At 38.5% G+C, this 288358-nt stretch overlaps 4 protein-coding genes, 2 long non-coding RNA genes and 1 pseudogene across 11 annotated transcripts in view; 5 read left to right on the top strand and 2 right to left on the bottom strand.

Moving 5' to 3' along the window:
• The window catches only part of DEGS1 (delta 4-desaturase, sphingolipid 1), a 10347-nt gene extending 6093 nt beyond the window's left edge, over positions 1-4254 (top strand). For all 4 annotated transcript variants that reach the window (XM_072647732.1, XM_072647730.1, XM_072647731.1 and 1 more), the window contains one exon: positions 3676-4254. In XM_072647732.1, coding sequence (XP_072503833.1) covers positions 3676-3822 — 147 coding nt within the window. In that variant the 3' untranslated portion in view covers positions 3823-4254. The remainder of the gene's footprint in view (positions 1-3675) is intronic.
• Positions 4255-37454: 33200 nt separating this feature from the next.
• Positions 37455-44135, top strand: LOC140529230 (uncharacterized). The gene is made up of 2 exons (XR_011975465.1): positions 37455-37623; positions 43243-44135. It is a non-coding gene; the product is annotated as an uncharacterized lncRNA (long non-coding RNA).
• An 18455-nt stretch (positions 44136-62590) lies between these two features.
• Positions 62591-63214, top strand: LOC140524114 (methyltransferase-like 26 pseudogene; annotated as a pseudogene).
• Positions 63215-76960: 13746 nt separating this feature from the next.
• On the bottom strand, positions 76961-165519 carry NVL (nuclear VCP like). Its single transcript, XM_072647728.1, has 23 exons — positions 165222-165519; positions 160728-160801; positions 152301-152353; positions 152117-152216; positions 150367-150424; positions 145222-145485; positions 137823-137949; positions 137473-137549; positions 136841-136975; positions 135906-136007; positions 128843-128960; positions 123115-123259; positions 115506-115770; positions 112769-112987; positions 111976-112080; positions 107049-107111; positions 106161-106280; positions 99830-99929; positions 92030-92136; positions 89546-89622; positions 86561-86649; positions 84138-84208; positions 76961-77272 (listed from the first exon to the last, which is right to left on the bottom strand). The coding sequence occupies exons 1-23, from the start codon at positions 165369-165371 to the stop codon at positions 77231-77233; spliced, it is 2661 nt and encodes an 886-aa protein (XP_072503829.1). The 5' UTR covers positions 165372-165519; the 3' UTR covers positions 76961-77230.
• A 116-nt stretch (positions 165520-165635) lies between these two features.
• LOC140529229 (uncharacterized) lies at positions 165636-173632 on the top strand. Its single transcript, XR_011975464.1, has 3 exons — positions 165636-165676; positions 171274-171336; positions 173373-173632. It is a non-coding gene; the product is annotated as an uncharacterized lncRNA (long non-coding RNA).
• Positions 173633-187473: 13841 nt separating this feature from the next.
• Positions 187474-206431, top strand: CNIH4 (cornichon family member 4). Of its 2 annotated transcripts, XM_072647727.1 has the most exons (5): positions 187474-187687; positions 189732-189800; positions 196714-196826; positions 203127-203267; positions 206216-206431. In XM_072647727.1, exons 1-5 carry the CDS (start codon positions 187619-187621, stop codon positions 206241-206243), a joined length of 420 nt encoding a protein of 139 aa, XP_072503828.1. In that variant the 5' UTR covers positions 187474-187618; the 3' UTR covers positions 206244-206431. The 2 variants fall into 2 exon arrangements, with proteins under 2 accessions (XP_072503828.1, XP_072503827.1); XM_072647726.1 differs by lacking the exon at positions 189732-189800 and having other exon boundaries at positions 187552-187810.
• Positions 206432-215259: 8828 nt separating this feature from the next.
• On the bottom strand, positions 215260-259022 carry WDR26 (WD repeat domain 26). Of its 2 annotated transcripts, none has more exons than XM_072647724.1 (14): positions 257860-259022; positions 255935-256034; positions 255726-255830; positions 249547-249683; positions 244878-244975; positions 243593-243749; positions 239343-239481; positions 232772-232912; positions 231742-231861; positions 230251-230396; positions 229908-229986; positions 229522-229651; positions 218929-219114; positions 215260-215994 (listed from the first exon to the last, which is right to left on the bottom strand). In XM_072647724.1, the coding sequence occupies exons 1-14, from the start codon at positions 258300-258302 to the stop codon at positions 215969-215971; spliced, it is 2007 nt and encodes a 668-aa protein (XP_072503825.1). In that variant the 5' UTR covers positions 258303-259022; the 3' UTR covers positions 215260-215968. The 2 variants fall into 2 exon arrangements, with proteins under 2 accessions (XP_072503825.1, XP_072503826.1); XM_072647725.1 differs by having other exon boundaries at positions 255774-255830; positions 257860-259021.
• Between the last annotated feature and the right edge of the window lie 29336 nt (positions 259023-288358).

The raw sequence follows: 288358 nt of genomic DNA, 5'->3' as shown, positions 1-288358 counted from the left end.
TGATCATGGAGCCCAGCTCCCTTCTTTTACAGATAAAGAGACTGAGGCTCATAAGTAAAGTGACTTGCCCATGGTTTTTGTTTTGCCCTTTGACTTGAAGAGGACCAATGATAACTTGATTCTTTGTGTGAATTGTATTTGAGTGAAGCAGAGTTGCACAAATTGACTTGCTTAAAATCACACAGCTAGTAAATAGGCTGCAATCTGAACCCTCATGCCTTTGGCTCCCAATTTGACTAGCTCTTTTTCCCACTGCACCACAGTGCCTCTCCTCTCCTGGTATCTTGTGGCCAGAGGTGATTGAGAAATTCCTAGGCTCCACTAATCTTAACCACCTCTAATTAGAGATAAGGCAGTTGGAGGAACTCTGAGAGCTGTTTTTATTATGGATTTAAATATAACCCGAGCCAAAAGCTTTGAGATCTGAGCCCTCCAGGCAAAATTCCAGAAACTGCCCCCTAACCGAAAGGAAATACCTGTAGATTAGAAATATTTAGAGCATCTAAAGAATCTATTCTGTATGCCAAACTTTCTTGGGGAAGACTGTAAAAGTCTGGATTAGCAAATTTTAATTCACTTTACCAAACTCTTTACTCCCTATTCGACCTCTTTTTACAAAGAACAGGGTCCTGTCCTACGTAATTGGGCTCCCTGGAAGCAACTTAAATATTTGTCTCCATTTGATAGGATCTAGCACATTTCTCTTTTCTCTCCAGAGTGATTGATTTTCCTCCCAATAGATTTCCTTGCTTTGAAGACATAGATGAGTAGTTACGACAATTTTTTTGTTTCGTTTTTAAAGCCAAGGGACTTTACCATTGGTAAAATCTTAAAACAGCCTAACAGTTGTGGTGTAATCTAAAACCATTATGCAGCTAATCTTTCGTTATGGCCATGTGCAAGTCTGAATAGCAAATGTGTGCTGCCATTCTGTCAGCTTTGTACTTTTGTTTCCTCTTCCTTAATGGGTGAAATGAATTCTTTTTTTTTCTTTATGGTTCACCTGGAAAAACTCAACACATTTTGAATTGAAAGTTTCTGAGAGATATCACTTTTTTTGTAATCTATAGACCTTGTATATTGTGAAAACTTGATCTAGTTTAGGTAGGATTTTGATCAGTGTTAATTGTCCCCAAATGCAGTGATACAAGAATTCCTCATTTTCTCCTTTGCCCTGCCTTCTCTCTCCTAATTAAAGTGTCTGACTTCCCAGGAATTTTCTGATCTTCCCCAAAGTAAGCGAAGTCATCTGTGGCTCTATGGATAGAGTGATGGCCTAGAGCCAGGAGAACCTGATTTCAGATATGATCCTGGGCAAGTAAAGTAACTTCTGTTTGCCTCATCTGAAAAATGAGGGCCATAGTAGTATCTGCCTCCAAGGGTTGTTGTGAGGATCAAATGAGAAAATATTTGTAAGGCATTTAGCACAATGCCTCGCACATAGTATTATGTAAATTTAGCTATTATTGTTATTGGCTCTCCTGGACTAGTTGTACCTAGCATTTATCTCATTTGAATTAGAAAAGAAGAAACAGTTTTATAGAGTTGAGTTAAAAGACTTGTTCATGGTCATGTGACTACTAAGACCAGGATCTTAGTCTTAGCCCATTTTTTAAAAAGTATTGTGAAAAGAGCACTGAGCTTGAAGATAGGAAATGGGGCTCAGTAATAATTTTAATTTACTGTTTTGGCTTATTATAATTTAAAATTTTCTAGATGTTTTGAGAATTGTTTTATAAAATGTTAGGTCACTCACATTTGAAACTCAATTTAGGGGCTAAAATTAAGCATTAGAAAGAGTAACATTTCACTACCTTTTGCAAGCCTACATCACATAATCAAAATTTTGCTATTCTATTCCTGCATTCCTAGGGAATTTCAGACTATAAATCCTATATTCTATCTTTATGTTTTTTATTCTCAGTTCTTTTCATGAACAATTGGAAATCACCTTAATCATATTTGTTTATACTTAATTTCAGAATTATGTGATTTGAAGATTTTGAATTTATTCAGGATTAATGTAGGGACTATTTTCTTTCTGTCCCCAGGTACCTTGCACATAGAATGTGCTTAATACATTTCTAATAAGTCTTTCATCAACAAACATTTATTGTGAGTTTACTAGGTTCTGTGCTAATTGCTGGGGATACAAAGAAAACAAAGCAAAAACATGGTCCCTACCCTCAAGAAACTTACATTCTAAAGGAAGAGACAATGTGCTGTTAACTGTTCATACAAGATATCTGTGTTGTAAATGGATGTAATCTCTGGGGGAAGGCACTTTGGGCAAAGGGAACTCTAAGTGTGACCTTTTGATCAGGTTAAATCACTGCATTTCTCAATGCCTGGCTAACTTACTCTTAAGAGTGATGGTTCTCAAAGTGTAGTCACTGTAGTCAAAGTAGTAGATCACTGGATCCTTGAGTCCCTTCCAGAGGGGTCCATGAGTTCAACACAATTTTCATAACAATATGACATTTCCATTTATTTTAATTAGTTTTTACATATTATTAAATTTTAATAAATATTCTAAACTCTGATAAACATAAACCACATTAACAAAAGCTCTTTAAAGGTCCTCAGTGATTTCAAAAGGATAAAGGATCCTGAGACCTTGAACACTATTGCTCTAAGACTCTAAGCTGCTTCCTTGCTTCCCAAAGGAAAGGTCATTTCTGTTCCACCTTTGTAGAAAAAATTTAATAGGATTTTTGGATATTTGGGAAAATAAAATTGAAGCAGGAGCCTTATGAAGGGTGTTTGAAAGACCTTAGTAGTGCCTAAAGTTGTGCCTTGGGGGGTATGTATTAATTTTCCAACCACCTACCAGGAAGTATTGTAAATAAAAATAAACATTTACATTATGATATTTCTTTTCCATATAATTTATTGTCCCTATCTTATTGAGTTTCCTTGGTGCACCTTTTATTTGCTTTGTTGTTTATTTGTGGATCTGCGTCTAATTCTTGAAAATTGAAATTATAGTAAATAGTCCAGTAGTCAAACTTCCTTCATCCTATTCAGTCTCATGAGTTTTCAAATTAACCACAAGAGATATTTATTAAGGCCTAGGATGTGAAAGGCGCTATGCTAAGGATACAAAAGTAAAATGAAAAATAGCCCATTGTTCCCTTAATGTTGAACCAGGTATGGCAGGGGTCTGGGTTAGATCTATATCTGCAAAAACTTGTAATGAAATTACTGAAAATGATTGTTCATCTTCTAAGAAAAGGCATTCAAAACTTCAGAAACTCCAGGCTTGACCATTGCTCAGTTTCTTCTTTTTTTCTTCTGGGTGCTTACTAGTAACTTAATTTGAAGTCATAGTACTAATTCTAGACTTGGTAACTAACTAACTAGTTTTTGGTGCCACTCACCACTCCCCAGCATTCCTCCCATTTTACTAGAGAGGCTGTCAGAGTCTTTCTGGACAGATTTACTATTGTAATGCAAACTACTTTGAATTTAGCTTTGTGTTCTGAAGTTAACCTTAGCTTTGAGACAGTCTAGCCTGTCCTATAATGCATCTGAGCCTTTGATCCCTAAAATAAGGGAAAACATTTAAAAATTTTGATCAAGACCTATTAATCATACAAAGTGTTGGTACTATATATAATGCCTTTTTAAAAATATATATATATATGTGTTGTTTTGTTTTGTTTTTTACTGCAGGTGAAAAAAATAGCAGCAGAATATTATGACAACTTGCCCCAGTACAACTCCTGGATAAGAGTGCTCTATGATTTTGTGATGGATGATTCTATCAGTCCCTATTCTAGAGTGAAGAGACATCTAAAGGGAGAAGTGAAACAGGATTAATACTCCAAACAAAGGAAAATTCTTCATAGTAGCTTTGAAAATGGCTTAAACATGTACATATTATTTCCCATTATATTTATATTTTGAATTATTAAACTTAAGACTAAGGAGATTTAGAAGTTGTCCATGTATAGTTTCCAAGTAGGCATTTTCAAGACTCTAATATGATTTTAGCTAATTATCATGCTTCTCCTGTCTAATTTTCATCTGTGATCTGTTTAAAACCATGATTCAACTTGATTTTATGCTATTACATGTAGTTTTTTAAACTGTTTAGCAGTGTTAACATTTTAGGGGAAGCATTTTGTAAAAATACTTTTAAGAAGCTCCATTTCTATTAACTCACTGCCGATTTTGTTCAATCTGTTTGCAGGGTATGGTCGTTACAAAGTTGAGCTTAAACACATATATAATAAACTGGATTATTAATCACTCCTATTTCTTCATTTCTTGCTTTTACATTGCTCAGTAAAGGGGTGGGATAAGGGACTAAAATCACAGCTTACTGAGTCACAAATAATAGTAATTGGAATTTTAGGAATACTAAAAGAGAGGTCCTTTGTGGAAGAAAAAAGCAGATCAAAAGTAGTTCCAATGTATGTTTTGGTAAATCAGTGTCTTTGAAAGACTTAGGGCTCTGCTAATTGCTGGGGATGGAAGCTCAATTCCATGTGGACACTCTCGGGCGGGTAAAGGTGGGAACTTCTAAATCTTAGAGTTCTCACGAGACCCCCTAGGAAACGACTGGGAATCGAGGTGAACCGAGCTATCTCGTGTATTTCCACCTCTTCCCGTGATGGGAGAAAGCTCTCCCCGCCCTCGAGATTGTCCTGGATCTGGGCACACCTAACAGGCACGGTATTCAGATGCAAACTATGCGGCTGGAGAACTTAAGTAGGATCAGGAAAGCCTGAAAGCTCTCTTGGGCAGAGGGGCCACGTGTGAGGACAACAAGGCTCCGCTTTTCCTCTCTCCTCTCTCCCCTCCCCCTCTTTCCCCACTTATACTTCTACTTCCAATCTCTTATTGTAAGATCTTTGCCTCCTTGGGAGATTCTTCGCTCCCTCCTAAGGAAGAATTCCCCTGCACTTGTAACTAGACCCTGAAATAAAGCTCAACCCTTGTTCGACTCTGGAACGTCCTTTCTCTCATACGAGCATCCGGTTTGGCCAACCGAAGACCTCCGATAGAGGTAAGGGAAGACTCGGGTAGCCCTCAGGCCTCTAGGCCTGGCAGCTAATCTTTATTTTTATGTTTGTGTTAAGGTGACATTCATCCATCAGTAAATATTAAGCACCTACTATGTGCCAGCCAATGCTAAGCTTCAGGGATACAGAAGAAGCAAATAATAGTCCCTGCCCTTAATGGGCTTACGTACAATCGAATGGGGGAGACCATGGGTTTGGCTGCTGAAATATCCATTTAAATATGATGATTTCATTTTCCTAGAATTATATTTGGATCCACAAGTAACAAAGCAAATAAAAGGGAATCCAATAAGGTAAGGACAATAAATTTTACGGAAAAGAAATATCCCAATGTGAATGTATTTTTGGGAATTGTGGCAAAATACTGGTTTGTGATGACATTAATGCATATCAGCTAGGCACCACTAAGCTCCTTCAAACATACAAAGCAAGCTACGTACAGGACAAATAAAGGTAAGGACCTAGAATTAAGAGGAGTTGGGAAAGCTTATACAAAAATGTGATTTTAGCTGGGACTTAAAGGAAGTCAGATAAGTTAGTAGGTGGAGTTGAGGGAGAGCGTTCCCAGCATGGGACCACCAGAGAATATGCCCATCCTCAAGAGGTGGAAATGTCTTTTTCCTGAATCAGCAAGGAGGCCAGTATTACTACATCAAAGATTACTTGGGAGTAAGGTATAAGAAGCCAAAAAACAGGAAGGGGCTAGTTATGAAGAGTTTTGAAATCCAGAGAACTTTGAATTTAATTCTGAGATTATATGGAGTTATTTGAATCTGTTGAGTAAGGGGGTGGGCAATATACATCATCCGACAGACCTGTGCCGCCTAACAAGGTCACCAAGTGAAAATATAGGGCAAGAAGAAAAGAGGGTCCAGGAACAAAACCTAAGGGACACCCCTGGTCAGAGGCTGTGATTTAGATGAGGTTCCACCAAAAGAGGCCAAGAAGTAGTATAGGAGAACCAGGAGAATGTTGTCCAGAAAACAATGAGAAAGTACCAAAAATGAGGGTGATTAAGCGTCAAACTACAGAGAGATCAAGGAGAATGGGAACTGCCATTGGATTTAACATCTAAGAGATCATTGGTGACTTTGGAGAGAGAAGTCTGGGTGAAATGATATAGTGAAAAGCCTTATCTTAAGTGGTTAAGAAGAGTGAGAGGAGAGAAAGTGGAGGAATCAGCCTTATTTATCCAGTAGTTTGGCTACAAAAGGTGGAAGAGACAGGACAATAGTTAACAAATGGATCAACTTTTTTCAGGATAGAGCGATAGGAGCAATTGGGAATGAGCTAGTAGAACATTAGAAAGCTGCAGTGAAAATGAGAAGGGTCTGTTGGGCCATCAATATGTTTTATGAGCATGGATAGAAAACATGCATATTTCATGGATCTGTCAATGTGTATTATTGGGTAAGATATACATGAGTAATCCAGACTGCGATGGTGAGGGCTCGCACCAGAGTGGTGACTGTCAAAAGAAAGAAGGGACCATTCTGAAGAACAATCTGGAATTATGCCCAAAGAGCTATTAAACTGCCTGAACCTAGTAATGGTATATATCCTTTGACCCAGCAATACTATTACTAGGTCCATTTCCCAAGATAAGTAAGAAAAAAGGGAAAGAACTTATACATTCTAGAAGAATTTATAGCTGCTCTCGATGTGGTGGCAAAGAACTGAAAATCACAAAGCCCATCAAACGGGGAATGGCCAAACAAGTCATGGTATATGATCATAGTAGAATACTACTGTGCTTTAAGAAATGATGAGCTTGTTGATTTTAGAAAAATATAGACTCATGAAATAATGAGCAGAACCAAGAAAATGTATACAGTAACAGCAATACTGTTTTAAGAACAACTTTGAGTGACTAATTTTGATATAAATACCCAAATTAACTACAAAGAACATGTGAAGGAAGATGCTATCTGCATCCAGAAGAAGAACTGATACGTATGAGTATGTGTAGAGTGATTTTACATGTACATATATATATGTGTGTATGTATGTATACATATTTGTATCTAAATGGTAGCCATAGGGGGAGAGGGGAAAAAAAGAAATTTACATAATAAATGTATTATTTATTCAAAAGGAATAGCATGTTGTACATAATAGAATTGCAGTTTCATGTGCAATCATCTTTTTATCCTGTTATGGAAATGCTTGTTTTATTTCATAAATTAAAAATAAAATAAAATTTTTAAAAAGAGAGAAGGGAGCATAGTCAATTCAACTCATTCAACATTTATTAAGCAGCTACTACGTACCCTGCACTGTGCTAAGCATGGTGATACAAATAGGAAAAAGACAATTCCTGCCTTCAAGGAGCTTATGATCTAGTGGAGGGAGACAATACACAAGAAGAAGCTGGAAAGGGGGCAGGACACCAGAGGGTAGGAGTGGAGGGTGTCTTGTTTTGTGGAGTAGAAAGAGCTGCAGATGAAAAGTGAGAGAGGTGTTACCGAGGTGGAAATGATAGGAGGGAATAGGGAAGGGAATAAAGCATTTATGTAGTATCTACTATATACCAGGCACTGTGCTAAGCACTTTACAAATATTATCTCATTTGATCCTTTTGTTGAATGATTTGATAGAACTTGACAACTGATTGGATGTAGTGGGGGGGAAGGTGAGAGAGGACAAGAAGTTAGGGAATTAGGGAAGAGAAGAGGGTTTGGGCAAAAAGGGAATGCAATGACTTTCAAACATACACTTGAAGATGATAAAAAGAAAGTTGGAGATGTAAGCTGAGGAGAGATGTTAGGGCTGGACAAGTAAATCTGAGAGACATATGCAGAGATGATCATTGAATCCATGGGAGCTGATGAGATGACCAAGTGAAATAGAACCCCCAAGATGAGTGGGTATGACCTGGATGGATAGATGAAAGATTTCCTTGGCCGGATCTTCATCTCACACCTATCAGATTGACTAACATGACAGAAAGCAGAAATGACAAATGGTGGAGGAGATACAGAAAAATTGGGACACTAATGCACTGTTGGTGGAGTTGTGGACTAGTCCAACCATTCTGAAGAACAATTTGGAACTATGCCCAAAGTGGGAGGGCTATAAAAGATGTTGTGATAGAACCAATGTCTACCAGGGTTTCCCCACAATATGAGTTAGGCATGATCCTCTCCCTACTGGGATTGAGAATAGCTTTCCCTATAAGGAGACAAATCTGACCTTCCCACTCAATTTGAACTATTCTCTCTACAATTACCATTCATCTCTTAATTACTAAATCCAATGGTTTTTTCCTTTCCCTCAGGCCTCCTCCTTGATTTCTCTGCAGTATTTGACACCCTGGATAGTCTCTTGCTCCTGAGTTTTCAAGCTACTGTTCTCTCTTAGTTATCAATCCCTGACTGAACACTCAGTCACTTTTGCTGGATCGTTGTCCCTATCCCACCCGCTAATTTTTGGTGTATTACAAAGCTATCCTTGGTGATGTTTTTTCTCTTTCTATATGTTCCCTTGGTGATCTCATTAGCTTTCATAAGAGAGCTATCATCTTATTGATGACTTCAAAATCTCTATTTCCAGCTGAACTTCAGTTCCATATCACCAATCATCTACTGAACGTTTCCACAGAAATGTTGCATTAGCATTTCAAACTCAACATGTCCACCAAAATAGAACTCGGTATCTTCACCCCAACACCCACTTTTCATTCAAACATCTCTTTTTCTGTCAAAGACATCACCCTCCTTCCATTCATAAAGGTTTTCAGCCACCTAGTTATTCACTATTCTCCCTTTTCCCCCATATCTAATCAGTTACTAAGTAATGTTAATTCTGCCTAATAATAATAAGAGCTAGCATTTATATAGCACTTTAAGGTTTGCTAAATGATCTAATTTTATCTTTACAACCCTGGGCTATAAGTGCTATTACCAATCTCTGTTTTACAGATAAGGAACCTGAGGCAAACATTTAAGTGACTTGTCCAGACACACAGCTAGTAGGTATCTGAGGCTGGATTTAAACTCAGGTCTTCCTTGCTTTAGGTCCAGTGCCCTATCTACAGCACCACCTAGTTTGCTGTAGCCACAACACCTCCCATCCATCTCTTTTTCTCCACTCATACAACTAGCATCCTAGTTTAGGTCTGTACTGCTATAATAGCTTTAGTATCTGGACTGTTATAATAGCTCCCTAATTAAACTTCTTTCTTCTAGTACTTCCTCTTTCAAACTATCCTCAACAGAGTCGTCAAAATCACTTTCCCAAAGCGAAAGTCTAAACATGTCATCATTCTGCTCAACAGCTCAACTCCCTGTAGCCTCTATGATAAACAAACGTCTCAGCTAGACATTTAAAGTCCTTTGCCATTTAGCTGTGCTTGTCCTTCTCACACTTACTATACCTCTCTCCCCTTTATGTACTCTTATGTTCCAGCCAAATTGACCTCTTTCCTGTTCCCTTGGCATAAGATGACTCCTATTCCTTGAATTTTCTATCTCTTCACCTCTGCCTCTTAAATTCCTAATTCCCTTAGATTCAGCACATGTACAGTTTCCTGTTAGTTTTTCTGATCCCCTTTATTGTTAGTTCTTGCATCTTCCTCAGATGAGCAAGCATGCTTCTGTTTAAATGTTGTATTCCCCCAAAAGACTGTAAGTTTCTTGAAAAGACATTGTTTTTAATTTTGCCCTTGTATTCCCACTACCTTGTTGTTTGGTCATTTTTCAGTCATGTCCAACTCTTCGTGTTCCCATTTGGGGTTTTCTTGGCAAAGATACTGGACTGATTTGCCAGTTCCTTCTCCAAATCATTTTACAGATAAGGAAACTGAGGTAAACAGGGTTAAGTGACTTACCCAGGGTCACACAGCTAATAAGTGTCTGGGGTCAGATTTGAATTCAGGAAAATGAATCAGTCTTCCTCACTCCAGATCCAGAGTACTATCTACTGTACCACCTAACTGCCTTAGCTATCCCCAGTACCTAGCATGATATTATTCATAGTAGGCATCTAAAAATAAATGCTTGGTGGATTAAGTTAGCCTGCTTTTACCCTATTGTTTAGGAATTCTCATTTGGGGGCTGCAGAGATAGTCACTGACTGATAATCACAAGTGATAATTACTGATTTGTAGATGGGCTACTCTCCAGATTAATAATATTGCTTTGAGGGAACCAAATTAGGAGGCTCAGGCTTTGGTGAGTAATTCAGTCAGGTTGCAAAAGATGAAGTTTCATTGGCCAGTTGATGTCCTCATGGCTACTTAAGCCTAGCTCAATTATTCCAAGGAATCAGAAAGAATAGTAAGAGACATAGACAATCAAAGCAGAGTAGACCAACCAGTAGGACAAATTTAGGTGTACTTCCCTAAATAGAAAAGGACAGGAGACTAAGACTTCTCTGTTGATGCAGACATAAGAGGTTTCTCCAATGGCCAGCAAAAATCCTGGCCTAAGGGAAAAGAAGCAAATAAATGGGCCATCCTAATGACCGGAAGGAAAATTCCAACAGATTGAGATTAAGCATTTGGCAAAGTACCTTCAGAGACTCAGATCCCATATTTAAATAAGATGATCATAGGATCATAAATCTTTAACTGGAAAGGACTTCAGAGCATTGCACTTGAAATCAGGAAGATGAGTTTGAATCCTGCCTGACTGTTGGCAAGTTCACGTAACCTTTTTCAGTCTCAGTTTTCTCATCTGTAAATAGGTATAAAAAATAGCTTCCACTACAAATCATAGGTTTATTGTGAGTTTCAGTGAGATACTATATGTGAAACACTTACACTTCATAAAACTTAAAGTGCCATATAAATATTAGCTAGCCACACATTTGCCCATATCCTTTATTTTACAAATAAAGAACCTCAAGTCCTGGGGGAAAAAGGGGATTTGGGTGATTTTTTTTTTTTAACACTTTCAAGTAGATAATAGACATCAGAGATGGAATACGAACCCTGAGCAATCAACTAGAATTTGCCTTTGTACTTCAAAAATGACCTCATAGGTAATGAAATCCCTTACCTCTCTTTGGAATCTGGAGAAAGCATAGTATAGGCCATGGTTTGATGATCACCCTTTGTTAAATCAGATGATAGATAAGCCCACTCCTGCTGCCATGTTGGGAGTAGCAGTGGTGAGCAGAAATGATACCCTTCTATTATTTTGAGGGAAATAGTGGGTGCAGTGGCAAAATATAAGCTAGGACTGCATGTTATGCAAGGGAGGGTCCTTTCAAAAGACGAGTATCAGGGAATAAGAATCTGTAACGCAGAGTAACTATTTCTGGTGTCTCCTGACTAGAGAGGTAGACATACAATTTGTCTTTGACCCCATGGATTTTTTAATTCATTTATACCTATTCCTCTCCTTATCTGCCTAGGGTAATTCCATTCATGTCTACCACCCCGAGTACAGAAAAAGACTGAGTGACTGGGTGGGCACCAATTGATCCATCTCATGGCCATCATTTCCCACTGAATAATGTAAGAATACCTTCTCTATAGGGCAGAAGAAAAACAAGCCTTTGATCGAATACCTCTAATGAGGAGGAGCCCACTACTTCCTGAGGAAGCCCATTCACCTTGTAGATAGCTCTAATTTTTAGGAAGTGTTTTTTTTACATGAAAATTAAATTTGCATCATGACAACTTCCACCCTTTCAGCCTTTGCTTCTAGTTCTGCCTTTGGGACCAAGCAAAATATGCCCATTCTTTCATGTGATAGCACTTAAAATACTTGAAGACTGTTATCATGATCTTCCCCACTCCCACCTCACCCCCATCCCAAATCTCCTTTTCTCCTAACTGGATATCCCTGGCTTTTTTAACAAACCCAAAGTCATATGGAATAATCTTGAGGTCTCTCACTATTCTGAGTTTCCTTTAGTTTATCAATGTTCTTTGTGAAATCCAGAAGTGAATATGATATCCTACTGTGATCCAAACAGGGCAGAAAATACAAGAACTATAACCTTCCTCGGCCTGGATGCTGTCAAAGGTTACATTACATTGTCCCAAGATTGAAAGTTACCAAAACCCAGATCTTTCGCAAATCTGCTATTCAGCCACATTTCTCTTGTCTTTGTCAAGCTGATTTTTTTAACTCAAGTTAAAGGTTTTTTTTTTTTTTATCATTTTAACTATGAAATTTCTTTTTATTAGATTTGTCCATCCTGTCAAAATCATTTTTCCTTCCTTCTTGGTCATATCATATGCTAGCTATCCTCATTTTGTTTCATTTGCAAATGTGATAAACCTGGCATCTTCACTTAAGTCATTGATTTAAAAAAAAAAAAGGTTAAACAGCACATGGACAAGGATAGATCCTTGGGACATTCCACTAGAAACCTCCTTCCAAGCTGACATGGAACCATTAAAGACTATATTTGGGTTCGGACATTAAACCAGTTCTGAAGTCTCCTAGCCATACAAGTCTCTATCTTGTCCACAAGGATAGCAGAAGGGATTTTGTCAATGTTTTGCTAAAATCTAGGTAAACTTTGTCTATACTACTCCCTTCATTTAACAATCTTGTAGCTCTGTCCAAAGAGAAAATTACCTGGAATGATTTATTCTTGATGAAACCACGCTAATTCTTTGTAATAACTCAATCCTTTTTTTTTTTTAAATGTTAGAGATGAATCATCCATATTCTCTAGCTTACTCATGAAGAAGCCTGAAATAAAAGCTTTAAACTTAAGAGTAAAATCTAAGGCCTTAATATAATGGTTAAATAATTAGACCATACATAGTAGATTAAGACTCATGCCTAGAATTAGGGGACCAAAAAACTAAAAGTAGAGGATTGTATAGCAGCTAGGTGGTACAGTGGATAGAACACCAGAACTGGACTCAGGAGGACCTGAGTTCAAATCTAGCCTCAGACACTAGCTGTGTGACCCTGGGCAAGTCACTTAACCCTGTTTGTACCTCAGTTTCCTCATCTGTAAAATGAGCTGGAGAAGGGAATGGCACACAACTCCAATATCTTTGCCAAGAAAACCCCAAATGGCGTCACCAAGGGTTGGACATGACTGTAAATGACTAACAGCAGCATAGCAACTAGGTGGCATAGTGGATACAGTATTGGACCTAGAGTCAGGAAGACTGGAGTTCAAATTCTGCCTTTGATACTTCCTAGCTATGTGACCTTTGGCTGATCACTTAACCTCTGCCCTAATTTACTCAACTGTAAAACGAGTATAATAATAGTCCCTATTTCCCAGGGTTGTTGTGAGGATTCAGTGAGATAATATAGATAAAGCACCTAAAATAGTGCCTGGCACATAGTAGGAACTTAATAAATATTTATTAAAATTTTAAAACATGCCACCTGTTTTCATCAATCTTATATTTTAATAGGTGAAGGTAAAACATAAAGAGGAGTTAAAATGGGGAAGGGTGTAGCAAGGGCTAGGAGCATCTGTGTAGAGGTGGGACAGCCTAAAGAGTGAGCCAGAAATGTTAAGAGAGCAACATGGCTGGGCCTTCCTCATGATATGTGGTTTCAGGTAGGAACTTGCACTTATAATTGGGTCAGTCTCAGGTTAGAGTCATCCCTGGGGGACTATGAAGTCACTATGCTAATTTCACTTTGAATCGTTCATAAAAGTTTCTCCCATGTTTTTTCCATACTCATCATAGTCATTGCTTCTTACAACATGGAAATATTTCACTGCATTCACATAACTTGTTTAGCCACTTCTTAGTTTTTTGCTACTACAAAAAATGCTGCAATAAATATCTTGATGTATTTGTAGCCTTTCCTTTTATCACTGATTTCCTTGGAGTATTTGCCCAGGAATAGAATCTCTTGGTTGAAGAATATGGACATATTAGTCATGATTCCATAGTTCCAAATTGCTGTCCAGAATGGTGGGACTAATTTGCAGCTCCACCAACAGTGCATGACTGTGTCCACCTCTCTATAACTGCTTTAATTTTGCCATATAAATTTTAACAGAAGGAAATTTATTCAACAATAACATGGAAAGTGTAGTTAGCAAAGATACTGCACTGATTTTGTTAGGTACAGCTCTCCAACTCTTGCATTTATCATGATAGTTCTAATGCTCAGGAGAGTATGTTGATTTAGAGGGTAGTGGAAAATTTGTTAGATCCAAAGAATACCAAAGATTCATTAGCTGGGTTTTTATACCTTTGATAACCAGGAAACCAGGTCAAAGTTTCAAGCTTTAGTCCTCTGGTCCAATTAAGTCTCAAATGGAGTTTTGTTGCCTTTTTAAGAGAAAAACTAGCTTACGTGGCAGGGATCTTCCAATCTGCTTAGGCCACACATGGGCTACCACATGGGCCTTAATGTCACTAATTCCAACCAAATTATTAGTAGATGTTGCTCCTGTAACACTTGAAGGAATATTTCATATCCCTTGAATAAAGTAAGTTCACTCTGTCCTTTTGGTGACCTCTCAAGGAATATAACATATGTGAGTTGGCCATGTATTAATGTTCCGGGAACTAGCCACTCCCAGAACACATAGATAATACTTGGAAGATTTGGCTAATCCTCCCAGTATATGATTAATTAACTTATATCTTGTGGCCCCCATATGATATCTCCTTGATGGACAAAACCTGTATTCCCATGGCCATGTGCCCGACCAGCTTGGAACAGTGTGCGGAGCTGTTGGCAAAAAGCCTTCTTTGTCTAGGTCTCTATAAACTCTCCTTGCTTAGTGTAAGTCCTCGGAATCTCACCCATGGAGAGGATGCTCTGCCTGCGACTACTTGCTCCCAATTCAGACCCTGAAAGCTGTATCCCGGGATTCCCCAGCTGAGAAAATTCAGGTGTTGGTGCTTCCCTGAATTGGTGATGTTTTTCTATTTCCTCATATCTGTATTAATATTGCTATAATTATATTAGTACTAGGTTATATTAATTATTTCTGCTATAGCTCTAAACTGTTCATGCATTTGCCTTTTCTGTAAATCAATAAAATATCCAGCTTCTTCTTCTCAAATGTGTCTTATTGTAGGTGCAAATCTGAACCATAAATTTCCTTAATCACACAACACTATATGTGGCTGAGGTCAAATGAAAGAATAGGCCATGGGATTTCAGAAGACTGAGGAAATGAGAAGCCATGTGTTAGACTGTAATATCAACATATACATTAAAATTCCTTGGTATAAAAGGCCAGAAATTCAAGTACAGAGAAATAATGTGTGCCATTTCTGAAGTCACTGAGAAAGGAAAGGGAATGACCTAGATGTCATAGGATAATTTCAGCCATGTCTTGGATTGGGTATCACATTTGAACAGAATAAACTTTAAAGGAAGAACCATTACAGAGTGATAGTGGCAGGGGGGAGTCTGGAAGTAACTAAAAGTGGTAAGCAAGAATTATTTCAATTCTCCCTTCAAGACCAGCGTGTTTAGAGATGTGAGAACAATGCAGTCAATCTTGGAGAGGATGACCAGAGATGCAGGATCATTTTAGAGGGGAAATAGTACCAGCTGGGCAGATCTGGAAAGGCTTGGCTCTTGAAAGAAGCCAAGGATTCTAAGAAGTAGAGATAAAAAGGGGCTGCATCCCGGTCATGGGGGACAGCCAATAAAAAAGAACAGAAAGTGGGAGGTGGACTGGCACATGTGAGAAAGAAGTCCTTTATAGCTGAACTAGAATGTGTGGAAGGAGAAGGAGAAGAGAAGAAGGAAGAAGAAAGAGAAGAAGGAGATGAAGAAGAAGGAGAAAGAGAAGAAAAAGAAGAAGAAAATGGGAGGTGAACTATCATGTGTGAGAAAGAAGACTTTTATAGTTGAACTAGAATGTATGGAAGGGGAAGAAGGAGGAGGAGGAGCAGAGGAGAAGAAGATTGTGAACAGCTTTAAACAGAAGATTTTATATTTAAAATGAGATAATATTTGTAGACAACTTTGTGAAGCACTTTATAAATGCTACTTGTTGTGATATTTGGTGGTGAAGATAAGAGAAACCCTTGGAATTTATTAGGTGCGTGTAGTGGGGTTGGGAGGAGAAGTGTGTCATGCTCAGACCTATGCTTTAGGAAGATCCCTTTGACAGCTGAGTGGAGGATGAACTGGAGTGGGGAGAACTTAGGATGGGAGATCAACCAGTGAGCTACTGTGACAGTCCAGGCTTGAGGAAATGAATGACTGTTCCATGGTGGTGTCAGTACCAGAGAAGAGAAAGGGATCTGTCTACTGGAATGAGGTGGAAGTAGAGCTGAAAAGACTTAGGAACCAATTGAAAACGTGGGTGAGTGAGAGTGAGTGTGATGATGATAAAATTGCAAACTTGGATGACTAGAAGGATAGTGGTGTTCTCTAATAGTACAGAATTTCATATGAGAAAGTTGGATTTGAGGGGAAAGTTCTGTTTTGGACATGTCGAGTTTACAATGACAGTGGGACATCATTTGGAACCTCCATTAGGCAGTTGGTGATGTGGAAATGGAGCCTGGAGAAAGATTAGGGCTAGATCTATAAACCTAGAAGTCATCTGCAAAGGGTTAATCACTGAAGCAGTCTCTGATTTTAAGAAACTCATAGCCTAACAGTGAGAAATAACATAACCACATGTAGATGTATAGAAATATTATGTTTTTCTGTTGTGTCCAACTTTGTGATCCCATTTGGGAATTTTCTTGGCAGAAATACTAAAGTGGTTTGCCATTTCTTTTCCAGTTCATTTTACAGACTAGGAAACTGAGGCAAACAGGGTTAAGTGACTTGCCCCATACAACAGCAAGCAAAGTAGGACCTTTTGCTGTTTGAGTTTTAGCCAATCAAGTGCCTTTGATTGAATCAATCAAGAGTTTTTGATTAGAAACTATATAGATATATAGATATAGATATATGAAAGCAATCAGAAGCAGAGCTGAGAGAGAAGAGACCATGGGCTGGCTAGGGGAACTTGTTTGTGGGGAGGCCTAACAGAAAGAACGTTTGTGATGTTGAAGCCCTGTCTCTTGGTCTGTGTTGATTTCTCAGACAGAAGCCCCCTGCCTGTTGGTTTTTATGAGTGGACTGAGATGATGGCCCTGCTAATGTGTATAAATATTGTTATAGTCCTGTTAAGTTTTGTTTTCCTAGAAACAGGAAAGAGTTTGGAACAGTCCCTGAGAGCTAAGACAGGGAAAAGAAGCAGAGAGCTGTCTGTGTGGGAACCCAGGCAAGAGCTGGGAGTGGTCAGCCCACAGAGGAAGAACCATGGGACTTGGAAGTCATCCTCAAGGTATGATGAAAGAGGACTTTGGGGACACTTAGTATTGATTAAGAAGATTGTTCTTACTGTGACCTAGGAGTGGATAATGTGTTATTTTGAAAGAGGACTTTACTTGGATAGTTGGTATTGATTAAGGATGTTGCTATTGTTACAATATATATACAGTGATATGTTTTGCTTAAGGATGTTGCTATTAACATTATGCTCTGCTTTATCAACGTTTAGCTTGTGACTGAACAGAGAGTTCATTATGCTATGCGATGAGACCCTTGAAATCATTCCCAGTGGTCATCCTCCAATGTGCTGCTGGGAGTGATTGGCTTTACACCCAGGGTCACACATCTAGTAAGTGTCTGAGGTCAGATTTGAACTGTCTTCCTGACGCCAGGCCTGGCCCTCTATCCACTGTGACACCAGAATATTTCTAAGGATGTATGATTTCATCTCCTTTCACCCTTTGGTTGTTGTCCAGTCATTTTTCTATCATGTCCAACAGCTTATGACCCCATGTGAGGTTTTCTTGGCAAAGATACTGGAATCATTTGCCATTTCCTTTTCCAGTTCATTTTACAGATGAGGAAACCAAGGCAAACAGGGTGAAGTGACTTTGCCAAGATCACACAGCTAGTGAGTGTCTGAGACCAGATTTGAATTGAGGAAGACAAATCTTCCTGACTCCAGGTCCAACATTCTATCCAGTGCACCACCTAGCAGCCCATAAATATAGAAATAAAGTAAATACAAGGAAATTTGGAGAGGGAGGCATAGCTGGGGAGATCAGGAAAAGAACTCATGTAAGAAGCTATATTTGAGGTGAGTTTTGAAGGAAACTAGGCATTTCAAGAGACAAAGGTAAGGAAACCATTCTAGGCATGGGAGAGATGACCTGTGCAAAGTCATTGAGTTTGGACATGGAATGGTGTATGTAATAATAATAATGACTAAACATTTATATAGCACTTGAAGGTTTGCAAAGTACTTTACAAATATTATCTTATTTTATCCTCACAGCATCCCTGGGAGATAGGCATTATTATTATCCCCATTTTACAGATGAGGAAATTGTGACCAACAGAAGTTAAGTAGCTTGAGACTTGGGGCATGGGAGAAGGGAGTGTCTCAAGACCAGTAAGTTTATGAGGCAGGATTTAAACTCAGGTCTAGACTCCAAGTCAAACACTATTCATTCAGTTATATCTGTAAGGCATTACCCTTTCATATTGTTAAGGTTTAGGGGTGCTGGGACCCCGAAATAGTGACACATGAGTACTGTCCAAATGAATCCAACTCAAGCCTTCTTTCAGCCAAAGAAAAACAAAGTTTATTAAAGATATTCCATACAGAGTAGACTGTTAAGGAATATCTGAGCACCTTCATGGAGGCCCTGATGGATCTTATATACAGAAGGACTGGGAGGGATCTAGGGGTGGCTAAGTAGTCTGGGGAAAGATCTACGGAGGATCTTGATGGGAGTGGCCAGTATACTGGGGTGACTAGAGGGTGGAGGAAGGGAACCAAGATAGGATCAAGGGTGGGAAGTAGCCAGATAAGGCAGAGATAACAGACAATGAAGGGCTAGGCTAGGTTAAGGGTATCTGAGAATTGGGCAGTGATAAAGGCTTATAGCCTTAGGTGAATGCCAGATCAAGTGGAAAGATTCAAGGAAGAGTTCAAGGGGGTTCCCAGAGCCCGTACCCCATCAATATGAGGACATTTTGGTTGTTGAGAGGGATAGAAAATGGCATTTTGTAATAAATACTGAAGAAATCAGCTTGAGAAGAAACAGAATATTGAGGAGAGACAGGGATTCTTTGGAGGTGTCCTCAGGTAAGTGACAGAAGACTTTTCTGAATGGAGAGGTAATGAAAGCTACCAGGCATTGTGGACCATCAGTTCATTTCATGGCACTTTTTTTTTTCCAGAGTTTTGAAGGTTATAACTGATAAATTATAAATCTCTTTGGGAACTATGGGATCGTTATATAAGGACTGATGACCAAAAGATGACATTTCCAATTCCAGGTCCTAATATGAGACATCAGAATATAACAGATGAGTAAAAAACTAGAGGGGTAAGAGGAGACCATTTGAATTAGTAGGAGACAAAGTTGAGGCTAGGAGGAGCTGGCAGAAGAATCAATGAGAGGAGTAAAAAGAAGAACCAACAAGCAGGCTGGGTAGTTATTTTGCTAGGATTTGTGCTGTTTATAAAAGGGCTATTTTTTTGAAACACCTTTCCATCCAGCCTCTTGGCCTGGCCTGTTTCTACTTTTAAAAGAAAGGAGAGAAACCCATTCCATCTCCTGCTCTGCTGGTGTCTTGGTCTTGTCTGGCCTCCCTGTAAGGGAAGGAAGGAAATATCATTTATTTGTCTCGCTTCACCAAAGACTACCCCAAGTGTGGGTACTGCTACCCACTCTTAGGTACATACAGCCTAACACCCATCAAGGACTCTCTTCAGAGGTTGAACCTCTAGGCATGTTGATAACCTAGCAACTGAATTCATTCCTCAATAATAAATTCCCATCTAATTAGGCCCTTCCCATTTTAGGGATCAGAACTCTCCCTGTTATTACCCAATCCTATTCTCCCACTGTCCCCTCCCTTCTATTATTCAGCCCAACCCCATCCCCAAAGTCTAAAGCTACCCACCCCTTCCACTGGAATTTTGGAATGCCTGCTCCTTGGGCAACAAGGGCTTAATTTAAGGCTTTTGCCTTAAGTCTTTTACTTTTTCAATACCGACATCTTCTAGCTCTTATTAAGATTCAGCTCTCCCTCCTAATTACAGAGCCTCCCTGACCACTTTTTCTAGAACTGGTTTTACTTCAACTTAGTCTCATCAGTCATTGCTTGAGGTGGGGGAATTGAAGTCCTCCTTGCCTCACCCCCATTGCCTCTTCCAAGCTCTTAAGCCTACACTACTCAATAATCCTTTATTATTGATTATGATTATATTGATATTATTATTGATCCTCCTTGGAGATTCACTCAGTCTCTACTCACTTTCCAATCAAAATGGTGTTAACTGTTATCTACTGGATTCCTGAGATACTCCCCTTCTTTCCTCAAAGACTAGAATGCCTGGTGGGGCATATGAGTGTTCTAGGAGGACTAGCACCTCTGGTGTGAGGGCTGCTTATCAACTGTCTATGTCCATCTGGCAATCAACTCTCATCTGTGACTCCAAAAAACTGTAGCATGCCCAGTAGCCATACCCTGGTAAACCTTCTAGGCAGACAGGCTAAACCACGTGGAGGGTAATTGACAGGTCATAAATCTGTTGATGGTATGGGGGGGGGGTGTCTACACCAAGCATGTGAAGACTTCCCTTAGTGGAATGAGTGGAAGAACAATTTGTTCCACTGGCCATGAAGCAGGTGTTGTAGATTGCTTAGAGCTTGGTGAGACATCAAAGATTCCAAGGTCATTCACCAAATCCTGAGCTATTGCCAGTCATCCTGACCTTTGTCTTGCCACTGGATGTCAATGACAGGAAGAGTTAGACTTTGTTCAGCTCTGTCTCACTTAAATCCAGTTTACTCACAGAGTCAAGACGTCACTCATGATGTCATTGGTCCTCTTCAAAAATGAAGGACAAACTAAATCACTATGAATTAGACAAATGCAAATTAGAACAACTCTGAGCTATGATCTTACACCTATCAAATTGGCTAGTGTGACAGAAAACAAAAATGTAAATATTGGAGAAGATGTGGGAAAATTGGGACACTAATGCATTGTTGGTAGCATTGTGAACTGATCCAACCATCCTAGGGAGCAATTTAGAACTATGCCCAAAGGACAATCAAACTGTGCATACCCTTTGATCTGATTGGGGTGATTGGACCTGGACCCCTAAATGAAAAAGACCATGTCTTAGGAAGCAATGCAGTCTTTCAGTAGCCCAGATCACTGGTGTCTGGCCCAAGATATTTGGCCCAGCTCAGCCCACCTAGATATTTGACAGTCCTTTCACAGTCTCTCCAGGACCGCCCCCCCCCCCCCCCCCAGCCTATTTACCACTCAATCTCATCTAGATCCTTTCATAGTTGGACCTGGACCACCCAAGGCTATTTACCACTCCTTAAACCTATCTTTTTACTGTCTCTTGTTTCATATATAAGTATCAATCTCACCCCCATCAAGGCTCAGATTCACTAGGAAAATCTGGGTGCTCCTATTGGAGTTACAGTAAACCATGTTACTTGATTGGAAGATGGCTTGAGTGTGTGAATTCATTCCAGGTGGACACTACCCCAAAACCTGACATTTCAGGGTTCCCAGCACCCCAAACCGCATCAGATCCAACAATACCACTACTAGATCTGTATCCCAGAGAGATCATAAAAGGGGGAAAAGGACCCACATGTACAAAAATATTTGTAGCAGCTCTTTTTGTGGTGGCAAAGAATTGGAAATTGAGGGGATGTCCATCAATTGGGGAATGGCTGCACAAGTTGTGGTATATGAATGTAATGGAATACTGTGGTTCTATAATAAAGGATGAGCAGGCAGATTTCAGAAAAACCTGGAATGACTTATATGAACTGATGCTAAGTGAAGTGAGCAGAACCAGGAGAATATTGTACTTAGTAATAGTAACATTGTGTGATGATCAACTGTGTTAGATTTAGTTCTTCTTAGCAATGCAGGGATCCAGGGCAAAAGACTCATGGTGGAAAATGCTATCTACTTCCAGAGAAAGAACTGATGGGTCTGAATGCAGATTGAAGCATACTATATTCACTGGGGGGTGGGGTGGGGTGGGGTATGTGTGTTTGTGTGTGTATTTTCCTTTTGTTCTGTTTCTTCTTTCACAACATGACTAATGTGGAAATATGTCTTACATGATTGCACATGTATAGCCTATATCAGATTGCTTGCCATCTTGGGGAGGAGAGATGGGAGGAAGTAAAGGAGAAAAGTTTGGAATTCAAAATCTTTCCAAAAAAAGAATGTTCAGTGACCAGGTCTCCCACTGCATCCTGGGTCATCTCCAGTCATCCTGATGAATATCTGGTCACTGGATTCAGATGGCTCTGGAGGAGAAGTGAGGCTGGTGACCTGCACAGCCCTCCCTCACTCAAAACAAAGTCAAGTGCAAGTCATGTCATCATTTCTCTGATGGCATGGTCTTCTTTGGCAACAAAGGATGAACACTATTTGAAGCACTGGTGGTTGACATGGAGTTAAGATATTTGTAAGCATTTGGAGAGGTGGATTTGGACCTCAGAAGAGAAGTTAGGCCTAAAGGAGTGATCTGCATGGAGATGGTGGTTGAAGCTGTGGAAGTGAAAGGGTGGTTGAAGCTGTGGAAGTGAAAGAGATTGCTAAAAGAAAGAGTATAAAAAGAGAAGAAAAGCATATCAAAGGCAGATGTTTGAAGGGCTCCCTAGCTTAAGGTTTCAGGAAGAGGGTAAGGAGCTAGAGCAAGAGTTTCCAAGTGTTTTGTTAGAAAAGCAGGAAACAAATTAAGTGTAGGATATGTACTCTTCCTAAAGACCTATCCTAAAGGGGGAGATTTGGGAGTCTTGAGCAGATGAAACGGTCAGCACTGTCAAGCGCTACAGAAGGCAAGGAGAGTGAAGGTGGTGAGAAGGCCATTGGGTTTGGAGGTTAGGAGGTTAGTGATGACCTTGGAGAGAACAAGTCAAACAAAGTAACATGGACAAAAGCAGATTTGTAAGGGGTTAAGGAAAGAGTGAGCAGGGAGGAAGCAGATGCAGTGGGTATAGACAAACTTCCCTTTTAGCAAAAAAAGGGAGGGAGATGGTAAGGAATTTTTAGGAATGGGGATATTTCATAGCCTCTCTTGGGATGGGGCCTGGATCCCTAAAAGGAAAAGACCATGTCTTTGGAAAGAACCCAGTCCCTGAATTGTCCCACGCATTTCAGCAGCCCAAATTACTTGGGCCACTGCCCAAGGCAACTGGCCCACCCAGTCCACCTACGTCACTTGACATTAGCCTATTTGGCCTTCCTTTAATTGTTGCACCTGGCCACCTCAGCCTCCTACTCCTTAATCCCATGCTGATCCTTTCACTGTGCTTTTTGTATAAGTATCAGTCTCACCCCACCTTAAGCTGCAGTTTCCCTAAGAATCTCACTCATCTTGGCATTATAATAAACCTTGTGATTTGACTGGAAGAAGGTTTGAGTGCGTGAATTCCTTCCAGGAGGACCCAGCCTCTACCCTGACATTTCAGGGTTCCCAGAAATCCAAGCCATGTCACTTATTTTTTTAAGAGTTTTATGTCAATATAAAAACAGTAAACATTTCGATTCAATAACCACAGATTAAGTTACAACCAACTTCAGGTCTTTCTTTAAAGTCCTAATCAAATGTCTCATTCTACATGATGTGGGGCTGACCCTGGGTCATTAAAGTCTATGTCAGATGGAAGTGATCAACTGTGTATGTCTCTTATCAGAAAGGAAGCCGAGGTTATCTGAATGACTCATTTCCAGAAAGGTCACAGCAACTTATGAAGTCAATCTACTAAGGCATGCAATGCAGCATAGCGGGCAAGGGGTAGAGGTTATTCATAGGTGTGCCCACATGAATGGAATCATGAATCTATGAAGTAAAGTTCTGAATATACATACATATAAAGCTCTGTGCTGAGTCCTAGGGGTACAAAGATGAAATCAGACACTGATATGGATCCTTCAAGAAGCTTTCCATCTAACAGGGAAATATTTGTACACAAATAATTATGATGCAAAATACAAAAAAAAAAAGCCAAGGAGAGGCATTTATATGTATTTAACAGAATATTATTGCACATTGAGAAATAATGAATATGAGGAATTCAGAGAAATTTTAGAAGTTGCATGAATTGATGCAAAGCAGAGAACCAAAAATATACACATACACAGTGATGACCATAGTTTAAGGGAAACAGTCCTAAAAGATATAAAAGCTCAGGCTAATGCAGTGATCAGTCTTTAGTCTAAGTCACTGACAAAGAGATATGCCTCCCTCCTTTCTGCAGAAAAGCAGTAGTCTGTGGGTGTGAAATGTGGCATGTATTGTCAGACATGGACAATATGTTTTGCTTAACTATACTTTTTTATTATAAGGGTATATTCTGTCAAGAGAAACTGATAATTGGGAAATGACAGTGTAAAAACAAAGTAAAAAGCTCTAGTAAACCTTTGAAAAAAAAAAAGAAAATACTCCTATGGGAAACAGAGACAAAATGGCAGAGTAGCAGGAATCAGTACAGTGAACTTCTCCCCACAAAACTCCAAACATGTAGAAAATGCACCAGACTAAACCCTAATTGAGAAATTGAAGAAAAAAAAAATCACCATCATTTTTTTAGCTCAGGTTAATATAGGTAAAAAGACAGAGAACACAGCAGACACTAGGGTTAAGGTCTGGCCCAGAGGACATGGCTGCAGACCAGGGAAAGTAGTACTAGATTTGGCACAGAGTGGCTCAAACTTGTGCCTAGGGTAGGAACAGGTACTGAGTGGCATTTCTGGCACTCACTACCAGTTCTGAGTCATACATTCAGGACAGATGGAAGAGCCAAGGGTTAGTGTTGCTGGTTCTAGGTCATATACCAAGAATGGAGCATGTTCTGAAGTAAGCAACAGGTGTATGCCTCTCAGGTCCTCAGAGCAATGTATTGTCTCAGTTCTCTCCTCCTATACAGTCTAAAGCCTACAGATCAATAAATAGGGCAGGAATCCTCCCACAAAGTTCATCCTTCACTTCTGTCCCTCTGAACTAGCAGAGCTTTGCAGCTGATTGATAGTGGCCGAGTCTAGTAGCATTTTACTTAAACTCCCAATGGGATGAACCCAAAGGTCTGTTGTTCAGACCCAAACTATATGAAGAGCTTACAGAGCTCTGATCATGGGAGGAGGGGCATAGATCAGATGCTGTCCATGGATCAGATCACTTTGGAAGCATTGAGAGCTTGGGGGTCCCCAGTCTGAATTATCCCTTAAAGCCTGGCTTAACACAGCACTCAATATCCCAAGAAAGCCCAAACATTACCTTTAGAGGTATGCAGAGCCTGACCCTAATATAAAGTCCAAAGAAGTCAGGAAGCAGGCTAGAAGAATAAGAAAGCAAAAAAAAAAAATCCTAAAATAAAAATGTTATAGTGATAAGGATGTTCAAGATACAAAGATAAGAGAATGCCTCTAAAACTTATACAGGCAGAACCTCAAAGAAAAACACAGCTTGGACTCAATTCAACTAGAAATCCTGGAAGGGATGAAGTCAGAGGGTTTCTTTAAATATTAAAATGTTTTGGGTTTTTTTTTTACAAGAAATGAAACAAGTGTTAAAAAGATTAAAATGTTTTTGTAAATGAGAGAGCTAAAGGAAAAAATTGGAAAATTAATGAGAGTTATGGAAGAAAGGATTGGAAAGGGAATTAACAGCATGGCACAAAAGTTACAAAACCTTGCCCAAGCAAAAAGCTCCCTGAAAATTAGAATAGATCAAATAGAAGTTAAAGACCCTCTATTATGCCTCATATTTTACCAAAAAAAACAAATAAACCAACCAACCTGAGGCCATTCACTGAGATCTCCTTTTTCTCTCCTCATCTGTTATCATTGATAGTAGCTTTCTGCCACTATATCTGCCCTCACCCCTGCCTCACATGACCATTCGCTTGACAGACACCTTCTACTTCTACAAGTGACGCCATTAAATTCCATCTTCTCCAGCAGATTGCCCTCTCCATCATCTCCACTTTCTTAATTACCTTTCATCTTTTCTTGTCTCCTGGCTGCTACCCTGCTGCCTACAAACATGCAAATGTCTCCCTCATCCCTAAATAACCCTAACTTGATCTATCTATCTCTCCTGTAATTCTATTTCTCACCTTTTCTTTGCAGTTAAACTCCTTGGGAAGACCATTTACAATAAATGCTTCCACTTTCCCTCCTCTCACTCTCTACTTTCTACTATATGGCTTCAAATCTCATCATTCAACTGAATCTTTTCTCCCCAAAGTTACAAATTATCTCTTAGTTGCCAAATCCAATGGCCCATTCTCAGTCTTTATCTTCCTTATCTCTCTGCAGTCTTTGACACTGAAAATCACTCTCGTCTCCTTGTTAGTTTCTTCTTTCTAGGTTTTTAGGACACCGCTTTCTCCTGAGTTTCATCCAACGTATCTCTCCAATCCCTCAGTCTCCTTCACTGGATCTTCATCCAGATAATGATGCCTAGTAACCATGAGTGTCCCATAGGTCTCTTTCCTGGGACCTCTTCTCTCTCTCTCTCTCTCTCTCCTATTTCACTTGATCTCATCAGCTCCTGTGGATTTAATTATTATCTCTAGGCTGATTATTCTCAAATCTACTTATTCAGACTTAACCTCCCTGCTCTCTATACTTACCTTTCAGACACCTAATCAGATAAATTGAAAGAATCTATCAGTTATCTACTAAAAAGAAAGCCTGAAATGAAAATTCTCTTAGAAACACTATAGCCTAAGTCCAAAGATTCCAGATCAAACAAAGCATACTGCAAGTACCCAGAACGAATTCAAGTAACATGGAACCACATTCAGGACCACACGTGATTTAGCCATCACAGCTATAAAGGAGAAGAGAGCTTAAAATATGATATTCCAAAAGGCAAATGATATAGGCTTTCAGCCAAAAATAACTTACCCTGCAAAACTGAGTAATCCTCCAGGGCTGGGGAGGTAGGGAAGTGGAGAATGGACCTTTAATGAAATAGAAAGCTCCCAAGCATTCCCGATGAAGCAACCAGGGCTGCACAGAAAATCTGAAGTGCAAATCTGAGTCAGGAGAAACATAAAAAGCTAAACACAAATAAAAAAAAAACCCATGAGACTAAACAAGGATAAACTGCTTAGATTCTAATATAGAGAGATAATACAACTGTTCCCTTAGAACTCTATCATATTTGTTAATGTCACTTGTCCTTTGTTTTCTAAGAGGGCCAGTGACATCATTGGGTGATGTTTAAATTCATGAGTGATTTGGATTTAAATAAGTCAAAGCTGCACAAAATCATCAGACTCCTTTCTCCAGAGTCATTGAAGTGCAATGGCAAGACAACAGTCAAGGCTGGTGATGGCCTGGGATGCAATGGATGACCTTGGCATCTTTCATATCTGACCAAACTCTAAGTGTCCACAGAACTTCCTTCAGCTGCCTTCACAACTACTGGAACCAATTGTTCTCATCTACCTATTCCTAAGAGGGAAGTCTTCACATCCCCTAACTCACCAACAGCTTTGAAGTCTGTCAGTTATCTTCAAACTGCTTTAGGTGTTAGAGATTTTAATTAGATAGAAGCCCTGAGAGTGTTTCTGTTATGTCTTGATCTTAAAGGAAGAATAAAAGGGAGAAAAAGAAAACCCTAGGGAAGGAGAGGGAGGGGAAAGTTAAAGAAAATGAACTTATTTAATTGGGGAGCACAAGTAGATGTCTACAGAAACAAGGAGGAAAGGATGAGGGAACGAGTAACACTTGAACCTCACTCTCATATGAACTAGTCCAAGGAGGAAAGAATATATATAGTTGGGTACAGAAATACATTATACTCAACAGGGAAATTAAGAGGGGAAGGAAGAATTAATAGGGCAGGTTAAAAGAGGGATTAGTCTGAAGAAAAAAAACTCTAAATCAGGACATACAAAACTATTCATAGCTCTTTATGAGGTGACCAAAATGGGAATCTGAGGGAACACCTAGCCACGGGGGAATGCCTGAACAAGTGTGTTAGTAAGCATCCCAACATACCCAGAGCGGCCTGCTATCACAGGTTTATAAATCTGCATTTATAAAAGGAAAGGCAACTTTTTTTTTAATTTAACTTTTAACATTTATTTTCACAACATTTTGGGTTACAAATTTTCTCCCCTTTTATCCCCTCCCCCCCAGACCCAAGCATTCTAATTGCCTCTGTGACCAATCTGCTCTCTCTTCTATCATCCCTCTCTGCCCTTGTCTCCATCTTCTCTTTTGTCCTGTAGGGCCAGATAGCTTTCTTTACCCCTTAACCTGTATTTCTTATTTCCTAGTGGTAAGAACATTACAGTTGATCCTAACACTTTGAGTTCCAACTTCTTTAGCTCCCTCCCTCTCCACCCCTTCCCTTTGGAAAGCAAGCAATTCAATATAGGTCAAATCTGTGTAGTTTTGCAAATGATTTCCATAATGGTTGTGTTGTATAGGACTAACTATATTTCCCTCCATCCTATCCTGTCCCCCATTACTTCTATTCTCTTATGATCCTTTCCCTCCCCATGAGTGTCGACCTCGGATTGCATCCTCCCCCCCACCCTGCTTGTGCCCTTGTCCCCCACTCTCCTGTTATTGTGAGATAGGTTTTCCTATCAAAATGAGTGCGCATTTTATTCGGAAAGGCAACTTTTGAGGGGTCAGTCACTTTAATTAGTTCAACCAAATGCTTCCAAACATGCCTTTTTATCTTTTACATTTCCAAAGCTACCAAAGCCTCCTATCTTTTCAACAAACAGAGAAAATACAGAGAAATAAAAACCAACAGACAGGGCTGTTAAAGCAATATCGCTATGTACTTTACATACATTCCTGGATCAAGAACAGTCAGGGGTCTAAACCAATCACAAGATCCTTCTCATATGCAAACCTCCGAAGTAAAACGCTAACCTCCCCGTTTATATAATGAAGACTCAGCTCCAATTGGCTTAGAATCAGTAGGCATGAAACCTACATGATTCAGCAAAGCTGTGAACCGTCGGGGCTCAGAGACTGAACGCTCATATGCTCACAATTTAGCCTGAGCCTGGGAAACAACTCCAGTAAGAAAACAAACAAGCAAACAAATCCTACTTTGCTTGCTGTTACAACAAGTTATAAATGTGATGCAACTACTGTTGTACTGTAAAAATGAAGGGAACACTTTTAGAGAAACCTGGGAAGTCTTATATGAGCTGATGCAAAATATGGTAAAGACAGACAATTTTGAAAGTCTTAAGAACTCTGAAAAGTACAATGACCAACCTGGATTCCAGAGGACTAATGATGAAATATGCTACCTACCTCCTGATGGCAGAGGTAAAGGACTCAAGTGTACAGAATGAAACTTTTTTTTTAAATGTCCAGTGCAGAGTGATTTGCTCAACTATAAATGTTTTAACAAGGGTTTTATTTTTCTTTCTTTTTCAATGGGTTGCGGAAAAGGTAAGAAGGCTGATTTTGGTAATTGAAAAAAATATATAAAATTTCATTTAAAATATTCCTTTTATATGAATTTGAGTACAAAAATCAGCAGCTTACCTCCCTGAATGTAGGAGCTAATGAATAGAGAAATTCTTTCAAAATAAAACTGTTTTTCATGATGTTAAGTGGAGTTTATACATAATAGTATCAGTAGGGTTTAACAAAGGTGCTTCTAGGAAAGGGGAATTTAATCTCTATTAAGAACATTGCCAATTCACTGACATCTAGAAAATTTGCAGTCAAATTCAATAAGCATGTATTGCATGACTGTTAAGTGCCTGGTCTTGTGCTGTCCCAAGAGAAATGAAATGGTCTCTGCCTTCCAGTTTATATTCTATTGGGGGAAAACATCATGTATAGGAACGCTACCTTCTTTATTTCCCAATTCCTAAGTGCTATTCCCTTATAAAGTTACTTCACATGTTTTGTATGTAGTTTGTATATTGAGGCAGTGTGGGATACTGAGTAAAGACCACATCTCAGAGTCAGGAAGACGTGGGTTTAAATTTCAGCTCTAACATACACTACCTGTGTGACCCTGGGCAAGTCACTTAATCCTATTTACCTTAGTTTCCCCATCTGTAAAATGAGCTGGAGAAGGAAATGGCAAACCACTCCACTATCTTTGCCAAGAAAACCCCAGATGGGGTCGTGAAGAGTAGTAAATGACTGAACAATGTTGGAAACAGCCATGGGGGACACTACTTTTAGTGGGCAAGAGAAAAGTGATGATCCAACAAAGGAGACACAGCGTCTTCCTGCTTTGTAGATAACTAGGTCCCACGCTGTCTAAGTGGAATATTAAATGGCAATGTTTATATTTCAGGGTTGAGTTCTTGCTCCACAATGTTTCATTCTTCTCCTGGGAGCCCTCCTGAAAATGGAATATATGAACGTTGTTTTCATGTCTCCTTTTGTTTTTGTAGTTCACAACGTGGCATCCCAGTGCTTCCGAAAGGAACTGATGAGGTTTTAGGTGATTGGGGAACCCCAAAATATCAACAGTCCGGGTCGTGCTCGAATGAATTCCACTCAAGCCTTCTTAAAGCCAAAGAAAACAAAGTTTATTAAAGATTTGCCTAACTGGGTTGCCTCTTAAGGAGCCTAAGCATTTGTGACGCTTGTATTCACAAGCGGGCCAGATAGAATCCCAGCTAGACAGAGTCTGAGCTGGATTGAATCTGAGTGCCTTCATGGAGGCAAGATGGAACTTAAATACAGAAAAGAGTATAGGAGGGATCTGGGGGGTGTCTGGTAGTCCAGGGTGATGGGAGGAGGGGTTTAGGAAGGGTCTTGAGGAGAAGTCCAAGGAGGGTCAAAGGCTGGAAACACCTGGAGGCTATCAGGAGATAGCAGACAATGGAGGGTTTTGGGTGGGAAGAAGGTGGGTCAATCTGGAGGTAACAGACAATGGTCACAGATTTGAGTATGAAAAGCCAGGTTGGTAGAGAGATACAAGGAGAGCTCAATTTGAGTATGAAAGGTCAGGTTAAGTGAGGAGATTCCAGGGGAGCTCAAGGAAGTTCCCAGAGTCTGAACCCCATCATTCCCCCCTCAAACAGATTGAACCCAAACTCTTTTGGGGTAAAGGGCAAAGGTCTCAGTTTCTGAAACTTCTTCCTGCTGGCAAGGGGCGTAGAGCTGTCCCTGCCTCGATGGGTCCTGTTCAAGGGGTCAGACTTCAGAATCTGGGTGGTGCCAGGTCCAGTGGGCTGGAGACCTAGGATTCAGACAGAGGTTGGTATATAGCCTGGGCTGTCATCTGGAAGATGATGGCTTGCACCCTGGAAAAGACAAACCTGGCAAAGAGGTTAAGCACACACACACCAAACAGGTACAAAAGGAGTATAAAGAAAAGACAATTTCCCTGGCATAAAAGATAATTTCTCTGGAGAGAATTAAAGATGACTGTGGCAAGGCCAAAACATAAAAGGGCATGTTTGATAGGGGAGTTTTTTTCTGTCAGATATCCCCTTTCTTTCCAGATTGCTCCATGGGCATGTAGAGCAAGGAAAGCATATTTTGAGTAAATAAAAACATCAACTGGCCTGGGGTCAGGTCCTAAGGAATGGGTTAAGACTCCCAAAGCCTGTCCTCTCCTTTCATCAACATATAGAGTGAAAGGTTTTCCCAGATTGGGTAGGTCTAGTGATGGGGTGGTGGTCAGATTAGTTTTCAGAGTCTCAAAAACTTCAGCCTGGTCTGAGTCAATGCCCTGAGTAGGGTAATAAAGGGGTTTAGTAATAAAACCAAAATTAGGAATCCAGAGTCTACAAAATCCAGTCATTTCTAAAAAGACTTGAACTTGTTTCTTAGTGGCTGGATCAGGGATAAACAGGATTGTCCTTTTTCTCTCAGAGGTTAAGGAGAGAGAGGTGGGTGTGAGTTCATGGCCCAGCTACCTTATGGACTGGCATCCTATCTGGACTTTGTTCCAAGAGACCCTATAGCCTTGAATGCCAAAAAAATGAAGGGCTTCTGTGGCAGCAGCCAAAGAAGCCTCCTGGGTGGGTCTACAAATAACAATATCATTCACATACTGAACTAAGCTACTGCCTGTGTTTCAGGTGCCTTAAATCCCTTCCCAAAGCCTGGCTAAATAAATGAGGGTTATCTCGAAAGCTTTGGGGCAAGACTGTCCAAGTTAGCTGATATGGACTTGATTCCCCAGGAAAAGTACATTCAAAAGTAAAAATAAATTGTGAGTATTCTCTATTAGGCCTTTTTGTGGGAAGGGTTGCAGTGTTGCAAGGAGATGAACAAGGGACAAAGATTCTATACTTAAAAGAATTTTTCAATTAAAAGTGGTAGTCCTTCCCAGGTCTTAAGCTTAATCAGATAACTGGCTGAGATGGGGGAGCACTTTAGGGTCTGAGAGACTAACAATGGCTGGGGTGGCAGAAGTAGCTCTCTCTGGAATTCCAGGGTCCCAAATATTTGGCCTGTCTCCCACACTCTCAAGCAAACTGGGGAAGATGTAGTGAACAGAGGCAAAAGGGAGATGGGAGGTTTAACTAGAGAAAATTGACTTCCCAATTTCACCATCAGGTCCCTTCCCAACAAGGATGCAGGGTCAGAGGAGGGCATAAGGAAGGAGTGTTTAAACAACAGATTCTCAAGCAGGCTGGGGAGGGGATATGTCTGGAGACATTCCTTAGTTTCCCCTTCAATGCCTATGACCCCAGGGGTCAAGGGACGTGTAGGGCCAGAGTGACTGGTTAAAGTAGAGAATTTAGCCATGTTAAAGTGGGTAACCTTACCTTCAGCCTTCTTTTTTGCCCAGTGCTTGGTGAGAGAGGTGGAGAAAGTGGGAGCACTGCCAGCACCCAGGCTTTCCCAACGTTCCAAGTCTTGAGAAGAATGGAGTACAGGGTACTGGGGGACGGCTCCACCACTTTTCCAACCTGAGGGACAATCTTTCCTCCAATGTCCCTTCTGGTCACATGGTTACAGTTCCATAGGCGTTGGTTCCTGGGGCTCCCTCTGGGGGGTGCCCTGGAGGGGCACTCCTTGCACCAGTGACCCTCCTTGTGGCAACGAAAGCAGGTTTCCCCGCTGCCCAAGTAGCCAGCCTTCCTCCAAGGGGGTACCCTGGAGGGGTGCTCCCTGGGTCTTTTCCTGGACAAGGCAGCAGCCAAGAATTGAGCATGCTCCCTGACCCTGGCCCTTCTCCTTCGTTCCCTTTCCTCTGCTGCAACTAGACCTCTGTTGTTAAAGACTCCAAAGGCCACCTCCAGTAACTGGGCCTCAGGTGTCTGGGGTCTTATTGCCAATTTCTACAGTTTCCTCCGAATATCTGGGGCAGACTGATTAATAAAATACATGCTAAGGATTACTAATCCTTAATGCCTCTTCTATGGAGTCAGGATCCAAATTTGTATGCTTTTTAATAGCTTCTACTAGCTGCTTTTGTAAAAGGGCAGGGTTTTCCTTTTCTCCCTGAGTAATTTCCCTAATTTTTTGAAAATTTACTTGTTTTTGAAATGCAGTTTTTAGGCCTTCTATCAGGCAAATTACCATAAAGTCTCTCTTTCCCCTGTCCTCACTCTTTTGATAGTCCCATCTGGGGTCACTCGTGGGAACAGCAGCTGTTCCTGGAGGGTATTTTATGGGATTATTGCTAGCCATATGATCCCCAAACTTTTGGGCATGTTCCCAAATTCTCCCCTTCTTCTCAACTGTACAATAGTCAGAGAGAAGAATATGCAGATCCTTCCAAGAAAGTTCAAATTGTAGGGATATGTCCCTAAAACCCTCAGTAAATGTAGTGGGGTCTTCCGAGTGTCTCCCCAGTTTCTCTTTAATCTGGGTGAGATCCAAAAGAGAGAGCAGAACACACATCCTCGTTGTCCCACTGGGTGGGGTAGGCACTTCTCTCAAGGGAAACAGCCCTGACAGCCCAGTGGGGACAGGGGCTTGTGGAGAAAGATAGGAAGTCCCACTTCTTGTGAGGGAGGGGCTGGAGAATGCCTGCTGAACTGGATTAGGCTGCAGGGCCAGGGAATCTGGCTGGCAAGGGGAAAGATCTGCTGGCATCTGAGGAAGAGTAGGGATCAAAGGGGGAGATGCCCCAGAGAATGGCATGGAAGCGTGCCCTAAAATATTGCCCCAGCGAGAGGGGCTGCAGAGGGAGGCACCTCAGCAAGCCCCGTGGCAGGGAACTGAACGGGGGTTGCGAACAGAGATAGGGGAGGAAATGTGGCTGAGACCCTAGGAGCCATAAACAGGGGGTCATCCAAAACATCCATTCACCCCCATTTCCCTTTTGTGGGACGGCTCTAGCTACAAGCATCTTACAATCTGTTCTGAGAATGGGGTCCTGAGAGAGTTTGACAAAGGCCCTTATGTAAGGTATTTCTATCCATTTTCCCTTTTGGAGGCAATATAATTGTAATTGTAAAAGGATATTACATTGTAAGGTCCAAAATATGGGCCACATTTCGTTGTCCTCCAGGTGATACTGAGGCCAAAGTGTGTTGCAAAAGAATACCAACTTTTTGGGGAGGAGCCAAGATGGCGGAGTAGAAAGATACACATATGCTAGCTCCGAACCCACAGCCCATAAAATATCTGTAAAGAACTCCCAACAAATTCTGGAGCAGTGGAAGCCACAGAACAACAGAGTGGAGATTTCTGTTCCAGAGAGCCCTGAAAAGCAGACACCAAAGGTCCCTCGCACACTGGACCCAGAGGGGAGCCCAGCCCTGCCTTGGCCACCCGACACCGAGAGGAGCAGATCCGAGCAGGATTCAGGGACAGAATCTCCAGCTGCCACGAAGGTCCCTCCACCCACAGGTACTGGGGGTGAGTGAGACAGTCTTTTTGGCTCACCTGGAGGGGAGTGGGGTGTCTCCGTGGCTCAACCCCTTTGGGAGGCAGCAGCAGACAGGAGTTCCCAGGGCAGGCAGGAGCTCAGATCCATTGTTGAAGGTCTCCACATAAACCCCCTGAGGGAACTGAGCCCCAAGTGGTGGCCCTGCCCCAACCTGAGCAGTTGAACTTAATCTCACACTGAATAGCAGCCCCACCCAAGCCGAAAGCCCTGAGGCTGGGAAGCAGCATTTGAATCTCAGACTCCAAGCACTACCTGGGAGGATCTGGAGGTGAGGTGGGTGTGGAGAGGACACTCAGAAGTCAAGTCACTGGCTGGGAAAATGCCCAGGAAAGGGAAAAAAAATAAGATCATAAAAGGTTACTTTCTTGGTAAACAGATATCTCCTCCCTCCCTTTCTGATGAGGAAGAACAAGGCTTACCATCAGGGAAAGACACAGAAGTCAAGGCTTCTGTATCCCAAACATCCAGAATAAATATTCAATGGGCTCAGGCCATGGAAGAGCTCAAAAAGGATTTTGAAAATCAAGTTAGAGAGGTGGAGGAAAAACTGGGAAGAGAAATGAGATGCAAGAAAAGCATGAAAAGCAGGTCAACAGCTTGCTAAAAGAGACCCAAAAAAATGCTGAAGAAAATAACACCTTGAAAAATAGGCTAACTCAATTGGCAAAAGAGGTTCAGAAAGCCAATGAGGAGAAGAATGCTTTCAGAAGCAGAATTAGCCAAATGGAAAGGGAGGTTCAAAAGCTCACTGAAGAAAATAGTTCTTTCAAAATTAGAATGGAACAGATAGAGGCTAATGGCTTTATGAGAAACCAAGAAATCACAAAACAAAACCAAAAGAATGAAAAAATGGAAGATAATGTGAAATATCTCCTTGGAAAAACAACTGACCTGGAAAATAGATCCAGGAGAGACAATTTAAAAATTATGGGACTCCCTGAAAGCCATGATCAAAAAAAGAGCCTAGACATCATCTTTCATGAAATTATCAAAGAAAACTGCCCTGAGATTCTAGAACCAGGGGGCAAAATAAATATTGAAAGAATCCACAGATCACCTCCTGCAAGAGATCCAAAAAGAGAAACTCTTAGGAACACTGTAGTCAAATTCCAAAGTTACCAGGTCAAGGAGAAAATATTCAAACAGCTAGAAAAAAAACAATTCAAGCATTGTGGAAATACAATCAGGATAACACAAGATCTAGCAGCTTCTACATTAAGGGATTGAAGGGCATGGAATATGATATTCCAGAAGTCAAAGGAACTAGGACTAAAACCAAGAATCACCTACCCAGCAAAACTGAGTATAATACTTCAGGGGAAAAAATGGTCTTTCAATGAAATAGAGGACTTTCAAGCATTCCTGATGAAAAGACCAGAGCTGAAAAGAAAATCTGACTTTCAAACACAAGAATGAAGAGAACCATGAAAAGGTGAACAGCAAAGAGAAGTCATAAGGGACTTACTGAAGGTGAACTGTTTACATTCCTACATGGAAAGCCAATATTTGTAACTCTTGAAACTTTTCAGTATCTGGGTAGTTAGGATTACACACACACACACACACACACACACACACACACACACACACACACACGCACACGCACGCACACGCACGCACACACACAGAGACAGAGTGAATTGAATAGGATGGGATCATACTTAAAAAAATGAAATTAAGGGGTGAGAGAGAAATACATTGGGAGGAGAAAGGGAGAAATGGAATGGGGCAAATTATCTCTCATAAAAGAGGCAAGCAAAAGACTTTTTAGTGGAGCAATAAAGAGGGGAGGTGAGAGAAAAACATGAAGTTTGCTCTCATCACATTTGACTAAAGGAAGGAATAAAATGCACATTCATTTTGGTATCAAAACCTGTCTTACAATACAGGAAAGTGGGGGATAAGGGGATAAGCAGGGTGGGGGGGATGATGGAAGGGAGGGCAATGGGAGGAGGGAGCAATTTGAAGTCAACACTTGGGGAGGGACAGGATCAAAAGAGAGAATAGAAGCAATGGGGGGCAGGATAGGATGGAGGGAAATATAGTTAGTCTTACACAACATGACTATTATGGAAGTCATTTGCAAAACTACACAGATATGGCCTATATTGAATTGCTTGCCTTCCCAAAGGGAATGGGTGGGGAGGGAGGGATGAAGAGAAGTTGGAACTCAAAGTCTGAGGAACTGTTGAGTACTGTTCTTGCTACTAGGAAATAAGAAATACAGGCAATGGGATATAGAAAGTTATCTGGCCCTACAGGACAAAAGAGAAGATAGGGACAAGGGAAGGGAGGAATGATAGAAGAGAGGGCAGATTGGTGATAGGGGCAATTAGAATGCTCGGCGTTTGGGTGTCGGGGACTGAGGCCCCCCACCTGTACCTCCTCTAACCTGCTTGCTTTCGTCCCGCCTGAGAAGAAAAACCGCACCCCACGATCCCGTGGAGAGATAAGAGAAGGGACTGCCTGAGGCTATGCAAACATACCAATGCGGGACCTGGTGAAGCAGTAGATGTTATGTAAACACAGATAGCCAAAGTACGATGTCCTAAGATAGAGCTGGCCCACCACGGAATTTGCTTGGAATCTCTTTGTCTTTTCTCTATATAAGTTTGCAACCCTGATAATAAAATCAGACCTTGCTTACCACCCTTTTGGTCTCACTCCTCTTTTCACCCATCCCCTTCAGGTAGGCGTTCTCCTCGATTCCCCCACTCATACTGGCCCTGCAGGTCAGGGCAAGTGGCGCCCAGACGTGGGGCTCGAGGTCCGGACTTCTGCCAGGCGGACCAACATTGAGAGACGATTCGTCGCGACCCCTTCCTTCTCATCGCTCATGAAGAGCCCCTGCGTTTTGGTAAGTTGAGTTTCGTCCGCCTCATTCTAATCATGGGTTCCAACCTTTCCAAGGAACAGGTCTTTATCCATGACCTTAAGCATGCCCTTAAGGATAGAGGAGTTAAGGTTAAGAAAAAGGACTTAGTGAACTTCTTTCTTTTTGTTGATGAGGTCTGTCCCTGGTTTATTGTTAATGGGCCGGACATCCATCCGGGCAAGTGGCAAAAGGTTGGGAGAGAGCTTAATAAGAAATTGCAAACTGAGGGCCCGGAGGCCGTCCCCCCTTCTGTCTTTTCCTATTGGGGAATCATTAGAGACATAGTGGAATCCGCCTCCAGAGATCCGGGTGAGCGACAGCTCCTTTCGGTGGCAGAATTTTGCTTGCGCCCTTTGTCACGGGCCGCCTCTGTTAAGTCACTAGAGCGCCCCTTACCACGGGCGGCTCCTGTAAAATCACTACCTTCAATAGCCAAAAGTCCCCCAAGGCCCCCGTCCGTGGTCATTGATATTCCGCCAGAGCCACCAAAGCCCATTTATCCTCCCCTCCCTACAGGGCCCCGCCCTACAACCGAGTCCCTAACTTTCCCTATTATTACTAAACACAAGACCCCTCCCTTAAAGAATCCTGACCCTGATACGTTAGATCCTGGGGATGAAGCGGAACTTGAGGATGAGGCCGCCCGATATAATGATCCCGATTGGCCTGCTCTTCAACATTTGCTTCCTCCTTACTTATCCCAAACCTGCGCCCCTGTACTTTTGCCCCCTGTTCCCACTCCCTCGGTCCTTACCAATGCTAGACACCAACTTTCCACCCAGGTTAAGGAGCTCCGAGAAGTCTTAGACCTACAAAAGCAATATGTACAGCTCTCCTCGGAGTTGAGTTCCCTGCAGCACTCCCTCCAGAGCTCAGTCATTCTTTCTCCCAGTAAGCCTCAGTCGACCAAGGACCCGTCCAACAGGACTGGCGCTAAGACTAAAAACTCAAAAGAAGCGCAGCCCATGATGTTCCCCGTTATAACTCGGTCCCGCCGACTTGGGCCCCCACAAACCCCTGGGGCGGGTGAACTTACAGACTCCTCCGCGAGTGAGGGAGAGGAGGAGGAAGAGGAAAAGAATAAGGAGGAGGAGGAGGAGGAAGAGGAGGGAGAAGAAGGGCAGAGCAGTAGGAAGGCGGAACGGGAATGGCCGGAATACCGAAAATTGCATTTCAAGGGGCTTAAAGATCTCAATGCCGCTGTTAAGGCATATGGCCCCAATGCCCCTTTCACCCTCTCCGCCCTTGAGGCCATGTCCCGTGGAGGGTATCTTTTGCCGGCGGAGTGGCTCCGCGTGGTTCGAGCTGTTCTCTCACGGGGACAATTTTTGACGTGGAAAGCCGACTTCTATGATCGTTGTCAATCCACGGCAAAGAGCAATGGGAAGTCCCCCAACTCCCCCGCTTCAAAATGGACCTATGAAAAGCTGAGTGGTCAAGGCAAATATGCAGGTGAGGCCAAGCAACGCCGCCTTCCCATAGGTCTCTTGGCGCAAACCGCCAACGCGGCATTTGCCGCCTGGCGCGCTTTACCAACCCCTGGTTCTCCTCTTGCCCCGCTTAATAAAATAATACAAGGGACTCAGGAGGACTTTTCTGAATACGTTAGCAGGCTCCTGGAGGCCACCGAGCGGACCCTCGGTCAGGAGGCCTCTAAGGATCAGCTTGTGAGGCGTCTGGCATATGAGAACTCCAATACTGCTTGTCGCTCTGCCTTGCGCGGGAAATGGAGGGATAAAACCCTAGAGGAGATGATCCGCCTCTGCAGAGACATAGATCCTTTTACTACGAAAATATCCCAGGCTGTACATTTAGCTGTCGGGGCGGCTCTCCAGCCGGGGGACTCCCAGAAGGAGTGTTTCCGCTGTGGGCAACCCGGTCACTTTGCCCGGCAGTGCCCCAGCTCGCCAGATACCCCCCCTCCTCCAACCCAAAATAGGGGTTCTCAACCTTCCACCCTCTGCCCCAGATGCAGGAAAGGGAAGCACTGGGCGAACACTTGTCGCTCCGCGACAGATGTCAATGGCCACCCCCTGCAGGGAAACGGCCGGAGGGGCCAGCCCCGGGCCCCCCAGCCGATCCCCGTCCCGCGGGCCTCGGGGACCAGCCCGCCCACACCCAACTCTACAGAGCCACTTCAGGAAGCGCAGGGGTGGACCTGTGTGCCGCCTCCACCACAATATTGACCCCTGAAGGTGGGGTGCATGTAATTTCTACAGGCATCTTTGGCCCCCCGCCCCCCAATTTTTATTTTTTTATTCTTGGTCGTGCTTCCACTACTATTAATGGCCTTCTAATCCACCCCTCCATTGTTGACGGTGATTATATGGGGGAAATCCAGATACTTGCTTCAACCCTACAGGGACCCCTCACTGTCTATCAGGGGCAACGCCTTGCACAGGCTCTCCCGCTCCCCCTACAAACCCCATACCCTGCCCTCACCACCGTTAGAGGCCACTCCAAGCCCGGGTCCTCAGACATCTATTGGGTTCAGGCCATTTCCCAGGACCGCCCCATGCTTACGCTTACCATTCAAGGCAGATCTTTTGAAGGAATATTAGATTCCGGAGCTGACTCAACTGTTATTTCAAAAGATAGCTGGCCGCCTTCTTGGCCCCTTCAACCATCCATGACGCACTTACAGGGCATAGGCCAGTCCCATTATACTCTACAGAGTTCCCAATGGTTGCCCTGGCAAGACAAGGAGGGAAATAAAGGGACTGTCCGGCCTTTTGTGGTCCCCGGCCTACCTGTCAACTTATGGGGAAGGGATATTCTTTCTCAGATGGGGATAATTATGTGCAGTCCAAATACAGTTGTAACCCGTCAGATGGTCTCCCAGGGATTTCTCCCAGGGAAAAGGCTAGGCAAAAGAGGGCAAGGACAACCGTCCCCAATTGTTGCTGAAGGGAGGAAAGGGCGAGCAGGCCTTGGCTTTGAAGGCCCAGATAATCAGAACCATTTTTTCGTGAGGGCCACGGGTCCTCCTGCACTCCAGGCAGATAGGATCTCGTGGAAAAATGACCTACCCGTCTGGGTAGACCAGTGGCCCTTACCCAAGATAAAGCTGGAAGCAGCGTTCGCTTTAGTGCAGGAGCAATTAGCTGCAGGGCACATAGAACCGTCCACATCCCCGTGGAACACGCCCATTTTTGTTATCCAGAAAAGGTCAGGTAACTGGCGGCTCTTACATGATTTGCGGGCCGTCAATAAAACTATGGTTCCTATGGGGGCCCTTCAACCTGGGCTCCCCTCTCCTGTAGCCATACCACAAGGTTTCTCTAAGATTACAATTGACCTTAAGGATTGCTTCTTTTCCATTCCCCTCCACCCCTCCGATTGCCAGCGCTTCGCTTTTAGTGTTCCTATCACCAATTGTGTGGGCCCTTCCCCGCGTTTTCAGTGGAAAGTCTTGCCACAAGGCATGGCTAATAGCCCTACGCTGTGCCAAAAATATGTAGCACAAACAATTGACCCTTTTCGCTTGCAGTATCCCAAGCTTTATATCATCCATTATATGGACGATATCCTCCTTGCAGGTTCAGATGATGAGGAATTGACCCAGGTATCACAGGAGCTCATTAGGGCATTGGAAAATCGGGGCCTTAAAATTTCCCCCGATAAAATACAAACCTACCCCCCGCAGCTCTTCTTGGGGTTTGAACTTTTAACTAATCGCATTCTCTCCCAGAAGGTTCGCTTGCGAGTAAGTCACCTTTGTTCCCTTAATGATTTCCAAAAGCTTCTGGGAGAATTGAATTGGCTTAGGCCTTATCTTAAGCTCACTACGGGGGAATTGAGACCCTTGTTTGATATTCTAAAAGGAGACTCCGACCCAAATTCACCCCGTTCTCTCACGCCGGAGGCCCGTAAGGCCCTTGCCTTAATTGAGCAAGCTATTCATGATCAACATATTGGGTATTACGCTCCTCTAAAACCTCTTTGGCTCTTAATTTTTTCTACCGCTTTTTCCCCCACTGGATTATTGTGGCAGGAGCATCCGTTGTTTTGGATTCATATGCCAGCCACACCTACAAAGATCCTCCCCTCCTACCCGCATTTAACGGCTGGCCTCCTGCGCCTAGGGCGAGAGGCAGCCCTTCGGCTTTTTGGTCGGGAACCAGATCATATTGCCTGCCCCTACACCGCTTCACAGATTCAATGGCTGCTTCAGAATGATGACGATTGGGCAGTTAACTGCATTTCCTACCCAGGGATTATAGACAATCATTATCCCTCAGACAAGCTTGTCCAGTTCTTTCAGAAAACACCTGTTGTCTTCCCAAGGATTACCAAGGCGGAGCCCATCAGAGGCGCCCATTTGGCGTTCACTGATGGATCCGCCACAGGGAAGGCAGCCTTCAGTGTTGATGGAAAGGCCACCTCTTTTGACACACCCTTCATCTCTGCGCAGCTGGTGGAACTTGCAGCGGTCATCAAGGTTTTTGAATCTGTTCCGGGTCCTCTCAATATTTATACTGATAGCTCCTACATTGCACATTCGGTCCCTCTATTGGAAACTGTCCCGTATATTCGTCCCTCCACTAATGCGTCTCCTCTTTTTGCCACTCTTCAGCTTCTAATCCTCTCCCGCAAGCACCCCTTTTTCATTGGACATATTCGTGCCCACTCCGACCTCCCCGGTCCCCTTTCTGAAGGGAATGATCAGGTTGATCAGGCAACTCGTCGCATTTTACTTGCGCTGTCTACCTCTCCTGTTGCTGCTGCCACGCAAGCCCATAAGCTGCATCACCTTAATGCCCATACGCTTCGTCTCAAGTTCCCTATCACCCGGGAACAAGCCAGACAGATCGTGAAACAGTGCCCTGGCTGCCTGACTCTTCTCCCTGAACCTCATACTGGCATCAATCCCCGAGGTCTCATTCCCGGGGAGCTTTGGCAAATGGATGTCACTCATTACCTCCCTTTTGGTCGGCTTAAATATATTCATGTGTCCATTGATACCTTCAGTGGTTTTATCTTTGCCACCTTGCAACCTGGAGAGGCCACCAAGCATGTCATTAATCACCTCATTAGTGCCTTGGCAGTCCTCCCGCAGCCCAAAATTCTTAAGACAGATAATGGCCCCGGCTACACTAGCTCTTCTTTCAGATCCTTTTGTACACAACTACATATTAAGCATGTAACTGGCATACCCTATAATCCTCAGGGGCAAGGAATTGTGGAAAGGGCCCATCAAACATTGAAAAACATGGTCCTGAAATTACAGTCAGGGGGGGAAGTTCTTTATCCCAGAGCTGGCAATGCCAAAACGTTGCTCAATCACGCCCTTTTTGTTTTAAATTTTCTCACCCTTGACGCTGCGGCAAAGAGTGCAGCAGACCGCCTTTGGCATTCCTCTACGGCCCAAACCTACGCTCAGGCAAAATGGAAAGATCCCCTTCTTGGCAAATGGCAGGGCCCTGATCCTGTGTTAATCTGGGGCAAAGGCCATGCTTGTATTTATGATTCAAAGTGCCAAAATGCTAGATGGTTGCCTGAAAGGCTGATCAAGTTGATGGACAAGCCAGATGCTTACAATACCGTCCAGGGGACTACACCTCCCTGAGACACATCTGTTTTTCTTTTCCTGTTTTTCAGGAGATGACGCAAAGAACTTTTCGAAAATCCCCTCTGGAGTGGCTTGAATGGAGTCCTCCCATATCTCCTCCCTCTCCTTGGACCCTTGATTGGTCTCCTCCTACTTCTTTCTTTTGGGCCCTGGGCTTTTAGTAGACTAACCTCTTTCATTAAAACGCAGATTGAGGCTTCTCTTAAAAGCCCTATCAATATCCATTATCATCGCCTGGCACTTCTGGAGAACCCTGCAGACAACGAGGAGGACGGACTTCAGTTCTCCAAGCTTGTGCAGTCAGAGTCCCGTTGCATGCGGTGGTGGAAGGCCTTTAGGGAATAAACACGGAGCGGCAGCTGTGAGAGTGCCCATGACGGGAATATTGAGGCCCCATATATCAGGATCATAGGCGCGGCTGCAGTTGTTCCCTATGACGGGAGTAGAGCAAGGCCGTGGCTGTTCGGCCACGTAGATCCCCTTGCTTAGCCTAAGACAGGGTCATCTGCCGAAAAAGCGCTCTGAATATGGAAACCAGCCTCATAGCCTAAGACAGGCCTCTCACCCGCCCGCATATTTTAATTTCAGTCCGCCCGCATGTTTTAATTTTAGTCAAAAGGGGGACATGTCGGGGACTGAGGCCCCCCACCTGTACCTCCTCTAACCTGCTTGCTTTCGTCCCGCCTGAGAAGAAAAACCGCACCCCACGATCCCGTGGAGAGATAAGAGAAGGGACTGCCTGAGGCTATGCAAACATACCAATGCGGGACCTGGTGAAGCAGTAGATGTTATGTAAACACAGATAGCCAAAGTACGATGTCCTAAGATAGAGCTGGCCCACCACGGAATTTGCTTGGAATCTCTTTGTCTTTTCTCTATATAAGTTTGCAACCCTGATAATAAAATCAGACCTTGCTTACCACCCTTTTGGTCTCACTCCTCTTTTCACCCATCCCCTTCAGGTAGGCGTTCTCCTCGATTCCCCCACTCATACTGGCCCTGCAGGTCAGGGCATTTGGGAACCCAAAATTTTGTGAAAATGAATGTTAAAAGTTAAATAAATTAATTTAAAAAAAATACCAACTTTTTCTTTTTAAGGTCTTTAGAGAAGTTAAATTTTTTCTAATTTTGTAAAAGACAGCCCAAAGGCGAATTCCTTGGAAGTGATGAATTTTGACCCATTTTTTTTTTCCTTTGGGACTGGAAGTCCCTCCCCCCCCCCTCCTTAAAGGAGGACGTGGAAGTAAGCCTTGAGAAGAAAACAAGAGGACAAAAATAATTGAGTTTTCCCTGATTTCTTTGTGCCCAGGAAATCCAGAGAATTGGGCACCCACTTAACTGACATTTCTCTAACCTTCTAACACCCAGAAAATTCAGAGAATTGTGCTTTGGAGGGTATGCCCAGGTCCATGGCCTCAAACACAGCCACTGGACCAACAACTTGAGTCTCTAACTCTCTAGCGCCCAGAAAGTTCAGAGACTTAGGCACACACAAGAAAAGTAACCGAGTTTTCCCCGACTTCCTTGCGCCCAGGAAATCCAGAGAATTCCCAGATCCACTGTCTACCCAATGGACCACCAACCTGAGTCTCTAACTCTCTAGCGCCCAGAAAGTTCAGAGACTTTGCCTGATACTGGGACCTGAAGCCAGGTCCGAAAAACCGCTTCCAAGGTGCTTGGAGAGCAAGTAGGGGATAGAGAGAGGGGGAGGCTTACGTACCTTCCAGTTTGAGCAGAAGGATTTGAGATTAGCAGCTTTTCCGGATCAGGGAACCAAAAATGAAGAGGTTGAGGGGTGATCGGGGACCCCAAAATATCGACAGTCCGGGTCGTGCTCGAATGAATGTATTAAAGATTCGCCTAATTGGGTTGCCTCTTAAGGAGCCTAAGCATTTGTAACGCTTGTATTCACAAGCGGGCCAGATAGAATCCCAGTTAGACAGAGTCTGAGCTGGATTGGATCTGAGCGCCTTCATGGAGGCGAGATGGAACTTAAATACAGAAAAGAGTATAGGAGGGATCTGGGGGGTGTCTGGTAGTCCAGGGTGATGGGAGGAGGGATTTAGGAAGGGTCTTGAGGAGAAGTCCAAGGAGGGTCAAAGGCTGGAAACACCTGGAGGCTGTCAGGAGATAGCAGACTATGGAGGGTTTTAAGTGGGAAGCAGGTGGGTCAATCGAGAGATAACAGACAATGGTCACAGATTTGAGTATGAAAAGCCAGGTTCAGTGGAGAGATACAAGGAGAGCTCAATTTGAGTATGAAAGATCAGGTTAAATGAGGAGATTCCAGGGGAGCTCAAGGAAGTTCCCAGAGTCTGAACCCCATCAGAACCTGCAACAGACGCCTCAACAGACCACCCTAGGATCCCTGGGGGGTATGTTCAGGCCTTTGATTAGTTCAGGGGATAAAAGTTAGAAAAAGTCCTCAGGTGTTAACAATTTATTCCTTACCAAGTCAGACATGGGCTGCTCTGAAGTAAATTCAACAGTTTATTTTTCTGGTCAGGCAGAAACTATCCAGAGAACAAGGATAGAAAATCTGCCTTGGCTACTGGCCAAAGGCCAAACCTGTCTGCTGAGCAGAAACTAGTCACCTCTACCGCCTGCTTCGTCCTCCGAAAAAGTTTTATTGTTTTCCTGTGGATTTATAGAAGAGGTCCAGTACAAACAAAACAGGGACAGCAAGGTGGCACAGTGAATAGAGCTGTAGGCTGGAATCAGAAGGACCTGAGTTCAAATCTGGCCTTGGACACTTATTTATTAGCAGTGTGACCCCTGCTTCAGTTTCCTCATCTATGAAATGAGCTGGAGAAGGAAACGGCAAATCCATCCAACAGCTCTGCCAAGAAAACCCCAAATAGGCTCACAAAGAGTGGGACACGACTGAACTACAAAACAGCCAAAAGAACAGACTTCCCTAGATTCTCTCGCTCCACGTGAGTATTAGATGTTATTTTCTTTTGAACTCCACTTACTGCTCTAAGTGATAACAGATCCTGCTTTTCTACTCTTGGCCTTCAGGATGGACTGGGAGTCCAGGCATTTGCCACTAACTTGCTCTGTGACCTGGGGAAGTTCTTTCACAGCTCTGAGACTCAGTTTCTCATCCATGGAATGGGAGAGTTGAGCTTGATGGTTCCTAAGTTCCCTTCTACCACTACATTACTTTTTAAAATTTAATAATTTATTTTTTCCTTAATTACATATAAAACGTATAATTTCCCTAAAAACATATAAAAATTACATACAAAATTACATATAACATTAAAAATGTAATTTTAAAAATTTTAAGTTTTTTTAAATTTTGAGTTCCAAATTCTCTCCTTGCTTGCTACTACATCCCCCCTCATTAAGAAGGCAAGCAATTTGACATAGGTTATATGTGTTAGCACTACATTTCTATGAAACCTCTTCTGTAAGTGGCTTCCTGGTGAGGAAAACAGATAAAAGAGATAATGCTGCAAGCACCAAACTGTTTGACTTATCTGGAAATTACTTAATCCTGATGACTTTCCTCTCTGACCTTTCAGTAGCTTAGGACACCACTGGCCATCTCCTCTGTTAGCTTTCACAACTTTCTCCTCTTTTCCTCTTATCCATCTGACTACTTGTGCTCAGTCTGCTTTCCTGGATGGTCATCCATCTCCTGCCCTCTAATGTTGACTGCACCACAAAGCTCTACCATCATTGTTGCTATCCTCACAATAACCCTGAGAGGTAGGTGCTATTATTATCCCCATTTTACCGATGAGGAAACTGAAGCAATGGTACAGTGATTTCCTCAGTCACCCAGCTGGTAAGGGGCTGAATTCATGTTTCTCTGACCCCAAGAGCAGTAGTCTACCCATCATGACCCCTAGCTACCTCTGTCCTAGGTTTATTTTCTTCTCTCTCTAGACTCTTTTGAGTGACTTCATCTCCTTTGAGCTTAATTATTATCTCTATGTAGATGACTCATACATCTATATATCCTAGAGACAGATATGTGTGTCTGTGTATATACATATGTCTATATCCATATGTGTGTATACACATATATATACATACACACATATATTCTGAGTTCCAGTCCAACATAACCCAGAAAATCTCAAACCCATAATGTCCTATTTAAGATCCTCCCCCCTCTCCTTTTCCATCTCCTCTTCTCCCTCCTCCTTTTTGGCTTTCTCTCGGTTTCTGACTTATAACACTTCATTTTCCAGTTGTGTGCCTTTACACTGGAATGTACCATCTTCCTCACTTGCTCCTCATAGAACCAACCCCTCACTCCCTTCCAAATTCAGCTCAGTCACTACCTTCTACATGAAAAATTTCATGATTATCCCCCAGATCCAATGCTCTCACTCCCTCCTTTGTATTTATTTGTTGCATTAACTTATACATTCCCACTTTGTCTCTTTTGATTCAAAGCAAGGCAGATAGTCTGGCCTGGAGTCAGGAAGACCTGAATTCAAATGTGACCTTCAATACTTACTGACTGTGTGACCCTGGGCAACTCATTTAACCTCTGTTTCCTTCAGTTTCCTCACCTATAAAATGAGGATAATAATAATATCTCCTACCTTGTGGGGTTGTGAGGATCAAATGAGATAACTGCATGCCTGGCATATAGTAAACATATGCAAATGTTAGCTACTATTATTAAGTCTTTTTAATTAATTAAATCATTTGATTGTTATCATAATTATTTAATAATTATCATTTAAGAAACTCTTGCCTTTCATAATGAGCTTCTAGTTGGAAATCTCCATCTGAATGTCCAACCACTGTGAGAAAGAATAGGACATTAATTACTGAACCAGGAAGGCATTTATTTCCTTCTTGCAAGAGCAGCTAACCTAGGCATAAGCACATTGGTTCAAGGGAAATAGATAATTTTTATATCTTATCCTGATTCACATTTCCCTCCCTTGCTCCCATTGACTGGAAGCTTCAGGGTTCACAGCCTATCGGAAAATGCTATGTGAGTCTCCACCCCTGATTATGTTTCACATTTCAAGCTCCCTTTCCCCCCATTCACATTTTTTTAAAAGGAATTTTGTCAATTGATCTGGGTTTCCTTCACCTTTAACATAAGAAGAGTCCCAATATTCAAGATAGTGTTGTGGAATGAAGTTCTCCTCAGATCTTTGGACAATTCCTGGATTTACCCAAAGAACTAGGGGGAATGTCCCCCTTTAGATATGCTGATGACCAGATGCCCCGTATCCTACTGAGTGAAGTGTTAATCAACATCCCCAAAACTTTCCCTCTAATCCATTTATTTCCCTCCATTCCTTAGCAAATAAAAGCCTTACTGGTATTACATGATTTCTGCGGAAACAAAAGTTCAATTCATCCTTTACACCGTCATCTCAGATTCACTATATCCAACACAGAATTCAATTCCTCTCCCCAAAACTTCCTATTTTCCATTGAAGGTGCCACCATGTTCTCAGCTTTGGAATCATCTCTATCCTCACACTCATATTCAATCAGTTGCCAAATCTTGGGTCCCCAGCACATGAGGTCTCCACCTGTCAGCTCAGGGGTCATACTTGAAGGCTTGGTCAGTCCTGCCACTCTTCTTTTATTTCTTGATCTGTTCACATGTGATATCCTTCCAGGAGAATGTAAGTTACTCAAGGAAGTTACTCATCTTCATTCTGATCTCTAATTGATAACTAAGTAAGTGTTGGTGGAATTGGATCTGTAACTCAGGGTCTCTGTCATGCCTCCACAGTGAATGGAGAAACATAAAACTGATGAATGTGCTCTCTGGCACTTTGAACTCATGATCTTTAGGGCTGACTGTTCTGCGCTTTCATAATTTGCTAAGAAAATGAATAATGTGAACAAGTTTCCCCCAGTAAATCAAGTGGTTCATAGAAAAGGTTATTTTTAAAAAAATATATTTATTTTTATAACATTCACTTTTAAATGTCATTCATTTTATAACATCCATTTCTTTAGGACATTCACTCAACATTCACTTCCCTAAGATTTTGAATTCTAAATTTTCTCCTCCTATCTCCACTCCCCCTCCCCAAGAGAGTGTGCAACCTGATATAGGCTCTACATGTACAATTGTATTAAGCATATTTCCATATTACTCACGTTGTAAAGATTTAGAACCAAAGGGAAAAACCACGAGAAAGACCAAACAAAAAAAGAAAATAGTCTGCTTTGATCTGCATTCAGACTCCATAGTTCTTTCTCTGAATGTGGACAGCATTTTCCATCATGAGTAGAGGAGGCTATTTTTAAGGCTGCTTGCCTACTGTATACAAATGATGCTGCTAATTATAAGTGGATTTTATTCTAGTCATTAAACCAGGACCATTTCTGGCTGTGCTTTGAATAAGCAAAATTTTATATTATTTCTTAAATATTTCCATAATCCAAACTTCTCATGGATTAACTAACCTTCCACTTACTTCACCACCAACCTGAGGTCTTTTTGTCCTTAAGTCAAAACCCAGTGGCTTTATTGAACTCCAGCTGCATCTTATTACTAAGATATGGCAGAATTGGGGCAGCGAGGAGTAAGAAAAACCTTCAGATTCAAGAAGAAATAGGCTGGTCATTGGTTTTCTGACCCATTTCACCCTGGCCCCATCGGTGGCTGGGTTTGGAAACATTCAACTCATTGTTTTTTAAGACCATTGCCAGCAATGTATGGTTTCCTGAAATATCTCCAAACTGCAATGCCCCTGTTGACACACTTTATAAAACCAGAGAGAATTGCACTGTCTTGGACAAGGCTCATGATGGATGGATGTCCAGTGATATTTCTAATAATGGCTAACATTTATATAGCACCTACTCTGAGCCAGGCACTGTGATATTGGCTTCACGATTATTTTCTCATTTGATCCTCACAACAGCCCTGGGAGGTAGATACTATTCTTATCCCCATTATACAGATAAAGAAATTGAAGCAAACAGAGGTTTAAGTGACTTGCCCAGAGTCATGCAGCTAGTAAATGTCTTATGTCAGATTTGAACTCAGGTTTCCCTGACTTGAGGTCCAGTGCTCTAACCGCTGTGCCACCTTGCTGTTTGTATTTATCAAGAGAAATGGAGGATGAAGGGCCTTAAAATTTGGGGTATTTTCATGCCTTTATCTCATGCTCTTCATCATGAACATTATTATAAATAGAGATTTAATTTAAAAAGAAAACTCAGGATTTATACTAGAGCTGGGATTTCATTGATATAGGGAACTCGTGGATGAGGAAACTCCTTCCACCAATGCACTTTCTCTGAAACTTAGAGTCTTAGAGAGTTTCCTGGAGTAATGAGAAATTAAGGGACTTACCTAGGGTCACACAATAGGTGAGACCCAACAGGTGTCTGAGGAGGAACTTGAAGCCAGTTTTCTATCCACTATGTCCCACTACTTCTCTTAATAAATATATACTCCAAAAATTGTCACAGTACTAACCATTTCAAAGGGTTTAACTGTATTGTTCTGAATATAGAGCTCTCTTCCTCTCCCTCTCCCTCTATCCTTCTCTCCTTCCTTCTGTTTCCTCCTTCTTTCTCTCCTCCCTTCCCTCCCCTTTTTTCCCTCCCCATCCTCTCCTTTCTTCTGTCTCTGTCTCTCTCCATGCAATACATTTATAACATATGTGCTCCTAAACCTTAAAACTGAACTTACTTTTAACATTCTTTTTTAAATTTTGAGTTCCATATTCTCTCTCTCCCTCCAGCCCCTCCCCCCACCCAATTAAGAAGGCAAAGCAGTATGGTAGCCATTATATATGTTAATGCACGAAGACTTTGAAACAGCCTGTATATGTAGATATTTGTTCAAGTGTAGGCACATATTTAACAAATAACACTGAATATAGGCTATAATCAGATGTCATAAAAACCAGACTGGAAGGGGGTGGAGGGGATACAGTCAAAATTTAGAGAAATTAGGTAATTTCAACTTTGTATCCAAGGACCTCTTCTGACACAAAAGACCCAGGTACACTGGGGTGGGGCAGGAAAGGGGGTATTTCTCAATCTTTTGATTTATTACCCATCGTCAGAAAATCTGAACAAATGTATGCATGGCACCTCCCAGCTGGAGGTTAAGGGTACATCACTCTCCCAGTCACCCAGGTTCAAAATTCTGGAATATTCTTTCTGTCCCTCAATCCCCTATACAGTCAGCTGTGAACTTCTATTGATTTGATTTCCACAATACAGAATCTCTTGCATCCTGTCTCAAATTCTGCATTCATAAAAGCCACTGGCATAGTTCAAGCCCTTATCACTCCTTGCCTAGATTATAGTAACAGCTTCCTAATTAGTCCCACTGCTTCTGGGCTCTTCCCCTCTCAAATTTGTCCTTTCATACAACTTCCCAAGCTAGCATAGAACTCATTCCCCTGTTCACAAACCTTTAAGAAGTTCCCTAATTTTTTTAATGATAAAAAGCAAATTCTTCAGCCTGACATTTTAGGCCTTTCCCAATCTAGCTCCCACCTCCCGTTTCAGTCTTCTCTCACATTGTTCCTCTTCTTGAAAAGTTCCACATTTCAGCAAAACTAGACTTTCTAGATACTTCCTGCCCAATGTGCCATTCCCTATGGCCCTGTATTTAAACAAGCTTTCTTCTGTGCCTAGAATTCACTCCTTTCACTTCTCTTCCTTTCAGCTTCCTTGTCTTCCTTCAAGGCTCAGGCATTGCTTCCCATGGAAAAACCTTGCCAGATCCTCCTAGCTTTTGGCATTCCAGCCTTTCTCAGTTATTCCTATAACCCTCCCTCTGATCTCTCCCTGGGCCTGTTTGCTCCTCATCTTTGTATTATACTTACCGATCTACATGTTCAGCGTAGAATGCAATCACTTTTCTTTTTGGTATCCCCAACAGTGAAGTGAAGTGTTGTATGCATTGTGGTATGATGATTGTTTAGGACTGAACTTTAGTGATGGTGGAGGGAGGGAGGAGGCCTCTGAGTTTACTCGGGTTAGCAGGTACATAAGGGATACATATTATGGTGCTAATTTCTATCCCATTTCCCACAACTTGATGGAAAAGAGAAGATTTGAGCCATGCCACCATGAACAACAATCTCTATTAAAATAGAGCCTGGCAACCCAGAGACCAGGGTTCTCTCTAAATATGGGGAGCAAGGAGGCTTGATTGGATGTCCCAGTGCCTGCAGACAATGATAATTTGCATAACCCACTCGGATGACAGCCCAGTCCTATTTAGCAGGGAAAACCTGAATTCTGTGCTCAGCTAGATCTTAAAAAGAGATCTTCCTAAAGGATCCCTCATGCCACTCTGCATCTTCTGTTCTCAACTCCTCAAGAACAAGATGGTTGCCCCTCCCACACCTGCTCCTCATTTTCCTGCCTTTTTTTTTTGGTGTGTTATCTATACCCATTAGATTGTAAGGTCCTTGGGGACAGGGACTGGCTTTCTTTTTATTGATTGTATCCCTGGTGCTTAGCACAGTGCTTGGCACATAGTAGGCACTTAATAAATGTTTATTGGATTGATTGGATACCTGATTTGGCCATTGTTTTCTGAAGGACTGTCCCATGTCTATGTATTATACTTACATACGTATTTCATTTGTGAGTTGCACTGGTTTTCAACACACTGCATTATCCCTGCTTTATTGCATAAAGGTTAAGTCACTTACTCGAGCAATCAGACAGAAGCTGATTACATAGAAATTTTCCGATTCCCTTTTCAGGGTAGTATAGTTTTATTGGGGGTGGGCAATAGGGGTTTGGAAGAAGGAGACTTTAAAAATCTTTAGATACCAAGCATTAAATGATTAATTTGTTTTTCTGGATTCTCTTCAATTGCGGGTTCTTGTCCCTGTCCCAGCTGATTTGGATAGTAACAAGAGGGTGGGTTCCACCAAGATGGGGTCTGCGGATGGGTACCACAAAGACGTAAATCATTTTAATGTCATCATAGAATTGTACACAAGCTCTGACAGAGCCCACCAAGCTGGAAAAGCTTGAGATATTGGCCTGGAGAGGAACTTGTCCATCTGCCATTCTACAATAAGCCTAGTTCAATATGGAGAGGCTTGTACCCCAAGGTTGGCCAAACGGTGCTGAATTTTGCAGCTGTGGTTTTTTAGGAATATGGTCTATTACAAGGCTAAAGAGGCTTTGTTTTTGTGGAGTTGGGGAATGAATGAAATCATGTATGCTTAAAGGTTGTTTTCATTTGGAGTTAGTCTGGTCCTGTGATTTCATTAGTGGAAGGACTTCTTGGCAACTGGCCTAGAGCTTAGATTCTTGCTCATGGTCTTGCCCTCCTTAGCTGAACTTCCAACTGAAGAAGAAGTTTTAAGGGCCATTAGGCTCCTTTCATGTGGCAAAGCACCTGGTGCTGATTCTATTCCAGCTAAGATTTACAAGGTAGGGGGATCATTGCTCATATAAAAGCTGACTGAAATTTTCCATGACAAGAGGAGATTATCTCCCAGGAGTTCAAGGATGCCTCCATTGTCCATCTCTATAAAGGTAAAGGGAATAAATTGTCCTGTGACAATCACAGGGGGTCTCTCCCTTAGTCATTTTTGCCAAGATTCCTGCTAGAGTCCTACTTAATAAGCTGATCCTTCACCTGGAAGATGGGCATATAACTGAGAGCCAGTGTGGCTGCAGAAAGAGCTGAGGAACAGTCAATATGGTGTTTGCTGCCTGACAACTCCAGAAGAAATGCCAGGAGCAGAACAGAGATCTGTACACAATGTTTGTAGATCTGACCAAGGCCTCTGACCATTATTAGTCATGAGGCCTTATGGAAAATGATGTCAAAATTTGGTTGCCTGGAGTTCATCAATGTTGTATGTTAATTTCATGATCGCATGTTTGCCTAGGTTCTGGATAGTGGACAATGCTCTCATGCCTTCCCAGTCACCAATGCAGTGAAACAGGGCTGTGTGCTTGCTCCCATGCTTTTTAGCATGATGTTTTCACCCATGTTGTCAAATGCTTTCAATGAGGATGAACATGACTTCAAGGTCAGCTACCATACTGATGGTAAGTTCTTCAATTTGAAAAGGTTTCAAGGCAAGACCAAAGTGGAGGTGCATGACTTTCTCTGTGCAGATAACTGTGCACTCAATGCAGCCTCTGAAGCTGAGAAGCAACAAAGTATGGATCAATTTTCTGCTGACTGTGCTAATTTTGGCCTAATAATTAACACCAAGAAAACACAGGTGCTCCATCAGCCACCACCACACCATCCATACGTGGAACCATTGGTTACAACAAATGGAGAAGTTTTGAATACTGTGGATAAGTTCACTTACCTTAGTAGTGTACTTTCCAGGGATGTACACAGTGACAATGAGGTTGATGCACGCATTGCCGGAGCTAGCTCAGTGTTTGGGAGGCTCCAAAGAAAGGTTTGGGAGAGAAAAGGTATTAGTCTGACTACCAAAACTGAAGGTCTACAAAGTAGTTGTGCTGATCTCATTGTTGTATGAGCAGTCTACCAGTGCCATGCCAGGAAACTGAATATCTTCCATTTGAAGTATCTTAGGAAGATTCTGAAGAACATCTGGCAGGATAAGGTACTGGACACTGAGGTCCTTGCTCGAGCTGCACTGCCAAGCATTCAAACTATGCTTCAGAGAGTGCAACTCTGATGGGCTGGCCATGTTGTTCAAATGTAAAATGTACACTTACCAAAAAGACTATTTTATGGAGAACTTGCATGGGGCAGGTGATCACATGGTGGTCATAAGAAGTGATACAAGGATACTCTCAAGGTCTCTCTCAAGAACTTCGGATTTGATTGTGGGACATGGGAGACACTGGCACAGGACTACTCAGCATGGCTTGTCCACATCAGAAAAGGTGCTGTGTGCTATGAGCAAAGCAGAATTGAAACAGCACAAAGGAAACATAGGATGAGCAAATTTGGAGTAACCACCCCAAATGTTCACACAGATATATGTGCCCAATCTGTGGTGGAGCATTCCAAGCTCATATTGGTCTGATCTGATGCAGTAGGACACACTGAAACTTGACTTTATCATGGTGATGTCATTTTGATCCCTTTCAAGAATGAACCACCACCACCAATACCACTATGGTGTTGTCACTTAACTTAGTCATAGTCAGACCCCATTGTATGTACTTTTTCATTTTCTCTCTTACTGTTCTTTGGACTTCTCCATCATACTGGAGGAAACCTCTCCATACTTCAAAATCATATCAGTCTTGGAACTTATACTTCATCAATACAGACTGCCCATGGACCCCTGTGATTGGAGAGTGGGGGGCTCCTACCAGAACATTCATTTAAAGAGAGTGAGGTGGGGCGTGGAGCCAAGATAGCAGAGTAGAAAGACACACTACACTAGCTCTTCCCCCACAGCCCATAAAATACCTGTAAAGAAAGACTCTCAACAAATTCTAGAGCAGCAGAAGCCACAGGACATTGGAGTGGAGGAGATTTCTAGCCCAGGATGACTTGAAAGGCCAACAGGAAAGGTCTGTCACACCAGATGCAGAGCTGAGCCCAGCCCAGCCTTGGTTGCACAGCAGGGCACTGGGAGGAGGACCTGAGCAGGCCTTGGGGGCAGAATCCCCATCAGCAGTAGCATGGTTTGCAGATCCCTCAACCCACAGGTACCAAAGGTCAGTGAGAGGGTTTTTTCAGCTGGCCTAGAAAGGAGCAAGGTCTTCCCACAGCTCCGGTCTCAGGTGCTGAGGCAGAGGCCACATGGGGCAGCAGCAGCTCTCACAGTAGCCAGCATCCACTGTTGGATAGTAAAACCCCTGGGGGCACTGAGCAGCTGATCTTACCTTAGACCTATGTGGAGGCCCTGCTCCCACCTAATGTCCCTGGAGGAACTGAGCAGCTGATCTTTATCTCACACTGAATGATAGGCTCCCCTCACAAACCTCTGCAGGGGAATTTAGCAGCTTATCTGAATCTCAGCCCCTAGTGCTGGCTTGGTGGAACTGGAGACTAGGTAGTTGTGGAGAGGAAACTCTACTACTCACAGTTTCTGGGCACAAAAATTTCTGGCTGCTCCCAGACCAGTGTAAACATTTGATTGTGCCACCTTGGAGGAACTGAGATCTTATGGATCCCCAGAGTATATCCTACTCTTGACAAAGGACCTCAAAATCAAATAGGTGGTTGGGAAAATGCCCAAAAAAGGGAAAAAAATAAGACTATAGAGGGTTACTTTCTTGGTGAACAGATATCTTCTCCCATCCTTTTGGATGAGGAAGGACAGTGCTGACTATCATGGAAAGATATAAAAGTCAAGGCTTTTGTATCCCAAACATCCAAATTAAATATTCAATGGTCTCAGGCCATGGAAGAGCTCAAAAAGGATTTTGAAAATCAGAAAGGTGGAGGAAAAACTGGGAAGAGAAATGAGAGATGCAAGAAAAGCATGAAAAGTGAGTTAACAAGTTGCTAAAGGAGACCCAAAAAAATGCTGAAGAAAATAACACCTTGAAAAATAGGCTAACTCAATTGGCAGAAGAGGTGCAAAAAGCCAATGAGGAGAAGAATTCTTTAAAAAGCAGAATTAGCCAAATGGAAAAGGAGGTTCAAAAGCTCACTGAAGAAAATAGTTCTTTCAAAATTAGAATGGAACAGATAGAGGCTAATGGCTTTATGAGAAACCAAGAAATCACAAAACAAAACCAAAAAATGAAAAAATGGAAGATAATGTGAAATATCTCCTTGGAAAAACAACTGACCTGGAAAATAGATCCAGGAGAGACAATTTAAAAATTATGGGACTCCCTGAAAGCCATGATCAAAAAAAGAGCCTAGACATCATCTTTCATGAAATTATCAAAGAAAACTGCCCTGAGATTCTAGAACCAGGGGGCAAAATAAATATTGAAAGAATCCACAGATCACCTCCTGCAAGAGATCCAAAAAGAGAAACTCTTAGGAACACTGTAGTCAAATTCCAAAGTTACCAGGTCAAGGAGAAAATATTCAAACAGCTAGAAAAAAACAATTTGAGTATTGTGGAAATGCAACCAGGATAACACAAGATCTAGCAGCTTCTACCTTAAGGGACTGTGAAGGGTATGGAATATGATATTCCAGATGTCAAAGAAACTAGGACTAAAACCAAGAATCACCTACCCAGCAAAACTGAGTATAATACTTCAGGGGAAAAAATGGTCTTTCAATGAAATAGAGGACTTTCAAGCATTCTTGATGAAAAGACCAGAGCTAAAAAGAAAATTTGACTTTCAAACACAAGAATCAAGAGAAGCATGAAAAGGTAAACAGCAAAGAGAAATCCTAAGGGACTTACTAAAGTTGAACTGTTTACATTCCCACATGGAAAGACAATATTTGTAACTCTTGAAACTTTTTTCAGTATCTGAGTAGGTGGTGGAATTATACACACACACACACACACACACACACACACACACACACACACAGAAGGAGAGAGAGAAAGAGACAGAGAGACAGGGAGCATAGGGTGAGTTGAATAGGAAGGGATCATATCTAAAGAAATGAAATTAAAGGGTGAGAGAGGAATATATTGGGAGGAGAAAGGGAGAAATGGAATGGGGCAAATTATCTCTCATAAAAGAGGCAAGAAAAAAGCCTTTTCAATGGAGGGAAAAAGGAGAGAGATGAGAGGGAAAACATGAAGCTTACTTTCATCGTATTTGACTCAAGGAAGGAATAAAATGCACACTCATTTTGGTATGAAAACCTATCTTACAATACAGGAAAGTGGGGGAGAAGGGGATAAGCAAAGGGGGGGGACGATGGAAAGGAGGGCAATGGGAGAAGGGAGCAATTAGAAGTCAACACTCTTGGGCAGGGACAAGGTCAAAAGAGAGAATAGGATAGGATGGAGGGAAATGTAGTTAGTCTTATATAACATGACTATTAGGGAAGTCATTTGCAAAACTACACATATATAACCTATACTGAATTGCCTTTCTTTCCAATGGGGATAAGTGGGGAGGGAGAAAGGAGGAGAAGTTGGAACTCAAAATTTTAGGAACGACTGTTGAGTATTGTTCTTGCATACAACTGGGAAACAAGAAATAGAGGTAATGGGGTATAGAAATTTATCTTGTCCTACAGGACAAAAGAGAAGATGGGGATAGGGGAAGGGAGGGATGTTAGAAGGGAGGGCAGATTGGTGGTAGAGGTAATTAGAATGCTTGGCACTTTGGGGTGGGGGGAGGGGAGAGATGAGGAGAAAATTTGGAACTCAAAATTTTGTGGAAATGAATGTTGAAAACTTAAAATAAATAAATTTAAAGGAGAGTGCCCACATCACCCACCTCATCAGTTTTCTGCCAGGATATTCTCTGCAGCACTCCTGTGGGTTTTATCATATTCCTATGTTGGGTACCTTCCTTCCCTTTCCCCCTTTTCAGCTTCTTTTGTGTGTTGTTTCCCACCATTAGATTATAAACTCTTTGAATAGTATTTGTATCCTGCTGGGGTGTTCAGGGAGGACTACCACCTCTGGCATGAGAGCTGCTGTGCCCTTTTCAGGACTGTTTATCCATCGTTGGTGTCCACCTTTCTCCTAACTCTCACCTGTGGCTTCAAGAAGCTGTAGCACGCACAGGGGCCACATCTTAGTACAACCATCTGGACAGATGGGCTAAACCAGGGTAACTGACAGGCTTCAAACCCACTTGTGAGTTCTGGGGAATGTCTATCCCAATCATGTGAAGACTTAACCCTGGCAGAATAGACAGATGTGAATATTTTGTTTAATGGACCATGAAGGCAGCAGAAGCAGGTACTACGGAGTGCTTAGAGCTTGGTCAGACACTGAAGATGTTCCAAGGTCATTTACTTCATCCAGAGTCATTGCCAGCCATCTTCACTTTTGTCTTACCACTAGGCTCTGATGAAAAATACTAGAAAAACATTCAGTGTACAAAGTAGATATCAAGTGTGGGACTGTGTTTGATTTTCTAACCACAAAAGAAGTGTTTTGTAACACATGACTCGTAAGCTTGCACAAGCAAGTACTTAAACCTGAAACATTTTATGGAACTGAAAATGGTTAAAGAGTAAGGGGGAAGAGAGGAAGTGAAGTCAATGAGTACAGACATCTTTTTCTAGGAGCTTGGCTGAGAAAGGGAAAAGAAATATAGGGTGATAGCTTGAGGGAATAGTTGAGTCAAGTCAATATTAGTTAAGGATGGAGGGAAATTTGGGTATATTTGAAAGCAGTAAGAAAAGAAGCAACAAATAGAAAGAGGCAGAAAATTAAGTAGAACAGTGGATGAGATAAAAATCTACTGGAGAACATTGGGATGGGATGAGATCCAATGCATCTGTAGAAGGATTGGCTTTGACGAGTAGAAGGGCCACATCATTGTCGGAGACACTGAGGAGAGGAGGAGACACTTGGGGAGTAATGCCAAGTACTTTTCAGATTAAAAGAAGAGGGATCTCAGGAGTAATAGTCTCAAATTTCTCAAAAAAGTATGAGGCAAAATCCTTAACTGAAAGGGTAAGAAAGGGGATTTAAGGAAACTGAGGAACTGGGAAGTTAGGGATTTTGAAGAAACATTAATATGGATGTTGGAGGTCACCTTGTATAAAGGCAGAAGTTTGCGAGGAAAGAAAGATGGTATCCTAGGTGATAAACTCCTTGAGAAAGGAGATTGATTTGTTCAGTCTACAACAGCCACCTTAAATTAGATTAGGCAGAAAATTTTGATATTGTGAACTTGTTTCAAAGAAGGAAAGGTTGTTGACTGATCATAGTAAAAGAAGAGTCTAGAAGAGTCAGCACTGGGAAGCAAGGAATATTTCACATTTTCCCTTTAGGACCAGTGTGGGTATGGAAATGTGTGGGTGATAGTATAGCTGTTGGTGGAGATGAAGGGCAAGGTCAAGTTTGGTCAGAGGGGAGGGAGGCAAGTCTCAGTAAATTCTGTTAGATGGAAAGAGTAGGAGAAAAGTCCAAGATTAAAGGAAGCATGTTCACTGTGGAAAGAGAATTCCAGAAGGCATAGAAGAAAGAGCTGTCAGGGTAGGATGGAGATGAGGGAATAATAAATTTCTCCAATATGGCCAATGATTGTGAGATACATATGTGTGTGTGTGTGTGTGTGTGTGTGTGGATAGGGAGATAGAGAAGCAAAGAAGTGGTGGGAAATTGTTAGATATAGGGAAAATAGTGAGAGCCAGATGAAAAATAAAGCTCAGAGTCTCTAAGGGATAATATTCTTACTCCAAGGGAAGGCCTGGCTCCTGCCCTTGCTGATTTTCCTTCAAGATGCCTGGGAGAGGAGTGGGGCTTTATTGTACCCTGAATGTCACAAGAACCATCATTTCATCAGATACCTGGAGATTTTATGTTGCAGTATTTGTGATATAAACAAATGGATCACCATCACATCTTTATGCGCATGTGAATTGCAAATGATGAAGAAAAGTAATTCAGTGAAGACCCTGAGGATGTGTTCCAAAGTAAATCAATATATACCTTAATACTCAAGGACTTCAATGCAAAAGTGGGCATTGGGAAGAGGATGAAAAACTATGTTGGAAAATATGGTTTCATGATTTAAAAAAAAATAAGTTATCATTGTATGTGTACCCTTAGCCTGGGTCATCTCCAGTCATCCTGATGACTATCTGGTCACTGGATTCAGATGGCTCTGCAGGAGAAGTGAGGCTGGTGACCTGCACAGCCCTCTCTCACTCAAATAAAAGTCAAGTGCAAGTCATGTTATCATTTCTCTGATGGCATGGTCTTCTTCGGCAAAGAAGGATGAACACAAACAATCTTTCCAAAGTCTCTAAATGACCTCTTTCCTGCCAGTTCTAAAGGTTTTTTCCCAATCCACATTCATATCAACATTTGACACTATTAACTATCCCTTCTTGGTCTTCTCTTCCCTTGAACTCCGCACCATTGTAGTCTCATGTTTTTCCCCCCAACGTCTAATTTTTCCTCTGTCCATTCTTCCTCTTTCTGTCCCTTAGATGAGGCTGTCTCCCAACGCCTTATGGCAGCTAGGTGGTACGGTGTATAGAGCACCAGTGCAGGAGTCAGGAGGACCTGAGTTCAAATCTCACCTCAGACACTTGACACTCACTAGCTTTGTGACCTTGGGCAAGTCACTTAACCCCAATTGTCTCATCCTGGGTCATCTCCAGTCATCCTGATGAACATCTGGTCACTGGATTCAGATGGCTCTGGAGGGGAAGTGAGGCTGGTGACCTACACAGCCCAACCTCACTCAAAACAAAGTCAAGTGCAAGTCATGTCATCATTTCTCTGATGGCATGGTCTTCTTTGGCATGAAGGACGAACACACACCCTTTGATCCACCAATACTACTAGTAAGTCTGTATCACAAAGGGATCAAAGAAAGAGATAAAGTACCCAGATGTACAAAAATATTTGTAGCAGCGCTTTTGCAGCAAAGAACTGGAAACAAAAGGTAATGGCTGAACAAATTATATTAATATAATGGAAGATCATTTCACTGTAAGAAACAACTAAAATTAACTAATCCAAAGTGAATTGAACAAAATCAGGTGAATGATTCATACAATAATGTAAAAAAACCCCACAACTTTGAAAGACTTAAGAACTCTGATGACTATTCAACAATGATTCTAGAGGACTGACGAGGAAGCAGGCCACTCACCTGCTGCCAGAGAAGTGATGGAAATCAAGATGCAGAATGAGACATCCATTTCCAAAAGGACAAATGCATGAATTTATTTAGCTTGAGTATGCTTATTTGTTGCAAAGATTGTATTTTTCTCTTTTTCATTTGTGGGGGAATAGCTAGGGATAGGGGGGAGGGTAGAACTAGTGATAGTGTTGCCCCCCAAAAAAGAAAAGAAAGAAAATGGGGTCATTGAAGCATTTAAAAAATATACAGGAGAACAGAAGGAACTATGAATAAGCTGGACAGTTTTGAAAGTAATATGCATTTATTATATGCTTTATATAAAGTAAGGTATATGTGATAGAGATTATAGTTTTACTTCTTCTTGATGTTGATTCTACACTGTATATGGAAATGATCATTTTTTTCTGGCATTTAAGAATAAAAAGAGGATTGGGAGTGCCAGACTTGCACCCCGCTGAGAAAGGAAATTTAGGGATCCAGGGAACCATGGTCATTCAGTCCCCTACTCCCTGTCCTGGGTTTCATTGGTTTCCTGATCAGACATTACAGCATAGAAATCAGATCGGGGGAGCATCAAAGGCTAGGATAAGTAGACTCAGGGATAAGAGGTCAGGGAGACAGCAGAGTAAAGGGGGGGACTGGGGAGAGATCAGGGCAAAGGAGGTGGGGAGTCAGGAAGAGATTAAAGGGGAGAATTGGGGCGAGATCAGGGCAAGAGAAGAGGCCTTTAAGGTCAAGAGGTCAGTTATAGGAAGCACTTAGGGGATCAGACTCCAGAGCATGTTTGTGGCTGCAGCAGCAGAGTGTAACAAGGAACCCATTCTCTGGGTCCTGCAGCAGTTCATAGATCCTGTCCAGTCCAATTTCCAAGTACTGGAAATAGCATCAGGTTCAGGTTAGCATGTGGTCCATTTCTTGAAGGCTTTCAAAGCAGTGTGGCAGTGCAAAGAGGTGGACCAGCAGAGCCTCCACAGCATTTTGACTTTCATCAAGAAATGGCAACTTCAGAATGTTGAAGACATCCCTATTCCTGGATGCTTCCAGCAACTGGGAAAAATGGGGGGGGATCCAGGCTAGGTCGTTGGACCTGGTACTCTGTATTAATTTGATTCACATCAGCCCCATGAGCTGCATGGAAGGGTTGTTCAAAGGGGCCAGACAGCTGCTGAAACCTAATGCTTTGCTGATCACCTATGGGCCTTACACCATCAATGGGCCTATCACACCCCAGAGCAATGTACACTTTGCCATCAGCCTCAGACACAGGAATCCAGCCTGGGGGCTCTGGGATATATCCCTTTTGCAGCATTTTGCTCAAATCAATGGCCTCTACCTGGAGAAAATGATTGACATGCCAGCCAACAACAAATGCCTGATTTTCTGAAAACAGTGATTTGCTGACCTCCAACCATCACTCTTCACTCCAGTCCTGGGAGGATTCCAGCTTTAACCACTGATCCTGACACATAGTTCCACACCTTCAGAAAGACCAGGTGTCAGGTCACTACTGACAATTGTAAAACTCATCTTTACATTTGGGTTGAGATTGGAGGTAGGCTTCTACCCTGCCAATGGGGGAACATTTCTGGGCATATCCTAGCTTTTCAGAAGCTTGGCATGTTTAGGGACATCTCTCCAAGGTCCTGTCATGCAGGAAGCAGAATTGGGGCTGAATATCAAGCATTGGCAGCTCACACCCAGATCCCAGTGTCAACTAGCTCTTGGCCAGCTTTACTCTCATGTCTAAGGTCTTCTCCCTCAACCCCCTGCATGGTTTCTAAGACATTCCTGTCTTCCTCCATGCATGGAGAGGCAAGAGTTTGAGCCTAGGGGGACAAGGCTATTCATTGTATCTCCGTGCCACCTTGAATGAAATCTACTTTTTTTGGTGGGTTCTGTCTCTGTCATTGACTTATCTTGTGACACTTTGTGGACCTTAGTTTTTCTGTTCATAACCTGGGTGGGTTGGAATAAAGGATCTCAGCTCTAACATAAAAAAAAAGAATAAAAAATTAAATATTAAAAAAAAATATGGGCTGGGATTAGAAGCCAAAGGCTTCTAATCTACTTAGAATTTCTTCTTAGAAGGTGAGAGTTGGGTCAATCAAGTGAACATCCAAGGTGGATGAGCAGCCCTGAAAAAAGCTTGGCAAACCCTCACCCCAGAGGTGCTAGTCCTCCTTGAACATTCAGTACCTCCCCACTCCCCATTCCCTATAGCCATCATTGAAAGTAGCAACTCCTGTGGAGAGGGACCAGCCATCCCCCACCACTTGCTCCAGGGCAAGGGCAGACAGTTTGCAAACAGCTCTCTTTCTTAAACTCTGGGATCTAGCCATGTAGGTTTAATTGCTGTTCCTCATACACAACACCCCATGTCTCCTCTCTTTGTGGTGACTGTCCTTAATACCTAGAGGGTTCTTCCTCTTCACTTCTAGCTTTTCAAAAGCCTGGTTGCCTTCCAGATATTTCTTCATTAAGTTTTCCTGATCCCCTGGTTGCTTGTACCCTTCCTTCCATAACCACCTTGTAATCATTTTGTATATGTTATGTATACATGTTCTCTACCTCATTAGAATGTAAACTCTTTAAGGTCAGGTACTGTTTGACTTCTGTCTTTGAATCTCCAGCACTTAACATAGAGTCTAGCATACAGTAAGTCCTTAATAAATGCTTATTGACTGATCTCTTGGCATATAGTAGGCACTTAATAAATTCATGTTGATTGCTTCTACTTCTATGAAAAAAAGTGAAGAAAAAAGAGAAGGCTGAAAGTACATTAAATAGAATTAGTGACTGCAAGAAGACTTAAGAAGGAAAGTGGGAAGATAATTGAGAAGACAAAATTACGAAAAGAAAAGTGAAACAGCTGGAGGATAATGCAAGTTGAAAAACTGGATTGATGAGTTGGGCAAGTTGCTGAAACAAAGGATGTCAATATCGGGGAAAATAAGTACGGTAGAGTTTTAGAATTAGGAATTACTAATTTATAGATTTATATATAGAGATATATATAATATAAATTATAATTTATAACTGGCTATACTGTTTTAATTTATAGTGATAGTTGGCTATAAAGCTTTAATTAATAATGAGGCACAAACACCTGCAAATAACAAGGATGGGGAGAGCAAGACTGCAAATCTCAACCAGTATGGAGAACAGAAGTTTTGTTGTAACTTGTAGTGAGTGGATTTCTGCCACCACTGTCATCATTATTTGTGCTTCACATATAGGGTGATTTCTGTCCTAGAGGAGAAGATGGGAATTAAGGAACACCTATCCATCCATCCCCTTGTTGGGGACAGTGGGGAAAAAAGTGATCCCAGGGGGAGGAGAGTCTTGACACACTGCAAAGTTGGATAGGGGAAGAGAATTACACAGGAAAGGAAGGGAAGAAAAAGGACAGCTCTACACTTATAGCTAACTATAACAAACAAAAAACCCAGGCTCCTAGACTTGAAGCTTTTCTTGAAGAGGGAACTGGATGCTCTGAGGACAATTCAGCTGTTTGTCTTCAGTAGAGTTACGTGAACGATCATAGAGTAAAGATAGGAGGAAGCACAATTTTACAGCCCTTTGGGCATAGTAACTGAACAATATATTGAAAACGTGCAGCCCCCACTTCCATGAAGGGGTAGGTTGGGGGTGTCTTCTCATATCTTCAATGAGTTCCACTTGATCTTTATTAATTTTGTTACATTTACTTTGGATTTTTTTTTTGGCATGCCATTGTTTATCCCATTTACGTTGTTGTAGTCACTGTATTTTTTGGGCTCTGCTTACTTCACCTTGTATTAGTTCACGTACATCTTTCCATGTTTCTATCACACATTTCTCACAGCACATTAATATTCCATTTCTGTCATGTACCACAGCTTGCTTAACTATTCCTCAGTTGTTGGGCATCTACTTTGTTTTCAATTTGGGAGTACATGGGGACTTTTTTTTTTCTAATTGATGACTTCCTTGGGGTATACGTTCAGTAATGGAGTCTCAGGTTCAAAGGGTATAGATATTTTAAACACTTTAGGTTGCATAATTTCAAATTGTTTTCCAAAACGGTTGTACCATTACATAGCTCTAACAACAATGTATCAGTGTACTTATATTTGCACAATCCCTCCAACATTTTTGCAGCCCAGAACTAGAATCTGAATCTAGGTCTGTTCACTCCAAAGCCAATGCCCTCTAAGTTACCACAATAATGTGCTTTGGAGGGTTAAAATTTAGATGTCTTATTGGGACCTTGTGTACCTTTTTGTTTAGAGAACGTTGTTTTTGAGAAGCCTATGGAAGGAAGAACCTGAGTTCTTATCATCTGTAATATCCTCTAGTATACAATTTATGAGATTTTATCTTTCCCATTTGCTTTGTAGATTAGTAGTTTTGCTTTGAATTGTCACATCTCTATCTAGGGGCAGGGCAACAAGGACTTTGTCCTAAAGAATTGAAATTCAGAGGTCAGTGTCGGTAAACTCTCAGGGCTATCCAGCATGTCATCTGGTCTCTTATGAGCCTCATGCACTATCCTTGAGAGTCAACTACTGTGCACCCACACTGTGACTTCCACTGCTCATAAGGTCTGGGACCAGACTCTCTGGATTGGCTGCTCCCACTCTTCGTGTGACTTCATCCAACTGGGATAGACTATCCTCTATATTCCATCCCTCCCCCACTCCAAATAACTGAATTTTCCCAAGGTGCTAGAATTTCTGGTTACAGATCTGTGAATGTTCTTTAGCTTTTAAAAAAAAATTAAGTTATGATATTCAACTCTATTTTCATTATTTGCCATTTTTCGGTCTGATATTGCTGGATCAAAGGGTAATATGCATAGTTTGGTTGCCCTTTGGGCATAGTTCCAAATTGCTCTCTAGAATGGTTGGATCAGTTCACAAACCCAACAACAGTGCATCAATGTCCCAATCTTCCTACATCCTCTTCAACATTTATCATTGTCCTTTTTTTTTTGTCCTATTAACCAATCTGGTAGGTGTGAGATGGCACCTCAGAGTTGTTTAAATTGCATTTCTCGATTCAAAAGTGATTTGCAGGGCTTCTTAAACTTCTTTCATTTGTGATCCCTTCAGCATTTTTCATATGCCTATAGATAGCTTTGATTCCTTAATCTGAAAACTGCTTGTTCGTATCCTTTGACCATTTATCAATTGGGGAATGACTTGTATTCTTATAAATCTGACTCAGTTCTCTATATAGGTGACACCTTATCAGAGACACTTGCTGTAAAGATTGTTTCCCAGTTTTCTGCTTTCCTTCTAATCTCAGCTGCATTGGTTTCGTTTGTACAAAAGCCTTTTAATTTAATATAATCAAAATTATCTATTTAACATTTTGTAATGCTCTCTATCTCATTTGGTCACGAATTCTTCTCCCCATAGATCTAACAGATAGACTATTCCTTGCTTTTCTAATTTGCTTATGGTGTCACTCTTTATGTCTAAATCACGCACTGAACTGATACAAAATGAAATGAGAAGAATCAGGAAAACACTGTACACAGTATCAACAACATTGTGTAATGATCAACTATGAATGACTCAGCTTTTCTTAGCAACATAATGATCCAAAACAAGGACAAAAGACTCATGAAGGAAAATACTATCCATATCCAAATCAAGAACTGATGAACTCTGAATGCAGAATGAAGCACTTTTACTTACTCATTCTCATGTTTTCTTTTTATCTGTTTCTCCTTTCACAACCATGACTAATATGTAAATATTTTTCACATGATAGCACATGTATATACTATATCAAACTGCCTACCATTTTCAGAAGCAGGGAGGGGAGAGAGAAAAATTTGGAACTTGAAATCTTGTAAAAAGAATGTTAAAAATGTTCTTGACATGTATTTGGGGAAAAAATAAAATACTACAAAAAAAAGGCAAAAAAAAATTGGAATCACCTGGAATGACTGAGAAGCTATGTTACACTTTGTGATTATATCCTACTTCCTACTGCTGGAATTTCCACTTAAGAACAAATTGACTCACTTATCAAGCTAGACCTGAACACTTACTCTGTTGCTAATTGTATCCCAGAATGGGGAATGGGGAGTAAAGTCCCTGGTAAATGTGGTGACTCGTTCCCAGCTGTATCACATGCTGCTTTCTGCCGGTTTGTCAGCAAAGTTTTATCTCAATTGTCTTTGCCTAGGTGAGGGACCTTTTGGAGCCCAGTGGAGCAACTTTTAATTATAATGTGGAAACTTATTACAGAGCCAGCTAATCAGGTTTCAGTTTATGGGAAAGGGAAAGAGGGAGGAAGGAGAAGATAACACAACAGCAGGGAGTATTATGCCAAAAAGTACACCAGTCAGTTTCCATAACCACAGTTAAAGGAGCAGGAGCCAGGAACTACTGGGGGTGGTGGGGTGTGTGTCTTGTTTTTTCTTATTATTTAATTCAGGCTCTGCTCGAAGACCACAAAACTACATTCATCTTACTCACCCAGTTACTTTAATGCCATTCCCTGCAGTAGTGGTGTCAAACTCAAAGAGACAGGGGTAAAGGTACAGGGTGGGGGGGTGGGGTCTGCCTGGAAAGTATTCAACTACTCAAACATTCTTTCAAACTATCTAGGTTTATCTTAATACCAACAGAGTAACAAAATTCCTAGTAAATCTGTGGATTTGATGAGGATGGCACTGATACTTATATACTAAAAAGGGAAGAAGAGCCAGTGAAAAGATCTTGATGGAGTTAAGGAGTGGTAAGTAGCCTGGGGTAGGCTAGGGGCAGACAATGAAAGGAGTTAAGTGGTCAGGGAGTCACAGTGAAAGGGCTGTTAAAAGAATTACTGAGTATCTAGGTGGGCTGGGCCAGATGGCACAGGTGAAACACCAGGGACTGGGTTGTGTGGGAAAGTTCAAGGACTGGACTGCATTCAAAGACATGATCTTTTCCTTTTAGGGGTCCAGGTCCCATGACCCCATCAAATAGACTGTACATAAGGATCCTCATGGACTGCGTATTGACTTAGAAAATTACATATCATCTATGTTTTCTGTATTTTTATTTATTGTTAAATGTTTCCTGATTACATTTTAATCTGGTTCAGCTTGGGAATGTTTGGGGTCATATGCAACTATGTGTTGACACTTCTGCTCCACATTTCTTATAAACAAAGATACAATGGTGGGGTTGCTACTGTTTGTCCCTCCTATTTGAAGGGGACCAAGACACCAGGGAGGTGATGCCATGACATGCAAATGAATTGGATTTAAGTGAGGGAAGGCTGTGCAAGGTCACCAGCCTCACTTTATTCTCCTGAGCCATCTGAGTCCAGTGGTCAGATATGGATCAGGGTAAGTGGAGATGACCCAGGATGCAAGGGGAGTCCTTGGCCATTCCAAGCTAAGGGGTCTCAGTTTGACTGAGGCGGCACCCATTCAGTGAGTAAATTGAAAATTAAAAATGCAAGCAAAGAATAGTTTCTTCAAAAAAAAATAGATCTGGGAAAGGAAGACCTTCTGGTCAAAATGGAAACAATTATTGTTTACATTCATTCTTTTTTTTTTTTTGACTTTTTTTTTAAATGTTCTACAACCACTACCATAAAACATAGATTTTTTTCCCACTTACCTACCCTTCACCACCCCCCTCCCTCCCCAAGATGGCATACAATTCTATAGAGGATCTACACGTACTTTCCTATTGAATATATTTTCACTATAGTCATGCTGTGTAGACAAACTAAAATAAATGGAAGAAATCATATAATAAATCAAAACATAATACTCACATACATATACACACACACACACACACACACACACACACACATGATCTGCTACATTCTGCAAATGAATTCCACAGTTCTTTATCTGAGTGTGGAAGGCATTTTGCCTTACAAGACCATTGGGAATTTTTTTTTAAGTTCTTGCGTTGTTACAAAGTTCCAAGTCTAAAAACTCTTGCACACTGTGGTCGTTGCTGTGCACAAAGTTCTCCTGGTTCTGCTCCTTTCACTCAGCATCAGGTCATATAAGTCCTTCCAGGCCTCTCTGAAGTCTTCTTGTTCATCATTTCTTATGGCACAATAGTACTCCATTACATTCATATACCATAATTTATTCAGCCATTCCCCAATTGATGGGCATCCCCTTGACTTCCAGTTTTTGGCAACTACAAAGAGTGCTGCTATAAATATTTTTGTACATGTGGTACCCTTTCCCATTTTTACGATCTCTTGGGGACAACAGTCCTAGAAGCGATATTGCTGGGTCAAAGGGTATGCACATTTTTGTAGCCCTTTGGGCACAGTTCCAAACCCCTCTCCAGAATGGTTGAATGCACTCGCAGCTCCACCAACAATGAATTAGTGTTCCAACCCTCCCACATCCTCTCCAACATATAGCATTTTCCTGTTCTGTCATGTTTGCCAATCTAATACGTGTGATGTGGTACCTCAGAATTGTTTTGATTTGCTTCTCTAATCAAAAGTGATTTAGAGCATTTTTTCATATGATTATAGATATCTTTAATTTCTTCCTCTGAAAATTGCCTGTTCATATCCTTTGACCATTTATGAATTAGGGAATGACTTGTTTAACTCAGTTCTCTATATATTCTAGAAATGAGGCTTTTATCCCCGAGATTAGCTGTAAAAATTCTTTCCCAATTTACTACATCCCTCCAAATTTTGGTTGCATTGGGTTTGGTTGTGCAAAAACTTTTCAGTTTAATGTAATCAAAATTATCCATCTTGCATTTCATAATGCTTTGTATCTCTTCTTTAGTCAAAAATTCTTGCCTTCTCCATAAAGCTGATAAATACACTACTCCTTCCTCCTCTAGTTTGTCCATGGTATCAATCTTTACACCTAGATCGTGTACCCATTTGGACTTTATTCTTGTGTATGGTGACTGGCATGGGTCTATGCCTAGTTTCCACCACACTGCTATCCAGTTTTCCCAGAAATTTTTGTCGAACAGTGAGTTCTTATCTCAGAAGCTGGGGTCCTTGGGTTTATCAAACAGGAGGTTGCTATATTTCTTGCCTACTGTGTCGAGTGCCTAGTTTATTCCACTTGTCTACTCTTCTGTTTCTTAGCCAGTACCAAGTGGTTTTGATAATTGCTGCTTTATAATACAATTTGAGATCTGGTAGCGCCAGGCCACTTTCCCTAGCATTTCTTTTCATTAGTCCCTTTGATATTCTGGACCTTTTGTTCTTCCAGATGAATTTTGATATTATTTTATCCAGCTCTAGAAAATAATTATCTGATAGTTTAATTGGTGTGGCACTAAATAAGTAAATTAATTTAGGCTGAAGTGTCATTTTTATTATATTAGCTTGGCCTACCCATGAGCAACTGATGTTTTTCCACTTACTTAGATCTGACTTTATTTGTGCAAAAAGTGCCTTGCAATTGTGTTCATATAGTCCCTGGGTTTGTTTTGGCAGGTAAACTCCCAAGTATTGTACAGAGTCTACCCTAGCTTTAAATGCGATTTCTCTTTCTATCTCTTGCTACTGGACTTTGTTGCTAATATATAGAAATGCAGAAGACTTGTGTGGGTTCATTTTGTAACCTGCAACTTTGCCAAAGTTGTTTATTATTTCAAGTAGTTTTTTACTTGAATCTCTGCGATTCTCTAAGTATATCATCATATCATCTGCAAAGAGTGATAACTTAGTTTCTTTGTCTATTCTTATTCCTTCAATTTCTTTATCTTGTCTAATTGCTACAGCTAACATTTCTAATACCATATTGAATAATAGTGGTAAGATAATGGACATCCTTGTTTCACCCCTGATCTTATTGGAAATGCATCTAGCTTATCTCCATTGTATATAATGCTTGCTGAAGGTTTTAGGTAGATACTGCTTATTATTTTATGTGTTTACATACATTCCAGGCTAATCAGGACCCAAATGTTGACCAAATAGGTCTTGGTCTGGGACCAGAGTGATTTGGGGTTAAGGTTGGTCTTTAAGAGAAAACAAACAAAAAACTATTAATTTAAAATTTAAGGTGGGGAGTGAGTTTTCTATACATATGCTAATGTCTCAGAAGAAAGATGTTACCAGTTACTTAAATCTACAACTGACCTTTGACCAACTACTTCATCTTGCCCTTTGCAACAAGTACATTTCTTGTTTTTTGCCTAGTATGACCTTCCTATATGACCTCAACTCTGGAGTTTACCTTGACTATGACAATGAAGTGGCAATACAGTGGAGAAAAGTGCTGAATTTAGAAAGGACCTAGCTACAAATCTTAGCTGTTTACTACCTAAGCAACTTTGGACAAGTTACTGAAGTCTCTGGGCCTCAGTTTCTCATCTGCAAAATGAAAGGTATAGACTGATGGCCTCTCAGATTTCTTCTAGTTCTAACTTAAGATCATATGATCCTTGTCTGCACTGAAGATTTTGAGTTTTCAGGTCACTGAAAGGACCTCTTGTACCTTGATTTCCCAATCTTATTATGACTCTACTTGACTTTTGTTTTGAGTGAGGGAGGGCTGTACAGGTCACCAGCCAGACTTCTCCTCCAGAGCCATCTGAATCCAGTGACCAGACAGTCATCAGGATGACTGGAGATGACCCAGGAAGAGGCAATTGGGATGAAGTGACTTGCCCAAGGTCACACTGCTAGTGAGTGTCAAGTGTCTGAGGTGAGATTTGAACTCAGGTCCTCCTGACTCCTGCACTGGTGCTCTATCCACTGTACCACCTAGCTACCCCAAAACACTTGACTTTTGTTTTAGGTGAGCGAGAGCTGTGCAGGTCACCAGCCTCACTTCTCCTCCAGAGCCATCTGCTGGCTCTACTTGGTGAAGATTTCATCTGGTGGAATGGGCGGATGAGAACAATTTGTTCCAACGGCCATCAAGGCAGATGAAGCAGGTGATGTGGAGTGCTTAGAGCTTGGTTAGACACCGAAGATGCCAAGGCCATCCACTGAATCCTGAGCCATCGCCAGTTGTCTTGACTCTGTCCTGCCACTGGACTATGATGACTCAGGAGGAGAGAGTGAGTCTGACGACTTCGGGCAACTCTACCTCACTTAAATCCAATGTACTCACAAATCAAAAGACATCACCCGTACCACATTATGCCTCAAAGTTCTGTGATGACAGGCAAGTGATGAAGCAGCAGGTGCAGATACACTGGGAGCTGCAGTCACGCCTCTGCACACAGGCAGCCCAGGCCATAGGGTTGTTTCTCACTGGAAGCAGCAGTGGGACTTAGCAGCCCCCTGGGTGTCTGAGCAGCCTTTTAAGGATTGCACTGGTCACCTCCTGGTGTGAGGAAGGGAGCTAGAAAAGGTGCCTTAAACATTACCTGCTTACCCAAACCTGGCCTGATTACCGCAGCAGGCAGGGAATCCCACTATGCAGTGAAACACAAAAAAATGTATGAAAACATCTGCAAAGATGATTCCACTCATCATCGGCACATGGAACATGTGCACACTAATAGACAACACAAAATCCAGTAGAGCTGAAAGAACTGCTCTTATTGCAACAGAACTCAACAGGTATTGCTTCCAAATAGCAGCCCTGGGTGAAACAATGTTGGTAAATGAAGGCCAGCTTACTGAAGTTGGAGCTGGGTACCCCTTTTTCTGGAGTGGGCACGGTGAAGGGGAGTGCCGTGAAGCTGGCATGGGTTTTGCAATCAAAACTACTCTAATCAGCAAGCTGGTATGCCTGCCAAAAGAACTGAATGACAGGCTCATGACAATGTGATTGCCACTCACAGGAAAACGCCATGCCACCATCATCAGTGCCTATTCTCCCACCATGACAAACCCTGATGAAATCAAAGAAAAATTTTATGAAGACCTAGAGACCCTTATTGTCAATGTGCCAAAAAAGGATAAACTATAATTCTGGGTGACTTTCATGATAGTGTAGGCTCAGACTACCAGACTTGGCAGGGAGTCCTAGGGAGGAATGGAGTTGGAAACAGCAACAGCAATGGTCATTTACTGCTAAACGCTTGTGCATCGCATAACCTCATCACCAACACCATCTTCTGTTTACCTAAACGCAACAAAACTTCATAGATGCATCCTCGCAGCAAACACTGGCATCTAATAGATTATGTGACTGTAAAGAGAAGAGTAGACAAGATGTGAGAGTGAGGAAGGCAATGTGTGGTGCAGAGTGCTGGACTGATCATAGGACTTATCCTTTCCAAGTTAAATATTCGCATTCATCAAGTGTCACCTCCAAGGCAAAATGACTACCAGAAGAATTAATGTCAACAAATTAGAGCTCTTTTCTGAGTGTGAACAGTTTGTTGCTAACTTGGAGGGAAAGTTGAGCCAATAGACAGTTGGCAACAGTGAAGCAGAAAAGGAGTGGGCAGCTTTCAGAGATTTGGTGTACAGCACTGCATTTGCTCATCTGGGTCAGAACACTCACAAACACCAAGAGTGGTTTGATGAAAATGATGGGGAAATTCAGAAGCTGCTAAATGGAAAACATGAACTCCACAGGATTTACCAGCAGGATAGTTCACCCACCTCTAAGAAGGCAGCATTTAATTCCATCAAAAGCAAAGTATAAGCAAAGCTTAGAGAGATGCAGGATTCCGGGCTCAGTAAGAAGGCAGATGAAATGCAGTTTTATGCTGATAGTAACAATCCAAAGCACTTTTATGATTCCCTGAAAGCTATTTATGGACCAAAAACCTATGGTGCATCACAACTACTCAGTGCTAATGAAGCCACATTGATTGGTGATAAGGACATGATCCTAGAGAGATTGGCTGAACACTTCCATAGTATTCTCAACAGACCATCATCAATCAATGCTGAGGCCACTGACTGTTTACCTCAAATTGAAGTCAATCCCTCCTTAGCTGAACTTCCAACTGAAAAAGAGGTTTTGAGGGCCATTAGGCTCCTTTCATGTGGCAAAGCACCTGGTGCTGATTCTATTCCAGCTGAGATTTACAAGGTAGGGGGTACCATTGATCATACAAAAGCTAACTGAAATTTTCTAGGTTATATGGCAAGAGGAGGTTATCCCCCAGGAGGTTCAAGGATGCTTCCATTGTCCATCTCTATAAGAGTAAAGGGAATAGATTGTCCTGTAACAATCACAGGGGGATCTCTCTTTTAGTCATTGCTGGCAAAATTCTTGCTAGAGTCCTCCTTAAGAGGCTGATTCTTCACCTGGAAGATAGGCATATATCTGAGAACCAGTATGGCTTCAGAAAGAGCTGAGGAACAGTCAATATGGTGATTGCTGCCTGAAAACTCCAGGAGAAATCCAGAAACAGAACAGAGGTCTATACACAACGTTTGTGGAACGTTATAGAGAAACAGATGTAGTTGTACTTCTACCCTACAGATTTAATTTGGGCACAGACAGAAAGATGAGAACATTTCCTTAGATCCTATATTTCTCTCTAAGGCATATATTTACTTAGTACAACAGTTGTCTATTAAGAGACAAGACAGACTCTAGCAGTTGCATTAGGTATCAAATGAATCATATATGCCACAACCTAAATACTATTTTCAGAGATGCAAAGATTAAAAATGCAACCTTATTAAAATAAAGTTGTTCTAAGAAATCTAATTTGAAGCTGATGGTCACAGGTTCAAAGAATTTTGCACCTGGAAGGAACTCTAGAGGTAGTCTAGTCCAATCCTTCTCTCTGGCCCCATTTCACTGATGAAGAAACTGCAAGCCTATAGAAAGGGAAGGTTACATAGGTCCAAGCTCAAGACTTCTGATCCCAAATTCAGTGTTCTTTTCTAATATGCCATGCTTAAGCTCAGTCTTGCATCTAACTCTGACCAGTAGGCCCCCACCTTACAAATGCACTGGTCATAGCCTAATTAAATCTACAAAGGACTAGCTGATATTAAAAAGCTTTTACTGTGATCCATATTATATTTCCCATCTTTCACACCTTAAATCTTTCTTAATCATTGATGAAATTTGAAGATGTCATGGCTGGAAGCCAACAGATTCATATGCAGAGGGGCTTCAGATTCAGGAAAACAAAGTTCATTTCTTATCTTCATAGAACTGTTTCCCTTGCCTCTTGGAAGGAGAATAGTTGATTACTTATATAAAACATATACTATATCATACAAGCTTCTCTCCTACGACAAAATCTCTTTGAAAGGAAATAAAGACATACATCCATATATCTTTACATTGACAAATAATCACAAGAAATTATTACATAAAAATATATTTACTAACACTTTTACATTTCTTTCCATTCAAAGATGTTTTACTTACTGTTCTATTTGTCTTGGTCACTTTATCATTCCCTTTTTGTCTTCCCAACAATGTGTCATCTTACAACCATTCAGTGAGAATACAGATTGTATCTTAAATTTCATACAAACTAGACCTGGGGAAAATGTGTGGCCAATATAGTATATGACTCAGTGATAACTATAATGATGCAGTAATACAAACTCAATCCCCAGGACAGATAAATTTTAGGCTTAAACAACATTCACAAAGAACAAAAAAGGGAGAGGGTAGGTAGTGTTGCTACTTACCTCTATTTGAAAACATTTAGAGAAAAATGTCAAAACTTGATGCCTGTTAGAATTCTTCAAGGTAACAACTTTCCCTTTCACCTAATCCATAATCTAGTTTCTTTTTTCTGTCATACACACAGACACACACACACACACTCACTCTCTCTCTCTCTCTCTCTCTCTTTTCCCAGATGCTTTCCAGTTGGGGATGGCACTTTCGTTTAGACAACGTGTTAAACCTGAAGTTATTCCTGTACTAAAGATGACTTTCAGCCTCCATATTTGGAAATCCAAGCCTAAGGATGTTGGGCAACTCCCCCCCACTCCAAATGTGGAATTGCATCAAAATTTACAATTTATAAAGCACTCAGATAAATTTCATTTGATCTATTTCAACCATGTGAAAAAGGCAGGGCAATTAATAATTCCAGCTTACAGGCATCAGCAAATTAAGATGTGGAGAAGTTTTGAGGGACTATCCAAGGTCCAATAAATAGGGCAAGGACCATACCTCATGTCACTGTCTTAAAACAGTACTTTTTCTAAAAGAAAAACTGTTCCCAAACTAACAGGCTCCTCCGTTGGAAGACAATTCATCTATAGTCAGTGAAAGTAAGATGAAATCAATTGAAGAAACATAGCATAAACATGTAATCTATTTCATTCTGGTTCTTTTACTTTCCAAAAAAGTATAATGCTTGACGGTTGTTGCACAAAGTTCTAGAGAAATAAGGAGATCTTCAGCAGTCATTTATATTTACCATTTGGCGTTAAGCAGCTCACACTTGAAACCAAAGCCATGTCTGGGCCATCTTGAAAAGGCAAATAATCAAAGGAAAATGTCAAGGTCTCCTTTGCCATACAAACATATATGATAAAATTGACACATTCTTCCACAGGCCAAAAACACAGAGAGTGATGCTATCAGCTGAGGGATTGCCGAAGTTTTTCATACATCATTTGATCCTAAAGATGCCACGGACAAAGAACAAAATAAGAGAGAACATTAGGAGGTTACTGCTGTAGAACAGGATACTACCTGTTCTATTCTCTAACCTCATATGCGCTCCTTTCCATAGGGATTCCAGGTAACCTTCAGAATTGTTTGTATAAAACACAGGGTGTTAAAAGGTTCTCTTCTGATCTAATTAGTAAAGTTTCGGGGGAAAGTAAAATTACAAACTGTACTAAGGATGGAGGGAAAAAAGCAGAAATGGTGACTGCTGCCATATATTAATAGCCAAATCAAAGTGTTTACAGAATCAATTTGAACATTCTTTTAAGTCATGTAAGGTGTGTCCTAGGCATTGAATCTCTGCTGCTTTCTCTTTCTGTTGTATTCAACCTTTTGATTTTGTTTTCTACTAGCACCCTGATGCTAATTTTCCACCACAGTTTAACCACCCCAGGAAGGCAAATAAATAAGCAACAAACTAGCTTCAGGTAGGGTGAGCAGCAATAGTAGCCTGGAGACTGCCTAGTGTTCAGGGAGTTGGCCTGCATGGTGTAGGGTGCCTAGGCTATAGCCCTAAAGCAACAAAAGAAATTGCTCAGGGCAGGAAGCGCTCAATTATAACTCCTCACAGGGAGGACTGAAACCACTCCTAAATGCTCATTTACACTTCAATACCCACACTGCCCTTTGGGCAGACACGATTCTCAGAAGACAGGACTAGTACGTGTGCTTCATCTGACATGTACAGTACACGAATTCCTTATGATGTAGTAACTACTTGAGATTATGCCAGAGCTAATGGAAAAACTAGTTCACTTTCCTGCTCCTGAATATGAAACGTGGCTAGGTAATTGCATTAGTACTAATTTTCAAGATAAAGAGTATAACTATGAAAGTTAAGCAATCTTGGTCGGGGGAGGGTTAAACTGTCAATTTTATTTTCCTACTAGGCTTGGCAAGCTACAAAAAGCTACTGTTCTGATTTTCACCACAATATGTGGTAAGGTTGTAGGGTATGAAGTGGGCTGTGAATCAGGCTAACTAAATTCTAAGTTAAATTTCTGGAACGAATAACAAATTTATATCAATTCTCATTTGTGTAGAACTTCTGACTCTTCAAATCAAAACTACCCCCACACATCACTTTCCCTACTGGCCAATTCCACAGACCCTCCCCGCCCCATTCCCTGATGTACAAAAAAAAAAAAAAACCCTAACCAATTATCAATCATTTCTTTTCTCTCTCCCCCCCCAGCTGACCTTTCCCATCCCCACCTTAAAAAAAAATAAGAAAAGAAAAAAAATACTCATGCATAGTCAAGAGAGGCAAATTCCCTCACTTGTCATATTAAAAAATGTCTATCTCATTCTGTATCTATCCCTTTCTGTCAGGAGGTGGACAGTCTGCTTCATCTTTGATCTCTGGCATCCTGATTTGTCTGTTTTTCTTCATAATACTGTTGTCACTGTATAAATCATCTCACCTGGCATCAGTTCTCGGATCTTTGTTTTGTCATTTCATAATGTTCTTGTGGCACATTATTCTGTTATGTTCACATACCATAAGTGGTTCAGCCTTTCTCTAGATGGGCACTCTCTTAGTTTCCAGGTTTTTGCTATTATGAAAAGAGCTGGCATAAATATTTCTGTACATATCAGTCTTTCCGCTCTTTCCTTCCATTTCTTCTTCTGATCAACTGTGGGAGCTGCATCCTCTAGGAAATACTCGTTTAGGTCTTCACATTAGCATTCTAGTTAAAACCTTAGCAACAATTTACACCAATCAGTCTTTATTAAGTGCCTACTATATGCCAGGCATTGACTTAAGTGCTGGGGATGAAAAAAGAGACATATAGTAATTCCTACCTTCAAGTTGCTTACAATCTAATGGAGAAGACAACATGCATCCAAATATACATAAAGCAAGCTATAGAGAGAAGGCACTGGAATTAAGAAGGGTTAGGTAAGGCTTCCTGTATCAGGTAGGATTTTAGTTGGGACTTAAAAAAGCCAGGAAAGTCAGTAGTCAGAGCAGAGGAGGGAAGAGAATTCCAGGCATGGAGGACAGTCAGAGAGAATGCACAGACCAGAGAGATGGAATGTCCTGTTCGTGGAATAGCCAGAATGGTGTCACTGGACAGAAGAGTACAGGTCCAGGAGTAAGGTGTAAGAAAACTGGCAAAGTAGGAGAGGGCAAAGTTATGAAGGTCTTTGAATGCCAAATAAAGCATTTTGTATTTGCTGCTAGAGGCAATACAGGTCACTGGTGTTTACTGAGTAGGGGGTGACATGACTGGACTGGGCTTGATAATTTCAGGAAAATACTTAAGTGGCTGAATGCAACATGGACTGGAGTGGGGAGAGACTTGTGACAGGCAGATTCAGTAGTAGTCTACTGCAATAATGACAGTGTGAGGTGATGACGGCCTGCACTAGAATGATGGCAATGTCAGAAGGGGGCATATTGCAGAGATGCTGCCAGGGTGAATTTGCCAGGCCTTGGCAACAGTATGGATATTGGGGGGGAGGGGAAGGAAGAGAGGGAGAGGAGAGATAGTTACTCTCACCAACAAAGAGTAATATATGAATAGAAACTGAATAAATACAAAAGAGTTAACTATAAGGTAATAGAGGAGGAAAGGCACTAGCAGTTGTGAGGAATCAGGGAAGATGCATCCTGAGCGATGTCCTGACAGACGAGGGTTTTATGAGGCAAAGGTGTTGAGGGAACATACTCCAGGCAGGAGACAGACAATGAAAAGGCACAAAGATCGGAGACAGACGCTGTAAAGACAGGTGGGTGCAAGGTCATAAAAGGTTTTTTAAAGGCTAGACAGGGAGGGCTTTATATGTGAATCTAGAGGCACTAGGAGCCATCTGAGTTTACTGAGCAATGGAGTGACCCAGTCAGATTTGAGTTAGAGAAAAAAATATTTTGGTAGCTTTGTGGAGGACTGACTACTATGGGGAGGGATCTGAGACAGGGAGACCAATCAGGAATGCATGGCAATAATCTAGGTGAGAGGAGATGAGGATCAGAGAGAATGGGTTCTGGAAGGGGACTAGAGAGCCCCCTCCCTAGGACAGTGTTACCAATTCCAAAGACCAGGGACCTAGCACTTAAAATACAAGAAATTCAGCAGATATTTAAAATTTGCTTTGTATTTCCACCTAGTTTCAAAAGCTGAGTTCCATTTAACCTCTTTCCTTTGTCCTCATACAGTTAATAAAGGCGCATTCAATCTAACCAACACAAACCCTTCTGAGTATGCCACGTTGGTCAATGTTCCCTCATAAAGCAAGGGTTCTTCTTTTTGCCGCTGTGTAAGACTTGACTACAAAGTGCTGAAACTGATTTTGGATACTTGATGAACTTGCTAAAATAAAGATCTACTCTCACAGGAAAGTGATTTGTTTTTTTGCCACTACTGGGAAAAGTTAATGCCCCTAAAGAAGAGCTATAGATTTCAAAGACAAGACCCAAAGAAGAATTCTAAAAATATTCTCAAAAGAGAAATGCCACTGTTATAAATGTATAGCTAGCTTAGTCATCTAAGCTCTGGCACGTTTAATAAAAAACATTAGTCACTTTATTGTTAAAACTGTATGTCCCCCAAATCCTCTCCCAGTGATACTTACATTCGGTATCTAGATTATTGGGATGGTGGATTTCTCCAACCGTTAAGCAACAGGGTTTTTTTTCTCCCAGTAATAGCTGTGTTATAGAATTGGTAGGCATAGATAGCTCCTTTGGGGAAATATCTAGGGGAAGTGGATCATGTGCCCAAGCTCCTACAACTAATTAATGTGTCAGGGATATTAATGATAAAGTCATATATCAGATATTTAGTGCCAGAGCAGTCTTTTGGACGAATGGATGCCTGCTGTCTGTAGTGAGGATCTGACAGGATGGGGAAGGAAAGCAAGAGTGAATTTATCTGTCCAGCAAAATCCTACATGTTAAACCATCAGGATTTGGTCTGGCTGGGAGCTTAAAAAAGAGGGCATGGTACCATCTCTGAATTCAAACAAATATGTAAAACAGGTATCACACATGTTTTCTAAGATTACTTAAATCATAAGTAGTCAGCGAGTCAAGGTTTCTTTTGATAAAACATCTTGAAACACTGTGAATCACTTTGTTCCCAGGAATGTTAAGTGACCTTTAGATAAAACTGGAAGAGCCTGGACCCCACACAGGAAGGAGCCAAGATGAAGAGGATCTTTGCCTTATGGTCTTTATCTTCTAAATTAAATGAAATAGTAATGTTATAAAGGATTTGATGAGTAAAATGACAACTCTCTGCATGTGAGCTCTGTCTCAAAACATAAATAGTCTATGCTGGTCATAGAGGTAAAAGTCATTACTATTCACAGTTACACAGATGCCATAAGATGCCATAGGGCTACAGGAGGAAACTTTCACCACAGGAGAGAAAGAATTAATTGAGGCTGAAAGTTACCTAGAGAAAGGGGCATTTTACCCAGTTCACAACAGCATTGAGCCAGTACTACTCAAAAGATTTTGTTATAGGACTCTCAAGCTTTTTCTTTAGCTTGGTTTCTAAGGACAAAAAGGAAATGTACAACATTATTCAACTTCTGCAGATAAAAAACAAAACAAAATAAAACTAGGCCTTTCCCCTGAATCAAAGAAAAAGGGAAAATGACCCCTAAGAAGTCAAGTAAAATCCCATATGTATATTAATATTTACAGCAGCTTTTTGTGTGTGTGTGTGGTTACAAAGAACTGGAAACTAAGGGGAGGGGGGACTTCTCAACCAAGGAATGTGATGTTAAAAAGGATGGTTTCAGGGAATTCTGGAAAGCCTGGTATGAGCTGATACATAGTGAGATGCGCAGATCCAGAACAATTTACAAATGACAATACTGTAAAAACATCTCTAAACACAAAAACCAACAATGATTTCATAGTCGTGATGATACAGATGGTACCTACCTCCTGACTGAGATGGTACATTCAATGTGGAGAATAAGGCACATTTTAGGACATGGACAGTGTGGGAATTTGTTTTAACCACGTGTTTATACTACAAGGGGTTTAGGTTTTGTTTTTCTTTTTTTCCTCTAAAGGGGATGGGAATGAAAAAAACATTTGTTAATTGAAAAAAATTGTTTACAAACAGGAATGTGGAGTAAGGGAGCAGTGAGAAGGTCTCCACATTACCTCTCTCTTGTCTGTGGCTTAGCATAGGCTGTCCCTTTGGCTGGAATGCTTTCCATCTCCTCATGTCTGGCTCAAATTTCCAGCTTCCTTCAAAGTTTAGGTGAGGACCTACAACAGGAAGCCTCCCCTCACATTTTCTTTGTGATCTTTTGTTATAAATTTTCCAACTCTTATCCTCATCCCTACCCCAAAAGAATGTAAACTCCTTGAGGTAGGGACTGTTTTGTTTTTGCCTCACAGTGCCTGGAACACAGGTGCTTTAAAAATATATGTTGCATCATTGTGAAATCTCCTAAATGAGAAAGAAGAGATGCTGCAACATCGTTTGGAAGGTGGACCTGGAGTGTGAAAAAACCTTCCTGAGTTCAAATCTGGCCTCAGACTCTTATTAGTTGTGTGATCCTGGGCAAGTCACTTAATCCTGTTTGCCTCAGTTTTCCCCTATGTAAAATAAATTGGAGAAAAGAAAACCCCAAATCGGGTTACAAAGAGTCAGACATGACTGAAAGGGCTGAAGAACAGAGGGTGAGGTAGGAAATTCCAGGAATAGGAAAGGAGGAAATTCCAGCATGAATAAAAGCACAAGCGGAGTTAAGAAATTGTAAGGTGTGTATTGGGGATATCTTAGTTGGCTAGAATTTGAGAAAAGTACAATTAATTTGGCACTAGGTTGTACAGGACCTTGAATGACTACCCACCTAGTAATATACTGTCTTGTGCCACTAAAGCTATGGAGTAAGCCACAAGCAATTCATTCTACACAATTGTTAGGGATTTTGAAATAAGATTTTTCAATTAGTAATAAGAATGAGGGAAAATTTGAAGCTATTACTGGTAAACAGTTAATGATTTAAAAACAAGTTCTCTCGACCAAGCAACATTGTAATTTGTGAATGCTCTCCAAAGAGCCCGGAAACAGTAAGATGCTCAAGTGAAAATGGATTTCCTAACAGCATCCAATTCAGATTCATCTTTGTATATTGGATATCAACCCCTTCCTTTGTAATCTTTGCAAGAACTGGTTTCACTTCTTAACAAGTCTTTCTATTTCACTTATTACAAACAGAAGATGCCAACAATCAAAAGTGAACATTCAAAACCTGAAATCTGATATGAGGAAGGAAAAAAAAAAGGATCATGGTAATTTCTTAACCTCATTCTCATCCAAAGGTAAGGATATTATTTCTACTTCACTGAATGAACACAAAACATAGTAAATCACTAAAGCTTTCTAACCAATGCATAGCTTAACTTCAGTAAAACCTGGTTTTGATAAGCCACCAGGTAAGAAATACGTGGTCCAATTGATACTTGAATGGATACTTATTTGCAAGTTGTTTTGTTAAATTTTTTTTTTAAATTTTGTATACAACTACAGAATGTTAGCAGTGGAACAGATATGAGAAGTAATCTCATGGATAATAAAATAGAAGAATATTTTTCTTCAGTTTGTTCCCAATTCCATGGATAACTAGACAATTTTATTTTACCACATAATGTGTTCCTGCTAAAGTTTCTACCTTAACTTATCCAAAGTCTGAAGTCTCCTGAATTTAGAAGTAGCAGTGTTGCTGGACTTTTCATTTCACATAGCAGTCTGGGATTCTCTAGGAAAAGGGATGGCAGACTGAAGATAGGCCTGAAATGATTCCAGTTCCACTCCTTTTTACATAAAGGGCATTTCTTACCTCTTTTGATGTAGAAGGTTTCACTTTCTTAAAAGCTTCTTCAAAGTGCTCCTGGCTAACTTTGACTTCTCCTATGGAAAAAATATACATACAGTCTGACTGATTATTTGGTCTGCTGACTTAGAAAAAAAGAATATTAGAGCTTAGAGGTCATGTAGTCCAATGCCCTGATTTTATAGATAAGGAACCAAGTCTCTAAAGGTGAAGTCATTTGGTTAGCTAGAACTGGAATCCAGATTTGCTGAACTGCCACATCACTGCTCCTTCCACTGTGCTATGCTGCCTCTCTTACTGAACACGATTTAATTACTTAATTCTCAAGGATACGTTAACACAAAGAGGGTACCAAAAAGCAATATATTTCCAATAATCACTGATAAAAATATCTCTATGCTTTGCATTTCCTAAAGAATTATTTTCTTACAAGATCTCTTATCTAGAATTTTGTTTCAACACCAAATAAAATGGAATAATTACCCTAAAAAGGGAGTCCTCTCATATATTTTTCATGTATTGATACCCTTTTTCTTAAAAAGTAACATTCTATGTAAAATAAGAATTTCTAGCAGTAGAAATTCTACTCTGTCTACCATGACAACAGACATGAAAGTTTTTAGTTCATCTATGGAGAAGGATCAATACTATAGCTGGAAGAGAGGAAAGTGGAATGAAAATTTAGACAGCCAGGGACCCTCTGATTAAGTGGAAGACAGTTAAGTTTCTTCTACATATTCTTTCATTTAGACACTAATTTATTAGTCTCCTCTCAGTTTCACATGAGTTATACTGCTTTAGTTCCTCATAAAACAGTTTTCATTTATCAAAAGTATCTACTATAGGTTAGGTTCCCATTCACTCTCTTGAGAACTTCCAGTGCTTTCTGCATCACCAAAACATTCATGTCTTGTTTCATGTTTTCCTGACAATCTTATGAGGATAGGTACTACTAATCTTGTTTGTCCTAAGTTGCTTAGTACAGTAAACTAGCGCATTTGACACCTGTGACCTCTACATTCCCACTGCTGTGAGTTTGTATAATGGCAAAATCTGCAACAATCAATGGATAAAAGCTTGTAAAAGAAATAATCCCATTTTCTTGCAGATAAACACTATTCAAGAAGACTTTCTTCTGTTGTATTTTCTATCTTATGAAGCTAATTTAAGTATACATTAAAACATTTACTATGGTCTGCTCTACATCAGGTATTTCTTTTTTGGTTTACACCAATGATTTCACCCTTGTAGAACTCCTGGTGTGGAAACTTTCTCCACTGATGTAGATGTACCACTATTTGTAATTTAAGTCTTAGAGAAACCCAAGGAACTGAAAAAATTTACCCAAGGTCACACAGCTAGTATATGTGCAAGGTCAGACTTTAATCCAGATCTTTCTCATTCAAAGGACAACCAACCCTCTATATTCACTATTACAGGCCAGTCTGCCTCTCAGGTAAGGTACAGAGACTCAGAAGAGCTTCTAAAGAACTCTCTTAAGTGATATGGTTTATATTTGAAGCAGCTGATGGTAGCAAAATATAAGCAAGTGTTGTATGCAAACAACAGAGAAGAGAAGAGAAGGGAAAGTTTTAACTCATTTCTAAAAAGAATAAAATGGAAAGTTTCTTTTAAACAAGATCCTCATCCCAGAAGGTTTTATACTTCTTGTTTATGGGGAGGCTTTGTGTGACTTTCTCTTAAAGTTTTAGCCTCCCAAGAGAGATGAAAGAAGAAATTAGGGACATTATATTAGCACAAGTTTCCAAATAAGAAGAGTCATAGCATTGAGTCTATAAACTGAATTATCTATAGTAAATTAAAAAATAAACTACAGAGCCACCTGATAAAAGTAACAAGATGCAGGAAAGGACATTCATTTATGTTGTAAAATTAGTACTGAAATTAAGATGACCTGGAAAACTTAAGTTTTAGTAAGAATGGTATCAAATTGTTTCTTAGACTATTTAAAAAGTTACTTTAAAGTTAGAAGAATATTTTCCACCAATGCAGATCTCAATCTTTATAAATTGTAGTTAGAGGGCATTCAAACTGTTTTTCTAAGAGAAATGAAAATATGATTAGGAATTTCCCTCCACTGGTTGAGTCAATCCTTAAGAAGACGGGCCAGATTTTTAAAAGGTATTATATATTCAGCATGTAAATGCCATGCCCTTTCATGCTAAAAATGAAAAGGAGGCAGTTTTACTCAGCTGGCTAAAGAAAACTTTGCGGTTCTCTTCAGAACTGGTTTATCAGTCACGGAAATGCCTCTTTTCTAAAACAATATCATCAGAAATATGTCCGTTTTAACATCATAATTATAGAGCTAATACAACCAGATTTTCATAGAATAGAAACCCTTCCTCTGAAGAGATTTCCCAACAATAAAAATTAAACTGGAACTGAGGGGCCTGACGCACGCTTACCTTTTTTGTTACCACTCTTATGACTTGCCATTTCCTGCCTCAAGACACAGATGGAAGCTTCTCGTATCAGAAGATAAAGATCGGCACCACTGCAGTAGAGAAACAGATGTTCAGGGGATTGTCTTTATTCATTTTATTGCCTGAACTTATCACATACACTAGAAACTGCAAAATGGAGAGTGATTCTGAGAGAGGCAAAAATCATATTGATCAAAAACCCCTCCAACTAAATACTTGTGGAAGGAATTGACCAAAGAGAACAGAATGAACTGGCTAAGACTGGAAGAAAGGTGATTTGAGCTTTTTTTAGGATACTTTTCCTACTCTTCTTAAAATCAGAAAATGAATAAATCGTCCTATCTCATTACACAATTTACATTCCCTATATCTGCATTTGATATTTAAATGCTATTTATACTCTGAAAAGATAAGAACTAAATAACCAACTTTTACATTCTTAACTTCCACATTTTCATCCATAAAATCCATGACTGGTGTACCTACCAAATGTGGAAAATGACATGTGTACCAAATGTTTCAAGTGGAGAGAATATAAATACTGAGAAACCTCTGATATACTTTGTTCAGGCAAAAGGAACCTCAAATTTTACAAGCTCAAGTGAATACATTAACTATTTAAGCAAGACACAGAAAGCTGACAGGACTTGGCCTATTTTATTAATAAAAAAAAAATGCTCTGGTACAAGATTAACTTGTATACTCAATTAAATGCTCCTGGCCAACAGAAACAGCATATATTATTGCCTGTATTATAGGTTTTAAAAAATTTGTAAAACTTAAGAAGAAATGGTTGTTCTGACAAAGACCTTAGTTACCAAAAGACCCCAGTTCTCCTTTGTTATATTATGATCTCTAGATGAAAAAGAACTTCATTTTAGTCACAAAACTTATTTACTATATATGGTTGAAGACCTGCTTATTAAATAAAGCTAAAAAATCCTCAAAAATCACTTAAGAAATATTAATTTGGGGGAATGCAATTAAGGAATTTTGTGGTTCTAATAACATGCTGGTTTTTTTATTCCTCCCACCAACTTTTCTCTAAATAGCAGTTGTAACTATCTGTCATCAAGACTACTTTAGCTACTTGTTAGAAAAGAAACAGGATTGCACTATGGCATCAATGGAGGGGAAAGCGTAAAAGTGTTGGGAAAGATCAGTGAAGCTTGTCACCAATACTAGAAAGCAGCTACATCCTATCAGTAGAACAATTATTTCTCTATTTCATTTTCATATGCAAAAAGACAGCACACGCTCTTTCTGAACAGATTTTCACACTGCTTATAAAATTTCCAAATCCATGAGGAGTAAAGCTCTTAGCTAAATTAGGGCTAAGAATTCACTACACCAACTCTACTTTTTCACTGGAGATACTTTAAGATATACACTTCTAAGCAGTGTTTCTAAATTATAATGAATAGCTATAAATTTTAGAGCTAGTCTAACTATTCAACGTGTCATTTTTTTGTTCCTGCATCTAGAAATAATGAACATAAATACATTTTAAAATCAAAGAGCAGAACGTCTGAATATTAGCTTACATAGTATTTTCTAATGGCACAACATAACTTCTGATATTTTTACTGCATAGGAGGGAATACAATATTTGAGAAAAAATTTAACAGTATTCTTCTGTTAAGTAAAACTGAAGATAAAACAACTATTACAAAATACATTGGCAACAGTGTTGAAATTCAGAACATTTCAATAAGTATGAGGAGTTTGGAAATGTGAATAAATTCCATAAATCTTACCCTTGATGTGTTGCAGTCCTAATTTATTCACAGTTCATTTCCTTTTTTTTAAATTTTATTTTATTATTATTAAAAAATACTGTTTTACAATCACTGCCATAAAATTAAGATTTTATCCCCCCTACATCTACCCCCCACTACTCCCCTCCCTCCCCACAACAGCATACAATTCTGTATAGGTTCTACATATACTTTCCTATTGAGTACATTTTCACTATAATCATGCTATGTAGTCAAACTAAAATAAATGGAAATCATATAACAAATCAAAACATGATACACAAACACACACACACACACATGATCTGCTACATTCTGCGAATGACTTCCATATTTCTTTCTCTGAGTGTGGAAGGCGTTTTGCCTTAGAAAACCACCATTGGGATTTTTTTTTTAATAAGTTCTTGCATTATTACGAAATTCCAAGTCTACCAGAAAAAACTCTTGCACACTGTGGTCGTTGCTGTGTACAAAGTTCTCCTGCTTCTGTTCCTTTCACTCAGTGTCAGATCATATAAGTCCTTCCAGGCCTCTCTGAAGTCTTCTTGTTCATCATTTCTTATGGCACAATAGTATTCCATTACATTCATCTACCAAAATTTATTCAGTCATTCCCCAATTGATGGGCATCCCCTTGACTTCCAGTTTTTGGCCACTACAAAGAGTGCTGCTATAAATATTTTTGTACATGTGGGACCCTTTCCCATTTTTATGATCTCTTGGGGATACAGTCCTAGTAGCAATGTTGCTGGGTCAAAGGGTATGCACATTTTTGTAGCCCTCTGGACATAGTTCCAAATTATCTCCAGAATGGTTGGATGAGCTCACAGCTCCACCAACAATGAATTAGTGTTCCAACTCTCCCACATCCTCCACAGTTCATTTCTTATACATCATAAATTAAAGACAAAAAAGGCTAACATTAAAAATAGAAAAACCTATTTGGTGAATAATTCATCCAACAGTAGGTCAGTAAGTCAATGTCTGTGAAAAATTTTAGTATTCCTATTCACTGGAACAATTTGGCAGTCATTCATATCTTCTTTTATATATTAGAAAAGATAAACAAGACAGATAGAATTTGTGCACAGTGGAAACAATGAGAAGGAAGTTTACGAAGATGAGATCTCACATTCACAGTAATACACATTTCAATATCTCACCAGGAATATTCCTTTTTTGAAACTGGAGGAAAACAATAAATACTTACGAGAAGTAATCACATCGAGGGTCATGAGCAATAGCCTCTAGGCTGACAGAAACATCCAGGGGAGGTGTGGTTCCATTCTACATTGGAGAGAGAGAAATGAACACTTTTCAGTGGGGTCTGGAAGAAATGCCCTTTTGAGAGTAGGCACTCATTGTGGAATGGTAACTGACAACTGATGGTACCTAAAACATTTTAAATATTTCATCTCAAAAGACACAAGGATCAGAAATGGATGATGAGTTCTGCACAGTCTAAGGGAAAACAGTCCACACTTCAAAGAATTTTGATGTAATTCCAGGAAAAAACCAAATTCTAACAACAAGTGAAAACAGGTACGCATTTCCTTTATATGGCTATGTGTGGTATTACTAGCATGGCATAAGGGTAAAAATGCTGAAGTGGGACTTGGGAAAAGTTGCATTTATGCCCCATTTCTATCATTTATACTGGCTGTATGAGCAGGGGGAAGGCACTGGTTGTTTCCCAATCTATAAAACCTCTACCTTGCATAGATAATTCACAGGATTGTTGTGAAAATCAAAATGTAAAAACACTCTGCAAACATTAAAGTGATAGATATGTTCATGTCAATTCTCATTTGATTTTACAACCCAAAGAGGCATCAACAGGAAACTGAGTAGGAGCCCACCCATCAGGAAATGGATAAACAAAGTACCCATTATGTGCCACACACTGTGCTAAGTGCTGGGGATACAGAGAAAGGAAAAAGATAGTCCCTGCTACTGAATTTAAAATTCTAAGATGTCAGGAGTTCACAATTTGGTAATTTTAAGATTTTTTTTTTGTCCTCCAAAGAATAAGTCAAATAGTTAATGCTGGAAGGGCTACAGGAAAATAGGTAACTAATACAGAGTTAGGGGAGTTGTGAGTTGGTCTTACCATTCTGGTACCAATTTGGAATTATGCTAAAACAAAAATGACTAAATGTTCCTATCCTTAGACACAAAAATCCCACTACTTGATACATACTTCAGTGAGCTCAAAGCCAGAAAGAGAGGTCCCAGAATAATAAAATATTGACAGCAGCACTTTCTGTGGTATCAAAGAATTGGAAATAAATCAAGTAATCCTAGACTTGGAAATGGCTAACATGATACATGACTGTAATAGAATATTAGTTTGCTAAAAGAAATGACAACAAATAATCCCAAGATGATGTAAGTGAACTGACAGAGAGTAAAGTATAACCAAGAAAATAAAGTACACAATGTACTGAATATTGTGTAACTGTAATAAGCAAGCCTGGCTCCAGAGAAAATTAAAGAATACATCTTCATCTTTCATTGTCCAGAAGTGGAAGATTACATAGACTGTCAGATGTGATTAATGTGTTGGCTGATTTTGTCAAACTACTTTTTATTTCCTCTTTCTTTGTAAATCTTCATTACAATGGAAGACTTGTTGAGGAGGGAAAGATGGGAAAGGATAGATTCAGAAATGAATGATGCTTCACTTTTTGGATATTTTTTTAAAATAAAATTTTATTGAGATCATGTTTTTACAGCACCTACATTTCCCAATGTAACTCACCTCTAATCCATTCAGAAAAGGAGCCCTTATAACAAAATATGAGAAAAAAAAAATCTAGCAACCCATCAAAAAATTCTGGTATCATAAAGTTCTTTCAATTTACACTGCTGTAGTCATTCACAGATATTTTTCCTGGCTCTGATTACTTTATTCTGCAACAGTTAATATAAATCTTTTCCTGCTTCTTTGTATCTGCATGCACTGTATTTTATAAAAAAGCATATTCCTTTACATTCATGTATTACTACTTGTTTCATCGTTCTGTAATCAGTGGATTTGTTAATTTGCTTTCAGTTCCTTGCTATTATAAATGTTTTGGTACATAGAAGTCCATTCATTTCATCACTGACTTTGGGATGTGAAAGGCATCAATTGAAAAAAAGAATGTTACTATACTGAAAAATGTCAGAAAACCAAGTTTTTAGCCCTGATATTGAAAGACAGCATTTGACAACCGCGCATAAAATTCAATTCAGTGGTTTAAAACTCCAGACATTTACAAGGAGTCTAATTCTGCTAACCCTTTAGTAAACAAAACTGCCACTAATTTCTGTTAAGCTCAGATACAGTAAGATAATATGCCTAATATTACACTGAGACTTCTCAAGATAAACACTATCTAATAAAGTTCTTTTTGTATGTTTAAACAGGTAATGTTATTAATTAAGCATTGAAATCTAAACAATAAGCTAGGTAATTTGTCCTAATTTTAATTAGATGATTTTGAGCCTGGGAAAAATGGAAATTTAAACTTTGTCAATTCTGAAAAATACTTCAAGCTCCAAGCTAGGCAAAGTTATAAAAAGAAAAAAGCTTGGATGTTGTTTTCAACTATTTTTTTTTTTTTTACTATACACCTTACTGCCTAAATTATGATGCTCTACCTGAAACAGAATCCTTTTACAAATGGAAAACATGATTCCCTTTACTCACCTTTGTGATAGTTTTCAAGATGGCGAAACGATCTGCAGGGGATGGCAAGCCCACAAAAAGGGTTTTATCCAGCCGGCCAGGACGCAGGATGGCCCGGTCAATAGAATCTAGTAAGAAAATGCAAATACTACTAAAAACAGTTTCCATGAAAGGTAGAAGAACCATATTCTTAGCCATAGCCAATTCTCACATAGCAGTTTTATAAAATACTCTTTATTAGGTTAGAAGACTATTTATTTCAGTGGTGTAGCTATGGCTCAGAATATTTTTAGAACTTTTCTTTGGATATCTGTTGTATAACTGCTAAAAGGATGAACTGAAGTGTGTAAGGAACCAAGAGAAGGGCAATCCATCCAACAAGAGGTTTTCTCATTTTTAATAATTTCAACTGAGTTTAATGGTGGTTAATGGTGCCTCATAATTGTTTCAGCCCCAGTTCTATGAGGAAGATATTGTGGAAGGCAACCATATCAGTGCAGTTAATGTCAGCAGCAACCTCCTGGACTAACCCAGCACAGTGATTCTTAAGTTCTTATGGAATACTATTTAGTCTCATTCTTGGATTTTAGGTTTCATAGAAATATCTGACAAACATGAAGTTTTTTATTCACTACAAGTGGCTTTGGCTACTAATTTCTTATGCTTTAAAAATCACAGTATGGAAATAAAATTTGCAAAAAGAGCTGATTTCCTGTCCATGTGGGAATTTGTTAGCCTTGAGGGACAGAAATGGGTGGCAGATTAGAAGTTTACAATTGAGATACTGGTTTCTAAGCAAGAAACACTCCAGTTCAAAATAAGTACATAATTTAGACATATAGAGTAACAAAGGAAAAAAGAATTACCTATTAGACAGATCTATGGATAGGGGAAGAGTTCATGACCAAAATAAGCTAGATAGCTTTACATGAGGTAAAATGGGTAATTCTGATTACACAAAATTAAAGTTTTTAGACAATCCAAACCAGCTCAGCTAAAATTAGAAGAGAAGCAGGAAACTGGGGAAAAATATATCTTTTTAGCAAGTTTCTCTAATTAAGGTCTCATTTTAAAGCTACATGGGAACTGAGTTTAATTTAAAATAAGAGCCATTCTCCATATGACAACTAGTTGAAAGATATAGTCATTTTTTCAAGGAAGCAATCTAAGCTATCAACAGCAATATGAAAAAATGTTCTAAATCACTAATAACTAGAGAAAAGCAAATTAAAACAACTCTTGAGGTACCACTGCACACCCATTAAATTGGTTATATTGATAAAAAAGGAAAACGACAAATGTTGAAATGGTAGTAGGAAAACATATAAATTAATAATGTACTGTCGATGGAACTGTGAACTGGTCCAACTATTATGGAAAGCAATTTGTAAGTATGTCAAAAAGCCATTAAATGTGAGTATTATTTGCCTACTAATTCAGCTGCTAGGTCTACAATCCAAAAAGATCAAAGACAGAGAAAAAGGACCCGTATGTACAAAAATGGGCAGCTAAGTGGTGCAGGGGATAGAATGGTAGGTCAGGAATCAGGAAGACTGGGGCCTCAAGACATTTCCTACATGTGTAACCCTAGGCGCAAGTCACTTAACCCTGTTCGCCTCAATTTCAATGAACTAGAGAATGAACAATGTACTAGAGAAAGAAATTGCAAACTACTCTAGTGTCTTTGCTGAGAAAACCCCAAATGAAGTCATGAAGAATCAGACACAACTGAAATAACTGAATAGTAACAGTTAATTAAAAAAAAGAAACATAAACATATATGGTTTTCTAAGTCAATCTGTAAAGTGGGGGCAAACCATGTCCTGTATTTGTTATGCCGACCTTAGAGTTACAAAAATCAGATGAAATTAAGTATATGAAAAAGCTTTAACAGGAGATAGCGGGAAATGTGTCTTGTGTAAAAAATAAAAGGCATTAACAGAACCTTGTTTAAAAAACTGCTTTAACATTTAAAGCTATTATTTGCCATTTGAAAGGAGAGAAAGGAAGAGACAAATAGAGGAAAGACAGGATGAAGAGTTTAGGAGGTGAGTGTAATGCTTTGCTTCACTGAGTAACACTGAACATCAGCGCATTATTTATCAGATTTATTTATTACTGAATACCCACAGTGTAAAGGGATACAAAATTTGAACAAAGTCTCTGCCCCCAGGGAGCTTATTGTCTAATGGGGGTTAGACAAATACACAAGCAATATTAAAAGCATTTTAAAAACATGAAAGTATGCCAAGTATGCCACAGGATCATAACTTTAATGTTCAAAGGGACCTAAGAGGTCATCTAATCTAATCCTTTAATTTTACATGTGAGGAAATTAAGGCCCAAAACAGTCACTTAGTCAGATGAAGATGACTATTAAATTCTAACACAGGGTCACTGACTTCAAATCAATTCATAACAGGTAGTATCCACTGCAACGTCTCAGAGAAGCACAAGTATAGACTTACATGAGGTTTGAGGGAGGAGAATATCACTGATGGCACAGGAGGAGCAGGGGAAAATCACAGCAGGCTTCCTATAAGGGGTGGCATTTGAACTGAGTTTTAAAGGATGGATAAATATTTTAAAAGCTAGTAGTGATGAGGGTGGGAATTGTGTGAAGGATGGCATTCGAGGTATGGGGACTATCATACACAGAGGTATGGAAACAGTAAAACAAAGCATATACAAGGAATAAGCTAAGTTGGATAAGAGTAAAAAGCATATTATCAAGTAAGCATTTTTAGGACAAGAAAGTAGGATTGTTTAAAAGGGAGAAGTGAGCTTTATATGATTTATTCAAGTGGGAACACAGAAGAGATGGATGGTAAAGATATGGACAACATATGATCCACAAGAGCTGGTAAATGAAATGAAAAGCGAAAGATAATATCAATGTTTCAAACATGGAGGAATGAGTGATTGATGATACCACTGACAGATACATTGGGAGTAAAAAAAAACACAATAGTTGTTTTGTAGCAATGATAAGTTTGATTTGGATTCAAGACTATTTATAGCTTTTTAACGTTTCTTCTGGAGTTATGCTCTAAATAGGACAGTTCACTAGAAAGGATATTAACTATTGATTGGCTATTGGTTAAAATATTGGCTAAGTTTCTCTCCCTCCCCCCATTTATTAAAGCTTTGTTTGGCTTTTGTCTCCCCATGTGCCCGCAGAAAAGGGAATGGCTTGGAATATTCTCCATAACACAGTTCCTACTGACTCACTGTTTTCCACCACAGTCAACCTGTATTCCATTGGTAAAAACATGCCCTAGGTATTTAACAACAGGGTCACACACAAAAAACCACCAGATACATAGACCATAACCACTCTGGTAGAGCAAGGGATCAGCAGGGCATATAAATGTAAAAAACAAGACAGGGCCTCATGTACTGCAACCAAGTTATTAGGGGACATCCACTCAACTGTCTCCTAATATCATCTGATAACAGAAATTTTTTCTGTATACTACAGAATTTTAATGGTGACTTTGTAGCAGTTGGAGTAATCTGAAACAAACTCCTACACATAATCCCACGTGAACTTTCCTACCTTCATGCCTGGTTTTTTTTCTTTTTTTAATATTCTAAACTTGATGAGAACCAGCAAACACAAGCGTTTTCGCATTAAAGAACAAAGTGCATGGCACGTAAAATTGAATTTCCATCACATACAATTTGCCCTTTTTTTTCCTTTAAGGTATATAAGAAACTCAGTGCTTTACAGTTATGTCCCATTTAGTGGAAATATCCTTAATAAGAAGTTATCCTCTTCTAACAGTCTGGAGGCTGTTATTAACAGGTGATCGGAACTGTGATTTCTGATCACCAAAACTTCAGAATTCCCCCATCAGGCAACCTGAAGGTTTAACCACTAGTCTGAAGAGCATAGGGGCCAAACGTAATTCAATTCAATCACAACTATTTGCGTGACTCTTGACAAATCACTTACTTTAATTCTCCTCCCTCTGTAACTTAAGTCATGAATTCACTTTACACGACTACTGACACTAAGTGTGGATTGTACTTCATGAGGTGTGGAGTGTTTTAAGCTGTGCCTTATAAAGGGTTTTATGAAGACAAATTACAGCAGCAAAAACCCCAAGGTTGAGCGCTTCATCTTGATCCGCTTCTAAGGCAAAAAATTATGTTTATTAAAATTATGTGAATGATTGAACACTTCACTGTGGCACTGCTAGCAGACGTAATGTAATTCCTAAAAGAACTACTCATGAGAGGACATATCCAAGGTTGACTTGTTCTTGGCCAATAAAGGTATATTTTATGGAGTGTTATGGATCAGAGCTCCATTACAAAAGGAGTAAAGTTGGATAAAAGGTGAAACTCCACTGCTGTACCTGCTGTGCCTGCCACGTGACTTCTCTGAAGTACACATGTACACAGCTGGCATGAATTATTGTCCGCTGTTAATTCAATGTGCTATGATCCTCCTTCAGAATTCAAGGTATTTGGGGGCTGGGAGGGAAATGCAGGGAGAGGGCAAAAGGGCACCTAGGCCATCTGTCCAAATCATGGAAGAAAGCAAGAGGCAGAAGTATGATTTATATGACAGAACACAAGAAAAAGGTAAGTAGTCTGATTTTTTTTTTTGTCCAGTACTTGGTTTATGATAAGTTTCTAAAACCAGACACATTTCAGTTTCTTTAGAAAAATGAAGATTTTACTATGCATTTTACTTCACTAAAGTAATACGTGGACTAATTTAAATATTTGAAAAGGGCTTTGAGAAAATTAATTATAAAAGCATGTTGTGTCAAATTTATTCGGTGTTTTCTATAAAGGTTTTTCTTCTTTGAAGTCAACAAAAGTTAGAGGATTAAATAAAAGAGAATAGAAAAAAAATAGCTAAACTTAAGTCCAAAACATTCTGGTACAGGGTTCCAGTGACAACCTTCTTGTCTAGATCAGACTAGAGGTAGGCTCTGCTGGCCTCTGAGAGAGTAGGTTGCTCGGACTCATCATCTCAGGTTTAGGTTATGCTGCTTTCACAGCAAGGGCTGGGGGCCTCTCTAAATTTTCAGGGCCTCCATGGTGGTATGATCTAGAAGGAGTTCTGGTCACTGCCCTTCTGGTCTTTGTTTTTGTCCTTACAGGTGCGGCCTCAGCTCCCTTACAACTGCAACCCCCAACTGGGTAATGGGTGACAGTGGGGCCAAAGGGTGCCTGACCTTGCACCCAGAACTAGTAGAGGGATTCCCTGGAATCTCTTTCTGATCAGGTGTCACTGCCTCAAAGGCCCCCAGCGTGTGCCACACCCCAGTGTTCACAAATCTCTCTTTATGCTCAAGCTGTCATGGGCGAGAAAAATGCCTCACTGTGACCTTTTGTTGGTTATCCTACTCTCTATATGTGCTTTATAAAGCTGTTTTGTTCTCAGCAATGCAATGATCTAAGACATTTCCAAAAGACTAGGGACGGAAAATGCTATCCACATTCAGAAAAAGAACTATGGAATCTGAATGCAGATTGAAGCATACTATTTTCTTTTTTTGTTTTCTTTTCTTGCGGTTTTTCCCTTTGGTCCTGATTCTTCTTTACAACATAACTAATGTGGAAATTTGTTTAACACGATTGCATGTCAGATTCTGTGGCATCTTGAGGAGTGGGGAGAAAAAGGAGAAAACTTAAAGCACCAAATCTTATACAAGGGAATGCTGAAAATGCAAAACAAATAAAAATTAAGGCTATTTTGAGAGCCAGGTTGGGAGATCCTTAGAGATCGCTTCTCTAGGCTTCACCCCCTCAACAATCTCTTAATCACAATGATCTTTTCTCAGTACTCATCATTTCTGCCTTCTTGGCTGCATCTGACACTGCTGCCCATTCTCTCCTCCTGAACAACGTCTTCTCTCTTTAGGTCACTACTCTCTCCTGGTTCTCCTCTTCAGTGGTCTTTACTGGCTCACCATCCAAAGCTCGGTCCTAGGTACCCTTCTGTTTCTCTACATTCTTGCTATTGCTAATCACAGCAGCTCCTGGGAATTTAATCGTCATCATTATGCAGATGACTCACAACTTTAAGTGTCCAGCTCAAATCTCTCCTTTGAGCTTCAATCCCAATCAACTGCCTCCTGGGCATTTCAAACTGGAAGTCCCAGAGACATCTCAAAATCCACACATCTAAAAAGCACAACGCATTATCTTTCACCCTCCCCCAAATCAGCCTAACTTCCAAATTTACCTGTTTCTACATAAAGCACCACTACCATTCTTTCAGTGTCCCTTGTTTGCAACCTCAGCATTATCCTTATTCTCCCCTGCCCCATATCGGCTGCCAAATCTTGCAGTTTCTACTGTCACACAACATTTCTTGTGTCTGACCCCTTCCCTTTGCAACAAAAATACAACCGCTGCCTTAGTTCAGGCCCTCCCAACCTTCACTGAGACTCATTAGGCCTCCTAATGCTTCAGGAATCTCCCCACTACAGTCCACCCTCCAAAACAACTACAAAGTGATTTTTGTTATCTGATATAGTCACTCGTCTAAACTCTTAAAATTCTAGGAGCTCCTTACTGTCTTTAGCATAAAATATAAACTCCTCCATTTACCTTTTAAAGATCCAGTGTCACCTAGTTCCAACCTTAATTTCCAGTCTCACCACATGTTACTTCCCCTTCTGTGATCCAATCTGCCTGTCCTTTACACTCCCAGCTCTATGTTTCTGCACCAGCTGCTCCTAGGCATGGAATGCATTTCCCTTCTCACTTCCCTCCCTTCCTTCAAGGCACAGCTTGAGCCCCACATTCTACACAGGGCTTTTCTGATCCCTCCTAAGTGCTGACCCCTTCCTTCCAACTATTCTGTAATCATTTTCCTATACTAATTCTGTGTATACTCATACAAGTACTTAACATGCTCAGGTTACAATTTAAGTTTCCAGAGAGGAGGGATGGTTTCTAGGCTCTATATTGGCATCCTCAGCACCTAGCATAGTACCTGACATACATTATGTGCTTAATAAATGCTTGCTGAGGGGAGAAAAGGCGAAACTGAAATGCATGAAGAGGACAAACTCCAGAGCGCTACAAATTTCACTGATGAAATTTAACAGGGCTTAATGTGCTCAATTTTGAGATTTACAACAAAAAAATCAATATGTAGTTACCACAAATGTTGCATCTTGTCGTAGACACAGAACAATGGTAGACAGAGGCAAGTGGATGGCCCATTTGAAAAGGATTCAGTCCATGTAATTTTTTAAAAGCCATATTTCAGTTCTCTTAAAGCACTACATTCTGCAGTCCCTGCACCTGCCTAGCAGGCAACAGCTATTTCTCACACCACAGAATGTCTCTCTTAGCTGAAGCAGGACAGGTATGAATAAGCATAGACTTAAAAGCAGTCATGGTTCTAGGACACAATCTGCTACAACTGATCAAAGGAGGAAGAGTTTTTCAGACTTATGTGCTTTTATGCTCTTGACGAAAAAATAGAAGACATTCTGCTCTTAGAATCCTTCTTTGGAAACATGGTACTGGATCAAGGTATATAATAATGATAGTGCCAACTTGCAATAAGCCTGAGGAGTGGATAGAAAAAAATCATCATCTTGAATGAGCTATTTCCTTGTCCTGCTATATATTAAAGTTCAAGATCTTATTTTCAAATTCCTGGAAGATGGGAACTGTTGCTTTTTTTCCTGCTTTCATTTAGTAAGCATTCAATAAATCAATGAAGAGATGAAATGAACATCTGCTACCCAAACTTATCTGTGTTTACCATAAATTGCGCAATTCCTACTTATTCTAAATTTTGAAAGTTCTTTTACCTCATTTTAGATCCCAGTTTCTCACCTGGCCTATTGGTGGCTGCCAGAATGTAAACTTGCTGCCGTGATTCTACACCATCCATTTCTGTAAGAAGCTGACTCACCACTCGGTCACTGACAGCTGACTGAAAAAGAAATGGGCTTCCATGAAACACAAGGGGAAACAAAAAGCACACCCAATTATTTTATTAAGCTAATGCAAAGAAATTCATCATAAAACAGAATGTTTGTTAAATTTAAATTAACTGCTTTTGTTCTATTTTTTTTAATTTATCTTTTAACATTCATTTTCACAAAATTTTGGGTTCCAAATTTTCTCCCCCTTTGTCTCCTCCCCCCACCCCAAAACACCGAGCATTCTAATTGCCCCTATCACCAATCTGCCCTCTCTTCCATCATCCCTCTCTGCCCTTGTCTCCATCTTCTCTTTTGTCCTGTAGGGCCAAACAACTTTCTATACCCCTTTACCTGTATTTCCTGTTTCCTAGTAGCAAGAACAGTACTCGACAGTTGTTCCTAAAACTTTGAGTTCCAACCTCTCCTCCTCCCTCCCTCCCCCCACCCCTTCCCTTTGGAAGGCAAGCAATTCAATATAGGCCATATCTGTGTAGTTTTGCAAATGACTTCCACAAGAGTCGTGTTGTATAAGACTAACTATATTTTCCTCCATCCCATCCTGTCCCCCATTACCTCCACTCTCTCTTTTGATCCTGTCCCTCCCCATGAGCATTGACCTCAAATTGCTCCCTCCTCCCCATGCCCTCCCTTCCATCATCCCCCCCACCCTGCTTATCCCCTTATCTCCCACTTTCCTGTACTGTAAGATAGGTTTTCATACCAAAATGAGTGTGCATTTTATTCCTTCCTTTAGTGGAATGTGATGAGAGTAAACTTCATGTTTTTCTCTCACCTCCCCTCTTTTTCCCTCCACTAAAAAGTCCCTTGCTTGCCTCCTTTATGAGAGATAATTTGCCCCATTCCATTTCCCCCTTTCTCCTCCCAATATATTTCTCTCTCACTGCTTGATTTCACTCTTTTAAGATATGATCCCATCCTCTTCAATTCACTCTGTCTCTATGTGTGTGCGCGTGTGCGTGTGTGTAGTCCCACCCAGTACCCAGATACTGAAAAGTTTCAAGAGTTACAAATATTGTCTTTCCATGTAGGAATGTAAACAGTTCAACTTCAGTAAGTCCCTTATGACTTCTCTTTGCTGTTCACCTTTTCATGCTTCTCTTCATTCTTTTGTTTGAAAGTCAAATTTTTTTTTCAGCTCTGGTCTTTTCATCAAGAATGCTTGAAAGTCCTCTATTTCATTGAAAGACCAATTTTCCCCCTGAAGTATTATACTCAGTTTTGCTGGGTAGGTGATTCTTGGTTCTAGTCCTAGTTCCTTTGACTTCTGGAATATCCTATTCCATGCCCTTTGATCCCTTAATGTAGAAGCTGCTAGATCTTGTGTTATCCTGATTGTATTTCCACAGTACTTGAATTGTTTCTTTCTAGCTGCTTGCAATATTTTCTCCTTGACCTGGGAACTCTGGAATTTGGCCACAGTGTTCCTAGGAGTTTCTCTTTTTGGATCTCTTTCAGGCAGTGATTGGTGGATTCCTTGAATACTTATTTTCTCCTCTGGTTCTAAAATCTCAGGGCAGTTTTCCTTGATAATTTCATGAAAGATGATGTCTAGGCTCTTTTTTTGGTCATGGCTTTCAGGTAGTCCCATCATTTTTAAATTGTCTCTCCTGGACCTATTTTCCAGGTCAGTTGTTTTTCCAATGAGATATTTCACATTATCTTCCATTTTTTCATTCTTTTGGTTTTGTTTTGTGATTTCTTGGTTTCTCATAAAGTCATTGGCCTCCATCTGTTCCACTCTAATTTTGAAAGAACTATTTTCTTCAGTGAGCTCTTGAACCTCCTTTTGCATTTGGCTAACTCTGCTTTTGAAAGCATTCTTCTCCTCATTGGTTTTTTGAACCTCTTTTGCCAGTTGAGTTAGCCTATTTTTTTTTTTTTTTGAGTTAGCCTATTTTTAAAGGTGTTATTTTCTTCAGCACCTTTTTGGGTCTCCTTTAGCAGGGTGTGGACCTGCTTTTCATGCTTTTCTTGCATCTGTCTCATTTCTCTTCCCAGTTTTTCCTCCACCTCTCTAACTTGATTTTCAAATTCCTTTTTGAGCTCTTCCATGGCCTGAGCCCATTGGGTGGGCTGGGATACAGAAGCCTTGACTGCTGTGTCTTTCCCTGATGGTAAGCATTGTTCTTCCTCATCAGAAAGGAAGGGAGGAAATACCTATTCACCAAGAAAGTAACCTTCTATAGTATTATAGTTTTTTTCCCTTTTCTGGGTATTTTCCCAGCCAGTGACTTGACTTCTGAGAGTCCTCTTCACACCTACTTGGCCTCCAGATCCGCCCAGCCAGCGCTTGGGGTCTGAGATTCAAATGCTGCTTCCCAGCTTCAGGGCTTTGGCGGGGGTGGGGCTGCTATTCAGTGTGAGATTAAGTTCAGGTGCGGGAGGACCACCTCATGGGCTCAGTTCCCTCAGGGGGTTTATGCAGAGACCTTCAACAATGGATCCGGAGCCCCAGTCTGCTCCCGCCTCTGCTGCGCCTCCCAAGGGGGCCTGAGTTATGGGGGACCCCACTCCCCTCTCGACCAGCCAAAGAGACCCTCTCACTGACCCCTGCCACCTGTGCAGCCACTGGAGATTCCGTCCCTGAAGCCTGCTCGGATCTGTTCCTCTCGGATCTGCTCCCCTCAGTGCCGCTCGGCCAAGGCAGGGCTTGGCTCAGCTCCGGGGTCCAGGGCTCGAAGGACCTTTTACAAGAGGTTTTCAGGGCTCTCTGGAACAGAAATCTCATCGGCTCCGTTGTTCTGTGGCTTCTGCTGCTCCAGAATTTGTTGGGAGTTCTTTTTTACAGATATTTTATGGGCTGTGGGTTTGGAGCTAGCGTATGTGTGTCTTAGATCATTGCATTGCTGAGAACAAAACAGCTTTATAAAGCACATATAGAGAGTAGGATAACCAACAAAAGGTCACAGTGAGGCATTTTTCTCACCCATGACAGCTTGAGCATAAAGAGAGATTTGTGAACACTGGGGTGTGGCACACGCTGGGGGCCTTTGAGGCAGTGACACCTGATCAGAAAGAGATTCCAGGGAATCCCTCTACTAGTTCTGGGTGCAAGGTCAGGCACCCTTTGGCCCCACTGTCACCCATTACCCAGTTGGGGGTTGCAGTTGTAAGGGAGCTGAGGCCGCACCTGTAAGGACAAAAACAAAGACCAGAAGGGCAGTGACCAGAACTCCTTCTAGATCATACCACCATGGAGGCCCTGAAAATTTAGAGAGGCCCCCAGCCCTTGCTGTGAAAGCAGCATAACCTAAACCTGAGATGATGAGTCCGAGCAACCTACTCTCTCAGAGGCCAGCAGAGCCTACCTCTAGTCTGATCTAGACAAGAAGGTTGTCCGCCATCTTGGCTCCTCCTTAGTTGTTAATTCTTAAAAACCTAAGCTTTAGCTTCTTTAGTATGAGGAATAATAACAATGTCCCTTATGACTGATTTAATAGAATGAACACTTCAAAAAATAATTTTAAAAACTCAAACAAATTCTTTGTGCATTAACGAATGAACTTAGCAGAAACTGATCATGTTAAACCACACATACCATGATATGTTCCAAAAGGCTATGTGAATATTTATGGATATTTAATATATAAATCATATCTCAAAAGGTTTTGAGAAGAACAAAAGGAATTTCACAATTACTGTTAAGAGGAAATTATTAAATAAGAGAAAAAATCATAGAAAGACAAAGCAAACAATTTGGATTATAGAAAAATTTTAAAGTTTTTGCACAAAATCAATGCAAATAGACCTTTACAACAAAGATCACTGATAAAAGTGTTATATATAAATATATCCCAATTATTGTTTACCAAGAAAAAAGTGAATAAAGAAGTTACAAAAGAACTGCAAACCTTAATTGGCTACATGAAAACAAATTTGTCTATTATATAGACATTTTTATTTTTAAATTTTATTATAAATTTAACATATAACTTTCAAAGTTGTCTTGCTTCTCTAGGTTTCTTTCTTTTAGTCAAATCATTAACAATTAAGAGAAATGCAAACTGAAACAACTCTTAGATTTTACCTCACACCTTGCAAAGTGACAAACATCACCAAAACAAGAACAATCAAAGATGGGAGGGTAATAGGAAGACATAGGAAGGGTAATATGCTACACCAGTGATAAAAGGATGAACTGATCTAACCATTCTGGATATTAATCTGCAATTATGCAAGATAAGTAACTAAATTGTATTCTTTGCTTTGGTAATCTCACCCCCTGGGTATTTAGCCAAAAAATTCACAGACAAAACAAAAATCAAATTTATTTTAAAAATATTTGTAGCAATATTTTTTCATGGTAACAGAGAACTGGAAAGAAAAAAAGAAGCAGGTATTCATCAACTGGATAATGGCTATAAAAATTTCTTAGGTTTAAGGATTGAAAAAAAACCTCAGAGATCTAGTCAAGCCCAGTCTCTTTTATAAATGAGGAAACTGAAGCCAAATCAGGTCAACGGACTGGGTCAAAGTTATATAGGTAGCTAAATACAAAGTCAGGATTTAAAAAGCCAGGTTTTTTAAACCTGTGGAAAACAATTTGGTTTGGGGGGACTCTGTATTGATTCTCCATGTGTTAGATCATAAGATATACAGATACAATAGACATTCAACCTATCCCAGTAAATATGAAGGATTATTTTTCTAATATACAAAATCTGGAATTACATTCTATATTCTTATTCCTGACTCGTCGTCTTCTCTATTTGTAAGGAAGTTTAGATAATCAATGTGCAGTATACTAGACCATTTGAAGTATTATATTATGCCTTCATTCACCATACAATGAACTTCCTTTTAAAAACATGTAATATGGCTGGCTGCTCTCTACTTGGGGCAGAAGTTCTTAACTTGAAATTCATTAACTAATTTTTAAAAAGAAATTGAGAACTTTATTTCAATACATCTGTATATTAAAATATTAATATATTCAATATCCTTTTCAAATAATATGTATCTTACTTTATCTATTTAAAAATATTCTTCTGAGAAGGGCTTCATGGACTTAAGCAGAATGCCCATGGGTCCATGACACCAAAAAGGTTAAGCTATGATACAATATGACTCTGAGGGATATAATACTCAAGAGTGAAAATGGGGAAATCCATACATATACTAATTCAGACTGCAAACTAAGTTTACACTTTAGTATGAAGTCTTGGAGAGTTCCCTGATGCTCAGATAAGTTAAGTATATGTTCAGGGTCACAGCTGGTAAAGGTGAGAGGCAGGATTTGGACTCAAATTTTCATGCCCTAAAAAAAACAATCTATCTGCTTACACTACACTGCCTCTATATACTTAGTGAATTTGAGGCAATCTGCCACATTAAATGCAATTTTTTTTTGCCTCATCAGGAAAAAAAATCTATTTGAACACCAAATAAATGCATAACTATTTAAAATATTATTTTTCAAGTATTTGCCCAAGTCTTTGACAACAAGGTAGCCTAATTCCAGGTTGTTTTTTTAAGAGAAAAGAGAAATGAAAACATGATTAGAATTTTCCTTCCACTGGTTTTTAAGTAAATCCTTAAGAAAACTTAATGATTTTTTCATTAAAGGTATCATAGATTCATCATGTGAACGTCATGCCCTTTCATGCCCTAAAAGAGAAAGGAATTGATAATGAAGCAGTTTCTATTCAACTGGGTGAAGAATAAATGATCAGAAAACTTTGTGAGTCTCTCTAGAACGGGGGAAAACTAAAGCCAAAATGCAGCCTGACAGTTCAGCTTGAAAAACAAACACAGATGGCCCAAAAGAGAACTCTGAACTACTAATCCCACTTCTATGTGAATCTCTTGCAGTCTTATTTAGAAAACTAGAACTATGGGATATTTATTTGCTTGCATTAAAAAAAAATCCACCTCTGGGCTTCTGCAATCAGGGAGCCTAAAAGTCTTCTTTCTCCAGAGCTCCCAAGGAGATAAGATTGTAAGTTGTAGGTTGTAAGAATTCAAAGCTTAACTTCCTTCCCTTTGTTATCATGTGGAGAAGGTGGTATCAATGTGGTGGAGTAGCCGAAATACAAGTACGGTAAAATGAGGGGAAAAGAATCATGGATCTGTGTAATGCACCCCAGAAAAACTAATAGAACTTCGCAAAATACTTCACAAACTCATTTTCTAAAGTAATAAAAGAGCATTGCAAACTTACCCTTTCAAAAAGAGATACAAAGATACAAATAAAAGAGTTTGTCATTTGTGAGACTTACCTCCACTTTTGCTCTCTGAGGGCACAATCCATCTATTTCATCAAAAAAGATGACACATGGAGCTGAATTTCTAGCACGCTGGAAAACTTGTCGCACAGCTGACTCACTCTGCCCAACATACTAAGTATGTATGTTAAGAAAAAAAGGAGATAGCTCAAGTTAAGTGATTTTTTAAAACAATGCTACCAATATGGCCACCTGAACTGGGAGATAGCTGCCAAAATCCCTTACATCAATTTCAACAAACTCTGAAACTTATAGTAGACCAAATAATGAACAAGAAATCTAAAGAAAAATTAGAGTAAATAGTTTGTCCACCCCAGAAGTGGAACAAAAATAGTTGACTTTCTGAAGCCCACAGGAACAAAAAAGATCTCCCCACTCCCAAGCACCCCACCCCAAGCCAAATATAAATGATTACATGAAGACAGGAACCTCAATGCAATAGTGACAAAGCTGTCAAGTAGCCAGACTATTCAGAATATCAATCTGGGAATATGTTAGCAAAATGAAAAATGTCCATAATCTTGGCACCAGAAATCCTATGACTGGGCAAATAACAAAAGAAAAGTTAAAGATGGAAACAAAGGTCCAGTATGTGGCAAAATATTTATGAAAGCACTTTCAGAGATAACAAACAACTGGAACTGAATGAATGAATGATGGAATGTACACTAAAGTAGTTGTTTGAGAAAAATGAGAAATTTTTTTTTTTTTAAATAAAAAGGCATCTGAACATAATGGATAATTATGTAGCAAGAAATAAAAAAGATGAAGAATTCTGCATCTGAGACATTTAGACACTTTGTACTGTAATCAGAATTCCTTCTCCTAAGGCAGTGATTAAAGAGATCTCAATAAATGGCTAATGCCATTAATATTACTCACCATATTTAACAATTCAGGGCCCTTCACAGAAATGAAATTCAGTCCACATTCATTTGCAACAGCCTGTAAAAATGAAAGCAAAACCAACAAGCTGAATATTACCTACTGTGGGCAAAGGTTTTTGTTGCCCTTAATACTGCTCCCAGCCATTCTCCCCCTTCTCCAGGGATCTCAGTAAATTACATCGAGTGAACAGGAAGAAATGGGCTAGAACCTAATGAAAGGAAGGCAGTATTAAATGTTAACCTAAAGAGCATACAAACTAGATTCAAATAACACAAACTAAGAGCAAAACAACAAATACATTCCTGGTTTCATTTCACAACTTTGGATGTGGCCCTTGGTGAAAATTCTAGTGAAGTCCATTGTATTGATATTTATTCAAGGGGTAATAAATTAAAAGTTTTGCTTTTTAAGGTACTAGTTTTGCATTTCAAATGCCTACATTTCTTTGAAGAAAAAAAAAGCTTGAAAACTACATAAATGATAGTGTATGTTCAAACATAATTTTGACAAAGGTTTGTTCTTTTTTTTTTTTAACAAGAAGTTGAACAAGATAGAATTGAAGGATAACACATGGCTATTGAGAACAGATGATTCAAACAGAATAAGCTAGGAGCCAGAATCCAAACACAGAAATGAACTTTGTTAAACAGATGAAATCAGAACTTGGGCATGACAATTTCCTTTAAATCTATCTCATCCTTACAGAGTAATACTTCTAAACAAAGCAACAAAGTGAAAGTGGCCTTAATGAGCAAGTTATGCAACCTCTCTGGCCTCACTTTCCTTATTTATACAATGAAGGGCTGAACTAGATAATGTCCACAGTCCTTTCCATATCTAAAAATCTATGATTACACATTTCTTGCTGCATTTTGACTTTTTTAACTAACCAGGCTTGGGAGAAGTGAAATTCAAAGATTTCCTTCTAGTCTTAACTCTCATTCCTCACTGGGGTGGAATGGGACTATGCTAGTCTTTAAAGCCACTGTAGCACAAGCTCTTACAAGTCCAACCAGTTTGGAAAGGATTCACTACCTCCTGTGTTGGATGACTGACTGTGTGTTGTTGGAGGGCAAGCCTATAAACTTAGGAGTTTATGGAAAGTTTCATCACTAGAAAGGTTAAAGACAGGCAATGAATTTTCCTGGGCCAGCATTTATCAAAGCAGAGAAGGGTTGTGTTCTGCACAGGAGAAGAGAATACAAACAATAATAAAAATAGAGGTCTTTTAAATTATTAAAATAATACCTCTTTTAGCTAGCAATTAGGAATGTGGCATATCATATACAAGTGGATTTTGTAGGCAACTAAGCTGAATCCTTAACATTCTTGAACTTTCCTCTTATACCTGTTTCTGAAATATTTGTAAAATTAAAAAAATACTCCTGTACCTTCTTAAACTATACACACTGAAGGACAGGGGAGGCATCAAAATAAGAGGTTATTACTGTGTGGAAACTATACCATCTGCCTCCATTGACACAGACTAGCTTGTTTTGTGAGATTAAGTCTTTTCCCATTGCCTGGGGCACAAGTCAAGTAACCTGTCCATCATAATTATCCTTACAGATAGTAACTGTGGCACAACAATATCCTGAAGAGCTACTGAATAATGGGGCTATTTTCCACTCATGTAGAACCCTGAAAACGCTTTAATTATGGCTTCTGTTCCATTTCAGATAACTTCAAAATGCATAAAAACCTGAAGATTAACATCCCAGAGCATACTTGCATAGATTCAATTACAAAGGATTCCTTAAAGAATTAAAGAACAACCTGAAAAGTTGGAGGAATATTCAGCGCTCAAGGGTGCCAAAAAAGGATAATATTAGCAAAATTAACTTATGCTTTTAATGCTAGATCAACCAAATTATCAAAAGGAAATTTTACAGTGCTTGATAAAAATAATAACAATATTCACCTTGAAAAAACAAAAGACCTGGAATGTCAAGGGAAATGATGAAAAGAAGATGGTACTCTCAGACCTCCAACTGTATTTAAAGCAGCAGGCATCAGTTTTGGTCTGATATTGGTTAAAGAGAGAAAGACAGACCAAAAGAACAGATGAAACGAGTTATAGTTCAGTAGAAATTAGGCTTAGACCAACATCTTACACCACATTCCACCACAGTTTCAATGGATACCTGACTTTGATGAAAAGAACATACCATAAAAAAGTAGAAGACAAAATAGATCACAAAATTATGGGTAAGAAAAGTATTCTTAATGAAACAATAGGTAGAAGCAATTACAAAAGATAAACTAGATAACCTTGATTATTTGAAACTGAAAATTTTCTGCACAAACAACATTAATACATCGAGGATAACAAGGGAAAGTAGTTGAATGGGAAAAAAAAATTTTGCATCATATTTTTCTGATAATGGTTTATACAAGAAATATAAATATGTGGGGGGGGGTATATACATACATACATATATATATAAAACTAATAGCTATTTTCTAATAGATAAATAGTTAAAAGATAAAAAGACCTACAAAGTTAATGACAACCAAATGAAAAAAATGCTCCAAATGACTAATAGTAAAAGAAATGTAAATCAAAACAACCCTGATATTTCACCTTACATCTTGCAAACTGGCAAAAACGAAAAAAAAAAGGCAATTATCAATGTCAGAGGGGTTGTAGAAGGACAGGCACACTAATAATACATCACATGTGAAGCTATAAAATGGTACAATCATTTTGGAAAGCAATTTGAAATTATGCAGATAAAGGTCCATATCCTTTGAACCTGAGATTCCATGACTGGGCTTCTTATAGCTCAAGGAAGCCAACAATAAGAAAAAAGTCTCCAAATATTCCTAAATATTTATAGCAGCACTTTTCGTGATAGCTAAGAATTGGAAACCAAGTAGACACCCCTCAATTGGAGAATGGCTAACCAAACTGTGGTATGTAAATGTAATGGAATATTATTGTGCTGTAAGAAATGATGTATGTGATGAATACAGTGAATGAAATGATAGAGAGTGGAGTAAGCAGAGCCAAGAAAACAATATATAAAGTAACTACAACATAAACAAGACACCAAAAAATTAAAAGTAAATGTAACAAAATTGTGCAGATCAAATGGAACTCAAATGAAGATATGAGAAGACACCCCCAACTTAGCCCTTCCATAGGTGTTACAGACTCACATGTTTTTGGACTTTCTCAATATTCTAACTTTTGTTTCCTCTCCCAAACAAATACTATTTGTCATATGGGATGGAGGAGAAGAGGAGGGATACATGATGTAAAAAATAAGAAACATTAATAATTTTTAAAAATTGCTTCTGTTGTCTCTACTACCTTTTCCCTGACTGGTAGCTGTTACTTCTGTTATCAGATACTGGTAGCCCACCTTATCTCACATTCCTTCAAGTGTTTCTTATAGGCTATTCATTCTCTACTAAGAAAAACTGAAGAATTCTGAGACAACATACCAATCAACTGAAAGCTGGAAAGCTTTTTAACAGGGATTCAAAGTGAGAAGTAGCTCCATTCCTTTCCATGGAGCAAAGAACATGGGCTTCATGAAGACTATTTTACTGTCACTTTAGGATTTTTCCATTAGAATGTAAGCTCCATGAGATCTAGGATTGTTTTTCTCCCTTTTGCTTTGTAGTACTTAGCATAGTGTCTGGCACGCTGATGCTTAATCAATGACTTCTGACTTATTTCTAAGCTTCAAAATGAGACTACTGAAATCTGATGGGTGTATAAGGAGGATATCATTTTTTGGTTACTGAAAATACAAAGATGTGGCAACAAAAAGGGTATCAAAAGCTACAGGTAAAAAAGATGTTTTTTAAAATTATAGATTACAAATTATTTATACCAGTTGACTATTGAAAAAGTTATCAGTAACTTTTTTTAAAAAAAGCAATACACAGAATTAAGAAAATATAAAATAAAGCAGGCAACTAGGTGGCATAGGAGATAGAATACCAAGCTTGAAGACAAGAAATGAGCCCAAATCCAGCATTTACTAGCTGTGTGACCCTGGGCAAATCACTTAACCCTGTTTGCCTCAGTTAACTCATCTATACAATCAATTGGAGAAGAAAATGGCAAAACACTCCAGAATTTTTGTTAAGAAAACCTCAAATGTGGAACTCAAAATGTTAGGATCAAATGTAATGTTCTTACCACTGGGAAATAAGAAATACAGGTTAAGGGGTCAAGAAAGCTATCTGGCCCTACAGGACAAAAGAGAAGACGGAGACAAGGGCAGGGAGGAAGGATAGAGGGGAGAGCAGATTGGTCACAGGAGCAATTAGAATGCGTGGGTTTGGGGGGGGAGGGGATAAAAGGGGAGAAAATTTGTAACCCAAAATTTTGTGAAAATAAATGTTAAAAAAAAAAAAAGATGTATCACCTGACCAAAAGTTTTAATTGCTTTATCTGTTATAAACTGTGTTAAAAATAAATAAAATAAATAAATAAATACATAGATGGAAAAAAAAAAAAAAGAAAACCTCAAATGTAGTCATTAAGAGTTGGACACAACTAAAACAACTGAACAAAAACCATGTCATCATGACGTACTTGCTTAAAAGTTCTGAGTGCAATTATGACCACAGAAATATAGGAGCTACAAATCTATTACTACATAGTTTCAGTACCAAACAGCTTTCCTCCACCACTTCTAAGTTCTCCAAATCCTTACTTGTAGTACTAGAAAAAGTCCTGAAAGTATCAAGTACATGCTCTTCAAAGGAATAGCTAAAGTAAGACAATGACTCATAAGTACCCCGGTACCTAGTAAAAGTGCTATGAAGTTATGGTCAATTTCATTCCTTTTACTCAGGTGTTACATCTGAGAAAACCATGTTTCTATTTACCATATTGGTACACTTGAATTTATCATGCTGTGTGGTACAAATATACAAAAATATGCAGCTGGATACCCACCTTTGCCAGGAGTGTCTTGCCACAACCAGGTGGCCCAGCAAGGAGGATACCAGCTGGAGTCATTAATCCAAGAGTTTTAACTTGATCTGGATAACGCAATGGGGCCTACAAACAAAAATCCCAACATAATTTTAATTATTAATCATTTTCCAACATACCCCCCCCAAATGGAACTAATTAATTGCAGTCCTGATGTTCCCATCAAAAGGATAAAAGACATAGCTGTTAAATAGGCTCAAATGTACCATATACCTATAAGGTGCTATTTATAAAAATGTCTGTTGTAGAGATCTCAGCAATCACTTAGGTTTCTGGAAAATGTCAATTTTATACAAATCACAATAGCAGAAGTCTGCCTGATATACTCTCTGCAATTTAAACTGATATCCATTTCTTATTCTTTTTAGCATATTTTAACAATAGATTTTATTTCAATTATTATTAAAGCTAATTAGTAAGAATAGAAACAGAAATTTAATATAAAATTTAAAGTTGAAGTTAATTTAAAATTTATTTTTAAACGTATTCAATTTCAGAAACACTGACTTAAGAATTTGGTCTCAGAATGAAACTTGTGTCTTTGATTAAGTCAAAGACACATATAATCATAAACTAAAAATAAAGAAAATCTAAGAGAAGTCTCAAAAGCACACACTACCCCTGGGGTAGAGGTGTTAATTTGCTAGGACCCCTAAAATAAAAATAAAGAGCCAAGACAACTATGTACACAACAGAATATAGTGGCGTGAATCTTTGCCTCTGCTTCACATGATTTAACATCAGACACACCTACCAATATTGCCATTGTGAGCTCTTCTCGAATATCTTCCAGGGCTCCAATATCTGCCCATGTCACATTAGGGACAGTGGCAAAGCCTTCCCTCTTAGCAGAAGGCTGTACTTTGGACAATGCAACAATGAAATCCTTCATTTCTATGCACAGCATCTGTAGCTGCTCTTCCGGGATGGAGTTGTGGTCCTTTAGCAACTCTAGGAGCCTCAGCAATTCATTCTTGGAGATAGGAGGTATGGGGGAGGCAGGGAGAGAGAGAATCAGATATCATTTAGAGTTTACTGAAAAAATCATATCTATGTTTTTACACTCATTTAACATTCCTCTTGCTCCCTGCCCCCCCATCTATTGCTGCTTCTCTGGAAGCTAGAATAAGCTTTGTTACAAATTAAAGGTTTCCTAAATTGATATCATCATAAATTTGACTTGGTGTCATTAAGGTTACACACATTGCAGTGAAATGGTCCTCCATTAATTTTCATATAATCAATTAATCAAACATTTAGTGTACTAGCTGCTAGGGGATTTCAAGTATAATAAATGAAACAAGAACTACACACCAGCAAATGTACAGCCCTCAGGAAAATAATTCAGTAATAACTGGATTGCTCCAGAAGAGTAAAAGAAATACCATCATCTCCAACTACATGGAAAGTTACTCTGAAGCTGTTGTTATTCTTCTACTTCAGAGAACAAAATACCCTAAAGGAAATAAATATACTTCCCATCACAGTATGCAGCAGTACAGAGCTAGCTACAGAGGTAAGTGAACAGTAAAATGGGCTATCATGACAAGGAATGAAATCTACAATCCTGGAAATATAGCCTAGTAGGAACCAAGAAATGTACAGAAAGGTGAGATGTGTAGCTCATTATTTAGTCTGAAAGAATATGTATCTAAGAAGGGAAATCATGTGGAAAAAGGAAAATTGCAGCAAAATTATATTTGTAAAAGGAAAAAGCATATAAAATACATGTCTTTGCAACTATTTTAAAGAGAAAAAAGTATTCTTATAAAAACCTGTGGAATCACTATCAGTCATCAACAAGTACGGATTATATTAGCTTAGGAGAGCTTTATTATACCCTCCCAGAATCATTTCTAATACTAGATGCATAACAACCATCAGTCTTTAATGGTTTAAATATTAACCATGATCCAGACGGAAGACCAGATCAAATGACTTTAGGTTCCTTTCCCACCTACAATCAAATGATATCTGAGACAACTTTTCCCAGAAAGGCCTGACAGGCTCTAGTGTATACCATTTTTAGTATGGTGTGCCAACAAACTCCAAGGGTAAGAATCTAGTGGAGGAAGTAAAGGAATACATAGGATCTGGATGGGCAAAGGGGAAAGGGAAAGGGAAAGACAGAAGAATGTGAGTGAAGGCAGGAAAGCAGGACATGCTTGCTGGACAGTGAGAGCTGCCTGTCTAAGCACAGGGCAGAGCATAGGGAACAATGGAAATGACAATTCTTATCCTTTCATTTTTCTGTTAAGCTTCTCCCTTAAATTTGGAACTCCTATTTGGTGAGCACTAGTTTTAAAAACACCACGCTTTCACACAGTAGAGAAGCTTTGAGAAATATGCATATTACAAACAGAAGGCCAAGTAAAGAAATACAGAATTATTAAATGGACTGTATATTTGAGAAAAGACTCTGCTTTCTGAAAGAATACACCATGAACTTTTCCTGACAACAATTCTCTCCCAGTATATTTTAAAGGTGATTCCATTCATAAGAATTTCATTAACAATCAACTTTTTCATATTTGAAGAGTTAGAAGGGACCTCAAAACCTATCTAGTCTAATTCATACCTGAAAAGGATTCCTTCTACAATATCCCTAACAAGTGGTCACCTAATCTTTGCTTGGTAAGAACTCTGAAAGTTTATTTCCCTTCAAGCCTCAAGTCAGGTACCACTCCTTCCATGTATTCTTCCCTGATTCCCCTCACTGAAACTATTTTCTCTCTAAAATTTGCCTAGATTTCCAAATTTTCTTCTCCTCAAATCCAATCAGCTCTCTCCTTTAACCCCACTGGACCAATCCTGTATTGGATAAATTTGTGTAAGGATCATATTTCCAATAACTAGTGAACTGCATAATAAACAACTGTTGAATTACTTAAAACAGAGTTTGCGTGTAGTTCCCAATGAGTGGATCAGACACAAAATGATCTGTATTTCGATTTAGAAGACCTGGGGTCAAATCCAAACTCTGCCACCTTATTACTTAACCTTTGGGGGCTTTCCCTGGCTATAAAAATAAAGGCTTCATAATCTCAAAAGGACCCATCTAATCTAAATCTAGATCCTATAACTGTTTTCAAAATTTTCATGAAGTACTATTCCCTTAAAAGGTTTCTGCCTAATAAATATTCTCCTGAAATTATTTTGACTGACTTCCAGGACTGTATGACTTGAAATAGGTACTGTGGCTAAGAGAGGAGGGAAATGTTACCTTAAACCAACCATAAAAATCCACTGAAAAACATGCCCAAATTACTTAAAAGCTCTGCAGCTGTGTAAAGTTTGCTGTAGATCCAATCTACTCAAAATAAATCATAAAGAACTGTTTTTTTAAAAATAATAGATGTTACAATTTTTAAGTAAACAACTGATTGCTTCATACAACTATGCCAATGATTGGGGACCTCATAAACATAAACTGGCTTAACTTAATTAAAATAAAAGGCACAAGGAAGAAAGTGTGTAGTCATTTACAATACCTTTACAGGAATGTCCTGTGATTCTGAATGATCTTCTGTTTCCATCAGCTCCACTGGGCTTCCCTCAGTTGTCACACCTCCGGACTGACCATCTTTCTGCTTCAACATGTTCAGCTTTAATAGGACCCTATCAACTGCACAGCTGACTGCTTCTTGACGCAGTGCCATCAGATCAGCACCAACATAGCCTGGTGTAAGGTGGGCTAAGTGACGAAAATCAAAAGTCTCAGGGAGCTTCATCTTTCTGCACAAAGTCCTAAGAATTCTGTCGTAGGAGAAAAGCATGAGGTAAAAATTCAGGGATCCATTTTAAATATATACAATTTTCTGTTAAATTAAAATTAACCCTCAAGATGCAAAAAGATCAAAAAAATCAAATTCATTACATCCCAATTCAATCCAAATATTTGCTGAGCACTTATGATTCTAAAGTACTATGGTTAAGTTGACAAAAAGAGCTAACTTTTCTGGATATCCCCAACTTCTAGTACACCCCCCCCCCATTTTGCATTTATTTTTTATACAAGAGCCAAAGTGGCATAGAGGATAGGGAGCAAGCTTCAAAGCTATGTAGACCAGGCCCAAGTCCTGCCTCTGGCATATACTAGCTACTGTCAAGATATTAAGGAACATCCCGTTTTCTAGGGCTAAGGCCCAGTAATCAGACTGTGCCCTGAGCTTGGCATAACAACAATCCTTGGATGATCTCAACCACAGAAGAGAAGCTATGAATCAGACTTGTCACACTGTTGCTGTTACTCTCCGTTATCAGGGCTACAGCTCACCAGTAGCCCTATATATAAGGACTGAGATCTCCCTACACTGTCTCAGGTCCCACCCACTAGGGCTGGGGCTCCAGCACTGTGTCCTTGCTTGCAAGCCATTTCCCTCACTTTGAAATTAAACTTCTGTTTGATTCCTGACTCTCCTGCCTCTAGCTTGCTTTGTTCGGCTCTAGCCACCTACTACTGGTTAGAGATTGGTTCCATCCAATTGATACTATATAGCCCTGGTCAAGTCTCTCATCAACTAAGACTATAAGAAAAAAAAAAAAGACTGTTGTAGAAAGGTATTGAGACCTGCACTAGTATATGGAGTTTCTTCATTTGTAAATTCCCTATAAGAGGTGCAGTTTTGAGGCCACATGTGGCCCTCTGGGTCCTCAAGGGCAGCCCTTTGACTGAATCCAAACTTCACAGAACAAATGCTTTAATAAAAGGATTTGTTCTGTAAAACTGGGACTCAAAAGGTCACACTGCTACAACCTATTCTAAGGAAATCACAGATCTAGTCTCTTTATAATTTATTCTATACACACTTATATAGTCACGTGTCTTCCCTGTTAGAAGGTAAGCTCCTTGATGGGGACTGTTTTATTCTTTCTAAGTGTAGAAAGACACTACCCTAGGAAAGTGTTTATCACATCACCTCACACACAGTAGATATGCATAATAAATGATTATCAATTGATTGAGAAAGTAAATGAGTAGTTTGGATAGTGGTAATGGGGACTTGAACTATCAAGACAATTTCTGAAACACTGTCACAATTAAAGCGACTAATTAATTTCTGGCTTGCCTTAATGAAAATTTCATCCTTGGAAAGGTCAATCAAAGAGTTTTTATTAAGCATTTATTAAGTGGTTACTATGCACCAAGTACAAGGGACAGAAATAGAAAAAGTAAGACAATCTCTTCTTATAAGGAGCTCATACTCTAATTAAGAGAAATACTACATAAAAAAGTGGACAGGATAAATGGAAACGTCTGAGTATCCTTAGGTGGTAACAGCAGGGCAGGTAACAATGCCTCAAGTCTTCACAACATAAAGCAAGTCAGATGGCAAGATCAGAAAGACCTTAGGAGGCAGCAAGGCAGATGGTAAAGTCTGGCCCAAGGTCCTCCATCTCCACAGGAAGTGAATTGAGGCTCAGGGCTACTCTGACCCTTACCAATCAAGAACTAGTTGATATAGTAGACATGATGGGAACCTTGGGGGAAGTGACTATTAGATGTCAGAATTCATGATAGAGGAGATGAACAATAGATATTGTCAGACATGTACCAACGTTCTAGGGACAGCACAGCTCAAACTGTAACTAAACTGGTAACTAAGGAATTAACAACTGTTTATTAAGTACACTAAACACGTCAAGCACTGGTGAATATAAAAAACATAGCAATCTCTTCTTCCAATGAGCTTACACTGAAATGAGAAAAAGGAGGAAAATAGCGAGAAGGGAGGGAGGAACTCTAACAGACAAGCAGGAATCAGAAACTGACATCTAAATGCTGCAAACAGACTGACAAATGCGGTAGAAAGAACATTAAATGAGTCATGACACTTAGAAAATTTTAACTGGTACAATTTGTTCTTGAAAGCCAATTTGGTACGTAGAGCACAGCAATAAGGATGCATAAGGTGATTCTTTGTAATCTTCCTTGTTACATAAGTACGAGCAAACAATACTGCTGATAAGCCAAGCGCCTGATATCTAATCTTAGCACTGAATCTGATTTCCTTGTGATGATGTAATTGCCAACATCTCCCCCAACCCCTCCCAAACATTTATGTTTGACCAGCTGGAGAATAACTTTATAACAACAAAAACAACGGCTATCATTTGTATAGTACTTTAAAGGTTTGCAAAGCTTTTACAGATATTATCTCATTTGATCATCACAACAATCCTGGAAAATAGGGTGCTACTGTTATCCCCATTTTACAATTGAGAAAACTGAGGCAGAGGTTATACTCTGGTCATGGTCATATAGCTAATCAGTGTCCAAGACTGGATCAAAAAGTTAGTCTTACTAACTCTAGGGCCAGTGTTCCATTTACTACAACACCAATTTTATTATACCTCATTCTGTTTCTCTCATATATCATAGGGTATTTTAATCTTATAATGAGAATTAATATTAATTGCCATTACTCTGAAGTGCAGTATTTTTGAGGGGTTAGTTAAAAGGTGGTATATGTAAACAAAATTATTTCATTATGTTATTTATATCTACCAATTATATAAACCAAAGGAAATTCAGTACATTTTTCTAGGTGTTGGGAGATGTGTGGGTATCTTTATTTTTAAAATCAGCTGGGATTATGAGTTAGTTTACTACTGACTCTGGATTGCTTTTGTACCTCACTTTTTCAGATGTTAACTGAAAATACAAAAGGTAATTTTCTAGAATAAGATATTTGCAAACATAGGTTGCAAACACAATTGTCCTCATTGCAAAATAAAAAATATCAGGCAAAAAAAAAAAGAAACTGAGTTGGTGAGCATTAAGCAGCTTCCAAAGTTAATGATGAGATCAGCTTCATTGCTAGGAATGCAACCCTATTTGATTTCTCTAGCCTGCACTTCTATTTTAAAAAGTTCTATGAATATAAATATTTAAAATTCAATAAATAATCCGTGGACTAATGACTGGTTTCCAAGTTCCAAGAAGACTACTCTGTCTTTCAGGTTTTCTGAAAACATCTGGCACAGTGATAAGAGGAATTAAATTCATATTAGAACTGCTAAACTACTTCTGGCTTCTTAGGGAAAAGATGGTGGGATAAGGAACAAAAGATGAGGAAAGGGCTTAAACTGATAAGAAGGAAATTATACAGGTGATTTGGAAGGGTTTGGACTACTGAAATTGGTCAGAAATTGAATCTAGGGAAGAAAATTTTGGAAGAAATTAAGAAAAATTTGAAAAGTAATCCCCAGGTCCAAACACAGGATCAAAGGCAAATTAAGTAGGATATTAAATAGACTAAAGAGGATTTGTTGTTATTCAGTTTTGTCTGTCTCTTGGTGGACCCCATTTGTGGTTTTCTTGGCATAGATACTAGAATAATTTGTCATTTCCTTCTCCAATTCATCTTACAGATGAGGAACTGAGGCCAAACCGGGTATGAGGCTTGAAGTTGAGCTCATGAAAAGGAGTCAGGATTCCTGACTCCAGACCCAGCACTCTAGCCATTGAACCACCTAGTGCCCCTCAAGAGTACTGAGGATTAAAGATAGTTAATGAGAAAAACCCAAAAAGGAAGACTACAAAAGAAAAAGATTAATCGACTACAAAGTGGGCGAAATTAGTCAAGAGATAAAAAGTTGGTTTAAGTTTTAAGGGGAGGTGGGTGTGGCTGCGTAATTGTAGCTAAAAATGAAGAAAATAAGTTGAGTAGTATTTAGCAAGTTATTAAGAGGTGGTGGTAATTGCCTTAAATTTTAACTTAAAACTAAAACTTAGGGTTGATAAGTAAACACCAAAAAGGAATAAGGCAGGCTTGCTGAAACCTTTCTACTCAGTTACCAGTTATCTCTTATTGCCAGATGTAAGGGCCTTTTCCCTATCACTTTTGACTTCTCTGCACACTTTGTCACTGTCAATCACTTTCTCCATTCCTTTCTAGTTTTCAAGACAAGGCTTTCTCCTACTTATCTAATCATTCTTTCTCAGGCTCCTTTGCTGGATCTTCCACCCATGTTGTATACATCAATTATGAGTATTCCCCAATGCTCTATATTTGGCCATCTCCAGTCATCTTGATCTATATCTTACCACTGGATCCAGATGGCTTCGGAACAGAAAGTGAGGCTGGTGACTGTGCGCAGCCCTCCCTCACTTACATCCACTTCACTTGCAAGTCACGGCATCCACTTCCTGCTGTCATGATCCTCTTGGAGAACAAAGAACAAACAACAACAACGATCTTGGGCCCTCTTTTCTTCTCCCTCATCAGCTACTACAGTTTCAATGATCACCTTTTTGCAGATGATTGTCTGAACTATTTATCCCGCCCTAACCTGACTCCTTACCCCTAGACTCACATCTAAAACTATCTCCATAACTGAATGTCCTGTAGACAACTTAAACTCAACATGTCCAAAACTGAATTTATCTTTTTCCTCCAAACCTCCCCTTCTAACTTCTCTATTACCATTGAGGACATCACCATCCTCCCAGTCTAGTTACCCAAACTCACAATCTAGTTGTAATTCGACTCCCTTACTCTCTCATTCCCAATAACCAAACTATTGATAAGTCTGTAGATGTTGCCTTTGTAATATTTCTGGTATCTACCCCTCCTCTCTAGACTGTCTGAATTCATCAAAGAAACTTACTAAATCTCCTCAGTTGGGGTATCAACTCACTGTCTTTTCATTTTTGTTGTCATTTCCAATGTAAAGGTTATTCTCCTTTTCAGAGGAAATTAAAAAATAAAAACTGAGCATTTCTGCTTTGTCTCTGTTGTCAGTTACATCCCATCCATGCTAAGCAGAGGTCCAATCCATTTGATTCTCCTTTTTCTCCAAATACTAAAACCCCGTTTTGCTGTCTTTAGCTCCCCATATCAGCCAAGGCTATTCCAAGCTTTAACTCTCCTGATACTACTTTCACAGGACCACGTCACATTCTTAAATTTATCCTCTACTATTCGGTTCAGCGTCGACCTTCTTTATGTCTCTTTTTAAAGTGTAAACTGGTTGGAGTTCCTTGTACATTCTTACTGATTTCTTCAGACAAACCCCATTTTTCTTTTGGAAACAAACTGTTTCTTTTTTGTCTTCATAATATTCTCAAGTATCTCCCATTCCTTTGGATTGACTTCCCTGAAGCATTTTACTCAATAAAATCCTTCCTTTCCTCTACACCCTGTATAGTATGCTTTCCTAATACCTAGGGTACATAACAGACTATGTCTAGATTTCCTCTCCTTTGTCATATCTCTAGGAGGTACTTTAATTAAATTAAAAACTTTTTGCACAAACTACCTCCTTGTTATTGCTGTTGTTGTGTTCATCCTTCGTTTTTGAAGAAGACTGTGATATCAGAGAAATGATGACATGACTTATACTTGACTCTGTTTTGAGTGAGGGAGGGCTGTGCAAGGTCACCAGCCTTACTTTCTCCTCCAGAGCCATCTGAATCCAGTGACAAGATATTCATCAGGATGACTGGAGATGACCCAGGATGCGATGGGAGACTTTGGCTTTTTAGGCTAAGGACTTTTCAGGTACTCATTTAAAGCGAGGTAATGCCCATTTGGTGAACAGGCCTCCTTAAAAAGTAGTCAAGGGGGATGGCCCCTTTAAATAGAAAAGAAAAATAAATGAAATCTAGCCGGGAGGGGGCAGGAGCCTCAGGAACCTCTGGACACCATACACAAAAGCTTTGTTGAATGACCAAATAAATGATGCTCATGATGCCAAGCTTTAAGCTACTCATAAAGCATTTGGATCTTTCTCATATTGTGATTATCCCTAACCTGAATATTATACATTTAATAAGTGTAAGGTATTTTTCCATAAGGGTAGATGCTTCTAGGATAGATTTGTACAAATTTATCTTCAGAAAAAAATGACCAGAAGCATTTGTTCTATTAATGGTACACCAGGAATGTCATCTTCAACATTCTTTTTACAGCAGAGGTACAGTCTGAACCAGGTTAAAATGTAATTGGGAAATACTAAACAAAATAAATAAAAACACAATAAAATATGATAATATTAATTTGTAGTTTGCAGGACGCAGCCTGCAGGGATCTGTTCCTATTTGACTTACATTACTGCTATACATGACTTTTAGATATTTGTCCAAAAAAACCTCAAAAGATAAAAATCCAAACTTCTTACTATTGGTTCCAATATTTTACCAGAACATGTGACTTTGGAGTTGATTACTGGTCCTGGAGTCAGGAGGACCTGAGTTCAATTTCAGTCTCAGACACTTGACATTTAACTAGCTGTGTGACCTTGTGACATTTAACCCCAATTGCCTTGCTTTTCCCACTACAAGAAGAAAAAAGAAAAAGAAAAATTTACCTTAAGATCTATGAATAGAGGAAGAATTTATGACCAAATAAGAGATAGAGAGGGTCACAGGATATAAAATGGATAACATTTTGATTACATTAAATTAAAAACTTTTTGCCCAAATAAAGTCAATGCAGCCAAGATTAGAAGGAAAGTAGGAAACTGGGGTGAAGGGGGAGTTTGACAGCAAGTTTCTCTGATAAAGACTTTATTTCTCAAATATATAGAGAAGGGAGTCAAATTTATAAGAATATGAGTCATTCCCAAATTGATAAAAAGTCCAAGGATATGACAAGTAGCTTTCAGAATTCAAAGCTACCTAAAGTCATATGAAAACAAAATGTTCTAAATCACTATTGACTAAAGAAACGCAAATTAAAACAACTCTGAGGTACCACCTCACACCTAGCCAATAAGACAGGAAAGGAAAATGACAAATAATGGAAAGGAAGTGGAAAAATCAAGACACTAATGAACTACTGGTGGAGCTGTGAATTGATCCAACCAATCTGGAGAATAATCTGGAAGTATCCCCATGATGAAAATGCTATTCACCTCCAGAGAAAGAACTGATGAAGTCTCAATGCAGACTGACACATAATTTTTTCACTTTATTTTTCTTGCTTTTTTTTTTTTTTAAACATGGATGGTTTCGCATGATTTCATATGTGTAAGTGATACAACACTTCTTGCCTTCACAATGGCTGGGGAGAGAATTTGGAACTCGAAATTTTTTTTAAATCAATGCTAAAAATAAGTAAATAAACAACAATTTTCAAAAAACAAAGAATTTACCTTTCTCTGGATGCTTCATCTGGAATACCTAAGCAAATTTCTCTGTCAAACCTTCCTGCACGTCTCAAGGCGGGGTCCAGTGAATCTGGTCTGTTTGTCGCTCCAATTACTAACACCTGCGCTGTAGCGGCCAGATTATTCAAGTCTAAAAGAAAAGAATCAATCAAGGAATTGGTGAAAATATTAACCCTCTGGATTTATCTTAAAGATTTTGTTTCACAGTAAACAACAAATACTGGCCTACAAAGGGTCCACTGCATACATCTGATTCCAGGAAATAATTAACATTGTTGTTTCTTATTCTTTATCTCTACGCAAATCTTCTTCTAACTACATGAGTTCATCCACAATATCTGAGTAGAAATGTACAGTTACAGCTCCATACTGAGATAGCCTAAGACGGAGAAGTTAAATGAGAGAGCCCTGACTCCAATAATCAATTTTCCTTCCAAACTGAGAATTTTCACATTCATGAATCTGATATTTTTACTACTCAATTTGAGTTAAACCATCCCAAAGGACTCCTATGAAAAAATGCCATCTACCTCGAGAGAGAACTGATAAACTCGAGTGCAAACTGAAGCATAATGTTCTCATTTCTTTGCTTTTCTTGCTTTTTAAAAAAATGACTAATATGAAAATATGTTTTGCAGGATTTCACATGTACAATTTATATTATATTGCCTGCCTTCTCAGTGAGTGGGGGAAGGAGGGAATTTGGAACTCAAAAGTTTAAAAGAAAAGAATGCTAAACACACATACATACATATACACGCACACATACACACACACTTTTTAAGAGAAAAAAAAATTTATTTGAGGTACTTGTGCCATCCAATCTTGAAGGGGAAAGATGACTGTTAAATTCCAATTTTAGTGTAAATAAATTGTAAGTAAAAAACTAAGTAAAAAAAAAAATCACCCATTTGGAAGTCTTTAAGGAAATCACAACAAAAAACCCCAACCCTTATGCCACTAGGTATCCTGCTACTTTAATTTATTTGAAATCTTCTCCTTATGTTAAGGTTCCTTAGGATTTATATAAAAATCAATACGATAATTTATACATTGCTTTTGCATTATGCTTACAAAGTTTTCTATCTTATCTCTACCTCACACAGGATGTGAAGTTGGATGTTAAGCATGAAGATAAGATTTATATATTCTTCTTCATTTGTATCCCTTGAGTCTTCAGTGCCATGTTCTATAATGATGTGGCCAATTAATCAGGAAGATCAACAATTTATTCAATCACTAGCATAAAAAAGAAGCTTCTACTAAGACTCTCTAAAGAGAAAAGCTGAGAAAATGCCCACTCTTGGTACAGAATACTACATTTGTTTTTGGACAAAAATGACAGGTTGGTTAATTTTACTGAACTGCCTTTTCCCTGCCTCATCTTTCCTTTTTAAAAATCTGTTACAAGGGTGGACTCCCTGGGTGAAGAGGGGAATAGATTCATACACAAATGAAATGTATAAACAAGGTATCAATAAAAGTAAGGTAAAAAAGAAATAAAAGTACTCCTTTCTTTTAAAATGAAATAAAATTAGGGGTAAGGTAATCTGCCAAAGCTGGGATCTTGTTCTGATTGCTAAACATTTCTAGAATAAATTTCAATTTTATATTTTTCTCAGAATTCATTACAAATTACCTATTGTCTGAATTATAAAGCACTTTAAACAAAATGTAGCTTTACTGCTTTCTAAAACAGAGTAATGAAGCTAGTTAACAAAGTTTGATAGAGGTTCTTAGAAGAACTGCTTTAATGAATAAAAATCAATTTGTAATTAGCATAAGGAAAAGACTATCTTGAGTATGCAAAAACAATTAAAAATAACTTTTCTCAAGTATTTAAATATTCTCCACTAAAAGTACACCAAAGGTACTTGGGTCTTTCCACTTTGCTCATCCTTCTTGACCTTTCTGCAGCATTTGCCACCACTGAATGGTACCTCCTCTCCTGGTCATTCTGACATGCTTCTGGTTCTCCTTTTCTGCCTGTATGGTTGCCTCTCCTCAATTCAATTCAACCATCATTCATTATTAACTTGCTGTGTGAAGATATTAACTAGGCAATTAGGATTGAAAAAAACCCCCAAAATAGTACAGTCCCTTGACCTCAGGAAGCTTATTATTTAGAGAAAGCATCTATAATATTCTTAGAAAAGTAAAAGAAAAATTCATTAACTTTAACAACTCAAATTACGTGAGTATTTCCTAAAATGTTACTGTGCCAAAATACAACTGTCTGATAATACCATAGCTGGTTCCAGAAGATCATAAAGGTAGAGAAAGGAAAGGGCTTATGGACAGAAATGAAACTATGGTTCAGGCCACTGAAGAGTCATGTCAAGTTCCTTCAGGTACCAAGAATATGCGATATTACTATTCCCCCTCAACCTCTCCCTGCAAGTATCCATTCCTATCATCATTTATCATCCTAACATTCCTATCATCATGACTTGCATCCCCCATGTCCAGGAACAGAGCTACATCCTGTCCAGGTTTTATCAAAGATTACAATGCAAGAAGAGCTCACGGTTAATTATTTGGGGAATGGGTAGTGGGGTCTGGGGGAGGGGAGGAAGGAAGGTAAAAGTTACTTAGGAATTCAAAAAAAGTTGACTTATCCAACTGAATCAAAATCCTTATTAAAGCACAAATAAGGTACAGTCTTCTAAAACCCTCTGACAGTCTAATCATATTCATTCTTACTGCTGTCAACCTTTTCTTGTCAAAGATTTTGCTTCTCACACTGCCTCATTCTATCCACCAACCTATTACTTACCGTACTCTCACCTTTTCCCCACAAATTTTTGTCAGTGTACATTTAGAAATCCAACCTATGGGACCCAGAAAACTTTAACATTTATACATGTAGTGAAGAATGATGACATTAAATAACCACAAAATACTACAGAGAAACCTGGCTTGGGTGGGGGAACGATAGGGGAACAGAAGAACGGGAAAGCACAGGAAAATGTACTCTCAGTTTACTGACCATTCACACTGAATGCTAACCAAAGGACTGTCCTAGGGTCTTTTTTTCTCTATCTGCTCTCTTTCGGTGATCTCAACTGGAATCGAGTTCACTTAATCAGCTCTACAGAAGGAACATTCAAATCAATACGTAGATCCCTAATTTTTTTTCCTGAACTGTACATAAAGCCTTGCATTGCAAAACTACTAGAGAAGTATCCACTTGGATATTCTGCTTGCAACTTAAAACTTAAGGACTTCCAAACTAAAATTCTTTTCTCTCCCCGAACCACACCTGTCCTTCCCTGAAATTTTTCTATTGTTGTTAATGGCACCACTATCCTCTAAGAGACCCAAGTTCAGAACCTGGAGCTTGTTTTTAACTCTTCCCTTTTACTCCTCACCCCAAGGAGCTGCCAAATCTGTTCTCTCTAACCCATTTACAGTCACCATCCTAGTTCAGACCAGTACCATCTTTCTCTGGATTATCATAGAGTTTCCTGGTCTCTTGTCTTTGTCCCTCTTCAAACCACCCTTCTTGCAGAGGCCAGATTAATCTTCCTAAGGTACAAGTCTGACACTCAAAACCCTTCCAACGCTCTCTATGAGATTAAACACAAACTCCTAAACCTGGCAACAAAGAAACTCAACAATCTGGCTCAGACCTAACTTTTCTGCCCAACTTCCTATTACTCATTCCACTCAAACATTCTACTTTCCAGCCAAAGTTGACTACTAGCTATTCCATAAACTAATTAGGTTTTCTAGGGATTTAAAGCGGGTAGAGATAGAACCATACAAGCAAATTCTCCAACTGCAGGTTTTAATGATATGAAATAAACCAATCTAGTGCATTCTTAATCATCTGGTTCCCTCTTTATTGCCTCAAACTTTCTAAGTTTCCCCAACCTTAAAAAAACCTTCACTAAATTCCATCATCCCCTCAAGATAGCATTGTGTATCTCTTCTCTCTCAGCCTAATTCCTTGAAAAAGCTGTTTAAATTTGTGTTTACTTACTCTCCTCTTGCTCCTCAATGCTCTGCAACCTGGCTTCCAATCTCATCACTCAACTAAAACTACTCTCTCCAAAGTTATCAATCATCTCATACCTACCAAATTTGATTTTCCCTCCTTGGTACTAAATATTTACCCATGGGGAAAAAAAGGGAACAAATAACACTTATTTTCTAGGCTACATGGAATACCGATGGACAGACAAGTGTTCATTTATTCTGGATGCATGATGACCTGGAAAAATTCTTGAACAGGACGAAGAGATTGGATTGTTTTTAATGACCCACAGCTTTTCCTAAAAGACCAACTTTTTAATATCAATATTATTAAGGTGATACTATACGGCTTTGGGTTATAGATTATCACTACGAAGAATTAAAGCTGAAGATCATTCAAAGGGCAAGTGAGAGATGAAAGGGGATGTATTGCACAGAAGCAATACCACTGGAATGGTACGGATGGATGAGCAGAAAAGAAGACAGATTAGTCATATTGTGAAAACAAGGAATAGTTAACAAGACAGTTCTTATTGGATAAGCCTTGTAGGTGGAACAATGGAATGTGTGGCCCTTTCTCTGGGCCTTGGGAAACAACCAGATTTAAACAGCAGAACTTAGCAAATCCAGAGAATATATGATAATTCAATTTGGCTGGCATGTGCTATTTCAACAAGAGGTTTACAGGAAAGTTCCAACACAAAGCTAGACTCCCTGGGGAGGCTTTCTGGACGAATATGGTCAACAGTAAGATAAAACCCAGCTAAGTATCAAAGTATTCTCAGCAGTCCTTGATACATTAGGCACTTAAGAAATTTTGCTGAAATGAATTAATTTTTCTCATGATCTTATTCACACTATGAATTTACTCAGTAAAAATTCATGTCTGAATTAGCAACAATTCTGAATAGAAGCAAAATGCATGATTTTTTTAAACTAAACTTTAAAAATGTGTAGCGAAAACGCCACTATTTGCAGTATAATTATTTAAGTTGTGGAATTTTATGTTCTGGCTTAAAGTCTTATATATATATAATATATAATATATGTATACATTATATATTATATATTATATATATATAAAGTCTGGCTTTCAAGTCTTATATTCTTTTCAAAGTTGGTCCAGGTTCAGAGACGCTAGAGTTTTTCAATGATATGCCTCGTACTCACATCTAATGAAAAGGTAACTGGACTTTAAGTCTTAAAAACTGTGCTTAAGTCCCTTTCCTATTGATGATTAATGCTGCAACCTTGGGCAAGTCACTTCATTTCTCTAGTATTCAATTCTGTGATGGGTAAAAATGCAGATAACACTAGTTACACAAACAACTTCAAAGAACGATTTAGAATAGCTAAGATAAAGTATGTAATGTATTTTATTACTGTACAGCACTCCAAACATGACCTATGATCTTAATGATCCCTAGTATGGAATCTTAAAAAGCAAACTATCATCAGAAAGATATATCAAGGCTTAAAAGTCAAAAGAATACAGGATACAAGTAACCAAAAAAGAAACAAACAGACCAACTTTTTAAATCACAAAAAGTTACACAAATGCCAATATCACCAAGCACGTTTCTGCTTCAGATTTAAACAAATGCACAAACAACATTCTACAATGGGCATTATCTAGTCCTAAGAGTCTGGTGGAACTGTCAATGTCAGTCCCCTTAATAAAAATTATACCTTTAAAAAAGAATATTTTTCAAACAAGTATTTATTTTAAACTAACCATCCATGCAGACTAGGAGCTGGGCCACAATTCTCCGTTCCATGTCTTTTGAAGCAACTTCTCTTTTGGGGGTGATAGCATCAATTTCATCAATAAAAAGGATGCAAGGTGCATTTGACTAAAAATAAGAATGCCATGGTAAGTGATTCATGAAGATATCAACCATACAAAGGTGAATAATACCAAAACAAGCTGTGGAATATATTGGTCATACGCCCATATGCACTCTAACCACATAAAGCCTTTCATTATGACAAAGAAAAACTGAAGGAAAACTGATTAATACAGCAATGATACCCAATAGTATATGTCCTAGAAAGACATTCCATGGCAGAATCCCTTTCTTTAGCATGTCAGGTGGCATGCTAAAAAACTTGGAAGTTTTAAGATCACATATTAATACCAATATCTTTGACCCAAAGGGAATCTAGATGGTTCTGACAAGGAATACAAGCAGATATAGTTGGGGGAAAAAAACCCTTGGATTTCAAAAAAATAAACCTTTATTAAGCACCTACCATGTTGTAGGCATTGTGCTAAGGATAAAAAGATAACAATGAAGAAAAGGAGAAGACAATATTACATATATAAATACAAAATAAATACAGACATTTGGGAGAAAAAGAAAGGCATTCACAGGTGAGAAGATCAGGAAAATGAGAAAATTATGGAGAACATGGTGCTTAATGAGAGTTTTTAAAGAAACGAGGGATTCTAAGAGGCAGAGGCAAAGAGGGACAGCCAATACAAAGACACAATTGATGGAGTGTCATGTGTGAGGACAGTAACAAGGCCAGTTTGGATGCACTGTAGAGTTCAAATGAATGAATGAAAAAGCATGGCTATAAGTTCTTATTATGTGCCAAGCATTGTGATGGGAAAACACATACAAAAAAAAAGTTACTGTGCTCTAAGAGCTTAGATTCCAATGGGAAAATGTAACAGTAATTTAAAGTTAGTGGTGGGTGGGGAGAAGAGTTAAAGATCTTCCCCACCCATTAATAGGCCTCAATATCTTTTATTAATTTCTACTGAGGTACTGGGTCAAAGGGTTCTGCCCTCTGGCTCTACAAAGTATATAAATACTCTGAGGTGAGGTTTCACTTTGGGGCTTAGTTTTTGGAAGAAGGTTTGTGTGTGAGATGAGACTCTGGGAAACCACTAAGGAGCACCCCCACCTCCCCACTTCTGGCTTTGAAAAACCCAGACGTTGGTGCTTCTCTCTCTGTTAACTACGTATGTATGGCCAGATAGTTGGATCTGCCTGTCAATCTGTCCTGTATGTATTGCTTATGACCAAATAGATGGAAGCCCTGTTGATCTTTATTTCTCTTTTTGTATTTTCTCTGAAGTTCAGGGTACTGACTTTTCCCTCTGAACTAAGTAAATGATATATGTGCCTGAATAAAGTAGATTGCTGACCCTTCAAAAGTTACCTTCCTTTTAGAAAAGCAGATCTAAGAACCTGTACAGCAGGCCATCCTGTGTATGCTGGGATCCTTGCTGTTACACATATAAAACACATATAAGAAGAATGTAGCTACAAGATGGACAAGGCCTGGTAGTCAAGAAGGTGCAGCTCCTGGGTGGATGGCAAAGCATGATATCCTAAATTAAGGTGACACTCATGAAAAAGTAATTTCAGTCAATGACTCCACTCACTGAAGTGGTTCCCCATTGCCTGGACTGATTCTACCAGTTTTTGCCTGAGTAAGGTCAGAGAGCCTAAGGGTTGGTTTGGAACTGAGAAAGCAGTCTGGGTTCCCTTGGTCACTTAGCCACATAGCCATAATAGCCTACATGCCACCTGACATGCTAAAGAAAGGGATTCTGCCATGGAATGTCTTTCTAGGACATATACTATTGAGTATCATTGCTGTGTTAATCAGTTTTCCTTCAATTTTTCTTTGTCATAATGAAAGGCTTTATGTGGTTAGAGTGCATATGGGCATATGACCAATATATTCTAACAGAGATGTATCTAGAGAATATTCCATGAGACTTATTAGTGACCCCAAACGGATCAAATATAATTTCATATTTGACCCATCCAGAGTTATGATTTTTTTGTATATCATTCATTTTGTATATCACTCATTATTTGATTCTTATGCTTAAAATATTCTCCTTTCATACAAGATATAAAATGAACTTCAATCACATTTTTAGACGGAGGCTGTAGAAAATCTCTTGCTAGAAAACTCTTTAAAAATATTGTGAGGCTCCAAGAAAATTTCAATCTGACGTAAGATCAGTAAAGAACAGTAATCTCCCACCAATTCCTCAGCAAATAATGTCAAGTTATTTCATCATGGTAAAAACAAATAATAATAACGAAATAATAATAATGTTCTACTTATTTTCCAGTTATTTCTGCCTAACACAATGTGAAGTGGGTTGGTATTTTTTTCAATCACTCTATCCAGAAGCATATATACACTAAATTCTTTCTATGGTCACAGGCACACTGAGACTCTGTCCTGCTGGAAAGGTTTGCATAGCTGCAGAGGGTACAAGTCCATGGATCAGAGCAGAACTTCTGTACTTCCACCCTCCTGAAGTCTGAGATTCACAACAGCAACATGGCCAAACAATAAGGTTGGAAAGGCAGTTTAGAGGTAGGTTTAGTCTAAAAGAGTTTAAGATGCCAAATAAGGTGAATCAATCTGATCCCAGAGAACCAGTGCAATTTACTTACAGTGACATGGTCAGATCTGCACTTTAGGATTGATGAGTTTTGCAAAAATGAGCAAGATACTGAAGGCAAAGAGATCAATTAGGATGCAAGAATCCAGACCAGAGATGTTAAAAGTATAAAATAGGGTGGCAGCTACATGAGAAAAGGAATGTTTATGTCGAAGTGACAAGACCTGGTAACTGAGTGGTTATGTGGGCTGAAACAGAATGAAAGTCAAGTACAATGCCAAGGTTTTAAACCTGGGTAACTAGAAGAATATATTGGTCTATTTGACAGAAAAGGAGAGGCCTTGATTCTTTGATTTTTGCTCATCACTTACTACCTGTGTGACCCTGAACAAGTGATTTAACCTCTGTGTGCCTGCTTCCTCATTGGCATTATACCTACATACTAGTTATCTCACAAAGTTACTGGAAAGACTGAATGAAATAATGGACATACTAGCTACCTCACAGGAATTTTCTGAACTACAAATAACAATATATTACTTGTTGTTAATATTATTTTCTAAGTTCAAGCTTTTTGATAATACACAGCTAATAGAAAGTCCAAGATCACTGCAATCGCCATACACATTAATTTTCAGACCTAATACTTAACTTGATTATCTATGTACTTCTATGACATGTAATTCAATGTAAGTATCAAGAGAGAAGCTCATTTTGAGGCATATGGTTACAAGAAGATGGCAAACTGTAAGGCATAAACAGTATACCTTTGTTATGTTTTAGAAATGGTTGCTGACATGGTGTACAATGAATTAAAAATAAAGAAATGCATTTTAGAGCTGAAGTTCTTAACTTTGTTATTGGGCTGTGGACCTTTTTCACAGTCTGGTGAAATTTATGGACCCCTTCTCAGGATAATTTTTTTTAATAAACGAAAAAAATTCCAAATTCAGAGGTTGGTAAAAATAAAGATGCTACTCAACATGCATTTATTAAGCACCTACTATTTGCCAGACACTGCCCTAACTGCTGGGGATACAAAGTAAGACAAAAAGTAGTTCTCACTCTCAAGGAGTCATACTCTAATGGGTATGGGATACACAGGATAAATTAGGGATAGTCTTAAGGTTAAGAAGGACTGTGAAAGCCTTCCTACAGAAGGTAGAACTTCAGCTGAAACTTGAAGCCAGGGAAACCAAGAGGCAGAGATAAGGAAGTACAGAGTTTCACAGAGGTAATGATGAAAATGCTTGGGTCAGGAGATGAAGTGTCATGTCTCAAAACTCATTCTTCTTGAGCTCAGCTGAAGATACCTTCTCCTTGACACCCTCTTGTCTCTAGGTTTTTGGAATACTACTCTCTCGGTTATCTTCCTAACTATGACTGCTCCTTCTTTCCTTTTTGCTGGAAACTCATTCAGGTCATGCCCGCTTACCTTGGGTTCCCACAGTGCTCAGTCCTGGTCCCTTTCCTCCTCTCCATCTATACCACTTCACTGGGTGATCTCAACAGTTCCCATGGATTAATTATCACTTAGTAATGACTCTCAAATCTATCTATTCAGCTGTAACCTCATCTCCAACAGCCTTTCATACATCTCAAAGTAGATATACACCATACATCTTAAACTCAACATGTCCAAAACTGAACTCATTACCTTTCCCCCTAACCTTCTCCCCTTCCAAACTTCCAGACTGTTGAAGGCACCATCACCTTCCCAGATACCCAGGCTCACAACCTAGGTGTCACTCCCAACTCTTTAGTATCTTGACTCCCCTTCTCCTCCACATCCAACTTGTTGCCAAGGCCTGTGGATTTCATTTTTTTAACATCTCTTGACTACAACCTCTTCTCATATCTGACATTGGCCCCACTCTAGTGCAGGCCCCTATGACCTCAAACCTGAACTATTGCAAAAGTCCTCTAGCATGTCGGCCAGTCTCCAGTTTATCCCCCCTTCAGTCCATCTCCCATTCAGCTGACAAAAAGATGTCCCTAAAACATAGGTCTGACCATGTTGCCCACCTCAATAAAATCTAGTTGCTTATCACCTCCTGGGAGGAAATACGAAATCCTTTGTTTGGCTTTCACAACCTAGCCCACCCTTACCTTTTGAGTCTTCTTACACCTTACAAACACCCTCTCTTCCCCACTGTACACTCTGTGATTCAGTGACACTGGCCTCTCTGCTGTTCCAAAACCTAAACACTTCACCTCTTGCCTCTGGACACTTGTACTATAGCTATCTCCCATGTCTGGAATGCTGTCCCTCCTCATCTCTGCCTCCTAGCTTCCTTCAAGCACCAAGTAAAATCCCCCCTCCTACAGGAAACCTTTCCCAATCCCTTTTAATTCTAGTGCCTTTTTAAAATTTATCTTATTACATATTTGTTGTCTCCTCCACTTAATTATAAGTGCACTGCCTTTTGTCTTTTTTTGTGTCCCTAGCACTTAGGACAGTGCCTGGCACGTTAGACACTTAATAAATGTTTAATGATTGACTGCCTGGATATGTGGGGAATAGCACCACTGGGTCACAGACACTGGGTCACTGGGTCACAGAATACATGGAGAACAGTGAGGTTCATGAAACTCTTTATAACACTGTTTCAGAGAGTCAGAGTACCTAGAATTGAAACTTCCTGTGCATGCCAATATTTAATCATTCAACATTAGGCCTATGGGTGGGGAGGGCAGATGCAATGGGTTAAGGACAGAAGAAGTTTGGTAGGTAAAGATGTTAGCATAATGTCTGGCACATAGTAGTGCTTAATAAATGCTTATTATAAGCTAAATAAGCTTATTTACATAAGCTAAATTACTTAGCTTATATAAGCTAATATATAATAAGGCTAAAATTACACCAACTCATGAATAGGATATATCAAATTTAAAAGAAAAGTCTGGCTATTCACTGTCTAACTCTCTTTGAAATTACAAATATTTGTGGGAAAAACACACACATAGATGGAAATCTCAATGAGGGTAGGTGACTTAACATGGTCACAGAGCTAGTAAAATCACAGGCAGAATTCAAATTCAGGTCTTTATTCCAAGTCCAACAATCTACCCACTACACTAAACCATATTATCCAAATGGAATCTCCATAAGCCAAGTATATCAAGTTTCTGCTCAGTTACATGAAAAACGGAATGAGAAGAAGAAATAAAAGAAGATATGGGATGGTATTAGAATTGAGGCTGAAAAAGAAAGTGACAAGAAAGAATAACTATGTCATTGGGAAAAGTATCATTCACAGAGAACTGATCTTACAGTCCTGTTGGCCAAACAGGTGTCATTACAATTCTCAGAAGGCAAAAGACTCAAACAAGACTGGTAACCTGGAGATTGTATTTGTTTCTTTAAATATAATTATATCAATTATACCTTAAATTAAAATGTTATAAATTTAAGTCATGTCACAAATAGAGTTCACTACATCATTCTTCCCACTATATACATACACCACACATGCTACACACACACACCGCGCACACACCCACACCCACCGCGCGCGCGCACACACACACACACACACACACACACTCTCTCTCTCTCTCTCTCTCTCTCTCTCTCTCTCTCTCAATGGAGGGCCAAAACAAAGCAAGAATTTTACCTGTATCTTCTTCCAGTTCCTCCCTTGTAACTTCTCCACCCCATTTGAAGGTGATCTAGTAAATCGCCTACCATCTTTGTTTGGTTTCCTATATGTCCTTTTAGCTATTGTTGCTGTAGAATTTCTCATTTCTATTTATAATGTAGTACTTCCAATTAAACTGAACATATTCATTAGACACAACAGACTCTGTTTCAAATGATGAAGAAAAAATGTACTTGTCCCCAGTTTTCATTAAAGAATTAGTCACTGTAATAGCTAATAAAAAGCCAAGTGTGGGAATAAACTTGAACTGAATGCAAATACATTATTATATATGTTTGCAATATTCTTGGGTTGTTTTAATTTTTTAAACCTTTAAGAACTGAAGCTTAGATAAGACAGAAATAATCCAGAATCTTTCTAGTAAAACAACAGAATTTCCTCCTCACAAGGGATATCTTAAATTCTACTAGCCCCAATATGGTTTACATTCAAGTTTACAATTGGTTTTCTTTTGCTGTGAAATCCAATATAAAATGTAGAGTATTCTCTTGGACATTCAAGTGGCCTCTAATGCCCACCCGTAGGTTGTTTCTATCCCCTCATGTCTCTGTCATAAGGCTGTTGGGCACAAGGTACTACTCTGATGTCTTACAAGTCCTCCCCACCTCTCTCTTGCAACAGCAGGCATGGTAATGTCAATCAACGCAGTGAATGAACAAATGCCAGTAATGTCTCAGAAATAGGAGAAGAGACTAAGTTGAACAGAACCTCCCAATGAAATGGCCTCTGTGTAGTTAGCAGCTGCCTTGACTTACCACAGCCTGTTCAAACAGTGCTCTCAGTTGCTGTTCAGACTCCCCTGACAATCCAGACACAATCTCAGTGGCAGCTACTTTAAGAATTGGCAGCTCAAGCTCCTGCATATGAACACAGAAAAGAATAATGAAACTGCTAAGTTTTAAACGAAATTATTTCCTTCTGACCCAGTCAACAGAAATAAACTAATTTTTTTCAAAGCCTAATTTCTAAGGAATGGTTAGCTTTATATACTGACCCAATGAAAAAGAAATATATTTTAATCAAGATTCATTTTTATATCAGTTTTTTTGGACATAGTGCCTGAGGTTTTTTAATTCCACCACTGGCAAAGGAAAGCTTGAAGATTATTTTCTTCCCCCTGAAAATCTGGTCTAGAACCAAAGAAGCTATAATCTTTCCCAACTCTAGAATGGGCCAACATAGTGTGAAATGTCCTCTGCCTAGGGAACAGGAACTATAGGAGATCTGACCCACCCTGAAAACTTTTTCCCCCCACTTTTAACTGATAAAACAGTGGATAGAGTTCAGGAAAGAGAAGCTTCATTACTAGAAAGAAACTATATATGAAGCTAGTTGTACCAATGGCAATAAGCAGGGTAATTACAATCTTCTTAAAGGTTTACCAACTATTGCTCTATTAGAAAAAGAAATGGGGTCCTATTCCAACCCAAAAAGTCATCCAGAGGAAAAAGTAATCAGATGACAATTCTGGTCATTATCCGTTTAGGAGCTAAGTGAATAGAAAGCCTGAAAAGTAAACTGGAATGCCATTTCAATTTCCAGCCTTATAAATTAGCACAAATTCAATGAATCTTAAAATAAAGAAAAAGAGAAAAAAGAATTGTTTCTAAATGACAGCTGTCCTCTTCCTGACACCATCACAAAAAAAAGAAGTTTAAAGAGAGAAACAGTAAGCATCAATATTCCTTACCCCAGCAATTGCTTGTGCAAGTAATGTTTTTCCACAACCTGGAGGTCCATGCAAAAGAAATCCTCTAGGTGGCACTACACCAAGGCAGTGGTATACTTCAGGATGACGCATATGAATAAGCATCTTGCACACTTCCTGTCAAGAAAAAAGTAAATAACACTGGTTTACAAAGCATTCTATCTCATTTGATCAGCACAGCAACCTTGTGAGGTATGCTCTACAGGTATAAAATTTTTCAGATGCAGTAGGTTAAGTGACTTGGCTATGGTCATGCAACAAATAAGGGATCAAAGACGAGATTCTAACTCCAACCTTACTTGACTTTAGGTTCAATATTCTTTCTAATATATCACAGCTTTCACTAAGATGGCCAAAGAAAAAAATACACTTCAATTGAATTAAACGCCCAATTTTTAAACAAGCAACTTTGTCAAAGTACAACTTAAATGACCTTAAATCAAAGGTGCTGTGTTTTATATCACTTATTTCTTTTGACCCTCAATAAAGTCAAAATGCAAAAGGCTGATATTCACGATGGATACACATTTGACACAGGCAAAAACACTGCAGTCTGTTTCCTTCTGTCACTATCAGAACAGCAAGATGAAGTCATATTCTCTAGTGTAACTAACCTTCAATGTCACATCATTGCCCCCTACATCTTCAAATTTCACAGTTGGGATCTGTAGCTCTCGTATCTGAGATTTGGCTGTCAAGCAGAAAAGAAGGAGCATGAAGAATCCAGAACAAATCAACAGGAATCTACTTAATAAGCTCTACTAAGTAAATAACTACAGATAAGGAAATATTTCCTAGTGTATGCTTCCGTATAGTCTTACTCTCACCTGATAAACCTAAAATCATAAGACCCAGCATTTCCCTCTCCCACAGTAGTTTCCTGAAATTTAAAGTTAAATATAATCTCATGATACACTACTACCACTTACTACCCACATAAATGTAAATTACTCATTAGTCTAACCTTTTTTTTGCAAAACATCTTTTATTTCTCCGTCTACTTTCTGAAGATCTTCAGTTTTCCTCTTGGTTCTCTTAAGCCTGTTGCTTCTTTTACTTTCATTCTCCAGAAGAGAATTATCTTTTGGATCCTAGAGAAATACCGAATGAGATAATACCTATAAGAGTAGTCAGTTAACATGCAGCTTTTAAAATATTTAATTAAGCCACATCTGAAGATATAATAGAAAAAGCCTTAACATCTTTAGAGAAGTGTGTACTGTCAAGAATTTCATTTGTTCCTGCCTCTCACATTTTGTATTTCAGACATCAAGAGTTCTTGGATATATTCAAGTAGATAAGAAGAGGACAAAGCCAGCTAAAATTCAAGCATCCAAATTACTTCAGCTCTATTAAACTCAAAAGAGCTTACCTTTCAGATGTTCCTAACATAGGTACACTGCATACTTTGCTGACCTCCTTGTTCCTCACCTAGGCTCCTTATGGTTCTTGGTCCACCAGCTGAATTAAATTTCAGTTAGAATAGATTCCTATGACATTCTACACAGTCTGGACTGACAGACTCTGACCTGTTACCTTCTGGGTCTTGCTATACCTTTCCTCATCCTGGTTACATGCTGCTTTGCTATCTATGCTTCACTTGACAAGCATCAGAAAATTCATGTACTCTTACTGAGAAAGGTTTTAAAACAGATTTTTAAATACATCATAACACTAGAGAACCTCCATAGTGTTCTACTACAACGACTAATCATGCAAGGAGGTGACCCTTGATTCTATCATAGCAGAGGATAAGCTCTGTATATTCCTACCATGCTGGAAACTGACTATTCTCATCAAGAGGCACAGTGTGTTTAAAGAAGACTAATCTTGCAACATAGGGAGAGACATGTCATCAGCACCTAGCCACCAGAATAATCCTTTTTTTGGTCATGAGTACCTATGAAACAAAGAAAATTGCAAAATGACCCTGTCCCTTTGTGGCTCTCTTAAAATTCAAGTGACAGGGAAGCAAGAATGAGGAATTCTACAGTTTTTGGAATTTTGAGGTATTTAGATGCTTGGTACCCTTAAAAGTGAAATCCTTATGTAATGACCACCAAATGGACATCTTGCTGGAGGAGCTGAATCCTATCAATCTGATACTCTTGCTACAAATGAATCCAGAAGAAGGAAGTTGCAGTTAAATGAAAGAATGGCACACAGGTGCTCCTTTGAGAAGTAAAAAAAACAAATAGCAGAGTGAGTTTTATCATGTCCAAAAAGTCACATGCCACATAATTTCATGGGATGGATAGCTTGGTCATCCAGTACTGCAAGATCAACGACATGTATCTGTAAAAATATCACCACAAAAATAATTGCAGCTTCTATATAAACATCAGTTGTTGAGCATAAAGATGAAGAGGAATCTATGAAGAACTCATTAAGTCATTTCAAATTAAATCAGCATATCCTGTGATACAAGATGACTTCAATACAAAGGTAAAAAAAGGTAAAGATAAGAAAAATCCTTGGGAAAAGATGATTCAAGGAAGAGAAGCCATCTTTCAGGAAATTATCAAGGATATTCTAGAACAAGACAGTATAACAGAAACTGAAGGCATTCACCAATCATTTCCTGAAAGAAATCCTAAAATGAAAACCTCTATTATTATGGCCAAATTCCAGAGTTCTCAGATTAAGGAGAAAATATTGCAAGCAGTCAAAAACAATTCAAATACTGTGGAGCCACAGTCAGAATAAGATAAGATTTAGCAGCTTCTATATTAAAGGATAAAAGGGCTTTTATGATACTCTGGATTACAATTAAGAATCACCTACCAAGCAAAACAGTATAATCCTTCAGGGAGAAAAAAAAAATGGATACTCAATGAAATAGAAGACTCTGAAGCACTCCTGATGAAAAGACCCACACTGAACAGAAATTTTGACTTTCAAATATAAAACTTAAGAAAAGCATAAAAAAGTAAACAAGAAAGAGTAATTGTAAGGGTTTCAATACGGTTAAACTGTTTACATTCTTACATGAGAAAATGATACCTGTAATTCCTAAAAGCTTTCTCATTATTAAGGCAGTTAGAAGGAGTATACATAGAGAGAGGGAATGAGTGTGAGTTGATGAATATAATGGATCACTGTCTAAAAAAATGAAATTAAGGGGTGGGAGAGGAATGTACTGGGAAAATGGAAAAGGGAGCAGGAGAATGGGGTAAACTCTATCACATAAAAGAGGTATGAAAGAGCTTTTACAGTGCAGAGGAAGGGAGGGAACTGAGGGGGAGCAAGCAAACCTTAATCTCAATGGAATTGGCTCAAAGAGGAATTAACATACACACTCAGTTGGGTATAGAAATCTATCTTACCCTACAATAAAGTAAGGGGAAGGCAACTGGGGGGAGGGAGGAGGGAAGAGAAAGCAGAGGTAATAGAAAGCAGGGCTGATTGGGGTAGGTAAAAGAAGCAAAACACGTTTGAGGATGGACAGGGTAAAACGAAAGAGAAAGTAGAATGAAAGGAGGGGAATAGGCTGGAGGGAAACATATAGTTTGTAATCACAACTGTGAAAATTTTTTTACAATTTCCCTGATAAAGATCTCTCTTCTCAAATATATGGCGAACTGAGTCACATTTACAATAATAAGAGCCATTCCTCAGTTGATAAATGTTCAAAGAATATGAACAGGTAGTTTTCAGACAAATTAATCAAAGCTATCTATAACTATATGGAAAAAAATGCTCTAAATCGCTCTTGAGTAAATAAATGCAAATTATTAACAATGATGAGCTCACACCTATCAAACTGGTTAATATGATCCAAAAAAAAGAAAATGACAAATGTTGAAGTGACGTGAGAAAACTGAGACACCAACGTACTACCGGTGAAACTGTATAGTGATTTAAGCATTCTGTAGAGCAATTTGGAACTATGCCCAAAGGCATATAAAATATATAAAATCATCTATAACCTTTGACAAAGCAATACCACTACTAGGCTTGTATCCCAAAGAGATAAAAAACAAAAAGACAAAAGACCTACATACAAAAACATTTATAGGAGCTCTTTTAAGAGCAGCAAAGAATTAGAAATGGAGGACAAATTTATCAATTGGGGAATGGCTGAACAAATTGTGGTACATGATTTAGATGGAATACTATCGTGCTATAAGAAATAACAAGGATGCTCCTAGAAAAGCTGGGACTTACATGAACTGATGCAAAATGAAACGAACAGAACCAGAAGAACACTGTACAGAGTAACAGCAACATTATACAATGATTAACTGTGAATGACTTAGCTATTTTTAGCAATACAATGATCCAAGCCAATTCCAAATTATTTATAATTAAAAATGTTATCTCCAAAAAAGAATTAATGGAGTCTGGATGCAGATCGAAGCAAACTTTTTTCTTTCCTTTTTTATTTTTCATGGGTTTTTTTTGGGGGGGAGGCTGTTATCTGTCATAATATGACTACATAGAAATAGGTTTTGCCTGATTGTACATGTATAAGCTATATAAAATTGCCCTTTCCAAAGGGGGAAGAGAATTTGGAACTCAAAAAATTTTTTGAAATGTTAACAACTATTTTTATATGTAAATGGAGAAAAATAAAATATTAAATCATAAAAATGAGAAATATAGTGTACAATCAAAACAACTTAAACCCGAACTATTTAAAAGATAACAAGACCAAATACGGTAAAAAGACAATAAAAATGACAATGACAACAGAATAATCTGATTTAGAAGTTTAACTTAATTGCCACAACAAGGAGGCCAAAAGCATTTCTAGGTTAAGGCTATCTGGGCAAAGTGCCTTAGTTAGCAAACATCTGACTCTCAAAGAAGAATCATAACTGTGAATATAAATGGGATAAAATCACCCGTAAAATGGAAAAGGATAAAGCTCTAATGTTACATCAATTCATTTTATGCAGATTCAACTCCCCGGTGGGGAGGAGGCAAGAGTCAGCACCAGTCCACGCTCTGCAATAGTCATGGAAACCTCTCTGGCTGCAGAGGCCCATAGGGGCAACAGGGAAATCTGCAGATTGGTCCACTTTTGTGAAGTGAAAACTAGGTGTATACTGTTTACAAAAAACACACGAGTTAAAACTAGGAGTGGAGCAGAACCTATTATGCCTCAGCAGAAGTTTAAAAAAAAAAAAAGGGCAGGCAAGGCAATCATGATCTCAGACAGAGCAAAAGCAAAATTAGATCTAAATAAAGAGATAAACAAGAAAACTACATTTCACTAAAAGGTACCATAGATTATCAACGTATATCGATGCTGAAAATATTTAGCATCAAATGAGGGAGTATCTAAATTCTTAAAGGAAAAGTTAAACTAATTCTGGAAAGAAATACAGTAAAACTAGAATAGCGGAAGACCCTAATTTACACTCAAACCTAGATAACCATAAAATAAACAAGAAATAAATTTAAAGAGATGAACAGAATTTTAGAGAAAGGTATGATAGACCTCTGGAAAATACTGAATGGGAATAGAAAGCAGTACACCCATTTCTCAGCTATGCTTGGTGTGTTCACAAAAAACAACCATGAGTAAATGCATAAAAATCTAACAAATGCAGAAAAGCAGAAATGTTAAAAATATCTTTTTTTCTGACCATAATGCAATAAAAATTACATTCAATACAGAGGCTTTGAATCATAAATTAAAAAGTAATTGCAAAGCAAATAACAATCTTAAAGAATGAGTGGTTCACAGGAGAACTTTATACGCAGCAACCACAGTATGCAAGAATTTTTTCTGGTAGACTTAGAACTTCATTGCAATGCAAGGACTTCAAACAATTCCCAATGGTCTCTTAAGGCAAAATGCCTTCCACATCCAAGAGAACTACGGAATTTGATCGCAGAATGTAGCAGATCATTTTCTTTTGTATTACATTTTGTTTTATGATTTCTCCCATTCATTTTAATTCTTCTATGCAACATGACTAAGGTGAAAATTATTTAATAGGAATGTATGTGTAGAACCTATATAAAATTGTATGCTGTCTCAGAGAAGGAGGGGGAGAAAAATCTAAGTTATATGGAAGTGACTGTGTAACACTGAATACAAATAAAATAAAATAAAAACAAAAACAAAAAAGAATGAGTGGTTCAAAGAACAAATCACAGAAACAATCAATAATTTCATTAAAGATAAAGACAACAATGAAACAAAATAACAAAATTTGCGGCCAACAGCCAAAGCAGTCCTTAGGGGAAAATTTATATTTCTAAATGCTTACATCAATAAAAGAAAGAGTACAGCAACAAACTTGGTCATGCAACTAAAAAAATAACAAAGTTTAAAACTCCAATTAAGCACCAAAATAGAAATCCTAAAAATCAAAGGGGAAATTAACAAAATAGAAAATTTTTTTAAAAATCCTATTACTCTAATAAAACCAGGAGCTAGTTTTTTGAACAAACAATAAAATATGCCATTGGTAAATTTGATTGAAAAAAAATAACAAAAATGAAAAAGGTGAATTTACAACTAATGAAATAAAAGCAATTATTCAGAACTATTTTGCCAAATTATATGCCAATAAAGCTGATAATCTAAATGTCATGGATGAAGTTACAAAATATGAACTGCATAGATAAACAGAATCCTTAAATAATTCTATCTTAGAAACAGAAAATGAATAAGTCAGAAATGAATTTCCTTTGGAACACTCCAGGATCAAATGGTTTTGTAAGTGAATTCTACCAAAAGAACAATTAATTCCAATATGATAGAAATTGTTTGGAAAAAATAAGGAAGAAATTCTACCAAAAAATCCTTCTGTCATAAAAATATAGTCTTGATACCTAAACTAGGGAGAGTCAAAGTAGAAAAAGAAAACTATAGGTTATTTTTTCTAATGAATATTGATTCAAAAATTTTAAATATAATCCTAGCAAGGAGAGTATCATATCACAAAGTGAGTATATCAAACAGATCATACAATATAATAAAGCTGAATTAATACCAGGAACTCAAGGGAAAACTACAAGTATAACTGACCATATTAACAACAAAATCATATGACCATTTCAATAGATGCAGAAAAAGCTTTTGACAAAAGACAATACTCATTCACATGAAAAATACTGGAAAGCACAACAGTAAACAGAGCTTTCCTTAAAATGGTAAGTAACAGTGATCTTAAATAAGCACTAATATTCTTTACTCTGTAACTAAGTTGAATGTCAGAAATTCTAAATCACAAAACTATTTGGTTTCAGAAATGTTAATTATGTTGTCTCAGGTTTTTTAAAATTTTCAAACAAATCACAAATTTTGCCAAATACCTCAGTGTAGGAGAAGTTGAATTTAGAAGTGAGAAATTTGGGCTAAAAGCCAATATTAGAGAGTGCTTAAGATGTCCAATTTCTACCTAAGATGGTAACTAATAATATCCTGAAAGTAAGGGCTAAAAGTAGATCAGATGAAAGACTACAAACATGAGAAAAGAAAATCAGAAGGGTTAAAAGTCCTACTCTCTTAAAGTGAGTTAATTTCCAAATCAGAATAAAAAGTACAGATCTGGAACACATAAGTCTGGAGGAATCAAGTTCTGAAGCTTAAATTTCCTAAGTTCATAAAGGGCACAGATGACTTTGACCAAAATTTACTTACAATTTCAACTCAGAACCAATCATTCTGGGGTCATTTAGAACACAGCCATTCAGTTCTGTTGTCTCACATTCTCAAGCAGGAACCAAAGCAATCAGGGCAAGGGAAACTGCTGTGTGTCTCACTAGGATTTCCTTAGACTATTTGTGATAAAGGTTGCCCAACAGACCAAAAATAGGTCAAATGATGTTAAAATATTATTATTCCACATTACAGTAGACAGTAAACAAGAATCTTTGCAGAGATGCTTGATAGGATCCATTGTTAACAAGCAAATCATGACATATAAAAGAAAATTCAAGCTTTCTCCTTGATCATTCCAGTAATGCTAATTACTGATGACAAAGCCAAGGCAAAGAAAAAAGGCATATTCCACCCAATAAAAGTTAGTGATACATTTTTTTAACACCCTTCTATATGACAGCATTATAAAGAATCAGGTAACAGTGATATCTATTCATTCTAGCCATTTTCTCAATACTCCCATTCATGTGGGGATATCTGGAACTAAAACTGCAATTCTACAAAACATGTTTTCACAGCTCCTTTTCTCATCAACCAAGTAAAAGACAATCATACCATTAGAACCTGACCCCCCATCAGTGCCCACTAAATCTCAACAGGTTAAAGGCAGTATAGCAAGGTCCTATTTCCTTCATACAGCAGAAATGTCTACTTGAAAGAGTATAGACCTAAGAATAATGATCCAGAAGACTACAGTAAGCTTCTGGAAAATAAGGTTAAACTATGAAAATGCAAATACCTGTAATTCAGAAATTGGCTTCTTATGATTTCCTTGCTCAACTAAAAGGTCTAAAGAAGCATTCTCTTTTTTTCCACTTGGGGTTTTATCAATAAACCATCCGCCTTCAGAAACCCTGGTAAAAGCAGATGTTGTCGAAGGGAAGACGTTCTTTGCCACAGGGAGACTATTTTTGTCTTGTTCAACTGTAGGACTTGCAGGTAAAATGTCAGGATTTCCTTTCCGGTACAATGACAACAGAGAGTTGTTCATGTGATTGGCAGACTGCAAAAAAAAAGAGTATATAAATGAATCAATAACATTCAGAAAAATGTGACCATTTATATTAACAAGTTTCTTACATCGACATGGCACTTCCATTTATATTCAAAACACTAAAAGTGATTTCACAAACAAGTAGTTTACAATAAAATTCCCTTACTCACCACTTAATATCAGTCATCCAAATAAAACAAAAGTTTTTCAATTCTAGGAATCACACTAAAGCTCTGAATTCATGTCAGATGTAAAGTAAATTGTGTTCTCATAACTGAATCAGTGGGGAACATCATTTTTTAAAGAATATACAAGTTAAACTACTCTAATTGAAGTGAGAAAAAAATTTTTTTTAACAGAAAAGTAACATAAAAACAAAGCTTTGATTTGTTGAATTGTAATGGCCTATTGTGGAAATGACAAAGAGCTATACAGTCTTATACAGAAAAGCAGGAAAAAAGACCTGATATAACAAGAATCTTTGAAAACAGTGGTTTAAGTTCAAGTATAAGGATGGCAGTGAAACAAACTACTTCATCAATGTTCTTGAAAATAACAACATATTAATATTACATATTATTACTAACAACCCAGTCACTCTAAGATATAAAGTCCTTTCCTATGTCCTTTATTACTACATATGTGGAACATTAGGCAAATATCTTGAATCTTTCAGAGTTTCAGTTCTTTCACTGGTAAAATGATGTAACTGGACTAAATAACTTCTAAGGCCCCCTCCAGTTAGTGATCCTATAATTTGGGGACTTCAACAGATATAATGATGTTCCATTAAAGCTCCTACTTTGAAGTGACTCAACCCATTCATGTCCCATTGACTACTCCTCTACTTCACCACTGCTATACACAGTCAGACCCTTGATCTCAGTGTCATACAAAAGTGATACATTTCAACGATCATAAACTCCAAAATTCCTTTATCTGATCATAATCTCTTATCATTGGCTAGGAGAATTCAAAATACATATTGATGATGCTCCCTCAAATACCCTAACACCCAGTTGGCTCAATCTACTCATTTCCCATATCTATTTCTCCAAACCAATTCTGCTATATACTAAGACAGTTACACCCCTAATATTTCCATCACTCCCAAGATCTTGATTTCCATATTCATGAACTCTGAAATTCCCTTTTTTGGATCATAATCTTTTTTCATTCTTTCATTCCTTTCTATGGCCCACTGCTAATTCTCTAACTTCTTTACTCACTATGTAACATCAGCCTTGTCACCCAAAAGATCCCTAGGCCGCTAGAACCTCCAATTTAAAGCACTTAATAAATGTTTGTTGCCTTGACTTATGCTCTCTCAACCTATTCTTCGTCTGTCATCTAAAATCCTTCTCCAATTTATTCCTTTCCTAGGGTATCAACCTGGCAACAAACTTTACTCTCCTCCCTTCCCTAACAGTTCAACTCTACTCTAAACTGAAACTTTTGTCCGCTTTTCTATTGTCATCACACCTTGCTAAATCCCACACTTGGAAATGCTCCTGCCATCATACTTACTTCATTCCTATTAACATGGTGCTAAACAGATCTGGAGAAAATAATTAAACCATGCTGACTGATTCAATAAAATATATATCACAGTCTCAAGTGGATCCTCCATCACTATAAGCAAATCAGCTCTTTTATATCTATTTGACTCCTTCCCTCCACCACCCCACCATCCCCGAGTCCTTTCATTTTACTCTTCCTCACACACTCGAATTGGCCTACTTGGAGTTCCTCGAACATGACATTCTCTCTCCCAATTCTGTGCCATTTCTCTAGAGGTTTCCCATGTCTGAAATGTCCTCCCTTCTCACCTCCACCTCCTTCAAGACTCAGCTAAAATCGAACCTTCTGAAGAATATCTTTGTTTATCTCTCCCCAAACTAGTAGCTTCTCTCTGAAATTACTTCCAGTCTATTTCAGATCCATGTGGTACCTATACTTCTAAAATGAGTTCGTCAAGGGCGCAGAGATCATGTTTTTACCTTTCTTTGTTAACCCCAGTTCTTAACATTATAAGGGCTTAATAAATCTTTTTTGACTAACTAAGCAACAATTCATTAAGTTGACTAAAATATGCAAATTACAATACTAGATCCTGGCCTAATAAAAATCCAGGATTCTGATACACACAGGAAATACTCAAGTGCTGTTGCTAGTAACTATAAACTGATTATCCTTTGAAATTGCAAAGGAAAATGACGATTTCTAGTCCTTTACTGGAACCAACCCAGCTCAAATTTTAAGAAGATAATAAATATTTGCATTATTCTAAAGCTAAAACCAATGGATTTCTCCAGTATCTTTTCTAATATCTAGATATGTGAAAGTGTATATGCCATAACAAAAGCTTTTTATACCTAGTTAATTTTATATTTAATTTGTTAAACAGTTATTATGTGCAAATTTACACTATGTCAGGCATCAAGGATATAAAAACATAAATCAAACAGTCCCTGACATAAATGAGCTTCCATTCTTTCATGAGAAAAGACTCATATACACATATATTGATATAAAATATAATTGAAATAAAAGGTAATGGGGTGTGGGTGAGTGGAAGAAGAGCAGGGAAGATTAGGAAAGGTCTTGTATAGGAGGTAGTATGTCCCTCAAGCTTTGAAGAAAACTAGGGATTCTAATAGGCCAAGATAAAGAGAGTGCATTTCAGGAATGTGAGACAGTCAGTATAAAGACATAGCAATAAAAGGGAAAAAAGTCAGACTGGCTGGACCATAGCGTGTGATGGGTAGTTTTGTGGCTGGCTGTTGTTTTTGTGTTCAAAGAGGAACAAAATGACATCACTAGTCGGGGCCAAGGTACAGTGTCTGACAATGGCATCTGATTATCACACCAATTTAAGCTCAGAAGGCTCTACCACAGATTAGGAACAAATAATCCATGTCAACATTTGGAGTAGAGATGTCTCTAAATTTGTGCATTTCGTATTTCTTTTGAGCTACTGCACTCTGCTTTGCCCACAGAGTACAGTATCTTCTTTGACGTGGGCATGCCATGTTGGAGAGTCCTTTGCCAGTGTCTTCCATGTCTCACAACCAATTGCAAATGTCTTCAGAGAGACTTGAGAGTGTCCTTGCATCACTTCTTCTGACTTCCTCGTGCTCACTTGCCTTGTGTGACTTCTCTGTAAAACAGTCTTTTAGGCAAACACACATTTGGCATTTCAAAAACATGGCTAGCCCATCAGAATTGTACTATCTACAGTAGAATCTAAATGCTTGGCAATTCAGCTTGAGAAGGACTTTAATGTTCAGTACCTTATCTTGCCAAGTGTCTTCAGAATTTTCCTAAGACAATTCAAACAGAAACAATTCAGTTTCCTGGCATGACACTGGTAGATTGTCCAGGTTTCACAGGCATACAACAATGGAGCCAACACAACTCTGTAGACCCTCAATATGGTATGCAGCTTAATACACCTCTTCACTCCCACAATTTCCTTTGGAGCCTCCCAAACACTGAGCTAAACTATGGCAATCCATGCATCAACCTTATCATCTATGTGGACAAACCTAGAAAGTACACTGCCAAGTTAAGTGAACTTATCCACAGCATTCAGATTTTCTTCATTTGCTGTAACTGATGGTTCCACATGTGGATGGTGCAGTGCTGGCTGATGGAGAACCTCTGTTTTCCTGGTGTTAACTTTAAGGCCAAAATTAGCACAAACGGCAAAGAATCAATTCTTGCATCTCAGCCTCAGAGGCTGCATTGAGTACATAATCACCTGTGAACAAAAAGTCACACAACAACTCTCCCTCCACTTTAGTCTTGCTTTTAGCTTTTTCAAGTTTAATAATTTACCATCAGTGCAGTAGCTGATCTTGATGCAATTTTTCTTCTCACTGAAGGTGTCTAACAACAACGCTGGGAGCACCAGGCTTAAAAAACATGGGAGCATGCACAAAACCTTGCTTCACTACACTAGTGACGGGGAAAGTACTAGAACATCATCCATTATTCAGAAACCGTGCAAGAATGCCACCATGGAACTGTATACAATACTGACGAAGTTCTTTGGGCAATCAAATTTTGCCATGATCTTCCAAGTGTAGTTATGTATAAAATATGGTTGGAAAGATAAGTTGGGTTCAGGATGTAAATGGTTTTACATTCCAAGCAGAGGAGTTTGTATTTGATCCTGGAGGTAATGGTGAGCCACTGCAGTTTACCGAACATCAAACCTATTCTTTAAGAATATCACTTTGGCAGATAGATGAGATAACGGACATACTTGAGACCAAGAGTATAATTAGGGAACTCTACTGCAATAGCCTAGACAAGAAGAACCTGAACTAGGGTAGTGGCTGTGTAACTCCTAGAACAAATACTATCGTTTTTCCTTTCAAAGAATCTTACTAAAGTTATCAGTTCCCTATGATTATAAATAGCTTCTCTATCCTATTTTTGGTACTCCTTCCCCATCTTGCCACCATTCTCTACTTTACCACCTGAATTTGGTTACCAACATATATATGAGAAGAGAAAATAATTCCTAAATAACGTGATGTGTTCTAAGAAAGTACCCTGCAAACAATATTACAAGAAGAACCTGAACTAGGGTAGTGGCTGTGTAACTCCTAGAACAAATACTATCGTTTTTCCTTTCAAAGAATCTTACTAAAGTTATCAGTTCCCTATGATTATAAATAGCTTCTCTATCCTATTTTTGGTACTCCTTCCCCATCTTGCCACCATTCTCTACATTACCACCTGAATTTGGTTACCAACATATATATGAGAAGAGAAAATAATTCCTAAATAACGTGATGTGTTCTAAGAAAGTACCCTGCAAACAATATTAAGTGAGTATTTGTCAATAAAAATGCTTGTCAAGTTCAATGTGTAACTCACCTGTTGATCTGGGAAATCTTCCACATCTGAATCATCATCCGTTTTGTTTGCTATATATCTTAAGTAAAGATAGGAAAAGGCAGAATATTTTTAAAACAAATTATTGAGGATCAGGATAACATTCTTGAAAAAAGATTTATACAATTAACAAAATTAACATATGAAACGAAACAGCCAGACCAAGAATCATCAGGCATATCTCTTTTAAGAGTATTGTGCTCCAAATTAGCCAAAAAATGGCAAGAAAGAACAAATGAGAAGACCTTTTTCTTGGATTTTTAGGTGACTCAGGCGAGTCAGGAAGCCCTGAGTTCAAATGCAATCTCACACATGTTATCAGTGTGACCCTGACGTATCACCTAACTTCTCTGTGCCCTGGTTTCCTCATGTAGGCAGTAATAGCATCTACCTTCCACACTGTTATGAGGTTCAAATGAGATAATATTTGCAAGAACACTCAGCGCAGCGCTCGGAACACAGTAGGTGCTACTTAAGTAAATGTTAGCTATCATCATCATCATCATCTTCACTTCCAAGAATCCTGGGTTATTATAGATTGATGAAAAGTGAAATGAGCATCACCAGGAGAACAATTCATACAAGTACAGTAATGCTGTAAAGAAAAAAAAATAACTCTGAAAAGCCTAACTGATCAATACAATGACCAACCACACCGTCGCAAAACAGCCGAAAGACAAATATAAAAGTACATCACTCTAAATAACATCACTCATCAACAGACAAAGAGTTAATGGATACGAGGTGCAGAAACGATGAATTTGGACAAGACAATTATGTAGATTAAGTCTGACTAAGTTAGCAATTATGCTACAAATAAAAGATGACTATGGAAACATTTTTTAAAAATGCACAAAGGGAAACAAGGAAGTTTAGAAGAAAGCACATCTAAGCAAGACAGTTTTTAAGTAACATGGAAGTATTATATACTTTTTTTAAGAGGCAAGCACACTAAGGGACACTGAAACCAGATAATTAGCATAAAAGGAACACCCATGAGGGTTTTTATTTTCAAAAACTGGTTCCACATAGAATTTGTTTCCTGCCTCAGCTTAGAGCAGTAGGTAACTTAAGTCCATCAGGAGCAGTTGTGTAAGCAAGTCAGCTCAGGATGGGCTGGAACACTGAAGTCTTGAATTGGAAATCAGGGAGACTTCTGGCTTTGAGGTCATCGAGCATGCTGATCTGCTTCACTGCCTGGCTCCTGGTGATGAACCTTTCACCTCAAAAGTCATTTTGGGGTTAGAGATAGGGCCAATAACCAGAGAGCAAACCAAAGCTATTGTCCTCCTGGATCTGCCAAAGAAAAGACAAAGGAACCTGCCCAGGTTTCTAAGAGTTAAGAAAAAGCGAGGCTATCTTACCTTCTTTCCAATCTTTGAACTAGGTCTCAACCAAGGGAAGAGTTCTAAGTTTTCCAGGGGAGATAATCTGGGGACTGGGAAATAGTTTAAAATGTAAAAGTAATGCTGTTTTTCTATTCACTGGTCAATTTAGGAGATCCCATGGAAAAGGCAAAAAGTCTGGGCTGCCCTAACTTCAATATTGAGAATTTTATTTTTTCAACGAAACTTCAGGCCTACACATTTTTTAAAAAGGCAAGTACTATGAAAAGGAGACTACATTTTAAAAAATATAATCTACTTTTTCTGGTGTGCTGTGAATATGGAAATGATCTCTAAGTTCAGAATGAAAAATTAATAAATAAAATCACCTATTTTCTAATACTCACTCATTAAACTCTTGACTTTTTCTTGCTCTTTTTGCCAGGTGTTCATCTTCTAATTCAGTTAAGTCTTCAAGTTCTTTCTCTCTCCTGATTATGCTAAAAACTAGAACAAAAAGAAGTTTCTATTAAATAGGATAATGTTTTCTACAACAGTTGTTAGTAGTTCAACACATATCAGGAAACTCACCTTTTTCTACTTTAATTCTGAAAGCATTTCTCTTTGTTCGGCCATAATCTACACTGAAAGACAATATAAATAAGTTTAGCTGAGCAGATACTGCCAATCAGTCAATAAGCATTTTTAAATTCTTACTACGTGCTAAATGCTAGAAATACATATACAAGCAGAAAGACAAGTCAGTTCTCTGCTCTCTAACAACCTGCCAATCTAAAGGAGTAAGACCATACACAGAAACAGAGCTGTAAAACTGGGAAGGGTCGGAGGGGTTGGGGGGGAGAGATTAAGGTGCCCATCAGGAAGGTATGGTACAGAAAGTCCTGGGAAAAGTCAGGACTACAGCCTGAAGAGGAATGAAGATATGAGCCTCCTTAAAATGCAAGTTCTGACATGAACCAGTCAATTAAAGGGAGAAGCTACAGGGGTAGAAGGGCTTGTAATATAAGTGGTCCAGAGGTGGAATGAGCTTCCTGGTCTCCTATGACAAGATAGACAAAATTCTGAGGAAATGAGTCAGTAATGCAACCTGGAGAGGAATGAAACCTCTTCCCAAATATCAAGACCATATCCAAGAGAAAGAGATTTTAAAGTGACAATTCAATCCCCTATTAAAACATTTATTAAACATCTAATATATGCAAGGTATTATACTATGATACACAAACAAGAACGAAATAATCCCTGCCTTTAAGAAGCTTACATCTCACAAGGTACTGAGGAGATTCAAAGTTTACATAAAGAAGGTCATTCTGGACTTGGCTATGCTTGCAATCTATTAGGGGCATAAGCTACACCAATAACTATAATCCTCAGAACATCAAAGTACATCTTAGAGAATAAGAAATTCAAGGCAAAGGTTTTGTTTCACCATGGTTTGTAGTCTGTAAGCCCTAAAACGCATTCACTAGAAACAAACTGAAGGGGAGCTCACTTCCTTTCCACCAAAAAATACGACCCTGCTTCAAAACTAAGCCAAGAAATCTAAATGATTACTATAATAGTTTCTTCAGAAAATCATAGCAACAAAAACCACAGAAGTTACAAATCTTTCAAATGTCTAGTTAGTTCAACCTTAAGTATAAAGTTCAGTGGTTCAATTTACCACTTAAAGATCTTCTCAGTGCTTTGGGTGAAATAATGCCTAAACTAACTAAAATCACATTAGGTTAGCCCTGTTACTTTTTTACTTAATTCATGTAATACAATACAAAAGGTATTAATCTAGCCTTTTCTTGCCTCGGGCAAAGTCAGGGTTTAGAACAAAGTTTACAGTGGGAATAATCTGTTTTGCTAACTTTGGTCAAAGTTGTTTAAGTATAAAGTTACACCACCATAAATAAAAAGATCACTATCTTCTTAACTGGTGTATTGTTTGTTCATGAAACACTACGCACACATAACACAAAATACTATGATAGCTGGATTAAATAACTTCTAAGATCTCTTCCAACTCTATTATGTCAGGATCAGGTAACAAAAGCACTAAGGAAAGCTCTGAAAATTGAGACCAGCCCCTAAAAAGCTTAAAATCTAAGGAGAAAGGTAGTTCAACCTAAAATAAAAACAATACAATTCAATATGTTCAGCTGATTGAGGAAGGTAGAATCTGTTCAACCCTAAATAAGTTCACATATCCTATTCTATGTTCCCTAACACATCAGTACTTCTCTCTTTCCAATTATCTTGTATTTATTTATTCTGTATGTATATTATGTATGTAAAATACATTCAGAATAGAGTAGGGAAGAACAGAATATAGAAGGCCTGGGTTCAAAGATCATCCATCTCATCTTTTCTTCAGAATTTAACATGAACCTTCCATTTCTTGATAATCTTTCTAGGTTTTCTTTTTTTTTTTTTTGTTACTGTTGTTAATTCAGGTCTATTCTTTTGTTTTATTGTTTTGTTTTTACCCTAACCACTCTCCCTGTCCCCAAGATAACAAAAGGGGAACTCAGGAAAAAGCCCTGAACACTTAACTGCACAATCCAATAAAACAAAATGCCTTTGTCCAAAAAAGTATGCCTGTCTCTGCATTTTCAGTTCATCACCTCTCTGGAAGCAGGTGAGTGGCATGTTTCATCATCAGTCCTTTGGACTTGTGGTATGTAGTTGCATTGATCAGAGCCCTAAAATCTTTCCAAGTTCTATCTCTCTTTGTTATTGCTGTGCAAACTATTCTCTTACCTCTGCATAACTTGCTCTACAGTATATTATAGGTCTTCATAGCTTCCTCAGAAAATGTCCATTTCATCTTTTCTTGTACAATAATAACACTCCATTACACGTACACACCACAATTTGCTTAGCCCTTCCCAATTGGAGGACACCCTTAGTTTCCATTTTTTGGCTACCACAAAAAAAAGAGTTGCTATAAATATCTGTGTACATGTCTTTTTCCTCTTTCTTTGATTTTTTTGGGAGGTATAGACCTATTATAGTGGATCAAATGGGTCACAAGGTATACATGCAGTTTATCAAACTTTAGTGGAAAGTTCTAAATTGCTTTTTAGAATGACTTTCCCAAACTTATTTGGCCTACCCCCCTTAAAAAAAATAATCAGTGCCCCCCTGAGATTAGGTTAACACTTATTTTTTACTCAACACCCCACAATTGTACCAGAAGCTACTACCATCCCACCCCCCAACACCCCAGGGAGCAGGATGGTCCACTTTGAGAACCTATGGACTAAACTAATTAACAGTACAACTAAAAGTGCATTGCCACACCTGTTTTGCCCCTCCATCATTTGTCATTTTCTTTTTTTTCCCATTGCACAGTGTGATGAGTAGAACCTCCAAGTTGCTTTAATTTGCATTTTTCTAATTATTAGTGATGTGGAACGTTATTTCTACATGGTTGTTAAGAGTTTGGATTTTTTTTTTTTTGCAAAACTGCCTATTCATATCTTTTGATCTTAAGTCTTATACATTTGAATTAGAAATTTCCTGGCTTGTGATTTTCTCACTGTTGATGTGAGAAAAATTAAATTTGCCTCCCTAAATCAGATGAGCTATTAGTTTAAAAAACAACAACCCAGTTTTATTTATCAATTTAATGGTCTTTTGCTTTCACTTTCATTAATCTCTTTTTTAATCTTCAGAATTTCTACTTTGTAACTTAGTTGGAGATTTTCCTCTGTCCAAATTTCTTAAATGGAATGCCCAGTTCACTGATTTGTTCTTTTCTTTGTTGATGAAAGTACTGCAAGATTAAAAATTTTCCCCTTAGAACTGCTTTAGCTGTAATACTTAAATCTCATATGTTGTCTCATTATTGTCATATACTTTTACGTAATTTTTAAACTGTTTAATTTATTCTTTGATCTGTCAGTTTTTAGAATTATGTTATTCTCCAATTATTTTAAAAATTCGTTAATTTTCTTTCTTTGTGATCAGTAAATGTGCTTAGTACTTCTGCTTCTCAACATCTTTTGGGGAGGTCTTTATGTTCCTATAACATGGTCAATTTCTGTAAAGGTTCCAAATAGCTTAGGAGTATATAATTTCCTTCCTATTCCCATTCAGTAATTATCAGAGATCTACCATCTCTAAATTTTCTGAAACTCAATTCACATTCCTTATTTATTTTCTTGTTTATCTTTTAGTTAGATTTGTGTAAAGATAAAAGAGAGTACATTAAAAAGTCTTTACTTTTATAGCTTTACTATCTGTTTCTCCCTACAATTCAATTTTTTAAAGTACTTAGATGCTCTGATATTGGTGTGCGCGTGTAATAATGATGTTCACATTCATCATTTTGGCAGGTTATGCCTCCTTATTTGAGTACTGCTAAAAGGTAAAACATTTAGCTCCAGTCCTTCATTTTAACTTTGTGAATCTTTGTGTTTCTTGTAAATAACATTATCAGATTCTGCTTTCTACTTCATTCTATCCTCTTCCATTCTGTGAGTACCCGCCATTCACATCCAGTTTTAAATATTAAATGTGTATTTCCCTCTATTCTCTTTTGTTTTGCTAGGAAAATACTTTCTTCTTGTCTTTTTTCTACATTTACAAGAGCTCCTCTGTATTCCTTGATGGTTTATCTTCATTCTGCCTTCGCTAAATCTGACCTTGGTCCTTTTCCCTCCTCTCTTTTCTGTTCTTCCAACTGGTGAACTCATCTACCCTAAGGATCTCAATTATCATCTGAGTGATCCTCAACTGGGTTACTTCTAAATTCGGTATTTCCCAAGTCACAGTCTTCTTGAATTTCCAACTGCATACTGAGCATCAGCCACAGACATCATCACCTGGACATCACAATGCAACTTCTCTCCAACTGAACTATCTTCCCTCATCTAAACTTTCTATTTCTGTTGATGGCAGCACTCTTAGGTTCAAAATCTGAAAAATAACATCTTCTTAAGCAGCAATCTGGTACAACAGAAAGAAAGCAGCATTTGGAAAAATAATTCAAATGCAAAGGGCAAAAGACCTGAGCAGGATCTAAATTTTGTCTCTTACTCCCTTTATGAACTTGGCAAAGTCACTTGCCCATTCTGGGTTTTAGCTTCAACATTTTTACTTATTAAATGAGATGACTAAATGAACTAATCCTGGTGGGTCCCTTTTAGCTCTAAAGCTATGGTCCTGTGACCATTTGAGATGGGAGAAGAAAGAGGTCATGATTTGCTAAGATAGCAATTCCACCTCAGCAACATCTCATATTTAAACTTACAACCACTGTAGTTCAAGTTCTCATTTTCTCCCAACTAGAACATGATAATGACTTTCTAATCTGTTTCTATCTCACCTCTCCTCTCTCCAATCTACTGCTCACAACTATGCAAAAGAAATCCTCCTCATTCTGTGCAAGACTGATCATGTCACTTCCTGCTCAAAAACCTTTAGTGACTTCCTGAGTCTACAATTCTCAAAGGCTGCAATGCTAACTTTTGGCAATCTCTACAATGTGATTCCAACCTACTTTTCCAGTCTATCATGCACTCACTATTAATATAGCCCATTAGACTCTTGACCAATTTCTAATCATAAGTAGTTCACTCTTAACTTCGAGCTAAAATATGCATCCTTATAACTTCCATCAGTTCCACTAGTTCTTTCCTTGGGGATAAATTGAGCAAATTTCTTCCACATGACTACTCTTCAAATAAAGAAACACTAATCATAGCCCTACCAAGTCTTTTTCTTCTCTAAATACCTCTGCTTATTTTAACCAGTCCTCTCACATGCCATAACTGCAAGTCCCCTCATAATCTTTGCCATAACTATTCCACCGAACTGGACAAGATTCAGACTACCAATGTCCTTCCTAAAATGTGACATTTAGAAATGAACTCAACACACTATCCCAGTCTTGATCTGAATCAGAATATATATCAGGGCTATCATTAGTTTCATTTTGGACACTATTTTGTCTATTACAAGGGCTCAAAATTTAATAGGAAAAACCATAATTTTAGATTTATTCTATTCTAGCCTGTCAAGGTCTCTTTGGATCTTAATTCAATATTTAATTAATTCAATAGTTTAGCCATTTCTCCCAGTAACATGTCATTAGCAATTATAATAGAATGTAATCTTATAATTTCAGTTAAGTAATTTATAAAACTGTTAGACAATATATGCCAAAGGTCAAAAGGACCTCTGTGACATTCCACATAGATTAATAACCACTAAAATCAAATCATTTAACCAATTCCAAATCTAACTAACTATTCAATTAGCCAAGGCATTTTCCATGTCAGGCTCTCATGAAAGACTTGGACAGAGCAATGAAATCCAGGTGTATCTGTGAAATTAACCAGATCTATCTGACATCTCTCTTCCCACCTCCCAACTCCTCACCTATCTGAATAATTCACATTTACAGGGCAACAATCTTATCTTTGGGAGCTTTCATTCTTCTCAGGCTAGCAAGTAACGGTATTGTACTTACTCTCTGTCTATAAACTCTTTGAAATCAGCTCTCTGAAAATCATGAGTAGGTTTCACAAACTCAAATGACTGGCAAGTTGGGTTTTTTTAATCTTAATATAGCAGTCATTTCCACTTCATCAACCAATGCCTCCTATCAGATTCTATTAAGGTCTAAGACAATAGTCTCACCTCTGAGTTTTCACCTCACACCCTGCAAATTGGCAAAGATGACAAAAAAATGACAATATTAAATGTTTGAGTGGTTGTGGGATGACAGGTCTACTAACACATTGTTGGTGGAACTGCGAAATAGTACAATCATTTTGGAAAGTCATTTGGAATTATGCAAATAAAGTGATTAAACATCCTTACCCTTTGACCCAGAGATTTCATTACTGGGCTTATACACCAAAGAAGTCATCAATAAGAGGAAAGTCCCCATATACATCAAAATATTTACAGAAGCATTTTTTTTTTGGTGATTGCAAAGAATTTGGAAACCCACAGGTACATGCCCTCCAATTGGAGAATAGCTAAATAAATTGTGGTACATGAATATAAGGGAATATAGCTGTGTTGTAAAAAATGATGTGTAATGAATACAGAGAAGCATGGAAAGATTTCCTTGAACTGATGCAAAGGAAGCAAGCAGAGCCAAGAAAACAAAAAACACAGAAACTACAACAATGTAAATGGAAAGAACTGCACACAAAAAAACAAAAGTAAATACAGCAAAATTATAGAGATCAAGCATGATGTGAATAGAAAGACGCTGTCTCTTAGGGGAGGTGAGAGGTCCACAGGTGTTACATAGTTGGTATGTTTTGGGACTTCTTTTTTTGTTGCTGTTTTGGGGCTTTTTTCAATGTATCAAATGAATATGATTCAATTCTTTTCCTCATTAAAAAATGCTACTTGCAATATGGGATGGCTCTCCTGGGAGGGGGGGAATACTGGGGATAACTATGATGATATAAAAAAATACAAAACATCAATAAAAACATCGAAAAAAATAAGATTTAACATTAGCAAAGTCTTGCTAACGCAATTCAATTGAACATATATTAAAAATGCCAACTACCTGAGGTATTAAACAAGGCACAAAGGTGTGAGTTTGGTGTGCATGCATGCACGCGTATGTGTGTGTTTATAGCTGTCTTCAAGAAGCTTATATGGGTGTTGTGACATGTAGGGGAAGGGACAGAAATTATGAGTAAATATGATACAAGGGGGTTTAGAGCAAAGGAAAAATCCAAAGTGCTACTCTAGACAGGTTTGGAGAGACTTTTATGGGGGAGAGGAGATCAAGGAAGGCCTCACAGAGGGGCTGACACCAAGTTTTGAAGGACAAAAGAATCTTATAGATAAAAGAAGGATGTGTATTATAGGCTAGAATTTTTACTTTAACTAATATGGGTAAGTTGGGAAGAGAAAAGGTTGGAGGTAGTGAATCTGGTAAGGAACCATCTTATCTGTACTTGTTCAAGTATACAATGACTAAGGCACACTCTTAGAATGTGACTGTGGAAAAAGATACAATCGGATCCACGGCTCTTAAAAAAGCAGCAGCATGAACAGGATGATTAAAACCAGAGAAGACTCAAGAATGACTGAAGAATTCTGATGAACAGTGACCAAAAACAACTGTGAAGGACCAACAATGATGAAGCATGAAGGATGAACAGCAGCAACTAGCGTTTATACAGATTTCTAGGTTTACAAAATACTTTATAAATTTTATCTCATTTTATTTTCCTAATAAATCTGGGAGGTAGATGCTATTATTATTCCTTATTTTATAGATGAGGTAACTGAGTACAACAGAGGTTAAATTTGACTTGTCCAGGGTTACATGACACTGAGTCGACAGAGAGGCAATGGCCTTGATAATATTTTCAGACATAGCCTAAGTGTCAATTTGTTTTGTTTGCCTATTTTATTTGTTATAAGTATTATTTCTTTGTTTAATTGAAAGGGGGCGGAGGGGAGATTTGAAAGAGAAAGGGAGATTAGCAATAATGATACCAAAAAAAAGAAAAGAGAGTCACAGATGCATTTTTGAATGCATAAATGAGAATAGAAGACAGCTCAGCAAGACCAACAAATATGGCAGCTTTAAAACTCATTGAATTTATTACATACTTAAAAAGTGCCCAGGAAAAAAAAAGAACAACTGAGATAAGACAGAAAGGCTGATTAGGACGGCGAGCGTTGCTATCAACTATAATTCTGTTGGAAAGATGGAGAGCAGATGGAATGACAGACAAGCCAGCTAGGTGGTATAATGGAGAATGCACTGGGCCTGGAATCAGGAGACCTGAGTTCAAATCTAGCCTCAAACACTTACTAGCTATGTGACCTTGGGAAAGTCACTTAACTTCTATTTGTCTCAGTTTTCTCAGTGGTAAAATGGGGGTTAATTAAAGCACCTCTCTCACGGGGTTGTTGTGAAGATTGAATGAGTATTATTACTCAGCAGTGTCTGGCACATAGTAGGTGCTATATAAATGCTTCCTCCCTCCTTCTCATGCTAAACTGTTTATTACTTACCTGTACAATTCTTGCAAATCAGATGCTAAGGTGCCAATGTCCACATATTTTCCACATTCATTACTGCTCAGGTACTAAAACATAAAATTTGAAAAACGTAAATATGTGATCTTCCTTCTTCAATGATTAAAATCCATAAACTGGTTATAAGGGATCATGATCACAATATGGTACAGTGTAAAGAGTATCTTATCTGGAATTCAAAGACTCAGGATCTACTTCCTACTGGTGTGATCTTGGCTGGGCAAGTTTTTCTTTTCTTCCCTTAGTTTTCCAGGGTAACAGTTTCTTCATTTGCAAAATTCATAGCTTACACTAACTTCTAAGGCCCCTTTTGACAAGATACATAAAAATCAGTTCAATATTCTCTCCCTCTCTCCAGCCCCTCCTGTAACAACCGAGAAGGCGAGCATTATGATACCCGTTATACATGTAGACGTTCAAAACAGAGCTCCGTATTAACTATGTTGCAAAAAAAAAAAAAAAAAGTGAAAAAATGCATCAACCTGCACTGAAGGGTTCCTCAGTTCTCACTCTGAAAAACTTTAATAACCAATTCTCTCCTCCTATTCTCTGGTCTTGGAAAATAAGAAGGACTTTCTCCTTGTCAATACTTTACCCTCTACCTGGACTCTCATCCTGCCTCCTCTAGAAGCTTACTCCTTTGATAATTTTTCTCACTGAATTTTCTCTTTTCCTGTTAATAATTCTTGCTTTCATATCACATACATTTCCTAATATATCCCTTTCCATTCCTTTACCCAGTGATCTCTTTTAGCAAAGATTTTTCCTTAAAAAGTAAAACTAACATATTAGTAGTTTTTGATAATATACACCACATTCCATACCCACAGTTCCATGGTGCAACACCTCTACAATGAGAATGCCAGGTCTAGAATCAGGAAGACATGAGTTCAAATTCAGCCTCAGATATTTATTAGCTATGTATACTGGGACAAGCCATTTAACCTGTTTGTCTCAGTTTCCTCACCTATAAAATGGGTATACTAATAGCACCTACCTCCCAGGGTTATTATGAGGATCAAATGAGATAATAATTGTAAAGTGCTTAGTAGCACAGTGTCTAGAAGGTAAATACCATATATATTTTAGCTATTATTATTATTAACTTTCAAGCTCTCTTTATTCTTCCCTGCTACCCACAAATATATCCATGCTTCCCCCAATCATTAAAAAACTTTCACTTATCCCTGCCATCTCCTCAAGCTACTGTCTTTTCCATGGTTCTCATGATACTTCCCTCTCCTCAGTAGGGGGAAAAAAGAGAAGGTGTTTGAGGAGGGAGAAATCTTTTTCAGTTGAGGGGATCAAAGAGGACATAATTAACAAGAATTTACTAACCAGCTCCCATATGTCAGGCCAGGCACTGTACTAGATAGAAAAGACCTCCTACAGAAGGTAAAATCTTAGTTGGGTCTTATAGGAAGTCAGGAGGTAGAGGAGAGAAGTGGAGGATTTTCCAGGCATTGAAAATAGTAAAAAGAATTCAGAAGACAAGGCAAAAGTAGATGATTGCATTATGTGTGAGAACATCGAATAGGTCACTGTGGTTGGTCACTGTGATTTAAGAGTGAATGGAATACAATATAAGAGAATTGAAAAGGTAGGAAGAGCACTAGTTGTAAAAGGCTTTAAATGCCAAACAGATTTTTGTTAATTCCTAGAGATGTAATAGGGAACCAGTGGTGTTTATTGAGTAGGGAAATAATATGATCAGATATATAGATTGGGAAAATCATTTTGGCAGATGAATGAAGAATAAATTGGAGAGGGGAGAGATGAGGAAGAGGACCAACAAGGTGGCTAGTGAAGTAGCAGTTACTATTGTAATGAGGGTAGGCACTGTATGAGTGATGAGAAGGGGAGGTATGTGAAGACTTTGTGAAGGTAGAAATGACAAGATCTGACAACAGAATGCCTATACTCAATGAATGCATGTGATAACTCACAGGTAATCTAGAGGTAACTAGTCTGGGTGACTGAGAGGATACTAACACAAATAAAAGGTAAGTTTAGAGGTAGAGTGACAACGGGAACAGAAATTCTGATTTAAACACATGGGGTTTGAGATTCAATTCTAAATGTCCAAAAGGCAGTTGGTGATATGGGATTAGAGCTCAGAAGAAGAGGTTAGGGCTGAATATATAAGTTGGAATTATCTGCATAGAAATGATAGTTGAACCTATGCGATCACCAAACAAAACAGCATAAATGGCAAAGAGAAGCTGGCCCAGGACAGAGCCCTGTGAAATATTCATAGATAACAGGTATGACCTAGATGAAGATCTAGCAAAGAAGACTGAAACAGAGAGAAAGGTCAAACAGATAAGAGGGAACCAGGAACCATAAGAAAGCTATGTCATGAAAACCTAAAAAGAAGAAAATATTCAAGAGAGATGATGATACTGTGTCAAAGGCTATAAAAAGGGGTAAAAAAAGGATAAGATCTGGATTTAGTAACTGCTAACTTTGGAGAAAGCAGTTTCATTTGAATGATGAAGTTGTGAGCCAGGCATCAGGGGGTAGAGGCACCTACCTGGTGCATGGCTTTCTAAAGCAGCTGAGAAGAGAAAGAGAGGAATAGGACAATAGTAGGATTATAGGGCTACGAGTTTGGCTCCTGTTTTTTTAAGGATGGAGTAGGCATAGGATCATTTGTAGGCAGCAGGGAAGGAACTGATAGAAAGAAAGAGAGAGGGAGAGAGAAGAGGAGAGAGGGAGGGAGAGATGGAGAAGGAAGAGGATAGAGAAAAGAGAAATTGAAGACTGAGAAAAGAGTGGGGATAATACGCCAGAGAAGTCAGCAGAGATCAAATGTACATACAGAAGGGTTTACCAAGAAAAGAGGCACCTCTTTACCAGACAAAGTTGTAGAAGGACATAGTGGGAGATGTCTGAGTGATACAGTGATATGAGAGCACAAGAACTGTAGAGGGAACTCTTTGAAAAAAAGTCTTAGTTTTTGAGGGGTTTTTTTGTGGTGAGGTATAAAGCAATTAACTAGAATTGACTAGACTGAGAAACTGACAAAGAAGCATCAATTCATATCCTGAAGTTGCCTAGAATAAGGACAAAAGCTTCAATGGAGAAAAAGACTACGTGAGTCTGTGCCTACAGAACTCACTTAGGAACAAAGGACAATGCCTCAGAGACAGTGTCTGAATTAGATGAAATATGGATAATATGAAAATCAAAGGAGAGACCTGAACCAAGGTAGTGGCAGTCTCAGAGAGAGGGTGGCCTATTCAAGAGATGTTGCAAAGGTGAAATCAATGGACCTTGGAAACACATGGGATATAGGATGGGGGAGTGGGAGGTGGAAGGTGGTGAGGACTGAGGATGATGCCTACGTTATGAACCTGGGTGACTGCGGGAAATGATGTTAATAGTATATTAATAGAGAAATTAGAAAGAGGGGAGAGTTTGGGTGGAAGGGGGAGAAAAGAGTTCAGTTTTGGATAAGTTGAGTTTAAGATGTCTATAGAATATCCATCCAGTTTAAGATGACCTACAGGCTCCAGTTGGAGATGGAAGAGTTTACGAAGACTGGATAATTAGATCTAAGAATCCTCAGCACATAGATGATAATTGGACCCAGGGAAGCTCATGAAATCATCAAGATAGGTCATAGATGTGGAGGGAGGGCCCAGTACTGACCTTTGAGAAACATCCACAGTGAGCAGACCTCACCCTGAAGATCTAAGGAAGGACACGAAGAAAGAACAGAAGAGAATCTGGAAGGAGAGATCAGAATCACGAAATGCCTAAAGAAGAGGAGTGTCACCGAGAAGATAAACGGTGTCAAAGTTTGGATAAATGTCAAGAAAGGATCAAGACTGAAAAAGGACAGAGCAGTTTCAGTAGGAAAAATGAGTCAGAAGCCGGACAGCAGAGTTAAAGAGAGTGAGAGGAAAGGACCTGGAGCTCTTCTCCTGCAGGAGGTCAAGGGCAGAAGGGGACCTACAAAATATATCTAATAAAAATAAAATAACGAGTTCAGTGCTGGATGCCCCGCCCCTTACATAGGATGATACGGGGAGCCAGAGGGGTCCATTGTCCGGCCTGGTCAGTGATGGCTCAGGGACACTGACTCCGGTTTCCTAACTCCGAACCGATCGCTCTTTCCATTCACACCAGCAGGGCCCTAAGCACGTAGGGGCACTGCCCAACTTAGGGGCGTACCGGCTCCCATTTCTGGGTCCGGTACCACCCCAGTCAGTGCACCCGCCCCGTAGGGGGGAGGGTCGCCTCCCCACCTCACGACACTAAAGAAGTGAAACAACGGGGATGGCTCTTGGAGGGACCAGCTGAGGAAGCGCGGGCAGCCACCGGGCTTTCCTCAGCAGAGAGGAGCGGGGCGTGTGCTGGGAGACCAGGGGGCCCAAAGTGCAGGAGCCGCAGGGCCGTGGGTGGAACGGAGGGGCGCGGGGCTGCTCGGAAGCAAGGGCGGAGGGGTCCACGGACGGGTCATACCTGCACGATGCGCCTTTTCAGCTTTCGGTCCCCGTAAGACACGGCCCGAGGTTTCATGTCTGAAAAAATCTGCAGCCTGAGACGCCGAGGTCTCCAACAGGAAGTTGGGGACTTCGTCTGTGGAACTGCCCTAGAGAATGCCTGATTCATCTGCCGGCTGTTAGACGTGCTCCGTCCCACCTATCTGTGGCACTCTTCTTCACAACGTGTTTTTATAATTAGAATGATAAAAATGAAATCATCAAGGAAGGGGTGTGAGTCGAACTCCGTATAGTCAGTTTCTAATTTTTTTTCCCGTAAGGCTTTTGCCAGAACACCCTGAACGTAAGACCCCTTGGGGAAGGTCTAAGCCTATTGGCTGCAAAACCGGAAGTTTCATGTTCTGAAAGACACGTGGGGAACGTATGATTTCTTGCTTTGCCTGATTCCATGTGTCCTGACTGCTTGCCTGAGTGGTACGTCGATGTTAGTGTGTATTTTACATTTTTATTATTTATAACCGTACTTCAGTCACGGACATAGGTCAGCTCAGAATTTCGCAAACAAAATGAGATCTAGACTTAAGACATTGTAATCAGGTAATTCAAGCTAAAAAACTTGCTTTTATTCTGTCATTATTTAGATCATTGACAACACAAGGACGCTTTTTCTCCCCTCTCCCATTCATTTATTTGCTGGGGAAAAAAGGAGATTTTTTGGAGAAAATCCAGTTCTTTGTTTAGCTGGAACCTACTGGATAAAGAACTGGTCTGGAAGTGAGGAACGTGAGAGTTCTTGTCTCCTGGTACAATACTGACTTTGAGATCCTGAGGAAGTCACTGAACCACCCTCCACAATTTTTTAGATGCAGACCCGAATTGTTTGAGGGAGTTTCCTTACTTGAGAGTCCCTTTTACCAAAGAAGCCCCAAGTCCAGTCCTTGTCACCTAGGAGAAAATGCTAACTTAATAATGTATTAAGTAGCAGATGCACTCCACATGCCCCCAAAAAAGTTATACCAAGTTCAGGGTACTTAGGAAATTTCCATCCACTAACAGTTCAGGTGCCTCCCCTTGTATTTACTTTTCTTTTAGTCACCTGGAGAACACAATTAGTCCAAAAGAAAAGTTTTTAATGAAATAGGATAGTAAGAAAATAATAGAATATCCCTCCCGTAAATCTATGGCTTAGGCTTTTACCAATATACATTCTATGGGGGCGAGGTGGGGAGGGGCGGAACGGTGCATATGAAGTGTACAAATAAGTGACACACATGGGGAACATGTGAAGGGACAAATTTAATGTAGCAAAGCAACTTACATCTTATAAAAAATATTATCATCTTTTCTCACTAGGACTGTGCTATTTGATTGTAGCATTTACTCCATAGGTCTTTGGTAGTCCTACAAAAGCTACTGGGCATATGGTCTCCACCGGCATATTGCTTTAAATTTTTTTTTTGTTTATTATGAACTTAAATACCAAAACAAAGGAGCATTCCCACATACATGATAGATCACAAAAGAATATTCTATATGTCACTGTCTGTTTCTTCTTTCTTTTCCCTGGCTGTCTTCCATGTCTGGAATGCTATTATGTACTTTCACCTCCCGACTTCCCTACAACTTTCAAGATTTAGCTCAAATCCCAACTTCTCTTAGGCATTTTCTGATCTCTCTCTCCCCAATTCCATTCCACACCCAGTGCTTTCCTCTGAAATTATCACCTATTTATATCATATTTATTGTGTTATACATAGTAGTTGGCATGTTGTCTCCCCATTCAGAGTGTGAACTCCTGGGAAGGGACCCCTGTTTTCCCTTTCTTCATATCCTTAGTGTTTAGAATGGTGCTAGGCAAATAATATGACCTCATTGTTGTATGCCTGGAACCTGGACAGTACCTGTGTCATGCCAGGAAACTGACCTGCTTCCATTTAAATTGTCTTAGGAAGATCCTTAAGATCAACTGTCAGGAAAAGAATCCAGATACTGAGGTCCTTTTTAGAGCTGAACCACCAATCATTCAAACTCTGCTGCAGAGAGTCTAACTCCAGTGGGTCAGCCACATGGCCTGAATGCCAAACATATGTTTTCCTAAAAGACTATTTTATGGAGAACTCAGTAAGCAATTACACAAAGGTCAGAAGAAGTGACACAAGGACACTTTCAAGGTCCCTCTTAAGACCTTTGAAATTGATTATGTGACATGGAAAATACTGGCACAGGACAGCTCAGGATGGCATGCCTTCATCAGAGAAGGTACTGTGCTTTGTGAGTAAAGAAGAATTGAAGTAGTTCAAAAAGAAACTTGAGATGCACAAATTTAAGTATCTACCACAAAGGTTCACATCAACTATCTGTGCCAACCTGTGGTAGAGCCTTCTGAGCTTGTACTGGTCTGATCAGCCACAGTCGGACACACTGTAACTTGACTCTTAATAGTGTGGAGTTCAACATTTTGGTTCTCTTTGAGACCAAATGACCACCAACACAACAACAACAAAAATGAAATGCTTTTTGACCAATTGAATAAAAGAAATTCACATTTACTTCTAAAACTATCCTATTCTTTATTTCCTTCTGAACTTCCTTCTGTGTTTTTAAAAGTGTTTAAATGAACCTTTAAAAAAAATCTCTATTGTCGAATCTCCCTCTCCCTCCACCCCCACTAGAAAAAAACAAGATGGGGAGAGCAGAAGCCTTATAACAAACAAGTATAGTCATTGGTCAGGTTCTAAAAAGTACATTTCTTTCTTATCCTTGAATCTCTCCTCTGTGTTAGGAGGAAAGTAACTTGCTTCATCATAGGACCTCTGGAGACATAGTTGTTCATTACGTTGATCAGAGGTCTTCAGTTTTTCAAAGTTGCTTTCTTTACTGTGTCATTTTTCTTATATAGAGTGTTCCAATTCTACTCTATTCTGAATCAGTTCATACTACCCATGATTTTCTCATATCATCTATAGTCTGCTCATTTATTATAGTTCAGTAATATTCCACCATATTCATAAACTTGACCTGATTACACTCCTGGACTATTATGCTCCCAGTAGTATTCCATTATGTTAATAAATCATAATTGGTTCATCCATTTCCTGAATTGTCTAAGAAGCCATTTAAAGGACACCCCTCTCCCCATTTAAGCCCCAGGAATCTCATTATTCTGCAAGGCTATCAGCCTTGGTTCTCAATGTTTCATCAGTACCCTCAGAATTCTCTGCCTCTCTGATTGGAGGGTAGAGTGAAGAGCTCCTCTCAAAGTCTCCATTTAAGGAAAGTATCCAGTACAGTGATCTTGTCATTTCTCTCTGTACTATATATTCCTGTGGACTTGAGTTACTTTTTAATTAGTCTCCTTGCCTTCATAATAATATTCAGCATTCATATATTGCTTTAAGGTTTGCAAAACACCTTCCATGTATCTTTTTATTTGTTTCTCATAACTCAACAAAGTAGGTGCTATAGAATATCTCATTTTATTTGAAGAAACTGAAGCTGGGGGAAATTAAATGACTTGTCTAAAGTCATACACTTAGTGAGTACCTCAGGATTTGAACTTAGGTCTTTTATGATTTGAAGTACATCTTCCACACAATTGCCTACTATATGCCAGGCACTGTACTATGCAAAGAGGGAATGAGGGGCCTGATCTAAGGTAGTGGTTGTGTGAATAGAGAGAAGGGAATGGATATAAGAGATGCTGTAGCAGTAGAAACAGTAAGATGTGGCAACTGATTGAACAGAGGGGCCAGGATAAGGGAAAGTAAGGAGTTAAAAGATGATACCAAATTTACAAACCTTGGAAACTGAAAGAATGATGATTCCTTCAAAAGAAATAGAAAAGGTGGAATGAGGGGAGGGATTCATGGAAAAGATGATGAATTCTGTTTTGAACGTATTGAGTTATGATGACAAGACATTTACATTGAAATATTCAATAGGCAATTGGTTTTGTGGCACTGGATCTTAAGAGAGATACAGGGACTGGATAGAAATACGTGAGTGTTATCTACATAGAATGATAACTAATTGGGAAATGATGAAGTTACCAAGTGAGAAAGTGTAGAGAAAGAAGAAAAGAGGGCCAGGGACAGTTTTAGGGATGCAACCACAATTAGAGGCTTTGATATGAAAAATGATCCAGCAAAGAAGACTCAAAAGGACTCAAAAGGGGCAGTAATTCATTTACGAGGAGAACCAGGAGAGAATAGTGATACAAGCGACCAGAAAGTAGACGGGGTCTAGGAGTGAAATGTAGAACAACTCTTTAGCAGCCTTGCAAACCCTGTGTTCCAATAAGGCTTAAGTATTAGCCTCCCAACTGACTGGATTAAGTGATATTACTGAATTCTGTTCTAATTAGGATAGCATCTTTATTGCTTGCTTTATTGTTTATCTTTCTCTTTTCAAGTCAATTCAATCAACATTTATTAAGTGCTAACTAAGTGCTCAGCTAAGAATACAAATATTCCCAGAAAGACAGTCCTTGCTCTCAAGGAGCTTACAATCAAATGAAGGCAAGACCTAAAAGGAAGCTGGAAAGCAGTGGGAGGGGTGGGGAGAGAGAGGAGGAGAGAACAGGAAGGGGAACCAGTTGTTCAGTGGAGTTGAAAGCAAGCAAAGCTTCAGATGGGGAGTGGAGAGAGGGAATAAACTCTGTGGGAATAAATGACTTGATCCAAGGGCTGGGAACCTGTGACCTCAAGGCCACATGTGATCTTCTAGGTCCTTGGGTGTGGCCTTTTGACTGAGTCCAAGTTTTACAGAACAAATCTTTTTATTAAGGGGATTTGTTCTGTGAAGTTTGGATTCAGTCAAAGGACCACACTTGAAGACCTAGAGGTCATATGTGGCCTCAAGGCCACAGGTTCCTCACCCCTGATCTTGATTTTTATCTCCTATGGAGAAGTCAGGCAACCACAGAGCAATGAACCCAGTACATAAATGTATGGCTAAGTTTAGAGCAGGAAAGGGTAGGTACCTTGAGTACCAGCAGAAATTGCTTTTGGCCTCTATTCTAGATTAGTTAAGATTTGAGGTCCTAAATTGAGAGGATGTGGGGTCTGGGGAGGAAGGCGGACAGGTAGAGATTTGAGGAGAGAAGAAAAGGTTTGGAATAATCTCCGTGGGGAATAGATTAGGGAGTCAATTAGGGAAGAGTAAATGCTGTACTGCCTATGTGTAGTGAACCTAGCCAACTTGACAGTGTGACTTCCTCTAGCTCTATCTATCAGCCTGTGAAAAGGACTGGAGTAGACTGTTAGTTTTTGTCTGACAATTAATTGAATAAGACAAAACAAAAGTGGCTAGTAAGAACCTGATAAATATCCTTGTTGTAGTTCAGTTTCACTGCCTAAAGAAGAGCAACTAACAATAGCTCAGGTCACCTTAAAGATAATTTAATTGTTCAGAAGGTGGCAGAGCCAACAAGAAAAAGTTCTATACTGGTTCTGATTCTCATCAACAAGGAGGAATTGGTTTCTGGGGTAGAAATTATAAAAGCCTTAAAGAGAAAATAGTATTCCATCTTGGAATTTGGGAAGAGGAAAGGAAAACTGGCACCCTGCTGTACCATAACTCTTAGAAGGGCAGGTTTCATAATAGTCAGGAAATGCTGAGGTAGGATGACACCTGCTGAAATTCTACAGGGAAAAGGCAGTCCAGAGAGATAGGAAGTCTCAGGAAGGAGATCTGAAGAAAAAGACATAGAAGATGGAAAAGGAGGAGTTGTCTAAAGGGACTAAGATCCCTTTAGATGTACAGGGAGCTCAGTACCAAGATCCAGACAGAAGACAGAACCAAAAGCCAGTAAGAGAAGATGAATACAGAAGTGTGGCACTGTTATATGAGAACAGTGTCAATTGTGTTAAAGCTCGAAAGGAACTGAGGCTAGTAAGAAAAGCTAAGGAAGACAAAGACAGATGGATGATGGGAGAGCGAAAGAGGAGGATTGTAAAGAGTAGGGTTGATGCTGGTAGGGGTTGGGTGGTAGTGAAATAGGATCATGATAACAAATGATAGAGAAGGTAGAGCTCTTCATTTCTTATTTTGCTTTTGTTTTCTTTGTCAAGGAAGATGATCTTTGGATTTGAATCTTGAGAACAAAAATGACTAATAAGAAATTGATTTCCTAGGTAAGTAATAAGATAGGGAGAGTACATAGCTGCTTTTGATAGATATTCATCAAATCTAGATTAACTACCTCCTGGGATACTAACTTAGCAGATATGATTCCTTGAGCCTCTATCAGTGATTTCTGAAGGATTTAGGAGAAGAAAAGTACTACAGAAAGCCAGAAGGGTAAAGATTGTCCCAAATATTTAGAAAGAAAAGAGAATGGGACAGTTAAATTGACTATTCCTGGCAAAATTCTAAAGCATATTTTAAATACATGGTGAGTTAAAGAAGTAGTATTCACAAAGAGTCAGTGTGGCTTCATCAAGAACAGATTATGCCATACCAACCCTATTCATTTTTTTTTTTAATAGGATTACTAGACCAGGGAAATGTTGTAAATGTAGTTTGCCTAGGTTTTCATAAAGTATTTAATGAAAACTCTCAAGCTATTATAATTAAGTTCTTCACCCCTATTTCAATCAATCAGCAGATGTCAGTAGGTTTTTGAAGTGTGTAAATAAGATTTCTAGATCCTATTATCTCCTTTTAAAGAGGAGACATGGCCTCCTCTTTAATTGGTTCAAAAAGGTAACAAAATGATTGGCTAACCAAACAACCTAACCACACCTTTGAAGACTTTAAATAGTCAGTGAAATTTTAGCAGTTAATTAATCAAGCAGCAGGCCAACCCACCTTTGAGAGATCCATGTCATGTCACTGGAGAGACAGGATCAGTAGGAGATGAGCCATCTTGCCAAAAAAACAGAGACACACAGATGTGCACCAGAGAAAGAAGAGTCTGTGCCTGGAAACAGAAGCAGACATACAAAGGATAAACACTGATAAAGAGATTAAAAAAAAGATAGCCCTCTAATACAAGATTTGACTATTAAAGATTACAACATAAACAAATTAGAGGAGAAGCAGATTATAGCCTTCATAGTTATAAACAGATGTATTCTTAACCAGGCAAGGGATAGAGGCACTTACAGTTACTCTCCACTAAGGAAATCATCTGAACCTTGAACCTATACATGCAGTCTGGTTTTCAGTTCTAGAAAGTTTGTCCCCTAAAGAAAGGAATCAGTTACTTTTTTTCCCCTCACACTCTTTGATTTTTTTTTTATACTACTGCTCCAGGAAAAAAAATCGCTTATAGCTTAAATTTGTCTAATGTCTACAGTCTGCCTCAAAAGAGGGGAGAAGACTACTTTGCAAATTGCATTGCAAATCAGATATAGGACAGTTATTTATTTCTATCATTCAAAAGAAATATTTAACCCATAAAAGACTAACAAACACAAATTAACAAAAAATTAATCATGAAAAAATAATTTATAATTAACAAAAAAATTAACCATGAAGCAGTAATTTATAATTAACATATTCTCCCTGGAGATTGATACTTTAACAGCAAATTAGGCATTTTATAGGACTACTGAATTGGTACCTTCAACTACATTTTGGGTCTGCACTGTCTAAACAGTTCCATAAAAGTCCATGTCTCTGGCAAGCCAGATCAGGGATTGAGATTATCTATAATTTCTATTTAAGAAATTTAGACATATGGCTGTCTGACTGACTAGCTTTGCACATTTTGGGGAATAGAAAAGGTAAGCATGACACGTGATCTTTGACCTACAGGAAGTCATAGTCTCCCTAGGAAGACGTTTTTTCTGTATTGTGTTGTAATTAATGATTACGATTATAAAATAAGATATAATTGCCACAGGCGATGCACTCTGAGAGTTCAAAGGAGGGACATTAGATAGGATTTCATAAAGGAGCTGATACTTCAAATGTACTTTGAATTCGGGGCAACTGGAGATAGAGTATCATAGATGTGAAAAAGCATGGCAGGAGAGCGTTGAGCATGTTTGAAGACTGGTGAATCTGGATTGTCTTGAAGGTAAGGGAAACTGTAAGGAGAGTGTGGATAATAATTGAGAAAATAGCAAAGAAAATTGTAATTACCAAGAAGGAACATAGACTTTGGTAGATGATGGGAAGATATTTTAGGTATCTGAACAAGGAAATAACATTTATCTTTTAGAAAATTAACCCAGCAGCCGCGAGAAGGATGGATTGGAGGTGGAGAAACAGAGGCAGGGAGAAGAGAGACCAGTGACAAAGTAGGCAAAACAAATTAGATTAGAGCGTTGTTTAACTTCCAGAACTCAACTTCGAGAAACCTCCTTCAGTCTTCGAGTGAACACCTCCACCTAGTGGCAGTGGCATATTTTTGCTTCAATTCTTCAGCTCTGATACCCTCACAAAACTTTTGCTTCATAATAAAAAACAAACTCGTGTGTATGTGTGTGTGTGTGTGTGTGCGTGCATGTGCAGTTACAAATTTTTTTTTTTTTAATGACAAACTCTTTACCATCAGAGACAATGGAGTCACTGCTTTTGGACTTTTATGGCACTAAGAGAAAAAGCTGGACAGCTCTTGAACAGAGCACTCAGTGGACAGTCAAGGGTTTAAATCTGGCCTCAGAAACTTACTAGTTGTGTGACCCTGGGCAAATTACTTAACCCTGATTGCCTCCCAATCCCCCCTCCCAGATACTGAAAAATCTGGTTTGGACCAAATATACACAGAAGATGTTTGGAGGTGACATAATGGGGAGAATGTTGAGAGATATACTCATAACATATCTGAAGAAGTAGAAGATACTAAAGGCATGGACAAAACCTTAGATTTTATTAGTACTGGGGGGAAGGAAGAGTCACCAAGAAAATACCAACAACTACTAGCCCGTGTCCCTACTTTTTCATCTAGAGAAACTTTGAGAATAACCTCTATCCATATGAAGGTATTAGTAGGAAACAGGTAGGCTTTCTTCAGTGATATTCCACAGTAGATCACATTATCTGCCATCATATAATTGACTAAAAGATTATATAGAAAATATAAAATTCCACTGTGTTTATTATTTATTGGCTAAAAGGGCATGTAATTTGGTAAAGCAAAATACTAACAAAAAAAAAGGACCCTTCTCCAACTAGGTATCTTTCATGCATATTTCAAAATTATTCCAGATTACAGAGGAGTTAGGTGATACAGTGAATAGAGCACTGGCCCTGGAGTCAGTAGGAGCTGAGCTCAGATCTGACCTCAGACACTTGACACTTATTAGCTGTGTGGCCTTGGACAAGTTACTTAACCCTGATTGCCTCATCCCTCAAAAAAAATTATTCCAGATTACTAGAAAAATATGTAGCAAGTCCTCTTTGTGGGCTCACTATCCCGCAGTCAGGTTGCTACATCTTTCCTTAAGGGTTGACTATAAAAATCCAATATGAATTTGACATTTACTGGATTGTTTGGACAGTTTAGAAACTCATAAGGTCACATTGCCTCCAAATTATTTTCTTCATCTAAATCAAGGGGACAAATTCCAATGTAGGTAAAGAACTGAGGCATAGGAGATGTTTGCGTAGGTGGCAGAGGGCCCAAGGCCTCTCTCCCCTTAGAGCATTATCTCTCATCAGATACCTTTGATCAGATACCCAGAGGGATCCACCAAACTTAAGCTGACTAAAACTTTTCAAAGGCACCCCTAGATCTGGTTTTACAATTGTAGCCAATCTAAGAGGCTGCTGCCGTCCATCATGTTATTAGCAGACAAGAACCAGTTACAGAACATCTACACATTCTCCAGTGTCTCTCCAAGGCATTTCCATTACACATTTTCTTGACTTTCTCAGAAGCAGGTTTCCCAGCCTCTTCCACATGAAGAATTGCCTTGAACCAAGCATGCTGATCTACTCTGCACAAGTTCAGGCACCAGGCTCATTGCTTAAGATATAGCAATGGAAATTACCTTATTAAACCATCTGATTGTGAATATCAGAAGCATAAAACAGCACATATAGAAAAGGATCACACTTATAGATAGCACGGTTCTCCAGATACTCCCATATGCAACACTCCCATTTGAAAAGTACATTGTGAGGGTGGCATCATGACCTAGAACACTGAAGCACTTCTTGGATAAAATCCATAACTCTCAAAAGCATTTTTCCCAACTATTCACACTGGAAAAATCAAGTGGTTGAAGAATGCCTATTGTTCAGACTATGCTATGCAATGGCTGCCAGATCACCACTAACCTTGCTTCTGGTTTGCACCCCAAAACCATCATTAAAAGAAGCAAACCCTGAGGAAAGGGAGCTTGCCTTTACTTATACCAATCACCTCCTGGCAAAAATGAGCCGGTAAACCTTAGAGCCTCGGAAACCACGGTGTCCACAGATCGCTAGCCTGCTTCTAACTTAGTCTAGGCAACTATCATTGAAGGAATGAGCCCTCATGAAAACAAACCTACCATCTCTATCACAATGAATACCAACTGCCAACAAACTGCCATGGATGGACAGGTAAGCCCAAGAGTCTTTAGAACAGTAGCATTGGGGAAAATTTTTAAAAAATATTTTAAAAAAAAGAATGGCAGCATCTCACTTCCAATCCCTCATTTCTAACCTGGCCATGAAGCCATAGTTCAGTAAATAATCTTTTTTGGAGACATAATTTGTCAATTTCCTCTGCAGGTGCTACAGCCCCCACCTCCTCATCAGCCACAGTTATCAAAGACTGTGGAAAATAAAGTTCTTGACACCAAAGTGGTGCAACTATCAAATGAGTCAATATCAAAAATCAACATGGTTTTATTAATGGAATGACATTAAAGAAAATGCATGAATGATACGTGCTGTAGATATTATAATGGGGATTCCTCACTACAGCTTTTTAGGGGATATTTCTCTTTTATGACAGATTTCAAAATCTTTTTTCTAGGAGATAGGTGATGGAGGAAGAAAAAAGGGCTCTTCTCTTTAAGTGGCTATTTTGCCTTGTCATGTTCTTGGCTCTGACTGTTTAACTACTGACTAGTTAACTACTCTGTCACTGAAATAATTACATTTCACCTTCACTCCCTTTTGATCATGGACTCAAAGAGAAGAGCTATTCTGGAGACAACTACTTATATTTCTACCTTCAAGTTTAGCAAGTACTGCCAATTCTAATAAGGAGTAAGCATTGCCACAAAGTAATAACAACGGTGGGGACAGAGAATTTAGAAAAATTATAGGGATTGGTAACATTCCACTTGGGCTCAATAGGCCCCCACTTTTTGATCTCTCTATTTGTTGATGGACATCAGCAAGAATTGAAGGGCATTCTAATACACCAATGAACCCTCTATGATTAATGTTTGCAAAAGACTGCTATGGAAATAATTGAAGCTTATGTGTCAATATCTGTTACAGAGATAGGGAAATTCTATGACAACCTAGAGAACACTCTCCCAATTAAATTAACATATACTTTATCATTCAATGACTTCTGTGGAAAAATGGGAATAGGTGAGGATGACAAGAAATATCCTGGAAAACATGGATCAGGAAAAAGGATGGAGAGAAGCCAAAGAACACATAGAAATCTCATTCTCCTATATCAAGAGGGAGAAAAGACTTGGGAATGACTGGATATAGCTAATATCAAATATCACAAAGAATGAAATTGAATCTATTTTAACAGAAAAGAAATGACATGTTATTAATGTGTCATTTCTAAATCATCTAAATTCCTGAATTCATGTGTTTGTTGTTCATTTGATTCAGCCAAGTCCAACTCTTTATGAACCATATTGTCCATGGGATTTTCTTGGCAAAAATACTAGAGTGGTTTATCATTTCCTTCTCCAGTAGATTAAAACAAACAGAGGTTAAATGACTTGCCCAGGGTCATATAGCTAAGTAAGTATCTGAGATCAGATATGAACTCGGGGCTTCTTAATTCCAGATCCAGCATTCTATCCACTGAGCCACCCAGCTGCCTCTAAGAATTCATGCATACAGTCAGATGATTGACTAACTAGATAAAAATTAATACAAATCCAGAAAAAAGCTAAAAATGAGAAAAAGATAAGGTATATAATGAAAATAATCGCAGTGTGACCTATTCTCATCAGTTCTTGGTCTTGAAAAATGGGAAATAGAAGAGAGGATTAGTTCAGTTGTCACTTTCTATTCTATTACATATGGAATTGTCTATTTATTTGGTGTTTGTTAAGTTTAGAACTTTAAAAAAGTAGAATACAAAATACAAAAAAAAATTTGTTTATTTTCTTACCTCTAGGGACTTCTTTGACATCAGGCAACTTCTCTGACATTTAAAGCCCTCCACAACAAAACCTCAACCTATCTTTTTTATCTTACTTCATACCATTCTCCTTTATGCAATCTACAGTCAGGTCATTCTGACCTTCTTACTGTTCCTCAGATACACCATTTCATCTCCCATCTCTGTTGCTTTTCACTGACCATCCCTCATGCCTCATGCCTGGGACACATCCCCACCTTATCCTCCACCTTCAGCTTTTAGAACTACTTATTTCCTTCAAGACTAAGCTCAAGCACCACCTTCTCCATTAAGCCATTACTGATCTCCATAGCTGCTTGTAACCACTACCGTCATCTTTTATCTATTTTGTATATATGCTAATATATGAACATGCTGTCTCCCCTGGTAGAATGTAAGCTCCTTGCAAGTCAGAACTTTTTACTTTTGTCTTTGTATCTCTATTTTCTATTGAGGTATGTGACACTTAGTACCTGTACTTAATAATAGCACCTACTTCACGGGAGTGTTTTGAGAATCAAATGAGATCATATATACATATATACACAGAGACATATATATGTATATACACACATATGTATGTATATATATATATATATATATATATATATATATATACTATGGTATCTCTCTATATATATTTGTATGTATATATTCATACAATATGGTGTCTGTATATATCATACACATATGTGTATACATATATATCACTTTGCAAACCTTAAAGTGCCATTAAAATGTTAGCTATTATTATTTTTAATAAAATTTTATTCCAAATAATTTAAATTAAATTACAATTCAAAATTAAATTTAATTAAACATTTTTAATACATTTTTAATAAATGCTTGCTGGCTGATGTGATTTGGCAGAACAAAAGCCCACCTTAAAATAAAGCCTTTTCTCTAAGAAGGCCAATGAGAGCTAAGTCATTTTGACCATGTGCAGTGCACTGTGCTTCACTGAGGCCCCCACATGGACTTAAGAACAATCACAAGTATTCTCTGATTGTTTCTAATCTATTTAACACACAGTGAAGACCCTGGTTTCTGCAGTCAAAGGAGTGATTTTGTCTATCAGCCATACAGCATTCAGAAGTAAATTCGATCTGGCAAATGTTTTGTAGTAACTACTTTAAGTTTTGACTTACTCTCCTCAGGGACCGAGAGAGTATGGGGAAAAGTGTGGCCCTAATATAATGTACTGCGTTTTGCACTTCTGCTCTTGTTCAGTATCTTCTCAGTAAATTATCTCTTTGTCAAAGCTAATTGTTTTAATGATAGTGGGTACTAATCACTGGGTCAGTGATATGAGGAAGATACTAATTGTAACTGGCATAGATATTAGGGACAATGCACAGGATTCAAAGCTCAAGTTATTAACGTTTGAATGATAAATCCTTGATCTCTCAGGGGTACCCTACTTAGTCTTGCTTTGGGAGAACCAATTCTCCAATTCAAGTGAATTTGGAATAAGGACCCTCAAAGTCCATAGGGGCTGCTATTGTTCAGTCATTTCAGTCATGTCTAACTCTTTGTGACCCCATTTTGGGGTTTTCTTGGCCAAGATGCTGGAGTGGTTTGCTAGTAAGTGTCTGAAGTCACTTTTGAACTCAGGAAGATAAGTATTCCTGAGTTCAGGCCTCTAGGGGTTACAGGTATCCAAAATATTAAGGATCTCTGGAAAGATATACTAGCAGAGAAAACCTTGTCCAACAACCTGCTGGTTAAGCAAGGCATAAACCAGGGAGACATATGCTCACCAAAGGCATTTCAATCAATCAACAATCGTTTATTATACTCCTATAATGAGCCATGCACTGTGTTAGAGCCTGGGATTATAAAGACAAAAATGAAACAGTACCTGCCCTGAAGAAATTACAAGTGTAATTGGTAAAGACAACGTTTGGATATAGAGGTATATGCAAAACAGATACAAGATGACTTTGAGAGGAAGGCACTAGCAGTTGAAAGAGGGGAAGCATTAGAGAAGATTTCTTGTAGAAAATGATCCTTGAACAGAGCTTTGTAGGAGACAATGGATTCTAAGAGATAGAGGCATCAGGGATGACCAGTGCAAACACATGACAGCACGAGGGCTTATGTGAAAACTAACAAGAATGCTTGTTGAGTTAAACCATAATATATGCAGAGGGAAGTAATATTTAATTAGCCAGTAAAGGTAAGTTATGACTTACCTCTAGGACCAGGTTGTGGAGAATTTTAAATGAAAAGGAGAGGAGCTTATATTTGATTTTAGAGGTAATGGGGAGTCATTGGAAGTTATTGGAAAGGGAAATGACATGGTCAGAGCTGTACTTTAACCCAGTATGAGGAGAATCAAGAGAGAGCAATGCCACAAAAACCAGAAAAGAGTATCCAGAAAGAGAGGGTAATTTCATGTATCCAGTGTTGAATAGAGGTCAAGAAGAATGAGGAATGAGAAAAACTCATTAGATCTGGCAACCAAAAAGTTACTGGTAATTTCGGAAAGAATAGATTAAATTGCATGATGACTTGGGAAGACAGACTATAAATGTTTAGAAGAAACTAAGGAGAGATAGCAGAATCAAAGAGTATTAGCTTTTTGAAGAATTTTAGCTGAGAAAGGGAGAAAGTGTTAGGATGATGGCTTAAAAGGATGGGATGGGAGACAGTCAAGATGGCGGAGTAACAGCTCGCACTTTCTAGAGTGCTCCCCCCAAGCCCAGCCAAATACTTGTAAAAACTGGCTCTAAACAAATTCTGGACCTGTAGAACCCATAGAATCACAGAGTGAAGCAAATCTCCAGCCCAAGACAGCTTTTAAGGTTGCTGGGAAGTGTCTATAGTGCCACTCAGGAGGCAAGGGGCAAGGGGCAGTCCAGTGTGGGCTGAGCTGGCACAGACAGGACCTGAGCAGGCCTTGGGGAGACTGAATATCTTGCACCTGTGGCAGTTTCCAGATTTCAGGATCTCAAAACAGCAAGGACAAATTGGAAGGTCAAGTGGAAAAAGCCTCTGGGACCAATGTGGAAGAGTGGAGTGGTCTGGCCCCAGCCCTAGGACAGCAGAGGGTAGAAGAACCTAAGGCAACCACAGCAGCAGCAGCAGGGGCAGCTGAAGCTACTGTTTCCAGAGCTCTAGGCCCACAGATTGTGGGGGAATGGAGGTGCTGACAGTATACTCCCCCCCACACTGGAAGCAGAGATCTACCTTGACAAAGAGCTCAAAAGTCAAGTAAAGCGCTGGGGAAATGAGCAAAAACCGAAAAAAGAATCAGACTCTAGAATCTTACTTTGGTGATAAGGAAGACCAAAATATGCAAACTGAAGACAACCAAGTCAAAGCTTCTCCATCCAAAGCCTCCAAGAAAAATATGAATTGGTCTCAGGCCACAGAAGAGCTCAAAAAGGATTCTGAAAATCAAATAAGAGAAGTAGAGCAAAAACTGGGAAGAGAAATGAGAGTGACGCAAGAAAATTATGAAAAATGAGTCAATTACTTGCTAATGGAGAGCTAAAAAAATGCTGAAGAAAATAACACTGTAAAAAACAGACTAACCCAAATGACAAAAAAGATCCAAAAAACCAATGAAGAGAATGCCCTAAAAAGCAAATTGGCCAGATGGAAAAGGAGGTCCAAAAGCTCACTGAAGAAAATAATTCCTTAAAGGTTAGAATGGAGCAGATGGAAGCTAATGACTTTATGAAAAATCAAGAAATTATAAAACAAAATCAAAGGAATGAAAAAATAGCAGATAGTGTGAAATATCTCATTGGAAAAACAATTGACCTGGAATATAGATCCAGGAGGAATAATTTAAAAATTATTGGACTACCTGAAAGCCATGTTCAGAAAAAGAGCCTAGACATCACCTTTCAGGAAATTATCCAGGAAAACTGCTCTGATATTCTAGAACCAGAGGGTAAAATAAATATTGAAAGAATCCACCAATTGCCTCCTGAAAGAGATCCCAAAAAGAAAACTCCTAGAAATATTACAGCCAAATTTCAGAGCTCCCAGGTCAAGGAGAAAATATTGCATGCAGGTAGAAAGAAACAGTTCAAGCATTGTAGAAATACAATTGGGATAACACAAGATCTAGCAGCTTCTATATTAAAGGATCAAAGGGCTTGGAATATGATATTCCAGAAGTCAAAGGAACTAGGTTTAAAATGAAGAATCACCTACCCAACAAAACTGAGTATGATACTTCAGGAGAAAAAAATGGTCATTCAGTGAAATAGAGGACTTTCAAGCATTCTTGATGAAAAGACCAGAGCTGAATAGAAAATTTGGTTTTCAAACACAAGAATCAAGAGAGCATGAAAGGTAAACAGGAAAGAGAAATCATAAAGGACTTATTGAAGTTGAACTGTTTACATTCTTACATGGAAAAATAATATTTATAACACATGAGACTTTTCTCAGTACTAGGGTAGTTGGAGGGATTATATACATATAGACAGAGGGCACAGGGTGAGTTGAATAGGATGATATCTAAAAAAATAAAATTAAGGGGTGAGAGAGGAATATATTGGGAGGAAAAGGGAAAAACAGAATGGGGCAAATTGTATCTCACATAAAAGAGGCAAGAAAAAGTTTTCTCAATGGAAGGGAAGAGAGGGGAGGCGAGAGAGAAAAAGTAAAGCTTATTCTCATCACATTTGGCTTAAGGAGGGACTAACATGCAGACTCAATTTGCTATGAAAATCTATCTCGTACAGTACAGGAAAGGAGAAGGGGATAAGTGGGGGCTGGGGGGATGATAGAAGAGAGGGCAAATAGGAGGAGGGCGTAATTAGAAATAAATACTTTTGAGGAGGGACAGCGTCAAAAAAGAGAATAGAATAAACGGAGGGCATAGGATATAGGGAAATATAGTCTTTCACAACATGACTTTTATGGAAGTCTTTTGCATAACTGCACATGTATAACCTATATGGAATTGCTTGCCTTCTCAGTGGGGATGGGTGGGGAGGGAGGAAGGGAGAGAAGTTGGAACTCAGTTTTAAAAACAAATGCTAAAAATTGCTTTTATATGTAACTGGGAAATAAGATATACAGGCAATGGGACATAGAAATCTATTTTGTCCTCCAAGAAAATAGAGGGGATGGAGATAAGAGAAGGGAGTGGTGTGATAGAAGGGAGGGCAGATTGGGGGGAAGGGGTAATCAGAATGCACGCTGTCTTGGGGTGGGCAGAGGGGAGGGATGGGGAGAAAATTTGGAACTCAAAATCTCGTGGAAATGAATGTTGAAAACTAAAACAAATTAGAAAAAAAAAGAAAGGATGGGATGGTAAGGTCTAGAGAGGATGTTTTTGGTTTTTTTCTTTTAAAAGATTGAGAGACTTGGCTAGGTTTGTAGATAGGAGGAAAGAAACCAGTAGAGTGGGAGAAACAAGAGGAAATTGAAGGGGCAATCTGCTATAGGAGACTGGAAAGGATTGGATTGAGGGCACATTTAGGGGGGATAGCCTTGGCAAGGTGAAGGAGCGCCCTTTCATGGGAGACAAGTAAAGGAGATAGTGGGGGCCATTTGATTTGACAATTAACAATTCATTGTTAACTCTGGAGAGAGTAGTTTCAGGGTTGTTTATTAGTTTGTTTGTTTAGAGAGCAGGTTTCTAAACACTTACCAGCCCAACACTATTGCACATACTCCCAAAAGTTCAATGAGATTATAACATGAGGATTCAAGCTGGGGGCGCATCAGAAGAGCAAGAAACAAAAGACTGTAGCAAAAAAACAAAACCAAAAACCAACTTTTTATTGAATGATGATAAGTTTATATTTCTATCTAGGAAGAGGGTAACCCCAGTGAAGATCCAAGGAAATGGCTACCTGTAGGTGAATACTTCTACTGCTCCTCTTTCCTGGTGACATTTTGTGCTGCTTTTCCACATATGATTTGTTGATCCAAACAATAAGCACATTCCTGCAGTTACATACTTTCAGCCTCTGGATTGAATGAGGAATGGCAGCCCAGTAAGCAGTAGGTCAACAAGTATTTATTAAGCACCTACTATGTGCTGAGCACTGAGCAAAGCACTGGAGAATGCAAAGAGAAAAAAATACCCATCAGACCTTGCGGTCAAGAATTTTATAGTCTAACGGGATTTCACAGATCCCTTTCTGCCTTCTGCTCTGCCTGACTTCTATTTTCCAGACCCAAATCTTTTAGCTTGTACTGTGAACCAGGGTGATTAATCCTACTTCTGAGGCCAATCACTGCTTCATGGCAGAGCTTAATAACTAGGATCCCCACTAGTATCTCTTCCTGCTCAATCTCAACTTTCCCACCCCAAATCAGGCATTATTGCCCCCAGATATTACTTGGGATGGGGATGTAAGCTCCCCCTACTTCAGCCTTGCAGCAGGCATAGTCTCAACGACCAGAGTCCATATCAACCACGTAGATATGCAAAAGATCTCTACCCATAAGTAGAGAGCCACTATTGCTAAATGGCTATTTGATATCACTTCCTTTTTTCATTTATATTGAGTCTGTTTTCCTTCTTTTTTTTTTTTTTACAGCAAACAACTGTGTGTGCGTGAGCCTGACATGACTGTGTCAGTTATAGTCTGTGAAGAATCTGCAGCTGAATGATGGGAGCACCAGAACAGCAAAAAAGACTTTTTACTGAATGAGAATAAGTAGGGGAATCTTCTGGTATCACTGGCTTGATTTTGGATGTGTTTTAATAGTATAAGTAGGGTAGCCCCTTTTTATTCAAATTGTATTTCAATATGTAATCTAGAGAGTGACTTAGGTCTCTGGGAAATTATCACTGATAGGGAGGTCTTTCTATTTCTAGCTCCAAGCCCCTGTTACATCCTGGCTTAGCAGGCATTGATAGTTCTCCTGACTTGAGTTCAGAGAATAGTAATCAGAGTTAAAACTGAGATCCCCTTTGTTCATACTTGGAGTTTTCTGTAAATTCCCTATCTCTTATGAGGATCGATATATACAATATTATTTGTAACAGCATCTTTTGTTGCAGCAAAGAATTAGGAGCAAAGTGGGAGACCATCAACTAGGTAACAGATGAACAAATTACTGCATATATGGCCTCCTTGTCATGGTCCTTCTATCCCACCATCTCCTACCCTGGCTCACAGGCACTGATAGGTAAGCTTTTTTGCCTTAAATTGCAGGGTCCCAGGACTCCATGCAACTTCCTTTGGTTCCCTTGCCATGCCCCTGGTATCCTTTCCAGCTCTCCTTTATGTATTGCTTTCCTCTATTAGAATGTAAGTTCTTTGAGGCAAAAGTTATCTGGTTGTATTGTATTCCCAGCACCTGGCACATTGGCTGGCCCATAACTAAGAGATAAACTATAATCTCTGTCTCTGTCTCTGCCTGTCTCTCTCCATCTATCCATCCATTTGCCTACAATGTAAATACTATTGCAGAATAAGGAATGATAAAAGTGATAGGTTAAGAAAAACACAGGAAGATACATAAATTGATAGAGTGAAGTGAGTAGAACCAGTACAATTTATAACATAACTATAATAATTTAAAGGAAAATATTTTTGAAGGAGTTAGGAATGTTGATCAGTGATCAATGATGACTCCAGAAGAAGACCTTCCATGTCTTGGCAGAGAGGTGGTGGAGTGGGGAAGCACAGTAAGAGACTTGTTTTACTTGACTGTGCGTTCGTTATTTGTTGCCGAAGACCATGCCATCAGAGAAATAACGACATGACTTGCACTTGACTTTGTTTTGAGTGAGAGAGGGCTGTGCAGGTCACCAGCCTCACCTCCTCCAGAGTCATCTGAGTCCAGTGACCACATAGTCATCAGGATGACCAGAGATGACCCAGGATGAGGCAATTGGGGTTAAGTAACTTGCTCAAGGTCACACAACTAGTGAGTGTCAGGTGTCTGAGGTGAGATTTGAATTCAGGTCCTCCTGACTCCTGCACTGGTGTTCTATCCACTGCACCACCTCGTTGCCCCTAGTTCTTGACTGTACTTATTCATTAAAAGGAGAGGCTTTAATTTTTTGTGAGAAAGGGAAATTATAGGGAGGAATCCATGGGTAGTGATAGTGATGGGGGGCAAAGTGGGGAGGGGAACAGTCAAAGAAACATTAAAAACACACAAGAGAAGAAAATGAAGTTTCTCAGGCAACAGAAAGCCAGTGTCAGTGCTGCTCTCTGACTAGGTGCAATAGTTCAGAGTAGAAAACAAAGGCAAAAGGAAAAAAAGACACTCCCTCTTGCTGGCTTCCTGCCACTGCAGGAATGTGGGCAAAGTAAAGCCTTTTTGCCTGGAGTCCCACCAGGGGCTCAAAGCCACATGTGATGCTCTAGGTCCTCAAGTGTGGCCCTTTGATGGAATCCAAACATCACAGAACAAATCCCCTTAATAAAAGGATTTGTTTCTTAAAACTTGGACTCGGTCAAAAGGCTGAACCCAGGGACCTACAAGGCCATATATGGCCTCAAAGCAGAAGGTTCCCCACCCCATCACTGGCAAAGTCTAAATACGACGTTAGGCATAAAACAAACAAACAAAAAACATCCCAACAACTGTAGGTAACAGAGATTCACGGTTATAGATAGATCGATTGATCCAGATTTATAGCTATAACTGTATCTATATATCTATATTGTTATATCTACATATATAACTAACCATATGGTTAACTATATATAGATATAAGTATATCTGATCCCGCTTTTCCTGTTCTTTGTATGTTGAAACGCTCGTGCTCATTGAGTTAAGTTAATTATTAAAAAGAAAAGACGACCAATTAGGTGAGATGTGATTAGGAGCCGTAGGGCAAGTAGAGGATGATCCACTGGGCTGTGACTAACACGGGTGGGAATGAGCAGTGAGCTAACGGTCGCCTCGAAGGTTTGGAGCTTGGTCTTGATCTCGGAGGTCCGTCGTTCCACTCCCCTCGTGTTACACAGGTGGTCCGGAGGAGGGAAGCCACGTGCCAAGGTCCCAAGGCCAGCCAGGGTCAGGAGGGAGGCGACGTGCCCGAGGTCCCCAGGCTAGCCAGGGTCAGGAGGGAGGCGACGTGCCCAAGGTCCCAAGGCCAGCCAGGGTCAGGGTCAGGAGGGAGGCGTCGTGCCCGAGGTCCCAAGGCCAGCCAGGGTCAGGGTCAGGAGGGAGGCGTCGTGCCCGAGGTCCCCAGGCTAGCCAGGGTCAGGAGGGAGGCGACGTGCCCGAGGTCCCCAGGCTAGCCAGGGTCAGGGTCAGGAGGGAGGCGACGTGCCCGAGGTCCCCAGGCTAGCCAGGGTCAGGAGGGAGGCGACGTGCCCGAGGTCCCAAGGCCAGCCAGGGTCAGGGTCAGGAGGGAGGCGTCGTGCCCGAGGTCCCCAGGCTAGCCAGGGTCAGGAGGGAGGCGACGTGCCCGAGGTCCCCAGGCTAGCCAGGGTCAGGAGGGAGGCGACGTGCCCGAGGTCCCAAGGCCAGCCAGGGTCAGGGTCAGGAGGGAGGCGTCGTGCCCGAGGTCCCAAGGCCAGCCAGGGTCAGGAGGGAGGCGACGTGCCCGAGGTCCCCAGGCCGGCCAGGGTCAGGGTCAGGAGGGAGGCGACGTGCCCGAGGTCCCCAGGCCGGCCAGGGTCAGGGTCAGGAGGGAGGCGACGTGCCCGAGGTCCCCAGGCTAGCCAGGGTCAGGAGGGAGGCGACGTGCCCGAGGTCCCCAGGCTAGCCAGGGTCAGGGTCAGAATCCCGAGCCGGGCCCTCGCGCGGACCCAGAGCTGATTCCACGGCACCGAGCCTCCACGAAGACTCCTCGTTTCTCTAAAACTGACTTTTCGAGAAGTTTTACCACAAACCATCCCGGAAAGGGTGGGATTCCAATGCAAAGCAGAGTTGGCCTCTGGAAGATGAGCGCGCAGTGCCGAGGCCCGGATCCTTAAGGAACGAACCGTGCTCGGAGGCTGCGGTTCCGCACTTTGCCCAGCCCGGGGACGGGCCGCTAACAGGCGCTTCGTAAACCTCCTGACAGAACGAGCCAAAGCGCCGCAGCCCCGCACTTCCCAGCATGCAGCAGGCGCCGCCTCGGAGCCGGGGCGTGGGGGCAGGGAGCTGACAGGCGGCGGACTACCACTCCCGTCATGCAGCGACGCGGGGAGGCCATTGGTGGGAGGTTCCGCGGACGGTAGCCGGTTTGGCGGAACTGGCGGCGACGAAGGCGCCGAAGGATGGAGGCGGTGGTTTTCGTCTTTTCGCTCATCGATTGCTGCGCCCTCATCTTCCTTTCCGTCTATTTTGTATCCTTGTCTCTCGCCTGCTGTCCTGGCTGGGACTCCGTCCGCCGCCCTGCGGCGTGGCGGGCCCGGGCCTGGGTCGGGGGAGCCCCAGCCTTGGAGCTGAGCGGGCGCGGGCAGGAGAAGGTGGGGGGCCGCCCGCCGCGGAGCCGGGGTGCGCGCGAGCAGGGCCGCCTGGGGCCCGCTCCAGGGCGGGGCGGGCTGCCGGAGACCGGGGGTGGTGTGCGGGCGGAGGAGCGAGCGGAGCCCCAGTCTCGTGATTTTCTGGGTCCTCGCTTTGGCGGGGGTGAGTGAGGGGGTTTCCCTGGCTGGACCCCCTCCCCGCCCCAGTCCTAGGTGCAGCCTAACCGGGAGTGATTCCTTCCCTCGGTCCCTCCCTGGGCGCCCTTCGGGGAGGAAGGCTAGGTTTCCCCAGGAGCTTTTTTTTTTTGGGGGGGGGGGTTCCGGCCGCGGGGGCACCGGACACCCCGTGGGGCTGACCCCGGCCGGGCCCCAGCCCCCGCTCCCCGAGGCTGATCCGGTGCTGGGGAGCTCGCTTGTCATTCCCGTAACCATTCCCCGCCTTTGTTCTCCGGGGTGTTGCAACCCAGTCATTTCACACCCCAAGCAAGACTTCTTGCTTTGGAACAACATCTTTTTCTGGATATTTTATGTTAAAACTTCCTGAAAAAGCAGTTTTGAAGAGATGTTTTATCTGTAAATACCCCATTAATTAGGTAGCTGCCTCCGTCCTTTCTACAACCACTTTTTGTAGTTTCCCACAATGTCTATTCTTCATAAGTCTTTCGACGGGCCGGAAGTGTTTTTATCAAACAGGCCCATTTTTGAAATTGGCTCCAAGTCTCATGGAGATTTTGTATTTATCCTTTGGTGTTACAATGTTTATACTGTTTGCGAGGCAGAGAGTAGTTGTTGAAGCTCAGGGCTGGACTAAGGAGGCACTTCAGGACCTAGAAAAGAAACACTGTCTCAGCCCGAGAACACCAATCTTATTAACAGTGTTGCATAATAATGATCACATTGTGATTAAAATTAAACTACAACCTGCTTCCTATTTTATAGTGCTTAGTGCCTTGAACATAATAATGTACCCACTCAGTAATTGTTGAATAAATGAATGAATGGTTTAGAAATTAATATTCCCACTTTTTTTCTAGAGATTTTAGGTCGTAAATGTTTAACCTTTTTTGTCATGAACCCATTTGACAGTCTGCTGAAATGAGGACTCTTTCTCAGAACAATGTTTTTAAATGCATATGTGATCATAAAGGAAACCATTTCTATTGAAATATAGTTAGCAAAATATTTTTTAAAAGTTCATGGACACTAGATTAAGAATCACCATTGTTTAGACGGAATTAAACCATCCGTTTGTTAGACCGTATTGCCTTTTGGTTATACTATGGCAGTTTTAAAATACTTTTAAAATTGATAATTTGATTTGATAGTTGATTTTTTTTTTTGACACAAAACAACCCCAAAGCTCCAACAGTGAACAAAACAACCCTCGGTGCTTTTCCACAATTCAGTTAAGCAAAATCACCTAATAAGAGTGTTTGTAACTGATAGTGCTTATCAGTTTTCTGTAGAATGGTGAGCACAAACCCAGAATGTTGGGGGTTAAGGAGATAAGGACATTGAGGAAATGAAGGATATATGCTTAATGGTTCCGTTAAAAAGAATTTTTTAAAAATAGTTATTACATTACTGCTTTTGTAATTTCATTTTGGATCTTTTTAATCTCCCGGTTTTTTTACATTGTGTTATATTTGGGAGGCCCAGATGTAGACATAGTTACTACTGTTAGAGCTATCCATGAATGTCATTGGTTGAAAAGGGATAAAACAAATGAGAAATTTAAGTTGTTTTAATAATCTGACTTTAACGTTCTTTGGTAAAGAAATAGCAAAATTTTTTATCAAGTTAAACCTCATTCTACCTTTGAGCAGTGTGGGTTGTATACTTAGTAATTTTCTGAGACTTCAAAATGAAATCAGTGTTGTATTATTAGAGAACAAATTTAATGGTTCCTTATCTTGGTCTTCAGATAATCACATTATCTGATTTAGAATGTGACTACATCAATGCTAGGTCTTGTTGCTCAAAATTAAACAAGGTAAGACTTAAAAAAAACCCTGTCTTCTAATATTCTCATCAATAGGAATCTAGTCAGCTCTCAATCTTCTGTACCAATGAAAGGGAACAGTTGACTTTAGAATACGTGTTGTTCTTTAAGTTTGAATTATGGATGTAATATTTTCAAAATAATATCAGGAAGGCAGTAGGTCAGAATGAACTCAAGCTTTCAGAATTAAAAAAAAATATTCCAAGGACAATAAAGAACTTTAAAAAGTAGATTTGATGTAAAGATACCAGGGAAGGGCTGAGTCTACTCTTTGGGGCAGATAGTATAATAATAATGTTACCTCATGAGAAAGAGAAGGGAAACTAAACACCCAGCTACTCTGCTTCCGCCTTGTCAGTTGAGAAAAAGGATCCTCAAACTGGTAATGGTAGGATAGACTTGGTGAAGAGGAAAGTGAAATTCAAGACAAGCAACTAGATAGTAAGAAGGCATACCAAGCTGCTTTGAATGACTTTTCAAAGAATCATAGAGTCTTAAGAGTTTGAAGGAACCTCAGAAGTCTTCTAGTCCAGACTTTCTCTGAAGCATGAATCTGTACTGTAGTCTCCCTGACATGGGAACATCTAGCCCCAACTTGGACACATCTAATGAGAGAGAACAACTCTTCTCTCACCTTCCAAAGCTATTTCCATCTCATTCTGGGGCAACTCTTAATTCTAAAGAACTTATTTCTTAATTGAACCAAAATTTGTCATTCCCTACTCCTGGTTCAGTTCCCTGGAGCCAAGCAGCACAAGAGTAAATTTGTGTTCTCCATAAAAATATCCCACAGAATTCACCTGTCTTAGATGATCTACATCAACAAAAAACTAGATGAAATTGTAGAGTCTCTCAGAATCCTGAAAAATGTGAAATATGCCAAAAGACTGAAAATAGAAAAATACTGATATATCAGGGAGGGGGAAAGGAAAGAATTGGATTCTCTAGAAACTAGACTCTTGATCTTGATGTCAATCCCTGGCAAAATATAGAACATTCTCAGGTGGTTTGTGAGAACTTAGAAGGTGACATAAATAGCATAGGAGAGAACACTGTACTTGAAATCACGAGAACCCAGATTTAATTGGAGTTCTGTCACTTCCTGACACTCCCTTAGCCAAGTGTAGTTAAGTGACTTAACAGAGTGGTTGAATCTGTACCTAAAGAACATTTGATAATGAATCAATATTAAGCTGGAGGGAGGTCTTGCTACTGGTGTGCATGAATACAGTGTCTTAAACCCTGACCTTTTCAACATTTTCATCACTGATTCAAATGAAGACATCCATGGCATGTATATCAGATTTTCAAATGATACAGAGCCAAGAGGGTTAGCTACAATACGCTGACAGAATTTAAAAAAAACAGATGGATCCAGATTGTTTTAAGAGTGCCCAAATTTGACAAGATGAAATTTAATTGATATTATTCTCAAACACAAATGGATATCTGAGCTCATTGATTCTGGAGTTCCCGAAGTGATGCAGGTTGCACCCTATCCATGCCTGCCCATCCTTTGCTGTTCTTGTCAATGTCTTTATATAAATTTGCTATAGGGTGTCCAACCAATATGTAGGAAGCCATTCTTTCTTCCAACCTATGAACTGGAATTATGGTGATGACAACAGATTACACTTATGTATATAGTGCTTTATTGTTCTAAAATCTTTCTTCCTGTAATATAGATAGTATAAAGATAATTTCTATTTTATAGGTGAGATGACTGAAAAGAGATTGTTACTTTATCTGCTGTTACACAGATAGGTAAGAGGTAGGGCCCAGATTTCATCTTCTAACTCCTAGGTCCATTGCAGTTTTTACTATACCAGGCTATCCTTCTAACATTCAAAGTTCTTAGATTCAAAAAGTTAACTTCCTAAATGTGGGATGGAAGAAATGTGTCTTAACAGCATTGTGTATAAAAAAAGATTCAGGGGTTTTAGTTGACTGTAAACTCAACTAGAGTTGTCAGTGTAGTTTATCTGCTGAAAAACTCTAACATTAGGCTTTATGATTAGAAGTGTATTTCCCGTAATAAGGAAGGGATTTGTACAACTGTTCTCTCTGCTGGTCAGATCACATATAGTATATAGTATGTTCATTTCTAGGTGAGGCATTTTAAGAGGGACATTGGACAAGATGGAAATCATCTGTGATGATGAAAGGATTAGGAACTAGGTCAGAGGAGGATTGGTTGAAGGAACTAGTGTTGTTTCTCCTGGAGAAGAGCAGGTTTAATGATGTCTTCAGGTATTTGAATGGTTGTTGTATGGATGTGGGGTTGAAGCTTAATCTGTGTAGCTTCAGAAGGTAGAACTAAAATAATGGTTAGTAGTTACAAGGAGACACGTTTCATTTCAACATAAAGACCTTTTTAACAGTCAAGGCTATCCAAAAATGGAATGGCCTGAATCAGAATGCAGTTGGAAGGGATCACAAAGGCTGTTTAGTTCAACCCTCATTTTACAGATGAGGAACTGAGACAGAAAGTAGTTAAGTGACTTGCCCAAGGTTGCACATATAATAAGAAGCAGAGCCTGGATTAAACTCAGGCCCTCTGACTCCAAAACCGGTGCTTGTCACTGGAAGATTCAAGCTGAGGCTAGGTTTGTCAAGGGTATTCCTGAGTAAGCTCAGAGATAAGATAGGGACCAGATGACTTGAGAGTTTCCTTGCATTTCAGAGATTTGATTAGTTCTGACATTTCACAATACTTGATGTAATCAAATGCTGCTAGGAATATTTGACATGAAAAAAATCTGTGTCTAGTTCCTCATTTTTCTCCCTTTCATTTCCTCTCACTGTTACAGCAGAGGCAAAGTACCTACATGAGTAAAGCTGTTCTCTTTCTCAAGTCTGTGTTTCCTTCACTTTGGAGACCGTGGGTGAGGATGATAATTGAAAAGGCAGTCACTCGTAGCCATACTACTATTATGATACCTCTGAAAGGAAACACACACAGATATACACACAAGATGAAAACTAACACTTAAAGGTAGGGATGGTACGAGCCAGCCTGAACCAGCTGGAGCCATCATGAAATTGTTTAGTATGAGTATTTATATCTCAGAAATTGGCATATATAAATCAGTGCTTGATTTATTGTTTTATTGATTGTCTAGACTTAAAGTGAGGAGGAGAAAATATTAAGAATGCAGATTAAATTTACAAATCTGTCATATATACTCTACTACCCCTCTCCTTGTTAAACATTTATCAGCACAGTGCAGCTTATAGGCCATACTTTGAGTTTATATGATCCAGTTTTGGGAGAAAAATTATAGTCAGACCAAAATAGTGGGCATTTTTATTTAAAAGACTCCCTTCAGGCAACTGAGGCAATATCGCCTTTAATTTAGCAAGAATTTTATTTTTTTTTGTTTTTTCATAAATTTATTTATTTTGAGTTTTCAACATTAACTTCCATAAGTTTTAAATTTTCTCCACCTCTCTTCCCTTGCCCCTTTGCAAGATGCAGAATTTTATTTTGGTAAAAATATTTGAATTGTAGAAATTGAATGTAAGTAAATGAAACAATTAGTACTGGTTCATCCTGGCGTAAAGATGGATCTATGCTTTTTTCACAAAAGGTACTATACACATGACTTTAAAAACTATTTTCGTGTGTCTTATCCATTTTTTTAATACTGAGGCCCACAATAAAAATAAAATGAAACTTTTCAAGTTGAATTTTTTATAAACTGTATCTTAATTACCTAGTAGTAACATTGTTATTGAATTGCTAACTTTCAAATAATTTCTTGGTTAGTTGAGTGGCAAATTATTTTTGTTTAGTGTGTAGAATGCTTTGTAGGTTTTCTCTTGAAAACTGAAAAAAAATTACCATCCATACAAAATATTACCAGTTCTTTGTTTTTTTTTAATGAGAGGGTTATTCCTTGTCATCCATTTAAGTCAGAGGTCTGTGAATTTGTTTAAAAAAATATTTTGATAGCTGTATTTTAATAAAATTGCCTTTCATAGCAGTCCTATACAATTAAAACATTAAGGGAATACAAAGGCTTCACCAGATTGCCAGAGAGATCTGTGACACAAAAAAAATTAAGAACCCCTGATTTAAGTCATTTTAGAGACACCTAGACATTGGCAGATCTCTAGGATGGTATTAGCTAATTATAATATGGATATAGCTGGTTAGGATTTGGCAGTCCTTGGGATTTGAATGAGAATTTTATGAAATCATCCTTCCTGGATGTTTGTCTTATCTCATAAGTTCACAGCTCTTTTGGAACTGATGATGGCACTTGCTCCCTAGGGTCAGGGCTGAAAGTGACATTGGCTTTGGGGGTGAGCTGCCTTCTTGTTCTGCCACACACAGGGATGTCATTTATAGCAGCTGTACCACCTCTATATGCTCTTTCCTGACTACCATCTCCTACCCTTTTTTGCCTTGTTTTTACACTGTCAACCTAAGCTCCTGAGACTGAATTCTGTTCTTCTGGCACTCTGTCAAGAAATCACAACAGAACTTCAGAATTAGAAGGGACTTCAGAAGCCATTTACTCCAACTCATGTTTGGAAAAATCTGGAAAAAACAGACAACCCCACAACCTACTCAGTCTGTACATTCTGCATTTAGACTGTTCTTAGTTAGGCAGTTCTTCCTCCTATCAAGTCTAAGTTTGCCTTTTTGCAACTTCTACCCATTCCTCCTAGTTTTACGCACAGAAGCCAAATTGAACAAGGGTAATCCATCTTCCACATGACAGATCTTGAAATATATGAGGACAGCTACATTGCTCCTTCCTTCTCCATGAATTTCCTTTTCTGGCTAAACATCCTTATTTTCTTCAGCTAGTGTTCATATTATGTGCTCCTTCAGCCTTCTGCTTGCCTTCCTTGAATGCTCACTGGCCTCTCAGTGTCCGTACTAAATTTTGGTACACTAAAATCAGTGCAACATTCCAGATATCTGACCAGGGTAGAATAAATATAGACTGTCAGCTACTTGTTCTGGAAGCTATGGCCCTCTTTATTCAGCTTAAGGTCACATTAAATTTTTTTTGTAGGGATATCACACTTTTTGACTCATTGTACTTGTAGTCCACTCAAACTCCTAGCTCTTTTGCAGATGAGTCACTTCTGTCTTGTATTTTTGAAGTTAACTTTTTTAAACCCAGGTATATGACTTTACATTTAGCCGTGTTACATTTAATTTTATTAGATTTAGACTGGTAAGATAAGATCTTTTTTGATCCTGACTCATCGTACAGAGTAACTATCTCTTCTAGCTTTATGTCATCTGCAGATTTGAAAAAAGGATGCCATCTATACCTTCTATTGATGAGAATGTTAAGCAGCATACAGCCAAACATATGTTCCTGTGAACTCCATTGGAGAGCATCTTCCAAGTTGATATCAAACGATTAGTGACTATCCTTTCAGTCCAGCCTTTCAACCAGTTCAGAATTCATTTAACTAGATAGACATATCTCTCCATAATTTTCCTAACAATAGCATGAGATATGTATTCAGATACTTTTCTAAAGACTAGGGAAACAATATTCCCCCAATTTATCAGTTTAGTGACACTATCTAAAGAAAAGAAATAAGGCTAGTATAAATAAATGTTGACTGCTGAACTAAATTATACATTTGTTAGTAGTTTGAAAGTTTGACTACACTTTCAGAAAATGTGAAAGGAACAAGTATCTTATGGTTTGTCCCTAGAGAGTAAATTACCCAGTGGGAGGATTTGGTTGATTGGGAGTTATTTTAATATTCCATTTTGTTTGGCTTATTAAAATATATTATTAAAAAATGATAAAACATAAGTTAATATAAAACATTTTATTAGGTCCTTCTGTTCCCACATCCTCTGCTTCTCGTTTGCCCCATGGAGAGCCAAACAATAGTTGTCAGTACATGAAAAATGGAATTATAAATGAAGGAAACTAAAATTGTGTTGTCATGTTAATGTAATAATGTAATCTTAAATTTAAGTCCTGGTTCTGCCACTGCTTGCCTGCCCTTCCAAGTGTTTACTTTAAGCTTATTCATTATTTAGGTTTATATCCTTCCTCGAGTTGAATGGTGGTCTCCACAAGAATGTTGTGTTCATAAAATACATTGAGGTTCCTGGTTGAAAGGTCTCCTGGAGATGTTAGCTGTTGCAAGCATAGAGGGTAGAGAGCTGGCCTTGGAATCAGGACCATCTAATTCAAGTCTCACCTCTGACAGCCACACTGTGAACTTAGACAAGTTATTTTTCAGTGCTGTCAGCCAGAGGCAGCAAATGTGAGGCCAGAGTCTGGCTAGAAACAGATTAAGATGTAATTGAGACATATTTAACAAAATAAATCAAAATATGGTAAAACATAGATAATGTCACATTTTAAGACTAAATCACTCTGTAGCTCCAGGGATCCTCATGTATGGATTAGTGGGTCCTCACTTTATTTGAGTTTGATACCACTACTCTGAGCAGCTCTTTAAAAATCAGAAGTTGTAAAGAAGGTACTGACTGGCCTATATGGTAGAAGTTTCTCACCAGGAGCTCCTTATGCCCCTAAAATTATAGGTTCAGTCCCTGTCCCTTTCCAGCTGTAGTGCCCTAATTTGTGGTCATATTGACTTAGGTTTTGTTTTTTTTTAAAAGCACAGAGATTGAATTAAAAGTAAACCAGATTTCCACACCCCCCCCACCCCCTTTTCAAGCAAGACTTTCAATCTGCATGATAAAATCAAACATGAAATTTAAGTATGTTATTTAAAACAACCTTGAAGGCAATAAATTGGTTGCAAAGGCAGGTGAAGCTGCTTGCAGATCCGAGGCATCTGCCCTTGGGTAAAGTCCCAAGATCCCAGTATGGAGGTTTTTTATACTCATAGACTTAGCTACAAGTGATATAAACAATGTGCTTCTTTCCTTTTTTTTTTTCAGTGGGTGGTCCCAGAATTGATTGGCCACACTATTGTTACTGTATTAATGCTTATTTCATTGCACTGGTTCATCTTTCTCCTCAACTTGCCTGTTGCTACCTGGAATATATATCGGTGAGTACAGCATATTTAGTTATTTTATTAGGGCAGGTTTTTTGTCTTAGACTAGTAAAAATGAGGGTGTACTAAGTCACATTTGAAAGCTAGTCAAAACATTTATTGTACTTTTTTTAAATGGCTTATTCTTAATAAGAAGTTATTGGATAACATAGTAAATGAAAGGATTCTTTATGACTTCTGTAGCATGTATGACTTGTTTACTTTGGAGTGGGAAAATAGCTATTTTCAAGATTCTGTTCTGGTGGAAAGGCGTAAATTTATATTGTGCAAATATTTTTTCAAGTCTCTAATTTTTAGCTATTGTAAACTTGAAAAATGTTCTTTCATTCAGAACTTAATTCTTTCAGGGAAAAAGTTTTCAAACTGACTGAAAATGTTAGGTTTTTTTGTTGCATTTAGTCAAAACCACAGATCATTACAGATTATATATTATAACATGGAAATTAGCTAACAGTAACAATGACTAAAACTTTGACTTAAATGTGTAGTTTAAATATGTTCAAATATGGCAAATTGGAAATACCCTCATAGTTCTATGAATATACAGCATACTTTCTAACTTGCAAAGAACCCTAAAATAACAAACAGTGCTTAAAAACCACATTTATTATGGTACTAGTTTAGTGCTTTTGGAAACTTTTAGCTGTCTTCTTTCGTATTTATGCATGATCAATTGACTGAGTGTTGCTTTCTTATTTTTCCCACTTACATTGTTATTCCTTTAGTTAAGACTCTTTTCACTCAAAAATTAATCTTTTGTTTTGAAATCATCTTCAGATCTCTTTCCCCCCCTCAAGAAGAAAAAAGGGGGAAAAAAGTTTCTGCAAAACTAACATGTCATTTGAGTCCGAAAATATAAGCAATATTTGTACCCTTAGTCACTCACCTGTCTGGTGAAGGGAGGTACATTTTCTCATCTCATTTTTCAGGTCAAGCATATTGTAATATGTCTAATAGACAGTGACCACTTTGATTTATTTTTTGTTCATTTACATTGTTGCAGTTATTGTGTATATTGTTTTTTGGTTCTGCTTCATTTTGTATCAGTTACATATTTTCATGCTTATGTGTGTTCTTCTTATTTGTCCTTTCTTATAGCCTAGTAACATTTCATTATATTTATGCACCATTTTTGTTAACTTTTTCCCATTCAGTGGACATCTACTTTCTTTCTGATTCTTTGCTATCACAGAAAGTGAGATAATGAATATTTTGGTGTAAATGAGATTTTCCATTCTATTTTTGTCTTCCATGGGGCATAGATCTAGTAGTGGGATCTATGGCTTAAAAGTGTCTGGACATTTGAGTCACCTTTTCAGCATAATTCCAACTTGCTTTCTAGAATCATTGAATTAATTCTTAGCTCCACCAGCCAAGTACTGATGTACTTGTTTTGCCACAGTCCCTCCAACATTGTATTTTTCCAATCAGTTGATATCTTTGTGAATTTGCTAGTGAGATAAAATCTCAAGTGATATTTTGATTTGCATTTTTAAAAATTATTAATGACTTAGAGCTGTTTCATAGTTAATAATTTGTAATTTTTATTTTGAGAATTGTTTGTTAAAAACTTTTGACTACTTGTCCGTTGGAGAATGACCCTTGATTACAATACATATGTGTATATATATTCATGTTAGCTTCATTTACATCTTGGATATCAGACTTTGAACAAGAATATTTTTGTAAAGATTTTTTTCTCATTCACTGGTTTCCCTTCTTATTCTTGTTGCATTGATTTTGTTTGTTCAAAAGCTTTTTGACATTATATAAACTAATTTATTTTAATTCTTAAATTGCCTTTGTCCCTTGCTTGGTTAAGAATTTTGTTGCTACCCACAATTGTTAGTGATAATGTTTTTCTCTTTTTTTGGTGTATGTGATGTGACCTTCTATATTTTTAAGGTTTCGATTTGGGATTTCTTATGGTATATGGTATAAATTCTGGCCTGTATTTTTGAGGATTTTTTGTGATTTTGTTTTTGCCAAACAGTTTTCCCAGTTGTGGCCAATAGGGAATTAATCTCTAGGTAGTGTGTGTTCTTGGTTTATTGAAAACTGGGTAATTGAATTTAGTTATTTCTAATTCCTACTTACCTAATTTGTTCCACTGATCTTATTTTATGTATTTTTTAAACTGATATCATAATGTTTTGATGGTTACTGCTTATAATATATTTTAGATCTTGCCCCTTCATTTCTACTTTTTGTCATTGTCCTTTGGAGATTTTAGACCTTTTGTGCCTGCAAATGAATTTTTTTATTATTTTGTCAAGCTCTATAAAGTATTTTCTTAGTAGTTTAATTGGCCTAATATTAAATCTGTAAATTAGAAAATTACTTTATATCTTTTATCAGTCTTTTTAAAAAAGAAGGCGGGTAGACTTGAACAGAGTCAACATGTTTATGTCTCATAGATCTACCCACTGACCTTGACCTCACTGCTAGATAAATCAAGACCCCACTACTTGTAAAGTGCTGTCTCATTCTGACCTTAACACACTGTACAAGAGCTACAGTGGTGACTTGAATCTTTAGTCTCTAGGTCTTGGGTATCCTTTTAACTAACCACAAACCATACCATCAGGAGTTTAATGCATGCAAGGGCTTACTTATCTTACTGGACACTAAGATATACATGGAAGAAATTAAGAGCTCAAGTACCTTTGTACTTCTAGTTAAATTGCAACAGAGAGAGGCACTCCCCTTGGTTGCTTTTGGCTGTCAAGTCCAAAGATCCCTCTTCCTTTTAATTACATGAAGACAGTATGTGTGTTTGAAGACTGTTTCCATAAGAATTCTTCAGAAGAAATAACTTCCTCCTCAGTTTGTCAGTCATCTGCTCTGGATAAAACTTTATACCAGACACTGTGGGGGAGACAGGAAAAATTATAAAATGTGGTCCCTGGTCACAAAGACTTCATTTCTGGAAACAGGATATAAATACATGGAAAATTAAATAACAATAAAAACATGATATCCCAAGAGAGTATACAACTCATTGCCAAATAAGTGGTTTTGTCAGTGTATGTCAGTATTTTCGTCAGAGAGGAGGATGAGATCATCATGTCACCTGAGCATAGCCTTGAAGAATAAATAGGATTTAGGCATATAACAAAACAGTGGCAGGAAATTTGCCTGGATGATATTTTCATAAAGAAGAATAATGGAGGAGAACACAGGAAAGGTAGTAAATAGTATTTATATAGCACTTTAAGATTTCCAAAGCACTTTAAAATATCTCATTTTATCCTCACAATTGCCCTGGGAAGTAGGTGCCATTATTATTCCCATTTGTCAGATGGGAAAACTCAGACAGTGACTTACCTGTCATCTCACACCTAGTAACTGACTGAGGCAGAATTTGAACTTGGGTCTTCCTAACTTCAGTACTCTAATACTATATCTTCTTTTCCTTCAAACTACCTAGGTGGGCTATGGCTTTGTTGTAGAGTTCCAAGTGAAGGAGTTTCACCTTAATCCTGTAGGCCTGTGGTATCAAACTCAAATAGGAGCCACTAAACTAAAATTGGGAGTCACTAAACCATACATAAAAATCCCTGAAGGCCACACTGAGAAAACCTCATATTAATATCATTGTGTTTTTTTTTAAATTTTACATTTTAATCTGATTTGAGCTGTACTCAGGAGTGTCATGGGCTACATGCTTGTCACTTCTGTTTTAGGCGATGAACAGCTGTTTTTCCCAGGAAGAGGGAGAGGCACTAAGTCCAGGTACCTTATGGGAGTTCCCTCCTATGACTAAAGGAATATCTAACATGAATTTCAGAGTAGAAGATGACTTATTTGGGAGAGGGATGGTTAATAGGATCATAGATCTATAGCTGGAAGGGACCTCAGAGGCTATTGAGTTCAGTACCCTTATTTTACAGATAAAACAGGCCAAGGAAGTTAGTCATTTGACTTACTCAAGCTCATAGAAGTAGTGAGCTTCAGAGGCAAGATTTTAACCCATGTCTATCTCCTGACTCTTTCCCATGCTTCCTTAATTTTAGTTTCTTCCCTTTGAGACTACCCCTAACTTACTGTCTGTATCTTGTTTGTTGACAGTTGTTTGCATGCTTTCTCCTTTTATTAGACTCTCAGCTCCTTGAAAGCAGGGACTGTTTTTTTTTTTATATTTTTTGGTTTTTGTTCCCCCTTTCTTTGTATTCCTAGTGCATAGCGCAATGCCTGGCACATAGATGCTTTATAATGCTAGTTGACTGATAGATTATTCACCCTTTATATTCAATTAATTGCCAGATCTTGTTGATTTTTCCTCCATAATATGTCTCCCAAGACTACTCCTGCTCACCTGACTTCCAAATAATATGATATCTTTCCTCACTTATACCTTATACCCGTATTGGGACAGGTTTTGGTGCTAATGCAAATACTTGGGAATGATGGAGGACTCTCAAGGCTGTCAGCTTGTTTGCTTTCATGCTGCTTTACTGGCTGCTGTTATGCATTGGTAACGACTAGAAATTGACTAAGTTTTGTTGAAGAGTTCCAAGTGAAGTTCTATATAAGCCCTATATGTTACTTCCCAAAATTTTTAATAAAATCATTTTCCTTTGTCTTGTGCTACTTTTGTTCCAATTGCACTAGTTTAGGCCCTCATCACTTCTTGCCTGGATTATTGCAGTAACCTCCTACTTGGTCTCCTTACCTCCGGTCCCTCCTGTTTCTATCTCATCCTCCATGTGGCTGCCAAGATATACCTACCCCATGGATATGCTCATGTGGAGAAGCTGGAGAGGCTCTCTTTTGTGTAGAATAAAATACAGACTTCTCTGATTGACTTTTCCCTATGGCTTGGGCCAGCCTTTTTAGGCTTCTTGTCACAATGAGGCTCTGACCAGTCTTTCAGAGGTTATCACACATTTCTCTCCTTCATGGTTCTATGTGCCAGCCAGATTGGCCCACTTGTATTCTTTATACCTGATACCACATCATGTGTCACCGTGCCTTTGCGTAGGCTGTCCCTCATGTCCAGACTGAATCCTCTTCACCTCTGCCTCTGAGGATCCCTTGCTGCTTTCAAGGTTCAGTTCAAGTATCTCTTCCTGTAGGAAGCTTATCCTGATATCTGCGATCATTACTGCCCTTTGCCTCAGAAATTGCTCTGTATATAGCTTGTATTGAATTTTCTGTATACGTGTGTTTCCTCCCAATAGAATGTAAGCTCTTTGAGGGAAGACACTACTTTGTTTTTGTCTTTGTATTTTTCTTTTAACTCATCTTACACACATGGGCTATGTTAATCTTTTACAAACATCACTTTTATTGTATTACCTCCTTGTATAAAACCTTCAATTTGATTCAGCAATTTATTAAATTCTATTACTGTGTGTAAAGTGATGAGGCTACTTTTTCCAGTGGAGTATGAAGGAGGGGAATAATGAGAAAATATTATTTAGAGTTGGAAGGAACTTTAGAGATCATCAAAAAGAACAGAAGACTGAGGACTAAACCTTGGGGAATGTTCATATTTTGAGGCGGGAAGAAGCAGAGGGATGAGATAATGATAGTTATACTTTTATTAGAAATGTTAGCATAATGTATGTATGTGTGTGTGTATGTGCATGTATGCATACACACACACACACACACATATATATGTACTTATAATAATAATAGCCAGTGTTTATATAGAGCTTTAAGGCTTGTTAAGATGCTGTATATATGTTATCTTCTTTGATCCTCATTACAGTCCTATGAGGTAGGTGTTATTTTACAGATAAGGAAATAGAGGCTGAGGGAGATTAGATGACTTGCCCAGCATAATTGAAGTACAAAGTGGAATGGGATTTGAATTCAAGTATTTCCCTCTCCAAGTGCTTTATTCACTCTTCACCTGCCTGAGACTGAATTTGAACACAGGCTTAGCCACTTATACACTCTGATCCTATCAGAAGACTGAAATTTGACTCAGTACCCTCATTTATAATGTAACTCAGTTTAAGAGGGATCATGAGTATCAAAATTATTTTTCATGAAGCCTTTATTTTGATTGACTTGTAGTCAGTGGGTATATTGCTGTTTGGATTCTTTATGTTCTTCATATTTCAATTTCTTATGGCATATTAAAATACCATATTCTGTAAACCATAGTTTGTTTCTTCATTCCCTTTCCTGCTACTCCCTTTTATTATAAGTAGTTTTGGTAGTAATATTTTTGTTCAGGTGAATTGACTTTTCCTATTAGTAATTTCTTTCCTGTGTATTCCTAGTAATTGAATTAGTTGGTCAGTGGGTATGAACATTTTTTATTCTTTAATCTTCCAGGTTCATTATGGTGCCAAGTGGGAACATGGGAGTGTTCGATCCTACAGAGATACACAACCGAGGGCAGTTGAAGTCACACATGAAGGAAGCTATGATCAAGCTTGGTTTTCATTTGCTTTGTTTCTTTATGTACCTTTATAGGTAAGTCTAATATCACTGGGGTTTTCCTTTATGCCAGGGAATTTTACTTTCTTAATGTTCAACATATTAGAGCACGGATGATTTTTGTATTGATACTGAAAGCAAAGGTGACTTATGGAGAGTACTTGTATTTATTTTAGCTATGCAGAGTTGTCATTGTCATCGTATCTATATCCCAAATTTTTACTTAACCTCTTAGCCAGTGAACTGTCAACATGCTTAAAGTTCTATTCACTGGTTAAGAATTAAGCCCTTTATTCTCATGTTCCTCTATCTGTGAGTTTTCACTTCATGGTAGACTCACTGAATTCTGTGTCCTGTGCAGATTTCATAGTGCCACTGGTACCAGCAACAGTGGGCCAGTTTGGCATCCCCAAGACAAACTCCTGCTCACCCAGCTTCCAAATGATCCTCAAATGTTATATCCAGAGAATAATTGGGAGTAATGGGGCCTCAAGGGAATCACCAGAAACTGAATAGAAGCATCTACAGAAACCCTACATATTTCTTTTCAAAATTTCAAACGTGAAATCCTTTTCTGTGTCTTTCCTGTTACCTCTTCATTCTTCAGGAAAAGGGAATGAAAGAATCTAATATCTTATGTGTGTATTTGGATAAACTACTTCATCTGACTTGTGAAAAGCATTCTTTGTGACCTTGGAAATTAGGATAGGGTATTGTTTAAAAACTTATGAGGCTTATTTCTTTTTTCTTCTGAGTGCATTTCACAAATTTTAGGTAAACAAAGGAAATACATTAGGAATAGCAAAGACTGAATAATAAATAGAATACTGGACTTAAAATCAGGAAGTCCAGGGTTTGAATTGTGCTTCAAAGGCTTACCACCTGAGTGGGCAAGTCATTCATCCTTTTGAGCCTCAGAGGCAACATTATGAGATTTTAAATCGAAAAGAGTTGTGATGTAACAGTGAAAGGGCTTCTACTGTTAAAGAAGTAGGTTGATATATATGTCAAGATTTAGAACTTTCATCAGCTGCAGATTCCTACTGTTTTCTACATTACTACATTTACATTACTACAAAGCCATGACAGATTTTATAAATTGCCTTTGTTTGGGCCACTGAGGAAGACATGAGGCATCATGGCTAACATTTAAATACCTTTTCAGGGTCTGCCATGAACTTTGCATATATCTTGTTTGGATCTCACAGCATGTGAGGAAGATACTAGAGGTGTTATTCCCATTTTAGAGATGAGGAAACTAAGGCTTAGAGGGGTTATTCATCTGGATTCAAAGAGCGAGGAAGTGCTAGAGGAGAGATTAGAACCCAGGTCTGACTCCAAGCCAAGCACTCTGGACAGGTGGAGAGGAGCAAAAAATTATGCCTATAATTGTGTTTTATTTGAAATTTAGTTAATAGGCAAGAGGAGGGAGACTTTTTCTGTTTTTTTAAATTGCCCTCCTGTGTCTTCCCTTTTTTATACTGGATGGAATTAAACATTTAATTCCATCATTGAATGAAGCAGCTTAGAAATCACAGCCATTGTGCTCCACCTGTAATGCCCATTTTCTAAATCCTGTTACTGTACTGACACTTTAACTTATTGTTATAGATTATGTTGAAATTAGAGTTCATTTGGTTTACTTTTCATCGTCCACCTAATTTTCCTTTTTTATGTCTTTACTTTTTAAGACAGAAAATATCTGTCATCTATCCCATTTATTTGCATAAATGTAAAAAAAAACCCACCAAGTACCAAAAATGAAAACTGAAGGTTAAATAAATTTTCAGTTGAAGACCTGCTTCATTTAATTTCAGCAAACATGGGAATAAACTTGTTCCCAATGAGTTTGGTAATTCTGTTTCTTTGCTGTTAAGATCCTTTTGGATCCTAGCCTACATCCACTCTTCCTGCCAACATCCTGGGGCTCCTAGGGACAATGCATTGAATTATATGTAGCAGGCACTTTAGTGTATATTGAATTATTCAATTAAATATACATGCATATGCTCAGACTCAGTCTGAATTAAAAAGAAAACAAACTGATTTTAGTCCTTCCATATCTGTTAAAATCCTTCACTTCAAAAAAAAAAAAAATCCTCCACTTCTCTGAAAATCTGGCTCAGGTTCTGTCTTCAAGCCTTCTCAGGTATACCCCAATTGAAATCTCTCCCTTTTGCCTTAGATTTCTTCTAGTACTTTATCTAGACACAGGGGTGGGGAACCTGTGCCCTCAAGGTCACATGTGGCTCTGTAGGTCTTCAAGTGTTTTGAGTGTAAATTTCACAGAACAAATCCCCTTACTATAAAGATTTGTTCTGTGAAACTTGGATTCAGTCAAAAGACTTAGATCACATGTGACCTGGAGTCTGCAGGTTCCCCACCCCTGATTCTAGCATCTAGACTCTAGATCTTCCTTTGTCCTGATGATATTTTAGGTACCTGATACTTAATTTGTTTATATTTTATCCCTTCATAAACCTTTTGAGGGTAGGGATTTTTCTTCAGTCTTTGTATCTCCTAGCTTTATACATGTTTACTGAGTTTATTTTAATTATCATGAGAGTAAAATTTTTCTTTGTTAAAATAAGATGTATACTTATGTTGGTGGTAATGAGTGATGAATTTGTCTCTTAATTAACAACTGCTGTGAAGATTCAGGTTTCTGATCACTTTTCCTTTTCACTTTGGTTTAGGTTATATTCTCAAGTTTACCTTTAACCACTTTTAACTTCAAATGAAAATGGAGTCAGTCAGTTAACAAGCATTTATTAAATAGTTACTATGTATAAAAAAAATAGTTACTATGTATGGATTTCAATATGTTCTGCTTATTTAGGTCCATATTTTTCTGATCAGAACAGTATTATCAGCTGAGCTCTACAGATTCAAAATAGGAATTCCATTGTGTAGTTGAGAGTGGTTGGACAACTCTTGTAGGTCCTTCTTAAACACATGTTAACAGCAATCTCTTTTCTTTACAGTATGATTCTGGCTTTGATAAATGACTGAACCTGGAAGGAGATGCCTAAGTTGGAGTCTTACACTACAGTGAACAGTTGAGGAGCCAGAGATGAGTTTAGTCCATACCTAGAACCATGTCCATTAAGCAGTATATTTTTTTTCCTCTTTGGACAAAAGAAAAAAACCCAAAAAACTATTTTTGCTGTATTTTTACCACATAAAGTATTTAAAAAACATGAACTGAGTTTTTGTAGATTTGTGGTTCTCAGCCTCAGCCCTAGCCCACATAATCAAGGCACCCATTCAGTCTTCTCTGTGTTGAAAATTGTCATTTGTTGAAGGAATGGTACTATCACTGAAGAATTGAATTGCAAGCCAAAGAAATAAAAAATAAATATGACAAGAAAAGTTTCTTGGATTAGCAAAAATATCCCTAAGTTTACAGTGATAAGGCAGAGCTCACCAATGTCAGTTATCAGTCTGACTAAAAGAAAATTAGCTGTCTTGTTTCCCTGTAATTCTACAATTTCATGTACTTTAAAATTTGTGAGACTTTCAACCAAAGGTTTTTTCACATGAATGCTTAAAAAAAATGACATTTCAACAGAATTCTTATGGAAGTTTTAAAACTTTTAAGCCATTTAGCTAAGTGACAGTGTTAACCTGTTTAAAGATAGGACAAACACAAAGAGAGCAAAAATTGTAGCCAGGACATTTGAATAAATTAATTAGTTCATCCACAGCCACAATTCTTTAAACAGTTATTTGTCATGGGTTCAAAATCATTTGAATCAGCATTCATTCTTGCTGATATTTTAATGGTTTTAGAATGGGACTATTTATTTGGTAGATGCAGATTGAATTGTAAGCTGGGGATGATTGTAGTTGGAATCAGTTTGAAATCAAGCCTATTGTTGTTTGTTTGAAGCCAAACAATAACTAGTCTGGCTAATGACAAATGACATTTACCACCGCTCTAATACTTTCACAACTATGCCATAAAAATTGTATTTCATTACTCTAAATCAGTTGCAGCTGATAAGAGGAATTAGCCACATCAGCACTACTTGCCAAAAATCTAGGTTACAATGTGAATCTTTGCAGTTGAGTGCGTAGACAGAATGTGGTTGTGGCCTCCCCAAGAATATTAATCACCATCTGCCATCAGAGCCTAAGCAGCCAAATGTGCTGTAGGTGTGTGATCGTTAAAAGATTAAATGGTCTACTCTCTCATGCCTATGTTAGATCCTGCCTTGGCAGTGTTGGCTACTGATCTCAACTCTCCGCATGAGCCAGTCCTACAATTAGGGAAATGGTGTTCTGGCAAGAGATAAAAGGGGCTGTGAAGGGGGGTAGTGAATTTCTCAACCAGCAGGCCAGAAACATGGTCCTTGTAGATACTCTATATACTTAGAACTTATCCCTTATAGTAAGCCTCTGGTCTCCCCGCTGGGTAAAAAGCTGCAGAACTATTTTTTAAAATGCTATTTTCCTTGTAGTACGATCTCCCCCTTCCCTAATAAATCTCTTTATTTTGTAATTTTAAAATTAATCTTCCTTTTATTGACCTAAATTTCACTTGTTTTAACTTCCAAAGTTTCATGCATTATTAGGTCTGCCACCTCAGTGGCATGAACTTTTTTTAAGTGAAAGGCTCTTTTTTTTTTTCTTTTTTTTTGAGTAGCCCAGCTGTCAAGTTAGTCAAGGCTGGAAAGTTGAACTGTGGGTCCTGATAAGGGAGGAGTAAGCATTAATTAATTTTAATTAATGAATCTTACATCTTTGGGGAGACTGAAGGTGTTTCTCTGCAAAATGACTGACTTGGCAGTAACATATCTCTTCAATAAATATTTAACAGGAATACCCATTGCACAGAGTAGTGGCTTATTTGTTTTGAATATTTACTAAAAAGATTTTTAATATGCTTAACACATATTCTGCTTGGTGTTGTATTTTAAACATTCAAATAATTCAATTTGGCTTTGGGGAGAATCCTTCCAGGCATTGTTCTGGTCTCCCCTCATTGCTTGAGGCCTCTCATCACACTTAAAGACTCATAGGATCACAGGATTGAAACAGGCCTAGGGAGATCATCTAGTCAAAGTCATAGTTTAACAAGAAATCCCTTTATACCATATCCAGTCGGTATATTTCCAGGCACTAGTTGGAGACCTCCAGTGCCTGTCCTCAGGCAGCCCAGAGAGTTCTAATGAACAAGGGCATTTTTCCCTTTTATCAATCCCAAATCTGCTGTTATACAACTCATACGCATTACTTCTAGCTCTTCTTTCTAGCTCAAGCAAAACTAGTGTAACTCTTCACAGGACAGTCCTGCAGATACATTTTTTAATGGCTAAATGCCCCCCTCCCCCCCCATAAATCACTTCTGTAGGTTGAATGACCCCTTAAAGACTCCTTGCATGGTATGGCATTAGTAAGGAAGTGTGGAGAGTAACATACATCTGCCTCTGTTAATAAAGGGCCAGTAATTTTTCTCCTAGGTATCCTGAAATTCATGCTCATCTATGCTCAAATTTAGAGAAGCAGTGAGCAGCAGCATCATTAAGCCATGGCCTGTGATGTAAATGCAATAGATTTCATCTACAAGTAATTACTTGGATTAGGTTAATACACCATAGCTGTGAGGTTTGATGGGAAGTCCAGGTCCAAGCTAAGCATTACAATGACGGTAGGCAAGTGATTACTAAAACCATTAGAATTTTTTGCTCCTTTTCAGTCTTGTACTAGCTTCACTGCAAACTTCTTTATAGACTTAAGAAATATTACCAGTCAGATATTTATAGGAAAAGTTTCTACTTGTCCTGATTATAAAGCTTTTTATTCATCTATAAAAATGTGTGTGAACCCAAGATTAATCCAAAATAGCCATGTCAATCTGTTCCCTTGTTAGCTTGGGAAGAAGTTACCATTTCATTTAGAGTTCATGATAGATGGAGATTATCTGAACACCTCGGATTTTGGGGGAGCAGATTTCAAAGAGATCAAAGAAAAGATAGATAAGTGTCTTGAAGCCAAAAATTATCAGGGAAAGTTGGGCAAAAAGGGATGAAAAATAATTGTTCTAACTCAGAAAAGGAGGAGCTACTTAAAGATACTAGAAAGTGGATGCACAGAGCAGATTATGTTTAAAAGGCTATGTAGAGAAGATGGATGCAAGGTGAGTAATTGAAAGTTATATATGTTGCGTAGCCCTATAAGAAATGTTGGAAATGTTAAACCTGAATGAACGTTGAAATAAAACAAGAAATGGTTAAAAACAGGAAGCTTTTTAAAAGTTTCATGGGGGCTAAAATGAAGTGGATAGGATCACTGCTGATGGAGCAGTAACAATCCAGGTCTTGATTTCAAATCCAGCACTTCATTACTTATGCCATATTCCTGTTCTTTTATTTTAAGCTGGAAGGGACATTATGGGTCATCTTTTCAATCTCTGTATTTTACACGAGGAAATAGGCCAATGATGTCAAGTGAATTGTCCAAGGTAGCACAGGTAGTAAGTGGCCAAGCCAGGATTTGAACCTAGGGTCTTCTGATTCCACATCTAGCACATTGCAGAGCTTGACAGTCTTTTGCTAAAACCGTCCTTACATGGTAGAACTCTTCAAACCTTGAACTTTCCTGGTGTAGTCGTAAAGATTATGATGTTTCCTTTCCCACCAAAATTATGCTTTCAAGGAGAACTTTCATCATTTATTAAATACCTATGTATTTAGCACTAGGTAAGGCAAGACAAAAATAAAAAACAGTGTTTGCCCTCAAGGGAGTTACGTTCCACTGGGAAGACACATGTATCCAGACGTATAAAGGGTAGCATTTAGAACAGATTTCTTTGGCATAGGGCACTTATAAATGGGGAGATTCCCTTTACTGATGCAGTTTGACATTTTTATTTCAATAACTCTTTGATTTAGAGGGTTGCCTAGGACAACCTAGAGAAACGTTTTAAGTGGCTTCCCTACGGTCACAAAGCTAGTATGTCTCTCAGGTCCATAATTTAACTTGGAGGGAGCAGTTTCAGTCACTGTCAGGTGACAGTGGTGGTAGTAGTAGCAGGGGTGCAACGAATTTATAATATAAGGGATGGGAAGATGAAGGCAACCTTGCCTAGGAATTTGACGGTGAAAGGGAGGAGAAAAATAGGGCGTATCTTAAAAGGACAGCAGAGGTTAACTGAAAGACCAACTCTTTTAAAAGCACAAAATTGTTCTTGATGATAATCCAAAGGCCTATTTTTCAAGTGCCCTAGCTTAGATCAAAGAATACCTTTTAGAACCACTATGTGTGCTTTTGAAGTTCATACATATTGCTTCTTTTTTTTCTTTATAAGATAAAGTAATTCCAACTTTTGGTCAGGTGATACTTCTTTTTAAAGCATTTACAATATGGACCACAAAAGAAATTTTTTTTTAAACATTAACCGAGACTCAAATAATACATATGTTGCTAACTTCACAAGCTCTTGACCTAATTGTCTCCACAGTATTACTAAGAATTAAAGGACTCTAACTTATTGTTGTTGGTCTAAAGTCCTATGCCTAATAGCTCAATTTTAGACAACCTCGGATATTGCTTCTTTTCTTTAAAGAACTCTTTAGCAGTACCAATTTCACATTAGGAAATGGGTTTTATCGAGAACTTTTAAGTAGTTTTCTCTGCTTGTTTCTGAATAGGGATTGCTATTTGTTAAAGCTACACAACCAAAATATTTTCCTAAAATTTGCTAAACCTTCCAGTAGAGTATTCATATTGTGCCTAATGTCCACTAACAGAGTTCTGACATTAAAGTGGTGCACTAAGAATTCTAAATTGGGAAGATGTCAAATTCAGGTCCCACAAATTGGAGTAAGTTAATAATATGTAAATGGTTTCTAATTAATACTGAAAAAATCCAGGGAGGATTAACACACTCAGTTATTCATTCTGTTTATTGAATTGAAAGGGAATACAAACAATTTGTTAAGTGCTATGCACTGACATGGAAAAAAGTGTAATTATTTTTTAAAAACCCTAGTAAAACAAATCAAAAGTTAATGTTTCAATTGAACAAAAAAAAATCTTTTAAAGATATGTTTAATATACTACACATTTATAAAATAAAAAAGTTAACATAGGGTGTCCTGTAAATAATTAGTAAAACAAGTGAAAATAAATAGAGACCCAAAGTTCTTATGCTTTAACATAGCAAAGAAATTTTAAACTACTAAATATAATCTGAGGAAAGTAACAAAAAAACCCAGAAAATTTAAGAACGCAATCCTTTGAAACATTTAGTATCAGTCCATAGCAAATAGTCATTACATACCCAAAGCTCTAAGTGTTAACTAGTTCCACCACAACTTCATAAAACTCTTGACAATTTAGAAATCTTGGGATCAACAATAAAGTTCTTTTCTTGATCTCTACAGCTTGGTTTGTAAGTACATACATGCTTTGTGGATCCTTTTTTCCCCCATATATTTTCAAGGAGCCAATAATTTTTTTCCATCTGTGCCTAAAAATGTTAAGATTCAATTCTAGCACATTTGCCCTAATAATGAAAATGTTTAAGTAAAAGATGGGGCACATTTAATTTCAAGCTTATAAAAATATACTAGTATTATTAACCAAACCTTAAAGTCAGAGAGGGCACTTCACATATGCACAAGACTTGAAAAGTTTTTAATAAAACATGACAAGTACCTAGAACAGCTGGTTCCATGACTTAAGTAGTCCTCTCTATTTTTCTTTCATACACACATGCACACAGCACACACACACTTTTTTAAATATTCCTTCAACTATTTTGTTTTAATGAATCCAGATTACCTGGACTAGAAAGGTAGGAAATGGGATTTATAATTTTATTTTAGCAACTAGAGGGCAGCTACTATACCAATAAGCTTAACACCACTGAAAATTTTCAATTACTATCCTATTTTTAGAAATTATCTAAGTGTTAATGAAATTTTGCCTTTTTTTTTAAGTAGCAGTTTCCATTAATTCACAGTTACTAAAATGGACTCAGACACTCAATTTTTGAAGGGGGGGAACCAAAAAAAGGAGAGTTGCTACTAGTTTAAATTGTAGAAAACAAACCCAAATAAACCAAATGCAGATCTCATACATTTTGGAGTTGGGGCAATAAAGGATATTAAGAAAAATGTCTTCTTTCTCCCCATTCAAAATCAGCCATTCTTCTGCTGTGAAAGATATGACATGGATATTTTTCCCTTCAGTGTATCAAAAGATGTACCATACATTTACCCACTGTGAGGCAGAAGGTGGTAAGGTCAGTTCTGGTTTGCAGGAACCAACATCCTAAAAAAGAAAATTTCAAGATGGGGAGGGGGTGGGAAAGAAGAATTTTCTATTAATGTCATGAAATGCCACTAGAGGCAAAACACTCCTAATACTAAATCACTTAAACATTATGTGTGTATTTCAGATTAAGAAAAATATCAATTAATTGGATGGTTTAATTTCAAGCTTAATGGTTTAATTGAAACTTTCTTCAAATATTTATTGTTTGTATTTAAAACTAGGGAATTCACTTCCCTTTGGCTAGCTAGTACATTATGACCATTGCCCCAAATGAAGTTGTGCTCCACCTTTAAACTACTTACCTTATTCAGTGTAACTCAAGAATTTACCTCGCCAATGGGAACATAAATGTAGTTGCCGTGACTTTTATCATAAACTATTAAAATAAAAAATAAAACTTACTCGGAATATCCCATTACCCCTTCCCCACTTCTATCCCCCCACCCCAAAGAACCTCCACAACCCTAAAATTTTGAGTATTTTATGTTGACAAATTATTTCAGAATAAGAATCTTTCATCCTTGCTCTGGCCCTTAAAAATACCAGACGAGAAACATTTTTAAGCACATGGAAATTAACCTGCTACTAACCTGATTGTTTGTCAGAGTCAAAATCTCCATTTTCATACGTGCAAAAAGTATTGGTACTTTTCATTTCACACATTTTCTAATATCTTGTGGTTGGCTTGCTAGAAATTTAAAGTTGCTTTTCTTCTTTATCTTATAAATTCTACAGCAGTTACCAGAAGTTAGCAATTACTGTCTGTGGACTTATTGATTATTCTGCCAGCAGGGTTTAAGTACCATAAAATTCTAGATTGCTTCCTCATACAGATTTGATCTTTCTATCAGTCACTAACTGGTATATGTAAGAAACAGATGTTAAACAGTAAATTGGCACAGCAAAGTACCAGAGAGTACAGGAAACTGTCAGTAAGACAATACACTTGGAAAAGGAACTCGCCTAGCTGCTATAGAAACCTTTGCATAGTTAGTTGTGTTGCTCCACTTGAAGGAGCTTATTTTCCTGTAAAATGGGCCTCTATCTCCTCTGCTTTTGAAGCATTCTTACTGGACTGTACTTTAAAAGTGCACTTTGAAAATTCACAAATTATGTAGAGGGGCTGGTCAGAGAGGGATTTTTTGTTCCATCCAGATTGCCTCTTGAATGGGTATGAATTTCAGTGTTACAAATGTACCCACAGCACTCTTGTAACCAAACTTGTAAACAGCTGTGGAATTTCTACAGCTCATGATTTACTGGAGATGTTACTGCAGAGACTAGGGTGTATTAATGGCTTCAGGGTACACACAAATCATTTAAAATATGAATGGTCTGAACTGTACTGAGGTAAAGAGAAGTTGCCACTTAGTTATATACAGTTACCAATAGACTTTTATTCAAGCTTAAAGTAAAAAGTGATTTTAGTTAAGAAAAATGAAGTACCAGATAAGCTGTAACATATAGTTCTTATTCTAACTCAGAAGTATCAAAACAGACAGGAATTCTTTGATTCTCTAAGTGGCGATCTCTGCAAAATGGAGAGTAAAGACACTATGAAAATCTCTTAAGATTATATACCAATTTGATAAATAATCTGTTGACCACGATCTATTAATTTCTCTCTTACTGCAAGCTTTGGGGAGAATTTGTTATTTTAAGGCCAATTTGTGTTTCTCTCTCCTCCCCCACCCTCATATTATTCCTCCCACCAACCCAGTTTTTCCCCCTCCCCCCAAATAATGGAAGAATCTGTGATATCCAAGCCACCCATGCCTTTTCTTTCCCCATGTGGATTCTGGAGAAGTCTATCCACAGTAGACTGGTCCTATAGGGAAAACTGCAACTCCAGTTCAAGACTTCTACTGATCATGATCTTTCACTCTGGGTTCATCCTGATACCTTTTCCCCTAGCCAAAAGCTGTGGTCTACCTATCAATCTTGTCTTTTACCTGAAAAGGAAGGGAATTTCAAGGAGACCAAGTGTGCCATATTCAACTGTGATGGGGTAAAAAGCACAACATGAACATCAGGCTCTTGGCTTATTTTCAGAAGTGTAAAATATTCAAAATAAAAGTGCTTTTTTGTTTTTTGTTTTTCTGTTTTTTACAAAGGAAACCATTCCTTATATTTAAAAACAAAAACCAGAAAAAAGAAATCTATCCACAGCACCAGTTTAGAATGAGGTCCAGTATGGCAATATTTTTAACTTCAACTTAAAAGGGGTATTCTTTATATCTATGCATCCCTATAGATCAAAACATTAAGGAAAAGTTTGTAATGTAGGGAAAAATGAATGTGTTTATAAACTCAATATGTATTATAATCTGGATATGGTCCTCTTCTTAAATTACTTTTGAGATTTAAAAAGCATAGCCAAGATCGTAGCATTTCTCTAGATTTCTATTCTTTTTTTGATCTTTTGATTTCCAATTTCATGAAAAACTTGGATAAGCTTTTGAGAAATCCTAAGTTGACCTTTGTTATATTGTATCATGTTGGCTGTGCATATAGAAGTTATTTTTTATTCAGCATTTTTAAGATGAGTAATGGCTGTAAGAACAAAAACAAAAGACCTCAAAAATTTTACTCTTAATTGCCTGTGTAAAGTCCTTCTGAGCACTGTTTCTGACCATGTCTTGTATGGTACTCCAGAAGATCATCAGTTATACTGCATATCTATGTCATAGATGACACTGTTTTTAAGCTGGTTTAAGTTCCAAATGTATACAAATGAAGTCACTTTAATCCTATAAATACTTCTTAATTTATTTAAAAAAAATTGTGCTGTTAACCCTTTACGGGGCAACGAGCTATGTGAAAAGTACAAAACTTTTTGTCAAATGTGATATTGAGAGTGCTTTTGACATAGTTCACTGGTTTATCATCTGGATCAGTATATACTGCGCAACGGGCAAGGCTAGAATCCATGAACCAAGCTGCAAAGATCTCAAGCTAAATAAGGCGGAGAGATTTAGAGAAACAAGAGAAGGAAATAACTTTCCTATCCAACGTATACTCTTCAGACTAAAGCACTCTTTCTATCAAGCCTTCTAAACTGTTAAATAAAGTTTTCCAAACAAGCATTTAAACTTCATTACACAGAAGAGCAACAAGAATGGTAGCCCGCCAGACAAAAAGGCAGGAAGGAAAAAAAATATATATACTGAGTTCAATGGGTAGCCTGAATGTAGCACAGTTCTTCACAACCGATGGGGGGTAATTCAACACGGTGTCCAACAACGTTCTAACGACGTGCTTCATCTCAACTGGTTACTATGAAGCAAGGTGGTAAATGTTTGGCCCCGATCGGGCTTCAGAAATGGTTCTTTTTTTTTCATGACGAGCATGTCTGTCCAGCTATCAATCATGTTTGTTTGCACCAAATCCCAAGCCATTTAAAATACGACTAATTTTAAGTTAAACAGAAGTCGTCTGCTCCAAATTCGCCATCAACTATCCATGCTACTGCATTCCTCTGAATGAAGACAAGATGAAATGTGTATATGTGGAGGAGAAAAAGAAAAAAGTTGTTGGTTAGAAATTTAAAAATAGCATGTTACCACAAATTACAGTATCACTAATAAAATAATGTTATAATTTTTGGCAAAATTCATTTCAGGGCAAAAAAATTTTAGATTCACTTGCCATTATACACTGGCTGAAATCCAGAGAGAAATCATTTGTTCCCATAATAACTAACAGTTACTTATATCGCTGCTATCCCAAGTTTTACTTTTGTCGACCATACAGACACAATACGGAGAGAGAGTATACTAAGAGAGATATTTAAATGGCAGGGTATAAGAAGGGGATTTGAATACTGTCTGCTAAACAATTACCTTTTTTTCACAATTTAAATAAGATTTAAATCAACATACCACCATATTTCACTCAAGGGACAAATAGAGATCCTTAACCATCACTTCTCTTTAAGTTGCTAGATTTTTTTTTGCTTTAAAAGTTCATAAATGTATTTCAAATAGCTATTAAAAACTCCCACACACAATGATATACCTGTATTGCTAGAAGGCATAGAACTAGGACTTGAAAAATCTTTTTTATCTGAGATCATGGATCTCTCCTTGGCTATTTCTTTACTAGAAAAGTGTAGTTTTGACATAATCAGTTTAATTAAGGCTAATCCTACATACAGGTCTTGATAAATTCTAGTACATCACCTAGCAATTTCATCATGGGCATTTTGGGCACAATTTTACTGGAAACTACTGAAGTTCACTTTGTTCTCCCTACTCATCTTCTTTTGTATTTTATCACCGTGATAGTGCAAATAATTAAATAAAAATAAAAACTAAAGCACAGACTCCTGAATTCTCCTTGAGTTTTTCAGTCACCACTATACCTATTTCAGCCTCAATTCCCAGCTAAAGTGTGAGTGTGTGTGCTAGCCACCAGGAGATCTTTCTGTCCTGTAGATGACTCAATAAAAACTCAGTCAAATGTAGTCAGCAACTTCTTTCAATTTTTTTTCCAGAGGATCTTTCAAGATCCATTAAGACCTTCCTCAGCCATCCTAGTTTGGATTCTTAGAACCTCTCTAAACCCCACCCCCCTTTGTTTTCTTCCCCTGAAAGATGAAAAGGTAATTTGGGTCCTAAATCCATTGCTGAAGGTCTTAATCAGTTGGTAGATAACTACTTGTTAGTGACATAGATGAAATGTATTATGTGAAGAGGGGGCAAACTATAATGACCCCAAGTCTCTTCCAACTGTATGATTTGAGGCAAATTTATTGAATCTTTCCTTTGTGACTACGTGGATAAATCCCATCAGATAACTTGCTGTGTGGTTATACCCTCAGTGGTACTTCTAAAACAAGTAACTTAAAGATCTATTCTCCTATCACCCACATGAACTTCTTTGAAGAAAGAGCTCCCAAAGAACTAAGACAATTGTTAGAAAACTGCATATCACCGCCTACCCACCCTAGAGGTTTCAGAATTGGTAATGGGATAACCGATGGCAAAATGAGCCTGCCCTTTCATATGTACAATTTTCTAGAAGTTAAAGAAAGAATGTCCCATGATAATCTGCAGATGTGAAGCTGTTAACTAAGATTCTTAGTAGACAAAGGTTAAAATGACAAACCAGTACTATTCTCCCTGCCTTGAGTCATTTTTTGCATAAGAGCCAAAGATAAAACTAGATGAAAATGCTTTTGTAATAACCAAGATCAATTTAGTTCCTTCCAAACAATCTAAAAAATACACATTTATAGCTAGCAACCATATTGAAACTGCCCCTAAATCACCTAAGTGAAACTTCCCTGTTATCACCACATTCCACAGGCTCAGAGTTTTCACATTAAAATTTAACTCATCATTCTCTTAATGATTCTTCATCTGTGCTCTAAAGCCAAAAGTTTCATCTTTAAGAATTTCCAGTTAAATGAAGAAGCCCTAGTAAAGCTCAAATCCCAAGTCACATGGCTGAAGACCTGTCATAGCCAAAAACCCTTTTACAACTGGAGAATGTGAGTATCAACTAGCTGCTGATTCTTCAGGTACTCCCCCACGGTTTCACTCAGCAACAGTCCCTAAACCTTGGGTGGCATACCAGGTTCAGACTCTTCTTCATCCCGTTCATTCTTGATCCTGCTTGACTCAGACAAGAACCCTATGAAAGCCCACCAGGCTTTACCAGTCTGGAGCACCTTATTCCATCTGGGACCCTCTTGGTCTCACCATCTTTCTCAACTCCCCCCTTCTTAATGTATTCCTTTTCACTGATGCAACTCATGCTGCTTTCTCTCTTGTAGTGTTCTGTCTTTCCTTTATATTGTACCTTGGAAGACCAAACCTCATTCATTAAGATACCACCCTGGCTTCATTTTTAGGTCACATATGATTAGCATGCAACTAATATGTAAGAGGTACTAAGAAAAAAAAATCTACAGAAAAGATCAGTAGAAAGTCTAAGATGGACTTTTCCATTTTGTATACTGGTTAGAGAGCATTTAGTTTTAGTAAAGTCATTATGTAAACTTGGACAATCTAACTTTTTTGTGTCCTTCAGTAATTAGTACAGTGCCTTACACTTGGTGGGTATTTAATAAATGTCTGTGAATAAATAAAATTAGGTAGCATCCATGGCAAAAATAAGACTTTCTAATATAGCAGAATTTAGAATATAATTAGATAAGGTTGAGGGAGTTCTTTCTAGTTTTACCCATAAGAACCATAATAAGGTTGTAAACATGAAATTAAGTGACAACAGTGTTTAAAAGCATCTCTATGCAAGACCAGTGTAGAGTAATTAAAGGACAAATTTCTCCCCCCAAGACACATGCCATATACATATACTTCAAAAGTATCAATGATTATTGTAACCAATATGTACAATCCAGCTTTCGCTGAAGACAAAAACCTAAGAACGTTGCAAATGGTGTTACCTTCAATATCCTGGTTGTCTACAAAAGGTGCTGGTCCCCATATTCTAACAGTGCCATCATCTGAAGCACTGGCCATCATGGATGGAATCTGTGGGTTCCAGCTCACACAGTTAACTGTGCGTGTGTGTCCTGTTAGCTCTGCAATTGGCAGCTCACTACGTTTGTGCCAGATGTATACTTTATGATCTGAATAAAATAGCAATTCAGAGAAAAAAGAAAATAAACAGAAATTAGCATTAACTACTACCATTTAACATTTTCAAATTATCCTGTAGGCCTAACAATAATATATACAGCCAGTGACTAATAATATAGTTTGACAATAAATGAAGAGTTTATGAAAGACTCTCATAAGCAAATATTCAACACCATCATCTTTCTTTATTCAATTTTCATCATCTTTCCTTATAAAGGTGATATGATCAAACAAATAATACTTTAAGAATCTGTGACTTTATTGCTGTGTCCCTGATTCAGAACATAGTTGCTGAGAACTGCTACGGCCTAAAACTTTACCTCCAGGTGGATATACAGTTGTTGGGCCCCTACAGCTTGATAGAATATATGAGTTCCTACTTTGAGAACTTGAGTTCCCCTCTATACCAAAAGGAGGCAACAGAAGAAGACTTTTGTGGAGGGACCATACCCATAACAATCTGAAGATTTTTATCCACCCTATTATGATGCTAATATTAAGATAATAAATGATAAGGTCTTTGAACCTCAGCAGATCAAAGATAAATTAGTTTTGTCTATGTATGTATATAATTATTTGTCACTAACCTGTTCCCATAGTATATATTTGTGACTTGTGATCATGAAGTAATGACTCATTTTAAAACATACACCCAACTGAACGCTGTCTTTCTCAGTCACCTTTCAGTGTAAGTCTCCTTTGTAGATACATCCAGTTCAAAGTGCTGTCTTACTTCACAGTTTATCTCTTCTTTCATTCCAATTCATATAAAGAAATTCACTTTTACAAGTTAACTACTTCCCCCCACTTACTGCTTTCTCAAAACATACATCTACTATTAACATTTCCCCCACAATTTTATCAACCCCCTCCCTGAGGAGGGAAGAAAAAAAACTTACTTTTTTTTTTTTTTTTACTACAGTTTAATTACTGTAAAGTGATTTCTAAAGTACTAAATAAGAGCTCCAGACTCAAGACTACAGCACAAAAAAACCCAATGTCAACTCATTTATACAGCATGATGCAAACCATTCAATGTGTCCCCTTATAACCATGATGGGGAGACTGGCAATAGATTATTATTCCCACCCAATAAGGTGAAAAAGCCAGAATTTGAATCCAGATGTTTTGATTCCATATCATCTTCTCAAGTTCCTAAGTCATGCAAGAAAAATCCATCCTACTAAATTACAGCTGCACCTAATTTTTTATTTAAAATATTAACACCTACTTTGATTACTCATTTTACTGACTTAGTGATAAAAAAAATTCACTTAAAATCTAGTGCATCTTCAAAGCATGGAAGCTTTGTTACTGCTGAAGGCAGGGGAGAATCAAACGCTTTTTAGCTGTGGGGCTTGGTAATCCAACATGAGGAGGGGTTTTTGCTTCCATATGTTTACGAGCTGACTGCTCACTAATTTAAGATAATGCTCTGAAAGGAATCTGAAAGGCATTTGCAAAATATTTTGAGCAATGGCATTACTACTAGAGTATGTAACCTCTCAAGGTAAGCACTATGAAGGAGACACATTTATCTGCATTTAAGAGTTCAGTATATTTGTCAACTATCCAGTCAGTCCAATAATCAATAAACATCAAGCATCTACTATGTATCAATTACTGGGTAGTCACATTATTTTATAGTTATGACTCATATGTAGATAGCACATTTCAGCAATGGAACAATGTATTTTTATGAAAACTGAGTGGTGATAATTTACATTTGTACAGCACTTCCAAATTTATAAGCATTTATGAAGTGCCTAGACAGGCCCTGTGAACAGAAACAAACATAAACAAACTGGTGCCATCAAAGAACTTAAATTTTAAATTCTATTGCAGGCAAAGTAGTGTGAAGGGATAAGTAAATACAAAGTAAGTAAAAATCATTTTGGAGAAGGCACTAGCAACTTTGGTAAAGAGGATAAAGTGCTGAGGGAAGACAGGGATCCTAAGAATAGGGAGAAAATGTCTCCTAGGGATGCAGTCTATACAAAAGATGGGATATGGGATGCGGTGTCTAGGGAATATTTAAGTCAGTTTGTCTGGAACATAGAGTGAATGAAGGAGCATAATGTTCATTAAGTATGCGACAGATGAAGCCAGATTGTGAAGAGCTTAAAATGCTAAAGAGGAATGAGTATTTAACCCTAGAGGCAGTAGGAAGCTAGGAGACGTTAATGATCAAATGTTAGATTGGAGCTTTAGGAATATCACTTTGTCTGCTATGTGAGGTATGAATAGAAGCATGGGACTGAAAGTCAGGAGATCAATTAGGTGGCTATTATAATAGTCCCAATGAGAGATGGTAAGGGCCAGAATGAGGATGGCAGTCATGTGAGTATAAAGAAGGGGATGGATATAGATATGAGATGTTTGGTGGTAGATCAACAAGGATGGGCACCTCAAGTGATATACAGAGGATAGGGAAGAGGGGAGAGGTAAGGATGACTCAATTAATTGCAAACTGGAGTGACTGGAATGATGGTAGAGCATTCAACAGAATTAGCAAAGTTAGGGAGAGGAGTACTGATTTCAATATATTGATTTTGCAATGCCCATGGCACATTCAAGTGGATAGAAAGTTGGAAGGTGCATGCCTGGAGCTCTGGAAAGACCTGCTTCATAGTTATCTGGAAAAGAAACAGTTGAAACCTGTGTCCAAAGGGGCTGATGAAATCATCAGAAAGTAGAGAGAAAAGAGTCCAGGGCAGGGGGTGGGGAACCTGTGGCCCCAAGGACCCATATGCCCTCAAGTGCAGCCCTCTGACTGAATCCAAACTTCACATAATCCTTTTAATAAAAGGATTTGTTCTGTAAAACTTGGACTCAGTCAAATGGGACTGGATGGGTGGCAGGAGAACAAAGAGAGGGCAGTGTTAGGAAAATGAGGAGGAAGAATACACCCAAGAGGAGGGGTTGTCGATTGTGTCAGATTCTGCAAAAAGGTCAGGAAATTTTAAGATTGATAAAGACCATTAGATATGTCAATATCAGTGATAACCTTGGAGAGAACAGTTTGAGTTAAATGATGAAGTTAGAAACTAAGATACAAAGGGATCAGAAATTAGGGAAGAAATGCAAAGCAGTGTGCAAAAATGGGTTTTCCCATTTGTTTTGGTTGTGAAAGGAAAGATAAAATGACGGCTTGAACAAATAGTTAAGTCAAATAAAGTTTTCTTGGAATCTTTGTAGAGAACAATGGTAAGATAGAGCCAATAGGTAGGTGGGAATTGAAAATTAGTAGGAGGGATGGTTGTGATGGTGTAGGTTATAAAGGTCTAGTTGCTGGAAGAGATGGGAATAAAAACACAAGATGGGTCGGCTCTGGGTAAGGAGAAATAGCTACTTCATTAGAGACTGGATCAAAGGAAGAAAGAATGGCATGGGGGTGGGGTGGGTATATGTGATGATGATGATGTCCAAACGTCTTGAGATATTAGAAAAAGAGGCAGCTCAAAGCAACAGCAAATAGCCTCTGTCGTTAAGTATGAGGTGAGGTCTGTCCTCTGCAAAGACAAAAAGAGGGGTAGGAAAAGTGGTACAAGAGGTTTGAGTAAAGAGGAAAAGACTGCAAACAGGCACTGTTGGTTGCAAACAGGCACTGTTGGTTGTGGGTTCTCCAATTCTGATCTCAAAATCCTTTTACACTTTTAAGGCCCCCAAAAGACATTTGTTTATATGGGTCATATCCGCCAATATTTACATATTAGAAATCAAAATCATTAAAATATCAATAAATATAAAATAACAATGAACTCATTATAGTTTAACATGTACTTTATGAAAAAATACCTTGGTGAGAAAGAGTGGCATTGTTTTACATATTCTGGTAAATTTTTTTAACGTTGCATTAGCATAACAGAAGACAGATTTTCATACCTGCTTCTGCATTTGATCTGTTCCAATGTTATTTGGAAGGATATAAAAAAAAATTTGACCTCTCAAAGATTCTAAGTTGGAAAAGGGTAGAAATACTCAAACAGGCAAATAATATCTTAGTTTTATTATGAAAATAGTTTTGGCCTAATAGACCCCCCTTAAAGGGTCTCAGGGACCCTCAGGGGTCTGCAAACCTTGAAAACTGCTGAGGTAGCATAATAAAAGCATCAATTAGGGAAGCAGGAAAGATTGACTGCCTTCCTGCAATAAGGGACCAGTTGAAATTAGATAACAAATTTGGAGTGGACCCATTCACTATACACTTTTGACTCCCCTGGTTATTTCATATTTAATTTGTTAATATGTTCATCCAAGTGTAAGAACAGGATATCTTTTCCTAAATCCACACTGTGTTTGCATGATAAGGCTTTCTTTCCACTTATCAGACATAACTTTTAAAAGAGAAAACAATTTCTTGGGAGAATTTGAGCTAAGCAATACTCTTTACTATCTGACCACCCAATCAACTGAAAAAGGAAGCTCTCCTGTTAGAGTTATGCAGTTTGGAGTATTCATGCGAACTCAGGGGGTTTGATTTACTATAAACTGTCTGGTAGTGTCAGAATACAGTCTAGTACTTAAAAATAGACATATGTAGATAAATATTTTGAATGATCTTAAAAGGCTCCATTGTTTTGCATTTAGCTGCAAGTTATAGAAAAAAAATCTGAGTAATTCTATATTCAATTCATATCTCCCAAAATAAACGAGCTATTTGCAAAAATGGTTTTGTTTATTTTGACAGCTCATGTGCTATCAAAGTCAAATATCATACTGCAACCAAAGTACCACTCCTCTCAACCTCTGCCTTCTTCTGTCACCCCACTGCTTTCCACAGTAAGATACAAGTTTCTCTAAACTTCTTCACTTTTCCTTAGATTGTTTTTCCTTCTACATTTTTGTTTGTTTTAATGTGGTATGTTCTTTTCCAGCAAATTCTATTCTCTTTGATCCATCCTGCACACTGAAATCCGATTGCTTCTAAGTAAACCATAGACAACATATGTCTACAAATTTAGAATCTAAGGCTGGATAAAGAAAGTTAACAATTATAATGCCATTTTCTAAAACTGGAAAAGAGGGCCAGAGGGAATTTTGTTTTCTAATTATAGAGCAGAGAGGTATATTAATGATCTGGCCCTACAAATTAATAAGGTGTGTGCCTAATAGTGTTAGACAAGGAGATGAGTTTCAGAGAGTAGGGAAGAAATTTGGAAAGATGTTTCATATACAAGGAGGAAACGATACAGAAACTGTGTAGTAGGACAAGAATGATTCAACAGAAAATATGACTGAGCAGAACAATGAATGAAGAAGCAGTGAAATCACAGAAGGAAAGAGATAAAAAGGTTCCAAGTGGCTTTTGAAAGCTATTGTATACCTCTGAACCTAAGGCAAGACGATGAAGTTGTGGACTAGCTGACCATCAGCACTGGTAGAGGGAATTTGCTAAACCAAAAGAAAACTACAGAAATAAAATGACAGATACTTATAAAAAAAAAGATGAAAAGTGCTCAGATTTGAGCTCCTGTCTTCTCTTCTCTCTCCATTTCAAAAACTAACCTGTCCCATGTGAATCTTTGATTCCCTCCTACCTTACTACCTCCTCCAAGAGGTAAATTTCCCCTTCTCTTCTTGCATTTTCCATTTCCTGTTCTTTGTTGGTCTTGTCTCTTCTGTCTGCAAACATGTTCAGGTCCCCCCAGCTATTCTACTGTCCCCTCAAATAAACCCTGCTAACCAGACCTATCTTATCTCTTCTCTCAAATATCATCTCTATTTCCTCTCCATTAATTTATTTGTTCCTCCACCTCTTACAATCTGGATTCATTTTACCCTTCCACTTTACTGAAATCACACTCTCCAATTACATGTAAAGATAGTTTTCAACATTCATTTCTGTAAGACTTTGAGTTCCAAGTTCTTCTCCCCCCACCCCTCCTTCCTGCTTCCCAAGACGGCACGCAGTCTGCTATAGGTCACACCTGTGCAGTCATGGAAACGTATTTCCACATCAGTCGTGTAGTGAAATAAGAAACAGAACAATAAGGAAAAGCAAAAAACCAAAACAAGGTGAAAATAATATGCTTCAAACTGCATTCAGACAGTCAGTCAGTTCTTTCTCTGGAGATGGACATCATGAGTCTTTTAGAATTGTCTTTGATCTGTACTAGATAGCTAAGGCCTAATTGCCATACCTAATGGACACTTCTTAATGGACACTTTTTAAACTGTCTGAGGACGTGTGCAGTGTCTAGTATAGTGCTTTGCACACAGTTGTTACTTAGTTATTTGTAGAAGTGAACTGACCATATCCTTCTTTTATTCTTGAAAAGCTCTTTTTCCTTAGCATGCCCTCCTACCCCCCATACTATACTTTCCAAGTCCTTTTACTGGAATGTCTCTTTTGTTTCTCATGGTGGTCCACTCTCCTGGCTTTGACTGTCTCCTTTATTCAGAAGACTCTTAAATCTAAACCTCTAACTACAACTTGTCTCTCAAGCTAGGATTTTAACTATTTGCTGGATATTTGCACTTGGGCAAAGAACTGGAAATTGAGGAAATGTCCATGAACTGGGGAATGGCTGAACAAGTTGTGGTATGTGAACGTAATGGAATACTACCATGCTATTAAGAGATGATGGACAGATGGATTTCGAAAAACCAGGGAAGATTTGCATGAACTGATGCTGAGTGAAGTGAGCAGAACACATTGTACACAGTAATGGCAATATTGTATGATGACCAACTTTGACAGACTTAGCTCTTAACAATATAATGATCTAAGACAATTCTAAGACTCCTGATGAAAATGGTGTCCATCTCCAGAGAAAGAACTGACTGTGTCTGAATGCAGTTTGAAGCATGTTATTTTCATCTTGCTTTGGTTTTTTGCTTTTCCTTATCGTTCTGTTGCTTATTTCACAACACGACTGATGTGGAAAGATGTTTCCATGACTGCACAGGTGTGACCTATAGCAGACTGCGTGCCGTCTTGGGGAGCAGGAAGCAGGAGGGAGAGAAGAACTTGGAACTCAAAATCTTGTAAAAACTTCCTTATTAGTCTCTCTGTCTCTAGGCTTTTATATGTTTTGTTAAGTCAGATTAATTTTCACAGAGCATAACTTGATCCTCTCAGCGCTTAAAACAAAAATACTTAGTGCTTCTCCATTACTCATGAAATAAAGTTTCAACTCTGACTGGCTGTCAAAGCCCAAACTTGGTCCCAACCTATCTTTCCCTATGCTCAAGCAAAAGAGGGCTACGGTCTACTCCCTGAAGATCTCCATTTTCACCGCTACTGTTACCTTTGCTCAGACCATCCTTTCTTCTTGGAAAATACTTATGTTTTCCCCAAATCTTGTGTTACACATTCTTCCAGATCCAGAGCAGATACATATTTTCCATGAAGCCTTTCCTTGATTCCTCTACTTTGAAGGTCTCTCTCCCTTCTGTACCATTTTCACTATATTTTCATTATATTTTCACTAAATTTGCATTATAGTTATTTGTGTTTTATCTTTTCTACTAGATAAATTCAGGTGATGGTTTCTAGCACAAAATAAGCCTTAAATATTTGTTGAAAGAATGAATTGTTGGACTTCACCTTATATTAAAATCTAAAGCTATCATATCCAATTTCATCTCTGTCCCATGCATACACCTTAATGAAAAACATTTTAATGAAGCCAGGATAATAAGGCAACAAATATGACATGAATTTTAGTTCCAAATCTGCCAATATCAGATTAGTTGTATGACCTGGGTAAGCTGCTTTATCTCTCTGGATCCGACTTTTATGTATAAAATGAATGGCATCAGATCACATAATTTCTACATTTCCTTCTGGCTCTAAAATAAAATATGATAGTATCTGTGATACCCTGACCCATTCTGTTCTACAAGACTTTCTTTTTTAAATTATGACAAGAACATTGCTTTAAAAGTTGTTCAGTAAATATAATTCACCCCAATTTGTCTATAAACAATTTAGTTTTCCAGCAGCATCCTATTAACCTGAGGGCTGCAAATTTAAATCAGCTGCAATAATTAATGTTTTAGCTGGTAACAAGTGAGTAAAAAACAAGGGGAAGATACTTGTTTTATATTTGGCTGAGTCTTTAAAATTCAATTTATATAAGATTTTGGTGGTTACCTTAATTTGCCTTTTGTAGTTCGTTTTATACTTCTATCAGCTTGGGAAATTTATTGAATCCATTTTACATTTTAACTCATCCTCAGATTTTCTTGTCATCATAGTTATCTTTGCTATATAACAAATGCAGTAATAACATACCATTATAAAATAAAAGTTTAGCATAGCATCTAAGAATGGCTGATGTGCTTAATACACCTTCACTTTTGATCCTTATTTAAGTATTTGAGATGTTATACCTATTTTATAGATGAAATTCAGATACAGGAAGGTGAGGTGACTGGTAAGGGCAGGAAAGGAGTTTTACCAGTATCTCAAACACGTTTATCTTCCCCTAAATCTGGTCCTCCTTTCAGATTAGTGAAGACCCCACATTCATTGTCGCCTTGGGTATACTCTGGGAGATTCATCCTTAACTCCTCTCCTCCTGCCCTCACAGCCACTTTCATGCTGCTGGCCTGGCCTGCCTTCCTTCCTTCTCATCTAGACCAGGTTGTCTTAAACTTTTTACACTCCCCTTTTTCACATTTCCACAGCCTTAATTGGGCATTATATGGTCTGAAGGCATGTGTAGTGTTAAGTGCTCATGCTGTGTGCTCAGAACCCAAGATGGAGAGTGCTGCCAGAAACATCTCAGATTCGTTTTGCATTTGATTTTTAATTATTTTTTTGGTGGTTGTGCATTCAGAAAACTTTTACTGTTGCCAAATTTCCCTCACCCCATGGGTCATGACCCCACAGTTTAAGAAATGCTGATTAGTTCACCGTTGGCAAACTATAGCCTGAAGGACAAAAGAGCATTTAAAAATACAATAAATCTTAAATGGGTGAAAACCGTTCTTAGCTTGGCCACTCAAAGTGAGGTAGCTGGCAGAGTTTGCTAGACTAAGATGTTAGCCTCCCAACTGGGGCCCTTTCTCATCCATCCTTCATATGGATATTAAAGTGACATAATTAAGGTATAGATCTGACAATGTCAGTTACCTGCTCAGGAATCTCCAGTGGCTTCCTATTGCTTACAGGCTCAAATACTAACACCTCTACCTTTCAACCCAAATGAGCTATTTGCTGTTCCCCAGATACAACATTTTACCTTCCCTGCTCTGTGCTTCTGGACAGGTTCTCCCTGCCTGGAGAGAGCTACCTCCTTGCCTCCAAATATCAGAATCTCTATTTTCTTTCAAATAGGAGCTCAAGTGCCATCTCCTTCATAAACCCTCTCCTGATCCTTCCAGCTACTAGTGCCTCCCCCAGAAATTAACTTATATTTATACAGTTACCCATATAGCCACAGGTTGCTTCTAACTCTGATTAAAAAATAAACTCTTGGAGCACATTTTTGTCTTGTATCACAAGCACTCAGCAGAACACTTAGCACTGACATTTATTACTGTCTGGTGCTCAATAAATGCTTGATTTATGTGTATCTTGACTTCATGTACAGCATCCTGGTACTATAGTTGAAACACTGAACACAAAGTGACCAAAACTCTTCCAACTGGCAAAGGAGAAAACCTAATCAAAAAAGTGGAGGCATAATTATCACCAGCTCGCCTAAAATGCTAAGTGAAGAAAAATTATATTATCTAGATTATTACTGACTTAAACATAAAAAGAGATGAGCTGCTATGACTGATATGACCTTTAATAGATGACTTTTGAAAATTATATCTGAGTTCAATTGAGCTCACCCAAGTACAGCATGATTAACAATGAATTTTTAGACCTCAACCTACTTCTAAAGAAGCATCAATTTAATGAAATGCCCTGACTCTTAGAACTATGAAAAAACAATGATTAAACAAAATCTGATGCATGGACCCAAGAACCCCACCTCCCCTCCTCCTACTTAACACACACAGCCAAGATTATATGCTAGGAATTTAGCATCAGCAGAGTTTTTAAGTCTTTGAGTGACATGTGCTATGAGTGACTAATAATCCCCTATACGTAAAAACAATGGATAGGAATCAGATCTGTGATTTCATGGGCAAAAAGAACATCTGAGCAGGAAGCTCCCTCTTACCAATATAGGTCAGAACCTTTTCTAACTTAAGTCAGTCTTGGAGCCACTGGTCAGAGCACTGAGAGGCTAAGTGATGTCCCAGGGGTCAGAAAGTCAGGGTATATCAGAAGCCTGCCTTGAACCCAGGGCCTCCCTGGCTCTGAGGATGACTCTCCATCTACTTCTACTACATTTTCTCTAATCTACACATATTCTGAATAATTATGGATCTTTAATCTAAGTACATTAAAAATAACATTTAATTACAATTACATATTCAACTACTATTACCTTCACTGCCACTAGCGATGAAGTCTTCATTATGGCCTCCAAAACATGAGTGAATTGTGTAAAATCCTTGTGTAACACCTTGATACTTTCTCACTAAAACTCTGTCTTGTAAGTCCCATAAATGAACTCCCTATAAGCAAAAGAAAGAATAGGAGTTTATTTTACCTAAAAGTAACAATATTCTTTTTTTCTTAGTTATTTTCATTTTCTCTTTGTTACAAACAAGTCAAATAGTTATCTTTTGATAAAATTCAATGTTATTTTAGGTATCATAGATACAGCAATTTAATGTTTAACAGAACTATTTCTATTCACTTACATATAAATAAAAAAATCACATTTAGAATTCCATTTGAAAACATCTTGGAAAATTGCTATAAACTTACCTGAGTTGCTACATTTAACAAAGCTAATCGGCCATTTTTTGATATAGTAAAAGACATAATAGGATGATCTTCTTGTACTCTGTAATAGGAACGTACAGAAAAAATGCTAGTCAGAGTGGTAAAGATTAGAATATACTTAAAATTTCCAAAAAGTGTAAAACCCCTCACATTTTTTGTAAAAACAGCACAATGTAGTCTGTAATTAACATGATCTTTATACTTGACCGGGAAAAATTAATTTGATTCAAAGGCAATTAGATGCCATTTAACCATTTGTTCAAAAGCATTTAAAAAAATGTTTAACATTATCTGTTACTTAAAAAAACAAACAAACAATAGTTACATGTTCCTATCTGTAAGGTCTTCAAAGTTGTAGCCCCGAATTCGCTGGTGTGTGTCTGATGCCAAAACAGTCTTCCCATCACTTAAGCACCAAAGGCATTGCACTCTTACCCCTTCCCAGGAGTCAAGGAGATTACCATCTAAATCCTAATCAAGAGAGAATTATAATGGACAACAGTGGGCAGAGGACACCATAACAATTTTCCAAAATAAAAGCACGTTTTTCTTAGTAAGTAATATCTTTTAAAAACATTTCCCCCACTTGATGTTAATCTCAACCTAATTATTTCCAAGTATTCCTACTAGATTCCTTAATCACAGGAATCTAAGCACAGAATCAAGTCCCACTGAAATAAATATAACCAAGATATAAAAATTTCAGTGATGAATTCTCCAAGCTTTAGGCAAATATTTACTTACTGCAGAATTACCAATAAAGAGAAATTATTTTGACATCTGGACATTGGTCTTCTAGGGCTGACCAAAATAAAATTTTTGGAAATGTGTTTCACTAAAAATTTATCAGGAATTATGGCATAAAACAGAATCTGTTTTAAGTAGGCTCATGAACCCATTATGGGCATTTGAGTTTCCTCCTGTACAGAGATTATAGATGCAGAAATATTAGCAAAAGGATACATGGTTCTCCCTTAGAGTTTTAAGATTTACCTTTTAACAAATTTTCACTTGCTAGTGGGGCCAAGATCAACTCTGTACTAGTTTCACAAATAGTTCACTAAATGTGTGAAGTTAAGAGATTTAAATTTTCAAGATAAATACTTGTCATGAATCCAAAGAAAACGTTTTCAAAGGGGGTTCTTGAAGTATAGATAACCCCCAATTTAACTGACCTCTACTATAGCAAAACCTTTAAAGTTTCTGAATAATCAACCAGTACAAAAAGCGTTTACTGTATATCTTGCATTGTGCCAAAAATAATGAAGTACAAAGAAGACACATTTTCTCACAATTGTAACACTAAGTACTTGTGGAATCCTGCACTTTTTCCATACCATTTCTAATGTAATTCAATTTTATCTCCCAACTAATCCTTCCACTTAAAATTTGAATCACTTTACTGCTAAAGAAGGTTTATCTAAGGAAGAATTCATATTAAATCAGACCAAATTTTGTAGGCTTAAAATGAAATACAATCCTTTAACTCCAACCCAATTTAGCAACAAATTTAGAAACCATAAAGAATAAAATACATTTCCCATATTTTATCAAATGCTTTACTAACCTCAAAAAAAGTGACAGTGAAATACTGACTTGGTCTATTTTTACTTACTTTATTTTAGTAAGCACATTAAAATGTTTTTTTTTTTAAGTTCTTTATTCTGGCAAACAGTCTGATCTAATGAAATAGGATACTGAGTCTTAAGTTATATCAATACCTGGTAATAAAGTAGAGTCTACTTTCTCTGAATGAACAAATTAAGAACTTCATTCACAGAAATGTGATTCTTGAAGGGAACACTGTAGCACTTACACACTGGTAGAACTGTCCACGCTGCCCTCCAGTTACAAAGCGTTTCCCATCTGGATTCCAAGCAACACTTGTTAAACTGTCTTCATGAGACTGGCTCATCTTTGTCCTCAGTTCCCCTGTCTACAAAGAAAAAGAAAATGAATAAAACCTATCCTTCCTCACTACTTTATGGAAAATGTGTAAAAAAAAAAAAAATAAAACTGTGAATTAATGTGTATGGAGGTCTATAAGAACAGTGTTATATACTCAGAGAAATACATAATTTTAACAGCAATACTAAATAAAGATTACTTACAGAAAGGAAATGATCTCATTTGAATTGAATTAAGGACTTAAACATTAGCATGTGGCATAAATGATTATTTTAAGACACAGTGGATCAAAAGAATAGATTTCATGTGATATACCCCCTCCCAAAATGAAATAATCATCTGATAATTTACTAGGCAGCTATGTGTATACAATAAGATAGGTGTGCTATTTTTTTTTTTTCAGAATAACAGCATAAGAATAGCCCAAGGCTACTACCCCTTCAACACTTAAAAATTAACACAAGATATCTGATTATAGAAAGGTGACCCACCATAAACTCCTTGAGGGTAAGGTTTGTCCTCTCTTCCCTCCCCTCTCTTTTTAAAGAACATACACAGAACTGAAAGCAATAAATAATATCCAGGAATGGTTTGAAGAACAAGACATTTTCCTGGATAAGCTGATTAAAGACTTTTATTTTTCAAGGAGTTTCTGAAGGAAATTAAAGTGGTACACGATAAAAGCAGTCAGGATGTCAAAACATACTTGAAACTTGAGATTTTTAAATAAGAAAACAAAAAAACAAAACCCCACAATTACTGCAGTGTTAAGGTATACCCTGCCCTTTCTGGTGTCATGCTGGAAGGCTGAATGGAGGATTAATATTAGAACCAGAATTGCGATTATGGCATTTCAGCCTCAGTCCTAACGCACCCTGACTTTAGTCATCAAGCTGGGCCCCTCTGCAACGGATACAAAAGATGGAGTTGCTGCTTACTTGTACATTCCAGAGCCAGAGCTCAGAACAGTCATCTGGGCCACAGGCAACAAGATAGTTGTCATCTGGACTCCATGCGATATAAGAAACACCATAAGCATGCCCTTCTAATGTTTTAAGCAATTTTAGCTGGTGTGTATCCTGAGGGAGAAAAGAAAAAAAATCGGCAAATATTTCAAACCAATGTCATTTTTCATTTGGTTTGTCACTTTGTTAAACAGTGGCTAAAACACTTGATTGGCACTCTTTCAGTCAAATCTGCTTGGCTTTTCTTTTCATGCTACAGCTTTAAAAAAAACCTTTTTTTTTCTTTCAAATTTATTTTAATGAATTAAAAAAAAAATGAATAAATATTTACCCCTATCATTGAAAAAGAAAAGAAAAACTCTTGTAGCAAATATGCATAGTCAAAAAAGATTAATTCCTACACTGACCATGTCTAAAAAAAATGTCTCAATCTACAAAGTGAATCTACTGCCTCTAGGTAAGGAGATGGCCATTTCATTAATTCTGAAACCCTGGCTGGTCACTTTTAACAGATTACAGCTTGCCCAGGTTGTAAGCGTAGATGGTCTCTTACGGGCCCAATCCCACAAATGACTGGTATGGAAGTTTTGACCCACTCTGCTTCTGACCTGATACCTAATTGGCTTTAGCCATACTGCAGCTCAGAACTGATGTGCTCAAGTAATATCTACCAGCCTAGAGTGAGCCAACATGCCTAGCAATAAAAAGTTTCTTTTGGTTACAGAACTCATATTTTTAAGATTTCTTAATAAATTTCTATTAATAGAAGAGATTTCTCAAGACATATAGTTAAATTTGTATTGGGAAACAATGAAGAACAGTTAAGGTGAGGGTAAATTATGAAGGGTACCTGGACAGAACCATGGTTTCTCCAAAGTAGGGTGTGCGATGAACTAACTAAAAGGTGGGAAGATAGGTCCCATTCTACTCTCCTTGTTACCCCTCGTCTCTTAACAGACCCAAAACTACCCTCATCTCCTAACACTGCTCTATTCAGTCTTTCCTTTTCTGATGCCAACTTCTCCCATCTCTGAGCTTGGGCTGGCTCTTCAGGGCAGTCATAACTTAACTACTAGACATCCACAGTAATGCTACACACATATTCTAGAGAAAAGTCCTTCTTCCTCATCCCTTGGCACTGTGCTCCAAGGGCAGTGAGCCACGACCCCAATGTCTAGGTAGGACAGAGTGAGTCCCACAGGATAAGCAAGAATTGTGAGCTGCATCAGAAACTTCTTTACGTTATTTTTCACTCTGAATCCACTCCCTTTCCTCACTTCTCCTTTACTGTCAAGGGTACCACCATCCATCTGATTTTGCAATTTTGGTGTCATTTTTTGATTCTTCATTCTAATTCACCCCACATATACATCAACTGCCAAAATCTTGTCATTTCTCCCTTCATATTTCTTACATCAATCTATTTTTCTCTACTCACAAAACCACCATCATGGTTTAGAACTTGAAATATTATAGTGGCTTCCTAATTGGTTTTCCTACTTCAGGTCTTTTTCTTCTCCAATCAATCTGGCAAAGTGACTTTCCTAAAGCACACATCTGACCTGTCACTCTCCTACTCAAATTCCAGTGGCTTCCTATTAACACTAGGTTCATATAATTTCATCATTATTTCACCCTTTTATCATTTCTATTTTGGTGTGAGTTATAAAATGCATACAATTATTAATATGGTAATATATACACACATACATATATATGCAATTAAAAATAAGTAAATATACCTATACTGGGGAAGTGATATATGTCCCCAAATTTATCATTTGACTAACTGGCATTGTGGTAAGTGCTGGGGACACAAAGAAAGGCAGAAGACAGCTCCTGTTCTCAAGGAGTCTATAGGATAATGTGGGAGAAAACACGCAAACAATGACATACAAACATCAGGATAAAGTAGAGATAATCAAAAGGAGAGAAACACTAGTATCAATTGAGACTGGAAAGGTATTCTTGCAGAAGGTGGGTCTTTAACTGAGACTTGAAGAAAGGCAGGAAAACTAGGAGGTGGAAATGAGGAGGGAAAGAGTTCCAGGAATGATCATAAAAGTTTGGAAATCAATGGAAGAGAGGATAATCTTCAACTCTGAGAATATTCATTTAAGGTCAAAATTAAAATGATAATTCCAGGGCATGTCACATTCTAAATTTCATTAAGTTTTAACTCAGAGCTAGTATTTTTTATTTCTACTTTCTATGTAACTACTTAAGTAAGTGGATTTTGAATGCTGAGGTCACATAGGATATCTCAACGAGACCTCAAGCTCAATATCCTAAAAAACCCAAACATTTTGCTTTTTATAATTCAATACAACTAGTTAGCTCTGTGTGTTTAAGACAAAATCTCTAAAGAGCATGAATCTTCTATAGCAGCTTGAAAAAAATCATTAGGCCCAGATTTTCTTCCCTTTAGTCCCTTATCCATATTCATTAACGCCAACCTTCCAGTGCCTCTATGTATGATAAGACTAGAATCACATTGGTTATCTTATTAATAGAAAATACATCTAACTACCCACTTATTACAAAAATTATGAAACCATAACAAAAAAGACTGGAAATATGAGGAGCTTATTGACATTTTAAACTTCATTATCTGATTTTCTTAAAGCTCATTTACTTTCTCTGGTAGTAGATACACAATGTTTATAAAGTGCTTTACAACAACAACAATTCTATGTTTTTTTACACTAATTTTATATGACCCTCCAAATAAGATTGTGAAATAAATATTTTAAATATATCTATTTGTTTTAGCATATTAAGTTTAGGGATTGGTCAGTCAAAATTTAGCATATTAAGTTTAGGGATTGGTCAGTCAAAATTTAAGTCAAGTACTATGCTAAAACTTTAAATTAATTATTCACAATTCTATCTGTACTACAAAAGAAAGACTATTGATACTCAGTGGCCTTAACTAAGCAACGATATGTTTGCATTCAATAATGGCCCGAAGCCATTTAACTCAACGTGAATGGATTGATTTTGTTAGAAAAGGTATTAAACTTTATAACATGACTTGCTGTTTTCCCCATTTCATTCTTCTTTTCAAAAAAATTTATACCATCTGGCAAAGGTTTTTGTATTGCAAGAATCTATAAATTAGCATTTTTAGTAGACCAATATCAGCAATAAAAGACTACATCTCATAACAGTTCAACTATTCAACAGTATGAACAGAAATATGATATACTATTTCCATTAACATGGGCCTATAGACAGTAGAAAGACAGACATTTAAGCTATCTAATGAAAAAAAACCCATCTGCAAATATCATAAATGCAGGCTAAATTTTAGACCTATTAAGTACAGGTTCAAGGAGCTTATAAGCAAATATTGCCAAATAGTAGTATTTCAACCCTCTTCTAGTTGTTCCAGAACTTCACCTGCCATGTTTAAAATAATGGAACCACTTTATAGGAACTCTGTTTTTTCCCTTCCAAGAGATGTTCAGATCTTTATAAGCCTAGACATTTATCATCTGCCTCTACTTCTGGGGAAGCTGGAAGAACTCAGCAGCAGTGCAAGAAGTTTAGTTAGCTGCACACTAATGTTAATAATTTCAGAGGTTCTGAAAAAGAAATCCATAGAACGACGAAGAAAAGCAACAAGTGAACACAACGAACACTTTCAAATATTTACGTTTAAAGCACATTTAACCCAAGTGTTTATGACCTAAGATGGTTAGAGCCCTGGGCCTGGAGTCAGAAAGACCTGAGTTCAAATCCAGCCTCAGACACCTACTAGCTGTGAGACCCTGGGTAAGTCACTTAACCCTGGTTTGTCTCTGATTGTTTTACTGATTTTTTAAAAACAAAAGCAAAAACAACACTTCACTTTCCAATACCTTTTCCACCTCCAACAGAACACTCTTGTGTAGACAAGTACAGTTAAGCAACACACTGGCCTTGTGTAACAACATGCCTCATTCTATGGCGATTTCTTGAGATTTTTCAGCAGCACTATCACTTCATAACATTATATAGATATGTACACAAAATCCCTCATTTAAGATTACATCTGTATCTTCAACTTATTAAACTCCATTAAAAACACTTAGTGCAGGCGCCTGATGTCTCTTTCAAACTAGCAAGTTACAATTAAAGACAATTTTGAGGAAAAGCATTGATAAGGCATTAGGTATTGGGCCCACATTATAATCACAGGACCTCTTCATAATGACAGACTAAATAGTACTTTCCCCCACAATAACCCTGTGAAATAGGTTGTTCAAATACTATTATCCCCATTTAAAAGATGAGGAAACTAAGGGTCTGAGCAGTAAATGCTCAAGTTCACAGAGAGATCAAATGGCAAAGCTGTGACACAAAACTTTTCACTGTATCTGGAGGCATCTAACTAGTACTAGGGTTAAGTACTAGGTAAGTTTTGGGGTAAAACTGATTTGGTAACAGGGGGCAAGAGCTTTAAGGAAAGACAATAGTAATATCAGAACTGTAACCTTGAACTTATAGCTAGGCCTTCCTACCCTTCTTTTTACTCATTAAAGATGCATGAATAGGACGACTATCAGAGATCAAATCAGATAACAACAAATATTTCCGTGAAATACATAGAAAAAATTTCTAATCCTCTTATATCAATTAATTAAAATATCAAAATCCTTGCAATCTCTTATAGCAGTGGAGCAAACTAAACTGTACGTAAGAATTCCTGATTTAGAAAAGCCATCTATTTGTATCACCTATGTTTTATTGTATCATTTATTTACTCTGTTAAATATTTCCCAATTACATTTTTATATGGTCATACCACACTCAAGAGTGTTGTAAGGTCACATGTTTGACCTCTGCCTTTGCGCACACTATTAACACCAGACATGATACACATCATAAATCTATCCTAATACTACTACACTATTCGGACTGGGATGAACATTAACTAATTCCAGATCCGAGTTTCCCTTTGAAACTACACTCTCCTCTTCAGCAATTTCATTAACTTCTGTTTCTCCATGCAACCAATACTCACCTCTTACTGATTCAAGGGAAAAATAATAATAATCCTCTGGACGTTAATTTGCTCCTGCCACCTGCTCTAAGGCCCCGCCTCTTCTTGCATTCTACTCATAAGCCCTTCCACATGCACATTCATCTACTTTCTAAGCTTTCACCAAAGGATCCCAGCTCATTGTATTCAGTCACACATATTCTGCTTCACTTCTCAAAAAATCATCTGGGTTTCCCACATGCTTTAACAACGACTGCCCTGCTTCTTTCTTCTCATTAACAGTTAAAAATCAAACATGCTATTGCTACCTTTCTAAGCTGCTCTGAATCTATCCTACGACCTGTTACTTGTTACCAAATTTTATGCTTGACCTCTTAGTCAAGATTGGCTTCATTTAGTTATTCCTGACTTAATCATTCTTCACTTCATTTCTATCGTCATCTCGCTTATATAAAGTTAACCAATGAAAATTTTTTTGCCAGATCCAAGTTTTTTTTTTCCTATCCCTATTATTTTTCAAGTTTCCTGATCATTCTACCCTAGAAACTGCTCTTTTCCTAGATACTTCCTTGGTTTTCATGAGTATCAGATCCTCATACTTTCTCTGTAGTCTCTTCACTGGTTTCTTTTTTGAAGTCTTTTCATTGGCTCCTCTATTCTCCATCCTTTCAATGCTAATTGTCCTCAAATTCTCTATCCTAAGCTTGCTATTCTCTCTTGAATTCACTCAGTGGATTTAAACTCTCACTTAAATCCACTCAGTGAATTCATCCACCAAGAATACAATATGCTAATTTCTAAATTAAAAGCCTCTATAGATGTTTGTCTTATTCTCTCTCAAAAGATCTCAGGTAACCAGGAATTCTGCGGCCAACTTGAAGAGAAAGTCAATTATTTACATATCCCCTCCCCACAACTTGTTTCTTTGCCTATATACTTCTATAGGTCCTATTTCTACTATAAAAGTTAATTGTCTGCACTTCCTTCATTAGAAGTAGAGAAAGTCAATCTTTTATTTGTGAACATAAAAACCTGAGAATTTAACATTGCTAACCAAAATTTAAAATTATACAATTGCGTATCTGAGGAGAAATCTCCAGAAAATTCACTGGTGATAATAGAAAAAAAAAAACCAACTGAATTTACAGAAAGCAAAGGTAAAGCAAATGAAACAAGAAATGGTTTTGCCCAGTCATTTCATGACATATAACTGGTACCACATATTCCACAAAAGCAATGAGTGGTAAGCAGAAAGTTGATGACATAAAGGACTTTCTACCATTTTGTCATGTACAACGATAGGACACTGGATTTAGATGGTAGAAGCAACTGAATTTAATATAAAATTATTAACAAACAAAAAAAGGTGGTGAAAAGAAGCAATGTCTTAGAGAAGTAAAACGTAGTCATAATATAAAACAATGCTGCTGGAGCATAACTTATAAAATAGAAACAGTATCTACTATATATATATATATAAAATCCACTATAAGTTCCTTAAGGATTTTAATTAAATGAAATTTAATTAAATTAAACTATTCATAAGAGAATACTTACCGGATCAACTTGCCATATAATAACAGTTGTATCTTTTGATCCTGTTGCTAGTTTAGTGCCATCGTTAGAGAACTTACAGAACCACACTTCATTACAATGCTCTGTAAGTATCTGTTGTGTATAACATGGGAACTGTTTCCTAAAAATAAAACCAAAAAACCCAAAAAATAAACTGAGAATGCTTAAAAATACACAATCAGAAAAAACTAAAAACTTCTTTTAGTAATTTTACATATTTTATGTAGATATGTTTTTCCTTCTAGCTAAGGAAGAAAACTCTCAATTGTATGCTGAGTAAATTTAAAACATTAATATATTATAAACATATATTTGGAAAAAATTAATGGCCTAAATTTTATTTCATTTTTTTTTTAAAAAGATTTTAAAGACTTACAAAAATTTTCATACATCCAACTCAGAATTTGTTTTGGTTTGGTTAAGATCAATTCATACTAGTAGTAATTACTTATTAGGGCCTTTACGTCAACTGGAAAGATTGAATGGCATAACAGCTTCATGAGGTGGTACTGAACAGCAATGAGCAGGTTAAACACAAATATGAAACTGTCTTGGACTAAAAACAAAACATATCCATCCAATTCAATCCCCTAGCCCTTACCCTTCTACGCATCCAAATTATTTTAGCACAGTTAAAGTGAAAAGCAATAACTTCAACTAATATTGCAAACTTAGTGTCTCTCCTGTAAATATTCCCCATACAATATGAGCCTTATTGAAGTGATTACAAAAGCATTAGCTAACCCTAAATACATAAAGCAAGACTCTCAAAGAAAAGTCATTCTTTCTCTGGCTAAGTTTTGACTGTCAAGGAATCTGGAAAATTAGCTTGGCAAAATGTTCTTTAGGAAGGCTCCTTTATATAGCCAAATTCTCAAATGCTGGACCATGTGCTTTTCATATTTTTGTGATTACTTCCAGAGATTACTAGATGTAGATGATTTGTAAATCTGCTTCAAAAAAAGTGTTTAAAAATTTGTCAGGAAATAATTTTTAAAGTTACTTTTTTACCAGTCCATAGATTATTTAAAATAAATGGAATCAGCCATTTAAAATAAATTATTTTATTATATTTATATTATATATTATATTTATGTATAAATATATATGAAAATATATTTATATATATAAATATATTATATTTAAAATAAATTTAAATTCCATTTAAAATAAATGGAATTTCTATTTTTACCATTTGTCATAAATTATAACTCACTCTAGAAAAGAAGATATCTGAAGATTTAAATATGTCTGCAAAACTAAATGAATTTTTAAAAAGCGAAAAATTCTCTATATCAACAAGTACAATTTACAAGCACAAAAATGTTGACCACTGTCATGCCTACTTCAGTGTTACTCCTCAAACCACACTGAAAATTTATCTAGAGAAGCTATTTGAAATTTAAGAGTTGAAATTTTCTTTCCTAATTTTAGTGCCACAAGAGTTACAACATTGACATCTAGTAATACACAAGTTACTAAGGCATATAATGAATGATTCACAATAATAGTCAATAATTAATGCAAGGATGTATTTAAAAGGAGAATGGCAGAATACCTTTATTAAAAGACTGATTACAGGGCACAAACCAGTTGGTCATGTAGTCATCACTTATATTGGAATCCCTGTCACTGAAGTGTTGAAGTGTTGTTCAAGGAATCATTATCTTAAATACTACTTAAACTACTTCTCTAATCAAGAAATGATTATGAAATATCACCTGAACGTACCCACTAAAACAAGCATATACACATTTACCTTTAAATATATTAGTACCACCAATACATATGAAATAATTCACTTGATAAATTTTAAGCAACACATTTCTATAATGTGTCTATATTTGATAATTTACAAAATACAAATCATAAATTTCATATTTATAAAACAGTAGGTAGGAAAATTTATTGCCATTGGATGGTGGTTAAAAAAAAACCCTGCCAACTTAAAGAAACACCGTCAAGGCTAACTGGTCAAAAATTTAACCTACGTATGCTCCCAACTCAAAAATATCTTCAATGTTTCTATGAGTAGGAAAAAGCACATCCAATGTCATTAGTTTATATGCAATCCTATCTACAGAAAGGGAGCTCACTAGATCATAAGTTCTTTGAGGAAGAGACCATATCTTATCTTGGTATCTGCCATGTTACCTAGAGCACAGCGTCTTGCACAAAAGTGCTCAGCAAATGCTTCCTAAATTAAACTGAAAACAGATTCCAATTTTAAGATCTAATTTTTGAAATTGAGTTAAATTGGATTAAAAAATTTTTAATACCTCAACGGTGTCCTTTTAAGTCCTCTATTAGATGGGTCAGGAAATGTGAAGACAGCCTCCCTTTCCCCCTGACCATCCTCCTAAGGACTGGAAGTGATTTAGTCTGATGGGCTCAATCCAAGGCCTTTACTGACCAGTATGACATAATCATACTTAATTCTGTGTAGTAGTACTCTGATATAGCTGACAGTCCAATAAGTATTAGGGCACAATTCAAAAGAAAAATACAAGTTGTTATGATCATAGAAATAACCCTGACATTATATAGGCATGACATTCTCTTAAAAACAATAGAATCAAGATTACTTCAATGTATCAAATTTAAAAGGCATAAAATTTCAGAATTACAGCTTTCAACTCAACAATATTAAGACAGAGTGGGTTGATCTGAAAAGAGTATAAACCTTGAGTTTGAAGTGTTTTGACTCTTGGGGAAGGTGGGTGGCACAGCAGAGAAAATGGTAAGAATTACCAACTTGAAAAGCCCAATCCTCCCCTTTTACCTCTATAGGGTTTAATAATGAATTCTCATAGCTTCATAGAAAAGACCCTCCTCTTCTGTTAGTCATTTCTGTGAGGCAGGAACCATATCATACTTTTCCTATGTGAACCTTCAAAGGGCTTCCCTATATAATTCTAGTTTTTCATTTAATTTCATAGGTACCTAGAAAAGCAGCTAAAAAATTCAGGAAAATATAGGTCAATTTTATGCAGATTTACCTTGTAAAATAGGGACAGATACAGAATCTTTTCCTCACACTTGTCTAAGTACACTATCAACATCATACCAACACTTCTTTATTAATCTAGTCTCCAATCAATTATCATCTTTTACGTTCCAACAACAAATTTAGGAACCAGTAGATTTTTGGCATTATAGCTGCTCTACTTTTAACCAGTATTGTTCTCAAACTTTCCAAAGGTGGCAAGGATTAAAACTATACAGGTTTTACCCAACACCCTATGTGAAATAATCATGAATCTTTGTATTTTAAAAAATTCAAGCAAGAGTTTGTATTGCCAAATGAACAGCATGATTAAAAACTGCCCCCAAATTAAACTCAAACAGTTATACTGAATTTGGGGGAGAAGAGGGAGTTGAAAAACTCTAGTCACATGTCTCAAGAATGCTCTACAATTTTTTCCCTGTGAAATAATAAAATGCTTAGACTAAAAAAAAAAATCTAAAGCTAGGTACCCACGTAGAGATGTTTATTACAAAATAAGTAAAAATTATGTTTCTTTTAAATCACAGTGCTTGCCTGTACCATTATTTCAGTAGCTCACGTAGGTTCCTCATTTACAAAAAGTCTAAGGCCCTCACACTTAACCTTATTACTTTTGTCCTTCCTGTTCAAGCTACTTTCATCATATCTTTGATCATCTTTGGCAAAAGAAATGGACTATGTGTACTGCAGCTGTTCCCCTTCGTCCACTAGCCCCAAATTATTTCCTTCCTGGGGTTTGAAAGATTTCACAATTTGTTTTTCAGTATCTCAACTACTCTAATGACACTTTAACTTTAGAGGTCATGAAATATGTTCCTGCTTCACTAATAATTAAAAGAATCCCAGGCTGAAGGACAATTTTACATTCTCCTACATTAAATTATGTGCACATGTAGCTGACAGCAAAATATCCCTCCAAATAATACAGGAAACAACATAATGCTAATTCCTACTCTGGGACTGTGACTTTATAGTTAAATGTGGACAATTAATAATCAAGCCAACAGCCAAACCTGGGGGTGGGGACGGGGGACGTGGAGAACATTTTAAAATAATCATTCTAATTTTTTTGCTTGTTAGAATAAATAGAAATTCAGTTAAGAATTTATAGCTTCAAGGAACTCCAGCTCACATGTCTCTAACAGTATTAAGAAGGAAAATGGGATCAATTATAAAAAAGATTATAAATCAAATCTTGGAGTAGAAGAAATGGTTTTCCTCTTACCTACTACAAACATGATCTATAAGCAGCGACACAGAATCTAGATTATTATCAAGTTTGGTATTGTGATATAGGCACCGATCCCTCTGTAGCTCCACAGCTTGACGTAGCAGAGTCTGTAAACGCCTTGGGGGAAGCATCACTGATGGTGGCAAATAGGCTTAATAAAAGAAATAAGAGTTTATTTTCAATCAGTCAGTCAATAGGCATTCTTTTTAGGAAGACAAAGTCGAAAACAGCCCCTTTTTTCAAGGAGTTTATGGAGGAGACAATGTAAATACTTTGGACTCTATAAAACAAAATAAAGCAATATAAAGGGGGAGCCATGAGTAACTAGAGGAGAGATCAGGAAAGACCTTTTTTTTTTTTTTTTTTTTTTTTAAAGAGACTTGCTCAATATCCTCTGGCTTTTCATCCTCAGTTAATCATTATCAACATTATGGTATTTATGTTAAGCCACTCAGAACTTTTGTCTATAAATATTTTGTTTTCATGACTACCTGTCAAATGCTACAATTGTATGGACCTTAGAATTCACTTGATAAGAAAGTTCACAATTTCTTTAGGTTTTCTTATTTAAGCATTAGCTAATAAATAAACAGTAAACAAAGAACAATGGCCATTCTTAAAAGTTTGGGAAGAACATCCATTGAGAAGCTTAGCAAGGACTGACTCAAAAGGATAAAATTCTAGATTCCACCAAACTACTACTATCCCAGATATTGTGTGTAAAACCTATACTAACACAAATTACCACTGCCCCACAACTTCTGACACTGCTGCCAATTCTACTCCAACCCTTAAATGTCCTATACCTTCCCAACTGTGCTGTTCTCTTGGGCTTCAAGAAACATTCTTGGTACCTAGGTCTCCCAACTTCACGAAAAAAGGCACCCTTGATTTGTCTGGAGAAGGGTAAGAAAAAAGCTTTTTACAAAAAAGTTAAATTTGTAAGAATGAAGATCCCTACTGGGTCTATTTATTCCTACTAATGGTTTTACATTTTTTATATATACAAAAAAATCCAAGCACTTGCCTAAAGATGGGGAGGGAGGAGTAACTTTGCTATTTTATCTTCATACCTCAGAAATAAAAGGAGGCACAAAGGGTATAAAACTGATGTGGCCTAAGGAGTCTACCTATAAAACAAGTCCTGCCTTATCTCCTCAGTGGTAAGCCATTTTAAATATTACCAAACAAAAATCTTACTGAACAGTCCACGTTAGTTTTAATTTTAGGAAATGAATGATGCTATCAGATACCAATAAAAAAAAAAAAAAAATCTTACTCTGGAGTTTATCCAAAAGTTTAGATCGAGAAGCTGTTCCTTTGCCTTCCCACTCTGCTTTTGCACGTAAATCTTCTGCATGGCTACACATCAGATACCTATGAATGAGACAGTAAAAGCAGCTAACTCCAATTTCTTTTTGGGGGGATTAAAATAATAAAAATAAAGCACCTATGCAATCAACTTTATTTCAGAAATAGAAAGCAGGGAAAATGACTAGGTTGGCCATAGTTCATTAACATATGACCTTGGCATATGATTTTGAACAACCATGTTTTCATTAGACTAAATAAAAATACAAAACCAGAAAATCCCTTGAAGAGGCTATTATAAAGTATTCAACCTTTAAGCAAAGGCTTGATTGACTACGTAACATGGTATAGTGAAAAAGACATTAGATTAGACTTAGATAACCAAGAGTCTACAAGTCACAACCTCTTAGAGCATCATATTTTCTAATCTGTAAAATGAAGATAAAATTTTTTAACATACCTAGAGTAAACAGATTTGGTGTCCATCTTAATATGAGCCTTGTGTGAACTTTTCACACAACTCAAGGCTTCCAGAAACAAAGCTCAGGGACAGCTTCATTACTCACTAGATAAAGTGATAGACACATAGTAAAGTTCTAGGGAAACAAATCAAGGCCTTTTGCGTTGTTTGCCCCTGACCTGGTTCTTGGTGTTCTATGTTGCTGAAATGACTTTCAAGTGGTACATAATCAAATTATAGAAATAAGATTTAGAAGATAAAATAGGTCATATGAAGCATTCAGCCACTATGAAGACACTGTTTACATCAGTATTTATTAAGTGCCTACTACATGCGAGGCACTGTGCTTGACTGGGGTTGGGGCAAGTACAGACAGAAATAACCCCAATACATAATGAGCTCACATTGTAATGGGGGAAATAACATGTACATATAAAACACCGTGTGTGTGTGTGTGTGTGTGTGTGTGTGTGTGTGTGTGTGTGTGTGTAAAAAATGAAATAAATACAAATATTTGAGAAGAAATTAAATTCTTCCAAGTCGATTAGGAGAGATGACACTACCAGTTGGGAAGGTCAGGAAAGGCTTCAGGTAGAATGATGCTTGAGTTGCATCTTAAGGAAAAGAAGTATTCTATGAGGTGGAGGTAAGGAAAGTTGATTCTAGGCTTGGAGAACAGCTAGGTCAAAGGTATGGAGATAGGATATGGAGTACTGTAATTGAAGAACAGAGAGAGGGTCAGTTTGGCTCAATTACAGAGGTTAAGAAGGACAAAGTCCAATAAGGTTGGAAAGAAGAAATGGGGTTGGAGTTTGAGCTTTCAGTGCTAAACAAAGGATTTTATATTTTATTCTAGATGCAAGATGAAGCTGATGAAGTTGGTAAGATCTATGTATGTTAAAGGAAAACTACTCTGGCAACAATGTGTTGGATGGTGGTGAAAGACTTGAGGCAAAGAGACGAACTGGAAGGCCAATGAAATCATCTGGGCAGGAGATAAGATGCTGTATGGTGGTAGCTGTGTGAATGGAGAATGGGTTAGTTATAAAGAGACATTGTGAAGGTAGAAGCAGTAGTATCTGACAACTGATTGGGTATGTGGATAAAAAACTGAAGGTCTGAAGACACTGGAAGAATGACGCTGTATTTGACAGAAACAGAATCACTTGGAAAAGGGAGGATTTAGGAGGATATACAATGAGTTCAATTTTAGATATAATGAATTTAAGATGTCATCAGGAAATCCAGTTTGAAAAGTCTAATAGGCAATACTGATGATCCAAGATTGGACAAACTCAAGGAAGATAATGTGTTGCACTAGATATGTAAATACAGAGGCCATGTACATAAAAATGACAGCTAAATCCATGGGAGCTGATGATGTTACAGAGAGAGAGAGAGAGAGAAAGAGAAGGGGAGGAAGAAAAGGGAATGAGAGTGAGGGAGGCAGAACAACAGTAAAAGTTAGAGGGAATAAGGGTGGAAAGTGTGTGTGTATGCGTGTCACAGAGGATGGACCAGTAAAGGAAACTGAGAGAGGTCACGTAGGTAAAAAGACCTGCACAGAGTAGTGTCACTGTGAAAAAGAGGGTCAATAAATACTGTCAAATGCACTGGACAGGTCAAGAAGGTTAAGGACTGAGAAAAAGACCATCATATCTGGCAATTACAAGATCACAGATAACTTTGGAGAGGGGATTTTTACTTTAGTAATGACATGAAAGTCAGAAAAGAGTAAAGGAAATAGAGGTGTGAAGGAAGACAACTTTTTCAAGGAATTATGCTGAGAAAAGGAGCTATAAAGTATGCTAAGGAATGTGAGAGACTTGGACTTGTTTGAAGGCAGGACATCAAGAACAATAAGTGGATAAGAAATAAAGGGAGTACTTAAAGTTTAAAACTAAACTTAAAAATCCTTTGTTTTTTATAATAAATGCTTATTAAAAAAAATTCACCTAAAACAGCATCTTCCAGATCTAAATTACTATAGATATAAGCGACAAATATAAACTAATTATTGGTTAACAACAGTGTGAGGTCTAACCTTTATCAATACAACTGAGTTGTCCTGTTTTCTTAGATAAAATCATTTAGTCCAATAAAAATTTATTAAGCACTTGCTTTAATCAAGGCACTGCTTGATGCAGGGAATGCTCAGAAAGTAAAAAAAGTCTCTGCTCTCAAGGAACTTGCATTGTACTAACCTAACAGTGTGAATACAATAGAATATTATCATTCCATAAGAAATGATGACAAAGAAAATAGTTCCAGAGAATGCTAGAAGACATATGAACAGATGTAGAATGAAGCAGAGCTAGAACAATTTATAAAGTAACAATAATATAAAAAGAAACGAAAAGACTTAAGATCTAAGATCAATGTAATAACAAACCACTATTCCAGAGCACCAATGATAAAGGCTGTCACCCACCTCCTGACAGAGAAGTGACACTCAAGATATAAAATGAGAAATACATTTTTGTTCAGCACCAATGTGGCAATCTGTTTTGTTTAACACACTCCTTCCTTTTCATATACAAGTATGTGTGTGTACATGTGTATACACACACACACACACAAACACGGATTTCTTTTCTTTTTCAAAGTGTGGGAAGGTACAGGTAGGTCTTCCTCTCCCCCAGCAGAAGGCAAACCAGAAGAAATCAGACAAAAAGGAGAGATTTGAAAGTTATATGTTAAAATTATTATACATTTTTAAAAAAGCAAGTTCTACATAATAGAGGTTCCAAGTTTTATATACAAAACTCTATTGTTCTACAATGTATACGGAAATGTTTATTTTATTTGGTTTTTGCCAAGTTCAGAGTAAAGAATTTTAATTAAAAAAAACCAGCCCTTTTTCTTGGAAGTTACAATTCCAAAGTACTTCAATTAAAAAAAGGCTTATCTTTCACTTGGTGTTTGATTAAGGCATTCCTTATAAGTCAGATAGGGTTATGATCCCCAAATAGCAGATTTTCCAAGTAATACCTCAACAGACTCAAACTACTAGAAGAAAGGAACTAAATAACTAGTTTATTTAAAAAAAAAGAAATAGAAGGAAACAAATGATAAAATGTAGTTTTATGGTTGCTATTTGATTTTAAACAATTTACTTATCAATAGTTTTTGAGAAAACTGGTTTACAATTTTTTTTATTTCAAAAATTCTTTCTAAGTCTGTTCCATCTGGTAAAAAGACATTCAGTTTTCAGTATTCACCGGGGCAGCTAAGTAGCACAGTGGAGAAGAGTGCTGGCCCTAGAGTCAGAAGGACTCAAGTTCAATTTTGGCCTTAGACACTTACTAGCTGTGTGACCCTGGGCCAGTTGCTTAACCCTGCTTGCCTTAGTTCTTCATCTGTAAAATTAGCTGGAGAAGGAAATGGCCAGCCACTCCAGTATCTTTGCCAAGAAAATCTCAAATGGGGTCATGATGAGTTCGAATATGACTGAAAAATGACTGAACATGAACATTTCAGTATTCAAGTCAATGTCTATTTATGGGGAAATATTGTATGAAAGATGGCCAGTCAGTAAACCTGGGTTCTAATCTTAGACTTGTTACTCACAAATAACCTTTACTGGGTCATTTAATCTCATTAAGCTTCAGTTTTCTCAAAATGTAAAAAATCAAATTAGTCTTGATCTCTAAAGTTCCTTTAGTTCAAAACAATCACAAGCACAATTAAATTGGAAAACTTGCAATACAGAACTTTTTAAAATTCATGAATGCTGAGTGGTCATCTTGTAGAGGTCTTCTGACTTAAGGAAACTAAACACAGCATTAACATGTCCGACAGAATTTGCTTTGCTCTAAGATGAGGAACTTTAACATGCTTGTTATGTATTCTGATGATAAAAAATGAGAATTGGCCAAATTAAGCCATATCACAAGACTTATAAAAGAATATGAAATGATTTTCTGCAGATAATCTTCTCTCACTCATTTGAAATAACTATTCTAACATGAAACACTTCCTCAGACCACGGCAATGGTCTCTATAAAGGCAAAGACAAGAAACATGTCCACTGTCCCTACCCCTTTCACAGGGAGAAAACTCCCCAAAATTATCTTAGAATTTCCAAATACTCCAAACACTCAGAGAAAATATAGAACTATGATGTTGTATAACAAGACTCCCCTCAAAGCAGAGCTCATGAACTAAACATTCTTACCCACTGAGGACATGAATTCGCTCTGTATTGTATTTCAAGGGCGTCAATTCACAGCGTAGAACTTGAAGAGCCTCCAGGACCTTGCCATCCTCCAGGTATTCCAGGTACTTCTGCTGCAGCAGCAAAAACTTCATCCTCTGACATGACAGAAAGCAGCAGTCAGGGAAAAGGGTTGATGGAAGTTTCAGACAATGTTTGTGCCTAAACAGAACAGTAGAAACCATTCTACTATGCCCTTTGAAAATAAAACTTTACATAAAAGCTTCATGATTTTTTTAAAAAAAAGTCTGGTTCATTAAAATCTTCCAGTCACTTCTATCCTTTGTTGAAGCAGCTTACCTACTTATGAAACCTAGAAACTCTTGATGACTTTTCAGGTCAAGACTAATGGATATTTTACTCAATTTCATACTTCAATAAAACTACTTTGAAATGTTACTTCCAAGAATCAAAAAGATTTCCACTAGACACAAAAATATACAACTTCCTAAACATTAGAACTATACTAGAGAAGATGGATTGCCTCAGGAAGTACTGAGTTTTCCATCACTATACAGGTCCTCCTCTCAAAGGAGGACCTGGATGACTTGTGGATGTCGTAGAGGCAATTCCTGTTCAAGTATAATTTGAAATACATGAATTTAGAACTTCCATTAAAATTAAGACTGATTTTTTAAAAGCTCAGTAATCAGCTTCCTTCCCCCCCAAAACAAATGTATATTTTATTTCAGCCTATTAACTTCACTTCTAAAGAAAAAAAAAACATTTAACTTTTTATGTTTAGGTATCTAATTACATTAATATTCTGAAATGATTAGAGAAGATTAAAGAAAAACATGGTCGCTATCTTCAATCATTTGAAGGGCTATAAGAGGGTGTACGTTTGTGGTTCCAGAGGTGAGAACCGGGACTAAGATAAAAATTAGAATTTTGGCTTAACCTAAGGAACCCTTTCCTAAGAATTAGAACCCTAGAAAGAATGGGCTGTCTTTCTGCAGCGAGCTTCTTGTTAGTGAAAGTGTTCAGGTAGGGGATGTATGACTTTCTTTCAAGTGTTATAGAAAGGGTTTCTGAATTGGTTAAAGACAACAGACAAGACAAGATAAATCTTGAGTCCCTTACAATTTAACTATTTAATATTTGTAATAAAGATTGGAATCTTGACGGCTATTGCCTCCAACACTGAAAATATTCTGGAGGAAAGCAAAAAACAAAAACCAAAAACCAAACAAAAAAACCAAGGTTTTTGTGTGTGTTTTTTTAAAGAAAGATAAACCATACTATGAAGTTGTATTTTTACAAATTTGTATTTAGATTTTGAATTTTTCTCAATATTGCTTACTTTACCCTAAGTTTCACTTTTAGCCTATTAGCTACTGGGAAAAACACCCCCAAACATTTTTGGCAAAATTGAGAAGGCATAAAAATACTTTTACTAACATAAAATTTGGTATTTTAATAACCCTTAATCTAACTTTAAGGACTATCTCTTGAATGAAACCTTTAATTAAGCAATGCTACTTTTTGAAAGTGGGTAGAAAATGTTACTGACATTTAGTGACTCCAATCCACTTCAAAATATTAATGACAACATAAAAATCTTAGAGAACATGATAGCTATTTTCTCTTTTAGTGAATGCTTACTTCTAAAAATACAAAACTGTACTGCTACCAAAATAGTCTGATAAATATACATAGTTTAATTATGGTAAATCCTTGGGAAAAAAAACAGAAAATGACAGTTTTCCAACCACATGAAAATTTTTGTAACTCTATTACATTTACCAAATTCTATGCAGTATGTAAACAAAAGCTAGGCTGGCTTACTGAATATACTTTAAAGACAGATTTAAATTACTAAAATACATTGTTGTACATATAATCTGAAGTTAAGCTTTATATGTTAAACAACTTTAGTACTGCTGAATTGTTAATTACCTTTCACAGGCAAAAAATGGCATATAAAACGGGTTTAAAGGAAGTTTTTTAATGACTATCTTCTGAACAAAGCTTTATTTTTAAAACAGCTATCATTTATACAACCACTTTTAATGTTTGCAAAGCACTTATTATATCTTATTTGATCCTATGGAGAAAATGTGTAATTCCGTTTATCAACACATTATTAAAAGTTCAGTTGGTATGACAAACTCCTTTTACTATTTGAAGATTTCCCTTTATATAACACCCATTGTTGAAGACATACTTGTTTTTAGATTTTTCACTTCATGTCTAACTTGCCAACACCTGTGTTAATCTGTTTAGCTTTCTCAGCTCATAAAAACTTCTGGTAAACACTTTATAGTTTTCTTTAAGTCATCATGTGCATATTCCACTTTCCTAGCATTCATATTAGGGTTCCTTCCTGTGAAACTGTGAAGGGACAGTTTTATTCTACCCCCAAATATTAGACATTTCCCCCCTTTTTTTCTCCATAGAGATGATGATATAATTGCAACTCAATTTTTCATGTGACAGAAATGGGACAGGAAAAAAGTGAGTAAAACTTCAAGTGAGGTTATGTCAACATTTTTCTGTAGATAATGTGGGGAAGACTTTATAAAAGCAGGTTAAGAAGCTCTGTCTCTATGTCTCTATGAGTCACTTTGTCCACAGTTAGTGCAAAGAGAATCTTGAAACAGATACCAAAGCATGATATTGTTCACAGAAACTCTGGTAACATCCTACTGGCCAAACACAGCAAGACATTTGTTTAAATACACGCTTTGTTTGTAAAACTTGTTTAGTTACTTAAATCAAAAATATAATTTCTAAAAAAATGTACAATATAAGCATTTATATATAGCTGGGCAATTGGGAAAGGGAGAAAATAAAGGAGAACTAATACTACATAATCTTAGGAATTATACCACTGGCACATTGTAAGCACACATCTAAAATGGAGCAAATGAAAAACTCAAGTCCAATGATGTAGTATTCCATTTGAAGGCATAGTAGATACTGAGCTGGCCTTGAAAACAGGACCATCTGGGTCCAAGTCCTATCTCTTACAAATCACTTAACCTCCTGAGGCTCCAGGCAAATGCCTAAGATTCCGAGTTACAGAGAAGGTGCCTCTGTGCATTAGTAGAAGGAGTTTCCTATACCAATGAAGCCAAAGGTTCAGTCCTATCCTAAACTCTTTCCCAGAGTGGTTTTTAAAATAATGTTGACCAGTCAAAATAATGTTGAATAGGTCAAATTGGAGCTCACTAAGTGGGCAAAGGTCTTATTCACAGCAGGCTATTTCAAAGGTCTCATTTTTTTTTTTAGAGCTAACATAACAGAGCTCCATTCCTTTTACTTATCTTTCCAACTTCTGATCAGACTGACCAGATCCAACTTCTGATGCTATTTGTGAAAGGAAGAATGTAGTATACCACTTCAGTCCAGCAAACTACCTTTGGTCTATTAACATCTGATTAATCAAACAATAGGAAATCTGGTATTACAAGATACTTCTTCAAGTTGTTTGAATACATAGTTTTTAAAATAAAATTTTAAGATGTAATACTTTAAATTTTGCATAATAAAACTGTCTGCATTACTTTTGTGCCCTCAATATTATCTATTTAGATAATTTCCTCAAAATATTACAGTATGTTTCTATTATAACTCATTATAAAATTCAAATAGTATACAATCCCTAACAAGCAAGACAACCATCAATATAATAAAAGGACAAGTAGTCATTTCAGTGGTAATAGAACTTTAAAGGGACATAAAGAAAAATAAAAAATTTTAAAAGTTGATTGTGGCAGTAACAACTCACAAAGCAGAGATTTCAAAAGCAGAACTTAAATGCTCAGTGAAAAATGTAATGCCTACAGTTACACTAAAAAGCTTAATTCTCTGGTATATGGGATTTTCATGTAGTTCTAATGCTGTAGCTACATCTGAGACACAACACTAGAGACAGTAAAATGGATTTAATCAAGTCTGATTAGTTTCTTGTGGGCATGATTTATTAAAGATGAGATGTAGAACCAAGTTATTTGGGGGTTGGGGGAAGCAGTACAAGATACCATGTAACAGGCAAAGTGAGGATAAATAAGCAGATGTTTTCCTTCCACATCACACTGAACTTAACTAGAATGCCTCATCTTCCGGAGCAGTGTCTTCTACATAACTCAACAATGAAGATGAACTGCTGCCGAATTTTTATATAGAATTCAAGATAAGATTTAAGTATCTATGTGTAAAGCATGGTCCATAATACTGTGTTTGAAGTTTAAATTTAAGAGCTAAACTTTAATTCAATAGACATCCTCTCTTAGTTTAACTACCTTCAAATTCCCTTTTACATAAAACTCTCAAACAAGCCTAGATATGTTTGAAGCCAAACTGAAATGCTATTCATTCAGGTTTGAGAGAATAAAAACCAAATGTTGTGAATAAAACTGTTTTGAGGTGAAACAGTAATTAGATATATAAAGTTGTTAGGAATTTAAAAAAATCTACATTTCAAGCTTAAAATCACTTTTTGTTGAAATTAGGCTGAAAGTCACAAAACTGCTCTCACAATCCACAATGTCCATTTTAGAAGACTTGAAATATCAAGATAATCAAGGTAAATATGATAGAAATCATATTAACCTTTTTATTCTGCCATTTTGGGATTAAGTAAAAAAAAAAAGTTGAACTGATTACATATGTATTCTAGACTAACAATCTATAATTTTACTTACTGAATGTCAAAGAAACAAAAGTCCTCTTTTTCTGTCAACAAGTTGCCTGCCTACTAGGGCTTATCTTTGACTTAACAATTCATACTGCAAATTGCTAAGGTTAAGTGTAATACACTTACTTAGTGACTTTGGAGTCCCAAAGACCAAACTTTGGAAGCAACCATAATTTAAGATATAAAACCTCACATTTTCTTAAATGATAGTTTTAAAAAATTTTACATTTAAAAAGTTCACCAACAGGAAATATTTTTATAAATACCTTTAAACCATTCATTTCAGAACTATTTTCGAGTACACCTTCTCTCATATGATTGCATTTACTTAAATTCAAAATACAACAAATCTAGCAGGTTAACAGGCCAAAGAAGTTATAAAATTGACCCACTTTAAATAAAAATAACATAATGCTCACTAATGTTTAACAAACAGCTGTTTTCCCTACTTCCTGTTCTTTTCCGTCCCCTCCCCCACTGGACAGGAAACTGCTTTTGACAACAAATGAATCAGCCAGAAGTCTAAAGCAAGCAGCTACCAGCTGATTCTTCTTTGTTTATAATCACAGGCACTTCAAAAAACATCTTTTTCCCCTTCCTCAAACACCTACTTACAAATTAATGCCTGACAATTATGATAGAAATTAAAATACATGACCATTTCTGGAAATGGCCCAACTCCCGATCTGATTTTAGGTCAGAAAGGACCAGTAAATAGAGGATTAATATTCAGATCTGCACAAAAATCACCAGATGACTCTCATACAAATTTCAAACTTTTCCACTGTAAATTCACACAATTGAAGTACTTGAATGGAACTAGGGGATCATAACCCAATGGTTGGGTTGGTCTGAATTAACACACATGACTTTTCTTTAAAACAAAAGCTTAAAAATAAAAGAGACAAAACTTCTTTATCCACTCTATCCTATCTATGCTTTTCTTCCTCAAAGAAGCCACATACATAAACACATATAATATCCTTCATTCTCCTTCACTCCCAAAACATATTCAATATTAAACCTTTAAACGTTAAAAGAGATATTTGCATATCTTCCTTTACTTTGAATATCTAAAACAAATGAAAGTGATATAGAATTTCTTAGCATAAATACTGAAAATGTGACAACTTTGTTATAATTTTTATATATGCAGAGCAAAATGATTAATTCAAAGATATTTTCTAGGTAAACATTTGAAAAAAAGCAGTTCAAATTTTATAGCACAATGAAGACTGACTATTCTATAACTTTAAAACACACAATACAGTTTCAGGCAAATGAATCTTTCTAGGCATCTGCAAAATGAGGGGGGCTATACTTGATATAATGGACACTTAAGTGGCTGTGTCAGGCACTGTTCTAGACGCTCTGGATATAAAGCCAAAAATTACTTAAGTTATATTAGAGAGGTGGCAGATGCCCTAAGTTATTATTGACACCATTCTGCTTACTAAAATTAGCATAAATGCAGAACTAAGAACAAAAGTGTATTTACCACAATTATTCCCAACAACGTTTGAGAGATTTCAAGTGCGCCTCTTACCACAATAGCATGAGGAGAATGCACTAAAGACTTAAGTTCATTCAGGTCGTTTTCCGCCTGCAAAAATTGATATAAAAGAGAGAAAAACAAAAGTGTTATGATATGCACATCAGATGTATAACTTTAACAGCAGTTATACAGTTCCATATGCCCTACTTTACCTTATCCCAGTCTCCTTCCATGACATGATTTCGGAATTTGGTAGCAGAAGGATGTTCTAAACGACATCCTGACTCTTGCATGAGGAGATCAACTGTCTGGCTGCAGGAGAGATACAGTGTAAAAAGACCTGACCAACTTCAGGGTTTTACTTTTCCAAATACACCAATACCTATGCAACAGTGTGAATTTTTTTCCCCAAAAGAACTAATTTTATTTTTTTATATTATAAAGTGACGTAAGAAAAAAAAAATCCTTACAAGCCCAAGTTTGTTGAGCTACACACACTGGAGCAATCTCCTACATTCACATTGGGGCAATAAGGTAAAAAATTTGCACACAGTTTCAAAAAAAATTTATTTTCCCCAGTTTTGCCACTTAAAATATGAATACTTTGAGAAAATAGGTTTTAAAATATAACATTTGTTGCAATCAAGTGGCCATTGGGAAAAATAGGAAACCACCTATTTGTGTTATCACTATTTTAAATAAACTTACTATACTACCCAGGTTGCTCTCAGTAATATCTAGTATTAAAATCATCCCAAATACATTCAGGCTTTGTGTCTGCATCAACACTTTAAGAGGTCAATTTATTTAAAAATTTTTAAAAAGCAAAACAAAATCACCCCCCACCTTTCTAACTAAAAATAGCAAATTTACTATGCTGTAGGCTCCAAACAGTCACGAGTTATTTTCTCCCTCTGCTGTCAGCTTGCCTGATTTCAGTAATACATTATATTTACTAAGCTCATTTAATACCAAATCCATCGTTATCATAGACTGTGAAATCTTCTCTCAAGGCAAATAGTTCCTTTGGGGTGGTAGGGGAAGAGGAGATAAGTATGGCTGTTTGGCTTTTTATATGTGGCTTGTTCTTTCAGTCTGTTTTGTTATTTCAAAAGTCCTAATTTATCAGCTTACCACTTTCTTGTTTTAGTGGTTTTTTCCCCACTTCTATTAATCTTTAAGCAAAACATAGCAGACCTCTAAGTTTGGCTTGTGTCGATGCGCTTATGTCACTTTTTAAAAGTTCCTATTTCTTTCTCACCCCAATCTATAAATCAAAAACTACACAGTGGCAGGCCCAAAGACTTATTTTAACCTAAGCTTTGCAGCCAGGAAACTTTGACTGCTGGAGGTGCTTTCTGGTGCGTGTGCGAGTGAGAGTCTCCCTCAGGTCCTGCCCCTTCCACCTCCTCCACCGCTCTCCACAGCTCAGTCTCTGGGAGCGCCCTGCCCCCACTCCCTGGGTTTTTCCTTCATTGATGTGTAAACAAACTGAGGGCAGCGGGTGGCCCAGGTTAGCCCCCGTCACCCCTCTGCGGGGCGCCTCAAGCCACCTAGACTAGAAAACAAGTGGTCAGATCAGAGGTCCCTTCCCAAGCACTCCTCTACCTTACTGGTGCGGATCAGGGTTTGACAGTAGTTTGCGGCCTGTGTCCTTAACACACAAAGCTGCACAAATGACACCAACATGTCTCCTCTGCGCCATTATTCCTGTTTGATTTCCTCAGCAACTCTTCTTTCCAATTGACCATACCCAGCAGCCGTACCCCCTCCGGACCCGCCCCCTCCCGCGCCCCTCAAGAGCCCCCGCTCTCCTGGTGGGTCGTGTCCTCTCCGGGAGAAGCTTCTCCCTGGGCTCACCACCCATGTCCAGAGCGCTCCGAAGGCCAAGTCCTCCAACACTCATTATTTCCACCAGATCCGGTCCACTCCTCCCCTCCCCCCGCATTTTTATACATCGGTCTTTACCGACGGATAATTAAGTTCCAATGGGGGTGGTTTGGGGCGGGGTGGGGGAGGGGGAATGCAAGGCCTGGCTCTGCGGCTCGTAACTCGCCAGTCTTTCCGCGTCTCCGTCCCCTCCGGGGTCGCCCCCCGCCGCCCCCCGCATCGCCGGCTCTCCCCCGGGAATACTTACTTGAGCCCTAAGCCATGCAAGTGCTGTCCTATTAACCTAATCACGTCCTCGTCGGACTGGGAGAGTCTCTTCTTCTTCTTCAGGCTGCTGCCCAGCTCCGAGGCGGCCACAGCCGAGGAAGACGCAGCCGTGGGGGCCGAGGTGGCCGCGGCGACGGCGGACGAGGCGGAGGCCGCCCCGCCGGGCACCCCGTTATTGACATTCAGGCTGGTGCTATTGTTGCTGGCGGCGGAGGGGGCAGAGGGCAGGAGCCCGTTGGCGTGGGCCAGATCCCCCCCGGACGAGGTGGACGAGGGGGACGACTCCCCGTTCTGGGCCGAGAGGCAGGCGAGCTCCTGGGTCTGTCCCTGGCCCCCGCCGCCGCCGCCGCCGCCGCCACCTCCCCCGCCGCCGCCGCCGCCGCCGCCTCCTCCTCCTCCTCCTCCTGCCCCGTTGGCCTGCATGATGCTGCCGCTGACCAGGCTGTGGCCGCTACTGCGGTGGGGGGCGGCAGGAGGGGCAGCAGCCGCGGGGAGTCCCACCACTACCACCACGGAGGAGGAGGAGGAGGAGGAAGAAGACGACGAGGAGGAGGAGGTGGAGGAGGACGAGGACGACGACGACGACGAGGACGGGGGGGAGAGGCCTGCTCTGCCTGTCGAAGCCCCGGGCTCTCCTGCTCCCTCCGCCGCCGAGGCTCGGGGTTTCTTCCGCGGGGGCGGGGAGGCTCCGCCGGTGTCCGAGTCGGAGGAGGAGGAAGCGGAGGCCAGAGTTTCCTCGCCGAGAGAGGCCGTGGTGGGAAGCCGGTGGGGCGAGGCGGAGGAGGGGAGGAGGGGGACGGGGAGAGGGCCGGGGTGAGGGGGGAGGGAAGAGGGGACGGGGAAGCGGGGAGGGGGGGTAGGGACAAGGGGGGGTGAGGAAGAGGAGGAGGATCTGGGCCCTGTCCCCCCCCTCCCGGAGGCAGCTGGGGTGCCCGGCCCGGGGGTCGCTCCCGTAGGGGGGGGCGCCGCTGGGGCGGCGGCGGCCGCTGCTGGGGAGGGGGGAGCCCGCCGCTGTGCTGAGCCCCGGCGGCTGCGGCGGCGGCAGCGGAGGCAGCTGCCGCCTCTGTCTTCGGGCCCGCTCCGCTCCCTGGTGTGTTGATTCTTCCCCCAGCTGCTGCCTAATGGAGTCCAGGCGTCCGCGTCACAGGAAATGCCTATACTGCCCTCCTCACTCACTTCCGGTGGCAGGTATGGAACCTATAGGGGGGCCTGTCACCCAGCACGTGCGCCAGGGGGCAGGCTCCCGGAGAGCTGGGAGGGAGGGCAGGCCCGAGCGGCCCCGGCTGCGGCCGGCTGGCGGGGTCCGAGGACCGAAGTTCTCCTCTTTCTCCCGTCCCTGTGCCTGTGCGTGTGTGCGTACACAGCAGTGTGACCTAGAACATGCAGGAGAGGGATGACACTGCAGCCTCTCCCTGGAGAGGAGCCGAGTAGCTCTTGCCCATGTGGGGGCGGGGGCTGACCTTTCTGTTCTGGGTGCCCCAGGTGATAGGGGAGGGGGCGGTCCGTAGGCCCGGCCAGGCCCGCCAGCACTAAGACCCGGTTGTCCTGGACAGTCTTGCCTTTACGCCGCGCAGAGCCGCCCTTTAGTATACGCCATGGCCTTTCCTCGGCTGGTCCAGGCCCATCCTTGGGCTGCAGAGGCCCCGGACCACCACCGCTCCTGCTGCTGCTGCTGCTGGGGCCGAGCCTAGGGAGCCGTTCCTAGAGAAGGCCAGCCCAAAGCCAGGTGCATTTTGATCCTCACCTTGAACAGGAAAGCCAGGTGTGAAGGAACCTCAAGGGCAGCCTTCAGTGACTGTGTGTCGGGTGGCATCCACTTGAAGAAAGCGGTGTGGACAGGCAGTGAAGAAAGAGTGTTGGGCTTGGAGTGGAGAGCGCTAGGTCCCAAGGCCATCTTGGATGCCAGCTCTGTGGTCCTGGGCAAGACACTGCTCATCTCAGTTTTTTCATCTGCCAAAAGGAGATATTCATACTACCTGTGAGGAGTATCTTTGTCAACTCTAAGACACTATGTCTATGTGAATTCTTATCAGCCTACTCTAAAGATTTTGCAAGAGGAATATCTTTGGTTAGACCATGTGTTCTGATTTTTTGGTTCAGAAAATTTTATTCACCATATTTTCTGGTTATATGGAAGACCTTTTTTTTGGTAATGGTTGGCATGCATATTAATTACATAAGATATAGATCTCTATTAGCACCTGGGAGAGCACCTTGTTTATTAATTTTTTTTTACCAGCTTCCTTCCTGAGTCATTGTCTGTCCAGTCCCAGCAATTGGAAGAGGGTGAGAGAAACTCAAGGCAAAGATTGGAACAATCAGGATTTCATAGAATTCATGACTGGAAGGAACAGCTCCAGGCCTGAAACAGTAGAATTAAGTGTGACGTTCGTATGTCAGTCAACGTGGCTTATTCATACTTAAATGGATCTGTGATCTCATCTATTTGGACATCCTTTCTAGGGGTACAGATGGCAACCTTTCTACATCTCATCCTGGTCCATGTTCCTTAAACTCAGTACCATGAAGTCTTTCTTTGGTTCTTTTAATTTCTCAAAGTTACCAACATAGCATTGAAAGCCCTTCACAATGTGTCTCTAGCCTGCCTTTCCAAGATTATTGTATATTAGTCTCTTTCAGTCACTGTACATTCCAGCCAAATTGGTCTACTTGCTGTTTCCTGTATTCTCCATTCTGTCTTCCATCTCTGTGCCTTTGAACAGGCTGTTGTCCATGCCTGGAATGCACTTCCTCTTTACTACCTCCTTTTAGAATCCCCAGCTTCTTTCAAGGTCCAGTTTTTATGTTACTGCCCACACAAATCTTGTCTTGATTTCCCCCAATTGCTAGCACTCCCCCTCTGGGAGCTTACCTTGTTTATATTTTGTATTAACTTCTGTTTTTACATTCTCCCCTTCCCCCCTTCCAATGGTATGGAACATATGTAGGAGCAGAAATTTCTAGGCTCTTGTCTTTTTATCCGTAGTATGTAGCACAATGCTTGGCACATAGTAGGCGCTTACAATAAATGCTTGCTGAATGAATGAACAGATAGCACTTAGATTGTCTGTTGCCCCTTACTCTCTTTACATGACCAGCTCATTTCCTTTTCTGGTCATGTGTGTGGATAATGAAATAATTTATGTCCCCTCTTGTCAAAATTGTTGGCAGTATTCATCTTAACTCACCATTATCAGGTCGAATCTTGATCATCTAATTACATTTTACAAATACATAGATCACGCCTATTTATTCGTAGGATCATAGATTTTAGAGCTGAAAGGAACCTTAGAAGACATCATCTGATTTAGTGGTGTCAAACTCAAATAGAAACCAGGGCTATAGATTGAGGTAGAAAACTACAAATTTGCATAACCTATGTTGTGTGATAGGTGGCTATCTGGCTTGGTGGATAGAGTACTAGGCCAAGAGTGAGGAAGACCTATGTTCAGATCTGACCTCAGGCACGTACTAGTTATGTGACCCTGGGGAAGTCACCTAACTTCTATTTGCCTTAATCTACTGGAGAAGGAAATGGCAAATCACTCCAGTATCTTTGCCAAGAAAACCCCATGGACAGTATTGGTGTACTGTGGTCCACAGGGTCACAAAGAGTCAGACGTAATTGAACAACAACAAAAATGTTGTGTTTTTATTTATTTTGTTTAACGTTTCCCAATTCTACTTCAGTCTGGTTCTGGCAGGGAGTTTTACTTCTCTTTGGGGCCCACAGGCTAGAAGGGAGCCACCTCTCATTTTAGTTTAAATCCTTCATTGAACTCAGAGAGTTTCAGCGATTTGCCCAGTATCACACAAATAGTTAGTTGATCCAAATCCTTTCACTTCAAAGTGAGCACTCTTCCAGTTGCACTTGGATATCTCTTGTACTTTGTATAAGCTACAAGGTGACATATCACACACATACCGATATTTAACTGTCATGAAATTTATCAAAATACTTAGATTGGTTAAAATGACATTAGTAGTTTGTAAATAACTTTGAGGGTTTTGAAATATGTAATGAAATGATTTTTACATAAAATTAATTTAAATTTGAGCTTCATTGAGTTCTCTTTAAGAGTAATTTAGGAGAGTAAGAGGAGTAAAAATTGAGAGATACTGTTACATTTTCAGTGATGAATATTTTTTAATCATCTTCTTATACTTTCAGGTGCCAGCTGTGATTGTAAGGTGACTCACATGAGCTATTTTTATTTAGTTGAGATAGGCCCTAGGTTCTGTCTGTGGTCTAAGGGCATGGTCACTATATCCAGCAGAACCTGAATTACTAGATAGTAAACACCTTCAAAGATTTCTTGTTAGCATGTAATAGCCTTCAGTCAACCTTATTATTATTAGTAATACAATTATTATTATGGTTTATGTAGAACTTGATGTTTGCAAAGTAGTTTGCAGTAACTTATTAGGCCTGATGCAGAACTCAGGATAAACTTTTGATTAATGTCTATAAGTCTCCTAAAGTACACAGGTACTTAAAGATACCTAAAAATGTCTCACACTTCATTAAGTGTGTAAAAGTAAAAAGATGAAAGGGGAAAACACTGGACTTAAGAGGCACTATCAAGTATTAATACCCGAAACCCCCTTGAGTAAAACACAATAAATGCTTTCCAATCTTCCTGCTTCTTCTTTGCATAAAATTGTTCTTGTCAGAACTGCATACACAAACCTATCTTTTCCCTTTGAAATCACTAGTTCCATAAAAACACCTATTCTCTGGGCACTATGGAATATTTCTAGTGTATATGGCCAAATATTCTGACTTATAGCACTTCCATACATCTTCCAGAAGCAAGGTTTCTTTCATGTTATTTTGCATACCACTCAGACCTTTAATAACTCCCCATTATGTGTTGGATCAATTTCAGACTTCTTAGTCTAGCCCTCTACAGCGCTGTTCTAACTAACTTCCCTTTCTGACCATACCACTCATTACTCTGCTTTGGAGTCCCAAATTTGCCATGCTTTTTCTTACCTCTGTGGCTTTGCTTGTGCATATCTACTTGTAATAACCTACTGCTTCCTTTTTACCTGTTCAGTTATTACCTGTCTTTCAAGACCTGCTCAGTTCCAACCTCATTCGTTTAGTTTTCCTTGGCCATAACAAATTACAGTGATCTCTCCCTCTCATTGATAGCATTCATTACCTTTATCACTCATTTGGCACAAACACAATCTGCCTTGGGCAAATTCACCCCTCTGAGCCTCAGTTTCCTCATCTGTAAAATGAGGGGGTGGGAATAGATGGTTTGTAAGGTCCCTTCCATCTCTAGACCTATGATCCTGTGACATGTGATGCCTTTTAACATCTCTCATGTTGGTTTTTTGTTGTTAAAGAGGACTAGCCTAGGATCACACGGTTAGTATTCAAGACAGAATTTGAACCCTGGTCTTCCTGACTATACCAGTGCTCTATATACTCTGCCATTTAGATGCCTGAAAACAGAGATAATATCTGCCCTGTCCCTAGACACTACTTCATGAGTTGGCACCTCCAACCATTTCTTCCCCAGATTACAGATAGTATCTTTCTTGCAGTTCCAAAACTAGGATTACTATGAGCAAATTTAAGAATAAAGATCCAAATAGTCTTTCAGAGATATATATATATATGTAATTTAAGCTTGTATTTGTACTTAATTTATAAAACATGGTGTGTTGGGTATGAATAGGCTGCAGCATGTAACCTGTGAGGAATCTTGAAGAACAAGAATAAAAGGTGTCACCAGGGAAATGCATGATGGAAAGAGAAGATGGGCTAGTCAGATGGAGATGGTGAGGGATGAGAGGTGGAGATCCTAAGAGCTCTTCTGATAAACTTGAGTTGTTAGAGACATCAAGAAAGGGCTCCAGCATTATGGAGCTCCTGTGGCAAACCTGGAAGAGGAAACGGACAATTCTTATAGGATGAGCAGGCATGGGTGGATTATGATCTGCATCCTTGGAGCGAAGATCTAAATTGATGTTCCATGGGGAGTATTTGAGCAGTGAGTCTTGACCCTTTTGAATTAATAAATGAGTTTTTATTGATCACCTACCTTGTGGGGCTGTAACTACACTGGGACATTTGGAGGTTTTACCTCTGTTTCAGATGCTGAGGACCTGTGTTTGTCTCTTGTCATTTTCTGTTTCACTGCAATCTTTTTAAGGGCAGATATAATGCCTTACCTATAGTTTGGTTTTTTTTTCCCAAGGCTCTATACAATGATTTGTACATATTGGACACTTAATTGGATGTGGAATGAATGAATAGCCCTGAAATGGATGTAAAATGTAAAACACTTCCCAATTTAAAATAATTAAGACAATGAATGTTTAATGGGACACTTAAGTCACAAGCTAAACAGGGACTGAGATATGACTTAGGTCTACAATACTTATTCAGATATTTGTGTAGATGACATCTAGCTCTAGGTCTATGATCCTATGAAATGTAAATCAGTTAACTTTACTGAGCCCATTTCCTTATAATTATAGTAATAATAGAAATCTCTCACATAGTACTTTCAGGTCTGTAACATACTTTACCTATGTTATTGCATCTGATCCTTAAAACCATCCTTTATCATTTATCTCCATTCTAGAGATGAGCAAATTGAGACTGAGAGAAGTTAAGTGGACTAGCTCAGGGTTACACAGCTAGTGCCTGAGGCAGGATTTGAACCCATGCCTTCCTGAAAATAAATCCAATGCTGGATTAGATAGATTTCAAGGAGTCCTTGAACTTAGATGGGAAAATTACATCTTTATTTCAATCTAATTGGTTTTCTTGTAATCCTGTGTATTTAATTTTATGCATTTAAAAAAATATCATTCTGAGAAGGGGTGTATAGGCTTCACCAAATGGTTAGAGGGATGTCTGACACACAAAACAGTTTAAGAATCCCTATTCTAAGATTATGAATTTCAGAGAAGTTGCTGATTTGCATAGACACATGGAGTTTCCTCACCAAGGATTTCACCAAACCAGTGAAATCATAGGTCCAATTCTTATCCCTAGTGTCAGTTTAAAAATAAGCACACAAAAAACCACATTGGAATCATTACAGTTTGCACTGCTTATGTGGACTTGATATTAATAAAAATGAGGGAAGTATTACTGGTACTCAGCTAAAATTAAATATATTATTTTCTTTTTAACTTTTGCTTACTCCTTCATCCAAACCCCTAATATGATCTATTTGGCCACCTTTCCCTCTAGCTCTCATTTGTTTAAATTGATCAAGGGGATAAAGGGTAAAATGACATTCCTATTTATTAACATTCAAGAGTGGATAAATAATTAATAGCACTGGGAGCCCCTATGTAGAATCTAGACAGCAGGCCCTTCTGGGCTGTCTTAAATATTCTTGATTTCACATCTGCTGCTCAACTTTTATAAAGAGCTGTGTATCCCTATGGTGTCGTAGTAATAATAAGTAATGATTAATGGTAGAAACACCACTAAGTACCAAGTTAAATACCCATTTAAAATTAAATCATATTTTTAATAACATATCTCTGTGTATGTATATATAAGCCACATTCTGTATAGGCAATAATAAAATTTGATTGTTAATTAACAGACCTTTCAGTTTAGAATCCTAAAGCCAATGGTAGTTTCCTTTCAATAAAGACAAATATGTTGAAAGAATTGTGGACATTTTCCAGTTAATTGGTTTTTTAAAAATCTAAGTTGAGCTTACTGTTAAATAATACTATATATATGCATATGGCAATGATAAATTACAACAAGATAAACTTTTAGGAAATAATATGAGGCAAATTTGAATAGTTTTCCCTAAGAAGAAAACAGTAATTCTTCATTACCATACATTTCAGGTATAGTAAGTCTCTATTGCTCAGTATTTGAAAAACTTTCCAAGACATGGTTGTTGACTAAAGTCTGATGAACTGTTGTGTACTGAGAGATAAAAACAGCCTTTCTCTATGATCTTCTGAAAAGGACTGATGTCTACCCTTACTCCATAGAGAATTTGACCTATCTCAATTTCATCAGATAAAGAAAGAAAGACAGATAGATGGAAAGTTAGATATGAATAGATCTAGATATGGATAGATATAGATAGATATGGTAGATATAGATAGATGCCGACATAGATATATAGAGAGATAGAAATATAGATAAGTAAATATATATAGATAATGTGCTTCCTTGCTCTTAGTGATTATGAAACAATATATTATTGTATAGAAAATGTGTGCCATATAAGCAGAGTCCTGAATCCTAGGATCCTAAATTGGAAACCCTGGATTTTAGAGGGAACCTAAAATCTCTAACCCTCCCCCACCATTTCTAGTAGAAATATTGCTACATTTTGATGAAGATCCAGGTTTGAATTCTGCCTCAGGCAGTTACCAGCCATGTGGTCATAGGCAAGAGAACCTGTCTGAGCTTCAATTTCGTCTACAAAATGAGGATGCTAATAGCACCTACCTCACAGAAATGTTGTAGGGATCTAATGAGATAATGTCTGTAAAGTACTCTGCAAACCTTAATTAATAGCAGTGGGAGCCCTTCTGCAGAATCCAGACAGCAGTCCCTTCTGGTTTCTTTTACTTATTCTTGGTTTCACATCTGCTATTCAAGTTTTATAAAGTGCCGTAAAGTGTCAGCTCTTATTATTATTTCTACTTTTATCTCCTTACTTGCAATGTCAGTCATACATGGTAGGGTTTCCACAGACTCACAGATATTGGAGGCAAAACATTGTTGCATTAAATTAGCTTAATGCAGGAAAAGAGTTTGCCCTATCAGTGCGTTACTGAACTTTGCCCTGTTAAGGACCAAGATGGCTTGGTCCTTCATCTCTGAAGATTCCCAGGTGGCATTGCATCAGCTCTCCTTATAGATAGAACCCGTCATGGCTATATGAAGGAATTTTTCTCATACTAAGGTCCCATCAACTTTGAGAGGGGCAGGAGACCACTGTCTGTCTGTCTTTTGCTCTGCCTCTGTCTCTGTGTCAGTCTGAGTGTCTCTATGTGTCTAACTCCAACTGTCTCGCTTTGTCTCTCTGTCTCTGTTAATGTTTCAAGTCTATCTCCCTCTCCTTTCCCCACCCCCTCATGAATTTCATTGGCAAAGTCATTCGTCAGTCATCTGGCCTGTTGATGATAGTTCCTATTGGTTGTCATATTGACAATAACTAGTCTGATGTGATTGACAGCTCAATCAGTCAGTGACTGGGGAACCAAGGCAAACGTGGGCTTCTTCCTTTACCACCTTCCACTCAAGAACAGGCTTGAGTGGCAAACTGAAAAGGCTAAAAGTCAAGTTGTTGTTCAGAAAAGGCCAGAGCAATAGTAAACATTTCTTGACCCAAAGACAACTACTTGGTTTCTCCTTTCCTACCTAGTAAGTAGCTAGGGAGGAGAAAGTGGAGGGAGGGGAATGAGAATTTATTAAGGGCAATGTGCCATGCACTATGCTAAGTCCTTTACAGATGTTATCTGAGGCCCAGGAGGTTTTAGCAGTGCCCATGCCTGTGCAGTATCATCACAGCTCTGAAACAAATCCTATAGGTGTAAGGATAGGTGATTGTCCCCTTGCAATGTTTACAGAGATTCCAAAAAGCCTACCTGCCTTTCAGTAGGCCTCAAAATGGACAGCCATAATGCCTAAAATTCTCACCATCAGACCAATTTCGTAGGGTTGCCATTGTCTATAGAAGGCCCAAGTTAACATGTAAATATTTCCCTTAGGAAAGATTGACCTATTAAATCCTTAGCACCTAATAAAAAGATATCCAGATCTGGGAATCATTTGCATAGAGATGATAATTGGACCTGTGGGAGCTGATGAAGTAACCAGGTGAGAGAGTAGAGGGAGAAGAAAAGAGGGCTTAGGACTGAGCCTTGGGATTCATTTGCTGGGTTAGTTGGCAAATTTTGGAAAACAGAACAATAGGACATAGGACAGGTAAGTTTTAAGGACACAGAATAGTAAGATTTAGAATCAGAAGGCTACTTTAGAAATCATTCTAGTTTTCAAATAACTGGAAGCAGTACTTAAAAAAAAAAACATCTTTTAAGAGTTAGTATTTTGTTGAAAAGGTTGTCTTTGCATATTATACCCAGTACCCTCCTCCTTGCCCAAATTGGCTTCACCCCCAAGAATAGACTATTTATTTAACTTTTAAAAATTATTCTAGTTGAATAAAATAATTAATTTAACCATGAACAATCATTTAATAAGTGCCTACTATGTATACTGCACCCTGGGCTAGGCTTTGGGAATGCAAATACACAAAGGTATGATGCTAAGTTGCAGACCAGGTGTCTGTCATTGATAGAGGGAATTTCCTGAACAGTGAAAGTCCCCCAAGATGCTCTTCTAGTCTATCTTTTCTTTTTGATCTATACTATCTACTTGGTGACCTCATTAGCTCCCATGGTTCAGTTATTGTCTCTAAGTAAATGATTCCCAGATCTATATATGCAGGCTTAGTCTCTCTCTTGAGCTGTAGTTCTGCATCACTAACTTGTCCTTTGGACATCTCACACTGGATATTCTGTGGACGTCTGGAACTCAATATGTTCAAAATAGAAATCATTATTTTTCCCCCTAAAACCATCTTCTTTACTGTCAAGGGCACCTTGACATCTTGTCCTAGTCACCAAGGCTTACAGCCTAGGGTGTCATCCTCGCCTCTTTTCACTCACTCCACATATTAAACGCGCATCATTTTTCCTACATTTCCCCTTTTCTCTACTCACACAGTCGCCACTGTGGTTCAGTGGTTCTCATCACTTCTCACCTGAGCTATTGCAAGAACCTTCTAATGGATCCTTCACTCTAATCCATACTCCACTCAGCTGCCAAAGTGATTTTTCTAAAGCTTGATCACGTCATCTACTTACTCACTACCTTCTCCTTCACGATCTAATATAAAATTCTCTGTCTGGCATTTCAAGCTGTTCGTCATCTAGCCCCTTTCTACCTATCCAGTTGTACTTTACTCCTTTCCGCAAGCTCCATGACGCAGCTGTACTAGCCTACTTGCTGCTTCTTTCTTAACTTCCCTGATCCTCTTGGAGAATGGGTTCAAATTCTAAATTCTGCAAGGGGCCTTTCATGGTCCCTCCCGCTGCGCTAATGTTTTTCCCTTTGGAGATGACCTCCTATCTATCCCTTACGTAGCTTGTATAAATATCTAGTTATTTATATATTGTCTCCTCTGTTAGAAAGTGAGGTCCTTGATGACAGAAACTGTTGTTTCTTCTTTATATCTTTAGCACCTAGAGCAGGCCCTGCCACATAGTCATGGCTCATGAATGATTGTTCACTAATAGCAAGTTCCCTGCATCACTGAAATCCCAAGTCTGGATTAAAAAAAATACTTAGACACACTCCAACTTGAAAAAGAGACAATAGGAAGTTGGCCTAGTCTGATCTTTATCATCTCTATGTGGTATTACTTGTAAGTGCATATTGACTCTGGTTTAAACATAGTTGTGTAGTTGTCCCTTTATTCTGGTATGTAAAGAAATAGAATAAAAACTTTTTTTTTTTGCTTTTTTCTTATATCATCATAACTATCCCCAGTATTCCTCCTCTTCCCCTCTCGTATAATTAAGTTATCCCGTATAACAAATAGTATTTTTAGGAAGAAAAAAATCAGCATAACTGATTAATATGTTGAAAAAGTTCAAAAACATGTGTAATGCCTAATACCTGTGAACCACCCTCCCTTCAGAAAATGTCTTCTGATTGACCACTATAATTTTGTTACAAGCACTTTTGATTTTCTGGTGTGTGGTTGTTCTCTCCATTTATACGGTTAAAATTGCTGTGTATAGTTTTCTTGGCTGCTTACTTCACAGTATCAGTTCATGTAGATATTTCCACACTTCTCTGTATTCATCACATACATCATTTTTTACAGAACAGTATCATAATTTGATTAGCCTAATTGATGGGCATCTACTTTGTTTCCAGTCTTCACTATCACAAAAAAGTATTATTATTAATATTTTGGTGTATATGGGGACTTTCTTATCAATCAATAAATATTATTAAGTGAATCAATTAAGTATTTATTAATATTATCTGTCAGGAACTGTACTAAGTGCTAGGGATACAAAAAGAGGCAAAAGGTAGTCTCTGCCCTCAAGGAGGCTCACAATCTAATGAAGGGGATAACATTCAAACATATATATACAAAGCAAGCTTTGTACAGGATAAATAGGAAATAACTAACATGGGGAAGGTCCTAGAATTCTTGCTGATGGCTTCCTTGGATTATAAACCCAGCAATGTTATTTCTGGTCCAAAGGGTATTGAAATTTTTGTCACTTTACATAATTCCAAATTGCTTTCCAAAATGATTGTGCCATTTTTAAAATTGTTTTTATTATTATTATTTTATTTGTTTTCAGTGTTCTATAAATACTTCCATGTATCTTAGATTTTTCCCCTCCCTTCCCCCCACCTCCCTACTCCCTCTCTGAGACGGCATACAGTTTTATATAGGTTCTACGCATACATTCCTATTAAATACATTTTCACCTTAGTCATGTTGCATAGAAGAATTAAAACAAATGGGAGAAATCATAAAACAAACCAAAACCTAATACAAAAGAAAATGATCTGCTTCAGTCTGCGATCGAATTCCATAGTTCTTTCCCTGGATGTGGAAGGCATTTTTCCTCAAGAGTCCATTGGGAATTTTTTAAGTCCTTGCATTGCCATGAAGTACTAAGTCTACCAGAAAAATTCCTCACACACTGTGGTTGTTGCTGTGTACAAGGTTCTCCTGAGCAAAGTTCTGCTCCTTTCGCTTAGCATCAGTTCATATAAGTCTTTCCAGGCCTCTCTGAAGTCTTCTTGTTCATCATTTCTTATAGCACAATAGTATCCCATTACATTCATATACCACAATTTGTTCAGCCATTCCCCAATTAATGGACATCCCCTTGATTTCCAGGTTTTGGCCACCACAAAGAGAGCTGCTATAAATATTTTTGTACATGTGGGACCCTTTCCCATTTTTATGATCTCTTGGGGATACAGTCCTAGTAGCGATACTGCTGGGTCAAAGGGTATGCACATTTTGGTAACCCTTTGGGCATAGTTCCAAATTGCTGTCCATAATGGTTGGATCACCTCACAGCTCCATCAACAATGAATTAGTGTTCCAACTCTCCCACATCCTCTCCAGCATTTATCATCTTCCTGTTTTGTCATGTTAGTCAATGATTGTGCCATTTTGTAGCTCCACCAACAATGTATTAGTGTGTTTATCATTTCACAACCCCTCCAACATGGACTGTTGCCATTTTTGGTCATCTTTCCCAGTTTGCAGGGTGTGAGGTGAAACCTCAGGGTTGTTTTGATTTGTATTTCTCTTATTAGTTGTGATTTTTTAAATGTGATTATGAATACTTTGCAGTTCTTTTGAGAACTGTTTGTTCTTGTCCTTTGACCATTTATTTATTGAGGAATGGCTATTAGATATTCATTCATTCATTCATTCATTCATTTCTTTGTTTGTTTATTTATTTGTTGTTTACATATCTTAGACACCAAACCCTTATAATAGAGATTTGATACAAAGATTTTCTCCCATTCAACCACTTTACATCTTATCCTGTGTGCATTAATTTTGTTTGTACAGAAAATTTTCAGTTTCATATAATCAAAATTATCTATTTTATCTTTTGTAATTGCCTGTGTCTCTTTTGGTTAAGAATACATCTCTTACTCATAGCATGAGAAGTTTATGATCTACTCCTCGTCTAATTTTTTTATAGCACAATCTTTAATATTAAAATTATATATCCATTTAGAGTGTTTTATGGGATCTGGTATAAGATGTTTGTCTAAGCCTAATTTCTGCTGCACTGCTTTCCAGTTTTCCTTGAAGTTTGAATTAAATAAGGAGCTTTTCCTAGATAATTTGTGTTTTCCACTTTTATCAAATACTGGGTTATTGAATTCCATTGTTTCTGGTTCTTTCTTGTCTGGTCTATTACAGACTCTTCTAGACTATTTTGTAATTAATACCAGATTGTTTTGATGACTTCTTTATAATATAATGTGAGGTCTGAAAATGCTATTTCCCCTTCATTCCTACTTCTTTCCATCATTTCCTTTGATATTGTAGATCGTTTGTTTTTCCAAATGACTTTTATAATTACTTTATCAACTTGTGTAAAGTATCCCCTTGGTAATTTGATTAGTATACAATTAAAAGTATAAATTAACTTTGGTAGTATTGTCATTTTTATTATATTGGCACAGCCTACCAAAAGCATTGAATATTCAACCAGCTTTTTAAGCTGTTCTTTATTTCTTTAAGGAACACTTTGTAATTGAACCTAAATTTTATGTGATCCTGTCTGTGGCTTCATAGTATTTGAATGGTTTCTTTCTAACTTCTTGAAGTATCTTCTTTGACTTGGGAACTCTGGAATTTGGCTGTAGTATTCCTGGGAATTTTCATTTTATTTCATTTCTTTTAGGTGATGATAGGTAGATTCTTTCAATTTCTATTTTATCCCCTGGTTCTAGGATATTGGGGCAATTTTGCTTGATAATTTCTTGAATTATGATGTCTAGGCTCTTTCTTTGATCATGACTTTATAGTCTAATAATTCTCAAATTATTTCTCCTTGGTCTTTTTTTCTAAGTTAGGTTTTAAAGATGATATTTCACATTTTCTTGAAATTTTTCATTCTTTTGCCTTTGTTTTATTGTTTCTTGATGTCTGATGGAATTATTAACTTCTACTTGCACAATTCCAGTTTTAAAGGAATGCTTTTCTTCAGTGAATTTTGTATTTCTTTTTTCATTTGGCCATTTCTCTTTGTTTTGTGAGGTAATTAGGTTTAAATGACTTGCTCAGGGTCACGTAACTAGTAAGTGTCAAGTGTCTGAGGTCAGATTTGAACTCAGGTCCTCCTGATTTCAGGGCTGGTCCTCTATCCACTGAATTAGTTAGCTGCCCAATTTTTGTGTTTTAAGATGTTATTTTCTTCAGTATATTTTTGGCCTCTTTTAACAAGATTTAATTGTCTTTTCATAATTTTCTTTCTTTGCTTTCATTTATTTACCTAATTTTTCCTCTACTGCTGATACTTGATTTTGAAAAGCTTTTTTTTTAGCTCTTTCAGAAAATCTTGTTGGACTTTTGTCCAATTCACATTCTTTTTCTGACCTTTGCTTATAGCTGTCTTGATTTCATTGTCATCTTCTAAGTTTAGGACTGTAAGTGATATTGTTCTTCAGGGTTCCAGGTCCTTTGGGCACAGAAGTGATACTGTTGCTCAAGGTCCCTGATCCCTTGTGACCAAAATCAATATTTCTCTTTAGGATTTTTACTTCCTCTTGACTGAAAGTGCTTCTGTCAGCCCTTGAACTATGACCTAGAATTGGGTAGGGGCAGTGGAGGTGACAACCCTCATCTGTTCTTCTGTTTTTTGCCAGCACAGGGCTCCCCTGTAATGTCTTTCTGACCAGTTTCCAGATCCCCTTATTATTTCTGGCTTGGGAATTCCTAAAGCTGCTGCTGCTTCTGTTACCACTACCTAGTCCCACCACTGGTATTTTATCTCCCTGGGCTCTGGGTCAGCTTCCACCCCCATGAATCTCTCTTTCAGACCTCCTAGGTTGTCTTGGGTTGGAATAATATCTTACTCTGACCTTTGTAGGCATTGCCGCTCCAGAATTTGATATGAGGTGTTATTTTAAAGTTGTTTGGAGGGGAATGTTGAGAGAGCTTAGGGTGAGTGCTTTTTCAACTTCACCATCTTGGCTCAATCCTTGGAAAACTGACCTTTGTTTTTTTGTTTTTGTTTTTAGGATTAAGGAGACCTGAGCATATTTTTAGGCAGAGGAGCCAGCAGAGAGATGGGGACTGAAGATTGATAAGAGTAGGGATCACTGTTGCACCAAAGCCTTAGAGAAGAACAGAGGAGCTAAGACCAAGGGGAAAATAGAGGAATTAACTTTAAATAGAAATAGGGATGTCTCATTCTCTTAGATACAAGGAAACCAGAAAAAGTGCTGGCTATGTGAAAAAACTTGAGGAGTGAGGGAGAGGAACTGAAGGATCTCTTGTTGGATGGCTCCATATTCTCAGAGGTTATATCTTATGGGGTAGACATTGAGTGATACAGGGCCTGGGAATTATTACAAGTTTGCACCTACAATCAAATGGACTTGTATTTCTTGGCCCTAGAAGGCAGAGCTAGGAGCAAATCAGTGTTGATGGGTGGGTCGTAGAGGAATGTTGAGGGTCCAATTTGGGCTCCATGTAGGGAGGTATTTCTTGGTAATTAGAGCTATTCAAAAGGAGGTAGATCCCCTTCACTGGAGGGCTCTGGGTAGAGGCCGCATAAACACTTACTTATGATGTTATCAAGGGAATGAATGCTTGTCTAGATCTTAATGACTTGTGAGGTTCCTTCCAACCCTGAGATTCTGTGATCTAGTCCAACTCTTTCCTAATAGGGATGAGAAAATAATTTTTGTTTCTGACTTTGCATTCCCACTCTAGCATAGTGCCTGGCATGTAGTAGGTATTTAATAAATGCTGGTTGAATTGTAACCATGGTCTAGGATGGGTAAGTGGCTTGGCTGAGATCACATAGGTATGTATGAGGTGGTGGAGCTGGGATTTGAGCCCAGGTCCTCTGATTCAGGGACTGGAATTCTTCAAAACTTGGAGTAGTGCTACCTTGGAAAGAGAACTAAGGTGGCTGGCCCTGGGCAGCCGAAGCATAGGATGAAAATGCTGAGTGTCTGATAAGGTTTGTGGTGAGAGGGGCGGTGAGAACATTAAACAATGACAACGACAAAACCCCAAACTTTCCTTCCCTCCCTGGGACTGGCTGTGCCTGCCGAGCTCAGAGCTGAAGTAAGAAAGAGTTCTTTTTGGTGGAATGCTATTTATTCTCACTCTCTAAACTGGCTTGGTGAAGGAGGTTGGGGGAAGGGTTGAAGAAAATAGAAATGGCAGCTGTCTCCCCAAAGCTATATATCATTTCTTCTTGTCAACCACTTCCATTATCGTGGTGAAGATTACCAAGCTGCGTGGACCAGTAAGAAAGTAGAGGATCCTAGGAAAAAGAAACAAACAGACTTGACTTCATAGGCCTCCTCACTTTATTATCTAAACTCCGTTAGCAGCTCTAGCCAAGTCAGCTGGCAAAGGGAGCCACTGCTATAGATATCTAACAGAGATAGAGCTAGATGGCTTCCGCTCAGTATCTAGGAACTGGCATCCACGTAGCTTATGGAAACTCTTATTAGGAGTCAGTCACTCACCTAGAATAGGGATTCTTCACCTACGGTCTCTGAACTTGTTTTTTAAAAAAATTGATAATTGCATTTTAATATAATTGATTTCCTTTTTTAATCCTATGTATTTTATTTTATGCAGCTGAAGATATTACTCTGAGAAGGGGTCCATAGGTTTCATCAGGCTGTTGAAGGGATCCTTAACACAAAAATAGTTAAGAATTCGTAGTCTAAAAGGTGCAGCCAGATACCTTTAAGTGTCTTTGTGGGCATATATGTGCAGCCAGATACCTTTAAGTGTCTTTGTGGGCATATATGCCAAGGAATGTAGGAAATAATTCTCAAAGGCTTCACCTTTTTCTTGGCACTCATACTTGCTCAGCCTGACATAAAACCTCCAGTCAAGGCAGCTCTTTAAATTTACACTGTTGTGCATTAACTAAGGGTCTTCCTAGGATTTTTAATTAATAATCCCCTTTCAGTTGTTTGGTTAGGTTATTCACTAATGAATATGCACATTATACCTTTATACCCAGGCAGGTGCACAAAGCAGAATTTAGATTCCCATATGGGATAATTTAGAGCAAGTCTGCTCATAGTTTAGTGGATAGCCCCGTTGGGAATCAGGAAAGCCTTTTTTCAAAACCGTCACCAGACACTCAGCAGCAACGTGATCCCGGACAAGTTATTTAACCTCTCTCCATCTCAATTTCTTCATCTGTAAAATGGGAGAATTTGATTTCCAGAGTTGTGAGGATCATGTGAGATAATATGAGTGAAACCAAAACATTTTGTAAACTTTAAAGTGTTATACAGATGTTCCATATAATTATGGCAGGGGGATGAATTTGATGACTTTTTTTTTCTAATATGAGGATTTAAAGGTTATATCTGTTCAAAGTCGTGAAATAAACTTTTTTTAAAAATTTGATGAAAGATGCCACAAAAACTTAATAAGGCAGCTGGCCCCAAACCAGAATTCTACTCTCATGCCTTCTTATGATGTAGATGTGATATTTGCCAAATGTGAACTCTGGCAAGTCCTTCCAACTTGGAAAGGCTTTTAGTGTAATTTGATTATATATTTTCATACATGCAAATTAGCTATTTTCCATTTGAAATTCTAACATCATTATTACACATTAAAAGTTAACCAGAGTCAATAATAATACTGAAGGCCAGTTTTGAAAGCTGGTAGAAACCCAGGAAATCTTGGTGATGGATGAACATAATGAAGATGATGATAATACTTTAGCATGTCATCGTATCTATCAAACCAGTTTGGGAGCTACCTTCTTCAGGTCAGATTTTAACTCCCTATACTCAGTTTCATTGGCTGAAATTTATATATAAGGAACCTCAGAGACCACATAAGCTGATAAGGAAGTTGAGACTGAGAGAGATTAAGTGATTTGCCCAATATCACATCCCATAGGAAGTTTTAGAGGTGGAATTTGAACCCAGGTTCTCTGACTCCAGAGCAACCTTGTTTCTGATTTTTACCTCCTTAACCCTGTGCAGTTCTTGTCTATGCCTTTCTGTAAACCCTCCATAAACTACCCTTCACACTGGAGATCTTCTCTGGGATCGTTTTTTTAAATTTTTAACATCTCATAATAGTAATATAAATCAATCAACAAGTATTTATTAAATTCCTACTCTGTGCCAGGCATTCTGTGGGGGATACAAGTACAAAGAATGAAACAATTTTACTCACAAGGAACTCCCTTCTCTTCCCTTCCCTTACTTTTCTTCTGTTCACATAAGGGGTATCATACCCTTACCTGAGGATGTTCTGCCCAAAGGAAAGTAAATTTTGTTGACTGAAACCTCGCAAGATATTTTGGAGTTTACAGGCTAGATCTCTTTCTTAAAGACCATGCCTTAAATCCAATTCACTCTGGCTTTCATGGATTGACCAACAATAGGTAGCCGAAGCCACACTTACTGGTAATTGTTTGGGCCCTGATGGCTCAAAATGATTGTAAATATAATTGTTTCTGTTTTAGTCAGAAACCCTAAGGGTCTTCCCCTCCCAGATTGATGTTTTTTTTTTTTAATTAGGTAAAAGAAACCATTCTTCAGCTCATTTCTAACCTAGCCTTAATCAATGAATGGGTGTTGTCTCAGTCAAGTGAGAACTCTGAAAGACCTTAGCTTAAAAAGGCCAAAGTCTCCCACTGCATCCTGGGTCATCTCCACTCTTCCTGATCTATATCTGGCTCCTGAACCCAGATGACTCTGGAGAAGAAAGTGAGGCTGGTGACTTTGCACAGCCCTCCCTCACTTAAATCCAATTCACTTGCAAGTCATAGCATCACCTTCCTGATGTCATGATTGTCTTTGAGAATGAAGGACAAAATACAACAACAAAGGAAAAGGACTCTGAGGTGAGGAGAGAATGTATTTTAGGCAAAAAAGGATCATCATTGTAAGAGTCAGAGATGGAGTGCCATGTGTCTCTTCCAGGGAAGAGAGAGTGATTTCAGCGGTTTGAACTTTATGTATGCACACTCAGTTTGAGTTCAGAAGACATCTGAAAGGCTTTTCATCACCACACAGTAAGCTGACAAGAATCAGAATCTAGGAGTCAGAGGGCTCCATCTGTGATGCATTTCATAAAATAGGTTCAAGCCTCCATATTGATTGGCAGCTGAGAGTGTGCATGCTTTAAGGACTGTGCCCTCATTTGCCAGTCACCCAAAATGTATGGAAAATTATTTTGTCAGCAGTATAGAGGCTCTACTGCAGTACTGAGACTTGGGACAGGGAGACCTATTAGGAGGTTGCTGCAACAATGTAGGTGAGAGGTGATGAGGGTCTGAACTAAGGTGGAAGCTGGAGGATTGCAGAGAAGAGGTTCCATGCAAAAGATGTGGTGCAGACAGAGATGGTAAGATTTGGCTACTGATTAACTAGGCATTCTAATCGTGAGACCCTGGAAGAATGGTAGCGATTTGGACAAAAGGAAGGAAGTTTGAAAAAGCAGAGGGTTTAAGGGGAAGGCGAATGAGTTCAGCTTTGAATATGCTGAGTTTGAGATGTTTGTGGGATATTCGGTTTGAAATTTACAATCATCAATTAGACCTTGGTACACAAATACGTAGAGCCGGTACCGCCATAAACGTGTGTGTTTATATACTCATCTTTCTCTATTTCATCTGTGTGTATGTCTCTTTTTATTTCTCAGTCATCTGAGAACTCCCAACCCATGGGAGCTGATGGGGTTACTAAAAGAGTGTACTTAGGATACAGTGCAATGCAATACAACAGGAAATACAATACACATTTATTAATCACCTACTACATGCTAAGTGTGGGGGATACAACTAAATGACAATCCCTCCTCTTAAGAAGAATAAACTGGTGAGTGAGTGGCTAAGACAATACACAAAAGGGAGCTGTAAAGGGTAGGGGGTGGGGCAGAACGGTGTTCCCAGCACAAAGGCGAGATGTTAGTGCAGTTGAAACCAAGCTGCGAGCTGATGGAAAAGAAGCGTGAATGGGCTTCTGAGTCCTTTATTTCAGTAAGGATTTTGTGAAGAGAGTTATGTTTACTCTCCAGCCCTTCATTCAGAGGGGGCCTGAGCCAACTGAGGGTCCCAGTGAGGCCCAAGGACCAAAACGGAGGAAGTCTCCAAGAGGATGAGCTTCTCCTGGGAGGGGATGGGATTAGGAGGGATGAGTAGGATGCCGAGAGAGAAGAGAAGGCCTAGGGCAGAACCTTGGGGCACAAGGATCGAGGATGTGACATGATGATGAGTCAGCGAGAACCCCAGAGAGCACAGTGCCATGGTAACCCAGAGGAGAGAGCATGCTAGATGAGAGGTTGGTTAATAGTGGTCAAGAAGAATTGGGGCAGCTAGGTGGTGCAGTGGACAAAGTGTCAGGACTGGAGTCAGGAAGACCTGAGTTCAAATCCAGCCTCAGATGCTTACTAGCTGTGTGACCCTAGGTAAGTCACTTAATTCAGGTTGCCTTAGTTTCTTTGTCTCTAAGGATATGGAAATGCCAAACCACACCAGTATCTTTGCCAAGAAACCACAAATAGGGGCACAAAGAGTTGGACACGGCTGAAAACAACTGAACAACAATAAGAAGAGTAAGGGCTGTGAAAAGAGTATTAGACTTGGCAATTAAGAGATCATTGGTAACTTTGGAGACAGCTTCAGTTGAATGAAGAGGTGGGAAGCTAGATCACAGTTAATTAAGGAGTAAATGAAAGGTGAGTTAGGGAGGGCATTGAGTGGAGACAGCTTTTTCCACAGATTTTGGCTAGGAGAGGAAAGATATAGGAGGATAACTTGAGAATGGTAAGGTGTAGCACAATATGACAATATATGAAAAATGTGTGCATTTGTCACCATGGAGACCTCCTGATATGGGCACACCCTCTGTTAGCACAGTTTATGACTCTACTCTGACTTAATGGATAAATCCTAGTTTTTTGCCTGAGGGATGGATGTAGAGATATGAAGTAACTTATCTAGGGTCACTTGGTCAGGAGCAGGATTTGAACCCAAACCTTTCTGACTCTAAGCCTACCACTCTATTATGGACTGCTATCCCTATGTGAAGGTAACAATGACAAAAAAAAAAATTTAGTGTTTATATTGTAGGAGTTTTAAAATTTACTGATATATTCTGCCTTCAATTTTCAACAGACTGGAGCATTGCCCTCTACATTTATGCAAATATCTATACTTCTGTTGTGCCATATCAATATGTATTTATGGAATGGTACTATATTGATATATTAATGTATAAAACTGATACAAAGATAAATCACTAATATACAGATTTGGTATTTGCATCAAGATGGCTTTCTGTATTCCTTTACTTAATAAGTAGATACATCTAATACTTATGATAGGACAATTAAATTGCCATTTAGGCAAGAATCCAAGAAATCAAATGAGCTTTAACCCTTATCCTAAAGGCAAACAGATTCATACTCTGTCAGAGCAGATGCACTATGAATGCTCTACTTCTCCAGCCTAGCGCTTGAGGACCGTTAGAGGACACACTTTAGTCATCTGCAGTTATAATAACACAAAGAAGAAAATGGTCCCTGGATTGTCTGAATTTAGGGACCCATACAAAGCTTTGTGGTCAAAGACTTCTCAGTTTTAACTGGCAAACCAAGAGCAGAGGAAGAAAGTATGTTAATTAGCATTGCTTCACAAGGGTGCAGGAGAATGTGGACCCTTTATCTTTCCCCACTTTTCCCTTGAAACTAAGCTGCTTGCCTACAGAAAGATGGCCAGGGAATTTACCTCTTGTGTGACAACTTGACTGGTCCTAGTTTTTTGTTTTTTTGGCTTTTCTGCTTTTCTACATACCTTAAACCTTTTAAAATATTCCTCATTTGAACATTTAACTGGAGAAAATACATCAATTTCCCAGTACCTGTCACTTGCCCAATGTACTGTTCCCTGCTTTCCAAGGAAAAAGATGCTGGTCTTGATATCCAATGAATTTTTAGCCAGAGTAAGTCCTGGCATCACAGGGACACATATAATCATCTGAGAGTTATGCAGTAAGAACCATTCTGAATGAACAGTATCCTCAAAAGAAATAAAAAATATGAGAAATTCACAGAAATTTGAATGAACTGATGCAGAGTGAAGTAAGTAGTCCCAGAACAAAATAAGTAAGAATTACAATAATGTAAGTAAAAGAACCGAAGGGGTGACTGAACCCAGGATAAATCTCATGAACAATACTGAATCCAGAGGTCAGATTATTATAGATGTCAAATACAACAGAGTGGCTCAACAACAGTTTTCTTGACTGTGGTTTTTTTGTTATCAGGGAGGGTCATGGAGGGTAAGGAGTCATATACAGGAAAATTATTGAAGTGTAAAAAACATAAAGATAGCTGAAATTAAAAAAAAAAACCCAACATTGTCCTGAGTGCTGTTTGAATGAGGCCTAATGTTTAGATGTAGCTGGTTCAGCTAGGTTTTCTCTGAATCAAATATTGGCTTCAAAATCAGAGTCCAAAAGATCAAAGACAATTCTGTATACAATTTAATTCAAATTAATTCAGTCCAGTCATGGTGTAACAGAGACAATTAGTAGATGGGTAACAGGAAGTACCTATATTCTTAAAGATAAATTAATTGTGTAGATGAAACATGCTAAAGTCTGGATTATGCAATAGCTTCTATCATTGTTTAGTGATACAGTTTTTATTTATTTTTCCTATCTTCCTAAGTTTTGTATGTATGTAAATCAACTTATGTACATTCATATATTTATATGTATATATAAATAAATTGTCTAAAAATCCAATTCAATTTTTTTGGGAGAGGAAGTGGGGAAAGAGGGTCTGGACCTGTGAGTTCATCAATAGAGGGAACTCCTATTATGGGAATTCCTTGGAATGATGTTGATGGGCAACTCTTCTGTAATTTATAACCTTAGAGAGTTTTCTGATAGCATTAAGAAATTCAGTTACATAGCCAGTATGTGTTACAAGCAGGACTTGGATCTAGGTCTTCCTTATTCCAGTGTTGGCCCCTGTTATACCTGACTACCTTTCCAGTTCAGTCAGTAAGCTATATAAAATAACCTGGCCGGTGTAATCATTACTTTATCATAATATTCCGGAGGTACTCTTAACAAGTTTGAAATAATAGCAATGACAGCTAGATTTATATAGCACTTTAAGGTTTACCGAGTTCTTTACATGTGTTAGCTTATTTGAGCTTCACAACAGCTCTGGGAGACAGGTGCTATTATTTTTTCCTTTTTATAGATGAGGAAACTGAGGCCAGGAGATGTTGAGTGACTTAACCAGTGTCACACTGCTAGTAATTGTTGGAGGCAGCCTATGGACTCAGGTCTTATTCCCAGGCCAGCATTCTATCCACTACTCCACCTAGATGTCTCATAATGAATAGTTTTAAGGTTTGCCAAACACTTTACATAAGTTCTTTCATTTGATCCTCGAAGCAGCTCTGTAAGGTAGGTGGTCTTATTATCCCCCCTTTTACAGATGAGGAAACTGAGGCCACATTTGACATGTGCAGTTTCACATGCTTAATAAATGTCTGAGGCAGGATTCAAACTCAAGTCTTCCTTACTTCAAATCCAGAACTCTAAGCACTGTGCCACCTATGGGGCCAATATCAGCACCATCATATGTTGATGGGGATAACAGTCCTGGGAAACAGCAAACAAATCTTGCCCTTTTCCTCTAGATAAGAAAACCTAGAATCTGAAAATTAAAACGGAGGGGACCTTGGAGGTTGTCCAGTGCAACTTTATAATCTTATTAATGAGAAACCCAAGGCCTTGAGAGGCCAAGTAAGTCATTCAGACTCATATAGCTATTAGGGAGAAGAGCCAGGAATAGACCTCAGGTTTTCTGATTCCATCGCTAGCAAGGCTTCCACAACATAACATAACATAACATAACATAACCATGGCTTCATTTTAGAAGTGAATCGAGTTCTGTGGAGAGGCTTTGTGTATATTTGGGAACTTCTGTGTATTGACCTTAGGCAGAGCATCTCATAACTAGCTTGATGTTAATAAGCAATACAATGGGTCTTTCAAGAAAGTATAAATCTAAGGGTTCTCCTTAATTGTTCCATTTATTTTGCTGTGTAACTTTTGATAAATGATCTCAAGGATCTTGTATCTCTGTGAAAAATCAATGACAGCAATGGGAAAGCAAAATGAATGCTGGATTTAGAGTTGGGGTCTTGTGTTCAAATCTTGCTTCTGCTATTTAGCTCCTGTGTGACCTTGAGCAAGTCTGTTGGCCTCTGCTTGTTTATCTGTAAAATGAGGCATTCTTAACCTAGAGTCTGTGAACTTAAAAAACTTATCACTGTATTTTGATATAATTAGCCTCCTTTGTAATCCTTTTAGTTTTATCTTATGCGTTTAAAAATATTATTCTCAAGAAGGGGTTCATAGGTTTCACCTGACACTGCCAAAGGGGTCCATCATTACAAAAAATGTTAAGACTGACAGATGAATGGATAGCCTCAAAGGTTCCTTCAGGCTCAAAGTATATGATTCTAGTGGGCTCTTTATAGTAGAGGTGACATAAAAATCTGGGCAATAAGGAAAAAGGTAATGACCGACCTTTACCAGTCTTAATGTTTCAGATGCTCCAGCGAGTGGTAGTGTTATCATTCTATCCTTTGTAAGTGACACAATTAAGACTTCCAATTAATGTTGTCTGTGTGTGGCTTCACACATTAAAGGATTTCAGTCATTCTTCAATTCTGTCTAATACGCTTTGTCATAGGCTGCAGGCTTCTTGAGAGGTGAAAAATAACTCAGCTGTATTGTGTTAAGCTTAATTAAAACTTTACAAGCCATTTAAGAGAGTGGGAGAGCAGAAGAACCAGTTTTTGTTTTGCTTCTATTGAGGCTGATATGTTTACGCTTCTTGTACCTGTCATTGGAGTTTGGGTTGAAAGACCTGGTCAGGAATGTTTGCTCCGAAGTTTCGACAGGCAGGGAAGGCTCAGTCACTGCTTTGGAAGCTGCTCAGCCACGGGTTAAGACTGAGAGGCAGCTTTGGAGAGGATTAATGATGACTGGACTGACTGTATGGGCTTTCAGGGAAGCCTCCTTCAGCTTCTCATGTCTGATTTGGGGAGCTGTCCTTTGTTAAGGATGGATACCTACTGAACTAGTAAACTTTGGTAAGAAGGGAGGCAGCCACTGGCTCTCATAAAGAACAACTTGCCTTTGGGGATTCGACCTAAGGAGGATATTTTGCCCTCCCAAATGAAAGAGGACATATTGTGTGGTGGCGGTAGGACCACCCCGGAGAGAGGTTGTAGCTATTTGCATACCTGTGTAAAATAACAAAAGCACATGCATCCATCCACCTGACTCCACTGACTCACTAGCTCTAAAAGAAGGTGGAAGTGGGAGTGGCAAATAGATGTTTGGATCATTGAGGCACACCTCGAACTCGTCTGTTCCTTTGCTGGAGGGCAGGGAAGTCTGGGGGAATCCAAGGACTCGACTGAGACACTAGCAGACTGTCACAATTGTTTCGAACATACACTTCCTCTATTATTAAAATAGGAGCACCAGGGGGAACCTGCTGGCAAACCTTTGGGGGTTTGGGTTGTTTCTTGACAAGTCAGGCTTGGTCTGAGACTCCGCTTAGCATCATTAAACAGTGCCTATCTAGTTCCGTAAGGTAAACTGACTCTGTCTAGTTTTCATGAGGTCTGGTTAGAACCATCACTGTTCCTAGTAAGCCCAATAACTGTTTAACATGCTGCATTTTGTTTGATATGATACTTTCTTGGGGCTTGGGGATGGGGTGGGGCATTTCAGTTTAAAAAACAATCCCTCTGAGCATTGTTTTGAAATAAAGAACAAATTTGTCTGTGATATAAGGGAGCTAGGTTCTTATTTAAAGTCTGTTGTCAACTTTCAATCATTTAATCAGTAAACATTTATTAAACACCTACTGTGTGCTAGGCACTATGCTAAGCACTGGACTTTCTGTAGTGAAAAAAGCACTGGACCTGGGGTTGGAAGACCTGGATTCAAATCCCACTTTGGATGCTCATTAGCTATGTGACCTTTGGGCAGATCATTTCAACCTCTCCAGCTTTTGTTACCTCATCTGTAAAAAGGGGCTAATAACACTTTTATTACCTACCTTACAAGGTTCTTGTAAGGCTCAAATGAGGCAATGTGTGTGTGTAAAACACTATATAATTTTATTACTTTTGTCATTGGCTCCTATCCCTCCTATTTCTTCATAAATGGAGAAACTATAATAATATTTCACTTTCTATCTTACAGTTCCTTTTTAAGGAAGAACAAGATATGTGAATCCTTTTAAAGTCCTAAGGGAAAAGACATTACAATCAGCCCAATCTATTCTTTTTAGTATTGTTATCTTTATTATACCTTTGAGTCCAACTCTCCTTTCTTGAGGAGTCAATAGGTATTTGTTGACACCCCACTGTGTACAAGACTCTCTGCTGGACCCTGGGGGATACGTCAATGCTACAGGGGATCTATGATTTCATCAAAGCAGGGGTACCCCAAACCAGTAAAGACTGAAACCGACCCGTGCCTTTTTTTTTATCCTGTTTGATTCTTATCCATAATCTTCCACCAAACAGAGAGAGACAGCTGGGTGGTGCAGTGCATAGAGCACTGGGTCTGGAGTCAGGATAGACCTGAGTTCAAGTGTGCCCTCAGACACTTGACACTCACTAGCTTTGTGACTCTAGGCAAGTCACTTAACCTCTGTCTGTCTCAGTTTCAGCATCTGTAAAGTGGGGATAATAATAGTGCCTACCTCCCAAGGTCATTGTGAAGATCAAATGAAATAATATATTTTTTTTATCTTTTAAAAGGAGAATCTTTTTTAAATTCTCTTTTTCAAAATTTCCAAATTCTCTCCTTCCTTCCACACCCTCCCCTATTCCCTGAGAAGGAAAGACTAAAATTCATTACACATATTTTATATATGATACACACACACATAATCTGTGTGTGTGTATGTATGTGTGTGTGTGTGTGTGTGTGTGTGTGTGTAGTTGTGACAAATGTTGGAGGGGATGTGGAAAAACTGGGACAGTGATGCAATATTAGTGTAGTTCTGAAATGGTCCAGCCGTTGTGGAGAGCAATTTGGAACTGTGGCCAAAGGGCTATGAAACTGTGCATACTCTTTGACCCATCAATACCACTTCTAGGTCTGGATCCCAAAGAGTTCAAAGAAAAGGGAGAAGTATCTATTTGTACAAAAATATTTGTAACAGCTCCTTTTGTAATGGTAAATAGTTGGAAATTGAGAAGATGCCCATCAAATGGGGAATTGTTGAACAAGTTGTGTTACAATTGTGATGGGCTATAAGAAATGAAGAGCAGGGAAAAACCTGTGGAGGCTGGATTTGAACTTAGGTCTCACTCACTCCACCATTATCCAACAGCTCTATTCATTTTATCACCTCGCTGCCTCTTTTCCTGGAGCAGCTAGGTGGTGCAGTAGATAGAGCATCAGTGCAGGAGTCAGGAGGACCTGAGTTCAAATCTCACCTCAGACACTTGACACTCACTAGCTGTGTGACCTTGGGCAAGTCACTTCACCCCAATTTCCTCATCTTGGGTCATCTCCAGTCATCCTGATGAATATCTGGTCACTGGATTCAGATGGCTCTGGAGGAGAAGTGAGGCTGGTGACCTGCACAGCCCTTCTCTCACTCAAAACAAAGTACTTGACAAGTCATGTCATCATTTATCTGATGGCGTGGTCTTCTTCGGCAATGAAGGATGAACACACACACGCTCTTCTACTGGACTATGAGCCCCTTGAGAGCAGAGATTGTCTTTTGCCTTTCTTTTTGTATCCCCAGTGCTTAACACTGCCTAACACATAATACGTGCTTAATTAAATGCAATTCATTTACTTATTTGAAATATCGCTCAATCCTTTCTTCCCTCTGATCTCCTCATGAGAATCTCACTTATTTTTCGGGAGTTAGCTAAATTTCCACTTGCTCTATGGGGTCTTTTTTGAATATCTACCCCACTGCAATCTTACCTTTCTTTGAATTTTTGTAGTATTTGCTGTCTGGCATTCATTTTGTACTTAATATATACTACCTTTTTATCACTATAGCTGAACTTTTATTTGCATGTCTTGTGTCTTCTTAACTAGATTGCAAACACCCTGAAATCAAGGACTATGTGTTTTATTTTTGTGTATTCCCCACATATGAGATTACTGGAGTTTATGGTCCAATAACTGTTACATAGAAAAAGAAAAAAAAACCTGTAAAAATTAAAATGCAGTTTCCCCCAGAAAGTTATATTAGATTTGGCTGAATTAGTAGCTTCTTAAATAGTTAGCAGGTATTGTTGATTAGCTTTCATTTATGAAAAATCAATCTTTACCCTGACATATCATTGGAAATGCCAGATACTCTAATTCACTGTTTACCTCCTACTAAATAAGGCTTGCAAATAGTCTATTTGGTAAGAATTTTTCACCTATCCATAGTTGTGAAAGATAATTGATCTGGTTCTCTTCTAATTTTTTTTTTATGGTGTGAACTTTTCTATAAAAAATTAAAAAGAGGACACGATTAGATACCTTTAAAACTATCGTTGGAAAATTATTAACAAGGAATAGATGAGATCATAAAAGAGAAAAGACTATATAAAATTTAAAAAGTTTTTGCAAAAATAAAATCAATGAAAATAGAATTTTAAAACAAATGCTACAGTGGGAAAATGTACTTGTATCAAATATCATTAATAAAAGTCTAATATCCAAAATATGTAGGGAATTTACACAAAAATACAAAACCATGAGCTATTCTGCCAATAAGTAAGTGGTCAACAAATGCAAGTAGTTTTCCAATTGCAAATTACTGTGATTATGTGAAAACATGCTACTGATGTTCAAATTAAAACACATAACTGAAGTTTCACCTCACACCATAAGAATTGACAAAAATGACCAAAAAAATGGAAGTTTCAACAAACATTGGTCTGTTGAAGGACAGGCACACTAAAAAATTGTTGGTAACTGTGAATTAATTCAACTAATCTAGATAGCAGTTTGAAATTATAAATGAAAAGTGATTAAACTTTCTTTCCTTAAATATTCCACTATAGAACATATGCCATAATGAAATTAAAGGTAAAAATAAAAGGAATGTATGCCAAAATATTCACAGCAAGGCTTTTTATGGTAGCAAAGAATTGAGGATGCCTATCAACTTGGGAATGCCTGGGGGAAAAAAAGTCTATTGTTACTGAGTCATGTCCAACTCCTTGTAATCCCATTTGGGGTTTTCTTGGCAGACATATTAGAGTGGTTTGCTCTTTCTTTCTCCAGCTCTTTTTACAGATGAGGAAACTGAGGCAAACAGAGTTAAGTGACTTGCTGCAGGTCACACAGCTAGTAAATGTCTGAGACCATATTTGAACTCAGGAAGATGATTTTCCTGATTTTGGACCTGGCACTCTATCCACTGTGCCACCTAGCTACCCCCTGAAAAGAGCTATGTTATAGGAATTTAATGTAGTAATATTGTGTGATTAAAAATGATGAAAATGAAAAATTTTGAGAAGTCTGGGAAGACTTAGATGAACTGATGTAGAATGAAGTAGGCAGAACCAAGATAATAATGTACACACTCACCACATTGATGGAAATGAAAAGATCCCCCAAAGGAAATGGAACTCTGAGTAACTGA

Source organism: Notamacropus eugenii, chromosome 2 (assembly GCF_028372415.1).
Source record: "Notamacropus eugenii isolate mMacEug1 chromosome 2, mMacEug1.pri_v2, whole genome shotgun sequence".
Taxonomy (NCBI): Eukaryota; Metazoa; Chordata; class Mammalia; order Diprotodontia; family Macropodidae; genus Notamacropus; species Notamacropus eugenii.
This window is presented reverse-complemented; position numbering and strand designations above follow the sequence as displayed.

Bases quoted from the DNA above. Each gene is read 5' to 3' on its own strand.
- NVL (XM_072647728.1), bottom strand. From the start codon at position 165,371: ATGAATCAGGCATTCTCTAGGGCAGTTCCACAGACGAAGTCCCCAACT. The intron at 145,486-150,366 runs GTGAGTTACACA...TTTTTTTTGCAG, and splicing joins AAGATTTCCCAGATCAACAG to TCTGCCAATCACATGAACAA. The intron at 137,950-145,221 runs GTATTTGCATTT...GTATTTCTCTAG, and splicing joins AGCCAATTTCTGAATTACAG to GATCCAAAAGATAATTCTCT.
- CNIH4 (XM_072647726.1), top strand. From the start codon at position 187,619: ATGGAGGCGGTGGTTTTCGTCTTTTCGCTCATCGATTGCTGCGCCCTC. The intron at 187,811-196,713 runs GTGGGGGGCCGC...TTTTTTTTTCAG, and splicing joins GCGGGCGCGGGCAGGAGAAG to TGGGTGGTCCCAGAATTGAT. The intron at 196,827-203,126 runs GTGAGTACAGCA...TTAATCTTCCAG, and splicing joins GCTACCTGGAATATATATCG to GTTCATTATGGTGCCAAGTG.
- WDR26 (XM_072647724.1), bottom strand. From the start codon at position 258,302: ATGCAGGCCAACGGGGCAGGAGGAGGAGGAGGAGGAGGCGGCGGCGGC. The intron at 219,115-229,521 runs GTAATAGTAGTT...TATTTTATTCAG, and splicing joins CATCGCTAGTGGCAGTGAAG to ATCATAAAGTATACATCTGG. The intron at 215,995-218,928 runs GTAACACCATTT...GTCTTCATTCAG, and splicing joins AGACAACCAGGATATTGAAG to AGGAATGCAGTAGCATGGAT.